The sequence below is a fragment of the Silene latifolia genome, chromosome 8 (assembly GCF_048544455.1).
Source record: "Silene latifolia isolate original U9 population chromosome 8, ASM4854445v1, whole genome shotgun sequence".
Taxonomy (NCBI): Eukaryota; Viridiplantae; Streptophyta; class Magnoliopsida; order Caryophyllales; family Caryophyllaceae; genus Silene; species Silene latifolia.
This window is the reverse complement of record NC_133533.1, coordinates 10490809-10750012: the sequence shown is the minus strand read 5'-3', so window position 1 is coordinate 10750012 and position 259204 is coordinate 10490809. Positions and strand designations below refer to the sequence as shown.

At 39.4% G+C, this 259204-nt stretch overlaps 8 protein-coding genes, 1 long non-coding RNA gene and 1 other non-coding gene across 13 annotated transcripts; 2 read left to right on the top strand and 8 right to left on the bottom strand.

Moving 5' to 3' along the window:
* Window positions 1-13503: 13503 nt before the first annotated feature.
* LOC141594648 (uncharacterized) lies at window positions 13504-14583 on the bottom strand. Its single transcript, XM_074414651.1, has one exon. The coding sequence runs from the start codon at window positions 14581-14583 to the stop codon at window positions 13504-13506; it is 1080 nt and encodes a 359-aa protein (XP_074270752.1).
* Window positions 14584-35930: 21347 nt separating this feature from the next.
* Window positions 35931-40823, bottom strand: LOC141594647 (heat shock 70 kDa protein 18-like). Its single transcript, XM_074414650.1, has 3 exons — window positions 40785-40823; window positions 39191-39311; window positions 35931-36355 (listed from the first exon to the last, which is right to left on the bottom strand). The coding sequence occupies exons 1-3, from the start codon at window positions 40821-40823 to the stop codon at window positions 35931-35933; spliced, it is 585 nt and encodes a 194-aa protein (XP_074270751.1).
* A 5450-nt stretch (window positions 40824-46273) lies between these two features.
* Window positions 46274-50741, bottom strand: LOC141596366 (heat shock 70 kDa protein 18-like). The gene is made up of 2 exons (XM_074416496.1): window positions 50467-50741; window positions 46274-48386 (listed from the first exon to the last, which is right to left on the bottom strand). The coding sequence occupies exons 1-2, from the start codon at window positions 50684-50686 to the stop codon at window positions 46675-46677; spliced, it is 1932 nt and encodes a 643-aa protein (XP_074272597.1). The 5' UTR covers window positions 50687-50741; the 3' UTR covers window positions 46274-46674.
* A 26450-nt stretch (window positions 50742-77191) lies between these two features.
* LOC141597904 (small nucleolar RNA R71) lies at window positions 77192-77298 on the bottom strand. The gene has a single exon (XR_012523115.1). It is a non-coding gene; the product is annotated as a small nucleolar RNA R71 (small nucleolar RNA).
* A 39207-nt stretch (window positions 77299-116505) lies between these two features.
* Window positions 116506-134604, top strand: LOC141596365 (uncharacterized). Of its 4 annotated transcripts, XR_012522457.1 has the most exons (5): window positions 116507-117078; window positions 131018-132479; window positions 133064-133239; window positions 133857-134002; window positions 134149-134604. It is a non-coding gene; the product is annotated as an uncharacterized LOC141596365 (long non-coding RNA). The 4 variants fall into 4 exon arrangements; XR_012522458.1 differs by lacking the exon at window positions 133064-133239 and having other exon boundaries at window positions 116506-117078; XR_012522456.1 differs by lacking the exon at window positions 133064-133239 and having other exon boundaries at window positions 133637-134002.
* On the bottom strand, window positions 130489-196325 carry LOC141596364 (heat shock 70 kDa protein 18-like). The gene is made up of 3 exons (XM_074416495.1): window positions 195905-196325; window positions 193151-194930; window positions 130489-130599 (listed from the first exon to the last, which is right to left on the bottom strand). The coding sequence occupies exons 1-2, from the start codon at window positions 196128-196130 to the stop codon at window positions 193207-193209; spliced, it is 1950 nt and encodes a 649-aa protein (XP_074272596.1). The 5' UTR covers window positions 196131-196325; the 3' UTR covers window positions 130489-130599; window positions 193151-193206.
* Window positions 171335-177154, bottom strand: LOC141594645 (uncharacterized). Its single transcript, XM_074414649.1, has 4 exons — window positions 176761-177154; window positions 176147-176337; window positions 172390-172867; window positions 171335-171801 (listed from the first exon to the last, which is right to left on the bottom strand). Exons 1-4 carry the CDS (start codon window positions 177152-177154, stop codon window positions 171335-171337), a joined length of 1530 nt encoding a protein of 509 aa, XP_074270750.1.
* An 18631-nt stretch (window positions 196326-214956) lies between the features above and the next one.
* Window positions 214957-217899, top strand: LOC141594101 (heat shock cognate 70 kDa protein 2-like). Its single transcript, XM_074414296.1, has 2 exons — window positions 214957-215308; window positions 216103-217899. Exons 1-2 carry the CDS (start codon window positions 215083-215085, stop codon window positions 217806-217808), a joined length of 1932 nt encoding a protein of 643 aa, XP_074270397.1. The 5' UTR covers window positions 214957-215082; the 3' UTR covers window positions 217809-217899.
* A 4227-nt stretch (window positions 217900-222126) lies between these two features.
* LOC141594100 (heat shock 70 kDa protein 18-like) lies at window positions 222127-224786 on the bottom strand. The gene is made up of 2 exons (XM_074414295.1): window positions 224503-224786; window positions 222127-223841 (listed from the first exon to the last, which is right to left on the bottom strand). The coding sequence occupies exons 1-2, from the start codon at window positions 224729-224731 to the stop codon at window positions 222148-222150; spliced, it is 1923 nt and encodes a 640-aa protein (XP_074270396.1). The 5' UTR covers window positions 224732-224786; the 3' UTR covers window positions 222127-222147.
* A 1742-nt stretch (window positions 224787-226528) lies between these two features.
* On the bottom strand, window positions 226529-240594 carry LOC141594644 (heat shock cognate 70 kDa protein-like). Its single transcript, XM_074414648.1, has 4 exons — window positions 240305-240594; window positions 227934-228209; window positions 226958-227851; window positions 226529-226839 (listed from the first exon to the last, which is right to left on the bottom strand). The coding sequence occupies exons 1-4, from the start codon at window positions 240522-240524 to the stop codon at window positions 226529-226531; spliced, it is 1701 nt and encodes a 566-aa protein (XP_074270749.1). The 5' UTR covers window positions 240525-240594.
* Window positions 240595-259204: the final 18610 nt, after the last annotated feature.

The following is a 259204-nucleotide window of genomic DNA, read 5'->3' as shown; positions in this document are numbered from 1 at the left end:
CAAGCCGTTAGCCTATTATTTGGAGAGGAACGATTCATTAGGGCCGCGCAGGATGAGATCATTACTATGATACTTCAGGACGATCGCTTCAACCCCACCGCTTTGATCACGAAATCGACACAAAGCGGCCCAAAGGATGGAGGAAATCCATCAAATGGACCAACAACCAAGGAAGACTCTTCAAGCTCACTACTTGAGAAGGAGAGATGTTCAAAGGAGAACCGAAGACGACGAATTCGAGTCGGAGTCGGAGTCGAGTCGAGTCGAGTCTAGAGAAGTCATTAGAGAGTCTACTCCTGTTGTCATCCCCACTCCCTTCGTTTCTCCTAGCCTAGCATCGAGTAGTCACGGTAGTTCGGGAAATGCCCCAATTCGTTTCCTTTGCCGCCACCGACCATGGATCAGTTGGCTTCTTTGTTTCAACTTTACTCGAATCTTAATATGAATAAATCAGGGTTCGCTTACTCTTTGCGTTATCTTGAGTGCAATTCTGTTTATGATGATACTGAGGATGACCAAGACCCCGACTTGACCGAAATACCTCCCTACGTAGCCAAAGAAATACTACAGGAAGGGGAAGGGGGACCAAAGAATTGAGGACACCGAACCCATCAATGTAGGAACCGAACTAGAACCCAAAGAACTTAGGATATGGACTACCTTGAGCTCTACCGAAAGGGCCGATTTCATAGACCTCCTAAATGAATTCAAAGACGTTTTCGCTTGGTCCTACAAAGACATGCCAGGGATCGACAAGGATATCGCCGAACATAGGATTCCGATCAAGCCGGGTTTCAAGCCCAGTGAAATGAAGCTTGACGAATGAGAACAGAATGGGCTCTAAAGATTAAAGAGGAAGTTGACAAACAATTCAAAGCCGGGTTCATCAAAGTTTCCGAGTATTACGATTGGGTAGCTAACATAGTACCCGTACCCAAAAGGATGGGAGAATCCGAGTTTGTGTTGACTTTAGGGATTTGAACAAAGCGAGTCCAAAAGATGACTTCCCTCCGCCTCACATCGACATATTAGTGGACAATACTGCAGACCACGCATTACTATCCTTCATGGATGGATATGCGGGTTATAACCAAATCAAAATGGCCATGGAAGACATGCATAAGACCGCGTTCGTCACCCAATGGGGAACCTATTGCTATACAAGAATGCCGCTCGGATTGATCAACGCCGGAGCTACATACCAACGCACCGCAACTACTCTCTTACATGACATGATGCACAAAGAAGTTGAGGTATATGTAGATGACATGATCGTCAAATCCAAGGAGAGAGAGGGACATATTGCGAACCTTCGCAAGTTCTTCGCAAGGCTACGGAAGTACAACATGAGACTCAATCCTCAGAAATGCACATTTGGGGTAACATCCGGCAAACTCCTAGGATACGTCGTTAGCCAACGAGGTATAGAAATAGATCCATCCAAAATCAAAGCTCGATTGAAATGCCACAACCTCAAACAAAAAAGAAGTCGAGGATTCCTGGGAAAAGTTCAATACATAAGTCGATTCATATCGAAACTTACGATGATTTGCGAGCCTATCTTCAAGAAACTCAAGAAAACAGACCACACCATGTGGGATGATGATTGTCAAAAGGCGTTCGACCGAATCAAGGAGATATTGGCTAAACCACCGGTGCTCATGCCACCACAACAAGATCAACCTCTTGGTTTGTATCTCACGGAACCAAACCGCCATGGGCGCCATGCTAGCTCAAACCGTAGGAAGTGAAGAAAGAGCTATTTACTATCTAAGTAAGAAATTCCTGGAATACGAGTGCAAATACTCACAACTCGAAAAGACATGCCTCGCTCTTGTGTGGGCAACAAAGAAGCTACGTCACTACATGCTTAGCTACTCCGTCAAGATATTCTCCAAAATGGATCCAGTCAAATACCTCTTCGAGAAACCTGTCCTCAACGGACGCCTGGCAAGATGGACCATGATGCTCTCGGAATTTGACCTCAAATACGTGCCACTGAAAGTAATAAAGGGTCGCGCCGTCGCCGAATTCTTCGCAGAAAATCCCATCAACGACGCACAAACCATAGATACTTGGTCATTTCCCGACGAGGATATACTTCAAACAGATGTAGACTCCTGGGACCTATACTTTGATGGAGCATCAAACCTAAGAGGATTTGGGATAGGAGTGTTGCTCATTTCTCCTGAAGGTGAGCATACACCGATTGCTGTCAAACTCGACTTCGAGGTGACAAACAACGCTGCAGAGTACGAGGCTTGTCTAATTGGACTACAAGCGGCAGTAAGCTTAGGCATCAAAAACCTCCGAGTGCATGGAGATTCGTCACTAATCATCAACCAAGTTACGGGATCCTGGAAAATCCGAAGTGAAAGCCTAGCACCCTATCAGGCTAGGATAGACCAAGTCGCTCAATTCTTTGATCACGTAACCTACTTACACCTACCTCGAGAGGAAAATCAATTTGCATACGCTCTTGCGAAACTTGCATCTTTGATAAATATGCCAGATCATATGGTAGAAATGCCTTTGTGTATTGAACGACGGTCGGAGCCGGCTTATGTCCATCAAATCACCGATGAAGAAGAAATCGCACAGGAACCCTGGTTCCAAGCAATCCTGAACTTCAAGCTTAATGGTACCTATCCACCAGATATGGACAAGAGGGGACAACGAGCTATACGCCTGTTATCTTCACAATACGTTCTCATGCAAGGAGAATTATACAAAAGAACACCTCTTGGTGTAGTCCTACGTTGCCTTGATCATTCACAGGCACGAAAGGTGATGGAAGAAGTCCACGACGGAGAATGCGGTCCTCACATGAGTGGACCTATGATGGCAAAGAAAATCACACGTCTAGGGTACTATTGGACCACAATGGAATCCGATTGCATCAAATATGTGAGACATTGCCACAATTGCCAAATCTTCGGGAATGTACAACATGTCCCTCCTTCGTTGCTCTATACGATGACATCTCCTTGGCCATTCTCCGCATGGGGAATTGACATAATTGGGAAAATAACCCCAGCCGGAACAGGAGATCACTGTTTCATCCTAGTAGCGATTGACTACTTCACCAAGTGGGTAGAAGCGGCTTCCTACACCGCTCTTACGGCCAAAAATGTAGCCAAATTCATACAAAATAACATCATCTGTCGATATGGTTGCCCACATGAAATCATCGGCGATAATGGGTCCCACTTCCAAGCCGAAACCGAACAATTGCTAGCCAAGTATAAGATCAAGCATCACCACTCTTCGCCCTACAGACCACAGACTAACGGCGCGGTAGAGGCGGCTAATAAGAATGTCGTCACAATCCTCAAGAAAATGACTGACAATTATAGAGATTGGCCAAGCAAAGTACCCTTCGCTTTGTGGGGGTATCGAACATCCGTCAGGACGCCCACTGGGGCTACTCCTTTCTATTTGACCTACGGCATGGAAGCCGTACAACCAGTCGAGCTAGAAATACCATCCTTGCGTATTCTACTCGAAAGTCAAATCCCTGAAGCCGATTGGAAAAGGGATAGATACGAAGAACTCATCCTCCTGGATGAACGTAGGCTTCGTGCCTTACATAATGTCCAAACATATCAAGCACGTATCAAACGAGCTTTCAACAAAAGGGTTAGACCAAGAAACATCAAAGAAGGAGACTTAGTACTCAAATCGGTTAGAGCTCTTTTACCCGTCGACCCAAGGGGAAAATTCAAACCTAATTGGGCCGGACCATACCTAGTCAAAACCATACTCCCAGGGGGTGCGGTTAGAATCATAGACCTAGACGGGAATGAGTTCTCAAACCCCACAAATCTCGACCAACTGAAACGATACTATGCCTAGAACAGGAACAAAAACGCGCCTCGCGTAAACCTACGTGTCGCTCTTGCGGCACTAAATAAACGGCCCCTGGCCCATTTGAATGTCACTATGCTCTTGCATCTTGGCAAACTTGTCATCCTCATATCATCAAACAAACTAAGTTCGCACCTCCAGAGTAAGCAAAGGCTCATGCTTATTTTCTATGTTCATTACAAGCTCTTGCTTCGAACAATTATTCTTTTACATTTACTCGAAGTACGCGCAAGGGTTTGATTTCGCTTTTTTAAGTGAATACGTAGGCAATCCTTCACGGGATTCAACCCACCATTATATTTAAAATGTAAATAGAAGGACATTTGCGTTGCATTTGAAATTCGACAAGAATAATTAAAGAAAATCACAACGGTTTCATAACCACTTAACCTTTTTATTTCATTCAATTTCTAATAATAATAATACGGCAAATAATAAAAATAGACTAGGCTAGGATTCTAAAAATCCCTCCTTTCTTATTACAACAATAATAATAATAATCAAATAATAAATAAGACTTGGGCTATTCCTCCATCTTTCCCTTGCCCTTGTCGTTCTTGTCATATTTCTTGTCACGACCTCGAGCCGGGCGCTCTTGCACCACTTCAGACCTAATCACCAACGGTCTTTCTCGAGGCCTGACTCTTCCGTTCTTGCCAACAACCATCTCTGCGACAGGAGTAGTCTTCGATTTCTTCGAAGGATGAACGACTTGGAACCCGGCTTCTTCTTCTCCTTCAGTCAGATGCTTCTCCTTCTCTTTCTCTTCCTCGCGCACCTTGTAGTCAACGGGCTCGCGCTTCCTCAGTCTTTCGCGCTCTTCCGAAGTTGCAGCCTTCCTCCACCTCAGATAAGAGTCCGACACCCACAAGGCATTGGCGGAGAAGTTTAAGAACCACATGTTTCTTTGGGCCCACTTCATAGCCCACTCTCTTCGGCTCTCGTAGTAAGCGCCATAGCATCATGGAACGGTGTCAAGCCTAGGGATCATCCGCTTCAACCCGACTTGCCTCATCAATCTCTCAAGAAAGATGCATACCATAAACTCCAATCCAGGAATGCGCACGGACCTAGTAGGATCCAAATAAGACACTCCAAAGGATGACTTGAGGTGCCACCACGGAACAACCCACCCGATCGGCGGGCCATCATCATTCTTCACTTGTTTTTCCAATAATCGCACCGGTGAAGTCCACCATGTACAGCCGTGTCCTCATCGAAATCATACGGGCATGATAGGAAAGTGCATGAACTGGGGGCTCGAGCAATCGGAGCCGTTCCATAAGCCAAACCTACCAAAAAACAAGTATTAGACACCCGCCAAAAACAAAAAAAAAAAAAAAAAAAAAAAAAAAAAAAAAAAAAAAAAAAAAAAAAAAAAAAAAAAAAAAAAAAAAAAAAAAAAAAAAAAAAAAAAAAAAAAAAAAAAAAAAAAAAAAAAAAAAAAAAAAAAAAAAGAAAGAAGGGTGTCTTTTACCTGTAGGATAACGGGACTCCCCAAAAATGGAAGATCGCGGTTGGATTTCCTGTTGTCCAAACCCAAGATAATCTCCCCTAAGCATAGACAAGTGGGCTCTGCGCACTCCATTTGCTCAATAAGACCCAATAGACGGGGATCACCTCTCAAATCTTCATCAACATGTCCCTGAAAGACATAAACATGAAGCAAACAGAAGCCAAATGCTCTCCTCCTAGCAACATAAGAGACAGTAGGGTCGGCCCTGTTGATGAATCGGTCTATAAAATCTAGCATCCTCACGCCCTTCGGAATAACGAGACGATCTACCTCAAGTCTAGTAAGTCCAAGCAAATCTCTAAACTTGCTCTTATACCCTTGAGCAGTAGAAGGGATGGCAGGTAAATGTTCGGGGTCCCACCCGCCAATAGCAGCAATTTCCTCCGAAAAAGGACAAATATCACTTCCTGGGAACGCAAAAACATGATAATTTGGGTCCCAATAATCAAGGCAAGCATCCAAGAACGGTTTTACAACCTTAATGAGTTTCAAACTCAACAAAGACCCAAGGTTATAAGCACCCATGTCATGTTTCTCAATGTTCGAAAACTCATTAGTCCATTCCTTCAAGCGAATCTCTAAGGTATTCATGATGATAATTTTCTCTTGAAAATTTATTAGGAGTTTTTATGTGTGAATCGACGAAGAAGAGACGGAAGAATTATATGATTTAAAGCTTCGCCGACGCTTCTATTTATACTAATTGTCGTTTTTCAAAAATCCGTCGAACCGACTGCTGGGAACAAAGCGCGGACTGGCCGCGCTTCTTTGCTCTTCAAAGGGACGCAGCTCCTGCTGCGCCTCTTCCCCAGCCTCACTTCTGTGATTTCCGCGTTTGGATCTTTCCTAATTCTATAAACGAATAATTTTCTATTCCTACGGGATTTTATTTTGGTAAATCCGAGAAATTTACCATGCTTCAGGTTTCCTTAATCTGCAAACGCGCATTTCGAGGCGACATCGACATTTTCCGCCATTTTTCTCACACTTTTATATTTATTTTTTATTTTAATTCTTTTTTATTTCAACATTTACTTAGTCATTTCATTTTCTTAATTTCTATTTTTCCATTTTCTAACTTATAGATTTCTCTTTTTCTTTTTTTTCGGGGGTAACCCTCCCTACCGTCCGGTCATTTCCGACAAAATTTTTGCATTTTCACGTCCTTTGGAATCTCATTTTGCACAAATTAAAGGCCTTATGTGTATATAAAAATGTATGTGTTACGTGATTTTCTATGTAAATTTCGGCAGCATGACGGTGTAAACCGTTGTCTACCAAACCTGTTCAAAAGCTAACCTGCAGTACAAATAACACAACCCAAAGAAAAAAAGCACTCAGGCGTCGTATATACAACAAAGAAGCAAATATACAAGCAACCGGGGCTTCGCCCCAAACAAGTCCAAATGTAATCGGGGCTTACGCCCAAACAAATCCAAAAATGTTCAAAATCAAGTCTACAAAACCACGCAGACTCTGCTGGCACCCTCCACTCTGGCAACCCTCGCCATAAGAGCGTCAATCTCGGCGTCCCGAAACTCGAGCTCCCTCGACAAACGAGCCGTCTCCTCCCGAGACCGGGTCAACTCTCGCTCCACTCACGATCGGCTGTGGACAACAAGAAATTGGCTCATGTCAATCAATTCAAACAAAACTGAAAAACCAAAGATCAAGGAAAAACAAATGAGGTTCATACCTGACGACCTCGACCGCCGACGAGTGCCTCGATGGCCGTAGCTCGTAGCCGGTTGGCCACCCTCCATAGCGCCACAAACCGAGATGGCGCGACCTGCGTTTCAAAAGAATCCTCAGTAAACTGAACAAGTTCAATCAAATGTGTTCTTACACGAAAACTATGCAAAATAAGAACTCACCCTCCGAATCAGATGCTGCCAGTCATCTAGGCCAGCATCCGTCACAGCCACGTCAAAGTCACGCAGCTCGGAGATCGTCGTCCTCCCGGTCGCGTCAGTGTACTCGAGGGTCTCGGGGTACGCTGGGGGCTCGATGCCCGCCGCCTCAACCTCCTGCAAAGACAAATGGCTCTCGTTAATCGATGATCTTTCATCGTAATTCTCAAAATCCAACAAGAAACAAAAGATACTCACCACTACCGGCCAATACGCCAACCTCCCGTAAAGGAACGCCGAGTAATCCTCGTCAGGGAGAAGAAGGTCGTCGCCACTGGCACCAGCCAAGTCCGCCTCCCTCTCAGCCTCAGAAGGCTCCCTAAACATCGTCCTAGGAGGATCGACGGGAACCGTCAACGCGCCCGAACACCGACGAGCTAACCGCTCGCCCGGATACCACACAGACCCATCGACGTCCACAACAAGCCGACTCGAGCTCCTAGGTCGAAGGACCTCAGCGACAAAAGGAGGCGCTCCAGCGTACTCCGCCCAAGGTCTGGGCACCCACTGCGACAATATAAAGGCAGAGGTCATTCCTATGATCAATTTAAAACAAAGTATGAGAAGAATAAGTGCATACAAATAGGATACTCACGCTGCTCAGCTGAAGGGCGTTCACATCCCGCCGGTAGACATTGTGAGAAGAACGCTTGCTCTTCGTCCGGCACATGACCCAATCCCTCACCACGGGGTAGGCCCTCTCCAGCGCTCCGTCCTCTTGGGCGCGAGGCCCGAAAGTAAGAGTACACCCACGCCCGCAAAGCATAATAATCAATGACGATCTGTCTGGTCGTCGATAAAGAAAGAAATTGACTCGGCCTAAAGGAAGGTTCATACCTCCAATAGTAGCCCAGGTCCGACGGCACCAGGAGAAGTCCCCTTCTCCATCAACTCCGGACGAACCATGGCCCTCATAAAGCGGATCAGGACCGCAAAGCCAGCAGTGACCCAGTCCCAACGCCCTAGGGAGCTCAGGTCAGAAAGAAAGGGGAGAAGCTTCGTCGACAGCCTCTCACCCTTGTCTCCGAGGTAAATCGAAGACAAGAACCACCAAAGCCACAGACGAGCCCTCTCGCACCAGTACAAGGAGGGGGAGCCGTCTCCCTCCCATCGGTCACCACCGATGCCGGGGTCTTCCCGCAAAGTAATCTCGAACGTAGGTACTGGGTACCAAACCCGCACCGCAACAGCCTTTCTTCGCGACGGCGAGTTCCACCGATCAACCTTCTCGCCTCGGCCGAATCCGCCCTCATACCCGCCTCCGGCCATATCATCTCCTCGATCCCACACCTGACTGCAAATCATGCCGTAGTCCTCCAAGGTAACTCCCACCTCACCAAAAGGCAGGTGAAACGTGGAAGTCGTATCCCAAAATCGGTCCAAGAAAGCGCGGACCAGGCTAAGGTTGGCCCGCAACTTCCTCTTCACGATATCCCTCCAGACCTGAACCAGAGGACCGAACGCTCCACGCTCGATCATGGCTCTCTCCTCCGCCGACAGCCGCTCGTAGTGCTCCATCGCCGTCGTGTAACCCGAGAACGACCTGATGTTCCCGGCCTCCTATTATGATTCGAAATAAAGCTATCTTTAGTTTTGAGTAAATTTGAAAGGAAATTTGAACAAAAGTAGAAAGGGGTAGGTAATGAGTTAGGGAATTCCTATTTACCAAGCTCTTCACCGTCCTGTAGGACAAATGACCCTCTGCAGCCCACACAAGATGCCTACTCTCCCAGGTCTCAGCCCACGCGGGAGCTCCTCTCAGCTGACGACCCCCTCGTCCGAGGTGGGCCCGTCTCGGAATCTCTTCCTCATCAGCGGCCTCCTCCTCGGGAATCTCGTCTGCAGCAGCCATCACCGCAGCGGTGAAGGCCTGCTCCAAAGCCTCCTCAACCACATTGGCGTCTACCTCCATGGGAGTCCTCCCAGAAGTAGAAGCATCGTCACCTGCAACATTGAAGTAAATTTAGGCCACGTCACATGACGGCGAGCCTTTGTTAAGAAGTTTTCGAGCCTCCGGAGCCCTGAAAACTGTCCTTTCTGGCCATCCTTGGCCATGTTCTCACCAATTCAATAACTCATGTGACAAGTTGGGTCAAGTCAAGTCCGAGTCAAAGCCTAGTTCCGGGTTCAAGTCGAAAATTCGGCAGCATTTCGCTATAATGGCGGTTATGCCCTAGAAGAGTGTCCTGAAAAAGTTGTCACAAACCAAACTTCCGAGATGACAGGAAGTTTACCCATCATCCAAGGATTCCAAAATATCAAATTTCATCGCCAATGGGTAATCCTAAGGCTATTTTCGAAGCAATTTGGGGTTTAGCTGTGAAACCGTCTCAAAATTCGCTCAAGGGCTCAAAACTCGATGAAAATTCAAAGTAAATACGTGGTTATGTTCCTAACATTGCCTACTATCCATTCCTAGCATCAATTTGGCATGGCAAATCCGTTTGGGGGAAAAGCCCCAAATTTTCGATCAAATGGGTCGAAAACCCTAATGTTCGCGGCTCAAAATTCGACAAATACGGATGATTAATGCAAGATTAAGACACATACCTCGATTAGTCATATTTAAAGCAAGCTTTTGAATCCAACCTCGACGGAAATGGTGAAGATTTGAGAGAGAAATTGAAGAAATGTGTTTCGAAAATAATGAAATAAACCTTCTGATTTCGCGTTTTTACGCAGGAATTGCCAAATTGGGGAAAAGACGCAGCAGGCGCTGCGCCTCTTCCAAGAGACGCAGCTCTTGCTGCGCCTCTTCCTTTTGTTTCCCTCCACACGAATTTTCAAAAATTCGTTATGAGTTCGTTATTCGTGGGCCCATCTTTGGTGCGCCTCTTCTTCAACGCTATTATATCATTTTGGTCCGTTTCGGCGATTTTCTTTCGTTCCGGCCCACATTTTATCCAGCGCGACAATATTTTGCAATATCGTCCAAACCCATTTTATCCCGCGCAGCAGTATTTTGCAGTATTGCTCAGTTTGTTTTGCCCAGCGCAGTAGTATTTTGCAGTACTGCTCACTCAAGATTTCTCCCCCGACGATCAAGATGTTCCTAGTCGTCAATATATTCCCCAACAAGAGTTCGCTTGAGACCAACGCAAGCAGATTCAACCTCAAGTTTTCTTGCCTGAGTTCGTTTGAGACCGACGCAAGCGGATTCCCACAAAGCTTTCTACCGACGTCCCGCCGCTTTCAATATTTCTTGTTTCCCCGAGTTCGACAGGTGTCGTTCTCCCGTAAGTTCCTATACCCAAACCTTAGTTACCTTTAGGTCGGAACTCATATTTGGCCTCCTTCCCGTCAATGCTTTCCTTTAGGGTCCCACACCCTAGCACATTCATATATAACTTTTAGGTCTTAACCTTAGCTCCTATGCACCTCCGAAAGCATCTCAAGAAGAAGTCTCAGGTATGGTCTCTTCTTATGGCTGGCGAGCTTCCTTACGTAGTCTAATGGACTTTAAACGACCCTCCCCGATAGTCGACAGACTCTAAAATGTTCCCGACGATAGGTCCTTGGCTCAGACCCCTTGAGCCGCCTCGCGTCGCCATAGTCGTCAGGTTGTAATCTTCGATTGACCTGATGGCTATACTTTGATTTTCGCCTTGTCCAAGCCTCGGTCAAAGTGGGGGCTCAGAGACACCTCGTTTCTCGCACCCTCGCAAACCACCCGGTGATGATTGGGCCGCATGTTTGATACGCGAACGATTTGTGACAATTCGTAAGATTATCGTCAAGTGATTGCTCAAATATTAATGTCAACCTCTTAGTTGTCATCTACGTCCCGATACGGTCGTTTTGGCGATAATTAGAGTACATTCTGAGTCCGGTCAAAAACCGTCTCCATTTTCTCGATAACCGTTAAATCCCGAGTCTGAATGTTCTGAATGTTCCGGATATTTCTATTCCATATTTCTCAAATTTTATCTTTTGGCAAATAATATCCCGTAATATTCAAAAGATAATCGAATTAATTCCGTCCTACCATAACTTAAACACGGAAATCTTTCTTAAACAGAGGAGAAACCTCCTCGGGAATAGACGCAAAGTCTGCGCCTCTTCCAAGAGACGCAGCGATGGTCGCCGCGCCTCTTCCCAGGCCCTTCTTTGCATGATTTACGTATCTTTTTTATATCTTTCCGAGATTCACTTCCAAAGAGTCTCCGAAACCCTATTCCTCCGTGTGATTAGTATAAATAGGAGCCTTCGTTCCTCATATTTCTCACGCGAGTGTCCGCCCTTCTCTTCTCCCTTTGCATTCTAGACTTCGTTCTTACTAATTGGCGCCTACGTGCTTGAACCTTCGACCACGTAAGCTCGGATCTTTCCGGGTACCAGCCTCTCCGTTGCATGACCGACCAATTTGACCACTACACTCAATCAATCTAATTAATCAACTTGTTAAATCGTTTTCCTCTTTCGAGGGCACTCTTTCCTTGCGTTCGCGTCGAGCATCACTAATCGATTTTCTTAGTTCATCTCGTTCCGTCAACATGTAAGTCTGAGGGTGTATTAATCTCTCTTTTATTTATTGTATTTTATTTATTCAATCATCGTTGTAAGGTTTATGTCGAAAGTACCTCATTAAAACCGATTTCTAAAACCGTCTTTAAAACCTTTTTTTGCGGATTTCCAGTAAACAGACGTCGAGAAAAGACGCAGCAACCGCTGCGCCTCTTCGAAGGAGCGCAGCACCTGCTGCGCCTCTTCGTGAGGCTGCCGCAGTTCCTGCTTCTTTTCTTCTTCCTCCGTCCTCTGTAATTCGTGTTTGATTGTTTTCTCTTGCTTATCTCGTTTATTCTTCATCATGATAGTTTAATAATTCACATGTATATTAATCATCATCATTAACATATTTTAATCGTCATAAATCCGACTTAAATCCCTTATAATCAATATTCGCGGGTTTTCGTCATTAAATTCAATTCGAGTTTTAGAGATTCAATTCGTTCATGTTGAGTTTCTGGGATTCATTGTTGATATATTTTCACCTGTTTAGTCATTAATCCGTCGTCAATTCATCACGTTTAGTTAATAATTCGTTCGTTTGTTTAGTTTAATTAATCATTTATTAACATCGACCCTTCACATAATTAATCCGTTTATTTCCGTCTCATCCATGTTTTACCGTTTTATGACCTCAATCATATGTAAATAATCTGCTAATAACTTCCATCCGAGTAAATAATTTAATCAATCCATTAATTTACCAATTAACATTAACGGTTTGCAGTTCCGGCTTCACAGCCAGAACTCACCCTTGGAACAGACGCAAAGAATCGCCGCGCTCTTCCAAAGGGCGCAATGCTTCTTCGCCTTCGAGATGAGTTCTGTCTCTGAACTCCTTTTCTGCCTTGATGTAGTTTAATTAGTTTACGTATTAATCAACTAGTATCCGTATTATTACTTTCTGATTTGTTCGTATTTCTTTTAATTTAATTATTTTATTCTTTTATTCCTTTTTCTCAAATCATCCGTTTTAAAGGTATTTTCGACATAAATCGCCTATTCCAATGTAATTAATGTAATTTCCATTATTGTAATTTATAATTATTGTATTCCATTTATCATTTGTATGTTTCCACATGTAAATGAGCATTAAATCCAACTTCGACCCAATTGTGTGCTAATTAATTGTCTACCGACTTAGCTTAATCTTCACATGTTAGGATTAAAACAATGGATGTTGCATTGCATGCATATAGCCGACGATATATCAAGTACGAATAACTTCCCTAATCATTAGTAGAGGCCGCTATCGAGGCGGGCGGGATTAGGTGTTCGATCAAAAGAGCTTCCTAATACGTACCCTCACCCCTTACTCCAGATCTCCGTGAGCACCCGTGTTCATTGGCATCCACGAGAGTCATTCTAGACATAGAATGCTAAGGGTAACGATTGCTTAGTGTTCATGTCTTCACTTTATGTCTTGACATGACATGAGGTATTCGAACGGTTCCAATTTCCCATAAAAATTGGTGGCGACTCCATACAAAATGCAAACGCTTGTTTTCGAGCCCCTTCACCAAGCGCCCCCGTGGGCGGCCCGCTGTCCACACATGGTTACAGGTCAGAGGAGTCATACCTGCAAAGTTTACCTCCATCTCATCCTCAGTTTCAGGATAGTTGCTGGTACCTTTTCCTTTCTGGCTATTCATCAATTGCTCAAACTGTTGTGTGGTTAAGGTGATAGAGCCACCCATGTCTTCATCACCCACAAAGAATGTTTGCTTTGTCTTTCCAAACCTTGGATAGGAGTGTTGCTTTCCTTGTACATTCTCGCTTTGTATCCTTTGCTTTGCTTGAACCGTGTTGAGCTGCTCTGAGTTTATAAGATTGAGATTTCTCTGGAAACCTCTTGGAGACTGGATGGTCATCAGGGTACCCAATTATTTTCCACCAGTTTTCCCTGGCATGGACCTTCCTTGTGCAGAGAGGACAGGTAGGAACTTTAGGTGCTGTAGGTGTTGTCTCAGATTCCTTTGGACCAGCATAAAAAGCCAAGTTGTCACTTTCCACCTTCTCAAGACACTTGTAGTTCCTCCTTTGTGCCTCTTCATGCTGAAAGATTGCAGCAGCTTCATCCACAGAGGGAAGAGGGGACATCATCAGTACGTGACTCCTCATGGTGGCATAAGAATGATTCAGGCCATTCAAGAACTGAAAGAGTTTTCTTTCATTTTGCTCCTTGTGTTGAGCAGTGAGCCAGGTGTTGATCTCAGCTGTGACTTGGGTCACAGGTGGCCAGTCAGTCATGACCTCAAGGCTTTGCCATAAGATTCTTAGTTCAGTGAAGTACTCACTTATGGATTTGTCTCCCTGAGAGAGATCATCCAGTTCTCTATTTAGCCTGAATTTCCTAGCTCCATTACTGACAGAGAACTGGGTTTGCAAGTAGTCCCAGATCTCTTTTGCAGTTTTTACATACATTACAGATCTCTTGATCTGTTTCTCAACATTGTGCATAATCCAAGTGATGAGAAGAGAGTTGCAAGTGTCCCAGGCAGCTTCCTTCAAAGGATCATTCACAGGCCTCTTTACCACTCCAGTCAGGAATCCCAGCTTCCTTTTTGTACAGATGGCTATTTTCATCTGTCTCTTCCACTCAAGGTAGTTTTCAATACCAGAGAGCTTAGTGTCAACTACCACAGGATGGGTACTCTCAGCTGGGTGAAGGTAAAGAGGGTCAGAGTGGTCCATGACAAATGGTGCAGTGGACGAAAAAGTAGTTGTGTTGGTGGTATTTGTTTCAGCTGTATCAGTTGTTATTGTGTTGTTGTTGAGACTCATTGTTTTGTTTGAAGAAATCTTTGTGTAAGATTGTAGATAGAAAGGAGGATGGTTGTGTGATTTTGTTTGGAGTAAGCAGATCTTTAAATAGGCAAGGATTCGTACATAGTTAGTTGAATCTCAGTAAATGTTAGAAGCTCAGTAAATGCTCGTCCTTGGTATGGATATCAGTCTCCTCATTCCTGAGGCTCTGATACCATGTTGCATTTAGTTAAAGCAACAGGAAGTAGAAGACTTGAGCATGATTTCAGAATAAGCATAACCAAGTAGTTGAGAGCATTCAAGGAGATTCAATGTGATTTTGTATTTCTTATGTGTGAATGAAAGTGCACAGGCTGATACATATATTCTTGGTCACTGACTTGAGGACACAGCGGACAAAGCACAACACTGTCTTGAAAACACAGTGGACAAACCAAGGAAGCTTTACACAGACCAATGCAAAGGACAACCTAGGACAAAAGTAGTGGACTCTATGACAAAGACTAATAAAGCAAGTGTACTCCTTTAATAAATTAAGTAGGATCTTTTATATGATCTTTTCTACATAGACAATGAGAAGCTCATGTCAATTGAGCTTCTTAAGAGAACCACACAACACTCACTTTCTGAACAATTAGGGGTAAGCCAGTCAACCATATCAAGATGGGTCATGTCAAAGCAAATAAGGGGGCACACAAATGCACCGAAACCAGGTTTGACTGATAAAAACAAACTTGCTAGATTAATTTTTAGTCTTCAACATTTACAATATCATGAAGTAACTAAAAGAGTGGTTTTCAAAGATCAAAGCAATATCATTCATATGGATGAAAAATGGTTTTCTAAAACTAAACCATCTACAAGGTTTTACTTGGCTAAGGGGGAAACTGAACCCCATAGATGTGTGCAATCTAAAGCATTCATTGAAAAGGTAATGTTCATGTGTGTTGTTTCTAGACCAAAGTATGCTGCAAATGGTGATCTCATTTTTGATGGGAAGTTAGGAATTTGGCCATTTGTTAGCCAAGTTCCAGCAGTTAGAAATTCAAAAAATAGAGCAGCAGGAACACTTGAAACCAAGTGCATAGAGTCTATAAACAAGCAAGTTACTAGAGATATGGTTATTAACTCAGTGTTCCCAGCAATAAAGGCTAAATGGCCTTCATGTCTAGGTAAACATGTTATCATTCAATAAGATAATGCACGACCACATATTAACAATGATGATCCTGATTTTAAGAAGGCAACAACAGCAGATGGTTGGCGTATTGAATTGGTTTATCAGACACCCAATTCACCAGACTTAAATGTCTTGGATTTGGGATTTTTTAGATCAATACAATCACTCCAACAAAAAAAAAGCAATCAAGTTGGATGAACTTATTCAAAACACAGTGACTGCATATATAGAACAAGAGCCACTCAAACTCAAATATGTTTGGATTACATTGCAGGCATGTATGCTTGAAATTATGAAAAAAAAAGGTGGCATAGATTATCCTGTGCTACATATGCACAAAACTAAACTAGCAGCAGCTGGTTTACTTCCTGAATATCTTAATGCTAACATGGATTTAGTGAAAGAATGCATACAATATGTTCAGAATGTTGGTGATGCAACCACCATAAGTGAATTGGTGAATTCATTAAGCAGATTATCAGAGAATGCAGGGGATATAGCAAGCAGCAGTGGAACTAGTAATGACCCAACAGGAGACAATGCACCTGTTGGTAACATTACTGAACATAGGCAGGGTAGTAATGAACCAACAGGGAACAATGCTCCTGTTGGTAACATTACTGAGTAAACAATCCAGCAACCACAACATTTTGACAAATTTTGGACAGTTTTTGTATGTCAAAGACTAGATGTGTACTCACTGTCAGCATATTCGCAGATGAAGAAAGGAGAAAACACAGTAAATATTCCAGTAGTAGCAGCAAACAATCAAGCAGAAAAAGCAAAGAAGAATGTGGAAACAGCAAAGAATTATGCAGAAACAGCAAACAAACCAGCAAAAGCAAGCATGAATCAAGCAAAAACACATTTTGTAAAGTCTGTTGAAGCATTTCATTTTGAACTTTGCACTACTTTTCTATTATTCGGTCTATGGCACTATGGATATTAACATGAAACATGAGCAATTCAGTCAATAAGCTTTAGTAAACAATACTCTCAATATTGTTGTACATGCACAGCCTCTTCACAACAAATGGTGGTGGCGTAGTGCGTGTACATCAACGTTGAAGGCTAAACACTACCCTCAACAAGTGATCATTGGGCAGTTTCATTTAGATGAAAGTCAATTTTTTTTCGAAAACAGTTATCATCACTAGTCCATTCAAACATAAAAAAAAAACAGTAATTAATTAGAGATAAAGATCAAGAAATCGACCTCCCTTGCCCTTCATCTTCCTGTAAATCAAGCAAAACCAGGCCAATATTTTGAAAGAACCCCAATAAACCATTTTGTAATCAACGGGCTTTCTCGTATAGCAACTGGATTATCTTTAACAATATGCATGTTAAAGAACCCCAATAGGATTATCTTTAACAATATTTTGTAATCAACCATTCTTGGAACATTCAACATCTGAACAACATGCAATCTCAGATACCTTATCACTTGCAATCTCCTCAACTTCATACTCCATTAAAACTTCAAACTGAGGCCAATATTTACATAGATCCTCCATAAACCGTCTTCTACTCTCATCATTTTTACGCCTTGCTAACCACCCGTTAGCCTTTCTCTCATTTTCTCTCCTCACTTCTTGCTTCCTCACCCTCTCCTCATCCCCAACTGTCAAATGAACAACATCAGAAGCACATGCAACAACCTCGTCAATCAATCCAACATCAACTTCGTCATCTTTCATCTCCATTTCCTCATCACCCATATATAAATCTTCATATAACTTCTCCATATAACGCAGATCAATTTCAGACGAAAAAGCCCCAATTTTTTTCATGTTTTTTTTGAATTTAATCGATGGTAATGATGTAGATGATGATATAGATTGATTATATGGTGACAAAGATGAAGATAAGATGAAGAAATTAGTGATTGATCAAGATAAGAAGGTAAGATAACGGCGGAAGAGAGGTTATGAGAGGGAGGATAATGGCGGAAGAGAGAGAAAGCTAGGGTTTTCTACTAGGGGACGGAAAATATAAGGCGGGAGTAATTAGGGTTAAGTGTGGGTGGACTGGGTTAGATTAGTGGATTGTTAGATTAGTGGGCTGGGTTAGTGTTATAATAGGATGGGTTAAGGGTGGGTTGGGTGGTAATTATTGAAAAGTAGTAAGGGTAAGATGGTCATTTCATAACAAAAAACTTTACCAAATAAGGAAATAGGGAGAGTATTGTGAATAGACGAAAAGGAAATAGGGAGAGTTATTTAGAATAGGAGGGAGTATATTTTGTTTTATTTTTTGTAAAATATTGGGTTTTAAATGTAAATAAAATTATGTTTATAAATTTTGAAAAACCGACTTTTTTTTATTTATTTTTTATATTTTTTGAGAAAAAAACGTTTTTTTATCAAAACATTTCTTTGTTACCTAAAAAAACTTTAGACAACTAAAACCAAGCGTATATATTTTTAGAGTATTCAGGTTTTTTTCAAAAAGAAAAATTACATAATAACTTTTAAATAATTGTTAACAATTTTAGGAAAAATATTTAGTTGTTTTATAAAATTTAAATATTTTTTTGTAAAATAATATAAAATCTTGTCTAGTTGATGTTAATTCCTTTTAGATTATGATTTCATTTGTTAATCTTTTTTGTAATTTTGATTGTATATCTTGTAAAAAGTATAATTAATTTTACTTTTTATATATGGTATATTGAATTTCTCATGAGATTTTGGGTAATGGGTTTAATTTCACTTTAAATAACTTACTAGTTGGAAAGCCCGTGCGATGCACGAGGCTCCCAATAGGATTATCTTTAACAATATGCATGTTGAATGTTCCAAGAATTTGTTGAACAACATATTGTAAACATTGGTTTACATTGTCATGGTTTGGTAGCAGAAGTCAACTTAACTGGTTAATAAAAAAAAAAGTCGAACTATGTAAAAAATTCGAACGCACAAAACTTCGGGTTGGTTTAGTTGATTACTGGTGGATCTTCAGTCCCTGTAACGTAAAAGGTACTCTCTTTGGTATTAATTATATCAGTTATATAACATCCAAAGAGACAGTTGTATTATTCAATTATGTAGTTACCTATTTTTATTGTTGTAGACATACACCATCTGTTTTTAGTTAACATAAAACGGTATTGCCAAAAATGTGGTTTAATTCCTCCAAAATAAACATGTGATAACTAAAGCTAACCTTTATGTGATTCACAAATTAGATTAACCTACACCATCTACCCATATATTCGACTTTGTAAGCATAAGACGGTGTAAAAGTTGAATGGTGGCACGCAAAATAACAGGTATCTCAATCATATATGTAGCATGTTTGGAGAATTTGTTATATCTTTAACCAATAAAATTTGTTTTCATAATTTACAATTAAGACTGGTAATTCCCTATAAACTTCATGCAAAATATATAATATGACACCTAATTGGTAGATGTGTGAAAATTTCTTTGTAAACAATATCTTTCGTGTGGCACTGGTATACTTGTTCCTTATCATCAATGTAGAGCATTCATCCCTTGGTGATGTTGTTTTTGACGTTGTTACTTAAAGCTAACCATGACTAAAATCTGAGTTCCAACATATAAATTTCAACATGATTAAGTAACTGCCCCTTGCCTTTATTTATCGTCATGGCAAAGCATGACCTCAATGGATATTGTCTCCGCTTAAACACGAAATAAATTTTTGTATCTGAGAACCCATCACTATCCCCATGTACATGTATGAACTATGAAGATTTGAGTCATTAAAGTTGCATGTCTAGTACATAGATGTATCTTTATATCTTAGAGAATAACCAAATATTCCAATAACTAAATATTACATTTGTCTCAATAAAATGTTTACATATTCTTCATATAAATACACAAAGACCAAGGTACAAAGAGAGGGGAATTGATTTTAATATTTTTTTAAAGATAAAGTAGAGAGTATAAAACATACCCAAAATAGAAATGTAAACTATTGACTGAAATACTCAAAAAAGGATAATGTAAACTATTGACCAGGGAGGGAGTAAATGTTTAATTTTTTAGAGTTTAGAATAGATAGTAGGTACTACTTGTAAATCCGATTAGATCTAGATTAATTTTATTAAAAAAATTGATTATAGGTTTAATTAACTGGCAATATGAGTTATATTAACTTCATTGTGTATGCACTTTATTGTGAAATTTCCAAGAGAAGTGGTGATTGACCCCCATAACTTTATGCAATTGTGAAATTAACTCTCATAACTTTCAATTGGAGTGATTAGGCCCCATAACTTACATCATAAGTTAAATTAAACCCCTTTATCAAAATCTCAAGAGAAATTCAATTTATCATATCACAAAAGTAAAAATGCATAAGTTCTTATGAAAAATACAAAATAAAAGTTCTAAAATTAATAAAAAAATAGCATAAATTAGATAAAATAAAATTAAAAATATTTTACGAAAAGCAAACAATTTATTATTTTTATATAAAGTACATATTTTTCAAATTTTTGTAAAAAAATTTCAGTTGCAAAATATTTTGTTAGGTAGTTGTGTTAAAATCAGAAGTCGAAATAAAAGATTTTTATGACAAAAAAATATAATAAAAGGGTAAAAAAGTATTCAAATTTTTCTATTTTTCAACAATTAAAAAAAGTTTACACATAAAGTTGTTTATTGTTTTTTTTCCTAAAAAAATCATACCGATTTACATACGTATATAAAAAATGGTTTAGTATGTAATACGTATGATTTTAGTATGTTATATGTATACTTGTTTTTTTGCAAATGTTATATGTATACTTGTTGGTATAGCTGTTGGTATATAATGATATTTTTGTGAGATTTTTGATTAATTTTTTTAAACTTTTATTTGGTATTTTTCATAAGAACATAACCATTTTTACTTTTGTGATATGATAAATTCAATTTCTCGTGAGATTTAATAAAAGATTTAATTTCACTTATTATGCAAGTTATGGGGCTTAATCACTCCAATTGAAAGTTACGGGGGTTAATGTCACAATTGCACAAAGTTATTGGGGTCTAGTTCATTTTCAACTTAAGATAGAATGAGAAGTTAAAGTTAACATTACTTATAAATTTATACTCACTAAAATCTCTCTATATATATATGTGTGTGTGTGATTTAATAAATTTAATCTACTTAGATTAGGATAAAATTAAATAAAATTTATTTTGTTCTTAAGAAATCTACTTTTATTAAGTTATATTTTTTTAGAAATCTTACTATTATTAGGATACATTTAATAGTATTTTAGTCATTTTTAACTTAAGATAGAATGAGAAGTTGTTACTTACAATTACTTATAAATGTATACTCACTAAACTCTATATATATGCGTGTGATTTAATAAATTTGATCATATAAGGATATAAAATTAAATAAAATTTGTTTTGTTTTTAAGAAATCTAGTCTTATTAGGATAATTTTATAATTTTAATATTTTTTTTTAGAAATCTACTCTTGTTAGGATAATTTATTAAATTTTTCTTTAAATTATAAGATTTCTTAAAAAGTTGGACTCTCTAATATCGCTCGAAAAGTTCATTCTTTATATATATGTACTAGATTTAATGCCCGTGCGATGCACGGACCATTCTGTAATATCTTACCATATGTGATCCAATAATATTCTGACTACCGGTAAACTTAAATATTTTTAGAAAATTAGTTACTTTTGTTATACTCCCTCCAATTCAGCCTATGCTTTCCCTTTCATTATAATACTCCTCACATATATTAGAGAATGGGAAACTATATTCTGAATATAATTGAGTATGAATTATGACCTTGGCGAGTTTCGACTTAACTAAAATAACTAACTAGCTCAATTCGGTTGACTTTATGAATTGTCGTTAATTATTTAGATTCATCATTACATTTGAATTTATTCTCTTTGTATCAACCTCACTTCACAAGTCCAGCTCTGATTGTAAATGATCCAAACAAATGACATAAGTTAACTAAAATTTTGAGTTCAAATTTATAAGACAGTAAGACGATTAAAGTTTTAAATGTAGGGTTCTCTTACACTCTTAATCATAGAGTTATAGTGCAACCCAACTCATTCAAATACACAGGTACAACCAATCAATATGTAACTTATAAGCCTCATACTTATAGCTCAACTCTGGCTCATACCTTCTCTTATAGTGCGTTAATCTTAGCCTTAAATTGTAGGTGACAACTTTTTCTAACGCATATGACGATATTATTAAGACTCAAAATTTTGTAAACATGTTGTGAGGTTGTTCGTACTTTATTTTACATCTATAGCTCAAAGGTGATGGTGGATTATATAATCGTGTACGAAGTATTTGATAACAGTCGTTAAGTACAAATTCCAAAAGGCGCCAATAATATTACGATTAGTAAAATGATAGAACATCAATTAGTTTGAGTAATTCTACATATTTGAATGCAGTCTTTCATATTGGATTTGTGATATAACTTCCCTTTTTAATATTGCTCTAATCCCAATTTTGGTAGCAATATTGAAATAAGACCTTAAAGATATCATTCACCATAATGGTAGGTATTTTTTATTAATAATTTTTTGCCGACCTCTAAAATCGTTCCAAATATTTGGTTTTCTCATAGAAGTCGGATTCTTTTCACCATCATAAGCAAAGTCTTTTCCAGCCAATTCAGTGTCATATGTATCGTGAACTCTGTCAAGAACTTTCCTCCCCACACCCTTGGCATCAACCGGGAAACCATCCTCATGCATAATATTCACCTGTAAGTCAACCGGGCAACTGTTTAAGCTCAGACGGTTGTCCGGAATAAAACATCACTCTCAACGCCGTTCAGTTTATCTTCCTCTCCGTACTTTTGTTGATGAAGTTCCACCCCTGCTTCCACTTGTCGTCCCTGCAACGGTTAAAGACTAATCAAAAGCATACTCTGAGGCAACTCTTTTTTGTATCCTCTTGATGTCAGTTGTAACAGGAACATTACTTCATTAGTTCATTCTTGTTTATGTATAAAATTTTCATCACTGTTGCAGCAACGTTTCATAAGAAACTCCTTACATTCACTACTACAAATACAAAGCTATATCAAGAAGACACCATATACCAAAGACCAAAGATAAATCACAAATTTGGGTTCATCAGAACTCAATAGATTCAATTCAACCACAACAGCAACATCATATATATATATACTTACAAGGAGTTGAATTTACATGAACTAATCATTCCCTAACTTCAACAAAAAATTTACTAATAAGTTGATCTAAACTCTGAGTATCATGCATTTCTATTTTCTAAGACGTAGTTGCCCCACATGTCTCTTACCTCGTCTATATCTATACTTGAGTACTGCTCAATCTGTTGTGACGGGTTGATTGCATACTGCGGAAAAAACAAAGAGAAGACATTATGGTATATATAGCAGCAAGCAAGACAACATTAGCAACATCATGGTATATATAGTAGCAAGCAAGACAACATTAGCTCTAATTTAAAAAAAGTAATAAACACATTATTAAATTACTAACATTTTCTGGAATAATGATATATCTTCGCCTAATAATCTCCAACATGAACCGACAAGCGTAGTATCCACATTGTATGCTATCTGGCTGGCGAGGGGCCTATTATTACATAAAAACAAACAGACGAGAGAAGGCTCACATCAGAATCTTGAACTTTAGGTATTGTATTAGTATTAAACACAGATTTTGCACTTAATGTTATTGTATTTGAGCACGTACCCCTGTTATCGTAATAAAATCAGGGCCAACATCAGAATCTTTCGTGGGTTGATCCTGCTCGTTTGCTCTTTTCTTCTCAAAGGCCCTTTTTTTAAAAAATAAAAAAGGAGGCAGAAACTCATTTTTTTAGGGGCAAAAATGAGCTTTTTTCTATAAATAAAAATTGAAACTTAATGTTATTATAAATAAATCAGTATTATAAACTTACATATTAATCAAGCGCTTAAAAGTCTCGCTTGGTTGATGATGTAAAGAGTCCAACCAAAAAACTTTATTCCTTGTCGGCATGATGGCTGCTAGCACCCAATGAGTCCTACATCAAGAGACATCATCATTATTAACAAGTACATATATTAGTTATGAAAATGCAATTGTAGGGGGAAACGTAATATTAATTTGTTTATTACCCTTTTTCATTATAAGCGCCAAAAATCAGCTTCTTGGTTGTCGCCAATTGCTGAGCAATATAATCTACCCGTTCTTCGAACGAGAAATCCGGAATAAATAAAGATAAAACATAGGGGCACGGAACTGTATTGATCGATGGAATATTCTTCTCGGGGATCACTCTCAATTTCAATATCCTACATTATTACGGTATTAATTCCGGTATTTAAAACACTATCTAGTAGTCAGAATATTAGACTATGAAATTATTTATTAAGAAACTTACTTCATCCAAACAAATATGTGTGCTATATCAATCTGGTCTAGGCCAGCCCATACGGCTAGCATATCCCATGATAGATGTGCTTGGCGCTCAGCCCCTAGAATATCCCCCTCGAGCGGAATAACTATCACTTGCTCGGTGGCTATGCGATGGCCAGCCTCCTCATGCAGTTTCATCATCGTCACCGTTCTTACTTTTTGCATGTAATCCTTCCCTTTATATTTTGTGGAGTTTAAACTCCTAACTTTCAGGTCCGGGAAAGAATGAGTTTTTGATTTTGTGCTACTATCACCAAATTTACACATGTAGTAGATAAATAAAATAATAAAAAATCCAAAGGTAACATATCCTACTTGGAGTAATAAAAATAAAAGCGTACTTAATTAAATACCTCGTCAACCTGCTCTTTCAATGATGAGGTAGTAGTAGCAGGTAAGACGGGGGACTTAGGCTTATCAGTCTTTTTTGTCCCCTACACAAAATTACCATGCTTTTTATAAACAGGCAAAATATAAATAAAGGGAGCGAGGTTTTTAAAAAAATGGAGAAGTTAATTAAATACCTCATCAAGTTGTTGTCTCGACGAGGTCGTTGGCATGTCTGTGGACTTAGGCTTATCCGCCAAAGCCGGCTTTTTTGTTCCCTACAAAAAAAAAATAACATATAAATTTAACATTTAAAAACATTCAACAATTAAAAATTTAACATATATATATATATAAAGGTATTTTTTCTAACCCCAACTGCTTTCCGCTGAGGCTGAGACGGTCGAGCCAAGTAGATGTGAGTATCAGGCCATTGGATGAAACTTCCAAGCGCATCTCCCAGAATGGTAATGTCGTCACGAACTGGGACAGGCAGTTGCAAGTTTTCATGGCCTGGTAAGACTGTAGTTATCTCTACTTTGGTATGATTCGGCAAAAGGTTTTCGCCATGAACTACGCTTTCATTCTAGCTGCAGATTTGGTGTGACTTTCTACGAGACCCCGCCAACACGCACATGTGGCTTTTCGGTTTTAGAGTCGCAAGAATAATCAAGGCGTCTTGTTTACGGCCCGAAGAATATACACATACATTATTATATCTTTGCAAAAACGCTTCAAAGATTCACAAGATTTTGCAAAAACGCTTTCAAATCTCGAGGCCGATTTTTGCACAAACTTCAGCATTCATATAAATTTAACTAATTAAACACTTCATGCATACCTTACTGAAAACAGGGAACTGACTTGAAGGGGATGTATGCTGTTTTCCATCAGCCGTCTTCTCAAGTTGCATCTCCTTTTCAGACCCATTATTTACCTAATAAAATTAACCAATGGCACCATGTCAGAAGTTATAGCATTAGAGCTGGCAGGGAACACACCCCCTGATCTTACCCAAAAAAAAAAAAGAAAAGAAAAATAAGGAAGTATTAGGTACCTGATCGGCTTTAGTTGTTACAACTTCAGAAGCATTATTAGGTACCTGATCTTTCTGAATCTCGTTGACCGATACTTCCTTCTCATGTATTGCCAAGGTAGTAGCGGCCTCTTGACCAATCTGTTGTACCTTATTATTACCCCCTTTAGAAATGACATCCTCCATCATCTTCACTTCTTCTTCGGAAAGCTTGCCTCCAGCATTCAGCTTTAGTAGTACGGATGCCATTAACTGAAGCTGCTTGCCAAGAATGTAATGTGTCAGCAATTTTTATCCCGGCCAACAATAACATGTGAATTGAAATTAAATGAAAATAATAGAATAAATGTTACCATGTCAGCCTTCTCAGACTTAGTCTTCCTTTTCTTCTTTATCGGGGCAGTTGTCCCATAATATTTCGTTACTCCAACCTGTAACGGGACGCCTCTCAAACGACCTGGATGTTCGGGTCGGCCGATCGCTCTAGCAAGAACGTCATTACGACCACTGGGAGTGAATTTCCCTTCTTTTACCTCTTTCAATACGTTGTCCTATAATATATTAAATAAACTTCAAATTATATTTGTGACTAAAATAATAAAGTTAGTAATGAACTCGTCTTAATAAAATAATGCTTACTATGTTGGCCAACACTTCCTCATCATATTTGTCACGCGACCGGGATCCTTTAGGCGTGTGCCCTTCTTTATAAGTTACATGCCGATCCACCTCTTTCACTCCCTTTGCCACCTACACATTAACATGGTAACATTTATACACGTAAATGTGTATCAATGCAAGTCCAAGTGTGATTAAAAAAATAAAGTCTGATCACAGGGGAATAATGCATGCTACTTACGAGGTTCTCTTCTATCTTTCTGTAACCGCCTCGAGAACCATACCATTTCCCCTTGCATGAAATGTTAGCACGATTTCTTCTGCTAACGACCTTCAAATAATTATATAAAAGCGCAAGTAGATGAGATAAAAAAAAGATTATATAAAGGACTCATTAATTAAAAAAATGATAGGTAAATCGTTAAAAGGCGAGGATATTTAACCTGAAACTTCTCGTAGTTCTCATCTTTTGAAAAGATCCCATTGTTCTGATGATGGTGGGACACTTGTTTTCCGGTGGGCTCTTACGCATCTCCCCGTTGCCTTGTCCACATACAACCAATCCCTAGCAACGTCACACCTCCACCGCTGTGGACATCCGCGGCCTTATGCATTAAATACTTATCATGGCTTTCATCGGGTATAATAAAGCCTTCCTTTACACGAGCCAAGTATAACTCCGCCAATTTTGGATTCAAAGTTCTAAAATCATCTAAATGGATAGGCATAAACTGTCTTGTGCAAGTACCAATCCAACTGGAGAAAAGACCCGCATTTGGACCAGTAGGGAAACCCCTCTCACTCCATGTTATTTCGAACTACTTTTAGCGGCTATAGTCGCAAGGACTTTCTGGCACTTCGTAGCACCCCTCTCACCAGGCTTATTATTCTTTTGACTTCTTTTACGTTTTTCACCCATGATAATCCTAAAACCCAAATATGAATGATATAGGAAATGAACAACTTAACCATGCAGAGTATTATCTAAAACCCTAAACCCTAATAGGAATGAAAATTTAAAACAACAGATTGAGCTTCTAAAATCCTAAACCCTAATAAGAGGAGTGAAGTAGATGATGCGGGATGATAAAGATAACAAAGAAGACGAAAAACAAACAGATGCATGAAAAAGAAAAAATATGATCGTCTTAAAACCCTAATGACGAAACACAAAATTAAAGTGAACATACCTGATGATGATGATAAAGAGAACGAGCAGGATGATAAGGGAAGGCAACGGAATCTGGGCGTCGGAAATTGGGCGACGGCCGGCAACGAGAATGTAGAAAGCGAGAGAAGAATTAACTCAGAATATCAACGGTTGAACTAATGTTGTGTGTGTTTGTGTATGGTATGCTGTATGGGTTTGTAAATTAGTTTTTTATTAAGACAAACTATTGACAACGGGTGCTCAAAGAAGAACCGTTGTTATATGTTAATAACAACGGGTCAATAAAAGTCAACCGTTGTCAAAACTTTATTACAACGGTTAAAATATACCCGTTGTAATATATTTTCACCAAATTTGCGCCAAAATGAAATATGTCAAAAAAATCATTGACAACGGGTAGAGGTACTACACCCGTTGTTGAAAGTATTAACAACGGGTAATTTAAATATAACCGTTGTTATTGTTGAACCTTTTTTTAAAAAAAAAATTACTGTAATTTCATTACAAATCCAAACTGTAACAATAATACATACCGTAATGAAGCACCATATCTTTGCAACATTATTCAAAAATTTCAACACCAAAGATCCACATCTAATAATAAGATCAAGAAAATAAGACAACACCAAAGATGCATGCATGCATCTTTTGCATATCTAAGCTACAGGATTTACCATGCCATGCAAATTTGAGAATTTTTATTTAACAATATAATGACCATTATTGATTTACCAATAAATTAAACCATCAAATTATTGGTCTGAAAATGACTCAAAATGTTGGTCGTCCATATCACTGTGTCCTGATGAACTATCTCAGGATTGGGGACGTTTCTTGGATGTCATAGTTTCTTCGTTAACCCAAATACCTTCACCATGGTCATCACGCATATAGATGCTTTCAGTGTCCTCATGATCAGTGTCAACATCGTCGAAATAAGATACAGTGGTAGACTGATCCATTCCCTCAAAAACGACATCCTGATCATCATCACCATTATCGGATGGATTACTCCTTCTACTCCTTCTAGACAGTACAACAGACCACTTCTTATCCATAGGATCGGTGACATAGAACACTTATTTAGCTTGGGATGCCATTATGAAAGGATCATCCTTATTATTGCCAACCTTACCCAGATTGACCAACGTAAATCCCATCTTATCCTTTCGGACACAATGGATGTTGTTATCAACCCAGTTACATCGAAACAAAGGCATTGTGAAATCAATGTAATCTAGTACCAATATTTCTTGAATAACACCATAATAAAGGCATTTTCCCAAATAGGCTTTTTATATTTTGAAGTAGCAAAGTGCATTGCCTCAAATTCAGAACTCACACCACTATTTTGCATTGTGCTCAACTCATCTTGCTCGCGGGTGTAAAAAGTATATCCATTAATGGCAAAACTGTTGTAAAAGGTGACCCTGGCATTTGGACCTAAACCAAGACGTAGTAACCTAGGAGAGATGTCATCACCAGTTTGATCAGTACACTCTAAGACAATATTCCTAAACCACTCTACAAACGTCTTCGTATGCTCGTTCGCAATCCACTTCTCGGTCTTGTTTTGGTGATCGTATTTGAGCTCATCTTTGTGTTATTGAATATAAGGTTGCACCTCATCTTCGTTGTTTAGCACATACATGTGTGCTAAATGCAACATTTCACGTGTTATAATTTTTTCAACCCGGCCCCTAATATCTTTTCCGGTCATCCAGTCACTATGACGATTCTTAGGAACGCCAATCAACTCCTCAGGGGAGAGATGAGCGTAACAATATGAAAGAGCTTCGTCTAAAATAGCGCGTTCAAAGAATACAACCTTCCTGGACGATACCGATTAGATGTATAGTCCTTGTAGACTTTCATCAATCTTTCGAAAGGATACTGGTATCTCAAGTACACGGGCCCAAGGTACAAAATCTCCCTAACCAAGTGAATGGTCAGATGAATCATGATAGTGAAGAAAGAGGGTGGAAAATACATTTCCAACTGACAAAGAGAGGTTACAACGAGGTCCTGCAATGAATCCGCGTCATCGGGATCGATGACTTTCTCGCATATGGACTGGAAGAAGAGACAGAATCTAGTTATAGCATATCTTACCTTTTCAGGTAAAATGTAACGAATAGCCACAGGTAGTAATTGTTGCATCAAAGTGTGACAATCATGTGACTTTAACCCGTTGAGTTTTAGGTCTCGCATCGACACTAGGCTTTTGATGTTCGACGAATAACCATGTGGCACTTTAATTCCATTCAAGCATGCACATAACTCTTTTTTCTCATTCCGTGAAAGGGTAAAAGCTGCTGGCGGTAAAAATGTACGATTACCTCTCTTCTGTGGTGCCAACTCTAGCCTAATACCCATCATTTTCATATCTTTCCTAGCTGCGGCGTTATCCTTTGTTTTACCAGGAACATTCAATAGGGTATTGATAATATTATCACAGATATTTTTCTCAATGTGCATGAAATCGAGGCAATGCCTGACCTCCAGGTCAGGCCAATATGGAAGTTTATCAAAAAATATGGATCTTTTCTTATACCCACGAGTAGACAATTTAGAGCCGCTCTTCTTCCCATAATCTATCTCAATATGCTTTACTTTCTAATAAACTTCATGCCCACTCAAAATTCTAGGAGGTTGACGAAGTTCTTGTCTTCCATTGAATGCTTTCTGCATCTTGCGATAACAATGTTCATGATACAAGAACCTCCTATTTCCCATATACACATACTTACGAGAAGACTTCAAGTATTCAGACTCGATATCCTCCCCACACAATGGACAAGCCTCTTTCCCATGAACTGTGTGCCCAGAAAGGTCGCCATAAGTCGGGATAGTCGGTTATTGTACACAATAACATCGCTCTCAAATTGAAAGTTTCGTTCTTATATGCATCAAATACTTCTATCCCACTATCCCACAACAATCGCAAATCATCTAGAAGAGGTTCCAAATATACATCTATATCATTTCCAGGTTGTTTAGGGCCGGAAATTAACAACGACAACATCAAATACTTTCTTTTCATGCACACATATGGAGGTAAGTTATAAATAGCCAACACTACTGGCCAAGTACTATGTTGGGTACTCATGTTTCCGTGTGGGTTCATTCCATCAGTGGACAGCGCTAGACGTAAGTTTCTAGGTTCATTACCGAACTCAGGATACTTAGCGTCGAACGATTTCCATTGCTTACCATCTGCCGGGTGTCTTAGCTTTCCATCATTTATTCTTCCTGTTTCATGCCAAGTTAACATTTTTGCATCATCGGGATTCGCATAAATCCTTATGACTCTTGGTATCAATGGAAAATACCATAACACCTTAGCCGGGATCCCTTCCTTATCCTTATAACGCCACTCCAAACATTTAGGGCAATTGGTTAAGTTTTGATATAATTTCCGATACAATATGCAATCATTTGGACATGCATGTATTTTCTCATATTTCATACCAACTCCTCTTATTAGTTTTTTCGCCTCATATGTCTTAACAGGTAGAACATTACCATCAGGAAGCAACTCCTTTATCAAGGCTAAAAAACTAGTGAAACACGTGTCACTCACCCCATTTGCCCCCTTGATATTAGACAACTTCACCACAAATTGACATTTTTGTGAACTTACAACCAGGATACGAGAGGTGCTTCGACTCACACAACTTCTCATACATGTTGTTAAGGTCATCCCAATTACTAGTGTCATCACCTACATCTTCAAAAGCAATGGACTCATCATCATTCTCTTCATTATCTATAGACCCAACATTCAACTTCTCTACTTCCAACTCTTCCAACTCAATAAACTCGGCAAACTCAAGATCATCAGTTAGCCTTTCGTGTACCTCAACATCATCTTCTTCAGAGTTATTCTCTTCCTCTAATGATTCCCCATGAAAAATCCAACGTGTATAGGATCGACTAAATCTCCACTTTTCTAGGTGTATTTTAACGTCCGGAAAAGCCATATAGCTAATATTACCACATCTTTCACAAGGACATGCAATACTAGAAGAACCTTTCAAATTGTTCGAAACGAATTCATAAAATTCAGCTAAACCATCCTTGTAGGTGCGGTCACTCATATTTGTAGACCTGGCAAAATCAACCCGGCCCGATTGACCCGACCCGAAAAGGTTGACCCGAGACCCGAAATCGACCCGAACTGCCGCACCCGAATGACACCCGAAGTCCGAATTGACCCGACCCGACCCGAAAATGACCCGAGCTTTCATGGACCCGTAACAGACCCGACCCGAAATGCCCGACCCGCAACCACTCAACCCGAAAATGCCCCGATAAAATATAACTCTAATTGACCCCAAAAGACTTGAAATGCCTTTTTCTCTCTTAATTATTGACCCGAAAATGACCTGACCCAAAATAACCCGACCCGCTTGACCCGAAATAGACCCGACAAACAAACCCGAAACAGACCCGGAATCCGAAATGACCCGGCCCGACCCGAGCTAACCCGAAAATTTGAGAAACCTGAAATGGCCCGACCCGAAATGGCCTGACCCGAACCCGACCCGTTAACCCGATTTGCCAGGTCTACATATTTGCATCAATCATCCAAGTTCGAGTCATTATTCTACATTCGTAATAATATGCAACTAATTCAGAAAATACAATAATAGGCAAACAAATAAACGAAATTCAGGAAAGCAATTAAGCTAAATTATCAACAAATAATTAGATAATAACACAAAAAATCCTATATCTATAAGCGTTGCTAAGAAACATATATATACCCGATTGATAAACACGATGAGGGAGAGAAGACGGTGACAACAAGACGGAGATGAAGACAGAGAGAGACGATCGATCGGGGAAATGGAGGATGATATAGTAGCGAGATTAGCTTGTGTTTGTGTTTTGTAGCGTATAGCAGAATAAAGCAATCTGTTGTTCTTAAGATTTTCATAACATTAATAACAACGGTTATTGAGTCTACAACCGTTGTTAAAACGTATTAAAAACGGGTTCTAATATAACCGTTGTGATTACTTTTCACTAATTTTGCGCCAAATTATTAACAACGGTTAAAATTTACCCGTTGTTATTAGTTTTTTCATTAACAACGGTTTTTAAAGTATGACACGTTGTTAAAACCAATAACAACGGTTAACAACACATAACCGTTGTAATTAAGTTTGGTAAAATTCGCGGAATAAATTCTACAACGTGTTTTGATGATTTTCGTGAATAAGCGTTGTTAAAGGGCCGTTGTGGTTGCCTGTATTTGTAGTAGTGATTGTTGTACTTGCTTATTGTAGCCTGCAAGTACAACACTTCAACTGATACAACTTACCGTCTTTGAGAATATGATAGTTTGGATTAATATCATTGATTGTTGAAGATAGGCCAAATGGTCGATTTGGTACTCTAGCTATGAAAAACGTGGTAATATAATACCTACTAATGCTGCATAAAACGGACACTGCATATCTTCATCCAAACTATCATTAGTAGATATCATTAGATCATTTTTTGGATGAAGATAATCAGCATTTTTGCTTTTGATTGTCTGCACTTTTGGGTGTTAACTCTCGAAATTTCACCTGTTCTCAATACAACATCACCCCAGCTTCACAAAGTTCCCCGTGTCTCAGGTTTATTTTCTTGATCATGGAAAAGCTTTATATTTAATTCCGACTCAAGTTTACATATTCTTGGTTTCCATCCCTACGTACAAAACTAAACTCGACAACCGCAAAATAGCAAGCCAAATCTAGAATTATTCTCCCCATATTCCCAATATAGTTAGCAGGTAGCATCTTCGATTTCAGAATCAACAACAGGAAATCCAATTCGAGCACTACATGACATCGATGCATTTGCCTAGCTAGAGTCATACAAACCGAACTTCGCTGCCCTCGCTTCCGCTATACTCGGACACCACTGCTCCTTTGTTAGCACCACGCCTAAGCGTTAAGACCTTTCCGTCATGCCCTCTAAGAATCCCTACGGGTCGCAAGCAGCCAAGCCATGAATCACCGAATTTTAGCCTAAGCCGTCATAAGTATCTTGCTCTGCTCCTTTCCTTCGTAATAAAGGAGAACCCATGGAAGCCAGTCCGCAACGAACCTGTTAGTCTCCCAAGGCTCCTCGACAACCCATGGATGGCAAATTATAGGAGGCATGTATTATATATATAAATAGTGATGGACATAGCTAAGACTCCTACGGCAATTAATTTTGCTATGCAAATAGGATTGTTTATGCATTATTTTATTCTTATTGGTCGAAAGTTTTTAACATAGGTTGGAGTCTCTATAATCGCTCGAAAAAATTTTCCTTTAATAATATAGATAGATAGATAGATAGATTGATTAGGCTAATCACTACAATCTAAACTTAAAGGATTTAATTTCACAATTAGGCAAAGTATTTTACCATGAGAAAGTCACTTTATTATAACGATAATAATAATAAAAAAAAAGCAGAAGAAAAAGAAAGAGGTTCTCAAAAAAAAGTTTGCAAAATGTTTAAATCGAAGAAAATAATAGTTTTGTTAGTTCTTTTTGACTTAATTTTAGTCTTTATTTAGTTTAATTCAATTCAGCTCAGCTTATTTGAGCTTTATTAATCTCAGATTCTTGGTTAGCTTCAACTCAGTTCAGCTCACTTTGTTTAGTTGAGCTCGAATCAGTTCAGTTCAACACCAATCAGATCAAAAGAAAAGGGCATGTCCTTAAACAATAATTTTCTCTTTTTAAGGATTCACTTTTATTCGATCGTTTTTAATTATTTATTTTTTTAGGTCGAAAGTAAAAGTATTAATTAAACCGAAAGTGTCCACGAGGGGTTGAGAATATGCAGTCAAAGTTTTTTAAACTGCACATTGGTGGATATTTAGCATATTTAAGACTTTTAACATATTTGATCAATTAATTTGTCATTTTTAGTACTCCTTCCTATTCACTCATTTCTTCCCTCTTTTCGTTTTCATGATGGTCGGATTTTCTTCCTTCTTCCTTTTTTGGAAGGTTTTGTCTGATCCAAATTCAATTGTATGTGAGGTAGAATGTTTTGTGTGGTCCAAAATCATTTTCTTATTAATTATTATCATTATAAAATAAAATTATATATTATTATCATCATGAACATGCACACTTATGGTATTAATTATTATCATCATAAAATTATATATTAAATTTAAAATCTATGCAATTTTATTAAACTTTATAGTTTATTAGATGTATAGAGATGTTAATTATTTAACATACAAAAATATAATAAGTAGGTTATAAATAATTCAAGTTAGATTCCATAATATATAATATTGCATAATTCTTTCGATTTGATTTAATGCATATATGTAATATATTTATATAAATATATAATTCTCTTAAAATTGCATGCCTAAGTAGTAAAAGTAATTCGCCAGTAAAGAAAAGAATTGTAGTAACATTGGATATAGTTATATGATTTTTTTTTTTTTGGTGAAAAGATATAGTTATATGATAGTAATCACTCATTTGAATAGTAAAGTAACAATGTTATCAACGAGATTAGTGAAAGTGGTAGAAATAACAACGGGAGTAGTGAAATAATCAATATTAATGGGGCATTAGTGAAAGTAACAATAATTAGGCGGGGTAGTGAAATTATCAATATTAATGCGATAGTAGTGACAGTAACAATAATTACGGCGGGAGTAGTGAAAGTAACAATGATTACGGGCAAGTAGTGAAATGTTATTACTATTGTTTCATTAATAAGAGTAAAATATTAATAGCGGGAGTAATGAATTTGTCTCAAAAATTATTTCATCGTAGTTTTAGGATATGTCATAGAAAAATATATTAAAGATAAATTTATGGGTTATGCAACTTTAAGTAATTTTATTTAATGAAAATAAAAATAAAAATGGTAAGTAGAGGTAGCCCGGGCGAAGCCGAACACCAATACTAGTTGAGTTATAAAATACAACTAAAACTTTATTATTATAAGTAAAATAAATGTAAGTATGTTAAGTTTTTACATTCCTTTTCTTCTATTTAACTCTCATTATAATTTGTTTAACTTTCTCTTACCAAAAAAATAATTTGTTTAACTTTTGATTTATAAAGGCAAATATAGTTTACACAAATTCCCATTTTAGACGGAAACTATCCGTCTAAAGCGGTAGATGGATAATGTTCCTCTCACAAAATGAGAGTGGATAGAACAAGTGGGTCGGAAATGGAACCCTCACTTGCTCTCCCCCTTGCTTTTTGTGAGAAGGTTATTATCCGTCTACAGCTTTAAACGGATAGTGTTCGTTTACAATGAGACGAATTGGTTTGTGTAATATCCATTAACTACATTCACAACGATCTCCTCCTTTTTCCTTAATCTTTGGGTCAAAAGCAAGGTTAACAATACGCTCAAAAAAAAAAGTAAAGAAAACAAATGTCTTACTGAAGTAAGAACAACGACCAGGTCCACCACAATTACCATACGACATTAAAGTAATACTGAACTAGTGAACTACTAACAGCATCTTATTTATACAGTACATTCTAATACCAACTGATGGCATAACAGCATTGACTAACCATTCAATCAAAAGCATACCGGACCTGGATGTTGCTATATTTGAATAACAGATTAAAGATCAATCAAGCATACCGGACCTGGATGTTGTAGCATCACCGGTACGCATCTTTTTATAAACAGGTTCCCAAATGTTCTTCAGTCCTTCAGTTTTTTCCTCGAAAATTCTAGCTTCGCCAAACATGTTGTTCCAGTCGAGCCATTGCTCCGTCTGCTCAATGGCATCATCCACCTTTCTCTTGTCCCCCAAATCAATTTTTGCCCCACTTACACTAACCTTCTTCTTAACCTCATACACATAATTCTCCAACTTAGTCTTCGCCATGACGGCCTCCTTGAATGTCTCATCCTGCGCCTTGTACTTGTCACCCTCCTTAACCAACCTATCAATTTCCCTCTTCGATAACCTTGCGCTGTGGTTAGTTATGGTCATCTGTTTCTTGTTCTTTGTGCCCACCTGCTCGGCAGAAACAGTCAGTATACCATCTGCATCAATCTCAAAAACAATGTCGAATTGAGGATGTGGAGTCTATTGATCGAATACGAAAGAGGGGGGGGGGTGAATTGAGTATTAAAAACGATGACCGCTTTTTCGAAATATATGATATAAATTAATTACTTGATTTTATTGATTAAAATCAACTAATTAAATTATTAACAATAAATGCAAAATCGAAATAACAATAATAAAGAGAGAGAGAAAGAGAGACACACAGGATTTTGAAGTGGTTCAGTTTCACAAGTCGAAACCTACGTCCACTATTCTCGATTAATAATTTTTAGTACCTTTCTCCGGATTACAAAAATTACCAATCCACTCGTATAATCAACTATATGATTATAACTCAGATTGAGTATCGCTAAATACTCTAGGTTGCTCTTACGTTAATAAGAAAAATACAACGATAAATACTAATCTCACGTTATGCGAGTGAGTATACTATCCTTGTGTATTTAATATCCAATAACGATTTTTCTTCGAGTGATTGACAAATTTGATGCGTGATTTTTGTATAAGCAAATATGAAAATAAGAATTAAAGCTCAAATGAATTTGCTTAAAATATTTTTCTCTCTTTGAAATTTGTAGATGTGTGTCAACAATTAATGTTGAATGAATGAGAGTATTTATAGTAGAGTAAATTAGGGTTTGGAATATTCTGGAATTAGGGCATAGGAATGTTCTGGAAACAAATGACTTGAAGAACAAGAAAGAAACAAGAGGAAGGAGTTTGGCCTCCCTAGGGATTCGGCCACCCTAGGGTTTCGGCCTCCTAGGGGTTCGGCCCACCTAGGGTTCGGCCACCTAGGGTTCGGCCGGCCTCTAGGCCTCCATCGGTCCATTACTTGCTTCTTTAGCCCGCAACAAATCGAGATAGAATTTAGTTAAAGCCCTAGGTTGCATGACGATATGAATATCGTGTTACAAACCAATAGTTTATTCAACTTAAATTCTAATTAATTAATTCCAACCAAATAAATACTCTCTTATTTTTATAAACCATTAAAAATATATTTTCCAAAAATTAACGCATCATTTTTGTCTAGTAATGAAGTTATGTCTATTAGGTCATAACTTCACTAACCTTTAAATCAAACAAAGTAAAACCATTACCGAATGACGACCTATACTATCTAATCTTCAGTAGATCTTCAGTACACGAATCGTCTCTTCACAAGTCTCTCATCTTGAGTCTCGTGGTTGTTGTTTGGTCTTGATCTTGCTTGAATACATCGATCAAGTGTATTTGAAGTTGTACCTCCTTGGTCCAAACTTCAAGCTTGCGTCTTGTAATTGTTCCTTTCTAAATTAAAACTTAAGCACACAATTACACGCATATGTTTATATATTAAGTCCACATACAAATCATTACTGTCATTATCAAAACAATTAATTAGGACTAAAGGTCCAACAAATTCCCCCTTTTTGATGATGACAAGTCTCCTATGATTTGTGTCTAAGTCTAGTTCCCCCTCAACATAATACTTCCCAAATTATAGAACAGTTGAGCGTAGAAACTAATGATCTCTTCAAAGTTATAACTATAGAACGCCATGAGAGAATTAACCTGAGACGGTCGCAAATCATAAAAACAATTCCCCCTCTTGGCATCATTGAAAAGATAAGAACAAACATAAAACGACTTAAATAATATATTATGAAACAAGAAATAATCATGAAAACATATTATATTAAACGTAATCTAGTTCTTAATTAGCATAATAATAATATAAACTGAAATCACACAAGGAATAATGCGGAATTGAAAAAGCTAATATCCATAAGAATGGATTTTTATTGTGAGCAAGGATTTAAAAGATAAGGCTAAGGTGAATGGATTAGGGCAAATTGATCAAGGGTATCGTGGGCTTGGTGGGTTCGACCTAGGACGGGTACGGTACTCCAAGTCCTCGAGTCGCGCATGACAATGGTCGAGAAGTGCAGCTTGAGCGGTTAAGCGAGTATCAAAGTTACCAATCCTCAAAGTCATTGCTTTAACTGCTTCATATATAGTTTGCATTTCAGACCTCATCTCCTTCCCAGATTGCAAAAGATCATCACCAAATTTAACCAAACTAGCCATACCTTCCTTGATTTGAACAGACTCAGAGTGAGTTCGCACGGCGGCCTTCGAAACACCTTCGAGCCGAGTATCAAACCGTGACAACACGGTTTTGATGTGAGCATTGCTAACTTCACTTGGTCCACTAGTATCAATTCTCCTTTGCTTTGTAATTAGGTCAAACAATTCTTCCAATTTCTTGTCTTGTTCATTAATCCGTCCAAGAATAGAAGTAAAGTTTGAATCCATCTTTGAATTCAACATATCAAAATTCACATTGCTTTTTCCTTCTTTTTCTCCTTTTTCTCCTTTTACCTCAAAACCTAATTCATTGCCATTAATAACGAGCTTCATATAAGATAAATAAAGATCGCTCATCTCGTCATTAGTGATAACTCCATAACTCTGCTTCCCAATTACTCCTTTCTTCTCTAAAATTCGTGAGATCCAATTCCCATAAGGCAAACTTAAAGTAGAAGCAAAATCTTCCATCTTAGCCGTCACACTAGCTTGTATAATTTTATGAAACACAAGCAAGGGTAGACTAACCTTTTCTCCTTCAAGCCAAGCCTTCATTATAATCATCTCATGTGCCCCAAATTTATCTCTACCTTCTTTTCTAGGGACAATAGTACTCCAAAGAAAGTTCAAAAAGAACCTCAATTTAGGTGACAACTTCGCAGCTAGGATAGTCTCAGACGAAGTAGCATCTTGTTTGAAATACCGTTTCACTATCAACCTTTTTTCAGGTAACAAACCTCCCCATTCTACGCTTGGATTGATCTCAGTTCCTCCTTCAGGAACTCGAGCCAAGTCGCAGAAATCACCAGGTGAGACTTTTATGGAAGTCTCATTGACCACAGCAAATAAATTTCCTTCCTTAAGATGAACAGAAGCATAAAATTGATATACCTCAATAGGAAAGACAGGACCACTTACAGCAACAATATTTTCCCATCCTTGATCCTTGAGAAAATTTAAAAAAACCCAAGTGCTTTGTATTTCTTTAACCAATCAATCGAATATACTCGTCCTGCGTGAATGCGATATTGAGCAACTTGATTGACATCTCTTCTTTCACCTTGAGTTAGTCTAAGATTATTAAGTCCATTGTTGGTGTAATCATCCATATGCTGTGCGTAAAGAATACGTGAAGAACCATCTTGAAGTTTATAGTTCTCAGTCTTAGAACTTACCTCAATTTCCGAAACCGTCTTTCCCTTACCCTTAAACAATTTTCGTCGCTTGATGAGGTTGGAGGGTTGGTCGGCATTGGACCGTGGGGAACGGGGTGGTTCGGCCGGTGAGGTGGAGCGGGTGCGAGGTGGTGATTGGCTTACCTTCTTTCTAATGACAACATGTTTCTTTGATTGAAAACGGGTTGTAGGTTGATTAGTCATTGTGAGAATTATAGAAGGTAGTAAAAGGTAATTAGGGTTTAGAGAGTTATGATTGATGAGAATTAAGGTGAGATTAAAGGGGTATATATAGTATAAGGAATTTGAGTTTAGGTAAGAATAGGTTTCCTTAATAGATAGAGAATAATACCAATTTCCTTATTTCTTTAATGCCTTTCTTTTTTTTCGGCATCTTTCTTTTTTTTTTTTTTTTTTTTTTTTTTTTTTTTTTTTTTTTTTTTTTTTTTTTTCACGGCACTTTCCCTTTTTTTTTTTTTTTTTTTTTTTTGTTTCGTGCGTTTTTTTTTTTTTTTTCGCACCTTTTTTTTTGTTTTTGGCATTATTTCCTATTTGATATAAGATTGGGAAAGAAAAACTTTGATGGAGTTTAGGTAGGATTTGTGGAGGAATATAATAAGATAGAATTATCTTTATTATATTAAGGCAATTTATTGTAGATTTTGTCGATTTTTGTAAGGAAATGTGATTATGCAGAATATAAAATATTACCATACACATAAGCAAGATATAATACGTAAAATAAATATTATTTAACACAATTAAACTTGCAACAAAAATATACGGACACAATCGTACAATCTTATCTTCCTAGCCAGTCATTCAGGTTCCCAGACATAATTATGACGGATTTAATTATCACTAATTAAACCAATCTCAAGTCTCAATAACTCAAAGCGTTTTCTAGCTAATGCCTTAGTCAAGATATCAGCCCATTGCCTTTCGGTACTACAAAATTCAAGTGAAATGTTGCCTTTCTCTACATGATCCCGTAGAAAATGGTGTCGAATATCTATATGTTTGGTCCTCGAGTCTTTGGGCAGGGGTTCTTAGAAATTACTATAGCACTCGTATTGTCACACATAATAGGCATACGACCTACATTAATACCATAATCACATAGTTGTTGCTTTAACCAAAGTAATTGAGAACATACCAGTCCTGCAGACACATACTCGGCTTCAAAGAGAGACATTGCAACCGAATTTTGCTTCTTTGATCCCCATGTGATAATACAAGGTCCAACAAACGTTGCATACCCGTAAGTGCTTTTCCTATCTAAAGAACATCCAAAGATAATCGCATCCGAATATCCTACTAGATCGAAATTACACTCAAGTGGATACCATAAATATAAATTAGATGTACCAATTAAATATCTCAAGATACGTTTAACTGCAATCATATGTGATTCTTTAGGGCACGATTGAAATCGAGCACAGACACATACGCTAAACATTATATCAGGACGACTTGCAGTTAAATATAAAAGTGAACCAATCATACCTCGATATGTAGTCTCATCGACACACTTACCATGTTCATCTATAGTCATCTTCTTTTACTCGTACCATAGGTGTATCGTATGATTTTGCATTTTCCATACCGAACTTTCGGATTAGTTCCTTGATATATTTCTGTTGGTGTATCTTTATACCATCCTTTGTTTGTTGAATTTGTAACCCTAAAAAGTACTTCAGTTCTCCCATCATGCTCATTTCAAACTCAGAAGTCATTAGATCAGAAAAATACTTGCACAATTTTTCATTAGTAGAACCGAATATAATATCGTCTACATAAATTTGCACAACAAGTAAATTTGAACCTTCGGATTTTAGGAACAAGGTTTTATCGACAGATCCTCTTGTAAAATTATTTTGTAATAAAAACTTGGATAATCTGTCATACCATGCCCTTGGAGCTTGTTTCAAACCATATAAAGCTTTGTCTAATTTATAGACATGGTTTTGAAACTTGCTATCTAAAAATCCGGGAGGTTGTTCTACATAGACTTCTTCCTCCAAATAACCATTAAGAAATGCTGTCTTAACGTCCATTTGGAATAGTTTCATTCCTTTATGAGCAGCAAAGGCAATAATGAGACGTATAGCCTCAAGTCTCGCTACAGGTGCAAAGGTCTCGTCATAATCGATCCCTTCCTGTTGATTGTAGCCTTGGACAACTAGTCGTGCCTTGTTTCTTGTAATAACTCCTGTATCGTCCAATTTGTTTCTAAACACCCATCTAGTACCAATAACAGTTCGAACACTAGGTCGTGGCACCAAGTGCCATACCTTATTGCGTTCGAATTGTTGAAGCTCTTCTTGCATAGCGGTTATCCAATCAGGTTCAGCAAGAGCTTCTTTAATATTGGTAGGTTCAATGGTTGATAGAAACGAAAAGAACGAGCAGAAATTATTCAAGGACCTTCTAGTTTTAATGCCTTGATCTAGATCCCCTAGGATTTTGTCCAAAGGGTGGGAGCTTTGATGTTTCCACTTTTTGAGAACTCTAGGCTCATTATCATTTGATGGACTAGCTTCATCTGCAGACGAAGAATCATGATTTGTTCCCCCTGAGTTGGACTCGGGATTTTCTTTAGAAGCATCACTAACTTCATTAGTCATATCATGATTTGGATCGGAAGTTACAACATCATTAGGTATAACTTCAAGATCTCTTTCTTTATCCAAGGAAGGGTCGATAGTATCATTAACTATGGACTCATCACTTCTCTTAGGATTGTTTGCAGAATTCTCTAGTTCATCATTGATACCTTGAATATCTTCTTCTTCATTTAGAGGCTCATTTCTTGCTAAAAAGAAATCGGGCTCATCTGGATCCTCTTCTTCCTGTTCAGCAGATATACTTTATCAATTGAATGAGAGGCTGAAATTCCGATTTTTCCTACTCCAATAATCGTACCCTTCTTGTTATCTCCAAAGGTAACCTTGCCACCAAAGAAGGGCTCTAGTGAAAGAAAAAGATTTCTGTCTCCTGTCATGTGTCTCGAGCATCCACTGTCGAGATACCATAGATTATTTTCTTTCACTTCTACCTGCAAATGAATCAAATACAACTTTTAGGTACCCAAGCTAAGTTGGGTCCTTTATGGTTAGTAATTCTATATATTTGATCCTTTCTAACCCATACTTGTCTTATTATTCTTTTGGTTTTGACATTGGGTTGTCTAACAATCGGAATATAAGGTACTTTAGGTTTTGCTCTAACAAAAGTAGCTCTAGGTCTAGTACCTTCATGAGACGCTCTAGGTTTAGGGTTTTGAACTTTGGGCTTGAATGTATGCTTTCGATTCTCATTCATTTTGGTTGATTTTGAAGGAACAGATGAGTAATCAAAAGCCATGTCATAAGTCCATCTAAACTCATTATTGCGTTCTTCATTGTCGTTAGGCTCATCTATAGTAGAGACATCGTCTTCTACTATGAAATCACAAGTCTTAGCAGTTTCGACATTCTTTTTCTTATCCCAAGCAAGTTTGACACAATTGACTTGTATATGTCCAAGAGAGCCACGGTAATTGCAAATCAAGTATTCGGAAGATTAACGTATTTTCTTTTTCTCAAATCATTTTCGAAGGATTTGATTTGCATTTATCATGGTCTCTACGACTATAGCATTCATGACCAAGTCCCATCTTCATGTTGTTATCGTTTGTTCAAGAAGGAAGTTTAAAACCTTTGTGCTACCTTCCCACTTATCATGAACTTTTCGAGCATGTAAAAGTAATTCTTTCAAGGTCTCAATTTCTTTTTCACATTTTGAATGATCTTCTTTTGAATCCTTGGAAGAGCTACCTTTCTCAAAGTTATCACGAAATTTATCAAACCGTTCATTTAAGACACGTTTCTCAATTTCATGTTGTTCCTTAAGTTTGGACATGCTATTACTAGCTTCTTCTAATTGCTTAGAGAGAAATACAATTTCTCTCTTGTGTTCTAAACCACACTATCTTTGCCATTAAGCTCATCTTTTAAGATCTCATTGACTTTCTTCAACTCAGAGGTTATAGCATCACTAGCTGTAACTTTAGCTTGAAGATGCTTATTGTTGAGTTTAAGCTCCGAAGTTATGGCATCACTAGCCGTAACTTTAGCTTGAAGATTCTTAATGTTAAGTTTGAGCTCTGAAGTTATAGCATCACTAGCCTTAACTTTTGATTCAAGAGCTTTCTTCTCAAATTTGTCATGTCTGAGTTGCAAATTGAGTAGCCATAACTTTAGATTTGAGCTTTTTGGCGTTGGCTTTCGAAGTTGGTTTTCCTCAAAGAATATCTAAAATCTGTTCCTTAAGGTCTTTTAACTCTAGACTTTGTTCATGACAGTGATCAAGGGAATGTTCACAACACTTAAGTAAATTATCCTTAGAAAGTTTCCTAACACGTTTTTTAAGGTCAAGATAATTTACCTCATCATCCTCTCGAATCAATCAATTTCCGACAAGACATCTCTCAAAGATTTGAAGCATTGCTTTCATCGTCGCTTTCGAGAATAGGTCAAGACGCGTTACTTAGACAAACGTTGGCGCTTTCTTCTTCATCTTCGGATTCGCCATCTTCAAAGTCCAAGTCTCCCCAACAATATGCCATCAAGACTTGCTTGAACTCCTTCTTTGTTTTGTCACGTTGATTTTTGTCTTTAATATTCTTCCATGTAGGGCAATCTTTGATCATGTGATTAATATCACCACACTTGAAGCATCCAGGGTTAGAGAAAGACCCTTTTGACTCAAACGATTTCTTAGGGGTTTGCTTTGATTTGTTATTTGTCTTATTTTGATTTTGAAAGAAGGGCTTTTTCTTAAGACGTTTAACAAATAAGACAGTTTCATCTTCAATATCCAAGAATCATCAACTTTGCTAGACTCGACTTGCAAGGCCATCTTTTTGCTTGTGCCAACTTCCTCCTCATCCTGATTAAGAGTAATCTCGTGAGCCATTAAGGTTCCGAGTAGCTCCTGATAGGATAATGAAGTTAGGTCCTTACATTCTTCTATGACAGATACTTTATGTCTCCATCTCATGAGACATACTTCGAGTATTTTTCTAGCAATTTCCTCAGAGTCAAAAGTTTTTCCTAAATTCTTTAGCTCATTGATGATGCTAGAAAAGCGAGAGGACATGCTATCAACTGACTCGTTTTGCTCCATGGCAAACAACTCGTATTTTCGCATTAGCAATGCCATACGTTGCTTTTTGACAACAAAGGGTTCCCTCATAGGCTAATTCTAGACCATCCCATATTTCCTTGCGGATGAACTGGTTGAGAAACGATCGAATCGGTGGCAATCATACCGTTTTGCAATAAGCTTATTGCTTTTGAATTCTTCTCGGCCTTTTTATAATCCGCCTCAATATAGTCTTCTTCTTTCTTTTTCGACGGTAGTGCCATTCTTGGTTGCAAGTAAGATCTTATTAGGACCATTCTTGATAATCAACCAACACTCCCAATCGTTTCCCTTAATGAAGTGGGTCATCATATTTTTCCATAAACCATAGTTCTTCCCATTGAATATAGGACACTTTAGGTGTTTGGAATCCATTTGATAAAAAAAAATAAATGCAGCGGAAAAGACGATAAATAGACTACAAAAAAAACGATCAACTCTAGTCATTAGGCGATCAAGAGCACGAGGCTCTGATACCAATTGTGGAGTCTATTGATCGAATACGAAAGGGGGGGGGGGTGAATTGAGTATTAAAAACGATGACCGCTTTTTCGAAATATATGATATAAATTAATTACTTGATTTTATTGATTAAAATCAACTAATTAAATTATTAACAATAAATGCAAAATCGAAATAACAATAATAAAGAGAGAGAGAAAGAGAGACACACAGGATTTTGAAGTGGTTCAGTTTCACAAGTCGAAACCTACGTCCACTATTCTCGATTAATAATTTTTAGTACCTTTCTCCGGATTACAAAAATTACCAATCCACTCGTATAATCAACTATATGATTATAACTCAGATTGAGTATCGCTAAATACTCTAGGTTGCTCTTACGTTAATAAGAAAAATACAACGATAAATACTAATCTCACGTTATGCGAGTGAGTATACTATCCTTGTGTATTTAATATCCAATAACGATTTTTCTTCGAGTGATTGACAAATTTGATGCGTGATTTTTGTATAAGCAAATATGAAAATAAGAATTAAAGCTCAAATGAATTTGCTTAAAATATTTTTCTCTCTTTGAAATTTGTAGATGTGTGTCAACAATTAATGTTGAATGAATGAGAGTATTTATAGTAGAGTAAATTAGGGTTTGGAATATTCTGGAATTAGGGCATAGGAATGTTCTGGAAACAAATGACTTGAAGAACAAGAAAGAAACAAGAGGAAGGAGTTTGGCCTCCCTAGGGATTCGGCCACCCTAGGGTTTCGGCCTCCTAGGGGTTCGGCCCACCTAGGGTTCGGCCACCTAGGGTTCGGCCGGCCTCTAGGCCTCCATCGGTCCATTACTTGCTTCTTTAGCCCGCAACAAATCGAGATAGAATTTAGTTAAAGCCCTAGGTTGCATGACGATATGAATATCGTGTTACAAACCAATAGTTTATTCAACTTAAATTCTAATTAATTAATTCCAACCAAATAAATACTCTCTTATTTTTATAAACCATTAAAAATATATTTTCCAAAAATTAACGCATCATTTTTGTCTAGTAATGAAGTTATGTCTATTAGGTCATAACTTCACTAACCTTTAAATCAAACAAAGTAAAACCATTACCGAATGACGACCTATACTATCTAATCTTCAGTAGATCTTCAGTACACGAATCGTCTCTTCACAAGTCTCTCATCTTGAGTCTCGTGGTTGTTGTTTGGTCTTGATCTTGCTTGAATACATCGATCAAGTGTATTTGAAGTTGTACCTCCTTGGTCCAAACTTCAAGCTTGCGTCTTGTAATTGTTCCTTTCTAAATTAAAACTTAAGCACACAATTACACGCATATGTTTATATATTAAGTCCACATACAAATCATTACTGTCATTATCAAAACAATTAATTAGGACTAAAGGTCCAACAGAGGAACTCCCTTGGGTGCTGGTGGGATACCCTCTAATCTAAACTCTCCAAGGTAGTGGTTTTCATAAGCAATGTTACTCTCACCCTCAAACACTTTGAATATCACACTGCGTTGATTTGTAAACGTCGTCGTATAAGTCTTCCCACTCATCTTTGTGGGTATAGTTGTGTTCCGAGGGACTATAAATTTCATTTCACCGCTGTGCAACCAAATACCAAGAGAAAGAGGAGTAACATCAACAAGCACATGATTTTTATTAACCGTCGCACCAGCTAATGTTGCTGCATAAGATGCAGCGCCATATGCAACGGCTTCATCTTGGTTAATACCTCTGCAAAGTTCCTTTGAATATCGCAGCGCGTGGTTAGTTATGGTGATCTGTTTCTTGTTCTTTGTGCCCACCTGCTCGGCAGAAACAGTCAGTATACCATCTGCATCAATCTCAAAAACAATGTCGAATTGAGGAACTCCCTTGGGTGCTGGTGGGATACCCTCTAATATAAACCCTCCAAGGTAGTGGTTTTCATAAACAATGTTACTCTCACCCTCAAACACTTTGAATGTCACAGCGCGTTGATTTGTAAACGCCGTAACAGTCCTCCCATTCATCTTTGCGGGTATAGCTGTGTTTCGAGGGACTATAAATTTCATTTCACCGCTTCGCAACCAAATACCAAGAGAAAGAGGAGTAACATCAACAAGCACATGATTTTTATTAACCGTCGCACCAGCTAATGTTGCTGCATAAGATGCAGCGCCATATGCAACGGCTTCATCTGGGTTAATACCTCTGCAAAGCTCCTTTCCATTAAAAAATTCTTTCAGCAACTGTTGAACCATCGGGATACGAGTTGAACCCCCAACTAGGACAATTTCGTCCACCTTGTTTTTCTCGATTCCTGCATATTTCAAACACTTGTCAACAGGGTCCAGACAATTCTGGAACAAATCCATATTCAGCTTCTCAAATCTTGCACGAGTTATAGTTGAAGAAAAATCAATTCCATCAAAAAGACAATCGATATCTATAGATGTGTCAGGATTCGACGACAGGTTTCTCTTAGCCCTCTCACATGCAGCTCGCAACCTCCCTACAGCCCTGGGATTGTTACTCATGTTCTTGTTGTGTTTCCTCTCAAACTCCGCAATAAAGTGGCTCACCATCCGTTTATCAAAATCTCCTCCACCAAGGTGGGTGTTCCCACTAACTGCTCTGACTTCAAATGCATCTCTTCCAATATTAACTAGGGAAACATCAAACGTTCCACCGCCAAGGTCAAAAACCAAAACATTCTTGGTTCCACCAACATGACCAGTGGCGAGTTTCTTCTCAAGTCCATAGGCAATAGCAGCTGCCGTCGGCTCGTTAATGATGCGCAGGACATTCAACCCGGCAATGGTGCAGGCATCTTTAGTAGATTGACGCTGCTCATTATTGAAGTAGGCCGGCACAGTGACAACGGCATTCTTGACCTCTGTACCTAGGTACACTTCTGCAATGTCCTTCATTTTCAGGAGGATAATGGACGATATCTCTTCAGGGGAGAAATGCTTCTCCTCATCCTTGTAACTAACCACAATCATCGGCTTCTTGTTGCCATTTCCAACATCTTGAGCAATGACTGTAAAAGGCCAAAGCTTTATATCATCTTGCACCACTTGGTCATTAAATTTTCGACCTATGAGCCTCTTTGCATCTGTTATAAAAATTGATCAGTATTCATATGTTTTTCAAGTTTTTGTTAAAATCCATGTCAATGTTACTTGAGCAATGTCAAAATAGTTCATAACAAATGCATAAAATGCCTCACATCGAGTTGCATAATACTCCGTGTACTTTATAAGGTACAAGTGACAATAACAGCAATTGTAATGAAAATTGGCCAGCCATTCGCGTGTTTAACAGTTCGGAAAATATCCTCTTCAGAAACCTCATTTCCTCTTCAAGAACTTTAAAAATATTCAAGAGTGTTAAGAAAATGTACGCTCTTTAGTTTGGTTAATATGCATGTCAAAGTTTCTTGCGCAGCGCAAAAAAAATAGTTTACAACACGCTACCAAGTACAACAAGATGCCGGCCTAAAGGCTAAAGGGAGCGGGTTGAGACCTCTAGCTCATTACATGAGTCAAACAAGCTTACAATACAACCCCAATAGCACATAGAGAAGTTACTCCTTCCGTCCCAATTCATTATCAAGTATTCAAGTGTAAAATAATAACGAAAAGTGGTGAATAGGTAACGGTGATAAAAGTTGAATTATTACCTATCGTTCCACCCATGTGTGTGTCAAATTGACTGGCTCTGTTTTACTTAAGGAAGGTTTTGAAATTTGAACGGAAAGAAAAGAGGTGACACGACCACAGGTGAGAGAATGGTCAGACTGATTCGGGAGAATTGAAGAAATTCAAGAAAGATAGATGAAGATTGGATGCTGGTTATTCTTCTGAAGCGGTACATGGATCGCACAAGATACTAATGCGATAAGAGTTTTGCTAACTATCTTCTCTTGTCGATTTTCTTTCTAACATTTACCTCTTATAGAACATATTTTACCATCAACAACTAAAATGTGACTAGGCAAATTCGTACTTGTATATTAGTTTGCGAGAGAAGCAGATTGGAGATGCCTGAAAATAGAAGGTAGGTAGCACTCGTATAACTACGCATACTCAGCTCGTAAAAATGAATTTTTTTACTCATATATACTCCTTCCTTCTGATCCAGCCCAAAGTTAACATTCACTTTTTAGTGATCAAAATTACACGATTTTATTGTATTGTCAAAATTTTGAACTTTAATTGAGTTCCAAGTTCCAAACTCACTCCCGTAAATAATTTAACGGGTCAATTAATTTTTACAGCCTTATAAATACCAGTTTTCAAAAATTACTACCTTATAAAAAAAACTTCTAAAATTACTACCTTACTAAGCATTAGTGTATACAAATTGCTACCAATTCCCTTTTCCGGTGTGTTTTTATGTTAGCTGACGAAAATACCCCTTTAATTAAGTAGATTGTTCCCTTCTCATACTCAGTAAACACACTCCTTTTCACTTAAACCTTATCTCTCCTCTTTTAACCCACGCACTCCTCTTTCTAATTTCTCCGTCTCCACCAAATAATCAAATTGAGGGCTGAATTTCTTCTATAATTTGTCGACAAAGTATGTGTCCCTAATTTCTTACTATTTAATCCTCTTTTTTGTGCAATTAAAAATTGAGGGTATGGTGGAAGAAAACAAACAAGCAGATGAAGGAGATGGGTAAAGTAAAAATAAGAAAGGAGATAGATGGGTAAAAGAAATAGAAATAACAAGAGGGGTAATTTGGTCAGAATTATTCAAGTTTTGGAGGGAAATTTCAAATATGGACGGAATATTCTTTTTAAGTGACCGAAAAAAGAAATTGGTAGCAATTTGTATGCACTAATGCTTAGTAAGGTAGTAATTTTAGAAGTTTTTTTTTTATAAGGTAGTAATTTTCAAAAACTGGTATTTATAAGGGTGTAAAAATTAATTGACCCTTTAACTATAATTTATGATTCCAAATTCATATCCAAAACGTCTCTTAATAATACGAAAGTAGGGTTTCAAGATTAGCAATCAATTTACAATTACAAGTACAAACATGCAATAATAGAGCTGAAAGTATTAAATTAACACAGTAACAAGCGTAGTAAAATAGGAATACAGGGCTAATTTAATCAGTAGAAAAGATAGTCGTCAAAATTCAAAGACAAACATGAGAAAAATAAAGTAAGAGAAAGAAATACAAACCAAAGATAGTGTTGGTAGGATTGATGGAAGCTTGGTTTTTAGCAGCTTCACCAATAAGGCGGTGGGTTTGGGTGAAAGCGACACAAGACGGCGTCGTTCGGTTACCCATGTCGTTGGTGATGATTTCAACACGATCGTGTTGCCATACTCCCACACATGAGTATGTTGTTCCGAGATCGATTCCTATTGCTGGCCATTTTTCTGCTGATTTTCCCGCCATTTTTGGTATAAAAGAAGTGATTTTGAATGAGGAGGAAGTGTATGAGAGAAGCCTAAAGCAGTGAAAACTGAGAAGATAGAACACTGAAGAGCAATTCTTATATAGAGGATGTGATCTACACAAATATACTCCACTACACTTCCTCCTTTTTTTTATCTTTTTTTTTTTGTCCATTTTTGAAATAATGGTCAAAAATAAAATATTTGTCGTTTTGGGTCGGTTTTGAAAATATTTGTCAAAATGGTGTTCACGTAGGCTCGGAATTTCTAGACCTGAAACACGCCACTACTAATGGCGTGTTTTGTGAAGGAAACACGTCATTAGTAGTGGTGTCTTTACAACAATTTTTTTCCTCAACTGGCTGAACTTAAAAAAAAAAAAAAAAAAAAAAAAAAAAAAAAAATTACATAAGACAGGCCATTAGGGGTGGCGTGTTTTCCCTCCGAAACCCGCCATTCCCAATGGCGTGTTTGTTTTAGTCCATTTTTTAATGAAGTTTCTTTCCATACTCATTATAAACACGCCATTGGTAGTGGCGTGTTTTAGGTCCAGAAATCCCGAGCCTACGTGGACACCATTTTGACAAATATTTTCAAAACCGACCCAAAACGACAAATATTTTATTTTTGACCATTATTTCAAAAATGGATTCGTAAAAACACGTCCTTCTCTTTATTCTAGTACAAAATCTCATTATAGACGGCACATATCTGTCTATAATTAAAAATGGGTCAAATACAATACTACATTCCTAATAAGACAAACAACAAGTGAGGTAGTGGGGGCAAAAAATGTCACCACTTTCAAGCTATTTGACCCGTCTTTAGTTATAGACGGATATAGCAAGACTAGCTGTTATTTGAGATCAGATTTTCTATTTCATTTTGTGTCATCTAATGTCTTATTATACTCTTTTTGTGACATATCATTAACTTTAAAGAAATTGCTATTATTAATTTTATTATGTGAATGATGATATGTCACAAAATAAAAGTAATGGAGACTGGAGATGGGATACAAAAGCGGGACGAGTGATCTCAAAAAGTGGTAATTGAACCCCATAACTTTTAGCAATTGTGAGATGTGAGATTAGGCCCCATAAATTTTATTTGTAGCAATTAAGCTTTAAGTTTCGCTAAAAGTGAAATTCAACCCCTTTTTAAAAATTTCACAAGAATTAAAATAAAAATTCATTTTATATTAGTATTATACAATTTATTAAATATTAAAAATTACAATTGAAACTTTATGAATTTTTACATAATTTATTATTCACTAGATTTTGTGCCCGTGCGTTGCACGGGTATCTAAAATGTTCTGTTTTTAAGTGAGATTGTAGAAAATGTAAATAGATAATGCATTTAGGCGAATTTGTGAAAATCGTAAATAGATTATTATTTTTAACTACTGAAAAGAAAATAAGAATTAATTATACCGTAAAAGATAAAGAAAGTATAAATTAAGCATTAATTACTCCGTAAAAGATAAAGATAAGGAAATAAGTACTCCTCTCCAATTCTAATTGTTCAATAATCTGGTTAGTGGAATAATTAAGAAAAACCTAGCATGTCTATACCTCAAATATGTCAAACCGTAAATATAGAGTGTTTGTGTTTTTGTAAACTCAAAACACATGAATTGTTTATGCACAGTCGTATAGATAATTATATACTCCGTATTATAGATATTATCATAACCAATTTATAAAAATATTAGATTTACGTAAACCAACTAATAATAATAATAATAATATTAATATTAATATTAATAATAATAATAATGGCATGAAAAGCAACGCACAAACACAAAAGAAACTAATGAAAAGCAACACAAACACAAAAGAAACTAAGAAAGTGTTGCCACTACCACCTTAGTTTTGTGTTGCCACTACCACCTTAACAAAAGAAGGAATGGGGTCACACTTTCTTTTGTGTTGCCACTACCACCTTTGTCATCCTTTATCTTGCCATCTGGGGATTGGAATTCAGCAAAGCTTTTCCGCTATTTTTCGGCACACATGGCAAAGGTAATTATTGCTATGGAACCTCCCGTACCTGAAATTGACGACTTTATTTATTGGAAGTTTACGGAAGATGGCTCTTACTCAGCCAAGTCTGGGTATTATTTCCTCTTGTCCCAAACTTCGTCTGGTTCCTCTGCTCGATCTAGTGCTCCACGGTTTCCTTGGCATTTGGTCTGGAAGAAGACTTTATCACGAAAGTTGTCTTTGCTTCTCTGGCGTATGGCTCACAATATTTTGCCAACTAATGCAAATTTGCTTTCGCGAGGTTTGAATGTGGCACAGGAATGTCACTTCTGTCATAATTCAGTTGAATCGATGGATCACTTATTTAGATCTTGTTTGATAACCCAACATTTATGGAAGTCTTGCTGGCTTGGTATCAGCTCTATGGCGAATCCCTTTACACCCTTTGTAACTTGGGTTGCGGATTTTTTATCCTACCTTTCTCGTCATTCTTTGCAGCAGAACAAGGACTACGGCTTGATTTACTTTTGCTCTTTAATCCGCGCGATATGGACCTCGCGTAATCTTGTTGTGTTTCAAAACCATCCTGTTGACCCTGGCTTTGTTTATCGACTCACTGATGAACTGGTAAGTTCTTGTACTCAGTTGCATATGGGTAGATTACTATTCACGTCTCCTGCTCTGTGTTTCTCTCCTGCTGCTACCACTGGTACCTTGTCCTATCAATCTGCCAGCTGTTGGATAACTGTCTCTACACAAAAACATAGGGCTTCAACAATCTTCACTTGCTCCTTTTGGGATTCCGCTTTGGGCCGCCTACTTTCACATGAAATACGTGCCGGAAACTCAATTGATGCGTCTGCAAGAGCCCTGCTACTGGCTATGCGTTATGCTCAGCGCATGGATTACAGAAGCGTTAGCTTCCGAGTTACATGTCGAAAACTATCCTCCGTTCTGGCAAACTTACTGCCAGTACCAATTACTGTACGGAACTCTGTTTTCCAGATCCGTACTTTGTTTGCCCTTCGTAGTTTGTGGTCTGTAAGTCTTGCAACAGGCTAACAGTTCTTGTATTGTGTTTTCAAGTTTAATATAATAGTTTATTGTTGTCAAAAAAAAAAAAAAAAAAAAAAAAAAAAGAGTACACATAGGGTTGCAACTTGCATATTTGTCTACTTTCTTTTTTTTGAGGGAAAGCATATTTGTCTACTTTCACGACCTCATTTAGGGCGAATCGATAAAAACAACCCTTTAAGTACCAAAAATTCAAAATTACACCCCTTTATGTTTTTTTTACAAATAGTCAGTTTATAATTTTGTTTGACCGGATAATTAGACGGGTATCAAATTTTAAGGAAATGGCAGTTTATGGGTGTAATTTTGTAAAAAAAAACATAAAGGGGTGTAATTTTGAATTTTTGGTACTTAAAGGGTGTTTTTATCAATTCACCCCCTCAATTATTAACCAAAAACGCCCCAAAAATGGAGTCTACATTACTTTGATTGGCTTGTGGATGGCGACATGGCGTACGCATTACAACAATGACAACCAAACTTTCTACATACTTTGCAAAATTGATTTGATTTAAATGATTCCAATTCAACTCAGTGACGAAGGATGTTGTCGGAGTGGAGTAAATAATAATAATAATAATAATAATAATAATAATAATAGAGAGAGGGGAGGGGAGGCGATTAGAGAGGAGAGCCTGCTGCCGCTGCTACCGAGCATGTTGCCGCAGCTGCCGTCGGTTACCACCATCACCGGTCACCATCCCAGCCTGTTGGTCGCTGTTTGTCATCGCTGGTGGTGTGTTAGCGGCGTTAGGGCTTGTGAGGAGAAGGGTTTTTGTGAGAGATCGTGAGAGAAATCATCGGGATTTCGTCGTGCACTGTCTGCTCCGGTGCCGTCGATCTTATGCTGCCTCCCATTGGCCTTTAAACCTCACGTCGCCGTCGGTGTGCTTGCCGGTGCTTTGTCTTTCCTTTTTCGTTTTAGGGTTTTTTTAGGGCACCTGTTCAGTTGTGGTTCGTCGGTGCTTGGTCGACTGTAGTGGGGGTTTCACGTGGTGGGCTTTCACCCCGTCACGTATTGTCCTTCTTCCAGCCGTCGCCGACGACGTCGCCTGAGGTTGCTGCGGGTTTGCTGTAGCTTTTCTGGTCGTCTTTCCCTTGCTGCTCGCCGTCACGCCGGTTGTGCCGTCGTTTTGCTGGCCCCTTAACGTCGCCGGAGGTTATTGTAGTTAGGGATTGCTGCCTTCAGTCGTTTTCTGGTTTTTTATTTTGTTTCTTGTTCGGGTTTTCGGTTTTTGCCTGCCTATTCCTATTTCTGCCGCCTTGCTGCTACGGTTGCTGCGGGTTAAGCTGTTGCTGCTGGCCGCCATCTTTGAAAGGTGTGCTGGTTCGGGTGTGGTGGCTGGTGTTTGTGGGATAGTTGGATAGTGTTGGTTCCTTGGTTGCCGTTTGCCGCCCACGAGTTTATCGTTTTTCTGGTGTTCTTCGTGGAGGGTTGTGGTGTGTTGGCTATAGTTGTTTGTCGTTTTAAGCTGCTGCTGCCGGTGTATTTGGCCTGCCACCGAGAGTTTGACTCAAACCATTGATGTAGATATCCTCCCGTGAGTAAAATCTCTGTTGTTCAACATTGCTATTTTCTAATTTTTTGATAGTCTACTTCCTGTACAATCGAAAGTTAAACAATCAGCAATTAAAACCAATCGAAAGTTAAACATAATCAGCAATTAAAACCAACGTATTAAGCAGTGAGCAAAAATTTATCGTATGTATTGTGAGTATTTATAGCAAAATTAATGGTAGAATTCTATCTCTAAACGTAGATATATATTTTATATTTAGTAGTTATGAAAAGATAAATTAATGGTAGAATTCTATCTCTAAATGTAGATATATATTTTATATTTAGTAGTTATGAAAAGATGGATTTTAATTATTAAAATAATAATGGTGTTTTAAAAAACTTGGAGTCTCTCAGAGTGCCTGAAAAAAGCCTCTTTTATATATATACTAGATTTAATGCCCGTGCGATGCACGGGCCAGTCTATAATATTCTACTTAAAAGATTTTAAAAATATTAATTGCTTTTGCTTTTGTCGTATGATCTTTCACATCTTGCGGTAAGTCTGTCAAAGTTCTGAGTGCAATAATGCATTGCTTTCATAGTCCAACCTCTCGCTCAAACACCTTATACTTTACTAAGTTGGACAAGGAATATAAAAATTACTGATTTAATGGCTTGAACTGAGTATGGCTATGAATTTTATAAAAATTGTTATCGATAGTCTAACCCATTCAAATTCGTGGCTAAGTTTGATTTGTTAATCATACATAGTTTAATATATTTCCATTAGTATTTCTTGCATATATTCTAGCTTTCCTAATTGTAATTATTTCCGTCTTTTCCTAAATTGTAATTATTTCCGTCTTGCTCTTCAAGCATTGTATATTAGGGTTTTCATTGTATCGTTGTATCACTATAAATACCTTGTATTATCATCAATAATATTATGCCTTCTCTCATATAACTTCTACATGGTATCGAGCTTTTGATCCTGAAAAATCCCAAATTTTTTTTTTTTTCGTCCGCCACAATGACCACATCTGGTCTCTCCTTTGCCAACCCTAATGAACCCAACTCTCCCTTCCTTCTTATTAACTTCAACAGCTGCACAAAACTCACCCCAAAAACTTACCAAACATGGAAGACACAAGTCGTTGATATCCTCTTTGGTTTCGATCTCCTCAAGTATGTCGATGGCACCTTTCCCAAACCCGACCCTACTCTCACTGCCCCGGATTCCAAAAAGTCCCCAAACCCTGCCTATGCTACCTGGATGCGTCAAGATAGCCTTCTCAAAGGTGCTATCCTTGGCACTCTTGACCCTTCCGTCTCTCCTCTAGTCCTTAAGGCCACCACCTCCCACGAGGTGTGGACTATTCTGTCCACCACCTATGCTAACCCCTCTCGGGGTCATATTCTTCAAATCAAAAATCGGTTTGAAAATCTCAGCAAAGGCGATCTCTCCGTCTCTGAGTATATGCAAGCGGTACACTCTTGTACCACTGAACTTGCCCTTCTTGGTAAGGTACTTGACAATGAAGACATCGTTGATCGTGTTCTCAAAGGACTCGATTCAAATACCTATAAATCTATCATTGATGCCGTCCGTGCTCGCGACAATCCCATTAGCCTTGAAGCTCTCCACGAGAAGCTTCTTAACCACGAATTGCTCTTGCAAACCTCACCTCCACCACAACAAAACTTCCCTGCTTCTGCCCTTGCTGCTGTCCATCGTCCTGCACCCTACCGTGCCCCTTCCTCTGCCCCATCACCCTCTGCTGGTCTTCTGCCAACACCAAATGACACTCCCATCTTCAAAGGTAAGTGTCAGTACTGCCGCTTTCAAGGCCACTTCCTGCAAACTTGCCGTAAGTTTAAGCGTGACTATCCCACTGTTACTTTCCCTCCTCCCCCTCCCCCACGCACCTCTCGTCCATCCACCACTGTCCATCCTCAAGCACACACTGCCACTGCACCTCCGCCATCTTCCAACTCGTCCTTTCTCTTAGATAGTGGTGCTACTCACCATGTCACTAATGACCTCTCTACACTTGCTCTTCACACTCCCTATGATGGTGCTGACGAGCTTATTATTGGTGATGGTTCCAGTCTCCCCATCTCGCATATAGGTTCATTTTCTATCCCTATTTCTTCATCTCTAACTCTTATTTTCAATAATGTTTTATACGTTCTGTAACAACCCGGATTATAAAACAAAGGAAAAACTCATATAAAATGAATATCAGAGTACGTTACTGATAAAAGGGTCAAGGTGGCGGAAACACCAAGCCCAAATCCGGTTCGTCACTAACTACAAAACCAAACTAATACATTACTCAAAGGTTCTTAAAACATAAAGGCAAACTCCTAATTTATTATTCATCTCGCCGCACAGAACTTCCCAGCAAGATATCATCCCAAAACAGCAACAATCTGAACAACCTGAGAAGGGGGGGTCGACAATCAGTCGGGAGTAACTAGATGCTCTCCCAGTCATGTTTACAACAATTGAATATAATCAACAATCATTAATAAATGAAATGTAAAACCAGTAAACATGCGAGATCATCTATACTCATGAAAACCCAACAAAGCTTACCATGTCTTATCAACCTTAGACGGATGCAAACCTAGACCATATGCAATCACTAGACCATGAATACTTACAAGACTAGTAATGACAAACGACCCACAACAACCTAAGGCACAAAGCTAGCATTAAAGCATAGCAAACATGGTGACACACAATCCACAGCAACAGAAGGCACAAAGCTAGCAACAAAGCATAGCGAATAGAGCGAACGCCCGTTAGAGCGTATAACCACGCGCCTCTAACCGATGGAGCGTATAACCACTGCCTCCACCGGTACTATGTATAGCGTATAACCACTGCCTATATGTCTAAGACCTGGCCAGACTCTCGGTGCAATAACTGTACACCGAACGACACTCGGGAGCCAGAGCGTATAACCACTGCCTCTGGCTAGTTCCGAACATAGACCCAATAAATCCCGCATCGACGGGTGACGTTAGTTCGTTCCGATAGTATATAACTGATACTACCGCCATCTATTCAAACTAGCAAATCACAAATGCACAGTATAACTGACTGTACTAACATGCGTGAACAACATCACGACTCAACTCGTAGAATAGTATAACCGACCATCCTACTCATCATATGAACAAGAGTAACCAAAGATATATATGCAAACACAAGGACATAACATGTTGAACGTAATACAACATATGAAACAAGTGTAAGCAACCAATGTTATAGTAACTTCAGCTATAACTTTAAGATTAACCATTCAATGTTATAGTAACCCTATTCATAACACAAACTCTTGATGCGAGGTTATAGTAACCTCTACTATAACTTCAGTATATATAACTCGGAAGTTATACTACCTCAACCATAACCTTGACACGGAATACAAAGTTATACTAGCATTAACCATAACCTTGAGCCATAATCTCAAAGTTACATTAGTTACAGCTATAACCTTGACTCGCACTTCAATGTTATAGTAGGTCCAGCCATAACTAGAGTAGCTACCCAAAGTTGTATTAACTTAAGCTATAACGCTTGAATCATCATCAATGTTATACTAGCTTTAGCTATAACTTTGGAAAGAACTCTTGGCCGCCTATCATGCCGCCACTAGGGTTTATTCGTAAACCCTAATTGCGCTCATGACACCCATAATAAACATGTAAATAACATACGATGTATAATTAATACATTAAAACATATACGAACATGCGAAAACATATTTAATCATGATAACAAATAATCAAACATGTACCAATCATGCAAAACAATCATTAAATCATATTAATTACATCAATTGGCATAAACACAATTAAAAGAAAACACCTAGTTACCTCATTAGCAATTAAAGACCGCAATAAAGAAAACCTCCAAGAAAGACACGACCAAGAAAGCCTTGTCTCCAACACGTGTCAACGTCCCAAAAATCGACTTTAAAGAAAGGCACAACTAGAAACCCTTGAAAACGTCACGAAAGACTCTTCTTGTTCTTCACCCATTAAAATAAGAGACCATAAAGGTAGGTCTAAAGGTCCATACAAATAATTCCCATAAAATTATTTGGAGATAAATATATTGTAAAGATAAGAGTAAGGATTATGAAAATATAATTTATCAATAAGTTTGGAGGAAGAAAAGATATTCAACAATGGAGTCAAAGGGAGAAAAGAAGAACAAAAGAGAGAAATAGAGGAAGAGGACGTGCGGCAGACTTCGTGAAAACAAAAGAAAGAATGAGCAACCTAGTTGCTAGCTTAGGGCTTTATATTATTTATATAAGAGAGGAGAGGCCGTGCGGCATATTTCACGTGAGAAACAAATAGGTTGACCTAGTTGCTTGCTAGGTTAATTCTATTTATAAGGGATTAACTAATGGGCTTTGGATCCATTAGCTTATACAATGGATTATCTGATTATAAATCCGATTGGACCATATTAAAACGCAAGGAGAGCTTATTATAGAAAAGTAATTATTAACTTAAAATAGTAAAATCGTACATGAACATTTTAACCCATCCAAAGTAGGCCAAAACAAGGAATATTAAAATAGATAACGAAGACGATAATTATAAATATTTCCAAAATACATTAATAAACTTCGAAATAATTAATTTTAATATAATACTTTTATAATAAAATATTATTATAAAATACGGGGTGTTACACGTTCCTACAATTTCTCGTAAAATTCTTTCTATTTCACAACTGTGTCTCGACAATAATGCCTTTGTCGAATTCTCATCCTCTTCCTTTTCTATAAAGGGCAAAAATACGAACAAGGTTCTTCTTCAAGGAACAATTGATCGTGGCATCTATGAATGGACTCCAAGCTTTCCTAGTGTTCATGTCGGTCTTGCTGATTCTACCTTGGCGTGGCATCACCGTCTCGGACACCCCTCTATCAATATCTTTAGTCGTCTCTGTCGACAATTTAGTTTACATAATAGCTCTCACATTAGTCACTGTAACTCTTGTGAGATAAATAAAAGTCATAAGCTTCCTTTTTCAGTTTCTACATTAGTTTCTACTGCTCCTCTTGATATTATCTTCTCTGATGTGTGGACTTCTCCTATTCATTCTATTGATAATTACAAGTACTATGTTGTTTTTATTGATCACTTTTCCAAATATATTTGGCTTTACCCAATTAAAAACAAATCCGACACTGCCTCTGTCTTTCAGCGTTTCCGTGCCTTGGTTGAAAAATTTTTTAACCGACCCATCATTCATCTTTACTCCGATAATGGTGGAGAATACATTAAATTAACTCCGACTATTACATCTGATGGCATTTCTCACTTAACATCCCCTCCTCACACTCCCGAGCACAATGGCTTTGCCGAAAGACGACATCGTCACATAGTTGAGACGGGTCTTTCTCTTCTTTCTCACGCCAAACTTCCCTCCTCGTTCTGGTCATATGCTTTTACAACTGCTTCTTACTTAATCAATAGGCTACTAACTCCTACGCTCCAATACTCTTCCCCGTTCCAAGTCTTATTTCAACGCTCGCCAAATTACTCAAAACTACGAAGTTTTGGATGCCTATGCTATCCATGGCTTCGCCCCTATTCCTCACATAAACTCGACCCACGTTCCGCTCCGTGTATATTCATTGGCTACTCATCTACTCAAAGCGCCTATCATTGCTTTGATGTTGCCTCACGCAAAATCTTCACCTCTCGGCACGTTAAATTTATTGAAACCGTGTTTCCCTCCTTCCCTGTCACTAAACTTCCTCCTACACCCTCTATTACGCCCTCTGACTGGTGCTCGTTCAGCATCCCTCTTATCTCTTCCCCTCTGCCACCTTCTGATGGTACTCCCTCTTCCTCCACCACCCCAGCTACCCCTGCCAGTTCCTCCCCTTCCCCCACTCCATCTACCCCTGTCAACTCTTCCCCCCCCTGTTCAGACTCCTCCCACCTCTCCTCGGCATTCTGCACCACCCCACAACTCTCCTGCCCGTACTCCCACACCTCCCCCACCACCACCACCACCCCCTCCCCCTCCTTCTAGGACTGTCATTACTCGCTTATCCAATGACATACGAAAACCAAATCCCAAATATGCAAAAATTATCACCTGCCTTGAACCTACTGCCCTACCCACAACCACAAAACAAGCCCTTCTCGACACCAGGTGGCGCGATGCTATGACTGATGAGTATCAGGCGCTTATCAAAAATGAAACTTGGACTCTTGTTTCCCCGCATCCAGATCAGAATGTTGTTGGGTGCAAATGGGTGTACCGTATCAAGTACAAACCTGACAATACCATCGACAAATTTAAGGCACGACTCGTTGCCAAAGGGTTTCATCAGCGATCGGGTGTTGATTACTCGGAAACTTTTAGCCCAGTTGTTAAGCCTACAACAATTCCGGTCCTGTTATCTCTAGCTATCACCAATGGTTGGCATCTTCGGCAACTCGACATTAACAATGCCTTTCTACAAGGCCGCCTTCATGAAACCGTGTTTATGGCCCAGCCCCCTGGTTTCATTGATCCATCTAAACCTAAGCATGTTTGTAAATTATCTAAGGCTATTTATGGATTGAAACAAGCCCCACGGGCTTGGTATACTGAGCTCCGTAATTACCTTTTATCGTTTGGCTTTGAAGCATCACTCGCTGATCCTTCTCTTTTTCTTTTTACTAAAACATCTAATCCCATATATTTACGTGTGTATGTTGATGACATTGTTGTCATTAGACCTTCTATTACTAACCTGCAGGTATTCATTGATTCTCTCCAAGCGCGTTTCTCACTTAAGGACCTTGGTCCTCTTTCATATTTTTTGGGTGTGGAAGTTCGTCCTAATGCTGCTGGTCTTTTCCTATCTCAAATGAAGTATACATATGACCTTCTCTCTCGTCATAACATGCTCGACGCTAAGCCGTCTCCTACTCCTCTGTCTACTGATCAACCTCTCCTGCACAATGTTGGTGATCCCATTTCCAATGCTACTGAATATCGGGCTGTCTTAGGTGGACTCCAGTACTTGTCTCTAACTCGTCCCGACATCTCTTACGCTGTAAACAAGCTTGCCCAGTTCATGCAGAATCCTCTACATACTCACTTTGCTGCTCTCAAGCGACTCCTTCGCTACCTTAAAGGCTCTCTTAATGTTGGTTTATAGTTACGTCGTCAAAGTCCAACTGTCCTACATGCTTTTTGTGACGCCGATTGGGCTCGTGATCGCGATGATTACGTCTCCACTTCAGGTTATCTGGTTTATCTCGGGTCTAATCTTATTTCCTGGTCTTCAAAGAAACAAAGGGCTCTCTCTCTCCTCGACAGAAGCGGAATTTCGCGCTGTGGCTGCTACTTCTGCCGAGCTCACTTGGATTCGCTCTCTCCTTGGTGAGCTCCGTGTTACCTTTCCTCTCCCTCCTGTTATTTTCTGTGACAATTTAAGTACTACGCACTATGCTGCCAACCCGGTTTTTCACTCCCGTATGAAGCACCTTGCGCTTGCTTTTCATTTTGTCCGGGACCAGATTCGTCAAGGTTCTCTTCGAGTCACTCATATCTCAGGTGCTGATCAGTTGGCCGACGCACTCACTAAACCATTGGCTCGGTCTCGTTTTCAGTTCTTAATTTCCAAGATTGGTCTTACCTCCGGCAAGTCCATCTTGCGGGACCGTGTTAATCATACATAGTTTAATATATTTCCATTAGTATTTCTTGCATATATTCTAGCTTTCCTAATTGTAATTATTTCCGTCTTTTCCTAAATTGTAATTATTTCCGTCTTGCTCTTCAAGCATTGTATCTTAGGGTTTTCATTGTATCGTTGTATCACTATAAATACCTTGTATTATCATCAATAATATTATGCCTTCTCTCATATAACTTCTACAGGATTTGATAACAAAACAAAAATAACAGAGTTTGATCATGTTCTTTTCGGCTGGATGGAGCTAAACTAAACGGAATGGTGCTGAACTGAATTAACCTGAACTGAATGTAGCTCATCTGAGCTCAAGTATGAGTCGATTTTTATTCTTTTGTGAGATGTATTATAATGAACAATGAAAAAACAATTGAATAAGGGAGTAATAACGAAACTTTGATTAGGTGATTTGTAATTATTCGTATTAATCAGATTAATGTCTTTGACTTTCATATAAATTCTCTTGAATTGAAGTGTACATAGTCACGAGCAATGCTAGATGAGAAGCATGGCGTTTGGCGAATTATAGTTTGAGATGTCATTGGTTGTGGAGGCAGGGTGTTAACATGGAGTGTACTCAATAGAAAACGTACAGCAAAATTTGAGAAATAGAATGTGCATGGTTTGCTAAACTTAGGCCATGCACAATAATCATTTACTCCGTATTAAATTACTTCATTAGAACGGTAATTCGGTAGGCTATAATAATATCAATAATATATAATTATAGACTCCAAGATTAAAAAAACGGTTTCTCCAAACTTATTATATTGATTAACATTAAAACAATTATCAATTTAATATCCGACATTCTTTACTAAAAACAATCTCTTGAATTCATACATTATATTTATCTCATACGGTGCGCCAGTGCGGTATAGATTATAGATTTATATCTATATTTTGTATAGCAATAATTGTTATAATACTAACATGATTTCTCCTATTAAGCATATACAGATTATTCAATTTTTACATTCTCGTCAGGTACATGCTCGAGTCTCGACCTTTCGTCAATGTATCAATTTTTTGATAAACTAAAAGTGTAAAACTACATACAATGAACAATAGATATGATCTAATAATAACTACATACAGTGAATATATATGCTATTAGTGGAGGATCTACTATATACTATTGAGCATTCATTTATAGATACGAAGTAGGGAGTAATAAGCAATAAATAACACCGTAGTTATTATTATAACCATAATTATACCCTCGCTATACATAACACAAATCTAATCATAAGTTAATTAGTCAATATAATTTTAACAATGTTCTTAATACTCCGTAAGAGGGGCATTACCATATTTACCAACTTACCGTCAATATCATCATCAATTCATCATTATGTTAGTAAAAAAATACTTGTAGTATTTTTATTGCAACTTCAATTCTTGCTCTTTAAATACCTGAATTTCAATGTTCCTGAAAAATCACAAAAGTTGTAAAATTAGACCTCATAACATATAAATTTAACAGCATATTAGTTGTGACAGATTAATATGACACGTAAAAAAACGCAATAATTTCTGTAATGCTCAATTAATTAGAGGAATAGGAGACATCACAAGGTTAATGCCAGACATTCATAGCAAGTTTATACTTTATATAGGTTATCTTGTAGTTCTAGTTAATTAGGACTACAATACAAAAAGATAATATTCTAATCAACTACTACATCCTCACATATGCATATGCAAACACTAACTGAAGATAATATGATGTACGGTAAAATAATTATAGTAGTTTTATGGCTAAAAGTCATTCACAAAAATTAGACTCTTTAAAATCGCTCGAAAAAAGCTTCCTTTATTAATATAGATAGATATTGAAAAGATAAATTAATGGTAGAACTAGTTTGAATGCCCGTGCGTTGCAACGGGGTAATTAACTTTTTTATAATGCACAAAAAAAAAATGTTATAAGGGTTTAATGTTTACATTCTATGTCTAATGATTTATTTACATATTATTAAAATATCTCTTTAAAAAAAATCCAAGATTAATATATACATGGGTTAACTCTTATTTATAATCGTATAATCACCCCACCTTATACTAATCTTTCAATGTGAGACAATTTTACTATTTATAAGTAATATATTCACCAAACTTTGATTATTTTTCTGATGTGGGACAATTCTACTATTTATCCGTAGTATATCATCGAACTTGCATTGTTTTCCAATGTGGGACAAATAACAAACTCAGAATTACACCATTTTTTTGCACTTAGTTCGACATTTAACCAGATCCCGAATACCGAATACGGACAATTGCTACTCATTATATCTAATAGTTATATTTAAATTTAATAATATGATCAAGTACTCTCCATTAATATTTGTCGTTGTTTTTCTTCATTTTTTTTTATCATAGTTGAGATACGGATATTTCCCGTGCTACCTCTTAATTTTGTCAGATTTTCCATGTTACTCTTACTTTTAAGAATCTGCATATGGTATCCTTGAGATTCCATTTTTTTGCCCATGGTACCCCCTAATGTAAAGGTTGTTAAATGGACGCTAAGTTTGATGGCGTGACAATAAAATAACAATTAAAAATAATACCCCCTTTATTGTTTTATTGGTACGGATATCTTTCTCTTTTCAATGAAAATTTAATTAGCTATATCATTATAATATTAGAAATTTCTTATGGTAACCTTGAACTTTAATAAATTACACATGGTTCCCCTAATTTTAAGTTTCTACAAATGGTAGTTCACCTTTTTCTTTCCCTGAATACCATTTGACAACTTCCATCATAACGTCATTACTCCTATGACTTTTGACGCTTTTTTCTTTTATTATCTATTACACAAACACTTCATAATCTAATTCTTAAATCCATATTTTATTTAATAAACTAACATTTAATAACTAAATAACAAAACACAAATAGTATGGCATGCTCAATTACTCCTCTAGTTACTCATAGGAGTAACGGGGTTATGAAAAAAGTAAACACAAGGGTATTATATGTACAAACTTAAAATTAAGAGTACGATGTGTAATCTAACAAAATTCGAGGGTACCATGAAAAATTTCCGTTATAATATTAACCATTTTATCGCTCTTTCTCACACCTAAAAAAATGTTACAACTTTAAAAATTTAATATTTAATTCAAGATTATGTTTAAAGTCTCATATATAATAAGCATACTTTGAGAGATTCAATATATTTGGGGTGATACCCAAGTTCCAAGGATAAATCCTATTTATAATCATGGGATCACCCCACCTTATGATAATCTTATGATATGGGACAATTCAACTATTTATACGTAGTGTATATTTATCACATCTACATTATTTTTCAATGTGAGACGAATAACATATTTAAAAGTACACCATATTTTTTGAACTTAATTCGACATCTAACCCGATTTAATAATAAGCAAATACTATATTATCTATTAATACTCATACGTTTATTTTTTTTATTTTTTTTCATAATTAAAATATGTGCAAATGATATGAACCTATACTCTAATGATAGAATATTTTTAACACAATTCTAATTATATTATTTAAACGTGGTATATTTACTACACCTACATTATTTTTCAATATGGGACATATAAAATCTATAGGTAGAAAATATAATAATATGAACTTTTAAGAGAACTCCAAGACAATACTTAAGAGACTCAAAAAGTTTTGGGTTGATGTCTAAATTCCAAGTATGCCTCCTATTTATAATTATAGAACCATCCACCTTATACTAATCTTTCGATGTGGAATAATTCTACTTATTTTTATGTAGTATGTTCATCACACCTACTTATTTTCCAATGTGGGACAAAACATACTAAAAAGTACACAATTTTATATATTAAGAACTAAATCATCTTTAATATGTCCAAATAATATGAAATTTATACTCTAGTGATAGCATTTTTTACCACAAAGCTAATTATATTATTTTCATAATTTTTTTAACGATATTTTTCTGACAAATGAAATGTAAAAGTTTGATATAAAAATTGGAAATATCACTTGAATATAATTTAGGAAATATACATATTATAATAATTAAAAGATTCTTCACTTTATTTTTTACATCAAAAATTATACTTTCCTAAATTTATTTTTGATGATGTGGACGCTCTCAGATCGCTCGAAAAAACTCTCTTTTATATATATATATATATATATATATATATATATATATAGATTCTATCTCTAAATGTAGATATATATTTTATATTTAGTAGTTATGAAAAGATGGATTTTAATAATTAAAATAATAATGGTGTTTTAAAAAACTTGGAGTCTCTCAGAGTGCCTGAAAAAAGCCTCTTTTATATATATATACTAGATTTAATGCCCGTGCGATGCACTGGCCTATTTGTAGTATTCTATATATAATATACTCCGTTATAACTGTAAAATGTTAAAGTTTATTCGTAATCAGATGGTTGTTTATTTTCGCAACACATATTTAGGACCACTTAGATTTAAAGTCATGTTCTTTTGGAACTACTTTTGATGAACTGATCAACTGAAATTATAGGAGCTTAAATTTTCTGAGCTGAATTTATTATAGGAGTTGAATTGTTATAGAGATGAGCTGAGCTATGCACTGAGCTGAAATTATAAGAGTTGAACGGAATTTATATGAGCTGAACATAACTTGTATGAGTTGAACTGAACTATTATCCTCTTAATAGTAAGAAGGGTGTAAATTGTAGTCTAATCACTTTAATGTAGAACTCTACTTTTACATTTGTACTAAACTTAGGATTCGAAAAAATTAAGAAGTTATTTGGTAGTATATGTTACGTAACTATTAAAAAACTACTATTACTCTAATCAAATTAAGATCTCGTAATGCATAGTGTACACCCTTTTTATGAATCGTGCGTGTGATCAATTGTCCAAATTTCTTTATTCTTAGTTGTTAACTAAACAAAAGAAACTACTTCATAAATTACTTCGTATTTGTCTAGTACTCCGTACTTTTCTTTGATACTTTTATTTTATATACATACTTGAAGATATCTAATACTCCGTATTTATTGTAAGTGAATGTTTCTAACATAATTAAAAATATGAGAATTTGTAACCCTATTAGGGAAAATACTTGTGTCCTCCGAAAGAACATCCTCCTTATATCCAAAAGAGGAAGACCATGCTCCCGAAGGACACATCCTTTGGGTGTAAGGAAGACGTCCTCCCGGAGAACACAAGTATTTCTCCCCTATTAGAAGGTTGTATATTTTTATGGCACTTTGACCATTTTATTCCGCATACATATGTTACTTTTTGTTTGCCTTGAAATACGAAGTAATATTTTGTAAAGGATGTTCATAATAAATGTAAATATTTCAATTTTGATAATTTCTATAAGTAGGAGGGAAAAAAAAAGAATAGAGTGTGTCTAAACAATACTCCTAATATCTTACAAAGGAAATATGGTTTCAAAGTTCAAATCTAACTGGCACACAGCTTGTTAGCTTCCCCACACATTAACCTAAGCCTTATAACTTGGTTCCATCATGATTAGCACGGGACAATGAAGGTGAGTAAACAAAATCAATATGAAACTAATTAAGTCGATCAAAGTAACTCATTGTGATAAGATGGGAAAAAGTGAAAACCCTTACAAAAATAAGGGGTAATATACTCCATATACAGTAGTTAGAGACTCCAAATATATAATATGATTTACATACTTCAATCCCATGCACGGATTAGTAACAAAATCTATTGTCTTCATCCTAATGTATACTCCAAAACAAAGTCCAAATAGATAGTCCGTATTACTCTAATATTTTGATTTAGACCTACAAAAAAAAGAATCAAAGTGTCAGTATATTTAACAAAAACCAATGCAAACTCAAAGCTTTAATTAACTAACACCAATTACAGGTTAAAAAAAAACGTATAAAATATTGCACAATGAAATATTGAATTAAACAACATTAATAATTAATTAATTAATAACAATTAATAAATACAGAAAAAACGGTTAATCCTTAAAAGTTGGGTGTTGCAACTTGCCGTCTTGGTCGGCCTATTTATAGTGGGAAAAATTCTTGGGTACACCCGGTGTACAAGATTATCGTACACCCTAACCAATGAAAAACCTTTAATCATATTCCACTTAGATTTTCCTTTATTATTTATGGAGAGTATGGGTAATTCTAATATTCTTATTGGCTATGGTGTACGGTGACGTGGTACACCGGGTGTACCTAAGAATTTTTCTTATAGTGGAAGAGAGTTAACATAATAGTAGGGCACAATTACTCCAAATATTATGAGGAGATGAGGAGTTTTTATTAAAAAGAATGTTACTAAACTCTATCCTAACAAAGTAGGTCTCCAACATAATAAGGAGTATAATGCATATGAAATACAAACAATAAATAACGTCTAAAGAGATAGAAATTCTATTTAATATCATTGAAACTCTATCGTATAAATCATTTAGTTTGTATATCTGTCAAACTCTATCGTATAAATTATTTATTTATTAAAATTATTAAATAAAATAAAGATTTATTTTATGTGGCATGCTAAAATTGGACTCTCTATAAACGCTCGAAAAAAGCTTTCTTTATTAATATAGATTGATACTAGATTTAATACCCGTGAAATGCACGGGCCATTTGTAATATTACGTTATATAAACAGCGGATAAACGTCGCATTTTAGAAATTCATTACAAATTTAAGTCCCTTTCTTTAAAAGACTCAATACAAACTCAGATCCCATGTTGATTAACCTACGCATCCTAAAACATTTAATCGAGAAAAATGAGCAAGTAAGCTTAACTTTTAAGGCAAAATAAATTAAGGATTTTTCTACATGGTACTTTTTTCTTTAATTTTAAATGGTATTCCTCTTTTGTAAAAGTAAAAAAACATCAATGTGAATCTATAAGTACACTAAAACTTGGGAGAGAGAGTCTCTCACTAAGTTATTGAGATACCACTCTTTCGTACCCCTTTATATATTTTTCGTGACCTTTTACTGTTGATGGTCACCGAAAATCATTTTAAATCAACTAATTTGTCAATCATCAATAATTTTATTTGATTATTTGCCAATGCTCAATATATAATCTAACATTAAAGTATTAAATAAATCTATCTGTCTTTATTATAATAATAAATTATAAACATAGTCTTGAATCTTGATGATTCAATAGTCATGGCGAGTTGAATACAGATTTACATAATTCTTGCCTCTTTACTTCTCTTGCACCTTTTCTCGCAAAATAAAATAATAAAACAAAATAAGTGAAATGAAAAGGACAAATGCATTTTTAAAGGCTGGCAATTGATATATTAAAACAAAACATGAGTTTAACTAAGCTGGGCTCTCAACGAAAATAGAATACATGGTATAATTATCAATTCACAGTACATGTATGCAGATCATCATGCAAATAAAACCTATATACAATCTCATAAAATTTGGTGATTATACTAAGGTCCATTGAGGTATAACAATGGAGCCTTTAAAGAGACGTAGTATATATTTACTGAAACATGGTAAAGCTTTGTGATCTCATCATCAATCATTTTTTTCAAAGAAGCACAAAGATATACCCTTAATTACAATAAAAAGGCATCACATATCTAACGTTTTTAAACAACATACTCGTACTTGTTATCATACTAATTATATGATCGTAAATGTGAGAGTTTCTCCACCAATCATTAAGTAATAAAGAAAATAGCTTTGTACCGAGATTATTATTGCAAATGAAATAAGTATTTTTCCTGGTTTAGTGCAAAATAAAATAAGTGACCTTTTTTTTTTAATTTGCAAATCACGTATTAATGATTATGACTGCGGATTTTATCTGAACTTAAATTATACTCTAGTCTCTAGTACATAGTATAGTCAATGTAATATTTTATGATGCTGAGAACTTTCAAAGCGATGCCTGGACAACACGATAAAGTTTTTACCATGTGATTGCTTACCAAATACCAACACACATGCGGGTTAACCAATAATACCAAATAAAGTGTCTGGTGATGACAAAATAAAATAAAAAACCATGATCAACATACTAAGGGTATACTACAATGATGAACAAATAATGTTACGAAACAAAGCAATTTTGAGCTTGTTGCTTATTTGAGAGTGGATTACTAAGCTTTTCTCCAAATTATCTACCGATGTATATTGAAGTTCAAACCAAACGGCCTCATATGGCTCTAGAAATTTTCCAACTAAAAGACTTAAAACAACAACCGAATTAATGAGCGTATATATACAATCTCGTATACTGAGTAATAACTAACTTTATTATAATTGAGTATTAAAACATACAGAAATTGTGTTGTATGGTGCCAATAAATAATAAATAACTAAATAAATATGTGAAACATAAATTTTAGAAATACCTCTTGACTCATAGGGTTATAGTTGATATATAATTACAAAGTTATGCATGATCACCGCGTCATCAAACTACGTTAAACCTGCAAATATTTGCAACGATTAAATTCAATTAATGATAAATCTAACCAAAAACACATTCAAAGATGGGGATATAACGCACACAAAACCATAACTGTACACACTAGGGGTGTTCAGAATAAACCAAACCGCAATAACCGAACCGCAAAACCGTCCATTTTTAAGGTTTGATTAACCGAACCGTTTCGACAAAGCGGTTCGTTGAACCGAACCGTTAACTTTATTATGGAAAAGGTTCGGTTAAGGTTCGCAATTTTAGATAACCGGTTAACCGCGAACCGAACCGTTTCACAAAAATTAAGCAAAAAATTAAAATATTATATAAAAAACCGTTCTTTCGTTTAATTTTCTTCGTATATCCAAATTTAAAATTTCTTAAATTCATTAATGTTAAAGTTTAGCTTATTAACTTTATTGTTGGGTATAATATATAATGAAAATTTAATTAAACTATTAGAAAAAAATAGCGAAAGGTGGAAAAAAAGTAATATAGAACGATTATCGGTTAACCGGTAACCGAACCGCTAATAACCGTTTAAAGTGGTTTACCGAACCATTTATAACAATTTCTAACGGTGCGGTTTAGGTTCGGATTTTTGCCGAACCGAACCGTGTGCGAACCGAATTAAATTAGAGGTTCGATGAACCGAACCGCGAATGAACACCCCTAGTACACACTACACAAATAATAAAAGAAAATAGTAAAAATAGTCTTGACAAATAAATATGCAGCTAGCAATTTGACGGAGTCATATACTCCCTCCATTCAACTCCACTTTACAAGTATTCTATTTCCGTCCATTCAACTCCACTTTACAGGTTTCCTTATTTGGACATATAAAAGACATTTCTATCCTTATTGAAAATCTATATTTACAAAAAATGTCATTCATACCCCACACAAATTCACCATAAAACTCACCTTTATATTTTTTTAATATCTTTAACCCCACCATTCCCTTTCCCTATGTACTTTTAATAGTTTTTTTAATCCGTTTCTTAATACCCGCGCAAAAAGTAATGTTGCAAAGTGGAGTTGAATGGAGGGAGTATATACACAATTTGTGGAGTCTTACGGTTATACACAATTTGTGGAGTCTTTGGGTTTGATTGTAGTTGTTGTGGTAGTAGAGTTTTACGTATTCCCCTCTCCTACAAACACAGTAATAATCTTTTATTATATCTAATCACAAAGTTTTTTATATTTGCTTTTAAAATTGGAGTAGTTTATAGATGTTGGAGACTCGAAAGTCTTCCGCGAACGTTGGACTCTCTATAATCGCTCGAAAAAAGCTTCCTTTAATAAAATAGATAGATATATATTGATTTGTTGAACACATCTTATCTATATAAATATCTTATATAAAAAGAGAATAAGGGGTTTTGCTATTTTGCCACAGCCTATACCCTTTGACTCCCTTCATATTTACAGTCAAGCCACTACTTGCGTTCCTCTCTAAATTTTTGTGCTGTTTTGTTAAATCTCTTTCCCCCAATGTCAGTGGAAACGGTGATCTTTATGGCATCTTCACCTACGTCATTTTCCAGATTGACACACACATAATCTATTCTTTGCAGTAATTTGACTTGAGTCGAATTCTTAGTAATTCTCAACTATTGCTGCCATTTTATTCGTAGAATTCCTTTTTTTTTTTTTTTTTTTTTTTTTTTTGCTGTTACTTTTCTTCTTTGCTCTATTTACTCTTTAGATTAAACCTTACCTTCCTTTTGATTGCCTTATTTCTCTAATTCAGTTCCACCAATGTCGAGATTGTGCATTAGTCTATATAAATCTAAGATCATTTCAAGCCATTTCCTTAACTCACGTCATTCACAATACCATTTTTCCTTTTTCAATAGTGGGACCAACAACTAGAACGTGCAAAGTGAAGTGGTTGTTTCCATATTTACCATCTAGGTAGCACCAAAACGGACACGGACACGGGACACGGACACGACACGGACACGTGACACGGCATCCCTTGAAATTTAGGACACGGGACACGTTATTTAAATTTAATAAAATATACAGTATATTTTATAATTATAAACGTTTGATTTTATTTTTATAAACGTATTTGATATTAAATTTAAATAAGTGAAGCTAAAACTTGCCCTTGATTATAACTCGTTTTCATTTACCATCCAAACGAATCTTTTAATCAATCTCTTTCGACAGCTCATTTCACGCTTAAAGAACATCATTCAGTCCAAATGATGTCCAAATATCATGGACACGCGTCGGACACGGCCGAAATACTATGGACACGCGTCGGACACGTGCTCGAATAAATGTAGAAAGTTAGACACGGCTTTGTAGGTGTCCGACACGTTTCGACGTGTGTCCGAGGAGTGTCGGTGTCCGACACGGTGTCGGACACGGGACGGCTGATTAGGAGAAGTGTCCGTGCTACCTAGTTTACCATTCATTGACTATTTTTTCATTTTTATATACAACATTATTTTTAAAAATCACTTCATTGTATATACAAAATTTATGTGAAATTAATAGTTCCAGCGGCCATTGAGATCTTATTAATGATTAAATTATTTAATTTGAATCATTATCATAAATTTGGAATCAAATAAATAAAATAAATATCAGTAAAAAACCAATAATTTTAACAAAAATCATAATAAGAGAAATCAAGTTGGAATCAATTAACAAAGCTTTGAAATTTAAATAAATAGCCTTTATAAATTGCAAGCACCACATTGGATTTGTAAGCTAAAAACTTAAAAAAATAAGACATAAATCTCAAAATAAAATATTTTACAATAAGAAAAACTAAAATCTAAAAAAAAAAATAGATTTTTACATACAGAAAAAATGAAAATCGGATGAAGATCATTCAACTAAACATCAATTGAAATCCACACATTTTAGTTGAAGTTGAATAGGATCGAGGGAGGTAGAGAAAGAGACTGATTGTTAATGATACTCATGATAATTGGAGCTTTCTTAACCGGATTTGTAAATATCGTCGACGTTTTAGTAAATATCGTCGACGTTTTCATTCCAAAAGACGATAATGCCCTTTGCATAATTACACTATGATATACGATTAATTTACTTCTAATTCCCTCTTTCTTTTATGCATACCGACTCGTATCGAGTCGGTTTCGGGTGTTTTTCCTTGCATTTTGTGCCCAATGTCCGTACTTGTTACCTTGTGTATCCTTTTGTAGGAAACGATCCAAGTATGGAGAAATTGGGGCAAGAAAGGCACCCCATTGCCTTTACATGAAGAAGAGGTGAAGAAATGAAGACTGTGTGTTTTGCCGGCAGGCCGGCAGCCGGTCTAGCCACCGGCAAAACACACCCCAAGAATCACTCAAGATTTTTGAAGAAAAGCTGAAGAAGGTGCTTTGCCGGCAGGCCGGCAACCGGCCCACCGGTAAAGCACAGCAATTGGAATTTAAAAGAAGAATTGGAGGAAAAACAAGCTTGGCCTCGCTGCCGGTAGGAGCACCGGCAGCCGGTCAACCGGCATTTCACACATCAAGAGATAAGAAGAAGTCCTGAAGAAGGTGTTGCCAGCAATTTTAAATCCTTGCACGGTTTTGCCGGTAGGACCACGGCAGCCGGTCCACCGGCAAAACGCAGCAGCTGCGGATTTGGGCTTTTCTCTCTTTTCCTCCTCTTTTCTTCTTAATCTTGTACAAGCCTATAAATACCCCTCTCCTTAAACCCTTTGACACACAACCCTAGATCTGAGAATATTTCCCTTTCAAGTTTAAAACTTTGCTAATCCTTTTGCTAATCATTCCTTAATTAAACTAGTAATTCAATCAATTTGTGATTAAATTTGGGTTGTAAGAAGAAGATTGAAAGTTTATACTTATTTATTCTATCATTATTCCTTTCTTGCTTCTTGATTGGTATTATTTCTTTCCTTATTTCCATTTGTTTACATTTTGTTCTTCCTTCAAGTTTATTTGATTGTTTATGTTAAAATTGTTGTTGTTGTTTGTTTGTTGTTGTTGATTTCATCATTGTTCATCTTTTCATTGTTCCTCTTTGCTTTGATTCTCTTTCTTTTGTTCATCCTTGGTTAGTTGTCCTCAAAGACTTAATCTTTGGGTTGATTGTGTTAAAGATTGTGTCTTTTGGTTTGTTCATCCTTGCTATTAGATTAAAACCATCTTTCTTCATAATTATTGTTGGGTTGTTGCATGTTTAGAAGTAAAATTCATCCTATCACCATGTTTATGCTTAAAGACTCTATCTTTGTTGTTTTCTTTACTTCTAGAAACATGATTAGTGAGTAGTCTCCTTCTAGGATTCGGTTTGACCCGATATGGGTAATTTCACTAACTAATTATCATTAAGGCTAATTTGTGGGGGAAATTGGTGAGGGTAGCTTAGAGGAATTTGCATGCTTAAGGTTTGGGTTTTGGGTAGTGTCAACTTGTGACCCTTGTCCACCAACGGAAGTTGGTTAGGTTGTAAATTGGACACCCGAAATTTGGCCTTGTCACCAACTAAGGTTGAGACCGGAAGGGAGAACCGAGGGAGGGTGCCTCTAGGCTAGCGTTTGAAATCGACCTCCGGAAGGGGGAGTGGGATGACCCGGAATATGATGAGTGCTTAATGACCTTGACCATTCACTTGACCTCCTTGGGAAAATGCATGTTCTTGGGGTTGTCGGGTTTTGAGTTGGGGATACCGACTTTCGAACCCGGGAGGGGGGTTAGTGGGAGTAGCTAGTGTCCTAGTGCGAGACCGGAAGGGAGGTTCTAGGCGAATTAGAGCCATCTCCCCCTTACCTTTCTACCCCTTTTGATTAGTCGAGACGATTAGTATGTGGAATTACTCATGTTTATGGTCGGACCGAGTCCTAGTCCTTCTCTTTATTTGATCTATCCTTTATCTTTAGCTCGTTTTTATCTTATCTTGTTGTTTGTCTTTAAATTTGATAGTTTAGCGCTAGATTGTTACTACCCTCTTTGTTATTTATCGACTTAGCTAAACCGGTGAATTATAACGATTAGTACTCCACCTACTCCTTGTGGGATCGACCCTTTTAAGTGTACAACGATAAAATCGTGCACTTGCGAGGTTTAACTTGAGACCATCAAGTTTTTGGCGCCGTTGCCGGGGAGTACGGCTTGATATTAATCGTTTTTGTTCTAGTTTAGACTAAGTCCTTTGTTACTAATCTTTTCTTTCAAGTGCTTAGGTCTTTTGCATGAGTAGGCGACGAAGACGAGGTCAACCGATATATCAACTTGACCGCGAAATTGAAGCCACGGCAAGAAGACTTAATTCATTAAGAAGAAGGGGTTTACTTGATATTCCACCGATTGAAGAAGTTAATCACCAAGAAGCTACCGAAGTAGTGTTTGAAAATCCTTTTGGGATTTTAGAAGAAGAGCCTAACACCATGGGTGATCCGGTTCCGATAAGAGACACTATGGCTCCTAAGCACATAGTCAATCCAAGCATCCAAAGGCCACGAATTCAAGCTAATAACTTTGAGATTAAAAATGCCTTGCTCAACCTTGTTCAAGACAACCAATTTGGAGGAGGTCCCTTGGAGAACCCAAATGATCATCTAAATGATTTCCTTGAAAATTGTGATATGTACAAATCAAATGGGGTTTCCGATGACGCGGTTCGCCTTAGGTTGTTCCCCCGTACTCTTAGGGGTTCGGCCAAGGATTGGTTGAAGAATTGTGACCCGGATTCCTTCAAGACATGGGATGAGTTGGCATCGGCATTTTTGAACAAGTATTTCCCACCCTCAAGAACGGCGAAAGTGAAGAGTGAACTACAAAGCTTTACTCAAGAAGACGATGAGACCTTATATGAGGCATGGGAACGGTATAAGAAGCTCCAACGGTTGTGCCCTCACCATGGCATCTCCGAGGCCGAGCTAGTGAACAATTTTTACAAAGGGTTGACTCAAGACCTAAGGCTTTCATTGGATGCGGGATCGGGGAAAGGTGCCTTAGACATTTTGGGGCATAAAGCGGCGAAGGAACTAATTGAGGAGATGGCCTCAAGAACTATGGAATGGGGAAGTGATAGGCAAATGAGGAAAGGCAAGAGCAAGGATTCTAATTCGGTTTTGAATGTGGAAGTTAAGGGTATGCTAGATGAACTCACCCAACAAGTTGCTTTGCTAAATTCAAAACCTAAGGGCTCCGATATGCGGCAAGTCTTGTCGTGCGAGTTGTGTGGTGAACAAGGGCACACTCCCATTGGGTGTCCCTTGATTGCACCCCTAGGTGAGGAATGCTATGAGCAAGTAAATGGAATTTGGGAGTCCACAAGTGCAAGACAAGGGTTCAACAATAATAACAACAACCAATTTGTCAATGGAAAAAGAACTCACCCTTTCTTGTCTTATGCTTCACAAAACATTCAAAATCCCACCACTTCCCAACCTCAACAACAACCAAGTTTCAATCAAAACTCTCAATTCCAAAGACAAATTCCACCCGGTTTCCAAGGGAAACAATTAATCACCCAAAACCAACAACCATTTGGGGGTTTCAAGGGGCAAAATTTCAATCAACAACAAACCCAAAATTTCCAACCACAAAACCAAAACTTCCAAACCCCTCAAAAACCATCTTGGGAACAAGCTTTTGAACAATTGGTCATTGCAAATCAAAAATCCGACTCAAAGCTTGATAACCACATTGCCTCACAAAACCGGGTGAATGATGAAATACGGGCATCACAAAAGGCTACGGAAACTCATGTGGCCCAAATTTCTCAACAATTGAGTCAATTGGCTCAAAATCCGGGGAAGTTTCCGGGGAATACGGTTAACCCAAGGGAGATGAATGCGGTGTTTTTGAGGAGTGGTAAGCAATTGGAGGAGGTTGAGAAATCTCCTAAGTGGAAGAGGAAAAGGGTGTCAAGTGAAGTAGTGAAAGAGCACCCGGTTGAAGTTGTGCAAGAAGATGAGATTATGGTGGAGAAGTCTAAGGAGGTGGAGATGGTTGACCCTCCAAAGCAAGATGTGCCTATTGCAACTAAGGCCAAAGAATGTACTCCACCACCAAGGGAGTATGTAGCACCGGTACCCTTTCCACAAAGGCTTGCAAAGCCTAGAATTGAAAAGAAGTATGAGAAGTTTGTGGAGATCTTGAAGGGAATGAATGTCACGATTCCTTTCCTTGACATGATTACCGAAATTCCATCTTATGGCAAGTTTCTTAAGGAACTTGTCACTTTGAAGAAGAAGAATGGAGAGGTGCAAACCATCAACCTCTCTAAGGAATGTAGTGCTATACTCACTCACACCAACAAGCTTCCTAACAAGCTAGAAGATCCGGGGAGCTTCTCTATCCCTTGTTCTATCCAAGGGGTGGCTATTAAGAGAGCTTTGTGTGATTTGGGGGCTAGTGTGAGCCTCATGCCACTTTCAATATTCAAGAGGCTTGATTTGGGAGATTTGAAGCCAACTAGAGTTTCACTTCAACTTGCCGATAGGTCGGTCAAATTTCCCATTGGTGTGATTGAAGATGTACCCTTGGTAGTTGGGAAGCTTATCATACCTTGTGATTTCTTTGTTATGGACATGCCCGAGGATTACAATGTGCCAATTATTTTGGGGCGACCTTGTCTTGCCACCGGGGGAGCTATGATCGACGTTAAGAGTGGGAAACTATCTTTGCAAGTAGGTGAGGATAGGGTGGAATTCGAACTCCACAAGTCCATGGAAGCTCCGTCTCTCGGTGACACTTGTTGCATTGTTGACATTCTTGAGAATCCCATGGAGGAGCATGACCCGAAAGCTTCCTCCATAGATCCTTTGGAAACTTGCCTTGTTAGTGGGTATGAGGTCGATGACAAAGATATTGAGACTCTTGCATATGTATGGATGTTGGATTCGGCTCCTATTCATGAACAAGCTCCAAAATTTGAAGTGTTGGAAGTCGGTAAGAAGGAGGAGAGTTCCACGCCTCCTCCTACGGTTGAACTTAAACCACTTCCTTCTTCTTTGAAGTATGAATTTCTAGGAGATAATTCCACTTTTCCCGTCATCATCAATAGTGCACTTGATGACACCCAAACCTCAAAACTCATTTCTTTGCTCAAAAGGTTCAAGGGTGTCCTTGGGTACACTATTGGTGACCTCAAGGGGATTAGTCCCTCTTTGTGTACTCATAAAATTCTTCTTGAAAATGAGGATGCATCCTCAATTGAGCCACAAAGAAGGCTTAATCCCATCATGAAAGAGGTTGTAAGGAAAGAAGTCCTTAAGCTACTTGACGCGGGAATTATCTATCCTATTTCGGATAGTAGGTGGGTAAGCCCGGTTCATGTAGTTCCCAAAAAAGGAGGCATGACGGTAGTGCGAAATGACAAGAATGAATTGATTCCTACAAGGACGGTAACCGGGTGGAGAATGTGCGTGGACTATAGGAAGTTGAACAAATCCACCCGGAAGGATCACTTTCCTTTACCGTTCATGGATCAAATGCTAGAAAGATTAGCTCAACACAACTATTTTTGCTTCTTGGATGGCTATTCGGGATTTTTCCAAATCCCCATCCATCCAAGCGACCAAGAAAAGACCACCTTTACTTGTCCCTTTGGCACCTATGCATATAGGAGGATGCCATTCGGACTATGTAATGCTCCATCTACCTTTCAAAGAGCTATGATGTCAATTTTCTCCGATTTCATTGAACAAGAAATGGAAGTTTTCATGGATGATTTCTCGGTTGTTGGGAAAAGTTTTGAAAGTTGTTTAATGAATTTGGAGAAAGTTTTGAGCAAGTGTCAAGAGTCTAACCTTGTGCTTAATTGGGAGAAGTGCCATTTCATGGTACAAGAAGGTGTTGTGTTGGGACACATAGTGTCCAATCGTGGGATAGAAGTTGATAAGGCTAAAATTGAAGTCATTGCTAGTCTCCCACCCCCCACCAATGTGAAGGGGGTGAGAAGTTTCCTTGGACATGCGGGCTTTTACCACCGCTTCATCAATGACTTCTCTAAGATTGCGAGACCCTTGACCGAGTTGTTAGCCAAAGATACTCCTTTTGTGTTCTCTAACCGTTGTCTTGATGCTTTCAATAGGTTAAAGGAAGCTTTGACAAGTGCTCCTATTATACAACCCCCGGATTGGAGCTTGCCGTTTGAGTTGATGTGTGATGCGAGCGATCATGCCTTGGGCGCGGTTTTAGGCCAAAGGAAGGATGGAAAGGTGCATGCAATTCACTATGCAAGCAAAACTCTTGATGATGCTCAAACAAATTACTCAACAACGGAAAAGGAGCTCTTGGCCGTGGTATTTGCTATGGAGAAGTTCCGGACCTATTTGGTGGGAGCTAAGGTTATAGTGTTCACCGATCACGTTGCCTTGAGACACTTGCTCATCAAGAAGGAGTCCAAGCCCCGATTGATTAGGTGGATACTTCTTCTCCAAGAGTTTGACATGGAGATTAGGGACAAGAAAGGAGTTGAAAATGTGGTGGCCGATCATTTATCCCGGCTAATCAACCTCAATGTTGACAATGGGCTCCCTATCAATGATTATTTGCCCGATGACCACTTGTTGTCCCTATGTTTGGGTGAAGCACCGTGGTATGCGGATATTGTCAATTATTTGGTCTCCGGGATAATACCACATGATTATGACTATCACAAAAAGAAGAAGTTCTTTCATGATGTGAAGCACTATTATTGGGATGACCCATGTTTGTATAAGTCTTGCGCCGATGGTATGATAAGAAGGTGTGTTCCAAGAGAGGAAGCTACCTCCATAATGAGCCATTGCCATGACTTACCTTGTGGTGGCCATGCAAGTTCAAAGAAAACGGCCGCTAAAGTACTTCAATGCGGTTTCTTTTGGCCCTCTCTATTCCGTGACGTTGCCTTTTATGTTAAGGGATGTGACAAATGTCAAAGGAGTGGAAATATCACAAGGAAACATGAAATGCCGATGAATTTCATGCTTGAGGTTGAGCTTTTTGATGTGTGGGGAATAGACTATCAAGGTCCTTTCCCATCATCATTCGGAAATGAGTACATACTTGTGGCGGTCGACTATGTAAGCAAATGGGTTGAGGCGATCCCGACCAAGACTTGTGATGCTAAGGAAGTGATCAAGCTACTTCAAAAGATCATTTTTCCGAGGTTTGGGGTCCCGAGAGTCCTCATTAGCGATCGTGGTACACATTTCGGAGAAAGAGCATTGGAAGCTTTGTTGAAAAAGTATGGTGTGCAACAAAGGAAGAGTCTTGCCTACCATCCTCAAGCTAATGGGCAAGCCGAGATTTCCAACCGAGAGTTGAAGACTATACTTGAGAGAACCGTGAACAAGTCAAGAAAGGATTGGTCCTTAAAGATTGATGATGCTTTGTGGGCTTACCGGACGGCCTTCAAAACACCGATCGGTACCTCACCATTCCGATTGGTGTATGGCAAGGCATGTCATTTGCCGGTGGAACTTGAACACAAGGCATATTGGGCTATCAAGCATCTCAACTATGACTTGAAAACGGCCGGTGAGAAAAGACTTCTTGATTTGAATGAATTGGAAGAATTTAGGCTAGAAGCCTATGAGAATGCTAAGTTGTACAAGGAAAGGACGAAAAGATTCCATGACAAGTGCATAATTAGAAGAGAGTTCAAGGAGGGTGAGTTGGTTCTTCTATATGATACCCGTTTGAAGTTCTTTTCCGGAAAATTGAGGTCGAAGTGGACCGGACCCTTCACCGTGGTCCGATCTTTCCCTCACGGGGCGGTAAAAATAAGCCAAGGAGACCGAACTTTTAAAGTAAACGGTCAAAGATTAAAGCACTATCATGTTGGCAATCCCGTCCAAAAGGAAATGAAGACCCTTGAAACCTTTCTAGTAAATTGAGATTTTTCCTTCCTCATCGTGAAAATTGTTGGCTTGTTGACTCCGTCGAGCCTACGACATAAAACAAGGGCGCTTCATGGGAGGCAACCCATGCATCTTTGTAAATAACTTGCATTCTAGACTAGTAGTGAGAGATTTGGAGTCGTATTTTGTCTATTTGGATTGGTGACGGAGGTCACTTTTGAAGAACACAAGTATTATTTTCGTTGACCCGAAATCCCGACATCATGCGTCGGAGTAATTGTGGAAAACAAGAATCCCGGGGGCAATGAAAAAGCTCGAATCCCGAGTTGAAGAAAAGTTGAGCAAATTGGACGAACACAACAAAAAATAGCTGTGTGTTGTGTTTTACCGGTGGACCGGCAGCCGGTTGGTCCACCGGTAGCGAGGCCAAACCAATCTTTTGTAAAATTGAAGAAAGAGTGTGTTTTGCCGGTAGGCCGGCAGCCGGCTCACCGGCATAACACACCTGGCAAAGATGAAAAATTGAAGAATTGATGATTGGGAGTGTGTTTTGCCGGCAGGCCGGCAGCCGGCCCACCGGCATGACACACCTGAAGACTTGGAATTTTTGAAAATTGGTGAAGAGGAGTGTTTTGCCGGTAGGCCGGCAACCGGCTCACCGGTAAAACACTCATACTATGATGCTGGGAAGTTGATTTTTGAGTGAGGAGTGTGTTTTGCCGGTAGGCCGGCAGCCGGCTCACCGGCAGAACACACTTGATATATGGGGAATTTAATTATGGAGAGTGTTTTGCCGGTGGACCGGCAGCCGGTTGGTCCACCGGCAGCGAGGCCAATTTTCTGAAGGAGAAAATCAAAAAATTAGAAAAAGAGGGAGTGCGTTTTACCGGCAGACCGGCTGCCGGTTCGCCAACCGGCAAAACGCACACGCAGACCACAAAATAAACCCGAGAATCCCCTCTTTCCCAATTCATTTCATCATTTCTCCTTCATCTTTCCTCCTAATTTTTCCCCCTTTCTAACCCTAACTCCATTAAAACTCCATCAAACTTCCTCCTACCTTCACCAATATCCTCCAATCATCAAGATGTCGGGAAGAAGGACAAGAGCCGACATAGCAAGGGACCAAGAGGCATTGATTTCTCAAGCGGCGACCGATACATACCCCGATCCGGACTTTCCTACAGTCGAGTTTACCACACCAACTATGAAGGGTAAGTTTATTCTCTTCAAAAATCGCCCCCTCACCCCTACTAAGTTTCTTCATCATCCGTCTTTGTCTACCCTTGGGATTGCTAGGGAGACGGAGACTCTTTTTGCGGGGTGTGGTATGAGGGGCATATTTACCATGCATGAGTATACTTACCCTCGGATCACATGAGAATTTTTGAGTAGTCTTAAGATTACCAAACACCGGCAATCCGGGATGGTGGCTACCCTTAGCTTTAGACTAATGAACCGGGAACATAACATCACTTTGGGTCGGTTGGCTCAAATCTTTGGGCTGGAAAATGCGCCGTCGCATACCCCACCCGCTGATTTCCACTATTCCCGTGTTTGGAAAGCGATTTCGGGCATTGATGATCAACCTAGGGTGAAAAGGCCCGCGACTAGTTGCCACAACCCCGTCATTCGGGTGTGGCATAGATGTATGGGTTGCACCGTACTTGCGGTAGATGAGCCATGGGTGTTTAGGACCCACGAGCTTGAGATTTTGGGGTCCTACTTGTTCACTAAACCCACCCCCTTCAAAATTAATGTGGCTCACTACCTAGCCCTTAACCTATCCAAGATTGCAAGTTCTCCGGGGCATAGAACCCCGATACATGTGGGTGGCATGATCACCCGAATTGCCCGCAATATGGACCGTCCGGTTGACCTTTCCACGATGAATTGGATAGTCGGGGACACTTACTTGTCAAAGCACTACTTGACCACAAAACTTGAGTGGCTCAAAGAGAACCCCGCCGACGGCCTTGAATATTGGCGAATCAATCACAAGAACTCCATCCGGCTTCCAAATGTTACCGCAATCAAAATTGAGAAGGACAAGGAGTTCTATCTCCTTGATATTGAACAAGACCCACCCACCGACCAACCCCCCCCTAATCCTACTCGTGTTTATTCACGAGACCGTCGAGTGGACACTCCTTCCACCCTTCGATATCAAATGCCACAAACTCATCAACCTCCACCGTGACAATTTCAACAAGGTGAGGCGTCCTCCTCGACCCCTCCTCCCTTGCCACCTTCCCTCACCGAGTGGATGGAGAGGATGGACATTGCCACGGCGAAAGCCGCTAGTGAGAGGGACGTTTTGGGGAGAAAGTTGGACCGGATATACTATGATCAAGCTACCGGTACTTATCCCATCTACGATGATTTTTGTCGGCGGGATTACGTGGGCTATGAGGACCCTCACCCCTCTTACTTCACTTGGCCCGATGGGAACTACTCGAGAGAGGATGGGAGTATGGCCCGCGGAGGTTTCAACCTCCAACCGGACTACTTTGCGCGCCCCGTTTTCCCACCTATGCCCGAGTCTAGACCGGAGGGGCATGATGCCCAATGGCTAGGGGGAGTTCGGCCCTATTTTGCTAGTGATGAGGGTGCGTCGGGATCCGGAGGTGGTTTTACGGGAGGTGATGGCGGCGTGATGAATATGAGTGGAGACTTCACGGGAGGTCTCATGGGTACCGGCGGTATTGGAGGTAACTTCACCTTCAACCAAGAGGATTTAGTTCAAGGCTCCGACTTCACTACCGGAGATGATATCGTTGATGATGATGATGAGATGGGGTCTTAGTCCCCGAGTTGATGGCCTATTTTACTCCCTTTTCAATCCAAAGCCTTTGGTATGCTCCTCACAATCAATCCAAATGACAAGTACGATCTCTCCCTTTTATCCAAATTTCTCATTCATGTTTAAATTTTTCGCATGCATTTAGTTGATAATTCATTTAGTTGCATCATATAGGATTGCATTAGATTTCAATTTTGTAATATATTGTCACATGTAGTAATTGCATTCACTTAGCATAACTTGCATTGTCATTTAAATTTTGCATATAGAATAGAGCATGCATTGCATTTTCAAAATAAAAACCAACTAAAAATTGAAAAATGACCAAAAATCACCAAAAACATGTTATTTTCTTTCACTAAATTGCCCTCCCATGTCTATAAATAAGTGTGGGGAGGGCCTAAAAAAAAAAACAAAAACATGCTTTTAATTTGAATTCCCTCCACACATTTATTTCCATTTGGAAGTAATGTAAATAAATAAGTGTGGGGAGGGAGTTCTTATATCAAAAATCAACAAAAATATGTCTTTTTAATTTTTCAAAAAAAAAACAAAAATCACAAAAACATGTTATTTTCTTTTCAAAAATTAAAAATACAAAAATATGTTCCTTCCTTTTTCTTATTCACTCCCTATGCTTTTGTCCATTGAGGACAATGTACATTTCAAGTGTGGGGAGGGAAATATCCACTTTGTGAATATTGTTTATATTTGTTCATATCATTATATGCTTGTAAATTTGAGAAAATTCAAGAAAATGCCTAAAAATTGAAAAAATTCTGAAAAATTCAAAAAAATTGCATTGTATATATATGTTTTGTCTAACCTTTGGCATGGTGCATTGACCACTTGAGGCAAAAAGGAGCTAGAAGACCGCTTGGTATAATCCTTCCTATCTCTTACTCCTTTTACTATTCTTTCTTTTTGGTATCTTGGATATTTTGAAGGAGAATGGGAATTTTGTTGCTTTGGGTGTCTCCTTGGGAGACCGTTTGGAATTTTGGTGTTGATGTGCTGCTAGGTTTAGCCAATTTGTTGCACGTTTCATTTCATGTTTGTTTAAATTCCCGCATGCATTTGTTCACATGTATATACTTGTTGCATTTCTTTCTTTTTGCATTGAGTTTGTAAATAAATTTTTGAGAAAGAACATGGTCAAGGAAGGGAACCAAGTACCCCCATGATGAGCTTATGTGCCCAATTGTGCCTTTCCCCTCCTCGTGACTCGCACCCGTTGTGACACCCCGCGATAAAGCGGAAAGTATAACTAATAAAATGCGGAATTTTAGGGAATTTTTGAAACTTTTAAAATTTAAAGCGCGGGTTCACCAAAATCTAAAACATAAACAAAGAGTGCGGAAATAAAGATTTTAAATTATACAAACGTGATAGTCGAGGTGAGGGAAAATATATCCCTCGAATGACAATACAGTAAAAGGTGAGTCTAAACAATCCTAATAAACCAACTACTAGGCCAAAGTGCTCGCTAGCTCACACATGTCTTCACCCCATGAATGCACCACTAATACCTGTCATTCATGTAAACATGAACGCATACAGTCAGGGGGAGTAACTCAAGGTTCTCCCAGCCACAAAATGTCAAAATGAACATAACAAAGAACTAATGCAGGTAAGTCATATAAGATACTTACAAAAGATAAGAATGTCAAATTATATGTAAATATGGCAATCAAATGAGATGGAATAATATAGATCAACATTAGCATAAAAGAGACTCAACTATTCATGTGAAATAATTAAATAATAAGAAAGACAAGATTACGGTCGTCTATGCCAAGGCACACAATTCAAGTAAGTATAACATGGATGAGAGGTTAGAATCCGAATCATGTGAAGCAGTTAAGTAAGGAGTCATCCAATGCAAATTACAAGAATAGAAACCGTAGCCATTATTTGGAAAACCACTTAGCAAACATTGCACGGGACGTGGCTACTAATGTCACATTCATACTTATGGCTTGCATCTCACCATAAGAACGGATGGGAACATCAATCCCGACGATCATATCGCAACTAGAGGGCTTATAGCTCACCCCTAGTATCCGATAGGACCAAGACAAACAACACAAGGCATCACTCTTACCTTGAAAGACAAATACCAATAACTATAACCAAGCAAGACCTTTACTACTCATATATCAAAATATAATTCCCCCGGTAGGACGACAGTGGTACTCCCAAGACTCGAGTCCTAGTCTAAATCTGCCGACTCTCGGGGCGAACGGTCCCCGATTCGACATGCGGCGAACAGTCCGCATCCAAGACTCGATCGACGTAACGGAAGTCGAGAACCCACAATCGGCGAACGATCCGAAAGAGGCGGAAAAATATGAGCTAAACCCACAATCGGCAGAACAGTCCGAAAGAGGCGTAAAGACAAGTCAAGCAAAATGTATAGCATAAAGGCATTGTCACGAATACGGTATGAGGTGACCCACAATCGCGAACGATCCGAAAGAGGCGGAAAAACATAAATCAACCAACTCCGGAGAACGGCACGAGAGCGGCGTAAAGATATATCATAAGAATACGACTCAACCAAGCGATACGAATCAACTTGGAATGAGACTAATAAAGTAATGAGCCGATGATAATTCAAGTAAGACCTCCAAGTCCAGTTATACTCGTAAACATGGATTAGTGTCTCATTTCTCAATATTTGTCACTTGAATAAAAATGTAAATAAACAGAGATGAACCGTTTATAATAAGCAAAACAAGCACAAATTTTAAATGACTCAATTTAATTAAACAAGTAGAATAATTCACTCGTATTTGAGATACGATAAATAAATGAGAATGAACGGATTGAAAATTCATATTATAGGTAAATAAGACATTTCATCAAATTTTGACTTGAATAAATAATAAATTCCACATTTATGATTAATGTGAGACAAATATATGAATGAACGATATTTAACGAATTAAGTTATAATAAAGCATGAGACAAAATGTAAATAACCCACATTCTCACCATTTCTAAGCAAACATTATGATTTAGAGATGAACCAAAAGTTACTAGGCATGTTCAAGGCATAATATAAGACATTAGAAAGCATAGAACAAGGAAGAAAGACGGTCGCAAACTGCACAAAAGACGAGCTGGACGCTTACATTAGTTGAGTATTCATGGTTATTATTTGAAAACGTACACAAAACCTCAATCACAAACAACAATCAGGCTTATGTTCCTTTAGGACATGTTAGGCAACAACGTACAATTTATTTCAATTAAGCTAAAAAGAATAACATAGTGGCCATTTTAAACAATCAAATTAAAGCTCCCATTTATTTCAATCAGTGAACACAATATTGAATCAATCTCCCATTTCACAGGTTCACACGGGTTTAGGCCGCACTGCCCAGCTCACCCCTGCCCACTGCCCGGGCCTGGCCACTACCCGTAACAGAGCTGGCTTCAACCGACGCAGCATAGAGGTACGCAGAACAACAACAATAATTAATTTTGTAGTGTGTGACGTTGTCAAAATGGGTACCATTGGATGGTCTTTTTAGGAATGAAGGAAGGTCACTAATCATAGCAATTAAGCAACTGTTAATTCATAAAGTTTGAATTAAAAGATTGGTTAATGTCTAGTTGAGCACAAGGGAGGTCACATGGATAATAATAATAATTGGTACCCGTTTTTAAAATAAAGAGGAAAGGTGTAAACCTTGATGTAAGTTGCTCTATTAGAAGGTGCTGTCTGTACATAACAGTATAACACCCAACAAAAATGTATTCTTTGGCATGTAAGGGGAAAATATAAATACGACTCTAAATGCCCAAATACACAATACAACAGCCGCATAAAACCCGTCCCAAAAAATTCAATTTCCGTCTCAATACATCCGAAACCACATAAATCGTTCCAAATCGGTCTAATTGAAGAGCGAATAAAAACAGCCTAATTCAAACATTACTTTGAGACGAAAAATATCATACAAATGATAAAAACATAAAAGATCAAACTTTATCAAACAAGGGCATATAATACGACACAAAAAAGACTAAATTTCGACATTTGTCGAGTAACCTATCACCGTTACCTTTTTGCTCTCCTAAACGACTGAGGAATCGCCCAAGGATGATCTTAAACCCAAAAATAGAAGAAATTAGACCAAAATCCGAATCCCTTGTAAGACGGCCGTTCTGAAATAGGACGAAAGCTTGACTCTTTCTTACATACAAAGAAGGAGGATGAGATGAGGAAGCTATTGGTGTAAAATTTATCGAATTTAGTTGAGAAATGGGGACGGGATCGGGGTAAAGAGGTCGGCGGAAATGGGGTTTTTCTGGGTTATGTTGAATGTGGTGTTGTTGCAGCTAAGGGCTCACGCAGAAGAAAGGGGAAAAATGAAGGGGGGTGGGGACGGGAGGTAGAACATTAGTGATAATAATAATAATAATAATAATAATAATAATAATAATTAAGTTAGAGTGTAAGAGTGAGTGTTGTCGGAATCGGGTTGGTCCGAATTGAAATAGCTTTATAAGAGAAATGCGACGATCCTGCTAGACGGAAATGTGTCTATAACTTAAGACGTAAAACTATTATTATCGTCACAAATATTATTATCCGACTGAAATATTTATCTTATATAAACAAGCTTGTAAGAATGTAAATTTTATAAAATTTATGTTCAAAAGGAGGTTAATTAAATTAGAAAATTTAAAAATATGAAATAAAGTAATCGAACGGTTAAATAAATTTTAAATGTCAGAATGAGAAATTTGCGGGTGTTACAATCACCCCATCTTTTAAAAAGTTTCGTCCTCGAAACTTGAAAGTAGAAATGAAAGTTTATATAAAATTAAACTGGAATTTTGGAATCAGTAACCAAAGCATTTAAAAAGGCTACAAATAGTAAGAATTAAAATTCTTTCAAAAGTTTCAAATAAAAATTTTCGACGGAACCAGATTCTCATCAAAGGAACGAAAGTGTTCTCGTTACGTATTCAAGAATATCACATTCCAAATCAATGATAAGGTCAAAAGGCAAACCATTTGTATAAATCGAAAATCAAAATACTTTCAGAAACATTAATGAAGAGCTTTCAAAAGTACGAGTCTTATTCATGGAACGAAATTGCTCTTGTCGTGCACACAAGAACGCTAACTTTCCAAGTCAAAGACAAGTTTAAAACAAATCATTCGCCGACAAGCGTAGAACAAGTTATTAAACGTCTTTAATAACGAGTTCTAACATCCGATCAACGTTAAAATCAAAAGAAAAAGGTAATTCACTCAAATTTTCTTTTGCAAAAGCCAAAATAGAAATAAAAGTTTCACTTTTAAACTCGAAAAGGAGTGAAGTTTGTGAAAACATAACATTAAACTTTGACAAAGAAATCATAAATAAATCAAAGTTAACAGAAATTTGGTAAAATTTAAAGAAATCTCGGGTTTAGCAATTAAAATTATGATAGATAAGTTTATATCCCAAGAACAAATAGAGAACTAATTCAATTTTTTTTTTTTTTTTTTTTTTTTTGAACCTTTTAAAATTGGTAAAGTTTGTAAAAATAATATAAATTTTTAACAATTGATCAAAAATGATAGCTTTAAATGTTTGGAATTTGAAGAAAAGAAAAGTAACTTAGACATCATAGATACAAGTATGCTAAAAGGATTCAACTTAGCTAATCAAAAGAACTATGATGAATTTCATAGGGTAAGGATTGAAGTCAGGTCAACAAGGAGGTCAAAGATAGAGTTTCACAGGTTACGAGTGTCAAACTTGGGAGCATGATGAAGTGAGAAAGAGAGGTACGGACGGTAACGCTTATGGTCAAAGAAGAAGGAAAATTAGACAACAAGGAAACGCCAGGTACTCAAATCTCAAATAAGAACATCACTCCCAAGGGTTTCCTCAAAACACTTATGTTACATCATCTTAGGTTATCCCATGAACCAAGTTACTTCACTATAAGTGTGATTTCACCACTTCAAATCCTCAACATCTACAAACAACCTCCACAAAATCAAGGTCAAAGTTTCCAACAAAGCTATACTCATATCCAACCAGTGTCAATCATGAGTTCCTCAAAATGGTAAAACCCTCAATCAAAAATCCAAATTCAAAAGTTCTTTTGCATATTCTATCTTCCTAAGGAGATCTTGTTATACTCTCGAAACCTAAAGCATAGATGATGACATTCTCCAAGTTACGAGACAACCACCCAAAACACCCAACTCACCTCGGTTCAACATCTATCTATCTCAACTTATAATTACATCTCAAGAACTCTGGCTACTAATCCTCATTACCGTAAAGTGGATATACCCAATGAGATTTCAAAACTAGCTACAACTCTCACCTAAAATGGTTCTTATGTAATCATCGTAACTCCCAAAAGTATACCGACTATGCTAACCTCGAGCTCAACTCAAACTTCCAAGTATAAACAACAAGGCCAAGTTCCATAATCTTAGTATCATAGGCAACTCACACTTAACACACATAATTCCATCGATCAATTATACTCACTTTACCAAAGAACTAGGTATGAGAATCACTAAGTATATCTCACCACACTACCTAAGTCCTTCCAACATCACAACTTCTCAAAACCAAGAGTTATGGGTCAACCACAAACAAACTCCACAAAGCCAGAATTTCCAACCAAGGTCAACATTCCTCAAAAGAAAGAGTACCATCAAAAGGCGATAAGGGTGGATAAGCAAGGAACAAAGCACAAGTTGGGAGGGTACAAGAGTAACCTCCAAGGAGAAGGAAAAGAGAGTTTAGGAGAAGAAATAAGCATTAAGAAGCAAAGGATAAGACAAGGTACACAACAAAAGAGAAATATCTTCGAGGAAGAAGAAGCATTCATCAAAGGTTGAACAATCTTCAATTCTCGGCAAAAGGCACCAGGTCCGGATCTTCACGTAGGTAAGCTCACGGTCAAAGATCCAAGGGCACAAAAAAATTATTGACATTCAACAAACATGTTAGAACCTAACAAAGAGCAAACACAATACAGACTACCACCTTAGGTCCTTAAGTCTACCCATCTCTCATTCATTATTCAAGGTCAAGTTCACATTTAAGTTTGGGGTACACGTGTGTGCGTCGGGAGCAACATAGGCTCTGATACCAACTGTGACACCCCGCGATAAAGCGGAAAGTATAACTAATAAAATGCGGAATTTTAGGGAATTTTTGAAACTTTTAAAATTTAAAGCGCGGGTTCACCAAAATCTAAAACATAAACAAAGAGTGCAGAAATAAAGATTTTAAATTATACAAACGTGATAGTCGAGGTGAGGGAAAATATATCCCTCGAATGACAATACAGTAAAAGGTGAGTCTAAACAATCCTAATAAACCAACTACTAGGCCAAAGTGCTCGCTAGCTCACACATGTCTTCACCCCATGAATGCACCACTAATACCCGTCATTCATGTAAACATGAACGCCATAGATCGGTGGGAGTAACTCAAGGTTCTCCCAGCCACAAAATGTCAAAATGAACATAACAAAGAACTAATGCAGGTAAGTCATATAAGATACTTACAAAAGATAAGAATGTCAAATTATATGTAAATATGGCAATCAAATGAGATGGAATAATATAGATCAACATTAGCATAAAAGAGACTCAACTATTCATGTGAAATAATTAAATAATAAGAAAGACAAGATTACGGTGCTATGCCAAGGCACACAATTCAAGTAAGTATAACATGGATGAGAGGTTAGAATCCGAATCATGTGAAGCGATTAAGTAAGGAGTCATCCAATGCAAATTACAAGAATAGAAACCGTAGCCATTACTTGGAAAACCACTTAGAAAACATTGCACGGACGTGGCTACTAATGTCACATTCATACTTATGGCTTGCATCTCACCATAAGAACGGATGGGAACATCAATCCCGACGATCATATCGCAACTAGAGGGCTTATAGCTCACCCCTAGTATCCGATAGGACCAAGACAAACAACACAAGGCATCACTCTTACCTTGAAAGACAAATACCAATAACTATAACCAAGCAAGACCTTTACTACTCATATATCAAAATATAATTCCCCGGTAGACGACAGTGGTACTCCCAAGACTCAGTCCTAGTCTAAATCTGCCGTAGACTCTCGGGGCGAACGGTCCCCGATTCGACATGCGGCGAACAGTCCGCATCCAAGACTCGATCGACGTAACGGAAGTCGAGAACCCACAATCGCGAAACGATCCGAAAGAGGCGGAAAAATATGAGCTAAACCCACAATCGGCAGAACAGTCCGAAAGAGGCGTAAAGACAAGTCAAGCAAAATGTATAGCATAAAGGCATTGTCACCAGAATACGGTATGAGGTGACCCACAATCGGCAGAACAGTCCGAAAGAGGCGGGAAAAACATAAATCAACCAACTCCCGGCAGAACGGCACGAGAGCGGCGTAAAGATATATCATAAGAATACGACTCAACCAAGCGATACGAATCAACTTGGAATGAGACTAATAAAGTAATGAGCCGATGATAATTCAAGTAAGACCTCCAAGTCCAGTTATACTCGTAAACATGGATTAGTGTCTCATTTCTCAATATTTGTCACTTGAATAAAAATGTAAATAAACAGAGATGAACCGTTTATAATAAGCAAAACAAGCACAAATTTTAAATGACTCAATTTAATTAAACAAGTAGAATAATTCACTCGTATTTGAGATACGATAAATAAATGAGAATGAACGGATTGAAAATTCATATTATAGGTAAATAAGACATTTCATCAAATTTTGACTTGAATAAATAATAAATTCCACATTTATGATTAATGTGAGACAAATATATGAATGAACGATATTTAACGAATTAAGTTATAATAAAGCATGAGACAAAATGTAAATAACCCACATTCTCACCATTTCTAAGCAAACATTATGATTTAGAGATGAACCAAAAGTTACTAGGCATGTTCAAGGCATAATATAAGACATTAGAAAGCATAGAACAAGGAAGAAAGACGGTCGCAAAATCGCACAAAAGACGAGCTGGACGCTTACATTAGTTGAGTATTCATGGTTATTATTTGAAAACGTACACAAAACCTCAATCACAAACAACAATCAGGCTTATGTTCCTTTAGGACATGTTAGGCAACAACGTACAATTTATTTCAATTAAGCTAAAAAGAATAACATAGTGGCCATTTTAAACAATCAAATTAAAGCTCCCATTTATTTCAATCAGTGAACACAATATTGAATCAATCTCCCATTTCACAGGTTCACACGGGTTTAGGCCGCACTGCCCAGCTCACCCCTGCCCACTGCCCGGGCCTGGCCACTACCCGTAACAGAGCTGGCTTCAACCGACGCAGCATAGAGGTACGCAGAACAACAACAATAATTAATTTTGTAGTGTGTGACGTTGTCAAAATGGGTACCATTGGATGGTCTTTTTAGGAATGAAGGAAGGTCACTAATCATAGCAATTAAGCAACTGTTAATTCATAAAGTTTGAATTAAAAGATTGGTTAATGTCTAGTTGAGCACAAGGGAGGTCACATGGATAATAATAATAATTGGTACCCGTTTTTAAAATAAAGAGGAAAGGTGTAAACCTTGATGTAAGTTGCTCTATTAGAAGGTGCTGTCTGTACATAACAGTATAACACCCAACAAAAATGTATTCTTTGGCATGTAAGGGGAAAATATAAATACGACTCTAAATGCCCAAATACACAATACAACAGCCGCATAAAACCTGTCCCAAAAACAGTTCGAATTTCCGTCTCAATACAGTCCCGAAACCACATAAATCGTTCCAAATCGGTCTAATTGAAGAGCGAATAAAAACAGCCTAATTCAAACATTACTTTGAGACGAAAAATATCATACAAATGATAAAAACATAAAAGATCAAACTTTATCAAACAAGGGCATATAATACGACACAAAAGACGGAAATTTCGACATTTGTCGAGTAACCTATCACCGTTACCTTTTTGCTCTCCTAAACGACTGAGGAATCGCCCAAGGATGATCTTAAACCCAAAAATAGAAGAAATTAGACCAAAATCCGAATCCCTTGTAAGACGGCCGTTCTGAAATAGGACGAAAGCTTGACTCTTTCTTACATACAAAGAAGGAGGATGAGATGAGGAAGCTATTGGTGTAAAATTTATCGAATTTAGTTGAGAAATGGGGACGGGATTGGGGTAAAGAGGTCGGCGGAAATGGGGTTTTTCTGGGTTATGTTGAATGTGGTGTTGTTGCAGCTAAGGGCTCACGCAGAAGAAAGGGGAAAAATGAAGGGGGGGTGGGGACGGGAGGTAGAACATTAGTGATAATAATAATAATAATAATAATAATAATAATAATAATAATAATAATAATAATAATAATAATTAAGTTAGAGTGTAAGAGTGAGTGTTGTCGGAATCGGGTTGGTCCGAATTGAAATAGCTTTATAAGAGAAATGCGACGATCCTGCTAGACGGAAATGTGTCTATAACTTAAGACGTAAAACTATTATTATCGTCACAAATATTATTATCCGACTGAAATATTTATCTTATATAAACAAGCTTGTAAGAATGTAAATTTTATAAAATTTATGTTCAAAAGGAGGTTAATTAAATTAGAAAATTTAAAAATATGAAATAAAGTAATCGAACGGTTAAATAAATTTTAAATGTCAGAATGAGAAATTTGCGGGTGTTACACCCGTGGCCTCTTAGTTAGCCGAGGAAGGAGGGCTTGACCAATGAGTCTAGACCGATCTTGTGAGACCTAGGGCCGTAGACTAGACCTTTGGCTCGACTTTGCTACTCAAAGGTAAGGGTAGAGCCTCCTAGGGTGGGTACATTCATACCCCGCCCTCATCTAGGTTTGAGAGTAGGCCTCCTCGCGAGGCGTGTCACATCATTACGCATAAGTGTGTCGCATCGTCCTTAGACCGTGAAATTGCATTGCATTTTTGTGCACATGATATGAAGCAAAAATCAGTTTTTATGAACCTCACATAGCCAAATAGCCTTGTTTTCTCCCCTATATCGTTTCCATTTTTGATTCACCCCCTTTGAGCTTAGCCTTTTCATTTGGCAAATCCACTTAAAATAGCTACATTCCCATAACCACCCTTCCTTAATCAAGAATTGGTCGGTTTTGTAGTTGTGTTGTAGGAGGTGATTTGGGTCGTGACGGTGGATGGCTTACACGTCCACTTGGGTCGGATTTCGATGTGAATTTGGCATTATATATAAATAAGAGGTTTTGAAAAAGAAATGAAAAACAAAATAGAAAAGTAAAAAAAAAAGTCATGAAAAACCAAAAAAAAATGAGTTGTGTGTTGTATATATTTGTTTGTTGTCAAGAAAAAGAAAAAGGCAAGCAACACCCCTACTCATCATTTAAAGGGGTAGAAAAAAGCCGTTGCTAAATAAAAAGGGGCAAATTGATGTTTTTCCAATGATGAGTCGGGTTTACACATTTTTTGCATGGCTTGGGAAATCGAGCCGTTGTTACGGTGTAGACGTTACCATTTGTTGAAATAAAAGGAGTTTTATCAAATTTTTCCTACTTGAGTTGGGTTTATGCAATTTTTGCATAGTTTTGGTCATCATTGCTATGTTAGGGCAAAGACGTGTCTCATGTGTTGCAATAAGAGATGGGATGTGATGTGTCGACGATTCTTGATTTGAGCCCCACATGTCCAAACGGTGCTTGCACCAATCCCGTTTCGACCTTCTCCTTCGCCCCGTTTTAACCCTTGCTTCATCTTGTGTGCATTCTACCTTTGCTTGCATTTCATCGGTCGTAGGACGGTCTTACACATTAGATTGCGGGCACGTTTCCGCTAGTCGAGTTAGTTGAGTGATTTTGGTTACTTTTTGTCACAAAAATCACCTTGTTCTTTCATTGAGTGACGAGTGAAAACCGTGAGGATGTCGTTGCCTTGGTCCCCTTAGTCATGGGTCCTTTGGTTGAATCTTGTGTCGGTTTTGTAATTCTCGGCGGACTTGCCCTTTCTTCCCTTTCCCCGCTCTTGAATTTGTTTCTTGAGCATTGGTCACACGAGGGTTGCTTTTGTCACATTTAGGGGGTTGGCACCTCAATTGGCACTTCTGAGACGGTGCTCCCGACCAAGACCGTGTTTAGTTATTTGAAAAATTCGGCCACTTAGATGAGGAAAGTGGATCATTTTGTTAGATGCATTCTACTTGTTGATTACGTGCTTTCATGATGAATGTGTCGAAAGTTTTGTAGCAAGACCCAACTTGCCTTGCAATAGGGCACTCTCCCCTCATGGGTGTCAAATTGTGAGTTGAAGGGGCGTTGAGTGCGCTAATACTCGATCGGCTTAAGTAGTAGTTTAGTTGAGTGATGCTTATATTGTGCATCCACTCTCCATATCTATCATAATAATGCTTTGTACATTTGGTTTAGGGACTTACTCGGGGACGAGTAAGGTTTAAGTGTGGGGAGGTTTGATATACGATTAATTTACTTCTAATTCCCTCTTTCTTTTATGCATACCGACTCGTATCGAGTCGGTTTCGGGTGTTTTTCCTTGCATTTTGTGCCCAATGTCCGTCCTTGTTACCTTGTGTATCCTTTTGTAGGAAACGATCCAAGTATGGAGAAATTGGGGCAAGAAAGGCACCCCATTGCCTTTACATGAAGAAGAGGTGAAGAAATGAAGACTGTGTGTTTTGCCGGCAGGCCGGCAGCCGGTCTAGCCACCGGCAAAACACACCCCAAGAATCATGATACGTGCATTTTATATAGTCTTTTTAGCCTATTTTATGCACGCATCTCTATGCTTTTATCGTGGTTTTAGGCTACGAAATGCCCCGAATATGCTACTTTGGGTTACTTTGTCTTATTTGCAGGAATAAACCCGAAAGGAGTGAAAACAAGCCTAAAACATGTCCCTACGCATGAATTTAGGAGATGAGTTGAGTCGGAGCTTGGAAAGTACTATTTTGAGATGCGCATTGGAGTAAGGAAGTTAGGCGAGCCAAGAGAGTGCTTCAATTTGCTAGTTCCTGCTTGTAAGAGCCATATCTCGAGTTCTACAACAGTTATTAAGGTGATTCCAGTTGGAGGTGAAAGCTTATTCTCTTAGCTTTCCAACGCCACCAACCACGCCCTGTTTGACCAAGTAACGAAGAAATGGCAGCCGTTTGAAGTTCAGTGCGCGAAGCAGGAATTACGCGCTGAGAAGTGCTCGATCGAGAGCCAATTTGCTCCATCGAGAGCTACCTATTCTTGATCGAGTGATTAAAGGGAAAGAAGTTCTCGATCGAGAGGAATTGTTCTCGATCGAGAGGAATGCTAAGGAATACCACTCGATCGAGTGCCTTAGTTGGTCGATCGAGTGGATTTAGCTGACGGGCTGGGCTTTTTAAGCTCTAATTCTGTCATTAGGTTTAGCAATTCCTATTTTCTTATAAATAGGAAGCTTTAGGAGTCATTTAGTAGGCTCTCACACTCTATACTCTCCTTTTCTCTCTGGTTCGAATACATTGCTACTCTTTCTACTGTTACTTTTGTTCATTTTCCGGATCTCTTTAATTCAGTAATTCTTTCTTCCTTTCTCTCCTTTAATGTTTATTATTCTTATTTCCTTTAAGTTTGTTTCCCTTATTTCCATGAGTAGCTAATCCCCCCTAGTATGTTAGGATTAGGGAAGCCGTGGTAGCATGTTTTAATTGTACTAAATAGATTAGCCCTGCGATAGGAATTGTATTAGGCAATTTAACTGTTATCCGGTCGAATGAATGCATGCAGGAGACCATAAATTTAGTTAACCCCGACCTAGATCGAAAGATTGGAAGGGAAGGCTTGCTTAATTACAATAGAGTATTGCAGTGAGGGCGAAAGTTAAGCTGTTTACACTCTAGGGCGGTTTAAGGACCGAAAGGTGACGACCATAGCTCTTCTTATCAATAGTCTAATCGCCTTAGTATTCCTGATAGTATAAGATCTGATAGCTGCCACGGTAGACCGACTCCTAGCATACTCCTTTTCTCTTATTGCTAATTTCCTTTATTCCTTTCTCTTGCCTTTAGCTTCAGTAGTTAGTTAATCCAATTCAATTCAACCCCAGCATTGTGACATTTAGACAGATAAACAGACAAATAGATAGTACACCGCCTCCCTGTGGAGATCGACCCTACTTACCGCTGACTTCTGTTAGTAGTAACTTAGGTATTTATTTTTGGTATGAAACGACAGTATCAAATTTTGGCGCCGTTGCCGGGGAGGCAATCTATTTATTTATTTGTTAAATTTTATCTGTTTTTAGCCTCAGGGGATTTTTCCTTGAGGCCGTTAAATCTTTTTCCTTGAGTGCTGTTTTGATAGGCCTTACAGGTACTACCTAGACAGTTCTAGGTGAAAGACCGTCAAAGGGAAGGCTTGAGTACCTTTGACCCATCACCGATGTCCCATTATATGGAACAGCAGGTGATCTACTTCGGGAGATGTGGTTCTGCTGAGCACAATGCAACTGTAGTGGTGCCGCCACATCCACCCTATCAATGGCCACCGCAACAAGATCCTCCGGATATACAAGAAGAAGAGATTGCGGAGCTGAAATCCTTATTGCAGACACTTGCATCTCAATTGCAAGATCGTGACCGAGAGAGGCAAGATCATGATAGACGCACTTCTTCGCGACTTGAAAAGCTCGAAACTGACATTGCTCAGTTAGCAGCTGAGATACAAGAAGAAGAGGTTGCAGAACTAAGGTCTTTAATGGAGATACTTGCATCTCAAATACATAATTATGATCGAGTGAGGCAAGAAAGTGATAGACGTGCGGATGCTCAAATCATTGAGCTGGAGTCTAAAATTGCTCAGTTAACAGCTGAGTCGGATAATTGGCAACCAGAAGAGGTATACCTTGCTGAGAACGGTTTTTCCCATGAAAAAACCGTGTTGCCCAATGCTGAGGATGACTTTTATGACTCGGACGACGAGTTTCTATCATATTCCATTGCCCCACACGAGGATTTCAGCGCTGTACAGGAGGAATCACCCGATCGAGTGACTTATACTGGTCGATCGAGTGATTTTCTAGGAGAAACAGCTCGATCGAGTGAAATCGCTGCTCGATCGAGTGGCATTCAGGAGGAAGTTGGTCGATCGAGTGATTATTCTGCTCGATCGAGTGAGTTGGCCATTGGGAGCCTTGGTTCGTCATTTGGGCTTGATTTTGATGACGATTTTGACGATGATAACGGTTATGGTGAATCCCCCTTATTCAAAGCCGAGTTAGATGCGCTTGAGGCTGAGATTTACGGGACGGATTCCACTGAGGGCGACAAAAGGACAAATTGAGTCGGTAATTACTCCTAGCACGGAAGAGGTAATGAATTCTTTTATCTATGATTCCGTCATTAAGAGTGATCAACCTGAGGTAGTAAACGGTAATTTCATTATTATTGTTTGTAAATTGCCTCGTCTTATTCATGCTTCCTTTTTCTAAGCTATACCCCCTCATATGTGGACGCATAAATTAGCAATTTCTCACCATCCTTGTCATTTTAAAATTGTTAATCTGAATTGGAGTCTTAAATTATCGACAATCGCTCCGTCGCTCCTTTATTTTGTGGATAAATTTAGGAGCGCTCATAGGAAATTTGTTAGACTTAAATGTTTACGCATTTTTATTTCCTACTTTGCTATTCCACTTTGGTGCTACTTACTTTTTTGTGTAGCACATGCGCAACTATTTGACAGGTTGCTGCGCGCTTTGAGCTGTTTTGATTATGACTAATTAGAGGCTCGAAGAAAAAGAAGGTCGAGCTGGGACCTGACTGAAGCTAGCGCTACCCGGGAGGCAACCCGGAGATTTTATTTTGCATTTTATTTAATTTCAGTTGTAATAAATGGTTTTTATACCATAGACTATCTCAGTATGCTTGTTTTTGTCAGTTGCGGGCTGTTTTTCATTGCATTTTGCAGGAATACGCTGAGGATCGCTCGATCGAGTACTTGTTGTACTCGATCGAGCACTTTTGCTGCCAAATCCATTCGATCGAGCATCCCCTCTACTCGATCGACCACCTGCAGAAAGGAGAACTGCTCGATCGACCACAATACCATTCGATCAAGCAGTTTTGAATGCCCATTTCACTCGATCGACTGCTGTTCAACTGCCATCGAGTGTTTTTGACTTGGATTAGCTTCCTGAGACGGTTTTTCGGCCCTTAGCAACCTCCCATTTCATGGTCGGTTTGGGGAGGTCCCCTTATTTCGCGCTATCTTGTAAGTTTTCCGCACTTACTCTCTCTTCTTCTTTTAAGTTTGCGTTTCCTTTCCATGTTTTGGTACAATGGGGGCATTGTACGGTTTGGTTTGGGGAGGTTATGCATCCATATTTGTGTCTGCATCTTGTTTTTATTGCATTTCTGTTATCACGTTCAATTTCAGTATGCATTGTTGTTTATTTTCATAAAAATCAAAAATCTCATAAAAAATTGAAAAAATTGTTGAAATTCAAAAATTTCACGTTTATTTTAGCATATAGGTTGAGTCGGAACGGTAGATTTCAATGATGATATTGCTCTGCAACTGTCTTTTTGCTTAAGCCTTGCATTAAACTATATATTCTTTTAGCTTTGTCTTATTGCATAATCTACGAGTTAATGTTAAAATTTAGCTGAACGAATAGACTTGACCTGAAATTTTGGCAACCTACTTATAAATTCTAAGATTTAGAGCCTTATAAACTGGTGTCATTTATGACCAGTTTCATGTAGGATTGTGAGTAGTTACTCCTTGCATAACATGTTCATCGATTTGCACAAATATGAAATTCAATTGCTTTTTGCCGTCGTACATTCGGGTTAGTGGTTGGTGTCACATGCAGGGAGGTGCTTACAAATTTCCCTTTCTTTCATTTTTACCCATTTAACTCCACATTAGCCAAATTTGCCAGTTGACCCTTAGCTACATCCAAATTTAGCCTGCCTTGTCAAGCTAGTTTAGATTGTTTTTGCGGTATATATTTTATTGTATCAAATATTGGCGCATATTCTATTGAATCGGAGTTGGTATTTTATGAAGAAAAGAGGATGATGGAAAAAAAATGACGTGAAAAAGAAAAAAAAAAGAAAAGTTGAAGAAAAAAGAAACCGAAAGAAAGAAAAATATATAAGAAAAACAAAAAGAAAAAAAAAGATGTTGTTTGATGAGACGGTTTCTGCTCCTATGTTCTATCTTACATCATTTGAGGAGTAATATCAGTTTGGTTTGGTGAGATTTATGCAAAATGAAGGGCATTGTGCTTATTCTATAATTGAGTTGGAAATGGATATGTTTCATATGGTTTTGTTTAGGTACTAGCTTGATCACCTATACCTCCACATTCCCATAAACGTTTTGCCTTTTCTTACCCATTGCCTCACTTTACCATATTCTTGTAAGCCCTCGGCTGTGACAGGACCTTGTTGGTTGGAATGTATGTACGGTAGCTAGAATTGTCTATCATATTAGCTGCATGCATGTTATGTGGGTCGTAGTTTAGGTGAACGACTATTTTCCTTTCTCTCTTACATATATATGTTCACCCCTTGTTTCATGAGAGAAGAGTGACCCGTGAGAGTCCATTTTTAAAGGTCTTGCAAGGTCGACGGTTCAGCTTTATTATGAACATCCTATAACTCGTTTGCATTTGACTGTTTGCTATAAGTGTTAGTTTGTCTGCATTAAATTGGCTTAAGTGGGCATTTGTAGCTAGCTCTGAGTTATCTTTTTCCGTTCCTTTAGTTGCATTTCAGTTTACTCGGGGACGAGTAAAAGTTTGGTTTGGGGAGATTTGATACGTGCATTTTATATAGTCTTTTTAGCCTATTTTATGCACGCATCTCTATGCTTTTATCGTGGTTTTAGGCTACGAAATGCCCCGAATATGCTACTTTGGGTTACTTTGTCTTATTTGCAGGAATAAACCCGAAAGGAGTGAAAACAAGCCTAAAACATGTCCCTACGCATGCATTTAGGAGATGAGTTGAGTCGGAGCTTGGAAAGTACTATTTTGAGATGCGCATTGGAGTAAGGAAGTTAGGCGAGCCAAGAGAGTGCTTCAATTTGCTAGTTCCTGCTTGTAAGAGCCATATCTCGAGTTCTACAACAGTTATTAAGGTGATTCCAGTTGGAGGTGAAAGCTTATTCTCTTAGCTTTCCAACGCCACCAACCACGCCCTGTTTGACCAAGTAACGAAGAAATGGCAGCCGTTTGAAGTTCAGTGCGCGAAGCAGGAATTACGCGCTGAGAAGTGCTCGATCGAGAGCCAATTTGCTCCATCGAGAGCTACCTATTCTTGATCGAGTGATTAAAGGGAAAGAAGTTCTCGATCGAGAGGAATTGTTCTCGATCGAGAGGAATGCTAAGGAATACCACTCGATCGAGTGCCTTAGTTGGTCGATCGAGTGGATTTAGCCGATTTCAGGGCTTTTTAAGCTCTAATTCATCATTAGGTTTAGCAATTCCTATTTTCTTATAAATAGGAAGCTTTAGGAGTCATTTAGTAGGCTCTCACACTCTATACTCTCCTTTTCTCTCTGGTTCGAATACATTGCTACTCTTTCTCTCACACTTTTTGTTCATTTTCCTGGATCTCTTTAATTCAAGAAATTCTTTCTTCCTTTCTCTCCTTTAATGTTTATTATTCTTATTTCCTTTAAGTTTGTTTCCCTTATTTCCATGAGTAGCTAATCCCCCCTAGTATGTTAGGATTAGGGAAGCCGTGGTAGCATGTTTTAATTGTACTAAATAGATTAGCCTCGCGATAGGAATTGTATTAGGCAATTTAATCATTATCCTTAATGAATGCATGCAAGAGACCATAAATTTAGTTAACCCCGACCTAGATCGAAAGATTGGAAGGGAAGGCTTGCTTAATTACAATAGAGTATTGCAGTGAGGGCGAAAGTTAAGCTGTTTACACTCTAGGGCGGTTTAAGGACCGAAAGGTGACGACCATAGCTCTTCTTATCAATAGTCTAATCGCCTTAGTATTCCTGATAGTATAAGATCTGATAGCTGCCACGGTAGACCGACTCCTAGCATACTCCTTTTCTCTTATTGCTAATTTCCTTTATTCCTTTCTCTTGCCTTTAGCTTCAGTAGTTAGTTAATCCAATTCAATTCAACCCCAGCATTGTGACATTTAGACAGATAAACAGACAAATAGATAGTACACCGCCTCCCTGTGGAGATCGACCCTACTTACCGCTGACTTCTGTTAGTAGTAACTTAGGTATTTATTTTTGGTACGAAACGACAGTATCAAATCACTCAAGATTTTTGAAGAAAAGCTGAAGAAGGTGCTTTGCCGGCAGGCCGGCAACCGGCCCACCGGTAAAGCACAACAATTGGAATTTAAAAGAAGAATTGGAGGAAAAACAAGCTTGGCCTCGCTGCCGGTAGGAGCACCGGCAGCCGGTCAACCGGCATTTCACACATCAAGAGATAAGAAGAAGTCCTGAAGAAGGTGTTTTGCCGGCAGGCCGGCAGCCGGCCCACCGGCAAAACACGAATGCCAGCAATTTTAAATCCTTGCACGGTTTTGCCGGTAGGACCACCGGCAGCCGGTCCACCGGCAAAACGCAGCAGCTGCGGATTTGGGCTTTTCTCTCTTTTCCTCCTCTTTTCTTCTTAATCTTGTACAAGCCTATAAATACCCCTCTCCTTAAACCCTTTGACACACAACCCTAGATATGAGAATATTTCCCTTTCAAGTTTAAAACTTTGCTAATCCTTTTGCTAATCATTCCTTAATTAAACTAGTAATTCAATCAATTTGTGATTAAATTTGGGTTGTAAGAAGAAGATTGAAAGTTTATACTTATTTATTCTATCATTATTCCTTTCTTGCTTCTTGATTGGTATTATTTCTTTCCTTATTTCCATTTGTTTACATTTTGTTCTTCCTTCAAGTTTATTTGATTGTTTATGTTAAAATTGTTGTTGTTGTTTGTTTGTTGTTGTTGATTTCATCATTGTTCATCTTTTCATTGTTCCTCTTTGCTTTGATTCTCTTTCTTTTGTTCATCCTTGGTTAGTTGTCCTCAAAGACTTAATCTTTGGGTTGATTGTGTTAAAGATTGTGTCTTTTGGTTTGTTCATCCTTGCTATTAGATTAAAACCATCTTTCTTCATAATTATTGTTGGGTTGTTGCATGTTTAGAAGTAAAATTCATCCTATCACCATGTTTATGCTTAAAGACTCTATCTTTGTTGTTTTCTTTACTTCTAGAAACATGATTAGTGAGTAGTCTCCTTCTAGGATTCGGTTTGACCCGATATGGGTAATTTCACTAACTAATTATCATTAAGGCTAATTTGTGGGGGAAATTGGTGAGGGTAGCTTAGAGGAATTTGCATGCTTAAGGTTTGGGTTTTGGGTAGTGTCAACTTGTGACCCTTGTCCACCAACGGAAGTTGGTTAGGTTGTAAATTGGACACCCGAAATTTGGCCTTGTCACCAACTAAGGTTGAGACCGGAAGGGAGAACCGAGGGAGGGTGCCTCTAGGCTAGCGTTTGAAATCGACCTCCGGAAGGGGGAGTGGGATGACCCGGAATATGATGAGTGCTTAATGGCCTTGACCATTCACTTGACCTCCTTGGGAAAATGCATGTTCTTGGGGTTGTCGGGTTTTGAGTTGGGGATACCGACTTTCGAACCCTTGAGGGGGGTTAGTGGGAGTAGCTAGTGTCCTAGTGCGAGACCGGAAGGGAGGTTCTAGGCGAATTAGAGCCATCTCCCCCTTACCTTTCTACCCCTTTTGATTAGTCGAGACGATTAGTATGTGGAATTACTCATGTTTATGGTCGGACCGAGTCCTAGTCCTTCTCTTTATTTGATCTATCCTTTATCTTTAGCTCGTTTTTATCTTATCTTGTTGTTTGTCTTTAAATTTGATAGTTTAGCGCTAGATTGTTACTACCCTCTTTGTTATTTATCGACTTAGCTAAACCGGTGAATTAGAACGATTAGTACTCCACCTACTCCTTGTGGGATCGACCCTTTTAAGTGTACAACGATAAAATCGTGCACTTGCGAGGTTTAACTTGAGACCATCACACTATTTTCTCTCTCTAAACAATTTTCTCTCAAATCTTATATCTTATATCTTATATCTTAATCCTCTTAAGTTTACTGACTTGGGCGTCGGAGTGAGTACGCTCGGCCAAAGCCGAGCCCTCAGTTTGTTCATTGTTTCAGGAGAGGTCAGAGGAGGAAGTCAAGCAAAGACGTCATTCCATAGCTACGAGTGGTAACAATACTTGCTCTGGAATTACACCCGGAACACCTTCTTTTAAGGCGAGGGCTTCCGCAACAAGAATATTATTAGACCCACAATTTTTTGCTCCTAACAACACGACTTTACCATTATGATCTCTTATAGAGCAGCGAGATTTGTTTGTTTTAAGTGTGAATTGGGTGATTAATTTGATTTTTAGCATATTTCGTTTGTTTTTAGTTTTGGTAGCTTAATGAAGTTGTTTGACTAGAGTTCATAATTTTCGGTTTCAGTCATTTGTTTACATTTAATTAAAATATGCTTTGTGCATAAAAATAGGTAAGCAAATAATCGAGGCGGAGTTAGTACATCAGTAGCTGATCGACTTATTATGAGTCTGAACTTCTGAATATGATTTTTTGGACGAATGTACAGCTGAGTAGTTGGTGAAATTGTCTAAATTTTGTGTTTTGGGTTCAGTTAATTTAAGTAAGAGGGATGTTGGCTATTGATTAAACTGCTAGAATTAAAGTGGGGTGTTGCAGTCAATAGTAGAAGGATTAATATTTGGTTTGGTGAATTGTCCTAACTAATGTGGTACATTAGTTTACACATTGGGTTGAATTGTGCTAAAGAATGTGGTACATTGGTTTGCGACTACAGTAGAGATGGGGTTTGAATTTAGAATATATGCCCTCCATCCCATTTATATTTACCCCTATTTTCCTCCTCTTATATCTTATATCTTATATCTTAATCCTCTTAAATTTTAAGCCATTGAAAATACCGTTGTAAATCACTGCGAGATTGTCAAAGGAAGCCATTGATGATCAACAGAGACGAATAACAGACGTAATTGATTATAGTGGGGTCCGGCACCTCGACCATGGCAAGAACAACGTTAATTTCTTCAATAAGGATGCTGAGTAACCGGCGAATGTGAGAGAAAAGCAAGTAAAGTCTGGATAAAGATGAGGCGGTGCTTAAAGAAAAATTAACTCAGTGGCATTTCCGTAAATTATGACGTCGGCTAGGGATAGAAGCACTCACAATGGGGTGTCACACCCCTATTCTCTTTTATACAGTAATATAGGGGGTTTTGCTATTTTGCCACAGCCTATACCCTTTGACTCCCTTCATATTTACAGTCAAGCCACTACTTGCGTTCCTCTCTAAATTTTTGTGCTGTTTTGTTAAATCTCTTTCCCCCAATGTCAGTGGAAACGGTGATCTTTATCGCATCTTCACCTACGTCATTTTCCAGATTGACACACACATAATCTATTCTTTGCAGTAATTTGACTTGAGTCGAATTCTTAGTAATTCTCAACTATTGCTGCCATTTTATTCGTAGAATTCCTTTTTTTTTTTTTTTTTTTTTTTTTTTGCTGTTACTTTTCTTCTTTGCTCTATTTACTCTTTAGATTAAACCTTACCTTCCTTTTGATTGCCTTATTTCTCTAATTCAGTTCCACCAATGTCGAGATTGTGCACTAGTCTATATAAATCTAAGATCATTTCAAGCCATTTCCTTAACTCACGTCATTCACAATACCATTTTTCCTTTTTCAATAGTGGGACCAACAACTAGAACGTGCAAAGTGAAGTGGTTGTTTCCATATTTACCATTCATTGACTATTTTTTCATTTTTATATACAACATTATTTTTAAAAATCACTTCATTGTATATACAAAATTTATGTGAAATTAATAGTTCCAGCGGCCATTGAGATCTTATTAATGATTAAATTATTTAATTTGAATCATTATCATAAATTTGGAATCAAATAAATAAAATAAATATCAGTAAAAAACCAATAATTTTAACAAAAATCATAATAAGAGAAATCAAGTTGGAATCAATTAACAAAGCTTTGAAATTTAAATAAATAGCCTTTATAAATTGCAAGCACCACATTGGATTTGTAAGCTAAAAACTTAAAAAAATAAGACATAAATCTCAAAATAAAATATTTTACAATAAGAAAAACTAAAATCTAAAAAAAAAATAGATTTTTACATACAGAAAAAATGAAAATCGGATGAAGATCATTCAACTAAACATCAATTGAAATCCACACATTTTAGTTGAAGTTGAATAGGATCGAGGGAGGTAGAGAAAGAGACTGATTGTTAATGATACTCATGATAATTGGAGCTTTCTTAACCGGATTTGTAAATATCGTCGACGTTTTAGTAAATATTGTCGACGTTTTCATTCCAAAAGACGATAATGCCCTTTGCATAATTACACTATTTTCTCTCTCTAAACAATTTTCTCTCAAATTCTACTAAAAATCAACTACATTTCGATCTCTCATTGCATTAAACCAATTAAAAGATGTTAGAAATTAACGCACATCGACTAGAAAACTTAAATAAATTTAAAAAATCGGCAAATAAACGTATTAAACACGGTTTTTTTTAAAAAAAATGAACTAGTTCATGGACTAAATGTTGAGATTCAACAATCAACCACGGACCAAACGTTGAAAACCAACGTTTGCCATGGTCCAAACGTGGGAAACTAACGTTGGTCGTGGTCCCAAACGTGGGAAACCAACATTGGCCCGTGGTCCAAACGTTGGAATCCCACGTTTGGCCACGGAGAATTCCAACGTTTGGACCACGGCCAATGTTGGTTTCCCACGTTTGGACCACGGCAAACGTTGATTTCCAACGTTTAGTCCATGGCTGAACGTTAGATCTCAAAGTTTGGTCCATGGTTCAACCTTAGGGGTATAAATTTCAGATTTACGCAAACAATTAACAATATGTTATTTACAAAATTAATGTCATGAACTAATTAGGCTGACATATTGTTAATTGTTGTTGTTGTTGTTGTTTTTTGTTTTTAATTTAGTTGAGTTTGATAGAAATTTTTTTAGAGAGAGAAAGTCAAAAGGGCAGTCAACGTCTTTTTTATGAAAAACGTCGTCGATATTTACTAAAACGTCGTCGATATAAATCAGCCCCCTTTCTTAAAGGAACATTTAGGCTGATGTTTACAGTAGTGAGGGCCGAGAGGGAGAAGGAGGGATGCAGTCATCCGGATGAGTAAATGAAAGCTAAGGAAAGAGTAGGTGGATTATATTGTTAGGTTTAGGCCCAGCTTTTTTTTTTTAGAGTCGAATCGAATCGAATCGAATCAATGAAGTGAATAATGAATCAATCGGGTCAACTAGACGAATGGAGTCAAATCAATCGAATCGAATGGAGCCGAATCGAATCGAATCAATCGAATCGAATAGAGCCGAGTGAAATTTGGTCGAATCGAATAAAGTCAATTGAAATTTGAACTAAACTGAAATAATCATATTAATAATAATAGTATTTAATATTATTGTTATTAACAACTATAATCCCACTAAACTAAAAGAATAAGAAAACTCTAATATTTTCCCGCCTAAATGAATATTCTATATTTGGGCTTCATTATATCTTATCTACAATTGGGCCAAACTGTTTAATTCCATATAATTTTATTCCATTTACACCTTTATATGTCTACAACTGGGCCAATACTGATTAATTACATACAATAACTAACCTACTACAAGATAAGAGCATTATATTGTTTTTACTTCTAAAACGAAAAAATTACAAATAATTTTTTTTACACTTTAATTTAATACTTTCTATTTCTACTGTATACAACGTGAACATTTAAATTTTAGTTATTTTTTTAATTTTTTTGATTTAATATATACATAAGTATATTTATTACAACACAGATACACACAAAATAGTTATAGCAATTGTATATACGGTAGCAGTGTTGAACCTTCTTTTTTCTATCTCTTAATATAAAACATTACTAATATTAAGTTTTATTCTATACTAAAATTTCAAATGGAGTTAAAATAAGTTCAATATAATTAGATAATTGTTAAATGCTCTAATGTCCCTAACTAAAAAACCGCGTGTGCGCGGGATTTATACTAGTAATATTAATATTCAAAGTATAATACTAATATTAATATTTATAGAAAAAAAATAATTATATTATATAGAATAATCATAAATTATAATAATTAAAAAATAGTAATTTTTTACTAATAATATTCTTAATATCATTATTAGTAAAAATAATTGTTTCGACTAAAAACACTCAAGTAAGCGTTGCTCGAATCCGGGTCGGGTCAACGCGCTCATCTCAGATGGCACCTCGAGCCTATGCTTGTTCTCTTCAGATGAATCTTGCACGCGTAACAAACATGGCCTCAGAGGGTTCGCAAGAGGTCCTTCTCTAATGTCTTACGGTACTGGTGGATACTCGGGACCGTGCTTGAAACTAAGGTCTCTATGCCCTCTTATAGTAGCTCGAGCAGTCTTACTTCTAGAGAGATGAAGTTGTTGGTGAGAAGTATTTTACCATTGATTGGTGAATAATGAGGTATTTATAGGTTTTTATGTGTACCTCAAATGATGGCTTGGCAAGCATGGTTACCAGATTCGCTATGAATACGCCTTATCGATTCGCGATTTGCTTAAAATGTGTTTTGTGTATTTTCAGTAATCAACTTGATAGAAGTCGTTTTTAACGATTCGTGATTTGTAGGGTACCAATTGTAAGTGAATCTGTAACCATGTTGGCAAGTATGTTGACTTGTATGGCCCCGTATTGGCTAGTGAGTCAAGTCGGTTGGGAACTTGGGCGTGCCCCATCAATAATATTTATAATAAATGTTACTAATTTTAATAATAATACCAATAATAATTATAATAACATCAAAAACAACAATAATAATATTAACATTAATAACATTATTATTCATTTTAACAACAACAATGATAATACCAATAATAATTATAATAACAAAAACAACAACAATAATATCTATAAAACTATATTAAAAGGGTAAACTTAAAAGGCCACCTAGACAAAGCCACATAGGCGAAGAAAAAGCCACGCGTGCATTACGAATGTCACATCTATAAATCTATATAATTTATACTATATAGTTAAAAGGCAACTTAATACATTTAATTTTTTGCCATGTAGGATTATCATAATTAAATTCTATTAATTTATATTGTTAATATTAAGGTTACTTTAATAAATTTATTAAAATTCATTATAAGGTTTAGTAATATTTTTTTATGTGGAAACCATAAGATCATGATTTAAATTATAAAAATCAATTAAGAATTCAGTCTCATCATTTAAATCATTCAATTTGTTCATCTAACTCCTCCTTAACCATAAATATAGTAGCTAAAAGGTCTTATATAGTAAATAAAAAATCCAATAATTTGGATTATAAAGCTACTAATATCTACAAATTTATAAATATAATTAAAAGGAAAACCAAAATATCTATCATCATCAATATGTCATATTTTAACTATATAGTTAAAAGGCAACTTAATACATTTAATTTTTTGCCATGTAGGATTATCATAATTAAATTCTATTAATATATATTGTTAATATTAAGGCTACTTTAATAAATTTATTAAAACTCATTATAAGGTTTAGTAATATTTATTTTTGTGTGGAAACCATAAGATCATGATTTAAATTATAAAAATAAATTAGGAATTTACTCTCATCATTTAAATCATTCAATTTGTTCATCTAACTCTTCCTTAACCATAAAGATAGTAGCTAAAAAGGCCTAATATGTAGTAAATAAAAAATCTAATAATTTGGATTATAAAGTTACTAATATCTACAAATTTATAAATATAATTAAAAGGAAAACCAAAATATCTATCATCATCAATGTCAAATTTTAATTACATATACAAGATAACTTTTTAAACGACTTTCATGCAAAGTGGAGTTTGTAAGAAAAATAATAATAATAATAATAATAATAATGTAAACCTTTTACATACCATTTCTCATTTTCCCATATTTATGTTTATATTAAACTTCATAATAATGAAAAATGGATGCTCAAAAGTCATGAACTTGATTTTTATTTATACCTATATTAAATTTGATAATAATGAAAAAATAATATTTAATAGCCATAAAACGCATCCTCAATTGTTTATAATTTTTTGTGGAAGGCAAAATTTGTAAGCAAAATTTTTTTATCTCTATCGTTAGTAGAATGGTATGTGTCATCGATATTATTAACTAATTTTTTTTATTTTTTTTATTGGAAGTTTCGTTGGGTTATGAAGTGTTCATCACATTTTCAATTTCGCGTATGCGTTTGTTTTGTTCTCATTTAGGTGCTATCAAGATTATTTATTGTGTTAAGCTCTTCCAAGGTAAATATACTTACATATCTACGATTTGATTATCATTCCCTCTTTTTTTCATTACTTAAGGTGAAACTAAGTTAATAACGATAATATTGCATAAAACAAATACTATTATTGTGTTACTTTTTTTTAATAGGTATGATTTATTGAAGAAAGAAGATTATAAGGAGAAGTGAAATACTAAGATTGCTTAAACACCTATATTTTACATACTAACTAAAGATTGGTGACATCAACGTGGAATCATGGATGATTAATAATTTTTTGAGCATTTATTATATATATTTTGAAATATCACAAAAAGGTGGAAAATTTGAGGGGATGACATAGCATTTTTTGTATAATATTGTTTAATAGGTGAAGTATTCGGCAATAGATCCAATTGTTGTTCAAGTTGTTGCTGCTTTAAATTTTTAGTTCCGCAATTTATTATTGTATTAGCTTCAATTTTATGGGGGGTATGAAATGTTAGTTTTGTCATAACATTTCTAATTGTGTGTTTTATGTTATTTTCATAATTGTTGATGAAATTTTGATATCTAATTTGTGAGGGTGCTCTATCTTTGAGGATCTTTGTTTGATAATATAGTTTTGTTTAATTTGATTATATGAATACTTATATTATTAATTCATTTTAGCTTGCATTGAGTTACTTTAGTTTTGATAGAGGTATCTTAGTATATCTAATGTATGAAATTTAAATTTCTGATAAACTGTTGTATAAAAGACTAATTGAATTTATACAAGCCTTAAAACATGAAAACCGTAAATTGAATTGATCGTAATATGTTATTGTATTAAATCACTAAAGTATTACACTAGAAACAGAACAACCCGTGAATTTCACGGGTCACAAAACTAGTTAACATTAATAACATTCTTATTCATTTTAATAATAATAATAATAATAATACCAATAATAATAATAATAATAATTCTAATAAATAAATTATTGTTAACGCTATATTAACAATGTTATTAATTATAATAATAATAATAATCATAATAATCATAATAATCATAATAATAATAAAGAATAAAGAATAATAATATTAAAAAAAATAGTATTATTGATAACAAAATTAATAATAACTATTAAATTTAAGATGAGTAAAACTGAAATGAGCTGAATTTAATGGAGTCAATCAATCAAATCGAATCGAAATGAGCCAAATGAATCAATGGAGTGAATCAATCAATCGAATCAATGGAGTCAATCAATCAATCGAAGCTAAATCGAATCGAATAGAGTGAGCTTTGATCAAGTAGTGAAAATAAGCCAGAAAGAACAGGGCCTTAATGCCAATTTTTTTTCTTTTTTAGCCAAATTTATTTAAGGAAAATGAAAGGGCGCTACCGGGTGACACCCAATTTGGGCGCCACCGGGTGACACCCAATTTGGACGTCACCCTCTCAGAAAGGGTGAGTGAGGACCCCTTCAATTAAAAAATGTATGTGAGAGGGTGACACTCAATTTGGGCGTCACCCGGTGACGCCCTATCATTGTCCTTTATTTAATACGGAGTATATCAATAGGCTTATTCTTTTGGAGTAGGGTATAGACCTAGCAAAACTAATCCGATCTGAAAAGGTTGATTTGAGACTCGAAAGTGACCCGAAATGCAACTCTCAAATTTGACCCGAAACCCGAATTGACCCGACCCGACCCGAACTTTGTTGACCCGGAACAATCCGGCCCGAAATGACCTGATCTGAACCACCCGACCCGAAAACGACCTGAAAAACACAACTCTAATTGAATAAAAAAACTTAAAATAACTAATTTAAAAGTACACTTAATATTGTTAATGTTAAAAATAAAGAGTCAATTATCAAAACTGAACTAAAAATAGGGTAATAATACTAAACGTACTTTTTTCTATCTTAATCGTTGACCCGAAAATGACCCGAAATAACCCGACCCGCTTTGACCCGAAAGTTACCCGACCAACATACCTGACTCGAAATCCGAAACGACCCGACCCGAAATAACCCGATAATATGAGAGGCCTGAACTGACCTGACCGACCCGAACCCGATCCGCTGACCCATTTTTGCCAGGTTAGGGATCAGCCCAATTCGATAAATTAGCCCAATATATGATGAGTGTGGTAGATAATTAGGGTTGATGATAATGTTAATTGTGTTTCACTAATAAATACTCCCTCCGTAAATACAGTATAAAACAAACACAAATTTTCATTTGTAACAGTTATATCCGTTGTAAACTTGCGACGGTTCAAGTACTTCTACCCATCTGGGCAGATAAGACAAAAAGCAGAGTGTCTTTGAATAACAATATGTTTTTTCTTAACTACCCACATAGATAGTACTTCATCCGTCACAAAGGAAACTTGTTATATTGTACAGGTGTAATGATAACTAAATGTCCCACTAACATAGCTATAGTATAAACGCTCTTAAAATTTGACAATTATTTCGATTTTATAGGGGTATTTATATATTTAGCAATTAATTATTTGTCATACATTACATTTAGTATACCATATAATATTTACAAACACTACACATGTAATTTTACACGGGTTTAACACGGGTTTAAAACATGTGTAAATTTCAAACCCGTGCAATTTTGCACAGGTTTAAAACTAGTTTACATAATCTTTAGTAAATTGTTTGTAATTTACATAGTGTTATTCAAGCATATGTAATTAATTGTCAAAATACTATAAAACACAAAAATTTTATTCTCAAATTTTAATATAAATATAAAATTCTAAATTCATAAAAAAAATATTTTATATTTGATAAATTGGATTATAAAATGGTTTATGCTAAGAATTTGGTGAAAATTTATCAATTGGGGTTGAATTTCACTTTTGATAAAACTTAGGGACTTGATTGCTACAAATGAAATTTATGGGGCTTAATCTCACAATTGAACAAAGTTATGGGGTTCAATTACCACTTTCGCGCTCTTTTATTATACTCCACACTACACCTATTCCTCCTATTTGGGTCATTCAACTCCACACTACACCTCTCTAAAAATGGCAAAATAAAGTTACATATTGTCCCAATTGGACAAACATATTTACATAAAATGCCACTCAATAACCTAGTCTAATTGGACATTTGGACAAAACATTTTTACTTTCCACTTGTAGTATCTTTAAGTGTAGCGTGGAGTTGAATGGAGGGAGTACAGTAGTACAACCGTCGTATTGTTGAAAAATGTTTCATTCGTCTCAGTCCATAGTTTACATTTATTTCATTTTCTCCTCACAAAATAAAGGAAATATAAACTATTATCTGAGACAGAGATAGTAAATACGGTAAAAAAATGATCTATTTTATAGTACTAAAAATGATTTTTTCTTAAAATGTGTGTCATAAGGTCACCTGTTAAGAGAACATAAATAGAAAGTTTAACAATTAATAAATGGCCTAGCTAGTTCGTGTTTTCCACATGAACTGGTCTAGGCCCTTTCGTGTACCTCACACAAATGGGCCATGTCGAATTTTTATTTTATTTTTATTTTTTAAATTGCGTTCGTGTTGTAAAAGATAAGCGATTTGAATTTTTTTTTTTACAAAATCAAACACTCGCTTACAAAAATGACTGTTTAAAGTTTTTTCACTCTAAATCGTCATATTTTGTTCATGTTATAGAATAAGAATTAGAGAATAAAGGTAGAGACAAAACAAGCAAATAGATTGGGAGAGGGAAGAGAGTTGTTCATTATTCATTATTTTAACGAGGCATATTTTTGTTTACATAGGAGAAGGGTGAATCGAAATCCTAATTACATATATAATGGGTATAAGCCCAATGGACATTCACACTAACTAATATTTCATAACACTCCCCTGGATGTACATTATTGAAGAATATGCCTCGTTAAAACCTTACTAGAAAAATGATAACACCTTATTTTACGTACTTTCAACCCACATTTTATCTCTTATTCGGATCGATTTAATAACCCGAGTTAGCTTTATTCACTCATTTTAGGAATAATTATTACGAGTATGTACTAGTCGATTAATTTTAAATAATGTTATTTCATACTATTTTGTGGAATTTTGTTATTGCTTCTGTCTTTCTTTTGTCGTGTAGGTAATAGGTGGAGCAAAAACCGAGTTAACCGACTAAAAGCCTTCAGGGTCACACAGACAGATCTAAGGATCATCGGGTTATTCAGAGCAGTCAAGTGCCATGGTATCTGATACGTGAGACCCGTGAGCCATTTTGGCTTTGAAGATATGGCTGATGCTACTACCTTACTCTCCAATATTGGGCCTTCCAATTATTATATAGTGGACCATGATGGCTGCTTGTTTGGAAGTCAACAAAGTAAACAAAGCCCACTTTTGTCCCCTTGTGATTCGAACAATACGAGACCAGCAGATCTCATTAGAGGGGAGCTTTTTCATTATTTTTGTGTCCCAGGCAGAGAGCACGAAAGAGGGAGTAGTAGTAGGATTTAGAGTAGTTCATCCAAAAAATATACCATAAAATTCCAATCTTACCTTCATTATTCTTAGCTTAGATTAGTTTTATCTCTTCAAGTTTACAAATTGTATGAAGATCTACAATCTTAATCTCTTTTAATACAAGTTTGGTATCATTTCTTCTCTCTCTTTCTCTTATTGTTATTTAATTATTATTATGTATTTAATTAGTTTAATTACTTTAATTAGTCCAAGATTTAGTCTTTATTAGTCTTACCTTGTTTAATGTTAGTTTACTCATGTTTATTAGTCATTAAATTAGATTAAAGTCTCAATCTTTATTGTTCTATTGTTCTTAGCACCATGTTTAGTATAGTTAAAAATGTAATTAATGTTAGATTAGTAATGAGTAGTAAGTAGTATTTTCACTAGGATTCGATTTAACCCCGACATGTGTAAGTTACTTGATTAATTCCATTTTAATTAGTTGTTGGGGTGTAGTAAAGGTTGACTAGGGGAATTGATTTGTCTTATGGGCTTATTTGTGGTAAGTATTGACTCTTGACCCTTGTCCATTGGCGAGAGCCGATTAAGTTGGGAATCGGGTTACCATATTTAAGTTTAATTGCCAACCTAGGTTGAGACCGAGAGGGAGAACCAAGGGAGGGCACCCTTAATCTTGTGTTTGAAATCAACCTTCGAGAGAAGGGGAGGGATGACCCGGAAACCGACGTGAGCTTAATGACCTTAGTCAATACTAGGCTACCTTGAGAATTACATGTGTTTTCGGGTAGTTGGGTATTAAACTTGGGATACCGACTTTCGAACCCGAGAGGGGGGTTAGTTGGGATAGCTAGTGTCCTATTATGAGCCCGAGAGAGAGTTAGTAGGCGAATTAGATGCGTTTTCCACTTTACACATCACCCCAATGACCCATTAACGGGATTGTGATAGTAAATGAACATGTCGGAGGTGAGATCGGACCCTAGGCTTTCCTTTATTGTTTAAATCATTCTTCATTACTTGTTTACTTAGTTTAGTAGTCTTAGTTAGTTAATTTAGTTTAGTCATTTAGCTTATTATCAATCTTACTCATGATTCACGTAGCTAACTCATAATCTAAGACAAAACTAATACTCAAACTTGATCTCCTTGTGGTTCGACCTCAACTACCCTTACTAGTTGAGTAAATTTGTTTGATCGGGTACGACGACCTCTTCCCCGCTTATCAAAAAACCATGTGGGAAAAACACTAGTAAGGAAAAAGAGTACAATATTCCTCTAACACGCAAACAAATAAGCTGCCTCGTTAAAACCGTTCTACGGAAAACCCAGTGGGACAAAACCATAGATAAGGAAAAAGAGTACACACTACAAGAAATCTGTTTTCGGGCGACTATAAATAGCGGCTAAACATACCAGTCGCCAAAAAAATAACTAATATTAAAATTATTCAAAAGAATTGAATAATTCCATGAATTGTAATTTTAACTACATCAAATCTTTAAAAAAACCTTTTTTCGTCACGAAGTTAATAATAGGAGATACAATTTTTATGTATAGATTATTTTAAATGAAAAATTAGTTTAATAAATGAAAATCTAATTTGTTTCCATATATAAGTTTGAGCACTTTGGAGGGAAAACTTTAGAATTAAAATTTGCACCTCATTCATATTTATCAGTTCACTCCATTGTTTTTGATATGAAACAAAAAAACTGAAATGGAAAACTAATAAAAAGAATTATTTAAGTTGTGATTTTTTTTAGTGAATGTTTTTTGTCACGAAGCTAATAATTATTGCATTACGGAAAAATTTAACAACTTATACTTTATAATTTAATATCTATTTTATTTTAATGAAAAAAATCATAATTATGAATTTATTTAAAAAATTAAAGTTTATTTGTAAGAATCTATTCATTGAAAAGATAATAATGTAATGAAAGAAAATTTTATTTATTACCTTATTTAGCTAGATGCTTTTTGAATGGAAAACTAAGAGAATTTTTATTCTCTTAGTAGTAGGGGATACTTGTGCAAAAAGGTTAAGTGTAATGTGGAGTTGAATGGAGGGAGTACAATAGTATAACCGTCGTATTGTTGAAAAATGTTTCATCCGTCTCAGTCCATAGTTTACATTTAATTTATTTTCTCCTCACAAAATAAATGAAATATAAACTATTATCCGAGACAGAGATAGTAAATACGGTAAAAATAATGATCATTTTATAGTACTAAAAATGATTTTTTTCTTAAAATGTGTGTCATAAGGTCACCTGTTAAGAGAACGTAAATAGAAAGTTTAACAATTAATAACTGGCCTAGCTAATTCGTGATTTCCACATGAACTGGTCTAGGCCTTTTCGTGTATCCCACACAAATGGGCCATGTCAAATTTTTACTTTATTTTTATTTTTTAGATTGCGTTCGTCTTGTAAAAGATAAGCGATTTGAATTTTTTTTTTCTTTTTACAAAATCAAACACTCGCTCACAAAAAATGACCGTTTAAAGTTTTTTCGTTCTAAATCGTCATATTTTGTTCCCAGATTAATCGTTGTTGTTATCAATCATCGTTTAATAATATACACGAAATAAACGAAAATTAACATTACCGGTTAGGCAATTCCGTCTCAAATCGAGGGCGTGATAGAATAGCGTCTCAATTTCAATCGCAAGTTTCCCATTCTATCCTTGTTTCTTCCGGATACGAGTGAAGTCGTCAGGCCAAAGATAGCGCTTACGGCTTATATGAGAATGCATATACAAATATTTACAAAACTAACAAAAGATCCTGATGGGGCATATTCTGCACCCGCTGACCGAGTCAACATATTGAGCAAGGTCAAAGCCAAAAGACAGCAAGTCAACATATTAACAGCCTAACCGACGCAGCCTGTCGGCCTGCTACTTGGGTCTCGGCTCGGCAACTAGCCGGCCGAGAGGCATATCCGTGTACTCACATCCAGTCCCCTCGGCATGAAGACAACCAGGCCTGCCGGCCTGCCATGGGTCACCCGGCCGAGGGTAGAACGGTCTTTTCACCTGCTCTGCCACTTGGCCACTACGTGACAAAAGGTGAAAGTCTATAAATACTCCACTTCTCTCAACGAGAAAAGGATCAGAAATCTATCACAAATTAAACCTAAAATCACATAATCTGGTATAAACTCCCTTATCTCTCTACAATATACTTTGCCAAGTAACATACAACTTATCTCTTTAAGTTTACTGACTTGAGCGTCGGAGTGAGTACACTTGGCCCCAAGCCGAGTCCTCAGTTTGTTAATCTTAAACAGGAAAGAGTGAAAGGAAGAGACGAGCAACGACATCATTCAACAAGCTTACGTGGTCACAATAACTGCTCCGAAATCACACTCGGAACAATTGGCGCCGTCTGTGGGAAATAGATACTAAAAGCTAATCACCTCCCTTACAAAAAAAAACCAAAAAACCATTCAAAAGAGCTAAGAAGATGTCAAAACAGCCAGAACTTGTAAGTGTAGAAACTGAGTTCTACCAGGATGAAACGTTCCCCAATTCTGAGATCGGGCAGTCCCCCACCGGCCGAGTCATTGAGCCGGTGAAGTACGGGATGCCAAGAGAGCCAGAAACACCGCTGCCCACCGACCAAGTCACTGTTATGGGACATGTGGTTGATGCAGCCAAGCTGAAGCTATTCCTGGACCTAATGGGTAATACGCCGATCACCCCTGTCACGACGACGGTGACGGCAGCACACCCAAAGGTGACCAGGGCCCCTAAGGTGACTCCGAAGAACTTGTCCGGAGCGATACAAGGAGCCGGGCAAGCTAGGACGCCGGCGGAGCCCGTGTTGCCAGTGGCAGACCAAAGTCCTTCCCCCCCTCGCGGGAGGACAGCGTTGCCGCGGCGACAACGAGGCCCGCCCCGAAGAAATGAAGAGAGAAGTCCGACTCACCAAAGTCGGACAATGAGAAGCCCTTCCCGACAGAGGGAGGCAAGCCGGACTAAAGGTGCGAGGAGCCGATCGCCGCGTGTCATTAGACACGTGGTCAGACAGCCCCTCAGTGCCTATGTCCTCGACGTCCCTGTGCCGACTAAACTGAAGTTGTCGCCCCTATCATACAAAGGGGATAGCGACCCAACCGACCATGCCGAGGCTTTCGAGTCGTACATGTCGGTGTGGGAGCAACCCGATGAGGTGTGGTGCCGAGTCTTCCCAACGACCCTACATGGGATGTCTCAGAGTTGGTACAAGGGGCTACCTAATGGTTCGGTATACTGTTATGCCGACCTGAGGGATAATTTCATAGCCCAGTATGCTTGCAACAAGCAAAGGGCCGTGGAAACTTCTGATCTCCTGACTATCCGACAGGGGGAGGACGAGTCCCTCCGGAGCTACGTCAAGAGATTCGACGCTAAGGTTCAGCAAATTCGTGAGCTGAATACCGAACTGGCGGCCTTCGCGCTGATGAAAGGCCTACCGAAAGGCGATTTCAAAAATGAGCTCATCAAGTGCGAGGACCTCAACCTAGACTCCGCCAGAAAGATGGCCGATCGAGCCGTAAAGGTGGAGGATTATCACAAGACCTGGGTAGGCCACAGTGAAGCTGGGCACCCAGAGAGGAGGAGCCGCCGGGACAACGTAGATGAAGGACGTCGTGACGTTAATTGGTCACAGCCTGAGAGATTTAATAGGAAACAGAACTCGGCAGGCGCCGGGGGGAGTTCGGGACCATACACCCCGAAGCGGTACAGCGGTCTCACCCCCCTGGTCAAATCACCGGCCGAGGTCTATGCCCTAAGCAAGAATGAAGGGCAGAAATGGGCAAGGCCCCCCAAGACGAGGGGGGACGGCGACCTTAGCCAGTTTTGCTAATACCACAACCAAACCGGCCATAAGACCGACAACTGTCGGCATCTGAAGAACGCCATCGAGGAGCTGATCTGAAAGGGGGCCCTCAACAAGTATGTAGCTGGAGGCCGAGAAACGAGCTCCGACGGGGCGAACAGAAAATCAGTATTCCAGAGAATGGGAGTGATCCAGGTTGTCATCGGAGGAAACGAGAACGGTGGGTCAGCTAATGGGCACAAACGACACTTAAATGAGCTTTATCAAGCCATCAACTTTGTGCCCACCACAGCTATCCCCGCTTCCACCGTCCCCGATATAACCATAGAAAGAAAGGACTACGAAGGAGTCGTTGCCCCGCACAGCGACCCGCTGGTAGTCCACCTGGACATAGCCAACCACTTGGTGAAGAGGTGCTTAATTGACACAGGCGCCTACACGAACATCATGTTCAGGGAATGCTTTCTCAATCTCGGTCTGAAGATTGAAGACCTGAGCCCCCGCACCAACCCGCCGTACGACTTCTCCGGCCGGCCTGTACCCCCTGGGTCAATCGGGATCCGGTGATGTTCGGCCAAGCCGATGCGGCTAAGAATGTTTTATCTGAGTTCGTGGTTATTGACGGTTCGTCTGCCTACAACGTTCTCATAGGCCGGGTCACTTTGAGCGAGGTCAATGCTGTGATGTCCATCCGGGCCCTGACATTGATGTACGTCTCGGACCGGGGGGATGCACAAAAGCTCGTCTCAAAGGACGAAAGAGATGAAATCGTCAACATCCAAGTATCTGCCAGAGGGTGCAACATGCGGTCCCTCAAAGTGGCGAAGAAGTCGAGAGAAAGGAAGAGCCCATCCTTACAACGGGAGAGGCGAAAGGATGGATACTAACATCGGCATGGTCGAAGGAGCCCAGACCGAAGAAGTGGAAATTGACCCAGGGCGCACCGTGACTATCGGTGCCGACTTGGAGCCAAAATTCAGAGCCGATCTCCTAGACCTGCTGAGGAAGAACAAAGATGTCTTCGCATACTCGGCAGCTCGAGATGCCAGGCGTGGCGCCGGAGGTGATCGTTCACAAGCTGAACGTACTCTCCACCGCTCGCCCCAAGCGGAAGATGAGGAACTCCTCGGTCGAGAAGGATGAGGCCATCAAAGCCGAAGTAGACAAACTATTAGAGGCGGGCTTTATCATGCCTTGTACTTACCCTGAGTGGCTATCAAATGTTGTAATGGTGAGGAAGTCATCTGGGGCGTGGAGGATGTGTGTTGATTTTACAAATCTTAATAAAGCATGCCCTAAAGATTGCTATCCCTTGCCTCGAATAGATAGCTTAATAGATGCAACGGCAGGCTACACTATCTTTGAGCCTCGCTAGACGCCTTCTCGTGGTACCATCGGTATTCATGGCCGAAGAAGACATGCCTAAGTACGCATTCATCACCATACACGGCACATACATGTATAAAATGATGCCGTTCGGTTTGAAAAAATTTGCGCAACTTACACTAGGCTGGTGGACAAAGTGTTTCAAGATCAAAAAGGCCGAAACATCGAGGCTTACGTCGACGATGCTATTGTAAAAAGCAAGTCTGACAGCGAGCACTTGGCCGATTTGAGCGAGACATTTTGTTCACTAAGGAAATATAGAATGAAGCTCAACCCAAAGAAATGCAACTTTGTCCTAAGGCCGACAAGTTCCTCGGCGTACTTGTCAGTGCCAGGGGAATTGATGCCAATCCGGAGAAAGTCCAAGCAATACTGGACCTACCGGAGCCGAGGAATCGAAAAGAGGTTATGACGCTGACCGGGAGAATGGCGGCCCCTGCCCGATTCATCTCTCGGTCGGCCGACAAGAGCACACCGTTCTTTACAGTGCTGAAAGGGAATAAAAACTTCAGCTGGGGGGAGCAACAGAGCACAGCTTTCAGGCAACTGAAAGCTCACCTTCTGACACTGCCGACCCTGTCCAGGCCGATGCTGGGGGAGACGCTATACCTATACTTAGCAGTTACCTCGGCCACGGTCAGTGCCGTAATCGTCAGAGAAGAAAATAAGCAGCAATACCCAATTTACTTTATCAGCCATACACTGCGGCGCCGAGAGAATTACCCACTGATTGAAAAAGCGGCCTTTGCCGTCGTCGTTGCCGCAAGGAAGCTCAAACCTTACTTCGACGCACATCCCGTGACGGTCTTAACCGACCAGCCATTGGAGAAAGCCTTAGAAAAATTTGAAAAATCAGGCAGACTTATCAAATGGGCAGTGGAGCTATCCGGCTTCAGCATTCAGTAGAAACCAAGGCCTTCGATAAAGGGGCAAGCGCTTGCAGACTTCCTGGCCGAGTGCACTTATTAAGAAGAATCAAATCCCGGTGTGTGGGAAGTATACACCGACGGGTCCTCCACGGCGAACAGCTCAGGAGCCGGCATCCTTATCATCAGCCCAAACGGGGACGAGTTTGAGTACGCCTTGAAGTTTACCTTCTCGGCCTCAAACAACGAATCCGAATACGAGGTGGTGATAATCGGAGTCGAGTTAGCTAGAGGCTGGGGAGCATGTTGTGTTGAAGACAGATTCACTCTTAGTGGCTAATCAAATCAGAGGAGAGTATGAGACTCGAGACGATGGGATGGTGAGGTACCTGGAAAGGGTAAAAGCTGACACCTCAAAATTGAAATCTTTCCAAATACAATGCATTCCCAGGTCTGAGAACAACCGAGCCGACGCTCTCTCAAAATTTGCCATTTCAAGCATCAAGAATGTCAGTCGAACCGTGCTGGTGGATATCAGGAATGCTAAAAGCATCACTGAGACCGTCGGCATGGTGGCCGACATCGAAGCCGAGACGACGTGGATGACTCCGATAATGAAATACAAACTGACAAATGAGTTACCGGAGGACCGCAGTCTCTCTCAGAAGATAAGAAGGATCGCCGCAATGTACTTGGTGTTCAAAGGAGAATTATACAGAAGGTCCGTAATAAGACCACTCTTGAAATGTGTCGGCCCAGCCGACGCGGAGCTAATACTGACAGAGATTCACGAAGGTATCTGTGGACATCACATGGGGGCGAGAACGTTAGCCCACAAAGCTCTCCGAGCCGGCTACTTCTGGCCTACCATGCTTGAAGATTCCAGAGCGAAGACCAAGAAGTGCAAGAATTGTCAGATGCATGCTCCGGTGATACATGCTCCTTCCCGAGACCTGCAACCGGTGCTTAGTCCCCTTCCTTTTGCACACTGGGGGATGGATTTACGAGGGCCATTTCCGACGGCCTCCGGAGGAAGAAAATACCTAGTCGTCGCCGTTGACTACTTCACCAAATGGGTCGAGGCTGTCGCAGTACCTGCCAAGACGACGGCGGCCGTAAGAAAAGTGATCTGGGAGAACGTAATAACTCGTTTTGGGCTACCCCAAGTCATGGTATTCGACCATGGCCGAGAGTTTTGGAGCGACATGGTGATGAATTGGTTGGAAGAACTCGGCATCAAATTCGCATACTCCTCTGTCTGCCACCCTCGGAGCAACGGGCAGGCGGAAGCAGCCAATAAAATGATACTGAACGGATTGAAAAAGAAGGTTGAAGATCTAAAGGGAAGATGGGCTGATGAACTACCCGGCGTCCTGTGGTCGCTTCGAACCACGGAGAAAGAAGCGACAGGGTACAGCCCATTCCACCTAGTCTATGGGTCTGAAGCCGTCCTGCCAATTGAAGCATCGGTGCCGACATTCAGAACGCAAACCTTTGACCCAGCCGAAAACGAGGAAGGCCTGAGAGCCTCCCTAGACCTGGTCGAAGAAAGTCGAGACACGGCACGGCTCAACTTGGCAGTATACCAAAACCGAATAAGAAGAGCATACAACCGTAGGGTCCACAAAAGGGACTTAAGAGTGGGAGATCTAGTCCTTAGAAAGTCGGCCGCAACCAACAAAGGAAACATCCATGGTAAAATGACAGCCAACTGGGAGGGACCCTACAAAGTGGTTGAAGAAATGAGGCCGGGTACATACCGGCTGACAGACATGGAGGGTGTTCCTCTAATGAGCCATTGGAACACGGACAACCTAAGGAAATACTTCGTATAGCGGCGGAGGTGTCCGAAACCGTTGTGGGCACCCCAACGCATGATTTTACCTTATGAAAAATGATCCAAGTTTTCCATCAAAATACTTGCCCCCTCCATAGTCATGCCAACGCAGACGCCACGGCCAAGCCCGGGCAGTCACTACAAGTGCAGTTGATACTCGCGAAAGCGACCAACATGCTTAGGAACGTATAAGTACAGTTGAGACGCAAATCTAGCCGCCTCGGCCAACCGAAGGCCCGGCAGAGGAAGCGATCAATATGTCTACAGATACGAACGCTGTCGCGCCGTAACCCCGACGGGGACACAACGACCGATACGCTAATAGGAACGTATAAGTACAGTTGAGACGCAACTCTAGTCGCCTCGGCCAACCGAAGGCCTGGCAGAGGAAGCGATCAATATGTCTACAAATACGAACGCTGTCGAGCCGTAACCTCGTTTTACCTCGGCCAAGCCGGGGGCGACGGGGACACAACGACCGATACGCTAACATGTTCACAACGGCGGTTGGGAAGCGCAAATCTGACCGCCTCGGCTAAAACCGTGCGCGGAGGAGGAAGCGACCAACATGCCAACATGTTGACAAACGTTTAAGTACAGTTGAGATGCGCCTTCTAGCTGCCTCGGCCAAGCCGAAAGTAAAAACGAAATAGCACTCAATATGTTGAAACGTAATACCTCGGCCAAGCCGAGGGCAAATAAACAAACTTTATTGAAAAATGTTTACAGGTGAGGCAAAACAAAGTCGACGGCCGTCCCCATAGGGATAGCCTAAACACAACCTACCAAAGTTTAACAAAAACAAAAGGTACAACAAAAGGTTACAGACATAAGACTTGAAGCGCCAAAAGGATGGCAGGGAGGAAAGGCTCAAAAGTTGGCCCCCGAACAGCTGAAGCTGTCCGAAATGCCGGGTGAATCTGGTGACGACCGCCCGTCTCCCTATGCCTGTTTTTGCTCGCCACCGGCAGCAGTAGCAGCATCACCAGCAGTGGGCGGCCCAGAAGCCGACTTGGCAGCTTCACCTGCCTTTGCCTTCTCAGCTTCCTCCCTGGCCTCCTTCACCTTTGCATCATGGGCCGCCTTGGCCTCAGCTTCCTGAGCAGCCTTCGCCGCCTTCGCATCCTCCGCAGCCTTGGCCTCCGCAGCAACCGCCTTCTCATCAAGAAGCCGGTCAAAGTCTTGCCACGGGAAGTTACCTTCAGGAAGGAGCTCTTTGATTGCATCCCTGGCAGCATCCTCAGCTTGGTCCCGGTACTGGGCACACATGTTAGGAATGATGACGGTTTTAAGCGTCTCAATATCCTTCTCTCTCAGAGCAAGGATAGCCTTTGTGCTCTTGTGCTCCTTCGCCTCGGTGCCATGCAGGTCCTTCCACCTATCCCTCTACTCAACCATGGTGTTATAACCGCCCTGAAATCTGGTCTTCTCCTCCCGCTGCTTAGCGGCATCAGCCAACGCAGCCTCAACCTTGGCCCTCTCGGCCAGGACCAGCGTCTCAGCTTCCTCCTTAAGCTTTTGCTCAGCAAGGAAGTCCTTCTTCGTCTTCTCGGCCTCCTTCTTAGCAGCGGCAAGCTCAAGCCTAAGCCGTTCAAGCGCAGGGGCAGCCTGAGCCATGACCTTTTCTTGCTCCATAATATGAGCGCCGGCCAGTTCATTCCACTTCGCCAACCTCTTGGACAACCCCGTGCCTTCCGCCACAAGCTGGGCGGGGGAAACCTTCTGGGATGAGGAGTCGGCGGTGACATTTTTACCACCCGTCTGCTCAGGCCGCTTCTCCAATTGCCGTTCAGTAGGAGCAACGACTGACGACGGTTGATCTACAAAAAACTCAGACAAAGCATCCATGTCAACATTCATTGACATGTCAGAGAGCCTATCATCAGGAATGCCTAAAGAACCAGCTAAATCCGAGCCATGGGTTAGATCCGTACCAGTCTGGACCTTCTTGAATAGAGGGCCGGCTGAGTCCTTCTCTTCCCCTACCTCGGTAACAGCGGTAGCAGGCATTGTTTCTTTCCTCTTCTTTGAAGGACGAGGACCCTCCACAACGGTGACCTCCTCTTCAACATCGACGACCACCACCTGCTCCTCTTGGACTACGGGGATTGAAGATTGAGCTGGAGTTGACGCCGTGGCCGCCGTAGATGTTGTCTTTGGTTTTCGGCGCGGCACACGTCCGCCAATCTCCGCCTGAGTCGCCGCCACATCCATAGCTTTCAACGCCTGCTTCATTAGTTCGTGAGGGGCCTGCTTGCGATCACGCGGGTCAGCCTTAGGATGCAGCTCAACAACCTTCCCGTTTTGGTCAAGTCCCAACTTCTTGAGGATCTCCACAGACAGATCCTGGCCAAACCGGTCTGCAAGAAACAAAGCAGGAGTTAAGCAAAAGAAATAAACCAAGGTTCAAATACAGAAACATAAAAAGAAAGGGTGGGCCTCATACCGACCCCACTCACCCTGGCCGAGGGCCGGTATGAGGCCGACATGGCAAAGCGGCTCGTCCTGAAGAACGATCTGCGTCGGGGGCATCCATCCCTTCGGCGTACCATCCTTCTCAGCGTCAAACAGCCTCATTGCCCGCGTTTCGTCCCCCTTAAGATAGACCTTCGAGGCGTCCATCTTAAGCTTATTCCGGGAGACATATTTATCATGCTCCCCCTTATTCTCGCACCGCAAGTTGACGCGGCTCTGGAATGACCGAGGCAGTGGATAATCCTCCAGAACCTCGACGTATACCCACCGCCCCTTCCAGTCCTTGCAAGATGACAACTTGGAAACGGTAACGTAACCCGGCTCCGTCTGCACGCTGTACAACCCCGGGCCGCCTAGGGTAGTCTGCCGCAGATGATGAAGCCGACAGAACAGGTTAACCGTTGGGGTCTACCCCTTAAAGAGACATAGCCACACAAAGCCAATAATGGTCCTGATGGCCAACGGATGCAGTTGTGCCACGGCGACGTTCATAGCTTTAATTATGGCAGCAACGTGTACATTAAGAGGAAACCGGAGCCCATACTCCTGGTGTCTGATGTACATGCCGATACAGCCTTCAGGAGGGCAACAGACGGCCTGATCACCCTCAGGAACAACAATTCTATACTCCCTGCCGAAGGAGTAATGGTTTTCAAAAGGTTCAGGACCGGAACAACTAGCGAACTTGTTCGTCCAAACACGATCGGGATTGATCGAGCAGGCGTCGCCGTGATCCAAGAAATGCGGCCTCTCCGAATCAGATTGGGTCGCCTCCTCATCACCGTCATCAGAAAAACCCTCCAAAAATTCCGGATCAATTTCAGGAGACGGTGACTTGGGACCCCCAAACCCTATCGGGGTGACAACCAGTGGCTCCTCTTCATAAGGATGCGACGGTTCGCCCCGGCCTTGAGAGGTCTGGTCCAAGATCGGCGAAAGACATGGTGACAACAATTAATCAACAAGAAAGGGTTGGAAAAAATTTGTTTGTTTACCTTGGAAGAAAATGTTACGCCGAGTAACGCTTTGAAGATTAGAGAGAAATTTCTTCGGAAAAACTAAGAGAGAGGAAATTTTTTGAGAAAATGAAGTTTGATGGCAAAAAAAAAAAAACGCGGCACACTGCTCTATTTATAGAGCAAAACCCATGAAGCGGACCAATCAGGGCAAAGCCCATGAAACGTCCACCAATCAATGCCAAGCCACGTGTCAAACATGCAGCTACGGAATGTCAATCGACACACAGTAACCACTCTTCTTTGACACGCTTCCTGGTATCTACTTGCCAACGGCCAGCTGATCAACCAAGCTTGGCAGCACCGGCCGGGGGCAACCAAAAGCACGCGGCACTCTCAAACCTTGGTCTCGGCCAGCGTCGTTTCCTTTTCCACATTGGATGTCCATTACACAACCATGTGGAGGGGGGATATGGTACGGCCTGAACAGAACCAAGGGAACAGAACCAAGCCGAAGAAGAAGAAGCCGATGGAGAAGTTCAACTTGCGCAGAATATACGCTCAACACTCATCGAAGGTCCATACCACGGCATAGACTACGCTGGGGGCAAATTGATGGGGCATATTCTGCACCCGCTGACCGAGTCAACATATTGAGCAAGGTCAAAGCCAAAAGACAACAAGTCAACATATTAACAGCCTAACCGACGCAGCCTGTCGGCCTGCTACTTGGGTCTCGGCTCGGCAACTAGCCGGCCGAGAGGCATATCCGTGTACTCACATCCAGTCCCCTCGGCATGAAGACAACCAGGCCTGCCGGCCTTCCATGGGTCACCCGGCCGAGGGTAGAACGGTCTTTTCACCTGCTCTGCCACTTGGCCACTTGGCCACTACGTGACAAAAGGTGAAAGTCTATAAATACTCCACTTCTCTCAACGAGAAAAGGATCAGAAATCTATCACAAATTAAACCTAAAATCACATAATCTGGTATAAACTCCCTTATCTCTCTACAATATACTTTGCCAAGTAACATACAACTTATCTCTTTAAGTTTACTGACTTGAGCGTCGGAGTGAGTACACTTGGCCCCAAGCCGAGTCCTCAGTTTGTTAATCTTAAACAGGAAAGAGTGAAAGGAAGAGACGAGCAACGACATCATTCAACAAGCTTACGTGGTCACAATAACTGCTCCGAAATCACACTCGGAACAGATCCGAAAATAAAATACCAAAGTATCTGAAGCCAACTTTTCTTGTTTCAGACAATCCTAAGTTAAGACGTACTCACAATTGAGCGAGGCTTCATAGTATCTGAAGCCAACTTTTCCCAAGAACCTAATCTATATCTATATCTATATCTATCTATATTAATAAAGGAAGTTTTTTTCGAGCGATTACAGAGAGTCCATATTTTTTAGCCTACTTTACATATTAAAAAATATTTTTTGATAAAATTTTATCGGAAGACCCTCAATATTTATCTAAAGTTGGAATCCTAAGTCAAATCAATAACAATTTGTGTTAGTATATAAACAACTATCCGGCCACCTCCTTAATATCCAACTTTCACTTTTTTTTTATTATTTTTTTTTATTATTTGTATTTGTTACCTGCGCTTCTAATGATGAAATTTGGTTTCTTATTATAGATTAGAATTTAGCTCTTTCACATACTTTTTACATATTTCTTATTTGACAATAATATATTTTGCATGTTAGATATTAACACTTTGTTTATTTATTTGCTATGGCAGTGGTTCGAAGAAGAAAAACCGTGGATATATGACTTCGACACGAGGCAAGTGACTTCGATATTTGTAAATCCTACTTTTACTAACATCCATCTATTTATTTGCAGGGAGCTTTACTTGAGATGATTGACTCTCTGTCCACAGTGGTGGAGCTAGGGGCACTAGTAGAAAAAACACCTATTGCGTCAGTCGATTTACGTCGGTTCTACAAAAACTGACGCAAAAAGTACTTAGTTTTGACGGGAATCCATTTTTGCCCTATAGTCAAGCTTTTTGCGTCAGTTTTTGAAAGAAACTGACGTATATAATGCGTCGGTTCTCAGAAAAACTGATGTATTTGATCAAATACATCAGTTTTATTAATAAACCGACTTATTTGATATTACCTTTTTGCATCAGTTTCACCGGAAACCGATGCAAATACAAACCCTTGCCATATATTAGAGCTGATCAAGTGCGGGTTAGCTCGTTTGGCCCAGCCCGTTCGGCCCGCTAAAATAGCGGGCTTGTACAAGAAAAATAAAAAATTAAACGGGTAACGGACAAGAAAATTAGGCCCGCTAGTATAAATGGACGGGCTTGGACTAAACAAAATTGCCCATGGGCGGCCCTCTAGGCCCGTTATTAGAAGTAAACTTATAAATATTCTCAAAAACCCTTAATCCTTCGACGTTCTCTGCTCATTTCATTTACAATTTGTACCCTCTAAACCAATTAGGTAGCGCAAATGAATACTTTTGCCTTACGTATAAGTGGAAGATTGTCGGTATTTTCACTGTCGTATAAAGATTCTTCAAGAGTGGACATGCTAACGGGATTGTCGTATAAAGATAGTACCTTTTAAGTATTTATTACACGGGAGTGTATGTAACCACTAACAATGTCGCATAAAGACCAAGGCAAAAATGAACTTTTGATGTTTGTAGTAGAACATTGTCAAACTTGTGTTTTTTCCAAAATCTAGTAAACTTATCATTTGAAAATTAGTATACTCTCTTAAGGGTAAACTTTTAAAGACAATTGTTAAGTTTTAGTGGGATGTAGTAACAAACTCGTGTTTTAATAAAAACACTAATTTTTGTATTTGATTTTAGTTAGGCCCGCGGGCCGGTCCGCTCTTTTGAAGTGGGCGGGTTCGGACAGTGGAAACTGGCTCGATTAGCGGGCTCGGGCTATAAAATAAGGCCCGCCGGACACTTTTTTAGGAGCTGGGCCCGGCCCGTGTTCGGCCCAAGCCCGGTTTTGATCAGCTCTACCATATATTAAGTCCAGTTCCTTTCCCATTCATTCCTTCGAAAAAAGAAGTAACACACCTAGTCCCTTTCCTCTATTCCTTCATTCAATCGACACCACACCACTGCCCCACCGTCGACCCACCACCGACCTACCGCTGACCCACTGACGCCACGCCCCCGACCTACCGCCGTCTCACTCTTCTACTCATCTAATTCCTAATTTGATATTGGTATGATTTTTACTTAATTTTTTTCTTGGAAATTCTTTTAATAGGTTTTGTTATTGTTGTTTACATACAATTTTGTGTAGTAATTGATTTGTTAGTATGAATTGAATGTAAATCTAGAATTGTTTTAGGGTTAGGGTTAGGTGAAATTGGGGGTTTTCTATTTTGATTAAGGTGTTTGGGTGGGTTAAGTTCTGCTACATTTCACACCACTGCCCTCGCCTCGTCGCTGCCTTTCACCCTCGTCACCGACGACATCCCTCAGTGGCACTCTCACTTAGAAGGTATGCACTACTACAATTATAACCTCACTGGCAGTCTGCTGTTGACTTTCCCCCTCACTTGTTGGTTAATTAAATGTGTTTTTATTGTGTTTTCTGATGCAATTTTACTACTATTTTTCGCTTGAAAGCGTTTTAGTGCTGTTTTTGGCTTTTTATTGCTTAAGTAATTTTTTTTCTTGATGTTTTCTGGTTTTACATAGTTTTGATGCTGTTTTTTTGGGGTTAAGTTCGCTGCTGTTGTCTGGTTTATATATCTTTTCAGTAATTTTCAAATGCATAAAACACCTAAGTTGTTAACTTCAGATGAATTGTACACGAATTGAGGCTCGGGTTTTAAAGGCAAGCGGGACAATGATCAACGTTCCCATTGATGAACATATATTACACAATAAACAAACTTGCAGCCTTAGTTATGAGGAGCTTGTTCATTTGTTAGATCAAGATGAGATTGGTGCCTCTCACATTACTCTTTTTGTGAGGTTCAGTGTTTTCTTTTCTTGATTCATAAGACTTTTCATTAATTTGTCAACTGATTACATATTTAGAAGGAATACTACGCTGCCTTTATTCTTATATTATAAACCTTAGGCGTAGTGAAAGTATTAACTGATGAAAGTTTAAGTAATGTGTAATGCTGAAATAGAGTGCTGTCTAGCAAATCTATTCTCTATTCTCTGCCATGCTCATTGAATGCAGTTGTCCAGAAAGTGTATTATTGTCCGGAACAATGCAATGGTCTGACTTTTTTTCCTTCGTTTTTCTAGTCTTCTGTTTCTATGCCATGCTGGTGCTTTGAATGTTGATGGTTTTACGAGGGCAGTGATGAATTCATGAATAAGATGTTGATTAATACAATTATAATTTATTGATTTTCAGAATCTTGACATATAATTGTGTGCTTTGAGTCAATATGCACTTATCTTATGGAAAAACAGGTGTAGGGTAAGTAACAAATGCTAATCAATCTCCCCTACGACAATAATATGAGCCAAACTATACTACTACAACCAAGGCAATCTTATCCGTATAACTTAGAAATGACTGTTTGTTTTGATTTTATTTACCCTTTGGTAAATTTCATTTCTTATTGTGGTAGGTATTTGAGTGATCTTACCGAGAATATGCAAAGTACTAGTTCATATGGATTCTTCTGCCCGAAGACATTGTCCCCACATTCCACTGGTCGGGATGAAAATCACCGATCCGATTATATTGCTAGGGCTATGACATGTACCGGATTTGGTAGACATCGGAAACTTATATTTGCTCTAAATATAAACTTCTTTTCATATTATTAGGTTATTGATGATTATATTATTTTTTGCCAATAATTAAGTTGATATCTTATTTTATTATTTTCTATAACTCATAGTAAGCATTGGATGTAGGCTATGATAAATCCGGCTCAAAGTATAGTTTGTTGGTGTGATCCTACCGGAGATGAAGAGACTCGTCAGTTTTTCGTGGATTCAATTACTAAGTATGTTCAATGTATACGTGATTTTGTTTTTTATTTTTTGTATCCGCCTTGATGAAAATATTGTTTGATGTGGGATTATAAGAGGTGCGTGACAAGGCTAAAGTGAAGATCAAGGAGTACGAGTTGCTAAGGAAGAATTTCAGTGACACTGACTGCCTTTGGATTCAATTATCAATATGTCAAGGATACTCTTATGGCTAAGTATGGATTCGAAAGTGGAGTCATTGATGAAGCATTGTTTTATATTTTTGTTGATAGGTTAGTTGGTTAAAGATATTTAGGTAATTGACTTGGAATAATCGGTTTGTATGAAGATATTTGTTGTTGATTATCAAATCATCTTGCAAAGCGTTTGTGGTATTCAGATTGTGAGTTTCATATAATTTCGACAGGAATTTTATATATAAAAAAAAGCATTATTAAATTGCGTCGGTTCTTGAAAGAAATGATGCATATGAAAAAGAAAAAAAAAGAATTTAACCCTAAAACAAAATATCAATTGCATCAGTTATGATAATAAATGACGCAAAAAATAAAGAAAATGCATCGGTTCTATAAAGAACTGATGCAAATGTTGAAGCATTTGCGTCAGTTTTACATACAATTGCGTCGGTTTTATATACATAACTGACGCAAATGGTTCTTTTTTGCGTCAGTTTTTAAAATACAACTGACGCAAATGGTGAACTTTTTGCGTCAGTTCCACAACTGACGCATAGCAAATACGACCCCTCGATATACGTCAGGCCAAAACTGACGCAAAAGGCCCTATACAACTGACGCAATAGGGGTTTTTTCCATTAGTGGGGGGGCTAGCAGGGGCGGTCGCCCCCCTAGCGGATGAAATTTTCGAAGTTTTTAGTTAAATTTTTCGAAATTTTTTTGGGGTGCCTTATGAAATTAGTCGTTCGCCCCCCCTAAAATTTTTCGCCCCCCCTAAGTTCAAATCCTGGCTCCGCCACTGTCTGTCCATATTATTTTGTTAGCTGCATGGTTATGAATAGATACCACGTAAATTAGGATACTCCGTATTAATTGGTCGTTGAGAATAGCCATTGTGATATGAATCCTTATATAACTTAATACAGAGTATAATATAAAGATCGTTAAATATCACTTGCCATTGACACAATGTAAGTAATTTCGATTTTTTCGCAGGATGAATTACCTTCAACGATAAAAATATGGTCGAAATAAGTAAAAGTTTGCTTTTCCAAGCCCCACGTTAAAAATTGACTTTTTTGAGCTCTTGGGCCTCCCGCGGCATGCTACATAAAAAATTTCAATAATTTCTGAAACTGATCGATCTATTATTAACCATCAAAAGAAAAACATCAAATAATTAACTTTTCCAGCTAATATGGGAGAAATAAGAAAATGTATCATATAGTAATTAAGTTTTTGCATTGCATTAGATAAAGGAAGTAATACTACGGAGTATATGATAAGTTGAATTTTTCTTTTATATTATGAACTCAATCTCCTTTTCATAATGATAACGATCTCCAACGATTATGCATGTTTGATACTTATGTTTATGTACTTTCTGTGCTTTGACGACTTTTTTTCCCGACACACAGGTTTACCACATACGCAAACAAGACAGACAAGTTTTAACAAAAAACAATACTTTCGATATTTGATTAGCATTTAACTTTAAAGTTTTAAAGCTTATCTTGAATTGTCACCATTGTTAGTGTGTTAGATATACATATACACTAATGTCGTTGAGTTCACATGCAATTTCTTTCTTTCTTGCATAATTATTTCCGTCTATCTCTTACTAATTAAAATATATGTATATAAACATGAGATAGAATATTTAGTGCATGAGAATTTAGTTGGTTTATGTCACAACCTATCATGCAATGTAATAGGAGTACGACATCATGTAGAGAAGTTGGTTGAATGTAGAATTCAACAATATTGTAGGTTTATTCATATAATCAATTTAATAATTGACATAGCTAATTTGATACTTCGTAATAAGATAATGATAGGGTGCCACCCGTCATCGGGTGGCGTCGAGATTGGGTATCACCGGGTGGCGCCAACTCATATGGGTTTAACAGCAGCACTAGAACAAATCCCTTACACTACTTACAAATAATCTAATTTTACCCCATAGTCACTCTAATTATTTATAAATTGTAGCTAAGCAAAAATATCTCAACGCATATACTAATTACAAAAATTAAGCTAAGAATGAACTTAAAAAAAAAGCATGCTACTAATTTGAGTAATATATCATGAAAAGTGTGATTGCGACAAAGTATAGCCCAATTTTGTTTATAACCGACCATCACAAATTAATATAGAAAACTCTTGATAGTCTACTAGGATTAAAGAATGTAAATTTTGATTATATATATTTTTTTTGGTAAAGATCAAGGTCTTTTTCGAGTTATATTGGTTGAGAAGAAGTATTTACCATACAATTTTTAACAAATCGGTGTTAATTATCTTCACGGGCTAAAGTTGTATACATTTTTGATAATCTAAATTGTTCCGGGTGTAATTCCAGAGCAGTTATTTGTTACCACCCGTGCTTGTAGAATGACGTCTTAGCTTGAATCCTCCTTTCGGTCTCCTGAAACGATGAACAAACTGAGGGCTCGGCTGGTGACCGAGCGAACTCACTCCGACGCTCAAGTCAATAAACTTAGAGAGATAAGTTGTTGTGACTTGGCTAAATGTATATATTGTAGAGAGATAAGGAAGATATTACCAGATGAATAGTGATTCTTAGGTTAAATTGTGGATCCTTTCCTCAATGAGGGTTGAGGAGTATTTATAGACTTTCACCTTTTGTCACGTAGTGGCCAAGTGGCTAGCAGATGGAAAGACCGTTCTACCCTCGGCCGATGGACCTATGGCAGGCCGGCCGATGGGTCTTGGATATGAGTACGCGGATATGTGTCCCTTTTGGCTAGTTGTTACGGCCGAGACCAGTGAATGTGACAGCCGACGGGCTGCATCGGCTAGGGTTTGTCAAAGTGTGTTGATTTCTTTGTGGATATCTTTGACCTTGCTCGATATGTTGACTTGGTCGCGGTGCCAGAATATGCCCCATCAATTTGCCCCCAGCGTAGTCTATGCCGTGGTATGGGCTCCGATGTATGTTGAGCGTATATTCTGCGCAAGTAAAAATTTTCTGCCCCGGCTTCTTCTATCTCGGCTTAGTTCTGCTTAGGCCGTACCATATCCCCCCTCCACATGGATGTGTAAATTGCATCCGTTGTGGAAAAAAGAAAGTGACGCTGGCCGAGACCAGGGTTGAGAGTGCCGGTTGTTTTTGATTGCCCCCGGCCGGTGCCATCTAGCTTGATTGATCATGTGGCCGGCGGAGAACAGATGCTTGGGAATTTGTTGAGGAAGATGAATAGGCAAGGAGATATGAATGGGTGTGTTGAGGACGCCTGGTCACTGTTGCGTTGATTGACGTTTAATCAAGAACGATTGACATTCCGTGGTTGCATGTCCGACACGTGTCGTTCCGATTGGTCGACGCTTCATGGGCTGTGCCCTGATTGGTCCTTCTTCATGGGCTTTCCCCTATAAATAGGGTAGTTATTCCCTGAAATTGGCCACCAATTTCATTCTCTCCAAAATTTTCTTCTCTCTAAACTTTCCAAGGGCTTCTTTTTCTTCTAATCTTCAGAGTTGTTACCTCGGCTAGTGCTTTTCTTCAAGGTAAACAAACAAATTTTTTCACTCTTATTTGGTTAATTGTTGCTACCATGTCTTCTGCTGATGCCGAACCTAGTAACCGTGCGCCGGGGGGTTCCCCGTCGCGTCTTGATGAGGAGGAGACACTAGACGTCATCCCGATAAGGTCTGGGGGCCCTAGGTCTCCTTCTCCCGAAGTCGATCCAAAAGCTTTGGAGGATTGGGAGGATGATGATGATGTTGATGATGACGACGATGATGCTGAAAGGGCTCGTCCTAATGTAGGGAGGCAGTACGTCATGGATCACGGCGACGCCTGTAAGGTCTGCCCTGACCGTGCTTGGACCCATAAGTTCGCCAGTTCTTCCGGCGAGAAACTTTTCGAGGGCCATTTCTACTTTGGCAGGGGATACAAAATTGTTATCCCCGAGGGGGGTCAGGCCGTCTGTTGCCCTCCACCGGGTTGCACCGGCGTATACATGCGACACTTGGAGTACGGGCTCCGGTTTCCGCTGAATGATTATGTTATGGCCATCATTAGAGCCATGAACGTCGCCGTGGCCCAACTGCACCCGTTGGCTATTAGGACCATAGTCGGCTTTGTCTGGCTCTGTCTCTTCAAGGGGGAGGTCCCAACGGTTAATTTATTCCGTCGGCTTCACCACCTTTGGCCGTCGGTTGCTGGTCGCGTCGGATGGTATAGCGTGCAAATGGAGCCGGGTTACGTCTCCGTTGATAAGATTTCTTCCTGCAAAGACTGGAAAGATCGGTGGGTGTACGTTGAGGTGTCAGATGACTATCCGCTGCCCCGGTCCTTCCAGCACCAAGTTAATTTGCGGTGCGAGACTAAGGCGGAGCATGACAAATGGGTCACTCGGAAAAAGCTTAAGATTGACGCCAGCAAGGTCCCCCTTAATGCGAATGAGAAGCTGGCGATGAGGCTTTTTGAGGCGGACAAGGGTGGGGTGCCTAAAAGATGGATTCCCCCAACGCAGATCATTCTTCAGGATGAGCTGCTCTGCCATGTCGGCCTCATAACGGCCCTAGCGCAGGGTGAGTGGGGTCGGTGTGAGGCCCATCTCTGCTCTCGATGTTTTTACATTTTGAACTTTGATTCATTCCTCGCTTAACTCTTGGTTTGTTTCCTTTGCAGATCATTTTGGTTCGGACCTGTCTGAGGATATTCTTAAGAGAATGGGGCTTGCCAAGGACAAGACCGTTGTTGTTTTACATCCTAAGGCTCTAGCCCATGATCGCAGAACGTCGCCGAATGACCTTATGGATCAGCAGCTGAAAGGCTTGAATGTGGGGGCGGCCCAGGCGAAGGTTGCTAACAACATGTCGCGTCGAACGCGGAAAACAAAGTCTTCGGCGGCGACGGTGTCGACATCAGTTCCACCTCCCATCCCTTCAGTCCAGAAGGAGACGGTGGTGATCGTTGATATCACCGATGGGGGGGACTCCGATGCGGAGGAATCTCCCCTTGTCCGTAAGAGAAAGGAGACAGCCTCTGCTGCTGCTGTCGCTGCTGCTGCCGGGGCCAACAAAGAAATGGGACCTCCGGCCAAGAAGGCCAAGACTGGTACGGATCTAACCTGTGGCTCAGACTTAACCGGCTCTTTAGGCGTTCCTGATGACAGTCTTACTGGCATATCCACATATGTTGACACAGATGCTTTGATTGAATTTTTTGTAGATCCTTCGCCGCCGTCTACCGGGCACACCGTTGATCGGCGCGCCGAGAAACGAGCTGCGCAGGCAGGCGACCAAGATACCACCGCCATCTCATTCCCGAAGCCTACCTCCGCCCAGATTAAGTCGGAGGGCCTGAGTTTGACCAGGATGATGTCGAAGTGGGCTGAGGTGGCCGGTGCTCTTATTGTGGAGCAAGAGAAGACCATTGCTGACGCTGCCCCACAGCTCGAGCGGCTAAGGCTTGAACTCGACGCGACAAACCAGGAGACTAAGAGGGTCAAGGCTGAGGCTGAAGAGGTAGTCCGTGCTGAGAGAAAACTCAGGGAGGACGCTGAAAAGGAGGTCCTTGCTGAGAGGGCCAAGGCCGAGGCTGCGGCGGCTGAAGCTGCTAAGCTGCTGGAGAGGTGTGACCTTGTTCAGAGGCACGCCGATCTTTATTTTAAGCGAGGGGACGAATTCGGGGGCCTGTTTCGAGCCCGGGGAAGGTGGTTCGGAACAAGGATGCTATCATCGCCCAAAGGGAGGAGGACATTGAGACGCTCCAAACCGTTGTCCTTCCTAACATGTGCGCCAATCACCGGACTTGGCCGAGGAAGTCCCAGGGGAAGTGATTGGGGAGCTCTTCCCCCTTGATGGCTCCTTTCCGTGGGACAAATTTGACGAGTTGTTTGACGACAAGCTCGAAGCTAAAGAGAAAGCCGCGGAGGAGAAGGCCAAGGAGGAGGTAAGGGTGAAGCGGGGAGGAAGAGGTGGCGCGGAGATGGCGGCCTTTTGCTTTGAGAAGACTAAGGCGGCCAAGGAGGAAGCCGAGAGGATGAAGGCAAACGAGGCCGAGGTCGCTAAGAAAGCCGAGGCCGAGGTCGCTGAAGCCGAGGCCGCCAAGACAGCTCTGGGTCGCCCATCAAAGATGATCTTTGCTCATTGCTGATAGATAGCAAGAACAGGGCATAGGGAGACGGGCGGTCGTCACCAGGCTCACCCGGCGTCTCGGATAGCTTCAGCTGTTCGGGAGCCAATTATTAAGCCTTTCCTCCCTGCCATCTTTTGGCGCTTCAAATGATATGTCTGTAACCTTTTGCTTTTCTTTTCCTTGTATTTTGTACAACTTTGGTAGGTTGTGTTTTGGCTTATCCCTATGGGGACGGCCGTCGTCTGTATTCTCCTCACTTGTAACCTGTTATCATTTTTAATAAGAGTTTGCTTATTTTGCCTCTGGCTCTGCCAAGGTCTTTTCTTGTCTTCGTCTGAGTTGTCTTCTTGCGTTATTAATTGAGCGCTTCTTTTGTTTCCGCCTCGGCCTGGCCGAGGCAGTCTAGAGTGCGTATCTCAACTGTGTTTAACGCTTCTAAGGCATGTTGATCGCCTTCGCGGGTATTAACTGCGCTGGTAGTGAATGTCGTGGCGTCTACCACTTGGAGTGACTGCTGCGGCGTCTACCTCTTGGGGTGACTGCCGTAGCGTCTACTTCTTGGGGTGACTGCCGTGGCGCTTGTTTCTTGATGGTGAATGCCGTGGCGTCTACCACTTGGAGTGACTGCTGCGGCGTCTACCTCTTGGGGTGACTGCCGTAGCGTCTACTTCTTGGGGTGACTGCCGTGGCGCTTGTTTCTTGATGGTGACTGCCGTGGCGTCTACCACTTGGAGTGACTGCTACGGCGTCTACCTCTTGGGGTGACTGCCGTAGCGTCTACTTCTTGGGGTGACTGCGACGACGCTTGTTTCTTGATGGTGACTGCCGTGGCGTCTACCACTTGGAGTGACTGCTGCGGCGTCTACCTCTTGGGGTGACTGCCGTAGCGTCTACTTCTTGGGGTGACTGCGACGGCGTCTGCTTCTTGATAGTCACTATGGGGAAAATGAACATTTTGATGGAAAACTCGGATGATTCTTCATTAGATATAAACATGCGTCGGGGTGCCCACAGTTGTCTTGGACACCTCCGCCGCTATACAAAGTTTTTCCCGAGATTGCCAGTGTCCTAATGTCTCATCAAAGGCACACCCTCCATGTCTGTCAGCCGGTGTGTACCCAGCCTTATTTCTTCGACAACTTTGTAGGGACCTTTCCAGTTAGCCGTCAGTTGCATCCATGAGGTCACCCTCCTGTTGTAAGGATGGGCTTTTCCCCTTCTCTGACTTCTTTGCCACTTTGAGGGATTGCATGTTGCATCCTCTGACCGATATCTGGACGTTGACCACCTCGTCCTTCTCGTTCTTGGAGACGAGCTTATGCGCTTCCCCGGTCCGAGACATACATCGTTGTCGGGGCCGGATGGACATCACTGCGTCGGCCTCGCTCAGGGTGACTCGGCCTATGAGAACGTTGTAGGCGGACGAGTCGTCAATGACCACGAACTCAGCTAGGACATTCTTAGCCGCATTCCCTCGCCCGAACATCACCGGCGGTCGATTGACCCTGGGGTACCAGGCCGGCCGGAAAAGCTGTATGCGTGGACTGGTGCGGGGCTCAAGTCCCGACTTTCGGGCCGAGGTTGAGGAAGCACTCCACGAACATGATGTTCGTGTAGGCGCCTGTGTCAATCGGGCACCTCTTGACCAGGTGGTTGGATATGTCCAAGTGGACTATGAGTGGGTCGCTGTGAGGGTCGATGACTCCCTCGTAGTCCTTCCTTCCAATAGTCATATCGGGATGTTGGAAGCGGGGATCGCTTGTGTTGGGCACAAAGTTGATGGCCCGATACACGGCTCGTTCAGTCTTGCCGTTTGTGCCCATGAGCGGACCCTCCGTTCTCGTTGCCCCCGATGACAACATGGATCACTCCTATCCGTTCAAAGACGGATTTCTTATTTGAACCGCCGGCATCGGTCTTTTGGTCTTTGGCAACATACTTGCCGAGGCTCCCTTCCGGATCGCTCTTCAATGGCATTCTTCGGATGCGGGCGGTTGTCGATAAGGTGGCCGGTGTGGCCGTGGTACTCACGATCGGCTCGTGTCACCGTCCCCCTTCGGCTTGGGGGCCTTTCCCACTTCGACCCTCGTTTTTGCTCGGGCGAAGACCTCGGCGGCCGATACGACCGGGGGTGTGATCATTGTACCGCTTTTTGGTAGTACTGATCCCGAACTCCCCCCGGCGCCCGCCGAGTTCTGTTTCCTGGCAGATCTGTCAGACCGTGACCTATTATTGTCACGGCGTCCTTCATCCGGGTTGTCCTCCCGGTGGCTCTTCTTCTCTCGAGTGCTCGCCTCGCGTGGCCTACCCAGTCTTGTGATAGTCCTCTACCTTGATGGCTTGGTCGGCCATCTTCCTGGCTGCGTCTAAGCCCAGGCCTCCGGACTTGATGAGCTCGTTTTTAAGTCTCCCCTTGGGAGGCCTTTCATCGCGTGGGCCGCCACTCGGGATTAATCTCTCGAATCTGCTGAACCTTGGCGTCGAACCTCTTCACATAGCTCCGTAGAGACTCGCCCCCTCCCGTCGATAGTCGAGGTCCGACGTCTCCACGGCCCTCCTCTTATTGCAAGAGTCTTGGGCTAAGAAGGCGTCCCTTAGGTCGGCGTATAAAGATATCCGAGCGATCGGGCACCTTGTACCAACTTTGAGCCATCCCATGCAAGGTCGTTGGGAAGACTCGGCACCGACTTCATCCTGTTGTTCCCACACCGACATGTACGACTCAAAAGCCTCGGCATGGTCGGTGGGGTCGCTATCCCTTTATATGTGAACGTCGGGAACTTGACTTGGTTGGCACGACGGTTTCAAGGACGTAGGCACCGAGGGGTCGTCGACCACGTGTCGAATGACACGCGGCGATCGACTCCTCGCATTCCTAGTCCGGCTCCTCTCCTCGTAGCGGGAAGGACTCCTTCTCCGACTCGGGCTTCTTCTCCCGGCTCTCGAGTCGGACTTCTTTACTCCTCCGAGGCGGGCCTCGTCGGTGCTTTTGGTGACGCCGTCCTCCCCGTGAGTACGGGGAGGACTCGTCTACCACTAGCACTCTGGGCTCCTCCGGCGTCTTGGGCAGGTCGGCTTCCCTAGTGCTCCGTCCAAGTTTCTTGGAGTCACATTTTGGGCCCTGGTCTCCTGGACGGGTTCCGCCGCTCTTGTCGGTGTGACAGTGTGAGCCGGCGTACTACCAATTAGGTCCAGGAGTAGCTTTAGTTTAGCTGCATCAACCACGTGTCCCATGATGGTGACTTGGTCGGCGGGCAGCGGCGTATCTGGTATTATTGGCATCCCGTACTCCGGTTGAATTACTTGGCCGGCGGAGGGTTGCACAACTCCAGATTTGTGGACGGTATCATCTTGGCAGAATTCGGTTTCGTCATTCACGAATACCTCTTGTTGTTTTGACATCTTCTTAGCTTTTTGGGTGGGTTTTTGTGTGTTTTTGTTTTTTTGTTTGGGAATGAATGTGACTAGCTTCTAGTATCTTTTCCCCACAGACGGCGCCAATTGTTCCGGGTGTAATTCCAGAGCAGTTATTTGTTACCACCCGTGCTTGTAGAATGACGTCTTAGCTTGAATCCTCCTTTCGGTCTCCTGAAACGATGAACAAACTGAGGGCTCGGCTGGTGACCGAGCGAACTCACTCCGACGCTCAAGTCAATAAACTTAGAGAGATAAGTTGTTGTGACTTGGCTAAATGTATATATTGTAGAGAGATAAGGAAGATATTACCAGATGAATAGTGATTCTTAGGTTAAATTGTGGATCCTTTCCTCAATGAGGGTTGAGGAGTATTTATAGACTTTCACCTTTTGTCACGTAGTGGCCAAGTGGCCAAGTGGCTAGCAGGTGGAAAGACCGTTCTACCCTCGGCCGATGGACCTATGGCAGGCCGGCCGATGGGTCTTGGATATGAGTACGCGGATATGTGTCCCGGCTGGCTAGTTGCCTGGCCGAGACCCAAGTGACAGGCCGACGGGCTGCATCGGCTAGGCTGTCAAAGTGTGTTGACTTGCTGTGGATATCTTTGACCTTGCTCGATATGTTGACTTGGTCAGCGGTGCAGAATATGCCCCATCATAAATTATTATAGGTTAAATCATAAATAAGAATATTACAAATTGGCCCGTGCATCGCACGAGCATTAAATCTAGTATATTTATAAAAGAGACTTTTTTCAAGCGATTCTAGAGCGTCCACATCATCAAAAATCAATTTAGGAAAGTATCATAAATAATAATTTTTGATGTAAAAAATAAAGTGGAGAATATTTTAATTATTATAATATATATATTTCCTAAATTATATTCAAGTAATATTTCCAATTTTTATATAAAAACTTTTCCATTTCATTTGACAACAAAGTATTGTTAAAAAAATTATGAAAATAATATAATTAGATTCGTGATAAAAAATGCTATCATTAGAGTATAAATTTTATATCATTTGCACATACAAAGATAGTGTACCTCTTAGTCCTTAATACATTATATGTCCCACATTGAAAAATAATGTAGGTGTGGAGAATATACTACGTATAAATAATAGAATTGTCCACATCGAAAGATTAACAAAGTGGGTTAATCCTATGATTATAAATATGAGGCATCCTTGAAATTTTAGGTATTAACCCAAATCTTTAGAGTCTCTTAAGTATTGTCTTAAAGAGCTCTTAAAAGTTTGTATCATATCTCCACAATATGATATAAAAAATAAAGTTGATATTTTTTAATTATTATAATATATATTTCCTATATTATATATATCCAAGTCATGTTTATAATTTTTTTATAAAAACATTTTACATTTCATTTGATAAAAAACTATCGTAAAAAAATTATATAATTAGATTTGGGATAAAAAAAAATGAAATTATTAGAGTATGAATTTCATATCACAAAAAAAAAGAAAAAAAAAGTACGGTTATTAATAGATAGATGTAATTCTTAGTATATTATATGTCACATATTGTAAAATAATAAGATGTGGTGAATATATTACGTATAAATAGTAGAATTGTCCCACATCGGAAAATTAACATAAGGTGTGGTCATCCTATTATAAATAGTAGAATTGTCCCACATCGAAAGATTAACATAATATGTGCTGATCCTATTATTATAAATAGTAGAATTGTCTCACGTCGAAAGATTAACATAATGTGGGATGATCCTATGATTATAAATATGAGTCGTCCTTGCAACTTAAATATCAACCTAGAATCTTTTGAGTCTCTTAAATATTGTCTTAGATAGCTCTTATAAGAGACTTTAAAAGTAACATTACATAATGCTAATTTTTAATGTTAATTTTTCAAGTTTTAACATTTTTTTTTTCATCTAGAGAGTCCAACCCTTAAAAACAACATAATATTTATAAGAAAAATGTTAAATTTTATACGTAACAAAACTTTGCACTTTAGATAAAATTAGTTTGTTACCAATAAGATAAAATTGCACAAATGTTACCTATATACATGCGAAAAACTTTAGAATCTAGATAAGATTAATTTGTTAGTTGTTCCGGGTGTAATTTCGGAGCAGTGTTGTTACCACGTAAGCTTTGTTGAATGATGACTTTGCTTGACTCTTCCTTTCGGCCTCTCCTGAAACAATGAACAAACTGAGGGCTCGGCTTGGTACCGAGCGTACTCACTCCGACGCTCAAGTCAGTAAACTTAAAGGGATTAAGTTGTGTGTTACTTGGCAAAGTATATTGTAGAGAGATAAGGGAGTTTATACCAGATTATGTGATTTGTGAGATAGATTTGGGATCCCTTTCTCAATGAGAGAAGTGGAGTATTTATAGACTTTCACCTTTTGTCACGTAGTGGCCAAGTGGCAGAGCAGGTGGAAAAGACTGTTCTACCCTCGGCCGAGGGACCCATGGCAGATCGGTTGGCCTGGTTGACTCCATGCCGAGGGGTCTTGGATATGAGTACGCGGATATGTCTCCCGGCTGGCTGTTTGCCTAGCCGAGACCCAAGTGACAGGCCGACAGGCTGCGTCGGTTATGCTGTCTAATACGTTGACTTGCTGTCTTTTGGCTTTGACCTTGCTCAATATGTTGACTCGGTCAGCGGGTGCAGAATATGCCCCATCAATTTGCCCCCAGCGTAGTCTATGCCGTGGTATGGGCTCCGATGCGTGTTGAGCGTATATTCTGCGCATGTTTGAACTTCTCCATCGGCTTCTTCTTCTTCGGCTTAGTTCTGTTCCCTTGGTTCTGTTCAGGCCGTACCATATCCCCCCTCCACATGGTTGTGTAATGGACATCCAATGTGGAAAAGAAAACAGGCGCTGGACGAGACCAAGGTTTGAGAGTGCCGGCTTCTTTTGATTGCCCCCGGCCGGTGCTGCCAAGCTTGGTTGATCAGCTGGCCGGTTCCCAAGTACATACTAAGGAGCGTGTCAAAGAAGTTTGGTAACTGTTGCGTCGATTGACATTCCGTGGCTGCATGCGTGACACGTGTCCTGGTGTCGGTTGGTGGACGGTTCATCTTCATGGGCTTTGCTCTGATTGGTCAATTGAGTGGGTTTTGCTCTATAAATAGAGCAGTGTGCCCCTCGATTTCCCGCACAACCTTCATTTTTTTCAAAAAAATTTCCTCTTAGTTTTTCGAAGAAATTTCTCTCTAGTCTTCAAAGCGTTACTCGGCGTAACACTTATTCCCAAGGTAAACAAACAAACTTTTCAACTTTTTTACTTGTTAATTATTTGCTGTCACCATGTCTTCTGCTGAGGCCGGATCCAGTACCTCTGTGCCGGGGGGCTAACCGTCGCAACTTTATGAAGAGGAGCCACTGGCTGCCACCCCGATAGGGTTTGTGGGTCCCAAGTCGCCTTCTCCGGAAATTGCTGACGAATTTTTGGAGGGTTTTTCTGATGAAGATGATGATGATGATAATGAGGATGAGGCGACCCCATCTGGTTCGAAGAGGCCGAGTTTCTTGGATCACGGCGGCGCCTGCTCGATCAATCCTGATCGTGTTTGGACAAATAAATTCGCCTCTTGTTCCGGGCCCGATCTTTTTGAAAACCATTACTCATTCGGTAGGGAGTATAAAATTGTTATCCCTGAGGATTGTCAGGCGGTCTGCTGCCCTCCCGAGGGCTGTATCGGCGTGTACATCAGACACCTGGAGTATGAGCTCCGGTTTCCTCTTAATGTACACGTTGCTGCCATAATTAAAGCTATGAACGTCGCCGTGGCGCAACTGCATCCGTTGGCCATCAGAACGATTGTGAGCTTCGTATGGCTCTGTCTCTTTAAAGGGGAGACTCCAACGGTTAACTGTTCGCGGCTTCATCATCTGCGATCTACCCTAGGCGGCCCGGGGTGGTACAGTGTGCAGATGGAGCCGGGTTACGTTACCGTTTCCAAGTTGTCGTCTTGCAAGTACTGGAAGGGGCGGTGGGTGTACGTCGAGGTGCCAGAGGATTACCCGCTGCCTCGGTCATTCCAGAGCCGCGTCAATTTGCGGTGCGAGAATAAGTGGGAGCATGATAAATATGTCTCCCGGAATAAGATCAAGATGGACGTCTTGAAGGTCTATCTTAATGAGTACGAGAAGAGGGCAATGAGGCTGTTTGAGACTGAGAAGGACCGCACGTCGAAGGGATGGATGCCCCCGACGCTGATCATTCTTCAGGACGAGCCGCTTTGCCACGTTGGCCTCATACCGGCTGACACGCCTAAAATGTCGCACTAAAAGACGGCCAAATTAACAATTTATAAACCATTAAACACACTAATTAGCACCAATTATAACTTAGTACAATAGCAAGCAAGGGATCGAACCCAAGAGAAGATGGGTTTTGCAATAGTGAAATTAAAAGAGTAATTAGAATAATTAAGACAAAGTAACAACAATTATATAAAAAGGGGGGTGGGGGTTTGGTTGAGTTTCAATTGTAACAAAAGCAAGGAAATTCAAACAAGAGTGCAAAGCAAGTAATCAATCAAGAGTCTTAAAGATGGAAATTAATCAATTTGAGAAAGACTTAATTCGACCCAAAAGTTTGGCACTTTAGTTGACAAAACCCCTTAATCAATCCTTTTAATCAATTTTATTGTCCTATTAGTGAGATTAAATCTCCAAATTCCCTTAAATAGAAGCCAATCACAAGGAAATCACACTTAATAATTGACCCAACTTATCAATTCCTCTAGTGGAAATCACACACATAGATTCATTACAAGAAGATAAAGCAATAGGAATCTAATAGGTGGAATTACTCACAATGAAATCACAATTAATGAGCAATTACAACTTAATCTCTCTAATGTTAATTAACCCAAGAAGAAATCACATTCATTAGTCTAATAACAAGTTGTTGCAACATGGGATTACAAGGAAATCACACTTAATAAACCCAACAACAATAAATTAAGGAACTTGGAAAGATTATGTAACAAGGAAATCACATAATCACAATAATCTAACAAGGATTCCAAAATTAAGCAATTAAACACAAGAGATTAAGAACAATAATAATAATTAAGGAAAGATTAGGGATTCTTACAACCAAAGATTAAGCCTTTTGAGTCGGATTAAGATAGGAGATTAGTTCTCCATAATTAGATCTAACCCAATTCAAAAGATGAAAATATTCCCAAATTACAACCTTGATTAATCCAAAGTGAGCATAAGATGATTAACCTACTTGCAAACATTGTATTTATAGTCTACCGTAACCTAATACTTATGGGCTTAACAAAGGGAAGGCCCGTAATACAAAACGCTAACAAAAACCGTCAAACCCAGAAAACTCGCACGGTGCGAGTTATGGAGTCTGGAAACTCGCACCGTGCGGTTTCTCTACTGGAGTCCGTCTTCCTTTGATCCTTTGGAAGGCTTTCTTGGTGCATTTCTTCAAGCTTGTTCTTGGCTCTTCCTTGGACATTTCTCTTGATCTTTCGGCTTCCTAATCTTCACTTGAAACTACGCTAAATGGTGAAACATATGGAATTGGCTAAATAACGTCAAAAACGTCACAAACCGCTACCAAATGCTACCAAATGAGCTCAAAATGATACCAAAATGTAGTAGAAATAGGAGCTCATCAAACACCCCACACTTAGCCCTTTGCTCGTCCAGAGCAAACTAGAATAAGTCTAATCACCACCTAGGCCAAGAAGCATGGGCACTCCTAATTCCCCTCTCTTCACCTCACTTCTTCCTTCTTATTACTTCCCTCGACTAGCTCATGGTCACTTTCCTTCATAGCTTCAATCATGTAAGTGACCCCAATTCCACCAATTCGAACCTCTCTTCTCTCACTCCCCCTCCTTATGTCATCCCTCTTCTAAGATGATTCCTAAATCCACCAATTCAACCTTCACTTTTCACTCACAACTTCCTCCTTATTACTCCCCCTTATCACTCCACTTGGTAAAACAAGGTCACCATGGTCAATAAAGCCTCTCCTTTCTATCAATTTGGCAACCTCCAACACCTCCATTCCTCATCAATTCACAACAACTCAACAAACAAACACAACTCTTCCAACAATGCATAAATACAAGTAAACACAATCCCACACAACAAGTATGCCAAGCACTAGTAACAAAGTAGTCTTCCAAATCCCCCTCCTAGTCTTGGCATATCACTATCCTACCCTTCCGGCCTTCTAGAGCTCCACCACTTATGTCACCAACTCCAAATGGAAATAGTCAAGTATGTGACATGATTTCAAGGCTTCAAAGAGGTCAACAAGATTTTTCAATTTTTCCTAATTCTCTCATTTTGCCTAAACCGCCCTTTCGGGTTTTCGGTTTAGCTCTTTTCCTCACCTCTACTCTCGTGGCTCGCACTCTTTTCTTCATTTTGCCCGGAGCGCCCTTTCGGGTTTTCACTCCGGCCTCGGCCACTTTCCCATTTTTGCCTAGGATGCCCTTTCGGGTTTTCATCCTAGCCGGGTTTTTCTTTTCTTTCTTTCTTTTTCTTTTTCGTTTTTTTTTTTTTTTTTTTTTTTTTTTTTTGAAATGAAATACAATGCATGGAATTGAAATATATCACAATATATACATGATACCAACTCATGCCCACCCCACACTTAAATCTTCACTTTGTCCCCAAAGTGTGTGGTGAACACCCTAAACTCACTCAAGAGTGTGAGCTTGAGGCACCTCCAAAGTCCGAAGGTCCTCCTCTTCTTCTTGCTTCTCTTCTACTTCTCATCCTAGCCCTTTCGGCTCTTGTTTCCTCAACCCGAGTCTCACTATACCCTTGGTATTGGGTGGGGAATTGTTGCATGAATTGAGCATTCATCGCGGCCACCATATCAAAAGTTGCATTTGAAGTATAACGCAACTCTTCCAAGTCTTCTTGATAATGGTGGTAGCGGTTTTCGGTGATTCCCCACCGAGCATTCTTCGTTAGTTGTATTTGGGAGAGAGTAGATTCAATGTTTGAGACACGGTTGGTCATGTTGGTTTGCCATGAGTTGAAAGCCGGGTAGTCGAATTGAGGGCCCGGAAAAGGATATTGTGGTTGTTGTTGTGGCATGTGGGGAGGAGTGAAATGTGGCTCATCAAAGGGGGCATTAGGCATAGGTTCATCGAATGGTGCATCATGAGGTATGTCACCAAAAGTCAAAGCCCCCCCCCCCCCCACTTGTGGTTGCTCTCCTCCCTCATCCTCTTCCGACTCAACTACTTGGGCTCTATCAACCCAAAGGTACACAAAAGCATCATCGGGGGGCATGTAGAAATCTTTTTCACTCCCCCAACCCAAGGGTGGTAAGTCGGAGGAACGGGGTAAATACAAATAATGCTTGGAAGTTTGCCCAGCCATGCACCAAATGACTAAGGGGGAGACTTTGTCAACCACCTCAATCACTTTTGAGTGCTTCAAGTAATGGTAGTCTATGCGACCACTACCCTCAAGAGGGTAAGCATTGGGTGGAAATGGCACACCCGTCTTTTGCACAATTAATTCAATCATGCCCCCAATAAAAATGGTTTCTTTGGGGTTCTTTTGTAATTCGAGGCACCCACTCACAAACAATTCCACCCAATCCGGCACTCCCCTCCCTTCCGGGGTCATTGACCAAAGAATTTGAATTTGATGGTATTGCATTTTGGTTGGTTCGGTCATGACCAAAAAATTTGAGTTTATGTAACGGCTTAGGAGGCGCAAGACCGGGTTGGGGATGGTGGTATTTTTTGAGTTCCCGTGACGTGCATCACCCGTAATATCGTTCCAAAAAGCACTCATCAATGGTTTATCAAGTTTCTCTTTGACGGGGGCTTTGGAGATATGGAGAGCTTCTCGAACCTCATCATAAGTCATGGTATGGGTAAGGCGACAAGCCCGGAATTTGATCCCCGGGACCTTGTCCCTCCCCACTTTCACTTTCTCCAACGATGATAAAAACTCATAGGTAACACCCCTTCGGGTGGGTGCGGCAACACGAATATAGGCCTCAAGTCCGACCTTTTCTAAAAGCATACGGGTTATGGGAAGCATTCCCAACTCGGTGAGCAAATTTACATCTAGGAATTTAGTTTGTGCCACGGTGGATACCGAAGCAAACTTCCTCCAATTTGAGAGGGCCTTGTCTCGGAGGCCCTCCTTTCCCCAATACTCACTTTCATCATAATCCGCGGCTCCCTTGGATCCTTTTGAGAAGGAAGCCGCAGTCTCTTTACCTTTTCCCATTATAGAACAATTAGAATCTCATAAAAACACAATTTTTGAACAAAATTTTGGGTGAGGCAATTGATCAAACACCTAATATGCACTACAAGAAATGTTGTGCTAATTAGCTATTTGCTAGGAAAGAAACACCTCACCAGTTAAAGGGTTGTTTTAAGGACGATAACAACACAAATGGAAAACCAAATTTCGAATTTGAAGAACACAAATTCGAAATTTAGTGAAATAGAATTGACAAGGAGAAGAATAAGGTGTTATACCTCCCTTTGATCCTTGCTTGGGTTGTTTGGTGAAGAATGCTAACCCAAATTACTCAAATTCGTCCCTTAAAACCGATTTGTAACCCCAAATCTTCAACTTCTTCAATTGACCCGAAACCCTAGCTTGAAATGATGATGATTCCTCGGATTGTATGCAATTTACCTTACCCAAATCGATGTTGGGAGATGAAAGTTGATGAAACTTGAAGGTAAATTGATTGATTTGTATGATTTGAGAAGGATTTTGGTTGGTGATTTGGGTGTTTAGGGTTATGGTGAAGGGAGAGGTAGAATGTGAGAAGAATTGGGGAAGAACAAGTGAGCTTATCGTGCGAAATTAGAGCTGATATTCGCGAATTCTCAAAAACTCGCACGGTGCGAGTTTTGGCCTCAGAAAAGTCGCACCGTGCGACTTTGCTGCTGGATGTTGATTTTTTTGTTGCTTAATTCTTCACTTTAGCTAATTCTTTTTCCCAACATTCTTCCTTCCTTTCTTCACATATGCCCTTGAGTTGATATCCTAACACTAAAACACACATTAAACCATTCTAATATGCCAAAAACATTAGTGAAAATGCAAATGATTTAATTTATTATGCAAAAAGTAAAGGATGCAATGAATTTAAACATGAGAAATGCAATATGAACAATGCAACATGACAAATGCAATATAAACAATGCAATGCGGAATTTAAATATGCAAGGGAAAGAAATATTTACAAACTTTTGCCGTTTATTTAACGTCGATGGCTCGACAAAGTTGCACTTTCATCAATTTGAGTAGATTGGATCAACAAGATGGAGTGTTTCCACTTCACCCACTTCAATTCCTTCATGATAATGCTTTAGCCTTTGCCCATTCACTTTCAAGACTTTCCCGGTCTTTAAACACTTGATTTCAATTGCTCCATGTTGAAAAACTTTCACCACTTCATATGGTCCCATCCACCTAGACCTCAATTTCCCGGAGAAAAGTCTAAGTCGATTTTGGAAAAGTAAGACTTTCTCTTCCACTTGGGACACTCTTCTTGAAATCATATTATCATGCCATGCTCTTGTTCTTGCCTTGTAAATGGAAGCATTCTCATAAGCATCATTCCGGATTTCTTCCAACTCTTGTAGTTGAAGTTTCCTATGAAGTCCCGCTTCATCCAATTGCAAATTGAAGGATTTAACCGCCCAATAGGCTCGATGCGCAACCTCCACGGGTAGATGACATGATTTCCCAAAAAGTAAGCGGTAAGGTGACATCCCGATTGGCGTTTTGTAAGCCGTGCGATAGCCTTAATCTCCCTATTAGAAACCTCGGCTTGACCGTTGGTTTGAGGGTGATAGGCGGTTGAGACTTTATGAAGTACCCCATACTTTTTGAGAAGAGCTCCAATGGCTTTGTTGCAAAAGTGAGTACCCCGGTCGCTTATCAAAGCTTTTGGAAAACCAAATCGAGAAAAGATGTTGGTTTTGATGAATTCTCCAACCACCTTTGCATCATCGGTCTTGGTGGCCTTAGCCTCCACCCACTTGGAGACATAGTCCACCGCCAAAAGTATATAAACATTGCCACAAGAGGCGGGAAATGGTCCCATGAAGTCAATACCCCACACATCAAATATTTCACAATAGATCATGGGTGTTTGGGGCATTTCTCCTCTTTTTGAAATATTACCAACTCTTTGGCATCTATCGCATGTCTTCACCATGGCATGAGCATCTCGGAATAATGTGGGCCAAAAGAAACCACTTTCCAACACCTTTCTAGCCGTTTTCTTGGCTCCAAAATGCCCGCCACAAGCATACTCGTGACTAAACCGGAGAATTGACATGATTTCGGTGTCCGGCACACACCTCCTTATCACTTGATCGGCACAAAATTTCCACAAATAAGGATCATCCCACACATAGTACTTGGAATCACTCTTGATTTTGTCTCTTTGATGTCGAGTCAAACCCGGTGGAAATTTGCCCAAGACCAAGTAATTCACGATATGTGAATACCAAGGTTCGGTAGACATCAAGGCAAGAAGGGCTTCATCCGGGAAGGTCTCCTTTATTGAGCTTTGTGGTACCAAGGAGTCTTCTTGGATGATTCTACTAAGATGATCCGCCACCGTGTTGGTGGAGCCCTTCTTGTCCTTGAGTTCAACGTCAAACTCACTCAAGATTAGTACCCATCTCATCAAACGGGGCTTGGATTCTTTCTTAGAGACAAGGTGCCTCAAAGCGGCATGATCCGTGAAGATGATGACCTTGGCTCCAAGGATATAAGATCGGAATTTCTCCAAGGCAAACACCACCGCAAGAAATTCTTTCTCGGTAGTTGTATAATTCCTTTGAGCTTCATTCATCATTGTCGATGCATATTGAATAACATGAGGTGCTCTTCCTACCCTTTGGACAAGTACCGCACCAATGGCATAATTGCTTGCATCCGACATTATCTCAAACGGTTCATTCCAATTGGGAGGTTGAATTATAGGTGCCGAAATAAGTTTCTCCTTGAGCATATCAAAAGCTCCCTTGCATTCTTCACTCATGACAAATTCGCAATCCTTTTGAAGTAGCTTGCATAGAGGATCGGCAATCTTGGAGAAATCCTTAATGAAACGCCGGTAGAACCCGACATGACCTAGGAAAGACCTCACTTCACGCACATTAGTAGGATAAGGCAAGGTGCGAATGGTATCGACCTTTGCCTTATCAACCTCAATTCCCCTAGAGGAAACAACATGTCCCAACACTATTCCTTCCTCAACCATAAAATGACACTTTTCATGGTTGAGTACAAGGTTGGTTTCAATACATCTTTGCAAAACCCACGTGAGATGACTCAAACAATCCTCAAAATATTGGCCATGAACGGTGAAATCGTCCATGAATACCTCAATAAAGTCCTCAACATGATCCGAAAAGATACTCAGCATGCACCTTTGGAACGTTCCCAGAGCATTACAAAGACCGAAATGCATTTTTCTATAGGCAAACGTTCCAAAAGGACATGTGAAGGTGGTTTTTGTTTGGTCCTCGGGGGCAATTGGGATTTGAAAATAGCCCGAGTAGCCATCCAAAAAACAATAAAAAGCTTTTCCCGCTAACCTCTCCAACATTTGATCCATGAAAGGAAGCGGGAAATGATCTTTTCGGGTCACGACATTGAGCCTACGGTAGTCGATACATACCCTCCACCCATTTTGAACTCGAGTGGGGGTCAAAACACCTTCATGATTCTCGACTACCGTTAGCCCGGATTTCTTTGGGACAACTTGGGTTGGACTAACCCATTGACTATCAGAGATAGGATAGATCATACCTACATGAAGGAGTTTGAGTACCTCTTTCTTCACAACATCCATCATTGGAGGATTCAAACGCCTTTGTGGTTGTCTAACGGGCTTTGCTTCATCTTCAAGAAGAATCCGGTGCATGCATAAAGTGGGACTAATGCCTTTGATGTCGGCCATTGTCCACCCAATTGCTTCCTTGTGTTGCTTAAGAACCCGGATGAGAGCCTCTTGTTGCTCCTTAGTAAGCTTGCTTGAAATAATTACCGGTAAAGTCTCTTCATTTCCCAAAAATGCATACTTCAAGTGGCTTGGTAAGGGCTTCAATTCAACAATAGGAGGCTTGACAATAGAAGGAACAGGTTTCTCTTTTGGTAGCTCTTCAAGTAATTTAGAAGAAAGGAAGAAAAGTTCCTAGACAGGGGCAAACTCGCACGGTGCGAGTTTCCCATCACCAGAACTCGCACGGTGCGAGTTTCCTGCTGTCTTCCGGATTTCTTCCTTTTCTTCCCATTCTTCCATTGGGGGATTTTTCTCTAAGTCCTTGATTGTTTCCTGCAAATCACAAGACAAAGCATACCCCGTATCCTTTCCAACCAATCCATTAGTCAAAACAACATTTAATGCATCAACTTTGCACAATTCATACACGGTTTGCACAATTGGCTCAAAAATTTCAAGAAAACACAAGGATGAAGTCTCGGATGGGTACTTCATAGCTTCATGGATGCTATACTCAATCTTTTCCCCCTCAAATTTGTGGACAGCGGGCCGCCCACGGGGGCGCTTGGTGAGAAGCGAAACAAGCGTTTGCATTTTGTATGGAGTCGCCACCAATTTTTATGGGAAATTGGAACCGTTCGAATACCTCATGTCATGTCAAGACATAAAGTAGTGACATGAACACTAAGCAATCGTTACCCTTAGCATTCTACGTCTAGAATGACTCTCGTGGATGTCAATGAACACGGGTGCTCACGGAGATCTGGAGTAAGGGGTGAGGGTACGTATTAGGAAGCTCTTTTGATCGAACACCTAATCCCGCCCGCCTCGATAGCGGCCTCTACTAATGATTAGGGAAGTTATTCGTACTCGATGTATCGTCGGTTATATGCATGCAATGCAACATCCAAGTTTTGATCCTAACATGTGAGAATTAGGCTAAGTCGGTTAACAATTAATTAGGCATACAATTAATGTCGAAGTTGGATTTAATGTTCAATTACATGTGAAAGCATTCAAGAAATAGGATAAATACAATAAAAGAAAATTATAATAATGAAAATTACAATAATTACATTGAGATAGGCGATTTATGTCGAAAATACCTTTAAAACGGATAATTTGATAAAAAGAAATAAAAGAATAAAAATAAAATAACGAACAGGAATTAGCGTGATATTACGGTTAATAGTTAATTATACGTAGACTAATTAAACTACGTCAAGGCAGAAACGGAGTTCGAGAGACGAAACTCGGCCGAAACAGGCAATAGCAGCGTGAAGTGCGTCCTTTGAATAAGCGCAGCAGACGCCGCGTCTGTTCCTTGGCTTCGATTAAGTGAAGCCGTATTTGCAAGCCGTTAATGTCGATTGATAAATTTAATGATGGATTAATAATATTTACTCGGATGAAAGTGATTAACAGGTTATTTAACACATGAATGGATCGTAAAACAGTACAATATGAATGAGACGGAATATTACTATTAATTTACATGAATGAATGATTAATTAGTGACATGGGTGAATGAAATAAGCTAAACATGATGAATTAATGACGAATATACGACGAACACAACGAAAGACAGGTGAAAACTATATCAAAGACGAATTCCAGAAACCCAATATTGATGAATTGAATCTTTACAACCCGGAATTGAATTTAATGATGAAAACCCGCAAATATTGAATTATTAGGGATTTAAGTCGGATTATGATGAATGAAACATATGAAAGATGATAAATAATATACATGTGATTATTAAACTATCATGTGAACGAAGAATTAATCAAACAAAATGAATAAAAGCAAAACGGAATTTACAGAGGACGAAGAAGAAGAAAAGAAGCAGGAACTGCGGCAGCCTCACGAAGAGGCGCAGCAGGAACTGCGCTCCTTCGAAGAGGCGCGGCGATTCTTTGCGTCTTTTCTCGACTGTCAGTCTTCTGAAAATCCGTAAAAAGGGTTTTAAAGACGGTTTTAGAAATCGGTTTTAATCGGTATTTTCGACGTAAATCTTACAATTGATACGATAATTAAAATACAATAAATAAACAAGGATTATACACCCTCAGACTTACATGTTGACGAAACGAGAAGAACTAAGATATCGATTAGTGATGCTCGACGCGAATGCAAAGAGAGTGCCCTCGTAAGAGGAAAACGATTGAAACAAATTGATTAATTAGATTGATTATTGGTGTAGTTGGTCAAATTGGTCGGTCATGCAACGGAGAGGCTGGTACCCGGAAGGATCCGAGCTTACGTGGTCGAATGTTCAAGCACGTAGGCGCCAATAAGTAAGAACAAAGTCTAGAATGCAAAGGGAGAAGAGAAGGGTGGACACTCGCGTGAGAAATATGAGGAGCGAAGGCTCCTATTTATACTAATCACGTGAAGGAATTAGGGTTTCGGAGACTCTTTGGAAGTGAATCTCGGAAAGATATATGAAAAGATACGTGAAACATGCGAAAAAGGGCACAGGAAGAGGCGCGGCAGCCCACTGCGTCTCTTGGAAGAGGCGCGAAAGACTGCTGCGTCTATTCCCGGGAGGTTTCCTCCTGCTGAAGAAAGATTTCTGCGTTTGAGTTATGGTAGGACGTAAATAATTCGATCTTCCTTAATATCTTATATGAATATTACGGGATATTATTTGCCAAAAGATAAAATTTGTGAAATATGGAATAGAAATATCCGGAACATTCCAGAACATTCCGACTCGGGATTTAACATTGTTATCGAGAAAATGGAGACGGTTTTTGACCCGGACTCCGAATGTACTCTAATTACTGCCAAAACGACCGTATCGGGACGTAGATGACAACTAAGAGGTCGACATTAATATTTGAGCAATCACTTGACGATAATCTTACGAACTGTCACAAATCGTTCCGCGTATCAAACATGCGGCCCAATCATCACCGGGTGGTTTGCGGGAGGTGCAGAAATGAGGTATCTACAGAGCCCCCACTTTGACTGAGGCTTGGACAAGGCGAAAGTCAAAGTATAGCCATCAGGTCAATCTAAGATTACAACTTTGACGACTATGGCGACGCGAGGCGGCTCAAGGGTCCGAACCAAGGACTGTCGTCGGGAACATTTTAGAGTCTGTCGACTATCGGGGAGGGTCGTTTAAAGTCCATTAGACTACGTAAGGAGGCTCGCCAGCCATAAGAAGAGACCATACCTGAGACTTCTTCTCGAGATGCTTCCGGAGGTGCGTAGGAGCTAAGGTTGAGCATGGGAGCTAAGGGTAAGACCTAAAAGATAAGTAAGGATTGGTGCTAGGGTGTGGGGCCCTAAAGGAAAGCATCGGCGGGAAGGAGGCCAAAAGTAAGTTCAACTTAAGGGGTAACTAAGGTTGGGTACCTAAAGGTTTATGAACCTAAAAGGAACCGGGATCCTATAGTTAAAAAAAGTCCTAATTTCGGGTTTACGAACCTAAGAAAGTAGGCTTTGGGTTTGGGAACTTCTGGAGAACGGCACCCTTGCCGAACTCCGCGGGGAAACAAGAAATATTGAAAGCAGCAGGACGTCGGTAGAAACTGCTGGGGGAATCCGCTTGCGTCGGTCTCAAGCGAACTCTGGCAAAACTTGAGGTTGAATCTGCTTGCGTTGGTCTCAAGCGAACTCTAGCTGAACTTGAGGTTGAATCTGCTTGCGTCGGTCTCAAGCGAACTCTTGCTGGGGAATATATTGACGACTAGGAACATCTTGATCGTCATGGGAGAAATCTTGAGTGAGCAGTACTGCAAAATACTACTGCGCTGGATATAAGGGTTTGAGCAATCTTTGCAAAATCTTTGCTACTGGGATATTAGGGTTCGAGCAATACTTTGCAAAATCTTTGCTTGCTTTGGATAAAAGGATTTGAGCAATACGCAAAATCTTTGCTACGTGGATATAAGGATTTGAGCAATACTTTGCAAAATATCTTCTTACCGGGATAAAATGAATAATAATATGCAACGGTCCGCTGCTGGCCGACGAAATGCGGGTCGGAACAAAAGAAAATCGTCGTAATGGACCAAAAGAATATAACAGCGTCGAGGAAGAGGCGCACCAAAGATGGGCCCACAAATAACGAATTCGTAACGAATTTTTGAAAATCCGTAGGGAGGGAACACAAGGAAGAGGCGCAGCAAGAGCTGCGTCTCTTGGAAGAGGCGCAGCGCCTGCTGCGTCTTTTCCCCAAGTTGGCTTTTCTGCGTAAAAACGCGAAATCAGACGGGTCATGTTCATTTGCATTCGAAACACAAATCGTTCATTTCTCTCTCAAATCTTCACCATTTCCGCCAAGGTTTGATTCAAAAGCTTGCTTTAAACATGACTAATCGAGGTATGTATCCCAATCTTGCATTAATCATCTACATTTGTTGAATTTTGAGCCGCGAGATTTAGGGTTTTCGACCCTTTTGATCGAAAATTTGGGGCTTTTCCCCCAAATGGATTTGCCATGCCAAATTGATGTTAGAAACGGATAGTAGGCAATGTTAGGAACATAACCATGTGTTTGTTTCGAATTTTTCTCGAGTTTTGAGCCTTTGAGTGAAATTTGAGACGGTTTTACAGCTAAACCGTAAATTGCTTCGAAAATAGCCTTAGGACTGCCCATTTGCGATGAAATTTGATATTTGGGATCCTTGGATGATGGATAAACTTTCTACCATCTCGGAATTTTGGTTTGCAACAACTTTTTCGGGACACCTTTCTAGGGCATAATCGCCGTTATAGCGAAATGCTGCCGAATTTTCGACTTGGACCCGGAACTAGGCTCTGGCTTGGACTTGACTTGACCCAATTTATCACATGAGTGATTGGGTTGGTGGGAATATGGCCAAAGATGGCAAGGAAAGGGTGTTTTCAGGGCTTTGAAGGCTCGAAAACTCTTTAACAAAGGCTTGTCGTCATGTGACGCGGCTTGAATTTACTTTAACGTTGCAGGTGATGAGGCTTCTACTTCTGGGAGGACTCCCATGGAGATAGACGCCACTACTGTTGAGGAGGCTTTAGAGCAGGCCTTCACCGCTGCGGTGATGGCTGCTGAGTTTCACGAGGAGGAGGCCGTCGAGGAGGAGGAGATCCCGAGACGAGCCAACGTCGGGCGAGGAGGTCGTCAGCTGAGGGGAGCTCCTGCGTGGGCCGAGACCTTGGAGAGTAGGCACCTCGTGTGGGCTGCAGAGGGTCACCTGTCCTACAGGACGGTGAAGAGCTTGGTAAATAAGACTTCACCACTCACTACCTGTCCTCTTTCATTCTTTTTGTCTAAATTTCTTTCAAATTTCAGTCAAAACTAAAGATAGCTTTGTTTCAAATCATTATAGGAGGCCGGGAACATCAGGTCGTTCTCGGGTTACACGACAGCGATGGAGCACTACGGCGGTTTGTCGGCGGAGGAGAGGGCCATGATCGAGCGTGGAGCGTTCGGTCCTCTGGTTCAGGTCTGGAGGGATATCGTGAAGAGGAAGTTGCGGGCTAACCTTAGCCTGGTCCGCGCTTTCTTGGACCGATTCTGGGATACGACTTCCACATTTCACCTGCCTTTCGGTGAGGTGGGAGTCTCTTTGGAGGATTACGGCATGATTTACAGTCCGCCGTGTGGGGCCGAGGAGATGGTGTGGCGGAGATCGCCATAAGGGCGGACTCGGCCGAGGCGAGGCGATTGATCGGCTGGAACATGTCGCCGAAGGCTGTTGCAGTGCCGGGTTTGGTACCTAGTGCTTACGTTCGAGACTACTTTGCGGGGAAGACCCCGGCACTGGTGACGATCGATGGGAGGGAGGCGGCTCCTCCTCCCTGCACAGCTGAGCATAGGGCTCGTCTGTGGCTTTGGTAGTTTCTGTCTTCGATTTGCCTCGGAGACAAGGGCGAGAGGCTGTCGACGAAGCTTCTTCCCTTTCTTTCTGACCTGAGTTCCCTAGGGCGTTGGGACTGGGTCACTGCTGGTTTTGCGGTCCTCATCCGCTTCATGAGGGCCATGCTTGGTTCGTCCGGAGCTGATGGAGAAGGGGACTTCTCCAGGTGCTGTCGGACCTGGACTACTGCTGGAGGTATGAACCTTCCTTTTTTAGACTAATAGCAAATTCCTTTCTTTATTGAATCACGAAAGATTGTCATTGATTATTTTGCTTTGCAGGCGTGGGTGTACTCCTACTTCCCGAGTCTTGCGCCGAAGAGGACGGAGCCACTGGAGAAGGCTTATCCTGTGGTGAGGGACTGGGTGATGTGCCAGACGAAGAGCAAGCGTTCTTCTCACAACGTCTACCGGCGGGACGTGAATGCCCTTCAGCTGAGCAGCGTGAGTATCCCATTTATATTCATTTACGCTTCTTATCCTTTGCCTTTACTTGACCATAGGAATGATCTTTGCCTTATCTTGTCGCAGTGGGTGCCCAGACCTTGGGCGGAGTACGCTGGGGCGCCTCCTTTTGTCGCTGAGGTCCTTCGACCTATGAGCCCGAGTCGGCTGCTGTTGAGGACGTCGATTGGTCCTGTGTGGTACTTGGGCGAGCGTTTGGCTCGTCAGTGCTCTCGGGATGCGTTGATGGTTCCCGTCGATCCTCCCGGGGCGATGTTTAGGAGCCTTCGATCTTTGAGAGGGAGGCGGACTTGGCTGGTGCCAGTGGCGACGACCTTCTTCTCCCTGGTGAGGATTACTCGGCGTTCCTTTACGGGAGGTTGGCGTACTGGCCGGTAGTGGTGAGTATCTTATACTTGATTTGGTTTTGAGAATTACGACGAAAGATCATCGATTAATGAGAGCTATTTGTCTTTGCAGGAGGTCCAGGCGGCGGGCATCGAGCCCCAGTGTACCCCGAGACCCTTGAGTACACCGACGCGACCGGGAGGACGACGATCTCCGAGCTGCGTGACTTTGATGTAGGCCGTGACGGATCTTTGGCCTAGGCAGTGGCAAAGATCATCGATTCGGAGGGTGAGCCTCTTGCTTATATAACTTTCGTGTAAGAACACGTTTGACTGAACTTGTTCAATTTGCTGAGAATTTCTTTTGAAAATGCAGGTTGCGCCGTCTCGGTTCGTGGCACTATGGAGGGTGGCCAACCGGCTGCGAGCTACTGCCATCGAGGCACTCGTCGGTGGTCGAGGTCGTCAGGTATGAACCTCATTTGATTTCTTTTGATTTTTGATTTCCGATTTTGCTTGAACTGATTGACATGAGCCAATTTATTGCTGTTTACAGGGTGACCGCGAGCTGGAGCGAGAGTTGACCCAGTCTCGGGAGGAGACAGCTCGCTTGTTGAGGGAGCTCGAGGTTCGGGACGCCGAGATTGCCGTTCTAGTGGCGAGAGTTGCCGAGTTGGAGGGTGCCCAGCAGTAGTTTTGTGTAGTTTTGTAGACTTGTACATTTGGACATCTGATTTTGGACATTTTTGGACTTTGTTTGGGGCGCAAGCCCCCAGTTTGCTTGTACATTTGCTCTGTTTGGTGTATATACGACGGCTGAGTGCCTTTCTTTCTTGGGTTGTGTTGCTTGTATCTGCAGGTTAGTTCTTGAACAGGTTTGGTAGATAACGGTTTACGCCGTCATGCTGCCGAAATTTACATGGAAATCACGCAAAACATACATTTTTATACTTATGGCTTTAATTAGCGCAAAAAGAGACTCAAAAGAACACGAAAATGCCAAAATTTTGCCGGAAATGACCGGACGGTAGGGAGGGTTACCCCCTAAAAAAAAAGAAAAAGAGAAATCTGTAAGTGTAGAAATGAAATGTTGGAATTCGTGAAAAAATGAAAACAAAAGAAAATTATTTCCCAAAAAAGAAAATGAAATCTATTTCCTAAAAAAAAAATGAAATTTATTTCCTAAAAAGAAAAGGAATGAAGTGTGATGAAATGGCGAAGGTATCGACGTCGCCTCGAAATGCGTGCCCGCGAAATTAGGAAACTTGAAGTATGGTAATCTCCTCGTATTTACCAAAATAAAACCCCGCAGGAATAGGAAATCATGCGTTCTGGAATTAGGAAAGATCCAACGCGGAAATTACAGAAGTGAGACTGGGGAAGAGGCGCAGCATGAGCTGCGTCCCTTTGAAGAGGCGCGGCCAGTCTTTGCGCTTTGTTCTAAGCTGGTCCGTTCTGGCGGATTTTTGGAAACAGCAATTAGTATAAATAGAAGCGTCGACGGAGTTTTAATTCACATAAATCTTCCGTCTTTTCTTCGTCTATTTACATAAGACTCCCAAAATAAATCTTCAAAAGAAAATTATCATCATGGATACTTTGGAGATCCGCTTGAAGGAATGGACCAATGAATTTTCAAATATGGAGAAGCATGACATGGGTGCTTATAACCTTGGATCTTTATTGAGTTAGAAACTCATTAAGATTGTAAAACCATTCTTGGATGCTTGCCTTGACTATTGGGACCCGAATTATCATGTTTTCGCGTTCCCAGGAGGTGATATTTGCCCATTTCCTGAAGAAATCGCTGCTATTGGTGGGTGGGACCCCGAACATTTACCTGCCATTCCTTCCACTTCTCAAGGGTATAAGAGCAAATTTAGAGACTTGCTTGGACTGACCAGACTTGAGGTGGATCGTCTAGTTACCCCGAAAGGCGTCAGAATGTTGGACTTTATAGATCGATTCATCAACAGGGCCGACCCTACTGTCTCTCATGTTGCTAGGAGGAGAGCATTTGGCTTTTGTTTGTTGCATGTGTATGTCTTCCAAGGGCACGTTGATGAAGATTTGAGAGGTGATCCTCGTCTTTTGGGCCTTATTGAGCAAATGGAGCTGCGCAGGAGCCCAGCTTGCTTATGCTTAGGAGAGATTATATTGGGTTTGGATAATAGGAAATCCAACCGTGATTTGCCGTATTTGGGAAGTCCCGTCATCCTACAGGTAAAAGGCACCTTTTCTTTTTCTTTTTCTTTTTCGTTCTCTTTTCTTTTTTTTTTTTTTTTTTGATGATTGGTGTCTAATACCTGTTTTTGGTAGGTTTGGCTTATGGAACAGCTCCGATTGATCGAGCCCCCAGTTCATGCCCCTTCCAATCATTCCCGTATGATTGCGATGAGGACGCGGTTGTACATGGTGGACTTCACCCGGGTCTGCGATTATTGGAAGAACAAGCTGAAAAGTGGTGATGGTCCGTTGATTAGGTGGGTTGTACCGTGGTGGCACCTCAAGTCTGTCACTGGAGTGTCTTCTTTGGATCCCACTAGGTCCGTGCGCATTCCGGGATTGGAGTTCATGGTATGCATCTTTCCGGAAAGACTGATGAGGCAAGTTGGGCTGAAGTAGACGATCCCGAAGCTTGACACTGTCCCGCAGACTGCTATGGCGCTTACTACCGAGAGCCGAAGGGAGTGGGCTATTAAATGGGCCCAAAGAAACATGTGGTTCTTGAACTTCTCCGCCAATGCTTTATGGGTGTCGGATTCCTATCTGAGGTGGAGAAAGGCTGCAACTCCGGAAGAGCGCGAGAGATCGAGGAAACGCGAACTGTTGACTACAAGGTGCGCGAGGGAGAGAAAGAGAAGGAGAAGCGTCTGACAGAGGGAGAAGAAGAAGCCGGGTTTCAGGTCATTCATCCTTCAAAGAAATCAAAGACTACTCCTGTTGCAGAAATGGTGGTTGGCAAGAATGGAAGAGTCAGGCCTCGAGAAAGACCGTTGGTGATTAGGTCTGAAGTGGTGCAAGAGCGCCCAGCTCGAGGTCGTGACAAGAAATATGACAAGAATGACAAGGGCAAAGGGAAGATGGAAGAATAGCCCGAGTCTTTATTTATTATTTGATTATTATTATTATTGTCGTTGTAATAAAAAGGAGGGATTTTTAGAATCCTAGCCTATTCTATTTTTATTATGTAGCGTACTATTATTATCGAATGAAATAAAAAAGGTCAAATGGTTATGAAACCGTTAAGATTTTCTACTTTATTATTCTTGTCGAATTTCAAATGCAATGCAAATGTCCTTCTATTTACATTTTAGATATAATGGGTTGAATCCTGTGAAGGATTGCCTACGTATTCACTTTAAAAAAGCGAAATCAAACCCTTGTGCGTAGTTCGAGTAAATGCAAAAGAATAATTGTTCGAAGCAAGAGCTTGTAATGAACGTAGAAAATAAGCATGAGCTTTTGCTTGTTCTCAAGGTGCGAATTTAGTTTATTTGATGATATGAGGATGACAATCTTGTCAAAATGCAAGAGCACAGTGACACTTAGCTTATTTCAGCTTGGCCAGGGGCCGTTTATTTAGTGCCACAAGAGCGACACATGGGTTTACGCGAGGCGCGTGCTTGGTCCTATTCTAGGCATAGTATCGTTTCAATTGGTCAAGGTTTGTGGGGTTTGAAAACTCATTCCCATCTAGGTCTGTGATTCTAACCGCACCCCCTGGGAGTATGGATTTGACTAGAAATGGTCCGGCCCAATTAGGTTTGAATTTTCCCCTTGGGTCGACAGGTAAAAGAGCTCTAACCGATTTGAGTACTAAGTCTCCTTCTTTGATGTTTCTTGGCCTAACCCTTTTGTTGAAAGCTCGTTTGATACGTGCTTGATATGTTTGGACATTATGCAAGGCGCGTAGCCTGCGTTCATCCAGGAGGATGAGTTCTTCATATCTGTCCCTCTTCCAATCGGCCTCCGGGATTTAACTTTCGAGTAGAATACGCAAGGATGGTATTTCTAGCTCGACTGGTTGTACGGCTTCCATGCCGTAGGTCAAATAGAAAGGACTAGCCCTAGTGGGCGTCCTGACGGAGGTACGATACCCCCATAAAGCAAAGGGTATCTTCCTTGGCCAATCTCTGTAGTTGTCGATCATTTTCTTGAGAATTGTGACAACATTTTTGTTCGCCGCCTCTACCGCACCGTTAGTCTGTGGTCTATAGGGCGAAAAGTGGTGATGCTTAATCTTATATTTGGCTAGCAATTGCTCGGTTTCAGCTTGGAAGTGTGACCCGTTATCGCTAATGATCTCATGTGGGCAACCATATCGACATATGATGTTGTTTTGTATGAACTTTGCCACATTCTTAGCCGTAAGACCAGTGTAGGAAGCTGCTTCTACCCATTTGGTGAAGTAGTCGATTGCCACTAGGATGAAACAGTGACCTCCTGTTCCGGCCGGGGTTATCTTTCCGATTATGTCAATTCCCCATGCAGAAAATGGCCAAGGAGATGTCATTGTGTAGAGCAACGAAGGAGGGACATGTTGTACATTCCCGAAGATTTGACAATTGTGGCAATGTCTCACGTATTTGATGCAATCAGATTCCATTGTGGTCCAATAATATCCCAAACGCGTGATTTTCTTTGCCATCATAGGCCCACTCATGTGGGGACCGCATTCTCCGTCGTGGACTTCTTCCATCACCTTTCGTGCCTGTGAATGATCAAGGCAACGTAGGAGCACACCAAGAGGTGTTCTTTTGTATAATTCTCCTTGCATCAGAATGTATTGGGAGGCTAATAGGCGTATAGCACGTTGTCCCCTCTTGTCCATATCCGGTGGATAGGTACCATTAAGCTTAAAATTCAAGATCGCTTGGAACCAGGGTTCCTGCGCGATTTCCTCTTCATCGGTGATTTGGTGGACATAAGCCGGCTCTGACCGTCGTTCGATGCACAAAGGCATGTCCATCATGTGATCTGGCATATTTATCAAAGATGCAAGTTTCGCAAGAGCGTCTGCAAATTGATTTTCCTCTCGAGGTAGGTGTAGGTATGTTACGTGATCAAAGAATTGAGCGACTTGGTCTATCCTAGCCTGATAGGGCGCGAGGCTTTCACTTCGGATTTTCCAAGATCCTGTAACTTGGTTGATGATCAGTGATGAATCCCCATGTACTCGGAGGTTTTTGATGCCTAAACTTACTGCCGCTTGTAGTCCAATGAGACAAGCTTCATACTCTGCAGCGTTGTTTGTCACCACGAAGTCGAGTTTGACAGCAATCGGTGTATGCTCACCTTCAGGAGAAATGAGCAACACTCCTATTCCGAATCCTCTTAAGTTGGATGCTCCATCAAAGTATAGATCCCAGGAGTCTATGTCCGTTTGAAGTATATCCTCGTCGGGAAATGACCAAGTATCTATGGTTTGGGCGTCGTTGATAGGATTTTCTGCGAAGAATTCGGTGACGGCGCGACCTTTTATGACTTTCAGTGGCACATATTTAAGGTCGAATTAAGAGAGCATCGAGTCCATCTTGCCGGGCGTCCGTTGAGGACGGGTTTCTCGAAGAGGTATTTGACTGGATCCATTTTGGAGTATATCTTGATGGAGTAGCTAAGCATGTAGTGACGTAGCTTCTTCGTTGCCCACACAAGAGCGAGGCATGTCTTTTCGAGTTGTGAGTATTTGCACTCATATTCCAAGAACTTCTTACTTAGATAGTAAATAGCTCTTTCTTCACTTCCTACAGTTTGAGCCAGCATAGCACCCATGGCGGTTTCAGTTACTGTGAGATATAAACCAAGAGGTTGATCTCGTTGTGGCGGCATGAGCACTGGTGGTTTAGCCAATATCTCCTTGATTCGGTCAAACGCCTTTCGACAATCATCATCCCACATGGTGTGGTCTGTTTTCTTGAGTTTCTTGAAGATAGGCTCACAAATCATCGTAAGTTTCGATATGAATCGACTTATGTATTGTACCTTTCCCAGGAATCCTCTAACTTCTTTTTCTGTTTGGGGTTGTGGCATTTCGATCAGAGCTTTGATTTTGGAAGGATCTATTTCTATACCCCTTTGACTAACGACGTATCCCAGGAGTTTGCCAGACGTTACCCCGAATGTGCATTTCTGAGGATTGAGCCTCATGTTGTACTTTCGTAGCCTTGCGAAGAACTTGCGAAGGTTCGCAATATGTCCCTATCTTTCTTTGGATTTGACGATCATGTCATCTACGTATACCTCAACTTCTTTGTGCATCATGTCATGTAGAAGTGTAGTTGCGGTGCGTTGGTATGTAGCTCCGGCGTTGATCAATCCAAACGGCATTACTGTATAGCAATAGGTTCCCCATTAGGTGACGAATGCGGTCTTATGCATATCTTCCATGGCCATCTTGATTTGGTTATAACCCGCGTATCCATCTATGAAGGATAGTAATGCGTGGTCTGCAGTATTGTCCACTAATATGTCGATGTGAGGTAGAGGAAAGTCATCTTTTGGACTCGCTTTGTTCAAGTCCCTAAAGTCAACACAAACACGGATTCTCCCATCCTTTTTGGGTACGGGTACTATGTTAGCTACCCAGTCAGAATACTCGGAAACTTTGATGAACCCGGCTTTGAATTGCTTGTCAACTTCTTCCTTAATCTTTAGAGCCCACTCTGTTCTCATTCGTCGAAGCTTCTGTTTCACAGGTTTGAAACCTGGCTTAATCGGAATTCTATGTTCGGCAATATCCCTGTCGATCCTTGGCATGTCTTTGTAGGACCAAGCGAAAACGTCTTTGAATTCATTTAGGAGATCTATGAAGTCGGCCCTTTCGGTAGAGCTCAAGGTAGTCCCTATCCTAAGTTCTCGGGGTTCTAGTTCGGTTCCTACGTTGATGGGTTCGGTGTCCTCTATTACTGGTCCCCCTTCCCCTTCCTGTAATATTTCTTTGGCTACGTAGGGAGGTATTTCAGTCAAGTCTGGGTCTTGGTCATCCTCAGTATCATCATAAACGAGCAATTGCACTCGAAAGAACACGAGAGTAAGCGAACACGATTTATTCATATTAAGATTTGAGTAAAGTTGAAACAAAGAAGCCAACTGATCCATGGTCAGTGGCGGCAAAGGGACAGTGATTGGGGCATTTCCCGAACTACTGTGACTACTCGAGGCTAAGCTAGGAGAAATGAAGGGAGTGGGGATGACAACAGGAGTAGACTCTCTAATGACTTCTCTAGACTCCGACTCTGACTCCGACTCCGACTCGAACTCATCGTCTTCTGGTTCTCCTTTGAACATCTCTCCTTCTCCAGTGGTGAGCTTGAAGAGTCTTCCCTGGTTGTTGGTCCATTTGATCGATTTTCTCCATCCTTTCTGCTGTCTTACGCCAGTTCCCAGTGTGGTAATGATCCCATCTATGATGCTTTCAGCGCTCTTGATTAAAGGAAGATCTGGGAGGTAGACATCTTCCTCACTATCTTATCAACCTCAATTCCCCATGAGAGGATTTCCGTCTCTAGATTCATCATCGGAATTACCTAATACTTCCTCTTCTTGAGGGGGGAGTCTCCCTTCTACGGAATAGATCCGTCCTTCGATAGTTTCAAGGCGATCATAGACTTGATCATGAGCGACCTGGATTTGGGCTAGCGCGACTAGGATTCGATCATTACCATCTTGGATTTGGCGGAGATTCGTTTCATCACTTGATCCGGGCATCTTGGAGACTGGATAAGAGATCGGCGACGAATCAAAACACGATCGACCATTCTGACACACTTGCTAAAAGAGGAAAAAGTTTTGACTCGTGAAGTGGGTGTGTGCCACTTGTGTTGAGTGAGTTTTGAAGAAAGACAAGGTCTTTGAAAATGTGTGTCCTAGTCAACTGTAGTGTAGTTGTAGGAGTGGACTCGAAGTGAGGTTTTGAAATGGGCTTGTGGCCCGGATTTTGACACGACAAACGGACATAGTTTTGACCGGATTTTGCGCTAATTAGAAGCCCTATTTCGAATTTCTTGTTTGAAAAAAAGGGTTTTGATTTTTTGAAAATTCGTCATGGTTTTGTTTAGAAATGGTGATCACGTAAGGTTTACACATTTATACAAGCATTATAACGGGATGCTGAGTGCATTTAGAAGGGTTTTGGTTTAAAGGGTAGGTTGCCATACCGAACCATCAAACCCGAAGTCTGTGGAGAGGCTCGTGCCAAACAAGAGTAAGGCCGATTCCTAGTCCATTTCCTCAAGTAGTGAAGGCCCTTGATACAAACAAGAGTAAGTATCATGGTACGGATGACGTCAATCGCTATCCATCCTTAGGCCCAAATAAGAATTAGGACCGTTTAGACGGGACGATTGGTCGAGTGGGTTGGGTTGGGCCTAGGAAGGCCGAATTAAACGGTCTAGGAAGACCGAGTTATGAAAACCGACAATTGTTTTGTACAAACTATTCCCTAACCTTGTTCGAGTTTCACCCTTAGCTACACGTAAGTGTATTATCCCAGTGAGTCGCCAAACGTGGACAGACGGGCCGCCCACGGGGCGCTTGGTGAGAAGCGAAACAAGCGTTTGCATTTTGTATGGAGTCGCCACCAATTTTTATGGGAAATTGGAACCGTTCGAATACCTCATGTCATGTCAAGACATAAAGTAGTGACATGAACACTAAGCAATCGTTACCCTTAGCATTCTACGTCTAGAATGACTCTCGTGGATGCCAATGAACACGGGTGCTCACGGAGATCTGGAGTAAAGGGTGAGGGTACGTATTAGGAAGCTCTTTTGATCGAACGGGGCTTGGATTCTTTCTTAGAGACAAGGTGCCTCAAAGCGGCATGATCCGTGAAGATGATGACCTTGGCTCCAAGGATATAAGATCGGAATTTCTCCAAGGCAAACACCACCGCAAGAAATTCTTTCTCGGTAGTTGTATAATTCCTTTGAGCTTCATTCATCATTGTCGATGCATATTGAATAACATGAGGTGCTCTTCCTACCCTTTGGCCAAGTACCGCACCAATGGCATAATTGCTTGCATCCGACATTATCTCAAACGGTTCATTCCAATTGGGAGGTTGAATTATAGGTGCCGAAATAAGTTTCTCCTTGAGCATATCAAAAGCTCCCTTGCATTCTTCACTCATGACAAATTCGCAATCCTTTTGAAGTAGCTTGCATAGAGGAGCGGCAATCTTGGAGAAATCCTTAATGAAACGCCGGTAGAACCCGGCATGACCTAGGAAAGACCTCACTTCACGCACATTAGTAGGATAAGGCAAGGTGCGAATGGTATCGACCTTTGCCTTATCAACCTCAATTCCCCTAGAGGAAACAACATGTCCCAACACTATTCCTTCCTCAACCATAAAATGACACTTTTCATGGTTGAGTACAAGGTTGGTTTCAATACATCTTTGCAAGACCCACGTGAGATGACTCAAACAATCCTCAAAATATTGGCCATGAACGGTGAAATCGTCCATGAATACCTCAATAAAGTCCTCAACATAATCCGAAAAGATACTCAGCATGCACCTTTGGAACGTTCCCAGAGCATTACAAAGACCGAAAGGCATTTTTCTATAGGCAAACGTTCCAAAAGGACATGTGAAGGTGGTTTTTGTTTGGTCCTCGGGGGCAATTGGGATTTGAAAATAGCCCGAGTAGCCATCCAAAAAACAATAAAAAGCTTTTCCCGCTAACCTCTCCAACATTTGATCCATGAAAGGAAGCGGGAAATGATCTTTTCGGGTCACGACATTGAGCCTACGGTAGTCGATACATACCCTCCACCCATTTTGAACTCGAGTGGGGGTCAAAACACCTTCATGATTCTCGACTACCGTTAGCCCGGATTTCTTTGGGACAACTTGGGTTGGACTAACCCATTGACTATCAGAGATAGGATAGATCATACCTACATGAAGGAGTTTGAGTACCTCTTTCTTCACAACATCCATCATTGGAGGATTCAAACGCCTTTGTGGTTGTCTAACGGGCTTTGCTTCATCTTCAAGAAGAATCCGGTGCATGCATAAAGTGGGACTAATGCCTTTGATGTCGGCCATTGTCCACCCAATTGCTTCCTTGTGTTGCTTAAGAACCCGGATGAGAGCCTCTTCTTGCTCCTTAGTAAGCTTGCTTGAAATAATTACCGGTAAAGTCTCTTCATTTCCCAAAAATGCATACTTCAAGTGGCTTGGTAAGGGCTTCAATTCAACAATAGGAGGCTTGACAATAGAAGGAACAGGTTTCTCTTTTGGTAGCTCTTCAAGTAATTTAGAAGAAAGGAAGAAAAGTTCCTGGACAGGGGCAAACTCGCACGGTGCGAGTTTCCCATCACCAGAACTCGCACGGTGCGAGTTTCCTGCTGTCTTCCGGATTTCTTCCTTTTCTTCCCATTCTTCCATTGGGGGATTTTCCTCTAAGTCCTTGATTGTTTCCTGCAAATCACAAGACAAAGCATACCCCGTATCCTTTCCAACCAATCCATTAGTCAAAACAACATTTAATGCATCAACTTTGCACAATTCATACACGGTTTGCACAATTGGCTCAAAAATTTCAAGAAAACACAAGGATGAAGTCTCGGATGGGTACTTCATAGCTTCATGGATGCTATACTCAATCTTTTCCCCCTCAAATTTGTGGACAGCGGGCCGCCCACGGGGGCGCTTGGTGAGAAGCGAAACAAGCGTTTGCATTTTGTATGGAGTCGCCACCAATTTTTATGGGAAATTGGAACCGTTCGAATACCTCATGTCATGTCAAGACATAAAGTAGTGACATGAACACTAAGCAATCGTTACCCTTAGCATTCTACGTCTAGAATGACTCTCGTGGATGCCAATGAACACGGGTGCTCACGGAGATCTGGAGTAAGGGGTGAGGGTACGTATTAGGAAGCTCTTTTGATCGAACACCTAATCCCGCCCGCCTCGATAGCGGCCTCTACTAATGATTAGGGAAGTTATTCGTACTCGATGTATCGTCGGTTATATGCATGCAATGCAACATCCAAGTTTTGATCCTAACATGTGAGAATTAGGCTAAGTCGGTTAACAATTAATTAGGCATACAATTAATGTCGAAGTTGGATTTAATGTTCAATTACATGTGAAAGCATTCAAGAAATAGGATAAATACAATAAAAGAAAATTATAATAATGAAAATTACAATAATTACATTGAGATAGGCGATTTATGTCGAAAATACCTTTAAAACGGATAATTTGATAAAAAGAAATAAAAGAATAAAAATAAAATAACGAACAGGAATTAGCGTGATATTACGGTTAATAGTTAATTATACGTAGACTAATTAAACTACGTCAAGGCAGAAACGGAGTTCAGAGACAGAACTCAGCCAGGAACAGGCGCAGCAGAGCTGCGTCCTTTGGAATAGGCGCAGCAGACGCTGCGTCTGTTCCTTGGCTCAGTTCTGGCTGTGAAGCCGTATTTGCAAGCCGTTAATGTCGATTGATAAATTTAATGATGGATTAATAATATTTACTCGGATGAAAGTGATTAACAGGTTATTTAACACATGAATGGATCGTAAAACAGTACAATATGAATGAGACGGAATATTACTATTAATTTACATGAATGAATGATTAATTAGTGACATGGGTGAATGAAATAAGCTAAACATGATGAATTAATGACGAATATACGACGAACACAACGAAAGACAGGTGAAAACTATATCAAAGACGAATTCCAGAAACCCAATATTGATGAATTGAATCTCTACAACCCGGAATTGAATTTAATGACGAAAACCCGCAAATATTGAATTATTAGGGATTTAAGTCGGATTATGATGAATGAAACATATGAAAGATGATAAATAATATACATGTGATTATTAAACTATCATGTGAACGAAGAATTAATCAAACAAAATGAATAAAAGCAAAACGGAATTTACAGAGGACGAAGAAGAAGAAAAGAAGCAGGAACTGCGGCAGCCTCACGAAGAGGCGCAGCAGGAACTGCGCTCCTTCGAAGAGGCGCAGCAGTTGCTGCGTCTTTTCTCGACTGTCAGTCTTCTGAAAATCCGTAAAAAGGGTTTTAAAGACGATTTTAGAAATCGGTTTTAATCGGTATTTTCGACGTAAATCTTACAATTGATACGATAATTAAAATACAATAAATAAACAAGGATTATACACCCTCAGACTTACATGTTGACGAAATGAGAAGAACTAAGATATCGATTAGTGATGCTCGACGCGAATGCAAAGAGAGTGCCCTCGTAAGAGGAAAACGATTGAAACAAATTGATTAATTAGATTGATTATTGGTGTAGTTGGTCAAATTGGTCGGTCATGCAACGGAGAGGCTGGTACCCGGAAGGATCCGAGCTTACGTGGTCGAATGTTCAAGCACGTAGGCGCCAATAAGTAAGAACAAAGTCTAGAATGCAAAGGGAGAAGAGAAGGGCGGACACTCGCGTGAGAAATATGAGGAGCGAAGGCTCCTATTTATACTAATCACGTGAAGGAATTAGGGTTTCGGAGACTCTTTGAAAGTGAATCTCGGAAAGATATGAAAAAGATACGTGAAACATGCAGAAAAGGGCACGGGAAGAGGCGCGCACTGCGTCTCTTGGAAGAGGCGCAGCACCTGCTGCGTCTATTCCCAGGAGGTTTCCTCCTGCTGAAGAAAGATTTCTGCGTTTGAGTTATGGTAGGACGGAAATAATTCGATCTTCCTTAATATCTTATATGAATATTACGGGATATTATTTGCCAAAAGATAAAATTTGTGAAATATGGAATAGAAATATCCTAACATTCCGAACATTCCGACTCGGGATTTAACAGTTATCAGAAAATGGAGACGGTTTTTGACCCGGACTCCGAATGTACTCTAATTACTGCCAAAACGACCGTATCGGGACGTAGATGACAACTAAGAGGTCGACATTAATATTTGAGCAATCACTTGACGATAATCTTACGAACTGTCACAAATCGTTCCGCGTATCAAACATGCGGCCCAATCATCACCGGGTGGTTTGCGGGAGGTGCAGAAATGAGGTATCTACAAAATTCCATTGTGAGGCGACCACTAGATACATCAATTTTGGTGTTGGAAGTTCTCATAAAAGGCCTTCCCAACAAAATGGGAGTGGAGCCTTTCTCGGGTTACATTTCAATCACATAAAAGTCGGCGGGGAAAAGCATTTCCCCCACCTTCACCAAGACATCTTCCACAACCCCCTTAGGATAGATATTGGACCTATCGGCCAAAGAAATGACCGTACGAGTCGGTTTCAAAGGTCCTAACTTAAGTGACCCATAAAGGTAATTGGGCAAGACATTAATGGATGCACCTAAATCAATCATAGCATGTTGACATTCCAAATCACCAATTTTACAAGGGATGGTGAACATGCCCGGGTCACTACATTTTTGTGGCAACCGTTTTTGAAAAATTGCCGAAACATGTTCACTAGCCCTTACCTTTTTCATGCTTTTTGCCTTGTTGGTCCTCTTAGTAGTGCACAACTCTTTCAAAAATTTTGCATGCTTGGGTACACTACTAAGAAGATCAAGGAGAGGAATGTTTACCTCCACTTTACGAAATATATCATAAAGGCTAGAAGTCTTCTTGTCAACTATCCTTGTATCATTCAAAGCACTTGGAAATGGAGCTTGTGGCTCATATTCCGGAAGAGGCTCATGGATCCTCACTTGTTGAGGTGTAGATGCTTCCCTTTGTTCCACCACCACTTCAATTTCATCTTCAATCACATCCTCCACTTCATGAACAATAGGAGGTGGTATTGTCTTTTTAGGAGCCTTGGGTGCCTCTACCAACTCTCTACCATTCCTCAAAGAGACCGCTTTTGCTTGTTCCTTGTTGGGAGGAGGAATGGTGTGAGAAGGGAGGCTCCCTCCTTGTTTGGGTTGAGAATTGAGTGTAGTGAGGATTTGACCAACTTGGGTCTCAAGGTTAACAAACCTAGAGTCGGTGAGTCGGTTTTGTTGAAGCACGGCATTTTGAAATTCCTTGGTATTTTGTAGCAAGACTTGGCTTTCTTTTTGCATTGTCATTTGATTCATAGCAAGTGTTTTAATCATCTATTCCAAGGAATTTTGGGATTGGTTTTGATTTTGATTTGGCTTTTGAAATGAAGAGTTTGAAGCCCCTTTTTGATTTTGATTTTGGTTTTGGTTTCCACCCCACCCCATGTTTGGATGAGCTTTCCACCCTTCATTGTAAGTGTTAGAATATGGGTCAAACTTCCTAAACCCAATAGCCTTCACCGCTTCAATTGCCTCCTCCGTTTGCAAAGATGGACATCCATCGGTGGGATGAGTTGGGTCATTACAAAGACCACAAAACTTCACATGAGAAGTACTCCCACCTCCTTTTGTAAGTTCCTTGACCAAATTGGTAAGAAAATCAACTTTCTCCTCCATATGGTTGGAGCCTTGCCTTGAAGAGAATGTTCCACTTGTCTTCTTAATTCTCCTCCCAAAATTCCTAGAGCTTCCTACCAACCTTTCAATCAACTCATTTGCTTCTTGGACCGACATGTATTCAATTCCACCTTGGGTGGCGGCTTTAATCATTCTAGCATCATCCTCAAGTAGACCACCACAAAAATTCAAGAGAAGGTCATGATCGGTATACCCATGGTATGGGCAACTAGCAAGAAGTTGTTTAAACCTCTCCCAATACTCATACAAGTTCTCCCCATCCAATTGTTCAACATTACTTATTTCTTTCTTCAATTGAGATGAGAGACTAGCGGGAAAATACTTTTCTAAGAAAGCCCTCTTCATTTGATTCCAAGTGGTGATGCTCCCGGTAGGGAGATAATAAAGCCAATCATTTGCCGCGTCCTTGAGTGAGAAAGGGAAGGCCCTTAGTTGAAGTTGCTCGTCGGTAACCCCATTAGGCTTCATGCTTGAGCAAACAACATGAAATTTGTTGAGATGCTTGTTGGGATCTTCCGTGCTAAGCCCATGGAATCGGGGCAATTGGTGAATTAGCCCGGACTTCAACTCAAAGGTGGAATTTTCCGCCAAGGCCGGAAAGGAGATACACAAGGGCACTTGTGTGAGATCCGGGGCGGTAAGTTCTTTAATAGTTCTAGGCCTTGGTGGGTTCTCTCTATCATTATGTGGTTGTTCATCCATGATGATTTGAATGGGTATGGGTTGTTCAAAAGGGATGTTATCTTCTCTTTGGCCTTGTTGAAAACCGGAATCAATTTCTTCAATAACCGGGTTGTCTCTTCTAATACCTCCTCCTATCCAAGCAAGTGATCTTTGAATTTCCGGGTTGAATGGAAAAAGTGGTTCACTTGAATTCCTAGTATTGACCATAAACAACTCTACACAAGAGCACACAATCAAAAAGTTCACACAAGTGATGAACAAGACACTAACAACAAGTAACAAAGAGTAACTAAAATAACTATTCTAAAACACAAATAACACACTAGCAAAACCGTTACCTTCCCCGGCAACGGCGCCAAAATTTGACACGCCTAAAATGTCGCACTAAAAGACGGCCAAATTAACAATTTATAAACCACTAAACACACTAATTAGCACCAATTATAACTTAGTACAATAGCAAGCAAGGGATCGAACCCAAGAGAAGATGGGTTTTGCAATAGTGAAATTAAAAGAGTAATTAGAATAATTAAGACAAAGTAACAACAATTATATAAAAAGGGGGGGTTTTGGGTTGAGTTTCAATTGTAACAAAAGCAAGGAAATTCAAACAAGAGTGCAAAGCAAGTAATCAATCAAGAGTCTTAAAGATGGAAATTAATCAATTTGAGAAAGACTTAATCCGACCCAAAGTTTGGCACTTTAGTTGACAAAACCCCTTAATCAATCCTTTTAATCAATTTTATTGTCCTATTAGTGAGATTAAATCTCCAAATTCCCTTAAATAGAAGCCAATTACAAGGAAATCACACTTAATAATTGACCCAACTTATCAATTCCTCTAGTGGAAATCACACACATAGATTCATTACAAGAAGATAAAGCAATAGGAATCTAATAGGTGGAATTACTCACAATGAAATCACAATTAATGAGCAATTACAACTTAATCTCTCTAATGTTAATTAAACCAAGAAGAAATCACATTCATTAGTCTAATAACAAGTTGTTGCAACATGGGATTACAAGGAAATCACACTTAATAAACCCAACAACAATAAATTAAGGAACTTGGAAAGATTATGTAACAAGGAAATCACACTTAATCACAATAATCTAACAAGGATTCCAAAATTAAGCAATTAAACACAAGAGATTAAGAACAATAATAATAATTAAGGAAAGATTAGGGATTCTTACAACCAAAGATTAAGCCTTTTGAGTCGGATTAAGATAGGAGATTAGTTCTCCATAATTAGATCTAACCCAATTCAAAAGATGAAAATATTCCCAAATTACAACCTTGATTAATCCAAAGTGAGCATAAGATGATTAACCTACTTGCAAACATTGTATTTATAGTCTACCGTAACCTAATACTTATGGGCTTAACAAAGGGAAGGCCCGTAATACAAAACGCTAACAAAAACCGTCAAACCCAGAAAACTCGCACGGTGCGAGTTATGGAGTCTGGAAACTCGCACCGTGCGGTTTCTCTGCTGGAGTCCGTCTTCCTTTCGTTCTTCCTTTGATCCTTTGGAAGGCTTTCTTGGTGCATTTCTTCAAGCTTGTTCTTGGCTCTTCCTTGGACATTTCTCTTGATCTTTCGGCTTCCTAATCTTCACTTGAAACTACGCTAAATGGTGAAACATATGGAATTGGCTAAATAACGTCAAAAACGTTACAAACCGCTACCAAATGCTACCAAATGAGCTCAAAATGATACCAAAATGTAGTAGAAATAGGAGCTCATCACCGGCCCTCCGTCAGGGTGAGTAGGGTCGGTGTGAGGCCCACCTTTGCTCTTAGGTTTCTGTATTTGAACCTTGGTTTTAACTTCTTTTGTTTAACTCTTGCTTCGTTTCTTTTGGCAGACCGATTTGGCCCGGAACTCTCCGCCTCCGTCCTCGAGAGGTTGGGACTTGACGAAAACGGGAGAGTTGTTGAGCGGCATCCTAAGGTTGAGCCGCGTGATCACAGGCCGGCCCTTAACGAACTTATGGAGCAGCAGTTGAAGGCACTGGATGTGGCGGCGGCTCAGAGAAAGATTGGCGGACGTGTGCCGCGCCGAACACCAAAGACAATTACGACGGCGGCCACGGCGTCAACTCCAGCTCCATCTTCAATCCCAGAAGTCCAAAGGGAGTAGGTGGTGGTCATCGATGTTGAAGAGGAAGACACCGTTGTGGAGGATCCTCCTTCAAAGAAGAGGAAAGAACCAATGCCTGCTACCACCGTCACCGAGGCAGAGGGAAAGAAGGACTCAGCCGGCCCTTCATTCAAGAAGGTCCAGACTGGTACGGATCTAACCCATGGCTCGGATTTAGGTGGTTCTTTAGGCATTCCTGATGATAGGCTCTCCGACATGTCAATGAACGTTGACATGGATGCTTTGTCTGAGTTTTTTGTAGATCAACCGTCGTCGGTCGTCGCTCTCACTGAAGTGCAATTGGGGAAGAAACCTGTGCAGGCGGGCGATCAAAACGTCACCGTTGACTCTTCATCCCAGAAGGTTTCCCCTGCTCAGCTTGTGGCGGAAGGCGCAAGGTTGTCCAGGAGGCTGGCGAAGTGGACTGAGCTAGCCGGCGCTCACATTATAGAGCAAGAAAAGGCCGTGGCTCAATCCGCTCCTGAGGTCGAACGGCTTAAGCTTGAGCTTGCCGCTACTAAGAAGGTGACCGGGAAGGCGAAGCTGGACCTCCTCGATGAGCGGAAGCTTAGGGAGGATGCTGAGCAGGCGGTCTTGGCTGAGAGAGCTGATGCCGCCAAGCTGCGGGAGGAGAAGGACAAGCTTGAGGTCGCCTATAAGACCATGGTTGGGCATAGGGAGGAATGGAAGTCCCTGCATGGCGTCGAGGCGAAGGAGCACAGGAACACTAAGGCTGTCCTTGCTCAGAGGGAGAAGGACATTGAGACGCTCCAAACCGTCGTCATCCCTGGCATGTGTGCCGAGTACCGGGACCATGCTGAAGATGCTACCAGGGATGTGATCAAAGAGCTCTTTCCCGAAGGTAAATTCCCATGGCTAGATTTTGACCGGCTTCTTGATGAGAAGGCGGCTGCTGCGGAGAAAAAGGCCGTGGAGGAGGCAGAGGCGGCGAAGGCCGCTGAGGAGGCTGCGAAGAAGGCGGCCAGGGATGCTAAGGTGAAGGAGGCTAGGGAGGAGGCTGAGAAGGCAAAGGCAGGTGAAGCTGCTAAGGAAGCTTCTGGGCCGCCCACTGATGGTGATGCCGCTACTGCTGCCAGTGGCGAGCAAAAACTGGCATAGGGAGACGGGCGGTTGTCACCGGATTCACCCGGCATTTCGGACAGCTTCAGCTGTTCGGGGGCCAACTATTGAGCCTTTCCTCCCTGCCAAGCTTTTGGCGCTTCAAATCTTATGTCTGTAACCTTTTGTTGTACTTCTCTCTTTTTTTTTTTTTTTTGTTCAAACATTGGTAGGTTGTGTTTAGGCTATCCCTTGTGGGGACGGCCGTCGTCTTTGTTTTGCCTTCACCTGTAAACATTTCAATAAAGTTTGTTTCTTTGCCCCCGGCTTGGCCGGGGTATTACGTTTCAACATATTGAGTGCTATTTCGTTTTTACCTCGGCTTGGCCGATGCAGCTAGAAGGCGCACTCAACTGTACTTAAACGTTTATCAACATGTTGGCATGTAAGTCGCTTCCTCCCCCGCGCACGGTCTTAGCCGAGGCGGTCAGATTTGCTATCCCAACCACCGTTGTGAACATGTTAGCGTATCGGTCGTTGTGTCCCCGTCACTCTCGGTCTGGCCGAGACAATCGGGGTAACGGCGCGACAGCGTTCGTATCTGTAGACGTGTTGATCGCTTCCTCTTTCACTCTCGGTCTGGCCGAGGCGTCCAATTTGCGTTTCTCAACCGTACTTATACGTTCCTAAGCATGCTGGTCGTTGTGGCGAGTAACAGCTGCTGTTGGCAAATCGCATTTCCCTCGCCACTCCCGGCTTTGGCCGAGGCAACTGAGTTTACGTTTCGACTGCTTTCCGTATCTATAGACATATTGATTGCTTCCTCTGCCACTCCCGGATTGGCCGGGGCAGTCAGATTTGCGTCTCAACAGTGCTCATACGCTTTTGTACTTCGGTAGTGACTGCCCGGCTTTGGCCGTGGCGTCTGCTTTGGCATGACTTATGGAGGGGACGAGTACTTTGATGGAAAACTTGGATCATTCTTCATAAGGTATAATCATGCGTTGGGGTGCCCACAACGGTGTTGGACACCTCCGCCGCCATACGAAGCATTTCCTTAGATTGTCCGTGTTCCAATGACTCATTAGGGGAACACCCTCCATGTCTGTTAGCCGGTATTCATCGGTTCGCCCTCCTGTTGCAAGGATGGGCTTTTCCCTTTCTCTGACTTTTTCGCCACTTTGAGGGATTGCATGTTGCACCCTCTGGCAGATATTTGGATGTTGACGATTTCATCTCTCTCGTCCTTTGAGACGAGCTTTTGTGCTTCCCCCCGGTACGAGACATACATCAGTGTCAGGGCCCGGATGGACATCACAGCATCGGCCTCGCTCAAAGTGACCCGGCCTATAAGGACATTGTAGGCGGACGAACCGTCGATCACCACGAACTCAGATAAAACATTCTTAGCCGCATCGGCTTGGCCGAACATCACCGGCAATCTGATTGACCCCAGGGGTACCAGGCCGGCCCCAGAGAAGCTATACAGCGGGTTGGTGCAGGGGCTTAGGTCTTCAATCTTCAGACCGAGATTGAGAAAGCATTCCCTGAACATGATGTTCGTGTAGGCGCCTGTGTCAATTAGGCACCTCTTCACCAAGTGGTTCGCTATGTCCAGGTGGACCACCAGCGGGTCACTGTGTGGGGCTACGACTCCTTCGTAGTCTTTCCTTCCGATGGTTATGTCGGGGACGGTGGAAGCGGGGATCGCTGTGGTGGGCACAAAGTTGATGGCTTGATAAAGCTCATTTAAGTGCCGTTTGTGCCCATTAGTTGACCCACCGTTCTCGTTTCCTCCGATGACAACCTGGATCACTCCCATTCTCTGGAATACTGATTTTTTGTTCGCCCCGTCGGAGCTTGTTTCCGTGCCCCCAGCTACATACTTGCTGAGGGCCCCTTTTTGGATTAGCTCCTCGATGGCGTTCTTCAAATGCCGACAGTTGTCGGTCTTATGGCCGGGCTGGCCGTGGTAATCGCAAAACTGGCTTGCGTCGCCTTCCGCCTTCGTCTTGGGGGGTCTTGCCCACTTCTGCCCTTCATTCTTGCTCAGGGCGAAGACCTCGGCCGGTGATTTAACCAGGGGGTGAGACTGTTGTACCGCTTCGGGGTGTATGGTCCCGAACTCATCTCGGCGCCCGCCGAGTTCTGTTTTCTATTAAATTTCTCAGGCCGTGACCTATTCTTGTCACGACGTCCTTCATCTCTGTTATCCCGGCGGCCGCTCCTCTCTGGGTGCCCAGCTTCGTTGTGGCTTACCCTGGTCTTGTGATAGTCCTCCACCTTTATGGCTCGGTCGGCCATCTTTCTGGCGGAGTCCAGGTTGAGGTCTTCACACTTGATGAGCTCATTTCTGAAATCGCCTCTCGGTAGTCCTTTCATCAGTGCTAAGGCCGTCAGTTCAGTGTTCAGCTCTCGGATCTGCTGAACCTTAGCGTCAAATCTCTTGACGTAGCTCCGGAGGGACTCGTCCTCCCCCTGTCGGATAGTCAGGAGATCTGATGTCTCCACGGCCCTTCGCTTGTTGCAAGCGTACTGGGCTATGAAGTTATCTCTCAGGTCGGCATAGCAGTATACCGAGCCATTGGGTAGCCCCTTGTACCAACTCTGAGCCATGCCATGGAGGGTCGTTGGGAAGACTCGGCACCACACCTCATCGGGTTGCTCCCACACCGACATGTACGACTCGAAAGCCTCGGCATGGTCGGTCGGGTCGCTATCTCCCTTGTATGATATGGCTGGCAGCTTCAGCTTAGTTGGCACCGGGACTTCGAGGACAAAGGCATTGAGGGGCTGTCTGACCACGTGCCGAATGACACGCGGCGATCGGCTCCTCGCAATCCTAGTCCGGCTTCTCTCCCCGTGGCGGAAAGGGCTTCTTGTTGTCCGACTTTGGAAAGTCGGGCTTCTTTCTTCACTTCTTCGGGGGTGGCCTCGTTGGTGCCGCGGTGACGCTGTCCTCCCGTGAGGCGGGGAAGGACTTTGGTCGGCCACTGGCAGCACTGGCACCGCTGGCGTTTTGGTACGCCCAACCTCTTGCATCGCTCCGGTCAGGTTGTTCAGAGTCACTTTATGGGCCCCCGTTCACTGTGGGTGCGCTATTCTTTATGTAAATCGTTGCGACGGGGTTAGCGGCGTACTACCCATCGAGTCCAGGAATAGCTTCAGTTTGGCTGCATCGACCACATGTCCCATGACAGTGACTTGGTCGGCGGGCAGCGGTGTTTCTGGTAGTATCGGCATCCCGTACGCCGGTTGAATTACTCGGCCGGTGGGGGACTGCCCGATCTCAGAATTGGGAAACGTTTCATCCTGATAGAATGCGGTTTCGTCACTCACAATTACTTCTGGTTGTTTTGACATCTTCTTAGCTTTTTGGGTGGGTTTTGGTTTTTTGTTTTGTTTTTTTTTTTGTAAGGGATTTAACTAGCTTTTAGTATCTTCTTTTCCCACAGACGGCGCCAATTGTTCCGGGTGTAATTTCGGAGCAGTGTTGTTACCACGTAAGCTTTGTTGAATGATGACTTTGCTTGACTCTTCCTTTCGGCCTCTCCTGAAACAATGAACAAACTGAGGGCTCGGCTTGGTACCGAGCGTACTCACTCCGACGCTCAAGTCAGTAAACTTAAAGGGATTAAGTTGTGTGTTACTTGGCAAAGTATATTGTAGAGAGATAAGGGAGTTTATACCAGATTATGTGATTTGTGAGATAGATTTGGGATCCCTTTCTCAATGAGAGAAGTGGAGTATTTATAGACTTTCACATTTTGTCACGTAGTGGCCAAGTGGCAGAGCAGGTGGAAAAGACTGTTCTACCCTCGGCCGAGGGACCCATGGCAGGCCGGCTGGCCTGGTTGACTCCATGCCGAGGGGTCTTGGATATGAGTACGCGGATATGTCTCCCGGCTGGCTGTTTGCCTAGCCGAGACCCAAGTGACAGGCCGACAGACTGCGTCGGTTAGGTTGTCTAATACGTTGACTTGCTGTCTTTTGGCTTTGACCTTGCTCAATATGTTGACTCGGTCAGCGGGTGCAGAATATGCCCTATCATTAGTATTTGCTCATTAGTAATCGGATTGGATGTTGAACGTAAGAATATTAACATATAGTATTTGCTCATTATTAAATATTAAATATAACTACTATTAGATATAATTAATGAGTAGCAATTGTCCGTATTTCGGGATTCGGGTTGGATGTCGAACTAGGTGTGAAAAAGATGGTGTATTTATTAGTATGTTATTTGTCTCACATTGAAAAATAATCGAGGTGTTGTGAATATACTACGTATAAATATTAGATTTGTCCCACATTGAAAGATTAACATGCATAAGGTATGGTGATCTTATCTATCTATATAAAAGTATAATAGAGGAACCATTATTTTTTTTTTTTTGAGAAAAGATCATTATCATTAATAAAAAGTCATACGACATCTACAACATATGCCAAGCTCAATCGGATACAAATCGATTACAATCATAGGAAATAAATTCTTGTTCAAAGAATGAAACACTGCAACAGAGTCTCTATCATCGATTCGCCGCAAAAGGCTTTCATCCATAAGAGGGTCTCCGAATCTTCCTTGACGAGTATCCATTTCTTCTGACGTGATTGATTGTAGTCATGAATCGGACAAAATATGTAAAACCATATAACGATCTATAACAACGTTGATCTTCTGCTGACTTATTAGAAAACTGCAAACGAACCAGAAAACGAAAGCTCTCAAACTGAGAGAAGGACACCACCGATAGACGGGGACAGAGCCCTCAGAAAGAGAGACGGAACAAAAACGAAAGCGGAAATTAAACAAAAACATAAAGGAAAATAGATTGCATACTATTGATTGAAAAATAAAGCAATTTTGGGGCTAACCATCGATTGATGATCGATGGGAGCCCCGTATAATTGATGGAGGCTAGGGTTTTTAGAAAGAGTTTTTTTTTGAGAGAGAAGTCCCTACCAAGTTTGACACGTGTCGCTATTCTATGCAAAAATTTCCCGCCTAACCTTTTCTTACGCTAAACCCTAAAATGATTTTCACTATACATATTTCATCTGCCGTCATATTGCACTCTCCTCTCCCACATCTCTCCTACATTAAAATTATTTCACTTACCATGATCATGATTCTCTCCCCTTTAAACTATTATCATCGCTTCCCAAGTTATATCCCTGTTTCAATATTCATTTTTCCTAAAATTTTTAAAATAATTTTATAATGGTGCTTTTTACTACTTGTCCGCGGGCGATTAGATGACCTATTTATCAAAATCAATCGACTTTCATTATCATGCACTGGATTAATGACATTTTTTGTAGGTTTGAGATCAATTTGATGATGTAACGTTCGTCTAAACACGAAATTTTTATTTGCTGCTCTCAGATTCCATCGATTCTTTGCTGATGCTGATGGAGTATTAGGTAATTTAACTAACTCAACTTAGTTCTGAAATAATTACATAATTATTTATCATTTCATTTTTTTGCCTATATGATGTTTGAATGATTGGATTTTGATTGAGAAACACGCTAATTTATGCGCCTATATGTTATTCTTTTGTTAATTTGGTTGATTTATCAATTCTTAATATTTACTACAGGATATAATATCGATGTTTGGGATGAATATGATGTTGGGAATTTGTGCGACGGAATTTAGAGTTCATTGCATTATTGGCCTGGTATGTTTCACTGATCGTTTAAATTAGCTGAGATAGTGATATGTCTTGATATTGTGATTCTAACAAGCGAAAACAGTATTGTAATATCGACTTCATTGTTGCAACTCTTAAATTATTTGTGCTGCTTATATTCTAATTATTTGTCATTAGAATAATTTATGACCTTTCTTCAACTCGGAGGGCGCTTCTCACATATCTCCTCTCACCCAATTTAATGGGTTTACAAGTAATTAACTTTGAAGATCTTCATTTTTCTTATTTGTGGGTTTAGGTCTCAAATTAGCATGTGTCTTCACCAAATTGTATTGTTCAATCCGTCCAAACATGATGATTTCATTCTAAATTAAGCCCTCTATTTTTTGTTGTTCACGACTTCCCTCAATTTTTAAATTCTTGATTAAATGATTTGTCTAACTTTAGCCAAATTCATATACTTTAATATATTATAATACAAGTATACGAAACTATGCTATTGGACAAATATGATTATTAAAATAATTAATTAAGAGACCGTCTTTTCAAGTACTTGGGCAAATATGTTTGAGAACACTGCTATTGAGGCTAACATGAGTTTTATTCTATAATGATTATCAAGACTATTGAATGTGACCGATCTTGAGCACAATGGAGATCTTTACATATACTTATGCAATTAAACTACTTTATAATTATACACAAGTGTAAAATATGATTATATGACTAACAGGAGATGTGACCATTTGAGCTTTCGTAGGGTTAGGTATTACATATGCTTATAAATTTTGTTATGTAGATCACACATATATCTAATGGGTTATGTAACTTTGATCACACATATATCTAATGGGTAATGTATGCTCTTTGTGTAGAAGCTTTATCTTTATGATTGTATATCAGTATATGAGATTATTGGCTATCACACTTAGAAATACGACATGTAGAGGATCTGACTTGTGCTAAATAGTTGTACCAAGTCACTAATTGAAAGTTAAATAATTTGTGTGTTTCTGGTGGTTGATTTACTTAAATGAATGGGTGTTGGACTCATGGTGACTCTCGAAAATATACTCCCATTTGTCCCAATTATTTTTTTGCCTTTTTTATTCCTTGTGAGAGGTATTTTAATCAAAGACAAACAAATAATTGGGACGAAGAGAGTATGAGTTTAACCATTTTAGTTTATCTATTTTTCAAATGGACACGAACCACACGATTATGCTACCTACCAAATATTCTTTGGTTTTGTCTTCTATCTCATTGAAATGAAATGCGTTAATAGCAAAAAGGCTACACATACACGAGGTGTATGGAAAAAGCCATACACGACCAATGACATCGCGACACGTGGCAAATTAGAGTTAACATCAATTAGTTAGTGTAGGGTTAAGTTAGTAATTTTAGATGTGTGGTTAACTTCATAAATTACTCTGATTAACTATCATAGATAAAAAAATGTTGTTGGTAAGGCTCGAACCCATGACCTCTTGAGGGATATACACTTGCTATTACCATTGTGACAAATTCATTTCTTTGCTAAATATGTATCTCTTTTGTTATTTGTATGTTAAAAGGCGAGTTAAAATAATATTTACTTATAATAATTATTAAATATATACTTCTCGCTTATATTTAATGTAATGTATTTACTGAGTTAAGTATACTTGAAAAAAATTGAACAAAATATTATATTTACTTATGATAATTATTAAATATATACTACTCCCGCTATATTTATTTATTTATTTTCACTACTCTCGCATTTAATACTGTTAATTTCACTATTCTCATTCTTGCTACTATGACTTTCACTACTCTGTTTCCTATTATTGTCACTTTTACCACTCAAATTGGTGAATACTATCATATTTACCAGAATTTATCACATCAAATGTTGCTACAATTATTTTAACTATTAATAGAGTCACTTTTGCTACTTACACAATTTTATCAGACTTATATATTTAAATTAAAGGTAATCAAATGCGGACTCAGGTATGATTTTTTGGCCCACAGACTTGTTAACAGGTTTTGAGCGGGTTCGTGGGCCGGACATTTGAAAAATATGTTGTCCAAACCCTCTTTGTTAGCGGGTCGGACGGGTCCCGTCCATGAACAACTCTAATTTTAATAAATATATCAAATACTATATTTGTTAAATCTTTCTCTTACTTAATTTTTTCAAATCAAATTTTATATTAGTTTATTATATAAATTTATTAGAGTTATATATTTAAATAAATATGAAATATTATACTAATATATTTTTTAAGAGCGATTATTATTATTCACTAACTAAAGTACAAATCTAATGTATTGTGAAATATTGTATCTGTCGAGAATTTTTATTTTATTTATCTCTTTATAGTTTTCATAACCCATTTCATTATCATTAATTTAGTTCATTCAAGTATAATATTGGATGTAATTAAACTTACTTTATTTATTATATTAAAAATATATATACTTAGTATACAAAAATACAATGACACACTAAAACAGGTTGTAGATGCATGAAAACGAGTACTAGGTTCATGAAAAGTGTTACATACATGAAAATATTTATTAGGTGCATGAAAATTAGTCAAATGTATTTCGCCTCAATTTCTGTCTAACTTATAATTTTTACCAAGAAATATATTATATAGACATTAAATTGTACGTCGAATCCAAATATGTCGTTATTTTAAAAATAAAGTTTCCTCTCAATTATTGGCTTTTGGCCAATTCTGGCAAAAGAAACTCCCCGACGAAAACCCGTCAGAACCCGCGTTTAAAAATGTCAACAAAATATTGACTTTCCCGACGGTTTTTCCGTCGGACTTTTCTATCAATAATGGAGTTTTCCCGGGTTTTGGGAGGGGACATCGACGGGAATTCCGTCAGTAATATTGTATAACTGCCGGATAACGTCAGAAACCCGTCAGGCTGTGATGGCGCCATTGCTTTTTTCAACGCGCCAGTAACTTGTGACGGATTCTGACGGAATATCCGTCAGTATTTTTTACTGACGGAATATCCGTCAGTATTCCGTCAGTTTCCCGAATTATCTCACGGTATGGAAAATCCGTCAGTTTCCCGCGTTACTTTTGTAGTGTATGATTCTCACCGGATCCTAAATTTATATATGTACCCCTTATATATCTAAGATGCACTTAATGAGTTATAAGACGGAAATTAAGGCGAAATACATTCGACGTACAATTTAATAATATATTTACACATGACATCTAGAGCGTTATAATAATTTTTCGTAATAATACCTGAATTTTTAATATTATAATAATAAAAAAAATTCGCCTCAATTTACTAAATATAATAATATGACCTATAATGAATGTAAATTTTATATTAATTATATAAATTATAATTACAAATAATAAATACGATAGATATATAAAATTTTAGTTCAATTTTTATCAAGTACATTTAACTAACCTAGTATGTACATTGATCTAATACTGAAGGTACATTGAATATAAGTTAGAAGTACAATTAATAATGATTATATGTACATATTGTTTTAACTCAGGTCTTAACAAAGATATATATCAAAAGATATGCAAAATTGACAACAAGATGAATGTGTCATAGTGGTAATAGTAAGAGTATTCAAACCAAGAGGTTATGGGATCGATCCTCATCAAAGACATTTTTTGAGGTTTGATTTAATAATAAATCTAATGTATAAAATAAAAAAATAAAAAATTCCATAAATATACTTATCTAGATGTAGTTAACAATTTAACTACAAATGTTAAATTACTAACCTAGCCTTAAACTAACTAATAGAGATTAACTCTAGTTTGCCATGTGTCATCACGTAATTGGTTGTGTATGAAAAAACCATACACCTCGTGTATGTGTATCATCTTCCGCGTTAATAGTGCTCATTTTTATCCATTATTTTTGTAAACTTATTTGGATGATACTACAATTGTCGTAATATCGCTCAATCTACCAAAGAATTTTTATCAATGAAATATTTGGTATAGTTAATTATGATTTTGTCTAATATGTTTTGATCTTTATTTTGATTTTACGCCATTTATGAATTTTCAACTTCTTTTTTTTGGGAAATTTATATTTTCAGTCATTTTTTTATCTAAACCTCCTCTTACGGTTGGTTTTTTGTAACAGCAAAATGCAACACCATTTAAGTGCAAACGAAATGAAGTCGCATTTGTTCAAGTCTTCATATGAAGGTATCATACCCATTGCACGCAAAGAAGACGGAGGAAAAGATGGCCTCTCCGTCAACTTAGTTATAAAACTAGATTGTTGAGTTTGATATTTTGGCTATTTTCTCATTCTTGCTCATATTGGAGATTTGGATGCATCTTATTTTACATTTTTTGTTGCTTTATACATGACATGCCATTTAAAATGTGGGCATAATATGTTTTTTCTTTAAGATTTGAAGTTATTGCCTATTGGTTTATGGAATTTACTTTTCTATTCCTGTTTGTCTTTTATAGGATATGCTTGATGATACAATTTAAACCCAAGTTACCTAAACAAAAACAATATTTATATACTCTGAAACCTACTAATTACCAATCATATATATAGTAGGTGGTTATTATGCTAAGATCTCGAGATTGTCATGATATTCATCTAATATGAATATATGAGCTACATACATCTCGAATCAGAGACGTAAGAATGCAATGATGTAATTGGTAAAGAAAAATTGCAAGTGACTATGAGTAAGAATGTAATGGTCTAATCGATAAAAAAAGACTATAAGAGTGATCATCAAAGAAGTTGGTGAGTATATCGAGTATTTGACGGTTGAGTAAGTCCGCAGTTAACAGTTTTACAATAAAACATTGTAAAACAATATTGCAAAGATCTTGATGTCCTTATATAATACGTATTCACTGTTTTTAATTATTTTGTTATTCATGGTTTTAATTTTATTCCTATTTTCATTCTTTAATTATATAAAAACATTTCAGTGTGTATCATCGTTTAAAATTATTAATATGCATGACACTAGGGTAAGGATTGTGGTTTGTAGATGCTCAAATCAAAACTATGAGACACAAGTATATGATCAAAGCTATGAGACATGAGTATTCGCATGATATTTGACAAAGGTTTAAACATTTTCTTCACAATGATGGGAAACTATTAATAATTAATATACAATTTACATATTCAAACTAATACAATATTTTAACAATACCAAATTAAAACTTATTTTATATTTTATCTATATATGCCCGTGCAATTTTGCACGGGTCCTAAACTAGTGATTATAAATAGAAGTCATCCTTGAAACTTGGGAATCAACCCAAAATCTTTTGAGTCACTTAACTATTGTGAAAGAGAGCTCTTAAGAGTTTATATTATTAACATTTAAAATTAAAATTTAACAAACTATAGTTTTGTTGTCACTAAATTGTAAGTTTGCTTATACTGACCAAAAACATAGACGGATTTATCTTTTACGCCTTTATGGTGGAATGATAGCAATAAGATGACCATATACATTGCAAGTGCATTCTGAAAGAAAGAACATAAAAATGAACTTTATGTATCAGTTATTAAAAAATAAATTATTATTATTATGTAAGACGGTCTTATTAATTGAACAAAAAAATTTGAAATGACATACTTATAAGAATGACATGTGTAACTAAATTGTCCATATTTGAAGGGTAGGTTTATGGTTCAAACAAAATATATACTCCCTCCGTCCCAGTCAATAGTTTACATTTGCTTTATTCTCTCTACCAAAATATAGCAAATGTAAATTATTCATTAATTTCACACCTGTCTTTGTATTAATCATAAGGGTTATCAAAGCGCCCCCATTGACTTACACTTATGATGATTAGTACTTAATAAATTTTGCTAGAATTCGAGATTACAAAGCTTTAGAGGCTACTTAATGCTTAGAATCAAGTACGTATCAAGAGACCATAAGGGATTATGATATTTCATTTTTTTTAGAATTATGTGACACCCGGATTTGAGCTTCAAAACACCTATCTTTATACTCCCTCCGATCCAGACAAATGGTAACACTTACCTAAAATGGATGAACCACACCAATGGTAACATACCATATTTGGCATGAAAAATAACTAAGTTATCCTTACATCCACTACCTATTTACAACTTTACAGTCTAATCACCAACTCATTAACTACTTATTTAATCCACCTAAAGTCCTAAACCCATGTGGCCCCAATCAATATTTCCTACTTTACCCTTCACTTCTCCACCTTTTCTTAAATAACCACTTTTTGCTTATGTTTACATCTGTCTGGATCGGGGGGAGTATTAATCATAAGGGCTATCAAAGCGTCCCGATTGTCTTACACTTATGATGATTAGTATTTAATAATTTTTGTTAAAATTCGAGATAACAAAGCTTTAGAGGCTACTTACTGCTTAGAATCAAGTACGTATCAAGATACCATAAGGGATTAGGATATTTCATTTTTTATAGAATTATGTGCACCCGGATTTGAACTTCGAAACACCTATTCAATAAAGTTCTAAAACTTAGTTTTAAAATAATCAAGGTCATTAACCCGTACGAAGTACGGGCTTTAAAACTAGTTTATTTATATAAGGAACACCTTAATTTGATTAATTGCTTAACTTATTGAAGTTTAATCAAGCTCCACAACCTCAATTTTTATGCTAGTATTGCTGCCACCACCAAAAACAGCAGCATTGCCTCTATGCATATTCTCGAAAATAGGCCTACAGATGCTCTCAATCTCCTTCATTTTGTCCTCGATCTTGGTCGTATCGAACAACAAGTGATTCCACTCTAGCCATTGAGTCGCCTGCTCGATAACATCCCCCAACTTTCTCTTCTCCTTTCTCCCTATCTTCATTCCAAACCGTCTTAATCTCTCCTTCGACTCAAGCACGTAAGTCTCCAACCTGTTTTTTGCCTTGGACGCCTTTTTGCGCTCTTCTTCTTCGTCTTTGTACTTCTTAGCATCGAACTTCATCTTTTCTATTTCTTTTTTTTGTAACCGCCCACTGTGATTGGTAATAGTTATTTGCCCCTTATTGTACGACCCACAAAGTTGGGCCGACACAGTCAGAATACCGTCTAGATCAATATTGAAACAAACATCCAACTTTTGGACTCCTTTCGGAGCCGGTGGAATGTTATGCAGCTGAAATCCTCCCAAGAAGTTGTTGTATACAGCAATTGTCTCCTCCCCTTCATATACCGCGATATTAGCACGTGTTTGGTTGTCATATAAAGTTTCATACCCTGTTACGACCTTGTTCGTAGGTAAAGTTGTGTTTCGAGGAACAATAATACTAAACTCACCGGATAAGCGGATTGCAATCCCAAGAGATAGTGGAGTCACGTCGACAATCACAGAATTTTTAGCCATACTTAAACCGGACAATGAAGCCGCGTGAAAAGCAGCACCGTATGCAATAGCTTCATCAGGGTTAATGCTTTTGCAAAGTTCTTTTCCCTCGAAAAACTCTTGTAACAATTGTTGAACCTTAGGTATCCGAGTTGACCCACCCACAAGAACGACCTCATGAACATCGCTCTTTTCCATCTTGGCATCCCATAAACACAATTGGACAGAGATAAGACAATCTGAAAGTAAGTCCATGTTCATCTTTTCAAAGCGAGCACGAGTTATTGTCGAAGAGAAATCAATTCCATCAAAAAGACAATCGATATCAATAACTGTCTCAAAAGTCGAAGAAAGCAGTCGCTTAGCCTTTTCACAGGCAGCTCTAAGTCTACTAATAGCTCTTGGATTTCCATTCAGGTCTTTGTTATGTTTTCTTTGAAATTCAGCAATAAAGTGCTTAACCATTCTGTTATCCAAATCGCGCCCACCGAGATGGGTATCCCCATTGACAGCTTTCACTTCAAGGGCATCGTTTCCAATGGTGACCAACGAAACATCAAAAGTCCCACCACCAAGATCGAAAACCAACACGTTTTTTGTGGTACTATTAGCTGATTGAACCTTCTCGTCGAGGCCATAAGCTAGGGCGGCTGCTGTGGGCTCGTTAATGATGCGCAAGACATTAAGCCCTGCAATGGTACCGGCATCTTTAGTCGCTTGACGTTGAGCATTGTTGAAGTAGGCAGGGACAGTGACAACTGCATGTTTGACTTCGCAACCAAGATATACCTCCGCCATGTCCTTCATCTTGCAAAGTATCATCGATGAGATTTCCTCAGGAGAGAATTGCTTCTCTTCACCTTTGTAAGTGACCACAATCAAAGGCTTCTTTCCGTAGTCGGAATCAGAAGTGGCGATCACTTTGAATGGCCAGACCTTCATATCATTCTGTACACTTTTGTCACTGAATTTCTTGCCTATAAGCCTCTTTGCATCTGTATATAATTCAGTAATTTACGCAATCAATTAAAATAACGAAACATAGTCTTTCAAGATTGCTTTCGAAAACAATTAAATTTGGAATTCGGGGAAGTGGCAAATAAGCCCCAAACGTTTGCCATTACGTGCAAATTAGCCCCATAACTTTTTTCTAGTGCAAATTAACCACATTAGTTATATCCGATGTGCAATTCAGCCCAATTAGAGATTTCCGAGTAAATTTCTCGCCGGAAAACATTGACATGGCACCGGAAAGATGACTAGGATAGACTAAGTTAAATAATAAATTAAAAAAAAAACACAAAAACATGGATTATGAGTTTATCTCAACTCTATCTCGTTTCTTTCTCCCTTTTATCTCCCTCAATCCCCAATCCTCACACCTCCCTCCAGTGTCTCTATTTTTTCATTCAATTTTGTTTGATGTAGCCTACCCTCATCTCCACATATCGCCGTCATTTTTGTAATGGAAAGTATACTCCAGAACCATAAAAACAGAAAAATGATATTTGGGGAAAATTGAATTTATGCAGTCTAACTATATACCGCCATTTTTATGCAATCTGAACTCGAAAATTAAATGAAGTTTTGTAACAATGGCGATAATTGATCTTACTGTTCTTGTTGTGATAAATTAAATGAAGTTCCTGTGATAAAATTAAACGAAGTATTACGCGATCCGAGCTCGAAAATTAAACGAAGTTTCGCAACGATACCGATTGAAAATTAAACGAAGTTTCGCAATATTTATGTTTTTTTTTTAATTTATTATCTAATTTAATCTATCCTAGTAATCTTTCCGGTGCCATGTCAATGTTTCCGGCGAGAAATTTACTCAGAAATCTCTAATTGGGCTGAATTGCACATAGGGTATAACTAATGGGGTTAATTTGCACTAGAAAAAAAGTTATGGGGCAAACTACAATTAGATCAACTGTGAAAAAAAAAAAAGAAATTAAAGAAAACGAACCAAAGATAGTATTGGAGGCATTAACGGTGACTTGGTTTACGGCAGCTTCACCGATAAGCCGTTCGTGTTGATTGAATGCAACCCAAGACGGTGTCGTACGATTTCCTAGGTCGTTGGTGATGATCTCGACTCGACCTTGCTTTGGCCGCCATATGCCTACACATGAGTAAGTCGTTCCGAGATCGATTCCTATTGCTGGCCAGTTATTTTCTCCTTTCTTCGCCATTCCGAGATCGATTCAACTATTTGAGTATTTCGAAGGCCTAAATTGGGAACTGGTTTTTGGAGATGACTAGGGTGAAGTTTCAGTTGAGTTTTTATACATTAGAATATCTCAGATGTTTTGGGTTTGCCTGTTATGCTTTTACATTGAAAAAGGGAAATATTTGTAAAAAAATTCTAAAGAAAGAAGAAATTATCGTATAAAAAAGGATTTGAATGGTAGTTTAGATAATAATCATGTATATATATAGCCTTCTAAAATCGTTTGAAAAGCCGAGCGTGGGGGAAAATTAAAAGTTTTTTTTTTTTGGTGTGAAGAAAAAAAAAAGATTATGAAAGGCTTGAAAACCAATTAATTAAATAATAACTAGGCCTAGATTAGGAAAGACATACAAAGATTTACATAATAATATGGAAATTATTATATTCACTTAAATCAAATCAGTTTGGTAGTACTAAACCTAGTTTTATTTCTTCCAGAGATAAAATTTGGTTATAAACTTATAATACGTGCACTTAAAATTGTATTGACTGAATCCCCCCTACTACTAAGAGAATAAAAATTCTCTTAGTTTTTCCTCCAAAAAAATCTAGCTAAATAAGGTAACAAGTAAAAAAAAAATCATTACATTATTATCTTTTCAATTAATACTAATATTCTTATAATTAAACTCTAATCTTTTTAATTAAAATTCATATTTATGACGTTTTCATTAAATCCATAATTTATTATGCAATCATTTCCATCCCCCTACTACTAAGAGAATAAAAATTCTCTTATTTTTCCCTCCAAAAAGCATCTAGCTAAATAAGGTAACAAGTAAAAAAAATTCATTACATTATTATCTTTTCAAATAATATATTCTTATAATTAAACTCAAATCTTTTTAATTAAAATTCATATTTATGAATTTTTCATTAAATCCATAATTTATTATGCAATCATTTCCATTTCCATAGATATTATTATTCATCAGTTACACTCTAAAATTACGCAAACCTACTTCTTATGCAGTTTTTAACATAATTATTGTCATCACTTACACCCTAAAATTACGTAAATCCGTTTCTTATATTATCCTTCATCAGTTACACTCTAAATATGGTGTATATTTTAAAGGATGTAATAATTTTTATTTATTTTCTAATTAAAAATAAAAAAATATTAGTCTAATTATTTGTAAATCATCTTTTTAAGTGCGTGGTATACTGTTTTTACTTGTTTTTGTTATAAAGTTTATACGCGTTTTAATTATATTTTACATTTTTCCATCACATCATTGTAATTTAATGTCATAAATTAGTTTCATGCAATGATATAACATTATAGAGTTAATTTTTATAGTAAGGAAAAATGGTTTAAGACAAAAATAACTTAACTTAAAGTGTCTTTTGATGGTAATAAACTTTCCTTTTCTACCTTTTACTAAGATTATATTAGTACATTCTAACATTAAATGTACAGTTAATTTATATAATTAATTTAATGAGAATATCTCTTTATAAAACAGAACTAAAAATACGGTGCTGTAGCACGGGGATCTACACTAGTTGTATCATCAATGAAAAACTTACATTTTAACGAAAAATAAATATCAAATCTATTTTATGATAAATTAATTAAAATACTATTTCCTCCGATCCGCCCAGTCAATAATTTATATTTGCTTTATTTCCTCCGCATTATAAAGCAAATGTAAATTATCAGGGCCACTCCTGTATATTTTGAGGCCCTAGGAAAAATTGTAAAATAGGTCTCTTTTAAAAATTTTGTTCAAGTAATTCACGTGTCATTTTCCAATACAATTCAATCTTTAGCAACATTTAATTAAAAAACGTGTGTGTTGCACCAATACGTTTTTTTATATTCAAGTGGTGACCCTTAAAAATCGGTTGAAACTTAAAATCTAAATATGTGTATGAGGAAAATTCGACTATATATTATTACTCCATTTTGGTTATTCAGTAAAGTTCTTATTATTCTATTCCTTTAACGTCAAATAGATGCAAAAGATCGAAATTATTAGATATTACCTCTATTAAATGTCACGAGTCCAATGAATGTATCACTTGTATTAAAAAAAATAAAAAATGATAAAAAAGTAGCCATGAAGGATAAACAAAAGACCACTTACAATTTGGTAAGATGTTTAACCACCCGACTACTTTCCTAATTGTGAGTTCTACATGTAATAATTCTTACTAGTTGAGATCTCGTGCTAAAGCACTACATTTGTGAGGTTAACTAATATAGAGCTAGTAAGAATTTAAAAAATTTATATAAATGAGTTGTACTTATAATAGATTGTTGTAATGTCCTATTTATAATGTAAGTGACACTACTACAGATACAGCCTATAACAACGGGTAAAAACCGTTGTAAAATAAAAAAGCGGACGTTGTTAAAGCGGCCGTTGTAGAAGGTATTTACAACGGTTTGCTTATTTAGTGAAACCGTTGTCTAAAGTATTCACCACGGTTAAAAGCCGTTGTTGTTGGGTGTTCTCCGTTGTGGAAAGTGTCTCAAAATTTTGGAGGGAATAATATAACAACGGTTGTCGTATGTATAACCGTTGTTGTAACTTTCCCTCCAAAATTATGAAGTCTTTTGACAACGGGTGTATGTTACATACCCGTTGTTGAAACTGTAAGTAACAACGGTTCTTTGTTTATTACCCGTTGTTGTAATTTTACCTCCAAAATTGTGAATACTTTTAACAACGGTTCTTCGATTAAAACCTGTTGTTGAATATTATGCGCGGGTATTTGTGAATGTCATTCACAACGGTGTTATTTTTATTAACCGTTGTTAAAGGTATTCACAACGGTTTTTTTTTAGTAACCGTTTTTATTACAAACGCCTAATGTTTTGAAAAAATAAATTGGTTTCATGCTATTCAAAAACCTGCATATGTCAAGCACACCATATACCAAAGACAAAGATAAATCACAGCTGGGTTCATCAGAACTCAATAGATTCAATTCAACCACAACAGCAGCTGCATCATATATATATATACTTACAAGGAGTTGAATTTACATGAACTAATCATTCCCTAACTTCAACAAAAAATTTACTAATAAGTTGATCTAAACTCTGAGTATCATGCATTTCTAATATATTCTAAGACGTAGTTGCCCCACATGTCTCTTACCTCGTCTATATCTATATTTGAGTACTTTGCTCAACTGCTTACGACGGGTTGATTGCATACTTTGGAAAAAAACAAAGAGAAGACATTATGGTATATATAAAAAAGCAAGACAACATAGCAACATCATGGCATATATAGCGAAAGCAAGACAACATTAGCTCTAATTTTAAAAAAGTAATAAACACATTATTAAATTACTAACCTTTGGAGGAATAATGATATATCTTCGCCTAATAATCTCCAACATGAACCGACAAGCGTAGTATCCACATTGTATGCTATCCGGTTGGCGAGGGGCCTATTATTACATAAAAACAAACAGACGAGAGAAGGCTTACATCAGAATCTTGAACTTTAGGTATTGTATTAGTATTAAACACAGATTTTGCACTTAATGTTATTGTATTTGAGCACGTACCCCTGTTATCGTAATAAATTCGGGGCCAACATCGAGAATCTTTCGTGGGTTGATCTTCGTTTGCTCTTTTCTTCTCAAAGGCCCTTTTTTTTAAAAATAAAAGAGGCGAAACTCATTTTTTAGGGGCAAAAATGAGCTTTTTTCTATAAATAAAAATTGAAACTTAATGTTATTATAAATAAATCAATATTATAAACTTACATATTAATCAAGCGCTTAAAAGTCTCGCTTGGTTGGTGATGTATAGAGTCCAACCGTAAAAACTTTTTTCTTTGTCGGCATGATGATTTGCTACCACCCAATGAGTCCTACATCAAGAGACATCATCATTATTAACAAGTACATATATTAGTTATGAAAATGCAATTGTAGGGGGAAACGTAATATTAATTTGTTTATTACCCTTTTTCATTATAAGCGCCAAAAATCAGCTTCTTGGTTGTCGTCAATTGCTGAGCAATATAATCTACCCGTTGTGCGAACGAGATATCCGGAATAAATAAAGATAAAACATAGGGGCACAGGAATCCGTATTGATCAGATGGAATATTCTTCTCGGGGATCACTCTCAATTGCAATATCCTACATTATTACGGTATTAATTCCGGTATTTAAAACACTATCTACCTAGTAGTAGTCAGAATATTAGACTATGAAATTATTTATTAAGAAACTTACTTCATCCAAACAAATATGTGTGCTACATCAATCTGGTCTAGTCCAGCCCATACGGCTAGCAGATCCCATGATATAAGCGCTTGGCGCTCAGCCCCTAGAATATCCTCCTCGAGCGGAATAGTTATCGGTTGCTCGGAGGCTATGCGATGGCCACCTCCTCATACGATCTCATCATCGTCCCCGTTCTTACTTTTTGCATGTAATCCTTCCCTTTATATTTTGTGGAGTTTATACTCTTAACTTTCACGGCCGGGAAAGAATGAGTCTTTGATGTGGTGCTACTACCACCAGCCTACACATGTAGTATAGATAATTAAAATAATAAAAAATCCAAAGGTAACATATCCTAGTTGGAGTAATAAAAATAAAAGCGTACTTAATTAAATACCTCGTCAACCCGCTCTTTCAATGATGAGGTAGTAGTAGCGAGTAAGACGGGGACTTAGGCTTATCAGTCTTTTTGTCCCCTACACAAAATTACCATGCTTTTTATAAATACAGACAAAATATAAATAAAGGGGCGAGGTTAATTTTTAAAAAAATGGAGAAGTTAATTAAATACATACCTCATCAAGTTCTTGTGAAGTCGAGGTTGTTGGCATGTCTGTGGACTTAGGCTTATCCGCCAAAGCCGCCTTTTTTGTTCCCTACAAAAAAAAAAATAACATATAAATTTAACATATAAAAACATTCAACAATTAAAAATGTAACACATATATATATATAAAGGTATTTCTTCTAACCCCAACTGCTTTCCATTTGCTCGGGCGGAGGGCGGCGGCGAGATATCTTCGCCAAGTAGATGTGAGTATTAGGCCATTGGATGAAACTTCCAAGCGCATCTCCCGGAATGGTAATGTCGTCACGAACTGGGACAGGCAGTGGAAAGTTTTCATGGCCTGGAAAGACTGTAGTTATCTCTACTATTGTATGATTCGGCAAAAGTTTTTCGCCATGAATAACTACAGTTTCCGCTGCTGCAGATTTGTTTTCTACGAGACCCCGGCCAACACGCACATGTGGCTTTTCGATTCTATTAGGGTCGACAAGAATAACGGCCTATTGTTTACGGCCTGAAGAATATACACATACATACATTATTATATCTTTGCAAAACGCTTGAAGATTCAAAGATTTTGCAAAAACGCTTTCGTCTCAGGGCCGATTTTTGCACAAACTTCAGCATTCATATAAATTTAACTAATTAAACACTTCATGCATACCTTCACTGAAAACAAAGGGAACTGACTTGAAGGGGATGTATGCTGTTTTCCATCAGCCGTCTTCTCAAGTTGCATCTCCTTTTCGGACCCATTATTTACCTAATAAAATTAACCAATTCAATGGCACCATGTCGGAAGTTGGCGGTGAACACACCCCCGATCTTACCCAAAAAAAAAAAAAAAAAAAAAATAAGGAAGTATATTAGGTACCTGATCGGCTTTAGTTGTTACAACTTCAGAAGCATTATTAGGTACCCGATCTTTCTGAATCTCGTTGACCGATACTTCCTTCTCATGTATTGCCAAGGTAGTAGCGGCCTCTTCACCAATCTGTTGTACCTTATTATTACCCCCTTTAGAAATGACATCCTCCATCATCTTCACTTCTTCTTCGGAAAGCTTACCTCCAAAGATTCAGCTTTAGTAGTACGGATGCCATTAATCAAGTCGCTTGCCAAGAATGTAATGTGTCAGCAATTTTTATCCCAACAATAACATGTGAATTGAACTTAAATGAAAATAATAGAATAAATGTTACCATGTCGGCGTTCTCGGACTTAGTCTTCCTTTTCTTCTTTATCTCGGCGGTTTTCCCATAATATTTCGTTACTCCAACCTGTAACGGGACGCCCCTCAAACGACCCGGATGTTCGGGTCGGCCGATCGCTCTAGCAAGAACGTCATTACGACCACTTTGGGAGTGAATTTCCTTCTTCTACCTCTTTCAATACGTTATCCTATAATATATTAAATAAACTTCAAATTATATTTGTGACTAAAATAATAAAGTTAGTAATGAACTCGTCTTAATAAAATAATGCTTACTATGTTGGCCAAAACTTCCTCATCGTATTTGTCATGCGACGACAAGGGATCCTTTAGGCGTGTGCCCATGTTTATAAGTTACATGCCGATCCACCTCTTTCACTCCCTTTGCCACCTACACAATAACATGGTAACATTTATACACGTAAATGTGTATCAATGCAAGTCCAAGTGTGATTAAAAAATAAAGTCTCACATGGCAATAATGCATGCTACTTACGAGGTCCTCTTCTATCTTTCAGAACCGCCTCGAGAACCATAGAATTTCCCCTTCTTGCATGAAATGTTAGCACGATTTCTTTTGCTAACGGCCTTCAAATAATTATATAAAAGCGCAAGTAGATGAGATAATAAAAAGATTATATAAAGGACTCATTAATTAAAAAATGATAGGTAAATCGTTAAAAGGCGAGGATATTTAAACTGAAACTTCTCAGTAGTTCTCATCTTTTTGAAAAGATCCCATTCTTCCTGCTTGATGGTGGGACACTTGTTTTCCGGTGGGCTCTTACGCATCTCCCCCGTTGCCTTGTCCACATACAACCAATCCCTAGCAACGCCACACTTCCACTTTGTGGACATCAGTACCTTATGCATTAAATACTCATCATGACTTTCATCGGGTATAATAAAGCCTTCCTTTATACGAGCCAAGTATAACTCCGCCAATTTTGGATTCAAACTTTTAACATCCTCTAAATGGATAGGCACAAACTGTCTTGTGCAAGCACCAATCCAACGGAGAAAAGACCCGCATTTGGACCAAGAGTGGAAACCCTTCTCACTCCATGTTATTTCGAACATTGTTTAGCGGCTATAGCTGCAAGGACTTTCTTGCACTTCGTAGCACCCCTCTCACCAGGCTTATTATCACCAGGCTCATTATTCTTTTGACTTCTTTTACGTTTTTCACCCATGATAATCCTAAAAACCAAATATGAATGATATAGCTGGATATGAACAACTTAACAACGTACATGCAGAGTATTATCTAAAACCCTAAACCCTAATAGGAATGAAAACTTAAAACAACAGATTGAGCTTCTAAAATCCTAAACCCTGATAAGAGGAGTAAAGTAGATGATGCGGAATGATAAAGATAACAAAGAAGACGAAAAACAAACAGATGCATGAAAAAAGAAACAAGATGATCGTCTTAAAACCCTAATGACGAAACACAAAATTAAAGTGAACATACCTGTTGATGATGATGATAAAGAGAACGAGCAGGATGATAAGGGAAGGCAACGGAATCTGGCTCCGGAAATCGCGGGCGGCGGCGGCGAGAAATGTAAAAAGCGAGGAAGAGAGAAGGATTAACACAGGATACCAACGGTTGGAGTAATAATGTTGTGTGTGTTTGTGTATGGCATGCTGGATGGGTTTCTATATTAGTTTTTTATTAAGACAAACTATTAACAACGGGTGCTCAAAGCAGAACCGTTGTTATATGTTAATAACAACGGGTCAATAAAAGTAAACCGTTGTCAAAAGTTTATTACAACGGTTAAAATATACCCGTTGTAATATATTTTCACCAAATTAGCGCCAAAATGAAATATGTCAAAAAAAATAATTGACAACGGGTAGAGGTACTACACCCGTTGTTGAAAGTATTAACAACGGGTAATTTAAATATAACCGTTGTTATTGTTGAACCTCTTTTTTTTTTAAAAATTATCAGTAATTCCATTCACCAAAACCTGTAACAATACATACCGCAACATTATTCAAAAATTTCAACACCAAAGATCCACATCTAATAATAAGATCAAGAAAATAAGACAACTTACACCAAAGATGCATGCATACGTATGTCCCGATGAACTATCTCGGGATCGGGGACGTTTCTTGGATGTCATAGTTTCTTCGTTAACCCAAATACCTTCACCATGGTCATCACGCATATAGATGCTTTCAGTGTCCTCATGATCGGTGTCAACATCGTCGAAATAAGATACGAGTGGTAGACCGATCCATTCCCTCAAAAACGACATCCCGATCATCATCATCATTATCGGATGGACTACTCCTTCTTTTCCTTATAGACAGACAACCCACTTCTTATCCATAGGATCGGTGACATAGAACACTTGTTTAGCTTGGGATGCCATTATGAAAGGATCATCCTTATTATTGCCAACCTTACCCAGATTGACCAACGTAAATCCCATCTTATCCTTTCGGACACAATGGATGTTGTTATCAACCCAGTTACATCGAAACAAAGGCATTGTGAAATCAATGTAATCTAGTACCAATATTTCTTGAATAACACCATAATAAAGGCATTTTCCCCAAATAGGCTTTTTATCTTTTGAAGTAGCAAAGTGCATTGCCTCAAATTCAGAACTCACACCACTATTTTGCATTGTGCTCACCTCATCTTGCTCGCGGGTGTAAAAAGTATATCCATTAATGGCAAAATTATTGTAAAAGGTGACCCTGGCATTTGGACCTAAACCAAGACGTAGTAACCTATGAGAGATGTCATAACCAGTTTGATCAGTACACTGTAAGACAATATTCCTAAACCACTCTGGAAACGTCTTCGTATGCTCGTTCGCAATCCACTTCTCGGTCTTGTTTTGGTGATCGTATTTGAGCTCATCTTTGTGTTGTTGAATATAAGGTTGCACCTCATCTTCGTTGTTTAGCACATACATGTGTGCTAAATGCAACATTTCACGTGTCACAATTTTTTCAACCCGGCCCCTAATACCTTTTCCGGTCATCCAGTCACTATGACGATTCTTAGGAACGCCAATCAACTCCTTAGGGGAGAGATGAGCGTAACAATATGAAAGAGCTTCGTCTAAAATAGCGCGTTCAGCAATACAACCTTCCGGACGATACCGATTAGATGTATAGTCCTTGTAGACTTTCATCAATCTTTCGAAAGGATACTGGTATCTCAAGTACACGGGCCCAAGGTACAAAATCTCCCTAACCAAGTGAATGGTCAGATGAATCATGATAGTGAAGAAAGAGGGTGGAAAATACATTTCCAACTGACAAAGAGAGGTTACAACGAGGTTCTGCAATGAATCCGCGTCATCGGGATCGATGACTTTCTCGCATATGGACTGGAAGAAGAGACAGAATCTAGTTATAGCATATCTTACCTTTTCGGGTAAAATGGAACGAATAGCCACAGGTAGTAATTGTTGCATCAAAGTGTGACAATCATGTGACTTTAACCCGGTGAGTTTTAGGTCTTGCATCGACACTAGGCTTTTGATGTTCGACGAATAACCATGTGGCACTTTAATTCCATTCAAGCATGCACAGAACTCTTTTCTCTCATTCCGTGAAAGGGTAAAAGTGCAGGCGGTAAAAATGTACGATTACCTCTCTTCTGTGGTGCCAACTCTAGCCTAATACCCATCATTTTCATATCTTCCCTAGCTGCGACGTTATCCTTTGTTTTACCAGGAACATTCAGAAGGGTATTGATAATATTATCACGGACATTTTTCTCAATGTGCATGAAATCGAGGCAATGCGACCTCCAGTCGGGGCCAATATGGAAGTTTATCAAAAAATATGGATCTTTTCTTATACCCACGAGTAGACAATTTAGAGCCGCTCTTCTTCCCATAATCTATCTCAATATGCTTTACTTTCCGATAAACTTCATGCCCACTCAAAATTCTAGGAGGTTGACGAAGTTCTTGTCTTCCATTGAATGCTTTCCGCATCTTGCGATAACAATGGTCATGATACAAGAACCTCCTATTTCCCATATACACATACTTACGAGAAGACTTCAAGTATTCGGACTCGATATCCTCCCCACACAATGGACAAGCCTCTTTCCCATGAACTGTGTGCCCGAGAAAGGTCGCCATAAGCCGGATAGTCGGTTATTGTACACAATAACATCGCTCTCAAATTGAAAGTTTCGTTCTTATATGCATCAAATACTTCTATCCCACTATCCCACAACAATCGCAAATCATCTAGAAGAGGTTCCAAATATACATCTATATCATTTCCAGGTTGTTTAGGGCCTGAAATTAACAACGACAACATCAAATACTTTTTTTCATGCACACATATGGAGGTAAGTTATAAATAGCCAACACTACTGGCCAAGTACTATGTTGGCTACTCATGTTTCCGTGTGGGTTCATTCCATCGATGGACGGCGCTAGACGTAAGTTTCTAGGTTCATTGCCGAACTCGGGATACTTAGCGTCGAACGATTTCCATTGCTTACCATCTGCCAGGTGTCTTAGCTTTCCATCATTTATTCTTCCTGTTTCATGCCAAGTTAACATTTTTGCATCATCGGGATTCGCATAAATCCTTATGACTCTTGGTATCAATGGAAAATACCACAACACCTTAGCCGGGATCCCTTCCTTATCCTTATAACGCCACTCCAAACATTTAGGGCAATTGGTTAAGTTTTGATATAATTTCCGATACAATATGCAATCATTTGGACATGCATGTATTTTCTCATATTTCATACCCACTCCTCTTATTAGTTTTTTCGCCTCATATGTCTTAACAGGTAGAACATTACCATCCGGAAGCAACTCCTTTATCAAGGCTAAAAAACTAGTGAAACACGTGTCACTCACCCCATTTGCCCCCTTGATATTATACAACTTCACCACAGCAGACATTTTTGTGAACTTACAACCAGGATACAGAGGTGCTTCGGACTCACACAACTTCTCATACATGTTGTTAAGGTCATCCCAATTACTAGTGTCATCACCTACATCTTCAAAAGCAATGGACTCATCATCATTCTCTTCATTATCTATAGACCCAACATTCAACTTCTCTACTTCCAACTCTTCCAACTCAAAAACTCGGCAAACTCGGTATCATCGATTAGCCTTTCGTGTACCTCAACATCATCTTCTTTAGAGTTATTCTCTTCCTCTAATGATTCCCCATGAAAAATCCAAAGTGTATAGGATCGACTAAATCTCCACTTTTCTAGGTGTATTTTAACGTCCGGAAAAGCCATATAGCTAATATTACCACATCTTTCACAAGGACATGCAATACTAGAAGAACCATTCAAATTGTTCGAAACGAATTCATAAAATTCAGCTAAACCATCCTTGTAGGTGCGGTCACTCATATTTGCATCAATCATCCAAGTTCGAGTCATTATTCTACATTCGTAATAATAGGCAACTAATTCGGAAAATACAATAATAGGCAAACAAATAAACGAAATTCGGAAAGCAATTAAGCTAAATTATCAACAAATTAGATAATAATCCAAAAAATCCTATATCTAGTTATAATAAGCGTTGCTAAGAAACATATATATATACCGATTGATAAACACGCGATGAGGGAGAGAAGACGTGACAACGATGACGGAGATGAAGACAGAGAGACGATCGGGGTGTTTTGGATGATATAGTAGCGATATTAGCTTGTGTTTGTGTTTGTAGCGTATAGCAAAATAAAGCAATATGTTGTTCTTAAGATTTTCATAATATTAATAACAACGGTTATTGAGTCTACAACCGTTGTTAAAACGTATTAAAAACGGGTTCTAATATAACCGTTGTGATTACTTTTCACTAATTTGGCGCCAAACCATTAACAACGGTTAAAATTTAACCGTTGTTATTAGTTTTTTCATTAACAACGGTTGTTTAAGTATGACCCGTTGTTAAAACCAATAACAACGGTTAACAACACAGAACCGTTGTAATTAAGTTTGGTAAAATTCGCGGAATCAATTCTACAACGTGTTTTGATGATTTTCGTGAATAAGCGTTGTTAAAGGGCCGTTGTGGTTGCCTGTATTTGTAGTAGTGTGATATTATAAAAAAAGTGTACTATTTAAAGAACTTTTAAATTAATTTTTTTTTGTGCGAGCCTATTTTTATTATTAAAAATAATGATAGCCGACTATTATGGAAAAAACATAATATAATATAGAGTCACTACTTTTTTATTACATCGATCGGAAAAATTTATAAATGGGTTCATCTTTTAGTTTTAGTCATTTGTAGGAGGATTATAGGGGGATATGAGGATTGAGTTAGAAACGAAATATAAGTAAAGCGCATACTGACTTTATAACGGTCGTGTATAATATGGGCCCACTTTCTTTTGTATTCCGTATACCAAATGCGTTGAATTCGGAAAGAATAATTTGATTTGACTTTATAATTTATTGAGTTATTTTATTATGTGGTAAATTTGTTAGTCAATAAATCATCAATTAGAAGTATAATTTTAGCATGTGCCCACCACTATTGTCAATCATTTGTGCGGGAAAATATTAAGTAGTTCTTATTTTTTTTTTTTTTTTGAGAAAGCACCCCAAGGGTACAATTAATGCATTAACGAATCAGCAATAACAACAACGTTCACCATCAGAGGCAAAATATCCGCCCACTCCGACCGACCAAACACTCTAGGAACTAAATGAGCTAACGAGTGCGCAACAAAATTGTTTACGCGATTAGTGTACGACCAAATAACAGAACTAAAAGAACAAACTAAATTTAAAATGTCACTTAAAACTAAATAAAACTCAGACCGGCCTTCCTTCTTCTTCTTCAGTGCATCTATGACTTGGAGACAATCACTTTCAACAATAACATTCGAATGTCCTTTTTGTAATGCCATCTCGAGACCTTCAATAACTGCAACGGCTTCGGCCACATGCGGTTCCCATACTTCCTTCCAGCCCCTCGACACCGCCCATAGCACCTTCCCTTGATCATCACGACACACACACCCGACCCCAACACCGTCGCCCTCCTTAACCCCCGCGTCGACGTTTACTTTAACAAACCCCTCCTTTGCCTTCTACCACCCTTCCCTTGCTTTCACCTCGGCCTGACCGTTCCCTCCATCCATACCCGCTCTCTTCGTCCAACCTTCCCCCTCAATCTCGTCCCCAACATCCCTGGCTCTCTTGATCACTACTAAATGGTCAGCCACCATCTCATCGAACACAATTTTGTTCCGATGCTCCCATAATGCCCAACACCCTAGCATAAAGCGACTTTGCTCCACCCCCCAAGCACCCTCCAACGGCTCTCAACCCAATCTCTTATACTCCCTACTCCATCCTCCTCCTCCACGGCCAAACCCAACCCCTCCCACACCCGTTGAACAAAATGACAATCCCGGAACAAATGAAGACTAGACTCAGAAAAAGAATTACAAAAAGGGCAAAAAGGAAACTCACCTCCCACTCGGGAAACAATGTTAACCCTTGTCGCTAGAGCCTCTTTGCACAACTGCCAGAAAAAGAGTTTCACTCGGGGCCACACCGGAATTTTCCAAAGCCTGTTCCAAAGCCACTTCTCCTGCTCACAATTCGAAGTCTCCCCCCCCCCCCTCAAGCTCCTCCCCTGCCAACCGTCTATAGGCGGATTTAACCGTGTATAATCCGTCTTTTTCATCGCTCCAAGCCCACACGTCACAAGGTCGTTCTCGGCTAATACGCATCCTCATAATCCTCTCGCATTCAAAAGGGAGAAATAAGGTTTCAAGCTTCGCGATGTCCCACCCCACATCACCGGTTTGCATTAGCTCAGCCACTTTCATGCTTTCACATCCCGGGGGACACGAAGAGATAACACGGCCTGAGTTATTGCCTGCCACCCACGCATCCTTCCAAACCGAGGTTGTAGCTTCGTCTCCAATTCTCCGTCTCAAACCCCGCATCATCACCCCTCTGGCCTCGTGTAATCCTCTCCAAGTATAACTCGGGTTATGACCCATTTCAGCCGTCATCACATCCCCCGACGGATAGTATTTAGCCTTCATCACCCTTGCCCACAAACTGTTTGGGTTCGTTATGAGCCTCCACACTTGCTTACCAAGTAAGGCTAAATTAAAGAGACGAAAATCGCGAAAACCCAATCCCCCTCTGCTCTTCGATTGGCACATCCGCTTCCAAGCCACCCATGGAATACCTCGGTTACCATCACTTTCCCCCCACCAAAATCAAGAGACCACTGACCGAAGATCGTCACAGAAACTCGCTGGAATTTTCAAGACACTCATCACGTAGGTAGGAAGCGAATTGGCTACCGCCTTTATAAGAACTTCCTTCCCTGCTCTGGACAACAGTTTCCCGCGCCATCCCTGAATCCTCTTAGTCAATTTGTCACGAATAATATTAGTAAGAGCTTTTTTCGACCTACCCACAACCGTCGGTAACCCAAGATACCTCTCCTGCTCCTCCACTTCCACAATTGCCAGCTGACTCACAATAGCATCCCGTCGCGCTCTACTTACCCCTCGACTAAACGAGATAGTCGTTTTGTCAAGGTTTACCAGCTGACCAGAAGCTTGTTCGTAAGATCGCAAAATAGCTTGAAACACCTCCCCTTCCCGTGAGCTCGCTTTTATAAACACAATGCTATCATCAGCGAACAACAAATGCGAAATAGTCGGTGCAGACGGTGTTACCCGGATGCCATGAAGAGAGCCCACTTCAATCGCTCGCCTAATACTGTTAGACAAGGCCTCAGCACAAAGGATAAAAAGGTAGGGAGACAGTGGATCCCCCTGCCTCAACCCTCTTGAAGGTCGAAATTCTTGTGACGGGGCACCATTAACAAGAATCGAAAATGACACCGTGGAAATGCAATCCATAACCCTCCTCACCCACTCTCGGTTAAACCCCATCGTCCGCAAAACCGTCTCCAAAAAGCACCACTCAACTCGGTCATAGGCTTTGGCCATGTCAGGTTTAATAGCCATGAATCCCTCCGCAGCCCGTGAATTTTTCATGAAGTGAAAAGCCTCAAAAGCAGTGAGTACATTATCCGAAATAATCCGCCCCGGTGTGAAAGCGCTTTGGTTTTCCGAGAAAATTTTATCCAAAAAGATTTTTAATCTATTAGCTAGCACCTTGGACACAAGTTTATAGGCCACATTACATAAGCTAATCGGGCGGAAATCACGGATTTTGTCCGGAGCTTTCTTTTTGGGTATTAAGACAATATTGGTCTTATTTAGATCCTTAGCTGACTGCTCCCCTCGCAAGATAGACAAAACCGTTCTTATCACTTCAGGGCCAATTATGCTCCAATAAGTTTGGTAGAATAAGCCGTTCATACCATCAGGACCGGGAGCTTTCAATGGGTACATTTGATTTAATGCCTCCACAACTTCATCCTCGCTATAGTCTCGTTCTAAGACCAAATTCATCTCGGCAGTGACACGATTTTCGAGCCCCTGTGCACACAAATTTCCTTCGGCTGGATTAGAAGTAGTGAAGAGTTCCCGAAAATAATTAATGGCCACGCGAGCTACTTCCTCCTCTCCCTTCCGCTCCACCCCGGTATCATCAATAAGGCTCCCAATGTGGTTCTTCCTCTTTCGTTCAGTTGCGCAGGTATGAAAGAATTTAGTATTTCGGTCCCCATCCTTTAGCCAAAGGGCCCTCGAACGCTGTCTCCAATAGACCTCTTCTTGTCTCGCCAAATCAGCCACCTCCGCAACCAATTTCCGTCGTCTCGCCACCTGCTCATGTCCACGGATACCCCGGTTTAAATTAGCTATTTGTTTTCGTTTTTGCCCAATCAACCGTCTAATTTTATGGATATTTGTCTTCTTCCATTCCTGTAATTCACTAGCACATGAACTCAACATCGTCACCAAGCTCCCCCAGCCACGCTCAACCCCTCGCTCCACAGCAGCTTCACATCCCTCTTCCCCGACCCACATTTGTTCGAATCGAAACATCTGCTTCTCTCTACCAACTTTCTCTCTAGTATTAAGAACAAGCTTTATTGGGGCATGATCAGACCATTCCCGTTCCAAATAGAAAAGTTTAGCATACGAAAACATCTCTAACCACTCCCCATTGCACATGGCCCTATCTATCATACTCTGTCGATTTGCCTCTCCCACTTGTCCATTATCAAAAGAGAAGTTATATCCCTCCCATGGCACATCCCTCAACCCACAATCATCCACAGCTGCTTGGAAATTATTCATCTGCCATTGAGGCCGGCTGCCCCCCTTCATTTCAGTAGCAAAAAGAATCTCATTATAGTCACCCAAACAGACCCAAGGTAAATCAGTTTGTCTAGCAAGAACCCGTAGCAACTCCCACGACAAATGACGCTCAGATACTCCCGGCCACCCATAGAAACCCGTTACCCTCCATACTCCTGCTTGTGATGATATTTTGAAATCCATGTAATGAACTGAAGCGGAAATAAAAGAGCAGTCAACCTCTCGTCTCCATAGAAACGCAAGTCCCCCGGATCTCCCAACACTATCTACCTCTATCCCGTTATACCCATCCAATTGTTCCCTCACCCTCCTCATTTCACGGCCGCTAAGTTTAGTCTCGCATAAGAACACTAAGGCCGGGGCTTCCCTCCGCACTAGGTCACGGAAGGCACGAACCGTGTCGGGGTTGCCCAATCCCCGACAGTTTAAGCTTAAGATATTCATTGGGCCCGGCGAGGTTGAGTGCCCTCAACCTCTGCCTCAGGTATTGTGACGCCCCGTCAATAAAAGATCGCGCTCGCTTCCCTCCCCCACTCTCCTCCATACAGCTAGACTCCTCCTCACGACTCCTCTTTCCTCCATCTCCTCCCCCTGTTGGTTTCTCCCTCTGTACCCCCACGCTCTTTTCCCTCTGTAATCTGGTCCAGCTCCCTCCCTTGCCACTGTTTATCGCTCTCCTCCCCATATCAAGCTCCTCACACCCTGACACCGGACTGCTCATCCCCATGCTCAACTCCACATTAACAGTAGAGTCCTCGTCCAAATCATTAGACACCTCCCTCACCTCCACATTACCCTCAGTGCACCCTCCCTTCATTCCCTTGTCTCCGTCCCCCTCCTTCCCAAACCCCTCAGTATCCACCTCCACCCTTTCCCCCATTCCAGTCCTTCCCCCCACCTCCATCTGCTGCACACCGCCACTTTTCTTATGGCGAAGGTCAAGAGCTATAGATTGTAGCTTCTCAATCATGGAATCAATATCAGCCTTCGCTTCCTCCCTACTCACCCTATCAAAGCAGCCACGTAAATCCTTAGCAGCTTTCCCCGTCCCGTCACTCACGGTCTTTGTGACCTTCCATGGCGAAGCACGCAACCATTCACCATACTCAAGCTCCTCTTCCTCATACGGGCCCTGCTCACAATCTTGTTCTCCGTGACCAATAACCCCACAACCGTAACAGAATAGGGGCAGTCGTTCGTATTTTACATCAAAAGTCACAACCTTCCCCGCTTTCATCGATATGGGCACCCCTGTTTTTAATGGCTCCCTAACATCATGGAGAACACGGATCCTAATAGCTCTGTCTAATTCCACATTTGGTCCATACTCAGCAGCCACAAAAGAACCCAGCATATCACCAATACGTCGCGCATTTGTTAGAGACGATTTCCCAGAAATAGGAAGATCGTAAACCCTAGCCCAAATTGGAAAGTGAACAAGAGGTACATCCGAAAGCTTACCCGATGGATTTGGTTCGTTAAAACACCAAACGAATTTATCGAAGTGCCACGGTTGGCCTTCGAGCACCCTGGCTTTGTCCCGTTCTGCTTCGAATTTGAAGATAAAGGTTTTCTCTTTAGGGTCGACAATGTTCCCCATCACCGGTTTCATAGGATTCCAGAGCTTTATCATTGTATCAATTGCAGCCTTCACGTTTATCGCTCTCGATGCCCACACCTTTCCTGCCAGAATAGAATGGTTCTTAGTCTCTCCCTCATCTTCACCTTCCTCCCACACAAAAGGCGGCCCTTCTTCAATTTCAGTCGAACCCATAGGCCTTTTCCCATTCCGATCATGGCCCCTCGTTCCGCTGCTTCTATGACCCTGCATAAAGAAAACAAAAGACAACAAAGGAAAACAAAAAGAAGACTGATCTTACGATCGAAATCGTAAGAGGAGCCCCGAGCAGAGAGGAGAGAATCAAAGAAGATTTTGACAGAGCCCTAGAAGAAACCCTAGACCATAGCTTTAAGTTTATGGGTTGAACACTTGAACTCCAAGTAGTTCTTATTCTTTTAGTTTAGTAGGAATTGACAAAAGACCTAAGACTATAGCGTACATAGTGGACTTTTAGTTCCGTAATTGGGCCCCTATCAGACTTGGACCCTTGTCAAAAACCCATTAAATAGGTCTCTGGGCCGCCTGTAAATTATTCACTAGGACAGAGGGAGTAGTTTAGAAAAGAAAATAACATAAGAAATGTATTTTAAGCTAATAAACGTAAAAAAAAATACTAGTTTGAATTGGATTTTTTGACTTAAAAATTACATTAAAATTAAAATAATACTAAAAAATGGTACTCAAATAAAGTTCGAGCTCAGGTTTGGGCTCATAAAATTATCATATGAGCCGGTCTTAAACCTTGGATTTAAAGAACTCTGATTTGGACTCAGACCGATTTTTACACTATGGGCCGAGCTTGATCGTAGATGAGCTTGAAGTCGTATTGGCTCAGTTACACCCTACTCGTATTATCTAGAATCCCCTTCAAATCATATTTATGATAATTTCCCATTTCAATGAAAAAACCTAGGCAAATTCCACAAAAACGACAAAATCCCGCCTAAAACATTTGAAATATTTTTACAAAATGGAGCAACTTAACTAAAATTTCACCCTAGTTATCTCTAAACAAACAGTTCCCAATTTACGACACTTGAATCGACATAGAAATAGAAATGGCGGAGAAAGGAGATGGTGACTGGCCAGCAATAGGAATCGATCTCGGAACGACGTACTCATGCGTCGGCATATGGCAGCCTAAACAAGGTCGAGTCGAGATCATCACCAACGACTTAGGAAACCGTACGACGCCGTCTTGGGTCGCATTTAACCAACACGAGCGGCTTATCGGCGAAGCCGCCAAAAATCAAGTCGCCGTCAATGCCTCCAATACTATCTTTGGTTCGTTTTCTTTCTATTTCTCTATGATTTCAGATTTTCAGTGGCGGAACTAGAGGTCTAGCAAACTAGGTCGAGTGTCGATCCAAACAATGATAATGTTAAAATGTTAATATTAGTTTTAATTTATTGCATTATTTGTTCGCTTTCCGTAAATTTCACTCTAATTTTCAAGTCTCGAAAATTTGTGGTTGAGTCCTAGGGTTTGAATGATTAATTCATATTAGCCGATCCCAAATCATGTTTGGACCGAGGCGAAATGCTAGTACTATCGTTGATGGTTGGGGCCTATGTTGATAGAGTCACTGAATGTATTTTTTGGGGAGTAAGACGTAAAATGTTTGATGAGCGCATTAGAAAGAAGAGATATTTAAGGTATTACATATTAAATCCTGCCAAATGCCCCCTAATTCCCTAAACGACTCAGCTAATCGTAATTTTAAATTTGATTGTATACACATACGGAGTTTTTGAAAACTAATCGGGACAGAAAAGACGGCTATTGTTTTTGTAATCGGAGATTTTAGGGATTGCTATTGTTTGTAATTGCTTGGGTTGTTTCATTCATCTAATCTCAAGGTATTTATACAAGTTCATTGCATAACATTCAAGGCGCCTCAAAAGTTACCATCGAATGTCGATCTTAATGCTTTTTTATCCTTGCATTGTTGCTTACTTGCACTATAGAATTATTTGACGAAAAAGATCACTGTTTTGTAAGCATAATTCCCATTCGTGTCTTTTTTACGACTATTGAACAATTATTCACAACTATTGAACAATTTACAATTGTACAGATGCAAAGAGGCTTATAGGCAAGAAATTCAGTGACAAAAGTGTACAGAATGATATGAAGCTCTGGCCATTCAAAGTGATTCCCACTCCTGATTCGGATTACGGAAAGAATCCTTTGATCGAAGTCACTTTTAAAGGTGAAGAGAAGCAATTCTCCCCTGAAGAAATCTCCTCAATGATACTTTCTAAGATGAAAGATATGGCGGAGTCATATCTTGGTTCCAAAGTCAAACATGCTGTTGTAACTGTCCCTGCATACTTCAACAATGCTCAACGTCAAGCCACTAAAGATGCTGCCACCATTGCCGGGCTTAATGTCTTGCGCATCATTAACGAGCCCACAGCAGCCGCCATAGCTTATGGTCTCAACCATTCTGTTGACGGTGCCTCGAAAAACGTGTTGGTTTTCGATCTTGGTGGTGGGACTTTTGATGTTTCTTTGGTATCCATTGGAAATGATGCCTTTGAAGTGAAAGCTGTCAGTGGAGATACCCATCTCGGTGGGCAAGACTTCGACAACAGAATGGTTACTCATTTTGCTGCTGAATTTCAGAGGAAATATAATAAAGACATGAGTGGAAATCCGAGAGCTATTAGTAGGCTTAGAGCTGCCTGTGAAAAGGCTAAGCGACTGCTTTCTTCGACTGTTGAGGCAGTTATTGATATCGATTGCCTTTTTGATGGACTTGATTTCTCTTCCACTATAACTCGTGCTCGCTTTGAAAAGATGAACATGGACTTATTTTCAGACTGTATTACTCCTGTCCAGACTTGTTTAAAGGATGCTAAGATGGAAAAGAGCGATGTTCATGACGTTGTTCTCGTGGGTGGGTCAACCCGGATACCTAAGGTTCAACAATTGTTGCAAGATTTTTTCGAGGGAAAAGAACTTTGCAAAAGCATTAACCCAGATGAAGCTATTGCCTATGGCGCTGCTTTTCACGCGGCTTCATTGACCGGTATGAGTATCGGTAAAAGTTCAGTTGTTGTCGACGTGACTCCACTGTCTCTCGGGACTGATGTCCAGCATGGAATCATGTGTGTTGTAGTTCCTCGGAACACCACATTACCTACAAATATGGTTGCAGGCTTTCAAACTATGTACGACAATCAGACAGCCATGGGTTTCCCGGTGTATGAGGGCGAGAGTCTTATTTGTGAAGAGAACAACTTATTGGGAGATTTTGATTTGTTTAACATTCCTCCAGCTCCGAAAGGAATCCAAAAGACGGATGTTTGTTTCAATATTGATCTAGACGGTATTCTGACTGTGTCGGCCCAACTTCTTGGGTCGGACAATAAGGAGCAAATCACTATTACCAATCACAGTGGTCGGTTACCAAAAAAAGAAATCGAAAAGATGAAATCTGATGCTAAGAAGTACAAAGACGAAGATGAAGAGCGCAAGAAGGCGTCCAAGGCCAAAAATAGGCTGGAGAGTTATGTACTTGAGTCGAAGGGGAGATTGAGAAAGTGCGGGATGAAGATAGGGAGAAAGGAGAAGAGGAAGTTGGGGGACGCTATCGAGCAGACGATTCAATGGCTAGACTGGAATCACTTGTTGTTCGATACGACTAAGATTGAGGACAAAATGAAGGAGGTCGAGAGCATTTGCGAGCCTATTTTCGAGAAAATGAAACAAAACAATGCTGCTGATCTTGAGGATAGCCATAGTTGCCCTAAAATTGAGATTGTTGAGCTCGATTAAACGACAATTACTTGAGCAATTCAATTAACTAAACTAAGGAGTTAATTTATTCTATTGATTTGTAAACATTTGTTGCCGACTAGCCGGGTGATTGTATCTTTCATTCTCATTGATGCTGTTAGTGTTGTTTTTGAGGTTTTAATGTGAAACCGTCTCACCTATCACTATTATGAGTAGAATCTTATATACTTCGAAGCTAAGAAGTATCATATATAAGATGATGGGATTGTGAATGTTAGATACTTAGATGCATGTAGGAATGTGTGATACTCCGTATGTAATGGAATACTCCCTCTGTCCTGGTCATTTGTTGTCCTTTTTTATTTTAGAGTGTCTGAGTCAATTGTTGTCCTTTCTATTTTGAGAATGAACTTAGTGAGTAATTCGATCATTCACACTCAATTTGTTCAACTTGTCATTTAGTTATTGTCTCCCTCTTCTTTCTTTGGTCTTTGTGCCAAAACCAAAGGACACCAAAACCAAAGGACAACAATTGACCAGGACTAAGAAAGTATTTTTTTATGAAATTTTAAGTTCAGAGGTTTGTTGTTGCCTTGTTGCCTGCTGTTTGGTGAAATTGAAATTTATGCAATGAAGGAGAGGCTCGCTGAAATAGACATGTCTATGAAGATGCGGACTATCTGCACCTGGACAAAACGACCAAAATTGAACAACGAATAAAAAAAATGATGAGTTAATTAAGTGAAATAAAGTCGACTTTATTTTTTTTTTTTTAGAAAAAAAAAAAAAAAAAAAAAAAAAAAAAAGTCGACTTTATTGATTAAAAAAATACTGTTTATACTATGATCATTCAAAAATATAAAGCAATATAATTAGTACGGAGTATTAGGCTCTGTTTGATAAAACTGACTAAAAAAGTACCTGAAACCTGAAAAGGTACCTAAAATCTGATAAGGTGACTGAAATTAAAAAGGTACCTGAAAAACTAACTGAAAATTGAAAACTGATAAGGTAGCTGATTAATTGTAAAGTGTTTGGTAAAATTAACTAAAAAGGTAACTGATTTTTTGTAAAATAACATAAAAGGACATTAATAATTATAATAAATTAATTTAAATAAAGGGTAAATATGTAAAGTAGAACATTTCAGCTACCTGAAACTTTAAAAAGCTATCTAGAGTAGCTTTTCATTTTAGTTACCTGAAAAGTCATTTCAGGTACCTGAAATGACTTTACCAAACAACACTAGGTAAAACAACTACCTGAAATATTAGTCAAATCAGGTTACTTGGTCAAATCAGGTACCTGAAATGCCTTGCCAAACATAGCCTTAGGCATTGCTTAAGACCGTCTTCAATTAAGACTTCTTACAATTTTATTTTACTATATTTCATGTATGTGCGCCCCCAATCGAGTTTGTCCAGCCAGAATCCTTCGCTACAAGGTGTTCTAATCTATCCTCCTCATCGGACGTCACCGCTTCGCCGGAGTTGACATGCGGATCTGACAGTATATCACCAAGTTATACCCATACTTTTTTGTCGCAACTTAAATTACTATTTTTGCCCGAGAAAATTTTCCAGAAAAAAGAAAAAATGTTGACGTTGATCCATTGGAAGGAAATAGTTTTAATTGGACCCTAAAGCGAGAATTAGTTTGGTAAATAGCTCTATTTTGAAAAAAAATCCGTTAAATGGCCGTTAATTTATTATGATGTGGCAATGAATTATTAATTAAAAATTATTAATAAATATGTAATAAAAATGAAAAGCAGGAGTACCATGGGAAATCTGACAAAAATTAAGGGATACCACGAGAAATTTCCGTAATTTTTAATTACTAATTTATTGCCACATCATCAAAACTTAACCTCCATTTAACGAACGTTATATTAGGGGTACCATGGGCACAAAATTAGAATCTCAAGGATAACATAGGATAGAAAATCTGACAAAATTAAGCGGTACCATGAAAAATTTCCGTTAATTTTAATACTCGAAAGCGCTGTTTGGTAAACGGCATATTGACCAATTTTTAACATATTCAAGGGTTTTAGCATGTTTGACCAATCAATATGCTAATTTTAGTGTTTGGTAAATAGCATATTAAAACATCATATTTGGGATCAATATGTTGTTTTACAATATGCTGCTTACCCCAGCATATTGGTTAACATATTGAAAAATAGGAAATTTTTCTCCATTTTACAAAGAAAACTAACAATCTACTAATCGTAATCTGTCAATTACCAAACACTCAAATTAATTCTGCTAATTATAATATGCTAGTCAAACCTTCTGATAAAATCTATCATTTATAATCTGCTTTTGCAATCTGCTTATGCTAAAATTAATCTGATATTTACCAAACGGGGCCGAAAATAGTTACTCCATATGAAATAATAATAAGAGGAGATAAAATGGAAGGGTTAAAATCAAAAACTTTAACCCTTTAAGTGATAATTTGGGCGATATTAGGAAAACTCGGGCCACAAAAAGACCAAAACCCTAACAAAAACGTCACCCTTATATAACCCTCCCTCTTTCTCTCAAAAACAGTAACCATGAAATTGGAAAAGCAATCCATGAAAATTCCACTTCTCTCCCCATCACCACCTCGAAATTCGACCGCTTCGCAAACTCTTCCAATCACAACTCCTTCTTCCTCCTCTCGACCACCGGTGGTGATCTTTACCGATAAGGAAAAGCAGACTTTCAAAGATCTTCAGTTTTTCTACGTCTCCGTAATCATACATTATTACTCACTCACCAACCAATCTCTCCCTACATGGACATGGTTACATCCTCTTGGCGGTTTCGGGTTGAGCCATGAACAACTCAAAGACCTCACGGAAGTGGTTCTATGGCATGTTGAAGGCGGGACTCGTCCAAGGGTTTGTCTTTCCACCCTAAGCGCTATCACTTTTCCTTTACCCGAAACCTTCCCTACGGTTGACTGTGCCTTTCGATTTCTACTCTGCCAAAACCGCTGGAAAACCGCGGAGACGGTCTGCAATCTTGTTGGCACCATATTCGTCGGTTTTGTCATCATCTTGACCGTCCCAAATCTATTTTCTTTATTTTTTATTTTTATTCTTTTTTATAAGTTAGGGAAACTATACCATCCGCAAGAATGAGAACGGTATTGGTCGTCCCACATCTATTGGTTTTGTGCTAATTTGAGTCAGGTAAGGGTCGATTTGGATCAATATCGTTTAGGGAAATTTCATGTCATATTTTTTTGTATGTTTAATTTATTTCGATTTTCGGTTGATAAAGGGAATGAACAATAGTCCTGATGATTGATAATGTTTAAATTTATTTCGATTTTCGGTTTATAAAGGGAACAATAGTCACGAATTTGAAAGAAGAAGTATTATATACCGTATGATTGAAGACATGTTTTTGTTAGGAGATCGGAAATTCGGAATAATATTGATCATTTGATCTTATGAAATAAGTTAATTATACTTGCCATTATTACGAGATACTATGGCCTCGTTTGGTTCATATAAGCGTTGAATTCCAGTGTTAATTTGCAGGTCACTGGAATTCAACTCCTGTATAAAATTTTGCAACTCACCGGAATCCAACTCTCGTATAGAATTCACAACAAAAATATGTTTGGTTGCCTTGAGAGAGTTTGTTTTTCCCATGAATAAAATACTAGTAGAAAAATCCCCTATTGCGTCAATTGAATTACGTAGTTTCTAAATAAACTAAAAAGTACTCACTTTTAGCGGGAATGCATTTTCGCCTTGTAATTAAGCTTTTTGCATTGGGTTTTTTAAAAAAACCGACGTAATTGTTGCGTCAGTTATGAGCAAAAATTCTATGTGAGACAGTGAATGAGTGATCTATTTTTTTCCCCAAAAATTCTAGGGAGTGAAGTGAAAGAGCGGTGGATAATTTGTTAGCAAATTTTCAATTTTGTTTCAATGAAAAGTTATGCGCCTAGATTTTTTCAGCTATACATCTGTTTTAAGAACTCCGATGCGTATTATATAAATTAAATTGAATATTAAAGTCCATTTTAGATAGGCATAGGTTTTTGTAAAAGTTGGATGTCTATACAAAGGAATAGACATCAGATTTTTGAAAATATCCCATGTATAAACTTATACATCTGATTTTTACATAAATCCGATGCCTATTAAGTGATATCTATTATGTATTTTATAGTAGTGTTGCTTGTGTCTTTAACATGTTTTCCTGTTTTTGAGTAGTTAGATTAGATAGGTTGTCATTACTTAGCGGATAAGCCAAGAGTATTAAACTGTTAATAGCCATGTTCCCAAATAAACAAAAAGTAATCGACTTAATAATGAGGTATCATATAATTAAATTCTTTTGCTGTCTATCAAAGAACAAATTATAACTCAATCAAGCTGCAATATTTCAATCTCTGTGTCATCATCACTCTTACGCATCTTCTTAAAAATAGGCTCAGAAATTTTAACCAACCTTTGAATTTTTTGCTCAAACATTCTAGCTTTACCAAATATGTTGTTCCAATCAAGCCATTGCTCCGTTTGCTCGATAACATCATCGATCTTTCTCTTGTCCTTCAAATCGATTTTCCACATATTTTCTCTTGCCTTCTTCTTAACTTCGTCCACATAATTCTCTAACTTGTTCTTTGCCACGGCCGCCTTCTTAAACGCCTCATCATTAACCTTGTACCTCTTTGCCTCTTTCACCATCCTATTGATCTCCTTTTTGGGCAATCTCGCGCTGTGATTCGTTATTGTGACCTGATTCTTATTTTTTGTGTCTAAATCCTCGGCTGATACAGTTAGAATACCATCAGCATCGATCTCAAATACAGTGTCGAACTTTGGAACGCCCTGAGGTGCTGGAGGAATTCCCTCTAGTGCAAATTGTCCAAGGTAGTGGTTTTCGACAGCAACTGGGTTCTCTCCCTCGTACACGTTAAATGACGCGGACAATTGGTTATCATATGCGGTGGAAACCCTACAATTCCTCTTTGTTGGTATGGTTGAGTTCCGAGGGACTATAACTTTCATATCACCATAGTAAAGCTTAATGCCAAGAGAAAGAGGAGTAACATCAGTAAGTACATGACTTTTCATACCCATTGTGCCAGTTAATACGGCCGCATGACAGGCAGCGCCATATGCAACAGCCTCGTCTGGATTAATACCTTGGCAGAGCTCCTTTCCATTGAAGAAGTCTTGCACCAACCGACGAACAATTGGGGTTCGAGATGATCCCCCAACAAGGACGATTTCATGGACCTCACTTTTCTCGATCTTTGCATCCTTCAAGCACTTGTCGATGGGTTCTAGACAATTCTGAAACAAATCCATATTCAGCTTCTCAAATCGTGCACGAGTTATGGTCGTCGAGAAATCAATCCCATCAAAAAGACAATCAATGTCGATAGATGTCTCAGGGGTCGAGGAGAGGTTCCTCTTCGCCCTCTCACAAGCTGCTCGCAACCTGCCTAATGCTCTTGGATTATCACTCATGTTCTTATTGTGTTTCCTCTCAAACTCGGCAATGAAATAATTTACCATCCGTTTGTCAAAATCTCCGCCACCAAGGTGTGTGTCACCACTAACAGCTTTCACCTCGAATGCATCTTTTCCAATAGCGACCAAGGAAACATCAAATGTTCCACCACCGAGGTCAAATACCAAAACATTCTTGACCGCTTCAACTTCACCACTAGTAAGCTTTTTGTCAAGACCATAGGCTATGGCAGCAGCTGTTGGCTCATTAATAATGCGCAGGACATTCAACCCAGCAATGGTGCCAGCGTCTTTAGTAGCTTGACGTTGCGCATTATTGAAATAAGCCGGGACAGTGACAACAGCATTCTTGACCTCAGTGCCAAGATACGCTGTTGCAATGTCCTTCATCTTCGAGAGTATCATAGATGATATCTCTTCAGGGGCGAAATGCTTCTCCTCATCCTTGTAATTAACCACAATGATCGGCTTCTTGTTGTCGTTTCCAACATCTTGAGCAATGACAGTGAATGGCCAGAGCATGATATCATCTTGCACCACCTGATCGTTAAATTTTCGACCTATGAGCCTTTTTGCATCTGTCAAAAGAAAAAGACAAGTCATTCCTGGATCTTCCACTAATGATGTAATATCAACAATACTTATGCAGAGATCATCATAGTTCTAAATTGGGTATAAATATCAACAATATTTATTTAGAAGCGAAAAAAGTAATTGATGTATCGGTTCCAAATTATGAACATAGTTCTGAATTGAGTATAACTGAATACGGAGTACAAAATTAGCGGCACAATTTCACCAATTACTGAAATTATTAGGGCTACGAGATCAAACTAATACGGAGTAATAAGTATCTACTGAGTGCATCTGCGCCCTCATTTTCAAAAATAAGTGGTTGCGGATAGTATATATGATTAAGAGGTCATTGGTTCAATTATCGGAAATCTTTGTAATTTATGAACTCGAAATTCATCATCGGAAACTTAGATCCGTCATTTCAAACATTTTATAAACGCCCCTAACCAACTAAATGAAGGTAAAAATGGAACAAGACGGAGTGTAGAATACTAGGTATGTTTAGTACTCCCTCCATCACAATCATTTGTTTGCCTTCGATTAAAATACTCCTCACAAAGAATAAAAAAGAAAACAAATGATTGGGATAGAGGGAGTAAAATACAATTCCGAATTTCATTTATTATCCGATTAAGAAAATTTAAACAAGGATAGAAAACAAACCAAAGATAGTGTTAGTAGGGTTTATGGTAGCCTGGTTGATAGCACCTTCGCCAATAAGCCGCTGGTGTTGGGTGAATGCGACACAAGACGGCGTCGTACGGTTGCCTAAGTCGTTGGTGATGATCTCAACACGGTCATCTTGCCATACTGCTACACATGAATATGTGGTTCCAAGATCGATTCCTACAGCAGGCCAATTTTCTACTGCTTTATCCGCCATTTTTGCCATACCTTTTGGTATACACGGAGAATTGCGAGGAACTGCAAGTATAGGGCAAATTATGTGCGGGAGTTTAGAATTTAAAAGTGCAATGTATTTCGTCTTTTGATATACGGAGAATTTATAAGTGCAATGTATCACGTCTTTAGATTGTTTACGAATATTATTATATCTTAAAAATGAGCAAGTATTTTTTTGAGTTTTGATGTCGTTTACAATCTATGACCGAAATTGATCTGAATCAAAATGCCGATCTAAATGTTGACCATGGTTTCAAAAACTACAAGTAGAGGTGGCAATTGGATCAGTCGGGTCAGGTTTGGGTCGGGCCAAGTCGGCTCGGGTCATATCGGGTCAGCCTACTCTTTCGGGTCGGCTGAGGTCATTTCGGGTCAAATGATTTATCGACTCGGGTTTGGGTTGGGTCATTATCAGATCCGGTTACTTTATCGCATTAATTCAATTTCTTACCATTAAATTAAGTTTTACACCATTATTTTGTTTAGTTACATCAGTATTAAGTCAAATCTATCAATCCAAACACTAAATCACTTTCATTTTTATCAATATTAAGCTTAATAATTGTCGGTCATCAATTTACTCGGGTCGAGTCAAAATCGGGTTGGATCTGGTTCCGGTTTGGGTCACTGATTATCGGGTCGTGTCGGTTTCGAGTCGCAAAATTCTCAAGTTCCATCGGGTCGGGTTTGCTCGAGTTCGGGTCGGATCACTCGGGTCGGGTCAGACTTGCTAGCTCTAACTAGAAGAGCGTAAAGGTGGCAAACAGGTCTATCAGATCAGTTTCGGCCGAGTTTCTTTCAAATCGGGTTGTTTTGGTGGACCTTTATTTTCGATTGCAGTTCGGTTCAATTAAGGTTGGATTCAGTTTCAGCTTTTAATCGGTTGTAGATATTTCGGGTCGATTCAGGTTTGAATCAGGTCAATATTGGAGCAAATAAGGTTCGAGTCAGGTCAATCTAAGAGCAGATGAGATTTGAGTCAGGTCATATTCGAATCGGATGTCAAGGAATTAGGTCTTTATTCAAAACTTCGGATATAATACAAATAATTTTTTTGTATTAATTAATATACAATGTTTTTTTATAATTAAGATATAATATTAATTCAGAGATGTCAAATGGGTGACACTCATGTATAAAAAGACACCCAGGATGGTGACGCCTAGATACGTTCGGGTCATTTTGGGTTTCAATATTGGGTTTCAGTTATTAATATACGGGTTAAAATCGGTTCAGGTATATTTCGGTTTGGATTAAAATAATTCAGATTGAAACAGTTCACGTTCATTCGATCTTGGGACTATTATTTCGTATATTACAAATTCGGTTGAGATCGCATTCTGACAACATATAGCGGTTCTAAATTTATGTATAAAATTAAACGAATAATGGAAGTTAAAAGGAAAAATGTTATTAAACGAATATGCATGGGACTATGGGAGAGGAAATAGATTGTCCGTTTCCTAAATGAAATGTAGAAGGTACTAATGTATTAAATTTGGCGGACTTTAATACCGTGTAAAAAACAACTAGTATAAATTCGTGTAATGCATGCAATGTATATATAAAGTTTATATTTGAAAGTCTTATGTAAAATTAATAAACAACTTGTTATTGGTGGTTTTTTTTTTTTTTTTTTTTTTATTGGTGGTTACTTTAGGGATATATTCAAAATAATTAACTTGGGGTTTTACACTAAAGATATATTACCGAATATCCTTAAAGTTGCGAAGTTAATGTAACAACAATAAGTAATAACCACAACCATCAAAGAACAAATTATAATTCAATCAAGCTCCAATACTTCAATCTCTGTGTCATCACTCGTACGCATCTTCATAAAAATAGGCTCAGAAATCTTCACCAACCTTTGAATTTTTTGGTCAAACATTCTAGCTTTACCAAATATGTTGTTCCAATCAAGCCATTGCTCTGTTTGCTCGATAACATCATCGATCTTTCTCTTGTCCTTCAAATCGATTTTCCACATATTTACTCTTGCCTTCTTCTTAACTTCGTCTACATAATTCTCTAACGTGTTCTTTGCAACGGCCGCCTCCTTAAACGCCTCCTCATTAACCTTGTACCTCTTTGCCTCTTTCAAGTTTCACCATCCTATTGATCTCCTTTTTGGGCAATCTCGCGCTGTGATTCGTTATTGTGACCTGATTCCTATTTTTTGTGTCTAAATCCTCGGCTGATACAGTTAGAATACCATCAGCATCGATCTCAAATACAGTGTCGAACTTTGGAACGCCCTGAGGTGCTGGAGGAATTCCCTCTAGTACAAACTGTCCAAGGTAGTGGTTTTCGACAGCAACTGGCTTCTCTCCCTCGTACACCGGAAATGACGCGGACAATTGGTTATCATATGCGGTGGAAACTCTACCATTCCTCTTTGTCGGTATAGTTGTGTTCCGAGGGACTATAACTTTCATATCACCATAGTAAAGCTCAATGCCTAGGGAAAGAGGAGTAACATCAACAAGTACATGATTTTTCAAACCCATTGTGCCAGTTAATACGGCCGCGTGACAGGCAGCGCCATATGCAACAGCCTCGTCTGGATTAATACCTTGGCAGAGCTCCTTTCCATTGAAGAAGTCTTGCACCAACCGACGAACCATTGGGGTTCGAGTTGATCCCCCAACAAGGACGATTTCATGGACCTCACTTTTCTTGATCTTTGCATCCTTCAAGCACTTGTCGATGGGTTCTAGACAATTCTGAAACAAATCCATATTCAGCTTCTCAAATCGTGCACGAGTTATGGTTGTCGAGAAATCAATCCCATCAAAAAGACAATCAATGTCGATAGATGTCTCAGGAGTCGAGGAGAGGTTCCTCTTAGCCCTCTCACAAGCTGCTCGCAATCTGCCTAATGCTCTTGGATTATCACTCATGTTCTTATTGTGTTTCCTCTCAAACTCGGCAATGAAATAATTTACCATTCGTTGGTCAAAATCACCACTGACAGCTTTCACTTCGAATGCATCTTTTCCAATAGCGACTAAGGAAACATCAAATGTTCCACCACCGAGGTCAAACACCAAAACATTCTTGGCTGTTTCAACTTCACCGCTAGTAAGCTTTTTGTCGAGACCGTACGCTATGGCGTGAATGTCGGCTCATTAATAATGCGCGAACATTCAACCCAAACTATGGTGCCGCGTCGTCTTTAGTAGCTTGACGTTGCGCATTATTGAAATAAGTCGGGATAAAGACAACAAAAAGATTCTTGACCTCAGTGCCAAGATAGGCTGTTGCAATGTCCTTCATCTTCGAGAGAATCATAGACGATATCTCTTCAGGAAAGAAATGCTTCTCCTCGTCTTTGTAATTAACCACAATCATCGGCTTCTTGTTGCCGTTTTCAACCTCTTGAGCAATGACTGTAAATGGCCAGAGCTTCATATCATCTTGCACCACTTGATCATTAAATTGTCGGCCTATGAGCCTCTTAGCATCTGTCAAAAAAGGCAAGTCATTCCCGGATTTAGCACACATGTAATCAAGAGTTCAAAAATGTTGCTTGTCGGTTCGTTTAAGATTTTCATAGTATACGGCAACATTTATCGAGATTTAAAGACATCTTCATATAGTTATTGTATTAGCAAAACTAAGCACATTTACGAGAAATAAGATCGGTACGAAAAAAAGTAATTGTACCGGTTCAAAATGTGAACATATTGCTTAATTTAGTTTAATGAATGTAATAATAAGTACGGAGTATCTACTAGCGTTATAGGGTTTTCAAGGGGTTCAATGGGTGCATCTACACTCTCGTTTTCAAGTATTCACTCCGTCCCAGTCAATAGTTTACATTTGACGTATTTTCCCACACAAAATAAAACTGTTGGGTTCCTTATGTTGATGATAACATGCCCATTTGATTTGTGTTATCTTAGTTTACCTTTTCAGGATTAATGATGTAATCAAGCATGGATTAAGAAGTGTTGAAGTTGTTAATCATCTCATTGTATTGAGTCTTAGTGTCATCTAATGTACAAGCGAGAAAGTAGAGTATCTTAGAGTAATAGAAACAGTCCAGACGACTGTTGCTTTCATTAGTAAACAGCTGCTTGGATTGTTGCCACAATTCGTAAAACTTGAAGTCCCTTTTTATCTTTCAAAAGCCTTTCACGTGACTCTTATTTTCAAAGATAAAAATCAGATTTTTATTAAGGAGTTGGTCTTCAATAAAGAGTGGTTTGAATTATTATTTTCAAAATGTTTCCTCTTTATGCAAATTCAACCGTACCCTTTGGTTCTTTAAGAAAACAAAGAATGCTTTTTGCCATTTTGGTGTTAACTTGTCATCATGTGACTTGTCTTTTCTCTCTTTGTTTTCTGAAATTGCATGAGCTTTTAAGGATATCTTTCAAACACTCTTTCTCTATTCTTACCTTTGCAAAAGAGCCCTCTTTGGTGCAAGTTTTGGGTGGTTGCAAATGCCCTTCACATGTGTGGTCTTTGACCCTTCAAAACCCTAGCAACCCCTTCACTCACCCTCTCTATATAAACCGTGCCTCTCCTTCATAAAACCTAAAGACTTCTTTCTGAAATTAATTTCAAGTTTGCAAAAATTGTTTTTTTAAAGCTTTAAACCGTGTGTCTTTTGCAAAACCTTTAAAGAGTCTTCAAGTTACTACAGTCGTGGCTACTGTTACTTTAGTATACTAAACTCTCTTGCTTAAGAATTGTTGATCTTGTAAAAGTTGTCCATCTCTATTCTTTGTTAAGAATATGTTAGTGGAAACTTGATCCTTATAACATTCTAAGTGTGTTAGTAGAGTTTAGGACGGAGTAGTCTTTAACTCTTGGCAACCGGAGTAGGTTGCGAGTTAGCTTGTCATAAGAACGGAGTAGTTCTTGTACTTGCTTTACAACCGGAGTAGGTTGCTGTCTTTTATTGTAAGGGTCTTTTAGTTGTCGGAGTAGATCACTAAAAGAAAGCAATAAAAAGGTAGATTGGACGTAGGCACTTGAGTTTCTTGCCGAACCAATTCAAAAATCTCGTGTTCAATTGTTTTACTTTATTTCCGCTGCAATTTACTTTGTTTGTTTGTTTGTTTTGCTTTGCTTAATCTTAGAAGCAACAGTTCATCATACTGTCACATTTGGTCTGCAGTCGTATTCCACAAACTGAGACAAATAGCTACAGTCCGAACGATTGTTACTTTCATACTTCAGCAAACATTCATCGTGATACTTGTTTAGTCTTTCAATATTATTCAAAGTATCTCCTAATCTCTTTTGTCCTCGTAACTCACTTTAATTCAATAAAGTTGAAGTTATAAAATTTTTAAATAGTACCTAATTCATCCCCTCCCCCTCTTAGGTACTTGAATCCATAAACTCAACAATTGGTATCAGAGCCTCGTGCTCTTGATCGAGGCTAATCGCCTTAGAGTTTGATTCGTGGGTAATGGATTCCGAGAAACACTCCAAGATCCCGGTCTTTACCGGTTCGAATTTTGGATGGTGGAAACTCAAAATGGAACATTACATCAAAAGTATCGATTATCAATGTTGGAACATCATCCAAAATGGACCTCATGCCATTGAGGAAACCGATATTCTAAACGGTTTCACCAAGACAAAAGAGGAAAGAAATTACAATGAAAACGACTTCAAGCTTGCCGAAAAGAATTCCAAAGCAATGTCGATTCTTCAACGTTGTGTTGGTGAGGGGGAAGTTAGTCGAATCTCCGGATGTCCTACGGCAAAATCTATTTGGGATTCCCTTGTACTTGCCTATGAAGGGACGTCCCAAGTAAGAAAACACCGTATTGACCTTCTCATGCAACAATATGAGATGTTTAGAATGTCAAAGGACGAGTCCTTAAATAGTTTCTCTTCACGTTTTTCTTGTATTATTAATGAGCTTAAAAGTCTAGGAAGGAATTTCGAGTCCGAGGACATCATTCGAAAAATCCTTCGTAGTCTAACCCCTAAATGGCAACCTAAAGTCACCGCCATAGAGGAAGCTAAAGACTTGTCAACCCTATCTCTTCATGAACTAATGGGATCACTAATGGCTCACGAGTTTAACCTCGATAAGCATTCTAGTGAGTCATCAAAGGGAAAGAGTCTCGCCCTCAAATCCTCTCCAAGTGATGGAGAAGATGAGGAGGAAGACGAGTTTGCGATGTTCACAAGGAATCTAGCCGGGTTGGTCAATGGTCAAGGAAACAAAAGGTTCACTAATAATTACTCGAAAAAACGCTTTCCTAAGAAACGACCTAACTCCACCGTGGGATGCTTTAAATGTGGTGATAAAACTCACCAAATTAAAGAATGTCCCAAGTGGGAAGAAATCAAATCAAAGGAAAGAAGAGAAAAAGTTAAAAAGGACTATAAACATAGAGTCATGAGTGCTATTTGGGGAATGTCCGACTCCGAGGAAGATGAGGAACTCATCGAGGAGGAACTTGAGGCTAAAATGTGTCTTACAAATCATTTTAAAGAAAAAGTCTCAAAAACCTCACAAATTGAACACTTAAGATGCCTCATGGCTAATCCCGACGATTCCGACTCCGATTCCGACAACGAGGTAAATCATCTAAAGGCCAAGGCTAGAACTTACTCCAAAGAGAAAGTATGTAAGCTTCTTGACCAACTTTTTGATAAGTGTCGATTTCAAAATGATAAGCTTGAGGTAATGCAAAATGAGATTGAGGAAATTGCTCAAGAGAACTTTAATCGAAAAAAATGAACTAAAAGCAACAGATCACACATCGTCACCTCACGAGGCATATGATGAAGTTAAAAGAGTCAACAAGTTAAACAAACAATTGACTAAAGAACTAGAACGTCTTAGGTCGACACCCACGGACGTCTCTGACCTTGAAAATGTCAACACTACCTTGGTGATGCAAGTTTCCTCACTAACCAAGGAACGTGATGATCTTTTGAAGGACAAAGATGATCTTGAAAATGAGATCTATGACCTTGTAGTTGAAGTCGTAGACCTAAGAGAAACAGTGTCTAAGACTGTTGCTTCTGACTATGACTTAGACGAGTCAAAAGAAAGGATTAATTAAATGTTTGGAAAATGAAAACGAGTGTCTTAAGGGTGAGGTTGTTTGTCTCAAGAATGAAATAGAAGTCCTCCATGATAGGCTTACTTTCTTTCAAGAAGGTATGCCCGAATGTAGCACTTCTAGGTCTTCTCCTCATCATAGATCCGATGAAATTGTTGATCTAAACCAAAGACTTGACAAGATGACATCTAAATATGAAGAGTCCAAAGAAAGAATCATATATCTCGTGTCTAAACTCAATAACCACACCCATGACTTCATTGTTGAGAAAAGATTGTCCATAGAAAGTGTCAACAATGATGAACTCAAAAGAGAAAAGGAAAAGAATTTGCATCTCCTCTCACGTGTCAAAGACTTGACCAATGAACTTGTTAATGCTAAGAACATCACTGAAAAGTGGGAAGGAAGTCAAACCGTGTTAAATTTCCTCACGAATCAAACCGAGAAATGTGATAAAGTTGCCGGTTTGGGCTTCAAATGGAACAGTCGGATCGATCATGTTGCATCCAGAAGCCTAAAACTGATTTTAGAGGAAGGAAATACGTGGGTCTTCCCGAATACATCATTTGCAATTATTGTGGTGACAATGGTCATATTTTTAATGGATGTACAAAACGATTTGATGACATTAATAAAAATACCGAAACAATAAAGCAAATGTGCATTAAGGAAGATACCACAAGACATGTTGATCACAAAAAGGGACCCAAATTCATTTGGGTTCCTAAACTCAAAAACTAATTTTGTGTAGGGCTTGGTGAGAGGCGGCCGCAATTGGTACTTGGATAGTGGATGCTCTCGTCACATGACGGGTGATAGAAGCCAATTCCTCTCACTTAAAGCATATGATGGTGGCACGGTAAGGTTTGGTGACAACAAGAAAGGTGAAGTAATTGGCATTGGAAAGGTTGGTAAGTCATCATTACTTTGTGTCGACAACGTGCGGCTTGTTAAAGGTTTGAAGCATAATATCCTTAGCATCTCTCAACTTTGTGATAAGGGTAATTTTGTAGAATTTAGAGCTAATATGTGTCGAATTTTTGATGCCACTACTAATGAACTAATACTCGAAGGAAGACGTGTCAAAGACGTATATTTAACTAATTTGAACACTCTATCCGGTCACACCATGTCTTGCATGAGTGTAATGAACAATGATCCTTGGTTATGGCATAAAAGATTTGGTCATGTTAGTACAAAAACTCTTAATACTCTTAAAAGACTTGACCTAGTTGAAGGTATTCCTAACATGAAATTTGATTTTGATAAAGTTTGTGATGAATGTGCTAGAGGAAAACATGTTAGAAGTTCCTTTAAATCAAAAAGAATTGTGAGTACATCTCAACCTTTACAACTTTTACATATCGACTTGTGTGGACCAATGAGAACTAGAAGTAGAGGTGGTAGTCGTTATGTGTGTGTCATTGTTGATGATTACTCTAGGTTCGTTTGGGCACTCTTCTTAAGCTCTAAGGATGAGACATTTGATGAGTTTCTAATTTGGTTAAGAAAGATTCAAAATAAACTTGGTTTAAAACTTGTTTCAATGAGAACCGATCACGGAACCGAATTCGAAAACTCATCATTTGGTGCTTATTGTGATGACAATGGAGTAGACCATAACTTTTCGGCTCCTAGAACACCACAACAAAATGGTGTGGTTGAAAGGATGAATAGAACCCTTGAAGGAATGGCTAGAACAATGTTATTAACTAGTAAGTTGCCTAAGAACTTTTGGGCCGAAGCGGTAAATACCGCTTGCTACATTCATAATCGTGTCATGATAAGGAGTATTTTAAATAAAACTCCCTATGAATTGCTACGTGGAGGAAAACCCAACATTTCATATTTTAGATGTTTTGGAAGCAAATGTTTTGTTCATAACAATGGTAAAAACAACTTGGGTAAGTTCGATCCACGTAGTGATGAAGGAGTATTTATTGGGTACTCCGATCATAGCAAGGCCTATAAAGTTTACAATAAACGAACCTTGTTAATTGAAGAAAGCATCCATGTCATTTTTGATGAATCTAGCGTGCTTGGACAGGTACAAACCATGGATGATGATGATGATGATGAGGACGATGAGTTTGAGATTAGTCTTGTTCGAAAGGACTTTGTGTTCGAGGATGAAGAAGCTCCCAAAGATCAATTGCAACAGATACGTAGATCTGTCACCTTCAAAGGAGATCAGCAACTCAGGGGGAACACGTAGCAACTCTTCTACTGTTTCTTCTCTGGAAGCAACAGACCCAACGACTGTTGCTTCCACCTCCAGAACTGAAGTAACCCAAAACAGTGATGATGAAGATCACTCCAGGCCAAAAGAAACAGTCACTGTGACTGATGCTGCTGAGGGGGAACAAGAAACCATTGTTCCAAAGAAGTGGAAACATCAAAGCTCTCATCCACTCACTAATCTCACAAGTGATCTCAACTCGGGAATTCGAACAAGATCATCCCTCAACAATCTCGCTCATCTCAACGAATATTGTGCACACAATGCCTTCCTTTCTCAAATTGAACCTTCAAATGTAACAGTCGCTCTGACTGATGCAGACTGGTTGCTTGCAATGCAAGAAGAACTCAATCAATTCAAGAGGAATGAGGTATGGCACTTAGTCCCTAGACCGCCTAATCGTACCGTCATTGGTACTAGGTGGGTCTTTCGCAATAAGCTTGATGACTCGGGAGAAATTGTAAGGAACAAGGCTAGACTAGTGGTGCAAGGTTATAACCAACAAGAGGGTATTGATTACGATGAAACCTATGCACCGGTAGCTAGACTTGAGGCCATACGATTGCTCATAGCTTTTCCGGCTCACAAAGGCATTAAACTCTTCCAAATGGATGTTAAAACCGCTTTCTTAAATGGATATTTGGAAGAAGATGTCTTTGTAGAGCAACCACCGGGTTTTGAGAACAATGATTTGCCTAACCATGTTTTCAAATTAGACAAAGCTCTTTATGGTTTAAAACAAGCACCAAGGTGTTGGTATGATAGATTGTCTAAATTTCTTATTGAAAATGGTTTTAAAAGAGGCTCCGTTGACAAAACATTGTTCTTAAAGCAACAATCCAGTGAACTGTTGGTTGTACAAGTATATGTTGACGACATTATATTTGGTGCAACAAATGAACTCCTTTACTTATATTTTTCGGAACTAATGAAATCGGAGTTTGAAATGAGCATGATGGGTGAGCTAGGATTTTTCCTTGGGCTCCAAATTAAGCAATCAAAGGATGGAATCATGATCCATCAACAAAAGTACATCAAAGAAATGCTTAAGAAATTTGGGATGACTAATGGTAAGCCTCATGATACACCCATGGTAGCCGGGTCCAAATTGGACAAAGATGAACTCGGTAAGAATGTTAGCGATAAGGTGTATAGAGGTATGATAGGCTCACTTCTCTACTTGACCGCAAGTCGTCCCGACATTCTCTTTAGTGTGTGTTTATGTGTTAGGTTCCAAGCAAATCCGAAAGAATCACATTTCAAAGCCGTTAAACGAATTCTTCGGTATTTGATTGGAACACAAAATCTTTACTTGTGGTATCCCTTATATTGTCCTTTTGATCTCATAGGCTTTTCGGATGCGGACTATGCGGGATGTACGGTTGATAGAAAGAGCACCTCCAGAATTGCAACATTCTTGGGTCCTTGTTTGATCTCTTGGGGCTCAAAGAAACAAAATACGGTAGCTCTTTCAACGGCCGAAAGTGAGTACGTTAGTGCCGCGCATTGTTGTTCTCAATTACTTTGGGTAAGACAACAACTCTTGGATTTTGGTATTATTTTTGACTCCGTGCCCATAATGTGTGATAATACGAGTGCAATAAATATTTCCAAAAATCCTATTCAACACTCTAAAACCAAACATATTGATATTCGTCACCATTTTATTCGTGATCATGTGGAGAAAGGACATGTTAAACTTATCTTTTGCAAGACCGAAAATCAAATTGCCGATATTTTTACTAAGCCACTTGCAAGAGAACATTTTGAGAAATTTAGACTAGAAATTGGATTAATTAATTGCTTGTGATTTTTAGTGTGAGTTTTACAAATTTCCTTAATTGATTAAATTAAAATTGGATATATGTTATTAAGTGTTCTAAGTGCATTGACATCATGTTTAGACCAAGAATTGACACCGTATTTGTGAGTTGGTAATCACTCAACCTCATATCTAAATTTACGTTTATTATATGCTACCTTGCGTTTTTATTTCAAGTAATTAAATGTGCTTAAGATGGGCCAACCACCTCACCTCCCTCATTTATTGGGCCATTAATTCCATCAACCCACCACATATTCTTATCCGCCCAAACCTTCTAACCCACCGTCTCTTCATCTCCCTAATCTTACCAAATCACCTACCCTAACCCACCATGGTAAAAACATCCTTTAATACAACCATACCCATCAAACCCACAAAAATTACCTCACCACCTGTCACATCAAACCCACCGACATCAACAACTCAAACAATGACTTCACCCAAAATCTCCTACGCCTTTCCTCCACAGACCTCAAACCCGATTCCTTCATCTAACCCAGATCCACCAAACCCTCAACCATCACCGACCCCCACTGTTTCATCATCACCAAACGACATCCCTATCTCCACCATGGTAGGTCGTCGCACTCGAGGAGGTCGGAAGAAAAGTACTACTATCCCAAGCTCTTCCTCTGAACCAGTTACGGTGAATGTTGATGATGTTGAAGAAGAAACTGAGTTTGATCTAAATGAGAATCCAACCAAGTCCGCCGAGTCTGACCCGACTCCGGCGAAGAAAAACAACAAAAGGAAAGAAAAGGCTTCCTCATCCCAATTACCCCCAATTTCTGAAAATGTCGAACAAAGCAACATTGAAAACCCTACTGTTGATCCTCCAACTGAAACTCCCAATGAACCTCCCCAGAAAAAATCGAAACCCTTAAAGAAGAAACTTGTGTACCTTTCTCCCTCAGATCCGGCTTCCCTAACCTCTAAATGGGACTTGGCTATTGTTTGGGATCACCTTAAAAGCATAGACCTCCCTACCTCCATCTACAAAAATTGTGAGAGGTTGATGAATATCAAAGCTATCCATTCTCCTCGGGTTTACAACCAAACTTGGTTCGAGCCTCCTGCTTTTCACACTATCCGTGACATGATATTGGCTCAAGGTTGGGAAAAATTGTTGGAAAAGCGTGAACCGGTCTTTGTGAGTGAGGTGATTCAGTTCTTTGCAACCGTCCGAGTTGATAAGTCGGGTGAATTTCTTACGGCTAAGATGAACGGTAAGCCTCTTAAACTTTCTCAATCTGATTTCGCTACCGCCCTTGATATTCCAGTCGGAGGTTATGACAAACTCCCCTCCGAAACATGGGTTGCTTTACCTTATGCCTCACCTCTTAATGTTGCCCAAACTGTGTGTCCCAAAGCTGTCTCTCCTGGTCCAGTGAGCAACACCCAAATACCCCCTCCTCTTCGAATCATTTTTAACATGTTGTGTCGATCAATTTATCCCTCGGGTGATCGGGGAAAACTCACCATAGCCTCACAATATTTAATCTATCATATTGCAACTCACAAAAAGGTGAACTTAGTTGGGTTAATGTTTAAGCGTTTTCATCTTATTTCGACCAAACTTCGTAGACCCTCTTCTAGCATGATTCACTTGCCCTATGGAATGTGGTTATCGGTTGTGCTCAAGGCACAAGGGGTTTTAGTGAGTACTAGCTTGGGTTCTTTGGATATGTGTGATGTTATGAGTGATGGTCAAATGGGGAAAATGCTTATCAAAGTTTTTTTTTTTTTTTTTTTTTTTTTTTTTTGATGACGAGGGGTTGAATCCCCCCGGGCCCATGCATTCCCGCACCACCACATGGACCATGTAAGCCACCCCCTTCGGGAGCTGCAGTGGCCAAGTGATCATCGCCCCAGCTGGGAGTCGAACCCGGGACCTCTCAACTCCTGCATTTCTGCAAGCTTCAAGGTTTAACCCGGCTACCACTGGACTAACATCACTTGGTTAATGCTTATCAAAGTTGAGAATGATGAATTAATCTCGGTGAAAATTAAGAAGGACCCGGAGGTTGGGTCATCTAGTCAAGTGAATATGGGTAATATGTGAGAAGTTCTTAATGCCGTGGCTGAGTTGAGTGCTTGGCTTAAGGAAGATGCTCATAAAAAGTATTTGGCCATCTCGGCTCTTGCTTCCACAGTGGACCTCATCCGTGGTGAGGTGGATATCATTTCCACCCTCGTGTCAACAAAGGAAATTGGTGATGATGCTCATATGGATGATGATCCTTTGGGTAGTGGCTCGGATGGTGAACAAGCTTCCACCCCTTAAGCCTATCCCTTTTACTCTCGGCCCTCCTAACGTTTACCCTTGCCTTTTCATTTTGCTCCACCTTGGTTGTGCCCTTCTAAGACATTCTTTTCTTTACTTGTTATTTTGACATTTGGTGGTGTATGATAAACTTTATTTAGCCATGGTGAGCTATGGTTAACTTATGTTTAATCCATATGTTTATGTTGACTTTGTTACCTTGTCACAATTACATGTGCCTTTTTGTGTTTTCTTGTGAAATATCTGCACTCTAATGCTTTTGACATCCCTATTCGTTTGATGATGTCAAGAGGGGGAAAAGGTAAACTCATGCTCTTAATCTCTTTGTATTTTGATTAACTAATGTCTAGGCCTAACCTTCTTAGTTTTGAATCTTGTTTTGGGGCAATGTAAAATTGTCATAGTAGTTTGATTCTAGCTCTTGCCTTAGGTAAGGTAATATAGTCCCTTCTCTCATTTGATCTTGCTTGTTTAAAATCTTGAATCAAGGTGTTTACATTGCTTATACATTCGTTTGGGCTTGTCATCATCAAAGGGGGAATTTGTTGGGTTCCTTATGTTGATGATAACATGCCCATTTGATTTGTGTTATCTTAGTTTACCTTTTCAGGATTAATGATGTAATCAAGCATGGATTAAGAAGTGTTGAAGTTGTTAATCATCTCATTGTATTGAGTCTTAGTGTCATCTAATGTACAAGCGAGAAAGTAGAGTATCTTAGAGTAATAGAAACAGTCCAGACGACTGTTGCTTTCATTAGTAAACAGCTGCTTGGATTGTTGCCACAATTCGTAAAACTTGAAGTCCCTTTTTATCTTTCAAAAGCCTTTCACGTGACTCTTATTTTCAAAGATAAAAATCAGATTTTTATTAAGGAGTTGGTCTTCAATAAAGAGTGGTTTGAATTATTATTTTCAAAATGTTTCCTCTTTATGCAAATTCAACCGTACCCTTTGGTTCTTTAAGAAAACAAAGAATGCTTTTTGCCATTTTGGTGTTAACTTGTCATCATGTGACTTGTCTTTTCTCTCTTTGTTTTCTGAAATTGCATGAGCTTTTAAGGATATCTTTCAAACACTCTTTCTCTATTCTTACCTTTGCAAAAGAGCCCTCTTTGGTGCAAGTTTTGGGTGGTTGCAAATGCCCTTCACATGTGTGGTCTTTGACCCTTCAAAACCCTAGCAACCCCTTCACTCACCCTCTCTATATAAACCGTGCCTCTCCTTCATAAAACCTCAAGACTTCTTTCTGAAATTAATTTCAAGTTTGCAAAAATTGTTTTTTTAAAGCTTTAAACCGTGTGTCTTTTGCAAAACCTTTAAAGAGTCTTCAAGTTACTACAGTCGTGGCTACTGTTACTTTAGTATACTAAACTCTCTTGCTTAAGAATTGTTGATCTTGTAAAAGTTGTCCATCTCTATTCTTTGTTAAGAATATGTTAGTGGAAACTTGATCCTTATAACATTCTAAGTGTGTTAGTAGAGTTTAGGACGGAGTAGTCTTTAACTCTTGGCAACCGGAGTAGGTTGCGAGTTAGCTTGTCATAAGAACGGAGTAGTTCTTGTACTAGCTTTACAACCGGAGTAGGTTGGTGTCTTTATTTCCGCTGCAATTTACTTTGTTTGTTTGTTTTGCTTTGCTTAATCTTAGAAGCAACAGTTCATCATACTGTCACATTTGGTCTGCAGTCGTATTCCACAAACTGACACAAATAGCTACAGTCCGAACGATTGTTACTTTCATACTTCAGCAAACATTCATCGTGATACTTGTTTAGTCTTTCAATATTATTCAAAGTATCTCCTAATCTCTTTTGTCCTCGTAACTCACTTTAATTCAATAAAGTTGAAGTTATAAAATTTTTAAATAGTACCTAATTCACCCCCTTCCCCTCTTAGGTACTTGAATCCATAAACTCAACAAAAACAAATGTAAACTATTCAGTACGACAAGGAGTACATTTTTGTGTGCTAAAAGAGCTAATTAAATTTGTAGGTTTAGTAGAATTGCCTCTGTGACTCCTTCGTTTATCGGCTTATTACGGAAAGGAAAATAAACAACGTAAAAATTGGAACGAAACGGAGCGAAGAATACTACATCAATTTAGTAAAATACAATGTCGTATTTTATTTATAAAATTAGGTTAAATAAAAGGAGAGAAAACAAACCATAGATAGTGTTAGTAGGGTTTATGGTAGCCTTGTTAATAGCGCCTTCACCGATAAGCCGCTGGTGTTCGATGAAAGCGACACAAGACGGTGTCGTACGATTGCCCAAGTCGTTGGTAATGATCTCAACACGGTCATCTTGCCACACCGCTACACACGAGTACGTGGTTCCGAGATCGATTCCTACAGCAGGCCAATGTCCTACGGCTTTATCCGCCATTTTTATCACGCCTTTGGTATACACGGAGAATTGCAAGGAATTAGGAAATGCAGAAGAGAGCGGGAATTTAGAACTGTAATGTATCACGTCTTTAGATATACGGAATATCTTTGATAGTTTAGTAATACTCCCAAATATATCCAATATATTATAGATTATATATATACGTTTCCTAATACATCAACTATGATAAAGATTTCTTAATATAAGTTTATCTTAAAAATGAGAAAGTATCTTTTGAGGCATGGCCGGCCAGAATATTTACTGCTACAAAATTTATGAAAATAGATACGAAATTAGGAATTTTGCTTTATTAGAAAGTATTGAACTCATCCATTTACAAATTCAAAACATGAACTTTGAATTAGCTCAGAAAAAAATACATATAAGCTCGAATTCTTATACCTAGGTTGTACAATGCTTATGGTACAACTGATATATAATTCTATTATTGGTCCCTTGAAGATAGAGAGGATTCGTAACCCCGATATCTTTTATGGACCTTTCTTCCCTTAATTAGGAATTTTGCTTTATATGACCTTGTTCTTAATTGAATTGAAGAATAAACTGAACATTGAGAAAAAAGAAACTAAGTTGATTGAAATGAAGTCTAAGAAAAAGATATGAAGATATGAGTACGAAAACGATTTAGATAAATGAATGATGCTTGTAACAAGTCTCGAAGACGTGCCTTCAAGGATAAAAGAACGACACAAGGATTGTGAGCGATATTTGACTAAAATTCCTTGGGTGGTTCATTATTACTCTTAAAACTAACCATTGAATTTTAGTGAATGTGTGAAACCTTCAATAATGGTGAAGGTTGTAGAGAGAAAACATGAAGAGAATTGAGAGAAGAAAGATTAGAGAGATGAATGAAAGATCATTTGTATTTCATGTAAAACTTGTGATTATACATTAGATGGAGTATTCATATATATAGGCTGATGTATAGCTCTAATAACCACTACTGACGTGGATAACTAACTACTCTAACGGACTAACTAACTGTAACAACTTAGTTAGTTACATTGTAAGTTATTTAGTGATACGTATATTCTCATAGCCCCCCTCAAGCTGGGCTATACAGAGAAGGAAAGACCAAGCTTGAGTGCCAGATTATGATGCTCCATGGCTCCTAAGGGCTTAGTCATTATGTCAGCAAGCTGGTGTTTGGATCCAACATGATGTGTGAGTAAGACCTTATTGCTGCTTATTACGCACGAAATGACAATCCACATTGAGATGTTTTGTGCGTTCATGAAAGACAGTTTTGGGATAGATGTTGAGCTGCTTTATTGTCACAAAATTAAAGAATATGAAGCTGGACTGGAACCCTCAAATCCTGTAGCAAACCAGTAGCCCAAACAATTTCTGTAGTGGTAAAGGACATGCTTCTGTATTCAGCTTTAGTAGAGCTTTTACTCACAGTATTTTTGGTTTTTAGTTTTCCAAGAGATTAAGGATTTACCCAAAAATAAACAATAGCCACTCAAAGACCTAGAACTGAAGGCATAGGTGGCCCAATCTGCATCAGAATAAGCTCTTAACTGACATGAAGAGGTTGCAGGATAAAAAAGACCCAACATTGATGGTTCTCTTTAAATACTTGAGAACATAATGTGCAACAAGTAAATGTGGCTCCCTTGGTTGACATAGAAACTGACAAAGGTGTTGCACACTATAGGAAATGTCAGGCCTAGTCATATTTAGGTACAAATGTACAATAGTATGCCAATGAGCCTCCTGTAAATCTCTAGTTCTTTCAATAAATCACCAGTATCAGTGGACAATTTTAGTCCCTTCTCCATAGGAAATGGAGCATATTTGGTGTCCTCAAAGCCAGAATCTTTTAAAATATCTAGAACATACTTCCTCTGGTTTAGGAGTATACCCAGATCATTTGTGGCAACTTCTAAACCCAGGAAATTTCCGATGGGTCCTAGATCCTTAATAGTGAATTTAGAATGCAACTGTTCTTTCAACATAGTGATGTCATTTAATTCATCTCCTGTGATGAGGACATCATCTACATAAACTAGGGCAACCATAAATTTGGAAGTTTGCTCATTAAATCTAGTAAAAATAGAATAATCCTGTTTGGATTGAACAAACCCAACACTCAAAAGAAATTTAGTTAATTCACGGTTTCATTGTCTTAAAGCCTGTTTCAGGCCATAGAGTGATCTTTTAAGTCTGCAAACCTTCCTTGAAGTAGCTTTTGAATATCTAGGGGGAGGTTTCCTATCAACCTCTTCATCCAAAAATCCATGAAGAAATGCATTATTGATATCTAGATGGTGCAATGGCCGCTGTCTAATAGCTGCTAGTTAAAGCAAGTAGGATCCTTACAGTTGCAAACTTAGCAACAGGGAAAAAAGTATGCTTATAATCCTTGTATTTAACCTGATTAAACCCCTTGGCAACCAACCTTACTTTATATCTTTCTACAATGCCATTTGCTCTATGTTTAATTTTAAAGACCCATTGCAGCCAATAGCTGTTTTATTAGCGGGCAGGGATGTCAAATCACAAGTCTCATTGAGTTCTAAAGCCTTGATCTCCAGATCCATAGCCTCTATCCATTTAGGATCTGTCTTGGCTTGATTATAAGAATGAGGCTCATGTGCCTCAACAACATTGCTTAAAGACGTGATATATATAGTCTATCAAAGTTAGGTAAACTATTCATAACTTTGACATGTAAAGTAGAAGGTTGTTGAACATTGTAATTCTTTAATGGACAGTGATAGCCTTGTAGTAATACACTAGGTTTTCTAGGCTTGTCTAACTTCCTAGCAACATGAGCAATAGTTGTAGAAACCTCAGTGTTAACTCATCTAGTAATATCAGGTGTAGGAACACTAGTACCAGCACTACTGACAATATCTTCAGTATGTGTGACAGAGGACTGGTTATTATTGTTCCTAACTTGATTAAACAACAGTTGTTGATCATTCCTCTGTTGATCATCATGTTGTATATCAGGTAAGAGTTCAACAAAAGGTAAAGAAGTTGTTTGTGGACTACAATATTAGTAGTACACTTATAAGGAAATGTATTTTCCTGAAAGATAACATATCTGCAAGTATAGATGACATGATCTTCTAAATCATATAACTTGTATCTTTTTTGATGAAATGGATATCCAATAAAAACAGTTCTTCTAGCCCGTTTTTGAAACTTATCTCTAACTGTTACAGGCATTGTCCCATAACAAAGGCACCCAAAAACTCTCAGTTAAGAGTATGATGGTTTTTGGTTAAATAAAATATCACAGGGTGTTTGCCATTGTAAGACAGAACTAGGAATTTTGTTTATTAAATATGTGGCAGTCAACAAGCAGTCTCCCCATAATTTTAAAGGAAGATTAAAATGCAACGTTAATGCCCTAGTTGTATCTAGCAAGTACCTATGTTTGCGTTCAACTCTACTATTTTGCTGAGGCCTACCTACAAGACTTCTTTGATGCACAATATCCTCAGTCTGAAAAAAATCTTTACATTGTTCCTGAAAGAATTCAGTGCCATTATCTGATCTAATGATCTTAATATGCATGCCAAACTGTGTAGCAACATATTTAATAAAACCTTTAACCAAACCAGGAACCTGTGTCTTGTTATGAATAAGAAAGACCCAAGTGTTCCTAGAATGATCATCTAGAACAGTTAAAAAGAATCTAGCCCCTGTCATAGTAGGAACCTTGTTAGAACACATTTGTTGATGATGACATGCCTATGTTTAACCATGTTTTAAGATGTTCCATTTCAGGATTTAGTCCTCTTCCCCAATCAAGAATTAATCAATGTTCAAGGTCAAGAAGTGTTGATGAAGCTACCCAAGAATTGTGTTGTAATTATGAGTCACTTATGTAAGGGTAAGAGAGTATAGTACTAAGGCAACAGTAAGCAAGACTGTTGTTGAAAAACAGTTTGCTTACTAAGGCAACAGTCAGCCAGACCGTTGCTTCAACTCGTGTCACTTGGAAGAGGTCTTCATTTTCAAAATATTCATATTTCGAAAATACTAACTTCTATTTTGAAATACAAATTTATGATATTTGAATCTTGTAAAAGGTTATTGTTTAAGAAAAGGATATTCTATTGGCATCTTTCAAAAGGTCTTAACTCAAAGTGGCAATATTTTTTATCATGACTTTTAGAAAGAAGAACTTGTTTCTTTCCAAATTTGTTTCTCTAAAATGTCCTCACTTGATTGTCCATCTTACCTTGACTGATTTTCAAAGGCCCTTTCAAGATAGTAACAAAGCTCCTTTTCTTATTTAACCTTTGGAAGAATGCTCCATTTTGTGCAAACTTGGTTAAGTCAAAATTATTTGTTTTCTACCTCATGTCTTGACCTCTAAACCCTAGTTTGCTTCTCTATAAAAGGAGCACTCCTCTTCTACATTTCCTTAAGACTTTTCCCAGAGAATTTCAAAGTGTTTTGCAAACTTGTTTTTAAGAACTCAAAGTTTTTTACTTCCTTTGCAAAATAATTCTAAGTCTTCCAGTGGCAACAGTCTTCACTACCGTTGCCTTAAGTATTACTTTCTCTTGCCTAGAATCGATTGATCTATAAGTTGTCCTTATCAATTCTTTCATAGAATCAGTTTGAGGAAGCTTGATCTTTGTAATCATTCTGTAAGAGTCTTAAGTTTCTAGACGGAGTAGTCTTGAGACTTGTGTCGCAACCGGAGTAGGTTGTTGGTCCTTTTATTGTAAGTGTTTAAGTAGTCGGAGTAGATCACTTCACTTATTAATAAAAGAAGATTGGACGTAGGCCCTTAGAGTGTTGGCCGAACCAATTCAAAAATATCGTGTTGATCTCTCGTTACTTTTATTTCCGCTGCATTTTCATTACTCGATTGTTAATCCACGTTTTATTTAACAACATCGATATCTTTTGCTTTTGGTCGATAGCCTTCTCTTATGAGCTAAGACATACAAGCAACAAAGATCAACCGTTGCCTTCTCGCAATCTTCTTAAACATCGTGATACACTCTTAATGAATCAATATTACTTGATGTATCCTTTTGTTCTTCACATTATCAATCAACTTGCTTTAATTCAATAAAGATTAAGTTGAAATTTTTAAAATAGTACCTAATTCACCCCTCCCCCTCTTAGGTACTTGAATCCTAAACTCTTCAATTGGTATCAGAGCCTCGTGCTCTTGATCAAGGATAATCTCCTTAGAGTTTAAATCTTGGGAAATGGATTCCTCAAAACACTCCAAGATCCCGGTCTTTACCGGAGAGAATTTTGGGTGGTGGAAGCTCAAAATGGAGCACTACATCAAAAGTATTGATTATCAATGTTGGAAAATCATCGAGAACGGACCTCTTACTATTGAGGAAACCGACATCCTTACGGGTTTTACTAAGGTCAAAGATGAGAAAGATTACAATGAAAACGATTTTAAATTGGCCGAGAAAAACTCGAAAGCGATGTCGATTCTTCAACGGTGTGTTGGTGAGGCCGAAGTAAGTCGAATTTCTGGATGTCCTACGGCTAAATTAATTTGGGATTCCCTTGTTCTTGCCTATGAAGGGACGTCTCAAGTTAGAAAACACCGTATTGACCTTCTCATGCAACAATATGAGATGTTTCACATGTCAAAGGACGAGTCCATAAATAGTTTTTCATCTCGCTTTTCGTGTATTATAAATGAACTAAAAAGCCTAGGAAGAAATTTCGAGTCCGAGGACACCATTCGAAAAATTCTTCGTAGTCTTACCACTAAATGGCAACCTAAGGTTACCGCCATAGAGGAGGCCAAAGACCTATCCACTCTATCTCTTCATGAACTAATGGGATCACTAATGGCTCACGAGTTCAATCTCGATAAGCACTCTAGTGAATCCTCAAGGGGAAAGAGTCTTGCTTTAGCATCCTCTTCAATTGATGATGAGGATGAAGAAGAAGATGAGTTTGCTTTGTTCTCTAGGAACTTAGTTGGAATGGTGAATGGTCATGGACACAAGAAGTTCAACAATAACTACACGAAAAAAACGCTTTCCAAAGAAAAGACCCTCCACCACTATTGGATGCTTTAAATGTGGTGACAAATCACATCAAATTAAAGAATGTCCTAAGTGGGATGAGATTAAGTCCAAAGATAAGCAAGATAAGGCTAAAAAGGACTACAAAAACCGAGTCATGTCCGCCATATGGGGAATGTCCGACTCCGAGGACGATGAAATCATCGAGGAGGAATTAGAGGCTAAAATGTGTCTTACAAGTCGTCTCAAGGACAAAGTCTCAAAACCCTCTAAAACCGAGCATCTTAGATGTCTTATGGCTCACCCCGACGATTCCGACTCCGATTCCGACAATGAGGTAAAACTTCTAAAAGCCAAAGCTAGGACTTACTCCAAAGAAAAAGTATGTAAGCTTCTTGACAAACTCTTTGATAAGTGTCGTTCACAAACTGAAAAATTGGATCTCATGCAAGATGAAATAGAAGAAATTGCTCAAGAAAACTTTCATCTTAAAAGTGAACTTAAGGCAACAGACAGTGCGACTGTTGCCTCTGATGAAGTGAAAAGAGTAAATAAATTGAACAAGGAGTTGTCAAACGAACTAAAGTGTCTTAGGTCGAACCCCAATGATGTTTCTGATCTTGAGAATGTCAATACCACTCTGATTTTACAGATGTCCATGATAACTAAAGAACGTGATGAACTTCTAAATGAACAATCCATATCTAAAGGTGTAATTGATGACTTAGTTGATGAGATAGAAGAACTTAAAACAACAGTGTCTCAGACTGTTGCCTCTGACAATGTCAAGGAAGTGTCAAATGAACTAGTCACTAATTTATCTAAAGAGAATGAGTGTCTCAAAGTCAACCTAGATGCCTACAAGAGGGAGATTAGAATACTTCATGAAAAACTTGTCAAAATTCAAAATGAATCTCCCGAATGTAGCTCATCTAGATCAAAAATTGTTCATTTAGATAGTTGCATATCGAGTCTTAAGCTTAATGTTCAACAAAAATCTGAAAGTTTCATGGAATTGAAATCCGAGTACGTTTTGATGAAGAAAGAGTTAGAAAACTCTAAAGAAAGAAACAAGTATCTCACCTTTAAAGTCGAAGAATTAAAAGGAGAACTTGTTGAAGCTAAGAATGTGTCTAAAAATTGGGAAGGAAGTCAAAATGTCTTAAATTTCCTCACTAACCAGTCCAAGAGATGTGATAAAACCGCCGGTCTTGGTTTCAAATGGAACAGTCAGTCCGACTGTTGCCTCAGAAAACCGGATCCAACTCAAACCGACTTTAGAAGAAGGAAATATGTTGGTCTTCCCGAGTACATCATTTGCAACTATTGTGGTAAAACCGGTCATGTCTTTAATGCTTGCAAGAAAAGACATAATGACATTAATAAAAATATTAAGGTTGTAAAACAAGTTTGGATTAGAAAAGATTTGTTGCGAAATGCAAAGGATAAAAAGGGACCCAAATTTATTTGGGTTCCTAAACTCAAAGTCTAATCTTGTGTAGGGCTTGGTGAGAGGCGGCCGCAATTGGTACTTGGATAGTGGATGTTCTCGTCATATGACGGGAGATAGAAGCCAATTCCTCTCACTAGAAGCTTATGATGGTGGCAAGGTAACTTTTGGCGACGACAAGAAAGGTGAAATAATAGGCATTGGAAAGGTCGGTAAGTCATCGTTACTTTGTGTCGACAATGTGCGGCTTGTCAAAGGTTTGAAACATAATCTCCTTAGCATTTCTCAACTTTGTGATAAAGGTAATATTGTGGAATTTAGTTCTAATTTGTGTCGAATAATTGATGCCACAACTCATGAAATTATTCTCGAAGGGAGACGTGTCAAAGATGTTTACTTAACCGACTTAAACACGTTGTCCGGTCATACCATGTCATGCATGAGTGTAATGAAAAATGATCCTTGGTTGTGGCACAAAAGGTTTGGACATGTTAGTGCTAAAACTCTTCACACTCTTAAAAGACTTGACTTGGTAGAAGGATTTCCTAACATGAAATTTGAGTTTGATAAAGTATGTGATGAATGTGCTAGATGTAAACATGTTAGAAGTTCATTTAAGTCTAAAAGAATCGTGAGTACTCTTCGCCCATTACAACTTTTGCATATCGACTTATGTGGTCCAATGAGAACTAGAAGTAGAGGAGGTAGTCGTTATGTGTGTGTCATTGTTGATGATTATTCTAGGTTTGTTTGGGCACTTTTCTTGAGTTCCAAGAGTGAGGCATTTGATGAGTTTTTAATTTGGTTGAAAAAGATTCAAAACAAACTTGATTTCAAACTTGTTTCCATAAGAATCGATCATGGAACCGAATTCGAAAATTCATCATTTAGCGCTTATTGTAATGACAATGGTGTAGACCATAATTTTTCGGCTCCTAGAACACCACAACAAAATGGAGTGGTCGAACGAATGAATAGGACCCTTGAAAGTATGGCTAGAACCATGTTGTTGTGTAGTAAATTGCCTAGAGACTTTTGGGCCGAAGCGGTAAACACCGCTTGCTATATTCATAATCGAGTCATGATAAGAAGCATAATCAATAAAACACCCTATGAAATTTTACGTGGTAGAAAACCCAATATCTCATATTTTAGATGCTTTGGGAGCAAATGCTTTGTTCACAACAATGGTAAAGACAACTTGGGTAAATTTGATCCACGTAGTGATGAAGCGGTTTTTATTGGTTATTCCGACCATAGCAAGGCCTATAAAGTTTATAACAAACGAACCATGCTAATTGAAGAAAGTGTCCATGTCATATTTGATGAATCTAGCATTCTTGGACAGGTACAAAACGACGGAGAAGATGATGAAGATGATGAAGATGACGAATTTGAGATAGGTCTTGTGAGAAAAGACTTTGTATTTGAGGATGAGGAGGCTCCAATCAATGACGTTAGGCAACAGTCAACAGACATCTGTTGCCTTCGATGCAAGCACCAATCCAGGGGGAACAAACAGAGACACTGTTGCCTCGATTCCACACCCCATTCAGCAACGGTTCACACGACTGTTGCCTCCACTTCCAGAACTGTAACAGTCCCTGACACCGTTGCCTCAGAAGAATCCTCAAATACCAATCCAGTGCCTGCCTCCAATCAACAGACAACAGTCACGGAGACTGTTGCCTCTGAGAGGGAACAAAGCGCCTTTGTTCCTAAAAAATGGAAACATCAAAGCTCTCATCCACTCTCCAATCTCACTAGTGACTTGAACTCCGGTATTAAGACAAGGGCCTCTCTCAACAACTTTGCATCTCTTGATGAATTTTGCGCCCATAGTGCATTTCTCTCTCAAATCGAGCCGGCCAATATAACAATTGCATTAACCGATGCCGATTGGATGCTAGCTATGCAAGATGAGCTCAATCAATTTAAAAGAAATGAGGTATGGCATCTTGTCCCTAGACCATCTAATCGTACCGTCATTGGTACTAGATGGGTCTTTCGCAATAAGCTTGATGATTCCGGTGAAATCGTAAGGAATAAAGCTAGACTAGTGGTGCAAGGTTACAACCAACAAGAAGGAATTGATTATGATGAAACCTATGCACCGGTAGCTAGGCTTGAGGCCATACGATTATTGATAGCTTTTGCGGCTCACAAAGGCATTAAGCTTTTCCAAATGGATGTCAAAACCGCCTTTTTAAATGGATATTTGGAAGAGGATGTCTTTGTAGAGCAACCACCGGGCTTTTTAGACAATGATTTTCCTAAACATGTTTTCAAATTAGACAAAGCTCTTTATGGTTTAAAACAAGCACCAAGGTGTTGGTATGATAGATTGTCTAAATTTCTCATTGAAAATGGTTTTAGAAGAGGTTCAATTGACAAAACATTGTTTCTAAAGCAACAAATCCAGTGAACTTTGGTTGTCCAAGTATATGTCGATGACATCATATTTGGAGCAACAAATGAGATTCTTTATACTTATTTTTCTAACTAATGAAATCGGAATTTGAAATGAGTATGATGGGTGAGTTAGGATTTTTTCTTGGGCTCCAAATCAAGCAATCCAAAGATGGAATCATGATCCATCAACAAAAGTACATTAAAGAGATGCTTAAAAAATTTGGGATGACTAACGGCAACCCTCACTCCACACCTATGGTATCTAAGTCCAAATTGGACAAAGATGAGAAAGGTAAGAGCATTAGCGAAAAGGTGTATCGAGGTATGATTGGATCGCTTCTCTATTTGACCGCAAGTCGTCCCGACATTCTTTTTAGCGTTTGTTTATGTGCTAGATTCCAATCAAATCCGAAAGAATCTCACTTTAAAGCCGTTAAACGCATTCTTCGATATTTGATTGGAACACAAGATCTTTATTTGTGGTACCCCTTACATTGTCCCTTTGATCTTATAGGATATTCCGACGCGGACTATGCGGGTTGTAGCGTCGATCGAAAGAGTACATCCGGAATTGCAACATTTTTGGGTCCGTGCTTAATCTCATGGGGCTCAAAGAAACAAAACACGGTTGCTCTTTCAACGGCCGAAAGTGAATACGTTAGTGCCGCTCATTGTTGCTCACAACTTCTATGGGTAAAACAACAACTTCTCGACTTTGGTATTATTTATGACTCCGTTCCCATTTTATGTGATAATACGAGTGCGATAAATATATCAAAAAATCCTATTCAACATTCTAAGACCAAACACATTGAAATTCGTCACCATTTTATTCGTGATCATGTAGAAAAAGGACATGTTGAACTTATTTTTTGCAAAACCGAAGATCAAATTGCCGACATATTTACTAAACCACTTGCAAGAGAACAATTTGAAAAACTTAGGTTACAAATTGGCTTAATTAATTGCATGTAATTTTTATGTGAATTAAACTAATCCCTCATATGATTGACTAGAACGGGTTTGCTATCTTTTATTCTAGTTTATTCATTCCATGTTATGTCCGTAATCGATAAACCGTGTGTGTGCTTAATAATCACTCAACCGCATGTCTAGTCTTGTGTTTAATGGTACCTACCCTATTGAATGAGGACACCTCCCCTCTCAAATCAACCCGAAAACCAACCATTTCACTCACCTTCAAATAGATGTCTCTTACTCTTCAAATCGCTCAAAATCCTTCATTTTTAATACCCAAAGACCTCACCCTTTCACATTCAATTCACTTATGTTGCAAAGGTCTATGTGAAACAAAGAATCAAACAATTACATGTTCTACATATGCATCAAAAGATGATTGAGAAGTTGGTTGGAAAAATGGAGAATGAAAAAAAAAAAAAAAAAAAAAAAAAAAGGTGGAAAGAAATGGGAAGATAATATGGGGATGTCAAAGTGATTGTAATTATTGGAAAACATATAGAAGCATTGAGGATGAATTTCTTGAAGAAAGTAGTAGGGAGAAAAATTGGGGGAAGTAGAAAGGAAAGCAACAGTGTATGCGACTGTTGCTATGCTCAAAGGTCAAAATAGAAAGAAAAGCAACAGTGTATACAATCATTTGCTATGCTCAAAGGTCGAGATCAAATTTGTCAAAAGATTTCATGCTATGAAAGCAAAATACAAGAAGTTGATGATTCTCTTTTCACAAAGTTCAATGCAACAGAGAGGTCACGTAACTCAAGCCCTCATTGTCAAACCTCAACCATTTTGAAATCCTCTTCGTTATTTAAAAAAAAAAAAAAAAAAAAAAAAAAAAAAAAAACTTCCACACCCTAAATTTTCTCATACTCAAACTTGTCTTTTGCCTTAAACCTCTTGTCCCTCTCTCATTATCATTCGGTGGTGTACTATTTAAACTATGGTTTAGCCTTGTTGAACCCTGTGTTTAAACTCATGTTTAAACCATTGCTTTGTGTTGACCTTGTTATTATGATGCAACTATGGTTGTCTTTCATGTGACGTCTCATGCATGATTATTCGTGTCCGGGGTAGCCTCTTATCGGTTTGATGATGTCAAGAGGGGGAAAAGGGAAATTCATGTTCTTATTACTTGTTTGTTGATTAATCTCTTGTTTTGTGGTAGACTAAGTATGTTAATGATATTGCTCTAGGATTTGTGACCTCATAAGTTTAACTCCCTAATTCTACCTTCATGATTATTTTTTGGACTAACCATTTGAGGGGGAACTTTTTGGAACATTCATTTTATAAGGCTTGTCATCATCAAAGGGGGAATTTGTTAGAACACATTTGTTGATGATGACATGCCTATGTTTAACCATGTTTTAAGATGTTCCATTTCAGGATTTAGTCCTCTTCCCCAATCAAGAATTAATCAATGTTCAAGGTCAAGAAGTGTTGATGAAGCTACCCAAGAATTGTGTTGTAATTATGAGTCACTTATGTAAGGGTAAGAGAGTATAGTACTAAGGCAACAGTAAGCAAGACTGTTGTTGAAAAACAGTTTGCTTACTAAGGCAACAGTCAGCCAGACCGTTGCTTCAACTCGTGTCACTTTGTGGACAAGGCCCTCGGGAACTGCGTCCGAGGGATCCACACCCGGCCTAATCGACTCGAGGTTCTTTCGAATCGAATTAAGACAAATTAGAGTCGCCACCAAGTTTTTTGGGAACTTGGAACCGTTCAAGTCAACTTTACACCTTTCATCGAAAAGCATAAAGCCAATCGACTACGAGTGATTAAAGATAAAGACTTGTACCCTATATCACTCGATTTGAATGACTCTCGTAATCCAATGGTATTCAGACGGATCCACAAACCATAGATCTTGAGTAAGGGGTGAGGGTACGTGTTGGGAAGCCCATAAGGACACCCAACCCCGCCCGTCGATAACGGCCTCTACTAAGTCAAGTGTCGGATTTCAAACAAGGTCATAGCTACTGCGATGTATGTAATGCAAACGTTGTTTTAACCCTATCATGTGACAACAATTTCTATGTCGTTTTAGATGCAACTAAACTAACTTTGTCAAAGTTGTAATTTAGCATGTGGGTTGATTAATCTAAACAACATACAAACAAAGCAAACAAGGCTTAAGGGGGAATGGGGGAGCCGTTGGGATCTACCTATTACAAACCAGGCATTTCATGCCGACACAACAATAAATAAATTACAACTCGATCTAATTACAATTGCTACAAACGAAACAATACACGACACAAAACACACGGCCAATTGACCTTGAAAACCGTGCACATGAGGGTGGCCCACGGCTCACATGACCCACGGTCCTTGGGTCATCCTCGTATTGCGTGCTCGCGCTTAATCTCATCGAATTAGACATAGGGCTACGCACCAAAGCATGCATTAGCATAAACCGGGCCATGTTGCTTTAGACAACACGCGGTTTACTACGCCTCTACAAGCATTGGGAACAACCGTCTAACCAAACAAGACTAAGGTTTTCAGAAAGGGTTTTGACTCAAAAAAAGGAGAACTAATTACAAACAAATTACAAAACGTGACTCAAAGAAACATAAATTAATTACAAGTGACAAAACAAAATGAAGAACGAATGATGCGAAAACAAACGAAATAGGAAAGGCCAAACACACGGCCAACCACGGCTCAACCACGGCCCAACCAACGGCTAAGACAAAGCCAACCTAGTTCCTAAGTTAGATTCATTGGTTAGATCGAATGATTGCGAAAAGGGATCGAAAACAAGTTAGAAAGCGAGTTAAAAACGATGTTGATTGATTGTCGCATGAGGGTGCATTCTACACGGCCCAAAGGGTCTAATTAGATCAAATTCGCTAATTAATTTAACTCATCGAGTGTCAATAAGAAGGTGCTAATCACGCACTCTTATACTAGCGAGAAATTAGGTGAAAGAGATAGATGCATTCAATTATTTACAGAAATCGTCGATTGATTTTATAACTTACGTCGAAGCCACCTAAAGTGTCTAATTAGATTATTAAACTGATTTAAAGTCATCTAATTACGTCATAGGTTAACAATCAGAAGTTAAACTAACATGCAACGGGTCCTAAGGTCCATCGATTTGGCCGAAACAGTAAGAGGGTCGAAAGCGAAGATCGAAGTTAGATAACTTGTTTTATTTATGCCCTACCTTGAACACGAGGATATGTAAATGAGACGGGGGTGTACGACCGACAGAAGGAGCGGTTTCTTTTCCCATCTCAAGTCAACGCGGGTGTTCATAGTGGTACTTTAACTCATACTCGGACTAACTAGTTTCATAGTTAATTTAAAACAATCGGAAAAAACAAACAAAAACAAACAAAAGAAGACAATAAAAAAGGGCATAAAAAAACGAAATAAAAAGAGAAGAGAAGGGGATTTGATGCACCCTCAACCTACATGTATCGTTGACACCGTCTTGGGTCGTAATCGAAGGTAGGTTTTATCTCGAGAGGCCGTCGTCGACGAAGTAACAAAGCAACACGCGTTTTGGAAAGTTTCTGGACAGCAGTTTTAAAACAGTGATATCTCCCTCGTTTCACGACGAAAATTCAATCCGAAAGATGTTTTAAAAACTAGAAAGAGAGGAGAACAAGGATCTTAAAGCAACCCCTGCTCGTTTTGGGTTATTGGGCACGAAAAACGAGCACAAACAGAACTGGACAGACAAGGAAAAAACCGCGAAAACAGAGTGTTATTTCACTCTGTTTTTCGAGGGATTTCGTGTACTCTCAAGGGCAATTTGGCTCGTAATTCTCTATCTAATGTGTGTATGGACGTTATATGGTTAATTAGGAACAAGAAACTCGAATTTTTATGGTGATTTGATGGAGGAACGAAAGGGTTTTCGAAGGAGACACACAAACAGTTTCAGTTTGTGTGTCGGTTTTGTTTAGGGGTTTTGGAGGATGTTTAGGGTTTGTTTCTGAGGTTTAAAGCTTCTATGTGATGGTTGGATGTATGGAGAACTTAGAGGAATGATTGTATGGTGAAGGGGTGGTATTTATAGGGAGTTAAAATAGGTTAAAAGGGAGGGGAGGCAAATCGGGCTCAATGGGAATAGCTGCTGTCCAGCAGCTTTGGGAGGGGTTTCTAGGGTTCGTTTTGGGGGATTTCTTGGTGATTAAGCTAGGATAATATGGGTAGGATACCAGGGTATGGGTTAGGGTTAATGGGTACGGGTCTTGGTAGTGTTTGGAGCGGGTTTGGGCTCGCGAATTGAGCTGCAAAACAGGGCAGGGGTTCGGTTTTATGCGGGCTGCTTGTGGCCTGTTTGGGACGAGGATTTGGGCTGCTAGTGAGGGGGTTCGAACATGGGTTGATGGGTATTGGTATAGGTGGGTTAGTGTACTCGAGATTCGTGCCAATTCGCAAAGGAAACGGGCTTAAAAACCGAGCTAAAATTGAGCTCAAAACACACGATGCAAAACGAGTTCCTCGCTTTAAAAATCGATTTTTCAAATCAATTAACCCATTAAAATAAATGACTTTTCAAATCAAATATACTCATAAAATGATTTTTCAAATCAAATACTTATTTTATTTTCAATAAAATAAAATTCAAAATAAATTAAATTGAAATCACTTTAAAAGGCTTTAATTTAAATATCATTTAAATTAATAAAATGAACTCACTAAAAAACATTAATTTAAATATCATTTAAATTAAAAAATTACTTCATCGACGACGCCCATTCTACCTCGTAAAACGAGCCCAAATAATGACAATGACAACTAAAGAATACATGTGTCCTATCATCATCGGGTGTTTGTCGGGTTCTCTATAAATTCCAATATCGACGGATACGGGTATCTACAGAGCCCCCACTTTGACTGAGGCTTGGACAAGGCGAAAGTCAAAGTATACCCCAGGTCCCTTTCGACCTGAGGATTCTTCGGGTCGTTTATAGTCCATTAGACTCGCGTATATAAGCTCGCCAGCCATAAGAAGAGATCATACCTGAAACTTCGTTGGGGATTAACTCTTGCTTCTGTTGCGTCGAATTATCATTGTTGGTCATCGACCCATGAACTGCATAAAAGGTGGGTTGAGCCTTATCCTTGGCGCCTACGTATCCGTTTCGACGGAATCAAACCCGCGTCGTAGTTCGGCAATCGCGACACATGCCCAAAGTTTATCATCTGCTGGCGTATGTCCAAAATTCATCATCTACTGACATTGGCCCAAAATTTATCATCTGCTGGCACTTGTCTAAATGGGACGGGACTTTCCGAGGAGGTTGCCGTCGCTTTCATCATTTGCTTTCAGCTAAGGAATTCTTCCATTTCATACTCTTGTAATTGAATTGAATTCTGAGTGGATGTCATCCATTTCATCTTGATAATGGTCTCTGAAGCCAACGGCTTGAGCCCCGATTTGCAAATGGCTCTAAAGTCGAAGACTTTAGAGCCCCAGTCAAGCATATCCTGCTATATTTGAAACACAAAAACGCACTTGCAATAATCATCACATAAGCACATTTGGATCATCGATCTTGAAATTGGATTATTTGAAATACTGGGTCATCGACCCGAAAATTGAATTTGAAAATTTTGAATGATTGGGTCATCGACCCGAAAATTGAATTTGAAAATCTTGAATGATTGGGTCATCGACCCGAAAATTGAATTTGAAAATGTTGAATGATTGGGTCATCGACCCGAATTTCGAATTTGTCATCACTTGGAATGTTGGGTCATCAACCCGAAATTTGAGTTTGAAACGAATCATTTGGATGTTGGGTCGTCGACCCAAAATTTGATTTTGAACTTTGAGATTTGCACCTTGACTTGAAATGTACCACTACTTGGATCATCTATCCATAATTCACAAAAAGTTTTTGAAATTTTGAAATTTTGAAATATCTGGCATTTTGAAATCGAACCTTGATGGGTGAGCATGAAATACGACTCAGACACTCTGTATGACTCGTAAACCACGTGGGCGTAGCCCGCTACCGTAAAACAAAAAGGAAAATAAAACCCTAAGTGTGCACGGGTTTTAACTCAATTATGGACTTGCTGGGGGTAGAAATGTAAATTGGCCGTTCTGGTGCCAAAAGATGGCAAATGGGAATCACAAGGTCGTCGAACTTGGGACGGAGGTATCGTATGGCATGGGCGTGCTCCCGAGGGCACATGGGAATCAAGATCACTTGACATTGACAAGGTGGATTAAACTCACGGAGCAACAACGTTGGCTTCGCTCAGACACTAAACACGGACTGATTTTATGAGAACACTTGGACATCACACATCACTTTTGTTGGGAACATTCTGTCACTCTTCTCCTCGCCTCCTTTCTTTTCAGCGAGTTTCATCATTTCTTGCCACCGCCTTCTTTCTTTTCAGCGGGCTTTTACTATTTTTTCTTCCACGCCTTCTTTCTTTTCAGCGGGTTTTTCATATTTTCTGTTCCCAACACAAACCTACATCTATATGACTCGGCATCTTTGCCTAAACCGCTAGATAAAGCTCATTCTGAGACTCGGTACTATTCATCCGAACCTATATCCTCATCCTAGCCTACATCGAGTGCTAAGACCGACTCAAACAAAGGTGGCTTCATTTGGACTTGGTTAAGACCCGTAAGAAACTGACAAGATGACAACTTGGTTGATGAGTGGATTGAATCCCTTATTCTCAAGGACTGCCTACGTATTCGCGTGGAGCGAAATCAAATCCGACGTAGTTCGATCTTGGTGCATAAATATGGCATTTTGATTGTGTGTACACACTCTAAGGTTTCACCTAAGGTATCATGTCGTATCCCATTCTAGCCTGTAAAGTATCGTTAAATCCCGTGTCTGGGGTTAGGTGTAAAAGGCTTGGATCTTTTGGGATGTGGAGCTTGGTAATAACAAGTTGGAATGGTTAACCATCATTCTGAAGGTTTGTTTTGTGGTGCTAAGGCCAAGGGCTATGGCTTATAACGTGGTTGGAAATGGTGTCTCGGGTTTGATGAAACCGGAGTGCAAATGGGTTGGAAAATGATGTGGGTTCAAATTTCCATGTCTGGACCCTAAAGGCTAGGTATGACAACACAAGCGGAATGATTCTCAAAATTCCCGACTATACCCTTGTAACTGTCTCAGGAAGGACTTAGGGTAAAGAGGTCACTACTTACGCTTTTGGGCTTCGCCCATTGAACTTCAACTATGGGTACTTGACTTGACTTCTGGCTTCCGTAACTTCGACATTCAACCAAAAGCGTTCCGCAATGACTTCAACATCTTTTTTTCCTTTTTCCTCTTCTTTCATCTTTTTTCATTTTTCTTTTTTTTTCATTCTTTTTCATTTTTCCAATTTTTCTCTTTTTCTCATTTTGAAAATGATCTTCTATTCATTCTCTTAGTCATAAATGGATACACCTTGAAAACTGGGCTTCGCCAACTAATTTGGGTAGGAACTAACAATTCCTTGTTAGAACGGGTTGATATCTTCTCTCTTCGAGATGGGATGATTTTGTTGGGGAAAAGGCTTGCCTTCCGTCATCGATAGGGAAACAAGGAGCTAGTCCGGGTTCGTCATAGAATCATCTAAAAGCTTTTCTTGAGCATTGGTTCTGATGGAGGTTTTCTACCGCCAGACATGGAATAGGTAAAGGAATCAGACACGGGATACTAGTGTACCTGACATTTTGAAACGGGACATATTTCTACCCCAGGGATGCCTTTGAGTGTGTTGTGCATTTTATCATGCTTTCAGAATGATTGAGGATTGGAAACAAGACAAATTTGGAAACGAAACTGCAACTTTTTATTGGAATGAGAAATGCTTAAAAGACTCGAAGGAACGATTCCTAG

Excerpts from the sequence above, each read along its gene's own strand:
- LOC141594648 (XM_074414651.1), bottom strand. The coding sequence starts at position 14,583 with ATGAGTCTCAACAACAACACAATAACAACTGATACAGCTGAAACAAAT.
- LOC141596364 (XM_074416495.1), bottom strand. The coding sequence starts at position 196,130 with ATGGCGAAGAAAGGAGAAAATAACTGGCCAGCAATAGGAATCGATCTC. Across the intron at positions 194,931-195,904 it reads TGCCTCCAATACTATCTTTG|ATGCAAAGAGGCTTATAGGC; the intron begins GTTCGTTTTCTT and ends AATTATATACAG.
- LOC141594644 (XM_074414648.1), bottom strand. The coding sequence starts at position 240,524 with ATGGCGGATAAAGCCGTAGGACATTGGCCTGCTGTAGGAATCGATCTC. Across the intron at positions 228,210-240,304 it reads CCCTACTAACACTATCTATG|ATGCTAAGAGGCTCATAGGC; the intron begins GTTTGTTTTCTC and ends CTTTTTTGACAG. Across the intron at positions 226,840-226,957 it reads ATTTGAGATCGATGCTGATG|AGGCAAAGAGGTACAAGGTT; the intron begins GTATTCTAACTG and ends GAAACTTGAAAG.
- LOC141594100 (XM_074414295.1), bottom strand. The coding sequence starts at position 224,731 with ATGGCAAAAATGGCGGATAAAGCAGTAGAAAATTGGCCTGCTGTAGGA. Across the intron at positions 223,842-224,502 it reads CCCTACTAACACTATCTTTG|ATGCAAAAAGGCTCATAGGT; the intron begins GTTTGTTTTCTA and ends TTCTTTTGACAG.
- LOC141594647 (XM_074414650.1), bottom strand. The coding sequence starts at position 40,823 with ATGTCTCTCTTTGAAGCCGAGTATGTGTCTGCAGGACTG. Across the intron at positions 39,312-40,784 it reads AGTATGTGTCTGCAGGACTG|GAAGGAAATTTATTTGCTGT; the intron begins GTATGTTCTCAA and ends GTTCATCTTAAG. Across the intron at positions 36,356-39,190 it reads TCCAAGCGTAGAATGGGGAG|ATGGTATACTGACTGTTTCT; the intron begins GTTTGTTACCTG and ends AGATTGATGCAG.
- LOC141594645 (XM_074414649.1), bottom strand. The coding sequence starts at position 177,154 with ATGATTAAAGCCGCCACCCAAGGTGGAATTGAATACATGTCGGTCCAA. Across the intron at positions 176,338-176,760 it reads TCATCCAAACATGGGGTGGG|TGGAGGATGTGATTGAAGAT; the intron begins GTGGAAACCAAA and ends TTGTTCATGAAG. Across the intron at positions 171,802-172,389 it reads GGTAGTCGAGAATCATGAAG|GTCATGCCGGGTTCTACCGG; the intron begins GTGTTTTGACCC and ends GGTCTTTCCTAG.
- LOC141594101 (XM_074414296.1), top strand. The coding sequence starts at position 215,083 with ATGGCGGAGAAAGGAGATGGTGACTGGCCAGCAATAGGAATCGATCTC. Across the intron at positions 215,309-216,102 it reads TGCCTCCAATACTATCTTTG|ATGCAAAGAGGCTTATAGGC; the intron begins GTTCGTTTTCTT and ends ACAATTGTACAG.
- LOC141596366 (XM_074416496.1), bottom strand. The coding sequence starts at position 50,686 with ATGGCGGGAAAATCAGCAGAAAAATGGCCAGCAATAGGAATCGATCTC. Across the intron at positions 48,387-50,466 it reads TCCTACCAACACTATCTTTG|ATGCAAAGAGGCTCATAGGT; the intron begins GTTTGTATTTCT and ends TTTTTATAACAG.